At 35.1% G+C, this 247,017-nt stretch overlaps 15 protein-coding genes, 1 non-coding gene and 1 pseudogene across 24 annotated transcripts; 8 read left to right on the top strand and 9 right to left on the bottom strand.

Moving 5' to 3' along the window:
- Positions 1 to 8,387: 8,387 nt before the first annotated feature.
- LOC134240500 (inositol hexakisphosphate kinase 1-like) lies at positions 8,388 to 15,131 on the bottom strand. Its single transcript, XM_062722592.1, has 6 exons — positions 14,975 to 15,131; positions 12,124 to 12,333; positions 11,024 to 11,177; positions 10,593 to 10,765; positions 10,057 to 10,232; positions 8,388 to 9,533 (listed from the first exon to the last, which is right to left on the bottom strand). Exons 2-6 carry the CDS (start codon positions 12,317 to 12,319, stop codon positions 9,117 to 9,119), a joined length of 1,116 nt encoding a protein of 371 aa, XP_062578576.1. The 5' UTR covers positions 12,320 to 12,333; positions 14,975 to 15,131; the 3' UTR covers positions 8,388 to 9,116.
- Positions 15,132 to 22,426: 7,295 nt separating this feature from the next.
- Positions 22,427 to 27,244, bottom strand: LOC134240499 (uncharacterized). Of its 2 annotated transcripts, none has more exons than XM_062722590.1 (5): positions 25,706 to 27,244; positions 24,628 to 24,747; positions 24,199 to 24,531; positions 23,725 to 23,807; positions 22,427 to 23,632 (listed from the first exon to the last, which is right to left on the bottom strand). In XM_062722590.1, the coding sequence occupies exons 1-5, from the start codon at positions 26,928 to 26,930 to the stop codon at positions 23,297 to 23,299; spliced, it is 2,097 nt and encodes a 698-aa protein (XP_062578574.1). In that variant the 5' UTR covers positions 26,931 to 27,244; the 3' UTR covers positions 22,427 to 23,296. The 2 variants fall into 2 exon arrangements, with proteins under 2 accessions (XP_062578574.1, XP_062578575.1); XM_062722591.1 differs by having other exon boundaries at positions 23,725 to 23,801; positions 25,706 to 27,242.
- A 9,645-nt stretch (positions 27,245 to 36,889) lies between these two features.
- On the bottom strand, positions 36,890 to 38,416 carry LOC134240522 (uncharacterized). The gene has a single exon (XM_062722621.1). It carries the CDS (start codon positions 38,414 to 38,416, stop codon positions 36,890 to 36,892), a length of 1,527 nt encoding a protein of 508 aa, XP_062578605.1.
- Positions 38,417 to 48,696: 10,280 nt separating this feature from the next.
- On the bottom strand, positions 48,697 to 54,090 carry LOC134240498 (eukaryotic translation initiation factor 2 subunit 1-like). Its single transcript, XM_062722589.1, has 8 exons — positions 54,026 to 54,090; positions 52,039 to 52,299; positions 51,689 to 51,768; positions 51,421 to 51,569; positions 51,133 to 51,239; positions 50,923 to 51,020; positions 50,466 to 50,609; positions 48,697 to 49,489 (listed from the first exon to the last, which is right to left on the bottom strand). The coding sequence occupies exons 2-8, from the start codon at positions 52,274 to 52,276 to the stop codon at positions 49,319 to 49,321; spliced, it is 987 nt and encodes a 328-aa protein (XP_062578573.1). The 5' UTR covers positions 52,277 to 52,299; positions 54,026 to 54,090; the 3' UTR covers positions 48,697 to 49,318.
- Positions 54,091 to 54,809: 719 nt separating this feature from the next.
- On the top strand, positions 54,810 to 55,790 carry LOC134240528 (centromere protein K-like). Its single transcript, XM_062722626.1, has one exon. The coding sequence runs from the start codon at positions 54,849 to 54,851 to the stop codon at positions 55,587 to 55,589; it is 741 nt and encodes a 246-aa protein (XP_062578610.1). The 5' UTR covers positions 54,810 to 54,848; the 3' UTR covers positions 55,590 to 55,790.
- Positions 55,791 to 57,428: 1,638 nt separating this feature from the next.
- Positions 57,429 to 69,634, bottom strand: LOC134240521 (importin-13-like). The gene is made up of 30 exons (XM_062722620.1): positions 69,522 to 69,634; positions 69,102 to 69,176; positions 68,310 to 68,435; positions 67,984 to 68,042; positions 67,775 to 67,883; positions 67,238 to 67,330; positions 67,085 to 67,138; positions 66,699 to 66,771; positions 65,771 to 65,987; positions 65,578 to 65,662; positions 65,213 to 65,338; positions 64,982 to 65,062; positions 64,543 to 64,681; positions 64,373 to 64,422; positions 64,117 to 64,212; positions 63,740 to 63,887; positions 63,314 to 63,504; positions 62,656 to 62,682; positions 62,303 to 62,333; positions 60,908 to 60,934; positions 60,469 to 60,551; positions 60,261 to 60,341; positions 59,736 to 59,873; positions 59,493 to 59,589; positions 59,351 to 59,403; positions 58,845 to 58,917; positions 58,682 to 58,744; positions 58,302 to 58,387; positions 57,838 to 58,019; positions 57,429 to 57,663 (listed from the first exon to the last, which is right to left on the bottom strand). Exons 2-30 carry the CDS (start codon positions 69,135 to 69,137, stop codon positions 57,561 to 57,563), a joined length of 2,727 nt encoding a protein of 908 aa, XP_062578604.1. The 5' UTR covers positions 69,138 to 69,176; positions 69,522 to 69,634; the 3' UTR covers positions 57,429 to 57,560.
- A 71-nt stretch (positions 69,635 to 69,705) lies between these two features.
- On the top strand, positions 69,706 to 75,568 carry LOC134240497 (uncharacterized). The gene is made up of 4 exons (XM_062722588.1): positions 69,706 to 69,839; positions 72,182 to 72,337; positions 72,507 to 72,742; positions 72,875 to 75,568. Exons 1-4 carry the CDS (start codon positions 69,707 to 69,709, stop codon positions 73,970 to 73,972), a joined length of 1,623 nt encoding a protein of 540 aa, XP_062578572.1. The 5' UTR covers position 69,706; the 3' UTR covers positions 73,973 to 75,568.
- A 3,923-nt stretch (positions 75,569 to 79,491) lies between these two features.
- On the bottom strand, positions 79,492 to 87,548 carry LOC134240496 (sterol carrier protein 2-like). 2 transcript variants are annotated; one of them, XM_062722586.1, is made up of 18 exons: positions 87,443 to 87,548; positions 86,866 to 86,923; positions 86,439 to 86,510; positions 86,243 to 86,307; positions 85,935 to 85,998; positions 85,541 to 85,605; positions 84,774 to 84,900; positions 84,514 to 84,577; positions 84,288 to 84,374; positions 82,986 to 83,136; positions 82,629 to 82,680; positions 82,098 to 82,193; positions 81,713 to 81,820; positions 80,896 to 81,046; positions 80,402 to 80,501; positions 80,148 to 80,277; positions 79,943 to 80,019; positions 79,492 to 79,737 (listed from the first exon to the last, which is right to left on the bottom strand). In XM_062722586.1, exons 1-18 carry the CDS (start codon positions 87,503 to 87,505, stop codon positions 79,645 to 79,647), a joined length of 1,623 nt encoding a protein of 540 aa, XP_062578570.1. In that variant the 5' UTR covers positions 87,506 to 87,548; the 3' UTR covers positions 79,492 to 79,644. The 2 variants fall into 2 exon arrangements, with proteins under 2 accessions (XP_062578570.1, XP_062578571.1); XM_062722587.1 differs by lacking the exon at positions 85,541 to 85,605 and adding an exon at positions 85,431 to 85,495.
- Positions 87,549 to 95,334: 7,786 nt separating this feature from the next.
- Positions 95,335 to 120,585, top strand: LOC134240511 (nipped-B-like protein B). Of its 6 annotated transcripts, none has more exons than XM_062722608.1 (51): positions 95,335 to 95,447; positions 96,281 to 96,369; positions 97,013 to 97,181; positions 97,572 to 97,666; positions 97,827 to 97,872; positions 98,079 to 98,158; positions 98,265 to 98,348; positions 99,839 to 99,972; positions 100,061 to 100,126; positions 100,233 to 100,289; positions 101,607 to 101,661; positions 101,773 to 101,868; positions 102,115 to 102,276; positions 102,460 to 102,566; positions 102,783 to 102,875; positions 103,404 to 103,635; positions 103,853 to 104,007; positions 104,125 to 104,205; positions 104,337 to 104,437; positions 104,825 to 104,975; positions 105,077 to 105,159; positions 105,288 to 105,417; positions 105,730 to 105,873; positions 105,977 to 106,039; positions 106,211 to 106,297; positions 106,642 to 106,832; positions 107,221 to 107,323; positions 107,405 to 107,503; positions 108,693 to 108,839; positions 108,921 to 109,055; positions 109,186 to 109,290; positions 109,446 to 109,499; positions 109,606 to 109,734; positions 109,906 to 110,034; positions 110,220 to 110,360; positions 110,471 to 110,564; positions 110,758 to 110,912; positions 111,352 to 111,442; positions 111,551 to 111,657; positions 111,836 to 111,906; positions 112,255 to 112,305; positions 112,644 to 112,779; positions 113,127 to 113,234; positions 113,380 to 113,586; positions 114,705 to 114,851; positions 115,083 to 115,118; positions 116,727 to 116,829; positions 116,986 to 117,100; positions 117,218 to 117,500; positions 117,917 to 118,141; positions 119,204 to 120,585. In XM_062722608.1, the coding sequence occupies exons 2-51, from the start codon at positions 96,306 to 96,308 to the stop codon at positions 119,426 to 119,428; spliced, it is 5,922 nt and encodes a 1,973-aa protein (XP_062578592.1). In that variant the 5' UTR covers positions 95,335 to 95,447; positions 96,281 to 96,305; the 3' UTR covers positions 119,429 to 120,585. The 6 variants fall into 6 exon arrangements, with proteins under 6 accessions (XP_062578592.1, XP_062578595.1, XP_062578594.1 ...); XM_062722611.1 differs by lacking the exon at positions 95,335 to 95,447 and adding an exon at positions 95,566 to 95,764 and having other exon boundaries at positions 99,851 to 99,972; XM_062722610.1 differs by lacking the exon at positions 95,335 to 95,447 and adding an exon at positions 95,566 to 95,764 and having other exon boundaries at positions 109,606 to 109,717; positions 109,898 to 110,034; positions 111,836 to 111,902; positions 112,251 to 112,305.
- Positions 120,586 to 128,321: 7,736 nt separating this feature from the next.
- On the top strand, positions 128,322 to 137,355 carry LOC134240520 (ciliary microtubule-associated protein 2-like). Its single transcript, XM_062722619.1, has 11 exons — positions 128,322 to 128,482; positions 129,219 to 129,306; positions 130,242 to 130,412; positions 130,659 to 130,784; positions 131,499 to 131,636; positions 132,025 to 132,062; positions 132,301 to 132,331; positions 132,531 to 132,551; positions 133,385 to 133,509; positions 133,808 to 133,937; positions 137,225 to 137,355. Exons 1-11 carry the CDS (start codon positions 128,433 to 128,435, stop codon positions 137,234 to 137,236), a joined length of 930 nt encoding a protein of 309 aa, XP_062578603.1. The 5' UTR covers positions 128,322 to 128,432; the 3' UTR covers positions 137,237 to 137,355.
- A 5,473-nt stretch (positions 137,356 to 142,828) lies between these two features.
- LOC134240495 (ATP-dependent RNA helicase DDX4-like) lies at positions 142,829 to 156,924 on the bottom strand. 2 transcript variants are annotated; one of them, XM_062722585.1, is made up of 15 exons: positions 156,853 to 156,924; positions 149,018 to 149,037; positions 148,877 to 148,914; positions 148,330 to 148,758; positions 147,981 to 148,008; positions 147,839 to 147,873; positions 147,602 to 147,745; positions 147,406 to 147,489; positions 145,613 to 145,914; positions 145,175 to 145,459; positions 144,704 to 145,013; positions 144,492 to 144,591; positions 144,114 to 144,384; positions 143,704 to 143,823; positions 142,829 to 143,271 (listed from the first exon to the last, which is right to left on the bottom strand). In XM_062722585.1, exons 1-15 carry the CDS (start codon positions 156,862 to 156,864, stop codon positions 143,164 to 143,166), a joined length of 2,286 nt encoding a protein of 761 aa, XP_062578569.1. In that variant the 5' UTR covers positions 156,865 to 156,924; the 3' UTR covers positions 142,829 to 143,163. The 2 variants fall into 2 exon arrangements, with proteins under 2 accessions (XP_062578569.1, XP_062578567.1); XM_062722583.1 differs by lacking the exon at positions 156,853 to 156,924 and adding an exon at positions 156,224 to 156,345.
- Positions 156,925 to 160,799: 3,875 nt separating this feature from the next.
- On the top strand, positions 160,800 to 165,283 carry LOC134240527 (DEP domain-containing mTOR-interacting protein-like). The gene is made up of 9 exons (XM_062722625.1): positions 160,800 to 160,959; positions 161,463 to 161,641; positions 162,891 to 163,011; positions 163,229 to 163,407; positions 163,507 to 163,704; positions 164,008 to 164,079; positions 164,216 to 164,286; positions 164,386 to 164,490; positions 164,786 to 165,283. Exons 1-9 carry the CDS (start codon positions 160,865 to 160,867, stop codon positions 164,927 to 164,929), a joined length of 1,164 nt encoding a protein of 387 aa, XP_062578609.1. The 5' UTR covers positions 160,800 to 160,864; the 3' UTR covers positions 164,930 to 165,283.
- A 589-nt stretch (positions 165,284 to 165,872) lies between these two features.
- On the bottom strand, positions 165,873 to 190,062 carry LOC134240494 (HEAT repeat-containing protein 1-like). Its single transcript, XM_062722582.1, has 41 exons — positions 190,033 to 190,062; positions 189,463 to 189,608; positions 188,876 to 189,092; positions 188,591 to 188,735; positions 188,340 to 188,441; positions 185,331 to 185,585; positions 185,118 to 185,203; positions 184,740 to 184,997; positions 184,395 to 184,502; positions 180,097 to 180,316; positions 179,736 to 179,825; positions 178,917 to 179,598; positions 178,702 to 178,832; positions 178,399 to 178,567; positions 178,121 to 178,302; positions 177,714 to 177,884; positions 177,296 to 177,514; positions 176,988 to 177,116; positions 176,783 to 176,877; positions 176,555 to 176,701; positions 176,329 to 176,435; positions 176,118 to 176,239; positions 175,877 to 176,005; positions 175,495 to 175,719; positions 175,048 to 175,171; positions 174,588 to 174,742; positions 174,268 to 174,429; positions 173,894 to 174,025; positions 173,575 to 173,721; positions 172,293 to 172,471; positions 172,020 to 172,119; positions 171,740 to 171,813; positions 170,804 to 170,888; positions 170,465 to 170,596; positions 168,332 to 168,427; positions 168,169 to 168,239; positions 167,936 to 168,033; positions 167,495 to 167,652; positions 166,932 to 167,087; positions 166,491 to 166,599; positions 165,873 to 166,111 (listed from the first exon to the last, which is right to left on the bottom strand). The coding sequence occupies exons 2-41, from the start codon at positions 189,602 to 189,604 to the stop codon at positions 166,023 to 166,025; spliced, it is 6,198 nt and encodes a 2,065-aa protein (XP_062578566.1). The 5' UTR covers positions 189,605 to 189,608; positions 190,033 to 190,062; the 3' UTR covers positions 165,873 to 166,022.
- On the top strand, positions 189,778 to 189,846 carry Trnai-aau (transfer RNA isoleucine (anticodon AAU)). The gene has a single exon. It is a non-coding gene; the product is annotated as a tRNA-Ile (tRNA).
- Positions 190,063 to 190,326: 264 nt separating the features above from the next.
- LOC134240493 (histone H2A deubiquitinase MYSM1-like) lies at positions 190,327 to 198,443 on the top strand. Its single transcript, XM_062722581.1, has 16 exons — positions 190,327 to 190,379; positions 192,572 to 192,659; positions 192,999 to 193,066; positions 193,235 to 193,358; positions 193,557 to 193,655; positions 193,819 to 194,707; positions 194,870 to 195,053; positions 195,185 to 195,315; positions 195,477 to 195,580; positions 195,708 to 195,785; positions 196,224 to 196,340; positions 196,432 to 196,618; positions 196,753 to 196,880; positions 197,098 to 197,230; positions 197,542 to 197,699; positions 198,042 to 198,443. The coding sequence occupies exons 1-16, from the start codon at positions 190,327 to 190,329 to the stop codon at positions 198,201 to 198,203; spliced, it is 2,703 nt and encodes a 900-aa protein (XP_062578565.1). The 3' UTR covers positions 198,204 to 198,443.
- Positions 198,444 to 205,342: 6,899 nt separating this feature from the next.
- On the top strand, positions 205,343 to 206,619 carry LOC134240518 (uncharacterized; annotated as a pseudogene).
- A 3,145-nt stretch (positions 206,620 to 209,764) lies between these two features.
- On the bottom strand, positions 209,765 to 226,855 carry LOC134240516 (adhesion G protein-coupled receptor L2-like). The gene is made up of 20 exons (XM_062722617.1): positions 226,725 to 226,855; positions 221,642 to 221,757; positions 219,333 to 219,555; positions 219,067 to 219,176; positions 218,678 to 218,950; positions 216,927 to 217,153; positions 216,615 to 216,803; positions 215,969 to 216,152; positions 215,632 to 215,766; positions 214,895 to 215,055; positions 214,725 to 214,771; positions 214,487 to 214,604; positions 214,101 to 214,204; positions 213,750 to 213,852; positions 213,397 to 213,617; positions 212,961 to 213,128; positions 212,675 to 212,749; positions 212,282 to 212,450; positions 211,895 to 212,096; positions 209,765 to 211,710 (listed from the first exon to the last, which is right to left on the bottom strand). The coding sequence occupies exons 2-20, from the start codon at positions 221,703 to 221,705 to the stop codon at positions 211,025 to 211,027; spliced, it is 3,459 nt and encodes a 1,152-aa protein (XP_062578601.1). The 5' UTR covers positions 221,706 to 221,757; positions 226,725 to 226,855; the 3' UTR covers positions 209,765 to 211,024.
- Between the last annotated feature and the right edge of the window lie 20,162 nt (positions 226,856 to 247,017).

The raw sequence follows: 247,017 nt of genomic DNA, 5'->3' as shown, positions 1-247,017 counted from the left end.
ATAAAGAATCTGTGAAAGTATCATTAGATTACAATGAGTGGTATATAAGAAGATTTGCGGATAAGAGATGGGTACTCTTCAATATTATAAAAAGAATGGCCGTGTCCATCTTTTGGAAAACTAGAGGTGCTGTGAGCTCACAAATGATACTTCTGCCTTCCATATGATTATAGTGACAAAATCCATGTTTTGCTATGGGAGACCTGAAATAAGTGACCAAGGAGGTGCACAATAGCACTACGTAACAAAGAATCAGTGAAAGTACAGTGTATCATCAAATTTTATTTATACCCCCAGCTTGAAAAGTGGGAGGGTCCATAGTAATCGGGATGTCCGTCCGTCCGTCTGTTACGCTTTGGGGTACCCATCTCTTTACCGCAACTCCTCTCATACCATTGAATGAAATTTGATGAGACTTTCACAGAATCTTTATTACATATTGCCATTGTGCATCTTTTATTTTTCTTTTTGATCCGACACATATTTTGGGTTTCCCATAGGAAAACATGGATACTACAATTATATTCATACGGGAGGCGGGGGTATCATTTAGTGAGCTCATTGCTCAAGTACCTCTAGTTTTATGTGTCTGATTAAAAAGTACGCTTATGGGTACCCAAAGCGTAACAGACGGACGGACATCCCGATCACTATATACCCTTCCACTTTTCAAGGGGGAGGGGGTTTAAATACAAGACCTACAAAGAATACATGTAGATAGTTGGGCTTACCTAATTAATTGCAGCATTGCCTTATAAAACAACAACAAACAAATTTAGTAAACATAAATGTACTACATATGAATTCCGTTATACATTTCCGTTTGGGGAAAAAAAATCCCAACTCTGCTGCAGTTTCCCACTTCTTTCGTCGCCTTCCTGTTATGCTTGCTGCGTGATGTAAGCAGCACTTTTTCCGAACATAATAACTTTTGAAAATGTTCTTTGGAAAGCTGCTTGGTCCTTCTCTCTACCTTTTTTAATGTAGCAAAGTTGCCTTGGTAAATTTATATATTTTTTTTTTAAATGAGTGGTACAGACAAGAAGAGAAAGAGGCTTTGTAAATAGAACTTTTATATCTATAAGTTCAAAAGTCTATTAAATCAATACAAACTGAAAGTAGATAAAACTCTTAAATAAAAGTTCAGAGGTAGGATCACGGGCCATGAGGGGGTAAGCATCCCCTGTCAACCGGTCACGTCAACCATCTGTTTCTTGTTAGAATCTGGTAGACAAAAAACTGCTGATAGGACAGTGAAATGTTTTTATGGAAAACGCCAGCCAACATAAAGTAACATTAATTTCAACGATTAACTGACTTTGCTATAAAGGTCATTGTATTGAGAAAGGAATTTGCAAAAATTGATTATAAACGAGAGTGTCGATATTTATTTGGCAATAACTTGTCTCATTTTAGAAATTGGCGTACTAGAGAGTTAGCTGCAGAACTGTACCTCTCCGAAAAAAATATTTTGACAGACCGGAGAGCTACAGTGCCACTAATTGTAAAAACTGTATATTTATTGCACACAACAAGTTGCACTCAGTTATGGATTTTTCTTCCAAATTCTTACCACAATCGCGAAAAACAGATTTTTAAAAAAATCCTTACTCCTCTATGAAGTTCTCTCGTAGTTGACACCCGCACGAACTGCGTTGGACTGAATTATCTTGCAAACCAAAATGGCAGTATAAATAGACGAAATTTTCGATGATCTCAGTTTCAGGCCAGGGTGGCTATAAACAACAATTAATTAAGGTCTTCCGTTTCCAACGAAAGACCCTCTACTGATTCTGTTGGTAAAGATTATTATTCTTTTTTTTCTTCTGCTTCCTAGACCGCAACTTTGAGGCCTCATATCTCACTCATTCATTTCTCAACGGATTTCGCTCAAATGTTCAGAGGTTATAGACGTTTATAATTTAATTTCCTTTTATGAATCATTCTGAGGAACATATAATATTTTGTATAACATAACTTGCCTACGTCACAATGAGTTATGTCAAAAACGTATTACTGCGCTTGACGTTATTTTTAAAATAATGCTCAAATTGAAACCTTTTTCCGGAGGAAATATTGTCTCAGTGTCTACACTAGAATTAAATTATAAGGAATGAAGCATATTTCAACTTATGTTATCCGATATAACAAAACTTGGGGCAGTTTACGCTTTTTTATAAACCGCTTCGCGGTTTATAAAGCGTATATGTTATATCGGATAACATAAGTTGAAATAAGCTTCATTCCTTAAATAACGAAAATTTATAAGCTTTCGTTTCCAGACAAAGGCTCAGAGATGGCTAAGGCTGGAGCAGAAATTCTACTGATTTTAGATAAAAGAAGGATTGAAGTTGTGCACATCAGTTTTTGTTTTTCGATTTCTCTATTCAAAATGGCGCTATATAGGAGTCAAAAATTAGAACGCTTTAAAGAACCAAAAATTACTCATATTTTGCTTTTTATCTTCTAAACTAGAAATATTTTGTTATAATGTATTGAACATAATTTGTGCAGAATTAGAAGATCTTTCAAATGATATGTCGGAAAAAGGGCTGACCCCTAAATTAAGGGATCTAGAGGGGCCAAAAGTTTTTTTCCAGATATCTCAAAAGGTATTGAGAATTTGTTATACATCAAAGAAGCAAAGTTGTAGAAAATGTCAAGCTTAATCTAATGGAGTCGTCAAACTACGTCCAGCGTCGTCACTTCCGGTCAAACCGAAAGTAGTCGGAAACCGCGTATTTTTGCCGTTTTTGACAAGCTTTTGGGTACAATATGTCTCTGGGAGCTTAAAAATTAATTTTCCGTGCGTCGTCGTCACTTCTGGTCAAACCGGATGTAGCAAAAAACGGCTTATTTTTGCATTAATTAACATAGCTTTAGAGGATTCAAAGCATTTTTGGGCGATATTTCCCATTTTTGTTAAAAATGAAAGCTACTTCCGGTCAAACAGGACGGAAGACCTACTCGTTGCTTTGCAACAGCTTTGCTCTAGTTATAAGGAATGTTTTGTTGTGGAAACAGTGAAAGAATATATATGTTAGGAACATACGGTCAGTAATATTTTGATATGACATGTTAAAATATGGAGAAATAAATCGAGAAACAGCGCACTTTTTTGTGCACAATAAATATATAGTTTTTTAAATGGGTGGCACTGTAGCTCCGCGCCGGTCTGTCAAAATATTTTTTTCGGAGAGCTACAGTTCTGCAGCTAACTAGAGAGTATGCTTTATATGCATGTTTGGAATCAACTGGGAGACATATACTGCATGTTTTAACGGTGGTATATTTAATTGCTACGCAAATCGAACAGGATAGAGAAATTGAAGTCATCAAGTTTATCACAAAGTTTTGTTGTAATTATTAGGTTGTTGTTAATGCCTTGTTAAATTTAGATTTAAAGAGGCTGGGGTTGTGGCCATTTTCAGTCTATTTTAATCTCCCTTAGAAGAAGAGCTCCATATATAAAGATATACAAAAATGATCAATTTTCAAAACTAAAAGTATGAGATTTTCCTTTGCTAAATAATAGTTGACAGCTTAAGATATCATATCTAGAAAAAAGTTAAGCTACATCTGATGGTTTATTTGTTGACCCTCAGCCTCCTTAATTATTTTCACTTATGTTCATGTTTGTCGCACTCTAGGCATTTTGCTAGCCTTGTTCGCCCATCTTCTTTATATATTTAATCAATGAGTTAAAAATAGTAGTCATGCAAAAGTATATATCGACTTCACAAATATTTCAGCTGTCTTAACATGCCTTTTATTTTTCTATTCGTACAAATATCTTTAGACGATCATTAAAAACGCAGAACTATTTGCTCTTGATTACTTTCTTATACTAATATCACGCTCTACTGATATGTTAGAGGGAAGTGCGCAGTGAAGGTTACTACGCAATAAAAGCTGTTGTGATGATTTAGCGTTATTTAAAAATAAATTACAAACAGGAAAAAAAAACGTGTATGTCCCCTAAAGGAAAAGTCAAATAATAATGGTATGAGATTTATACTTTTTTATACACTTCATTGATTGAAATTTTCCACTCAAGCGACTTATGATCCATGCGATCTGTGCAATGAAAACTACATTGATTTGCATGGAAGGTATCTTAATTTTTTTTTTTTTTTTTGGTAACCCAATAAAGCAACTAAGTGTACATTACTCTTATATCAGCAAAAGTTAAGAGTATAATACATTTTAAAAATGAGACATGTACATGGTACTCACTATACCAGCAAAGATACGCAAAAAAAGGGAAGAAGATTAGGGGATGTGAATTGTAAAGAAATGATTGTATCTTATAACATTTTGCAAACTTTGTAGAACTGGGATTTCAAGGAAGGAATGTTCCGTCTAGCCGGTCAGCATACAAGGCTCACGTTGGGCGGGACCGGTCAACAGGGGATGCTCACTCCCCCAAGGCACCTGATCCCACGTATGTGGTCCCAGAGTCTCTGTTTTTGTATTGTTTATAAATATTTTTGAGTAAATACGATTTCTGTTCGGTATCTTCACCTTTTTCATTCATAAAACTATACAGCTTTAAAAACTTTTAATAATCTACGTTTATCGTGATGTTTATAGTTTAAAAAAAAAGTTTTTACCTGTCCCAGCACGATATACTCCGAAAACATGAACAAGTTACATGGTCTCAAGTTCTAAGAAATGAAATGTAAGATTTTTACCTTTGTATACTCCAATTTTACGTTATAAATAAAAGTCACGTGACACAGACGATAACCTTTTCGGAACTTGTATAGCTTGCTCTCTGCTTAATAATCCAGCTGAGTTTGTCAAAACTTCGCTTTACTGATATCTTGAATAATTTTTTCGATCAATGATACAAATATCTGTTTCATAAGAGAAATATACGATTTTGACCCTCTTTAAGAGACTTCTTGTTAAATTTCTATGTTGCTTTTACAGAATTGGCTGTTTAGACATACTAAGAGATCACTTCATCCTGGCATCTGTCTGTCAAAGAATATGTCCAGAAAGGGTTGGACTTTAATTATGCCCCCGTAATCAAAGATTTGAGGGCATATAGCTTTCGGCCTGTCCGTCCGTCTGTTTTTCCGCAAAAAGTTTAACCTTGTCCATAATTTTTGAGTGGGTGGGGCTATGGTTCTCATATTTCATAGGTTCATATCTTGTGTCAAGACCTTTCTTTCGGCACCACAAAATTTGACCTTATGATCTTGACCTTGGAGTTTAAGCCACTTTCACCAAAATTTCCAAACATTAACCATGGCCATAAATATTGATTAGTTGGTGTATGGCTTTCATACTTCACTTGTGTCTTCATTGTGATAAGACCGTTCGATTGGATACTAGTTTAAAAATATTTTACCTCTTGACCTTGACCTTCAAGTTTGACCAACTTTTTAAAAAACTTGAACCTTGACTATAACTTTTGAACCATTAGTACAAGGATATTTATATACTTCACAAGTGTATTCTATGTTACTAGACCTTCCTTTGGATACCAACAATTTTGACCTTGGCATTGGAGTTTGCATCATCGTAAACCCACGGCCAATCTCGCATATGCTTATAACCGTATGCGAGATTGGCTGTGGGTTTCCGACGATGAGGAGTTTGGTCAACTATAAAAAACTTTGACCTTGACTATAACTTTTTGATTAGAACCAGGGGCTTTCATATGTCACAGTTTCTTCCTTATGAGTAGCTGCAGAACTGTAGCTCTCCGAAAAAATATATATTGACAGACCGGAGAGCTACAGTGCCACCCACTGAAAAAAAAAAACTGTACATTTTTTGCGCACAAAAAAGTGCACTAGGTTCGGGACTAATTCTTCATAATTATTAGCTCTATAGCAAAAAAAGCTAGATTTCAAAAAAGTCCTTACTCTTCTACCAATTACTCTCGTAGTTTACATCTGTACGAAGCGCGTTGGACCGAATTATCTTCAAACCAAGATGTCAGTGTAAATAGGCAAAATTTTCGATGATCTTAATTTCATGGCCAGGAGGGCAATTAAAAGCAATTATAAGGAATGTTTTGTTGTGGAAACAGTGAAAAAATATGTTAGGAACACATAGTTAGTAATATTTTGAGATGACCATTTTAAAAACATGGAGATATAAATCGAGAAACCGCGCACTTTTTGAGCGCAATAAATATACCATTTTTTCAATGGGTTGCGCTGTAGCTCTCCGGTCTGTCAATACACATTTTTTTTTGAGAGCTACAGTTCAGCAGCTACCTTATGAGAAGACCTTCCTTTGGATACCAACATATTTTGAACTTTTGACCATGACCTTGGAGTTTAACTCGCATTTGAGAAACTTCAACCCTTGCCATAAGCTGTCATATGGGGGGCATCACTATTTCATAAACACATTTTGTTTATATACTAAAAAAATTCGATAAAATTGATAGGCACGCGAACTCCTGTGCTAAATCTACTGAAACACCATTTGAAAGATGAATTCTCTTTTATTGCAAAGTTAACATGTACAACACTAGAGATATTCACAGAGATATCTATTAACAAATATTTTGATCACAATCCATTTAGCATTAACATTCATGTCTCACAATCAACAATAATATTCATATTCTTTGTGGTTGATTCCTAATACATGCATCTACCTGATTAAACAAAAGACAAGAACTATATAACTTTATTACTGAAATACCAGTATTCCTCTGGGATGAAAGTAAGACTCCAGATTTGTGCAACAAAAATGAATATTGCATGAGGCCAATTGTTGAAAGAGCAGTATGATTTTAAAAAAAGAAACTTAAAATACAAGTGCACCATAACAAGAAAACACATGGACAGCTAATCTCATTTCCTTCTAAACATTTTGAAAGTTTACTTTAGGATACAGTAGAATTTGCAAATAACAAAATTTTTGAAAGGTACCAGAGGTCACATGACTGTAAGACTGGTCCTCTTCTTTATTTTGTGATCTGATTTGTCAGAACTAGTTTACTGGTCCCCCATCCTTAACTTAAATTTGTTGATGTCTGGCTCCCTGAGATGAGAATTAGTCAGATCACAACACAAAAAATTGTTACAGCCTTTAAACAACAAAAAAGAACTAATTTAAGCGGAGTAAAAACTCTAAATATTTACTGATGACCGACAACACACTGTGAGTTTCATGAACATTGACGGATAGAAACAAATTGATGACAGATGCTGCCAAAGCCCCTGGAATGCAAGAGAGAATTTTTCAAAATATGAGTACCATGGTGGTCAATGGAGTCAGGTTTAACATATTTATAAATCATTCCACATTCCATTATGATACAGTGACCCACTCAAACAAATATAGCTTGATGATAATCTTAATGGTGCAATGTAAGGCTCCTTAGTGACAACAGAAAAACTATACCTCTACCTAAAACACATATCCCAAAATACCAAATATCTCTAACAGTCTGTAACAATGAATACAATTACCCAGTAAAACCTGGATAACACAACATAAAGTTTAATACAAGACATCTTTACATCACAATTACTTTCTAAATAAAAGAAATTTAGGTATTGATTCCTTTTTCCTTGCACAAGACGTCTCCCTTGCATTTGATGTTTTTGGCTTTAAACAGTGTCTGGTACCAAGATATCAATTATATGGTATATAAAATATCAAATATCATGGATATGAAATGGGTCCAAACAGGAGCAACAATATCAGACAAAGCTTCAACTTTCCAGTTTCAGAGTACAATGATTCCTGACTGTGGAATCTTTTTAATGTGTGGGGGTCAATGTTTGTCACATATGTGGGTAATCAAAATTTTGCTGGTACATGTAGATGTAATTTCCATACATAAACAAAATTATTGTTTATGGGAACGTAAATTTTTGGTAAAGGTGGCCTTTGAAATCCATGAAATTTGGTGGCCTACAAACAATGATGAATCCATCGTATCTTACAAACACATTTGAAAATTCAAATACATACAGGTTATCTCTTGATCTCGGTAAACAGTAGTCATATTGTAAAAGAAAAATAAATAAATAAATAAAAATCCATTTTTTGTTTCATGAGATCTATCTAAATAATTGAGACAAATTAAAATTGTTTAACAATTGATAAAACATCATAAAAACTGAGGACAAAAACTTCACTAACAACCTTACCATTCATAGCAATACATTTACAAGAAAACATTAGGTATTGTACCTGTGCTCAAAAAATATATTCCATGGTCAAATAAAATAATAAAGACCTGTTACACTGTACATAAAATATCAAAGCCTAGAAATACAGATTATCTCATACTTTTGTTGAGTTTTAATAAAACCTTCTCTTATTGTTTAACTAAATCCTACTGTCATAGTTTTATGTCATAGTTTTTGCTTTTATTGTTTTAGGGATTTTTATTTTAAACTTTATTTATTTATTTTCACTTATTACTATCTTCTATGTTTCTTTTCTAAATACTCTGTCTAAAACCTATAGGCAAGGTCTTAGAAATTTTTTTTTTATTTATTTGTTCATTGTAAGTTTGATTTTTCATTGGTTTCTGAAAATTTCACATTAGTCTCCCTTCAGCCCACTGACAAGAAATCAAGTTTGAACACATTTTCTTCATAAATTCCAACTTCTTATCACCGCAAAACTAAATCAAGCTTTTTTGCTTCAAAGTTCACTGTAATGCCATTTGAAAAGAAAATCATTTATATAATAATCACTCACAGTGGTGAACTCTCTCCAAAATAAAAAAAAAACAATTATCAATATTTCTCCTCATAAAGTTAAAAAAATTCAAAAGTTGATTATGTGGTGGGTATATCTTAGCACCCTCCTTTTTGTTAGACATGTATTTTTGTTACTCTTTAAGTAGTTCTTTACTCATTAAAACTAGTTTTATTGTGCTATTAAAATATCAGATATGCCAATGAAACTTTTTCCTTTTGTTGCAATTTACTAACAACACCAGAAGTTTCGATATATGTGTATAAAATTTTTTTTAAAAACTGTAGAACAATAGGCCAATGTTTACATTGAGAAACACTTGGCTCAACCAGAGAAACAACCCCTAATTCATAATAAAATTCCTGGGCACATGTCTTCTAAGAACCCTGTCTACAAACTGAGTGATCAGTCTTCTAAAATAACAATCATCGCATGTCTGTAAAAACATCAATCAAGCTTTTCAATCCATACAGATAGCCCTGGTCTGGCCCAGTGTGGACCGTGGTATCGTTCTGAAACCCACTATGGGTACTGTGGGCAAAATCGATCATCCGAACGTCCACAATGTTAGACTGGGCACTGGCCTCCTCCACGTCCTTGTCCTGTGAACGGACGTCGTACATGACGAGGAGAGAACTAGAGTAGAAACGATACGTGTCTAGAGACTGAACTTGTCGGTGAAGGTCTTTGAGTTTTTTAATGATGGAGTCCAGCAGGTCTTTCCTGAGCTCATACCCATTGTGAAGAAACTGGTGTAAGGTCTGTTTAAAGCCATCAACCCCCAAACTTCTCCCATAGTATTTATTTACACATATATATTTATCACTGTCTTCCTGATAAACCTGAAAAGATAATAATATTTCATTAAACATGTACTGGAAGAATAAAATAATCTATTTTGAACTCTTATAATGTATTGAAAAACATCACTGCAATAAATTTGGCATCACTTTGCTTGAAGTATACTTGAGTTCATAGTCAAATGTTTAGTTGGCTTATATACAGAATGATGTGGGAAACAGATATCAAATGGATATGAACAAACTGCTACAGGAAAACAAGCAAATGCTTTAGATTAGTTAAAATATTCCCTTGCCATAGCTCCTAGACTTGTTTTAGTTACCTGCAACTGTAGGATGGGGGGGGGGGGGGGGGGGGGGGGGGGGGTGGAGATGTTTAAAAAAAATTTTGTGCTAATTTCTATAGACAAAAATACGAACTTTACCAAAATTTTGGAATTATCTCTCTTTGTCTTTCCAAATAAGTAATGTTTTATGAAAATTCATATAAATATTAATAATCATTCAAATATGTTAACTTTCGAAAATTGACTTGGAGGTAGGCGGGAGAACTATCAGTTTTTACCTGCATCCCACAGACCCTGACCCCAAGGCTGCTGGAGGTCGTGTTCTGACATTTCTTCATGAATCTCTCCTTCTTGTCGGGGGAGACGTCATCTCCGTGTTGCCTGGTTCCCATCTTCAGGTCCAGAATGCTCGGATGACAGAACTGAGCTGCCACGTTCTCCAACAATATAAACTCTGAGGGTTTGTTAAGGATGGCATGTTCTCAGGGAAAAGGATCCAGCTGTTTTATCTTTAATTGCTGTACTTATGATAGAATACAGCTTAACACACACATCTCAAACTGAGCAAGGTTTACACAATGCTTCCACAATGGTTTGAGATTAAACTTGAATCAATTGAAGTTGTAACATCTACCTTCAAATATAATCTTTGTTTTTGACTAATCATTCAAGAAAATTTCAGATTCAAATTTTGCTTTCAGCCATAAAATATATATATTTGATGACATATTCAAAATATTTTTAGTGGTAGAAAATCCCTGTCTACATTTCAGAATGACTAATGACTAGAAAGACAGTAGTGTATTGAGGATACTGCAGTGTGTGACAGGGCCCTGGTTAGCTTTCCTCAGTTTGGACAGTGTCTTTTTGTGACACCTGAGACTCCAGGGGTTGATGTTTTCTGTTTTTCGGTCCGAGTCTCGGGAGTGGAACACCTGGTCCGTCTGTGTACTCACCTCCACGCTGCCACTCCGTAACAGTCGCAAACTACAAAATAAATCAAATTACGGATTTATCAAACAAAATGTTCCTCAGGAACTACAACTCAAAAAAATTGACTCAGATGACCAGGCAACAAATAAAGGAGGTCTTATAAAGATACATGAAGAATACAAAAACTTTTGATTTCAAATCTTTATAAAATCATTTCAGTAAAAATAAACTTTTGCATACCAGAATCCTATAAAACTTCCTTTTTTAATTAATTACACTTCTGATTTTTACAGGTGATCACAAAGCCCATACCTGTGCTGTCCCTCCTCTTTCTTATCTGTCTGCTGAGCCCTGCCTGCAAGGTTTTCACCGTTAGAGGATTTTTGCCATTTAGTTGACATAGGTAAACGACCCATGATGGTCACATACCCATCACTGTCCTCACGAATCTCCACTTCTATAGTTCCTACAGAAAAATAAATTCAGCTTTCAAACTAATTTACATTGTAATATTACCCAAGAGATGTTGAGATACATGTACAGTGAAACCTGTCTCATCTGATATGCACTGGGGGACGAATTTTTTGTCCGAATAGACAGGGTGTCGGATTGCACAGTGTAAAAAACATGGAAAATAGTAAAATTGTAAAGAAAGTTAACGCCAAAATTCACAGTGTGATGGATTGCACAAATGTCAGATTAAACAGTTTTCACTGTATTAAATGTGTGATCCAGAATATGTACAGTAAGAGACTGCCCAGATAAAAACCCACCTGTGTGAGCTGGTCACCACTTCAGCCTCTCATAAATCACTAAGTCTAATCCACAGATTGAACCATATATTTTCTAGGTCTACCATAAAACTATCAAGGCACAAAAATTATCTTTTCTCATTGATTTTAGACCAAGTTCTAGATCTCTTTTTTTTTAAAAAGAGCTGTTTGTTTGAGAAAGACATATATGAAACATTGGCATATTTTTGCCTGTTATTTGTCCTTTTTTAAGATTATGAAAGATTTTTTTATTGCACAAAAGTAAAGACAAAAAACATATTTATTATGTACTGATTTGAGAAATTACTGCTCTTTTTTCATCTTTAGGACATCTCTACCAGGTTTATAAACTGTTTAAACATTGGATCTGAATGTCATGAAGCGCTGTATATTAAATTAGAACTGTAGATAGGGCAGTGGGTTAAGAAATGTAATACATTGTGTTTCAGCAAACATGTCCTGACTATGCAATGATAATAAAAAAAACAAAGCATTTTAGATGTAATTATACAATAAAACCATGATGTTATAGTGAAATGTGGACAACTACAGTAATCATTTTCTGAAGGTCATTTTAAAAATACAGACTATGATCCAAGTCAGCACAGACAGAAGATAGTTGTGTTTTCAGGTCCTTACCTCTGAATTCCGCAGTGAACTGTTTGAGGTTGTGTGGAACATTGAGGTAGAAGTTGTATTCTCTGACATTCAGTGGTTTACACACCGTCTGGTCGTCAAATCGGAACATCCCCGTGTGTCCACTGACCTGGTGTAAAAATGGCTGCAGCGGCACCGATTCAAACTCCTCCCCCATAACACCACTGCTAGCTGGCATCCTCCCAAAAATGGCTGAAATTTACATTTATTTTCAATTCAAACTTTTAATTTCTAAAATTAGTTAAAAATTCAAAACTTAAAAACAATAACTTGGAAAAACAAAACTCCCTAAGCAATTTTATTACCAGTTAAAATTCTGGTTATACAACATATAAACAATATGATAACTGTTTGTGTTACTTGATTTTGATACTTTACTGAAGTAACAAGAGTACTGTGATACTACACTAGCATAACAATACGTGTACCATTGCAGCTCACAACAATACTGTGATATCTTTACATCTCCACTTCTACGAAAGCTTAGCGCGGCCAAGAACGAGGACAAACTCAGAGAGAGAGAATTATTATCAGGTCAGAGCCTTCATTAAATAGGCTAAAATACAGTACAGCATGACTTGTCAAATCCAGACAACACTGGTTTCAAAAAAATTGGTCGAATAAGACAACATTCCAGACTAGACAAAATTTTTAACAAATAAATTTACTGAAAAGGACATAAAGTTTACACCGTATTAGGCAAGATTTGGTATTATACAACATCTGAAATAGACAAGTTTCACTGTAAAAGATTTAACACTGGACTTCATGTACTACCTGTTTACTAAATTACTATTTTCTTTTTTAAATAATGATTAAACTGATGTTAGGTAGAATATATGCATTACGCAGTCAGTACACTTACTAAATGTTACTATTAAAGTATATACGTTGTGAGTAAAATTAAACTTCCTTTTCTGCATCAAACTATCAATGATTATCATATAAGGAAATATTTATTTGAGGAAATTATTTTTCTGAACACTGATTATTGATTTCTAAATTTTGATAAAATTGTGCTATTTATAGGTGTTTACAGTTTACACATATACTGAGTTTATTCATTCATTTTCGACATACTCCACACTGCATGTACATAAACTTAAAATTTTCTCATCCTATTTTAGTCTTAATTTGTAAAAAAAAAAAAAGATAAGGAGTGGATGAACCCACAGCCAATGTTCAAAAAAAGGGGGAGAAAAGAGTGTCATTTTGAAGGTCATTTTCAATTATTGAACATTATAGTTGTTATTGAAAACTCTCGATTTACCAAGTTCAGTTTATTTATAAAATACATTGTAAGAAAATAATTACTTGACTACACTTCAATTTTTTTTAAATGACTTTCAGCAGCTGTAATTTCCCATGGAGCAATGCATCTGAGTACAGCCACTAGAAAGTTATTTTCTTTTCTCAATCCAACATATTAACTAATGTAATAATCGAAAATACCAGAATTGTTAAGACTTGTTTGAATAATTCATGAAGCTCATCTGGTATTCTGAGATCCTATTGATAAGTTCTCACGAACAGGTTAGTTTGAGGCACTTCAAATGAGGAAATATTGATATAACTAATTGTGTGATCAATTATAATAATTTTAATGTATCTTCAAATCTCTCATTACAAAAAATCAAGGAAATGATAAATGTGAAAAAAAAATGTCATTCTATTTAACAACTATCATTTCATGTCAATAAACAGTCAAATCACCATGAAGATCAAACTTGACAGAATAAATAAACAAAATTCAAGGTGTGAAGATAATAGGTGTGCGACACATTTTGAAAAATAAAATGTTTTAAGAATACCCTTTTTCTTAGCTGCAGATTTGTAGCTCACCGGTCTGAAAAATTTGGGGTGGACGACCAGAGAGCTGCAGTGCCACTTGTTGAAAAGTCTATAATTATTACGCACAAAAAGTGTGCTGATTCTCTATTTATTTCATTTATATCTTGAATATTACTAACTGCTTGTGTATTCTCTTACTTCTTCCAGGATAAAACTGAATGACAAGTCATGTAGGAAGTGCGATGGACTGAATGATCTTGCCATCCAGAGTAGCAGTATAAAAAGGTAAAATTTCAGATGGTCTCACTTTCAGGCCCAGGAAGACTATTAAAAACATTTTGGAGAATGTTTTTTTGTGGTAATAGTTAAATTATATGTTAGAAACACATGGTTAGCAATATTTTGAAATGGCAGCATAAATAAACAAAGAAGTAAATCGAGAAACAGCACATTTTTTGTGCACAATAAAATACTCTTTTTTCAATGGGTGGCACTGTAGCTCTCTGGTCGTCCATCACAATTATTCCAGACCAGTGAGCTACAGATCTGCAGCTACCTTTTTCTAACCTGAACATAAACCATCTGATTTTGATGTGTGTTACCTAAGTTTTTCATTAATTGACTTCTCCATTATACTTCATACAATTCTGCCTTAAACCTGTGCATCAGTGCAATATGATATCTCCCATGAAACATAATGTTAAATCTACCAATGAAATGAGATACAATGTATTAGATGTCTAACCTATGCCTGTTTGTAAATGAAAAGCTGTTGCCAAATTTATATTGATTTGCATTTTTCTTTGTACGAGTTATATAACCATGTAGAATAATAAATGGAAAAAAATCATTAAATCAAGGAAGACTTGTGTACCAATTCAATAAAATATGAGTCCTTCTTCTATAACTTCCTTCCATTATCCTCAAGTTTCTTTTATCACTGAAAATTCAGTTATTCAGCTTTGAAAACTTACACAAACAGAGAGCTCAGCAAGCAGAACTAAAGGTATTTTGAAGTTCCAGTATGTGGCATTGTACTTACAAATTAGCTGACACAGCTAACTGAAAAAAGCTGGAATGTCTTCAAGAAGCAGTAACACTTAGACAAGAAACATCTACACCGTATCAACTGTTTACTTCAATTTGAGTATTGGAGGTGCATGTCGTGTACGTCCTTGACAAGAGACATTTACATCGTACTATTTGTTTACTATCAGTTTGAGGAGAGTGGGCGTGTCCCTTGTCCTTGAACTTTATATCTGTAACTATCTCTGGACATATTGATCTAAGCAGTACTGTGTGACACATAACTCCTATCAATTAGGGTTACTGATGATAATTACTAAATGACCCTTAGAAAAATTGTGTCCACAGACAGGACATTTTAACTAAATAAATGCTGACCTTATCATACCACAACTATGATGATCTACATATCTAGGAGATGAATTCTACTGATGAGTGATGACAAATACCAAAATCAGACAGATAGATGTGAAAATTTATAATCAACAAATAATACCATGTGAGCAAATTATAATTAAGCTGGAAACATTTAAGAGATTGAAATTAACATAGTTTTAGTTATAATTAGGAGAAATAGATTGATCATTGACATACAGGAATAAGACATGATCTTAGAAGAAACGATTGAGGTCATAAATCACAAAGATTCTAGACTCTAAAATACTGACATTTATTCAGGGAGGACATAAGTTACAAACTGTCAACATTTTTTGTTATGGTATTGTAATTTCTGCTAGAGATGACTGTATACTCTCCCCCAATCCCCCACACAAAATAAATTGCAGTAAGTTAGGGAAAAAGTACAATCTTTGGGTTGCTCTTTTTAAAATGTGTTTTTCAAATACTATTTCATATGACAGGTGAAAAGAAAGGTTTTCTAATGAAAATAACTAACATTGCCCCTTAATATAGAAAAACTGCTTCTTTTACGAATTGCATTGGCACATTCGACCCTAGCTTACAGCTTGGTAGTTTGGGATCAATATAACTTTATAGATAATGATAAATCAAAGCATTAGTTTAGTGATTTACACCAATTATCTTGCAAAACGATAATTTTCAACATTCACTTTTTCCTAAATAGAATTATCTAACTGTGTATCTGACTCAGGGCAGGCCCTCACCACAGTTAGAATTTACCAACCCCCTCCCTCCCCACTATATATGGTACCAGCAATGTAGATAAGCAGAAATTGCTCCAAAATGAATTGAGAAAAGGAATGAAGTTGCAAGGAAAAAGACATGAAATTAATAACAGACCTTTTTTCACTCAGTAAAGACACTTCTTACCCCCCCCCCCCCCCAGTCAAATTAATCCAGATAATGAGGAAAGAATTCAGCACACTTTCTCAAAGTTTTTACTTGCTTCAAACCTACATGAAGTGTTTACATTGGGAGCTCTCGACTGATCATAGTAAATGCACTGAGGTAAAAGTTCTTGCATATTGTTTGTTTTGTCATGATGCCTATAATACATGGAACATAGTTGACCATTAAACCGGGATTGCAGGACATTATCATTTTTAATGATTAGTTTATTCATCTAAACCCCTCTAAGAACTGTGACAGATTGGAACCAGATGGAAGTGTTATTAACTTTATGGTGGCATATTTATGCCATCCACATAACTTTTTGTTAACATAGCATATCATGCCAAACCAAGATAACTGTCTCGTCAAGTCATGGTAACTTTCTAATTTGGCGACAGATATGGACTTTATATCTTGTCAATGTAAGCTATCACATTAGTTGCGATAGCTTTCTTGACATGATGAGATAACTTATCTTGCATCATAAATAAAATAGCTATCGTAAAAAATATGACTGCTTATCTTGATTGGACAAGATATAAAGTCGGCGTTTGTCGACAAACAAGAAAGTTATTATGACTCTATGAGACAGTGATCTTGATTGGACATGATATGCTATGTTAACAAAAAGTTATGTTGATGGCATAAATATGCCACCATATAACTTATAACTAAATAGTTACAAGTGCCAAGACAGTGGCTACTTTCAGAGCAGCCACCAGTGAAACTGCAGCAAATTCTGCATTTTATGGTGATTAATTCCTAAAAATAAGCAACAAAAAAATACTGCAATAATATTTAAGAAAAATGCATTTTCTATGAAATATATAGTAGAAAAAATAAATTATGAATCACTTTAGCCAGGTACTGTACTTTTTTTATTTGGTCAAGTGGTAATTTGTTTACCAGTAGGTTAATGGATCCGAACATCATTATCAATTTTATTTTCAAAATCAATGTAAGAATTACCTACAAATTTATGATTATAATTCAGATGGTATTTAAAATACAGATGAGTATTTCATGCCTCTAAAATTAAGCAATACTTCTCATTGTAGTATTTCAATGAAGATATTAAGCTTTAGTATTCGACAACATGAATGAAATAAGGATTTTATCAAAATTTTTAATTTTTTGACAAGTTTCTTTCATATAACAATTTAGCATTTAACTTACCATGAAGAATATATGACGCTAGTTTAGTTGAACGTATTTGCAGTTAGATGCTTCATATTACCGGAAGTGACACAAACACCATAATTATTCCGAGCCCGACTTTTTTTAAGGTCGATCGAATTTTCAGAGATCTACTTTCAGACATTTTTCATAATTTCTGAGGAAAAAATTATAGTTTGATGTTTTTTCAATTTCAATGAGGTCGTTGTTTTCAAATGAATTAATGATTGATCACAAGTGGCAAATAAAACTTGATAGGCTCATAAGGACTAGCCTATAAGATCAATATTTCCTCATGGCATTTTCAACGTTTTAACAGCGAATTAGAACAAGGTTGCTAAAATGATAAAATCCCATAATCCTCCTTTTTATATAAACCATATTTAATATGACAGTTTTAAATTTATGACTGAGGAGGAGAGCTGTAGAAAGTCGCTAAACTTGGTCGTTTTTTTCAGCTACTCATTCTCACTGGCGGATTTAGAGGGGCTCAGGGGGGTGGGGGGTGGGGGCTTTTTTTGGTCCACTTTATACAAAAGATTTAATAAATCAGTTTTTTTGATGTGGGTTTGGACCCTACCATGCCCCCAAACTGTTTGCATCCTCTTTCTACATTCTTGGATCCTCCACTGATTCTTATAGCAAATACTAGAATACGAAAACCATCTTTCAAATACTCACAGAGCTGATGTCAAGTTCACAAATAGCAATAAAAAGTATGAAGATCTGCTCGCATAATACACATGCAACAGAGCCATTTTATTACTCCATTGCCCCATCCAGAAAATGAGATGTCCTCATATCTTTTGGGGTGCCAACACATTTGGTTCGAAGTTCTAGGAGCAATCACTCTCATCCGCCAGAGAACATACCGGTTCCGACGTGGGCGCCAAATGTAGCGTAGCCATTTGATTGCCTCTGCTGGGGATTGAACCCGAGGCCTCTGGCTTGCCAGTCCAGTACCCTACATATTTGATTAACTAAAGAGTTAACCTACAAGCTCAAGCTAGTAGCTAGGTTGCAATGTATCTTACACTACTACTCTCAAAACTGGTAATAAATACTTCCTTTTTATCATAAAATGTACATTTTTATCATTTGAAGAGTTCGATTGTATTTTTTTAAAGGTACACCCCACGCCTTAATGGTGGTACATGTAAATACATTTGTAGTTAAAGGTATGAAGATGCGGACACGTAGCATCGGCCCATTTTTTTTACACGTTTTACAGAAGAAAATGCACCTAAAACAATCCGTCTTTTCCTTTACTTCAATATGCCAATAAAGGAATTGACGCGGTTAATATAAGTAATATTCTTAATCACAAAAGGGTCCAGTATTGTATTCTACCATATTTCAAGTTAAAAGATTACACCTTGTATTTCCTACAAATATACATCGACCATTGCTTCACTTTTCAATTTCAAAAAACTTTACATGGCCTGGATACTGAGTATCTGAAACACAATCCTCCATCATGTTCATGTTCTTTCTCGTCATATAACTATAGTCCTGCTGGACACATTATTACAGGTGACATAAATATAGTTAATAATGAGGACTTTAAAAGGTCTTAAATATAGGGTACCCCGATCCTTCAACTGGCGTCGGAATTTCATAAATATTACTACATTTTATATAGATGTATTTTCAATCCCAAAGGCATGGTGGGATCTCCATTTCCTTTATTGACCTGAGTGGTAGCGATTTTCAGAAGCCTGTTTATGTAGAAAGTAAAGAGCAGTGGTGAAAGAAGACATCCCTGTCGCAGTCCTTTTCTTTGAATTCCATGCAAAGCATTTTATTTGGAATGCCATATATTCTTAAAGCAAAAATGGTGTCTTTAAAAGTGATTATCCAATAATTAAACGTTCTTTCTTTTAGCTCATGAATAGTCGTGACATATGTTTAATTGTTTGAAGTAAAAAATATCCTGTATATTTTAAAACAATGAAATACAATCTCTTATCTTCCTGTAAACTCTTGATATTATGTCTGTATTGTATGTCACATTTGAAACCGACAGTGAAATAAATTCCCCCGTTTCTGTTTATATTGTTTAATGTCTTCTTACCTACAACCATGTTTGGGCCGTTTGAAAAAGTCTAAAAACGCGTGAGCAACAACTTAAAGCCAAATATGCTGATATTTCTACTCCTCTTTTCATTCTAATGGTTCATCTCTTATTTACAACATTTTTTTCCTTTAAAGAAGCGATTGACTTGCAATGGATGCAAGATACAAAACAGGAAAGTAAATAAATAAATGTATATGCATAGGATGTGTAATATAAATGCATATGCATGTACATATGATTTATTATCTACTGATATAATTTAAAATCCAAGGGAGTGCAGTTACCGATATGTTGTATACCTTTAAAATCCCTGATCTAGATCTTGTACATTGACTTTAAATAATTTAATACACAAGTACATCATAAATTAAACACAGATAATACAAGTATACTTCTGAAGTTCCGGAGTCATCCTTTTGGAGCATTATATTTTGTGTATCTGATGCCCATTTTGAGAATAAAAAAGGAAAGTGCACTCGACTAAGAACTTATGTTTGATCGTTAAATAAATATCTATTTTAAAAAAAAACAGTATTTTTTTAATTTACACGTCCATGCCCTTTGATATGAACAGAAGGGGTCCGGTGGTTAAGAATCCAATTTTTTTAAGTGAAAGAGTAGGTCTATGGAGCGAAATATGCCGTGATTATCATGAACGAAATACTCGCACAAGATTGTTAGTGCATGTGTAACACAACGAAAAAAGAATTGCTTGAATACTGTCCTTCATAGTGTATACTATGTACTATAGTATTAGTAATGTAGTAGCTTAAATTGACATTTAAAAAAAATAAGTATGCTAAGGTCATGCAAAATTAATTCCTTGGTTCTCAGGCCTTTTAAGAAATATGATGAGGGAGGGAGGCATTTTTTTTTTTACTTTTTATTGCCCCAAAAACATGATGAGGCAGCTTTTTACATTGTACAAAACCTCAAAAAATGATGAGGGAGGTGATTTGTTGTTTTTATTTTATTGATTTAGCAATAAAAAGGGTCAATGAGGCGCCCTTGGAAGAGATGAAGGAGGGCCTGAGAACCAAGAAATTAATTTTTTTGGCCTAAAATATCGAAACATTCTAGAGGAGGAATGTTTTCTATTGCTGTAAAGTGTCCTGTTAAATTTAGACTTTACTGTGTGGCATCAAATGCAAAATTTACAACATGTCAATATAAGTACTGACAACCGTTCAGTTCAAAATCTAAATGATTGATACCAGCATGTTGATAGACGGTTTATTGTGGCATTAAATGGGAAATGAAAGTCCGAAATTTTTATATAAGTTTTAAGCAACTTTTGATTCGAAAAAAAAAACACAAACAATATTTCCATATATCAGGACGTCTTTAAGTACATTGACAACATAAAAATTACCATACAATGAAAACACAGAGTAAAGTACTGATGATAATACATTCAGACACATTAAGCTGCCAAACAGATAACAATCCGCGTTATTGGACATACAAACATATCACATATAACTCAGACGGCACATTTTACCTTACACAAGTAACACAGTTATACATGTACAAAATGCTTCTTTCTAAGAATGAAATTCCTCAAAATCTTTTAATGGGACATGGACACAGTTTCAACAGATTTTTTGAAAACCAATGTTAATGTTAACAATTTCTAACTAAGGAAATTTAAATTGATCAACAAAAAATGAACCTCATTTGTTGATTTTCAAAAGAGATACAGAATTTAACTTAAAATGCTTCAAAATGTAAACAAGGCTCGTGTCATGTTCTTGTTAACATATATAAGATATCATATCTATAACAAAACAAGATTCAGTAAATCATTAAAAACTGTTTTTGGTATTCAGAATTAATTTCTTTATTGAAAAAATCTGCATGGAACTGCATTAACCTATGTAAACAAAAACACGACACGGGCCTTGTTTACATAACACTAGTTTGGAGCTCTAAATCTGTCTTGTATCTCGACAACTGAAATTCAAATTTCTGATAATCATTTAAAATACACTGGATAAGTATTTGTAAACATAAAAAATGAAAAAATAAATTTGGAAATTTTCAGCTGAAACTGTGTCTATGTCCCTTTAAAAAATCTTGCATACTTTATTATATTTCAAAAAGCACAAACTTCTTTAAATCCAATGAAAGGTCTTTCCACAAGTATTACATATGTGAAGTATGAAAGCCCTTGCCCAAACAATTCAAAAATTATGGCCAAGGTTAAAGTTTTCAAAACGTAGGTCATACTCCAAGGTCAAGGTCAAAGGGTCAATGTTGTTGGTATTCAATGAAAGGTCTCCTCACAAGAATAGCATATGTGAAGTATGAAAGCCTGAGCCCTTACCGTTCAAAAGTTATGGCCAAGGTTAAAGTTTTTTCAAAAGTACAGAAATCGTCAAGGTCAAAAGGTCAAAGTTGCTGGTATCCAATGAAAGGGCTTGCCACAAAGAATATATATGTGAAATATGAAAGCCCTAGTATCTACCCTTCAAAAGTTATGGCCAAACTAAAAGTTTGGAATTTTTGTGTAAAAGTATTTCAAACTCCAAGGTCAAGTTCAGAAGGTCAAGTTTGGTGGTACCCTAAGAAAGGTCTTGTCAGTAGAAATACATATTTGAAATATGAAAGTCATAACTCCACTAAATCAAAAGTTATGAGCAAGGTTAAAGTTTTTGTGATGGACAGACAGACTGTCTGACAGACTGACAGACGAATGAGATTTAATGTCCCCTCGCTTTCGCGAAAGCGGGGGACAAAAAGTGGGTTCGATCTACCCTACATATACTGGATTCCTAAAGTAATTGACTCGTGACAATACCATCGGTTAGTAAATGGACATTTGAAACAAACAGTCGGTAAGTTCAAGTACATTTGACAATACAGTCGGTAAGTTAATGGACACGTGACAATACAGTCGGTAAGTTAATGGACACGTGACAATACAGTCGGTAAGTTAATGGACACGTGACAATACATTCGGTAAGGTGATGAACATGTGACAATACAGTCGGTTAGTTGTTTCCTGTCAGTAAAATTATGGTCACATGACAAAACAGTCTGTAAGTCATTTCACACTGGACATTAAATAATGGACATACGATAATAGTGGCAATACAGAAAGATAGTTACTTGAGAAACGACATTAAGACATTTGACTCTTGATAGTAAAGTCGGAAATTAAGTTATGACAATTTGATTTGGCAATCTAGAGCATGGCCAATTGACATTACTTTCACTGTTTAATTAAGATAGAATCGTAACTCTGGGTTACCGTTACTGGATGTTCCACCTTTCAGTGAGTCATGGGTATTGGGTCATCCGAGATTTCAAAGAAAAAAATTGTCAATGAAATTTCCTCTAAATATACGCACATTTCTTTATTCAGCACGAAATTTACATTGAATGCTAATCATTGTAAACCAACACATTCCACGCTCTGTAGCTTTACCAGCTCGCTCTTTGGAGATCATAAAATGATATGAACCATATAGGCAGCACACCTCTGTGTCATCTGGACAGAAAGCAAGCAGGGCATTTTGGAACAAAATTCATATTTTCTCTAATTTCATTCGTTAGAATAACTTCCGTTTCAAATCGATCCTTTGAAAAAAGTGAATCTAATATTCATTGGTTACAAAAACTTCCTATCGGAAAAAAGTTCTCCTGTCACTCACAAAAAAAATCCAAACGCTTATCAGAGACAGCGAATTCACCATTCTCTATCAAATTTCACGTTGACACACCCTAACACATCCAAAATCGGACACAAGTTTTTCTCCTTATTTTGCTCAATCAGTTGTAAAATGGTCTCCATCCTTGTTTGATCTGCTCGACCTTCATTCGGTGAAGGACGGTCAAGTTGAATGGTTCCCGGCTGAGGTCAGCGTTCGTCAGCTTATCGATAAAGCACCCGTCCAACCCCTCCTTCTCACACAGAGCAGCTAGTTCGTTAAGGCGACATTCACGGAAACAGTGGACTAATTCTGCCACCGACAGATTGGAGAAGTTCGGTACGGGTGGGGAGGGGAGTCGGGAGATGGGGGACACAGCCCCTGTCGGTTTCTGGGGGCTCTCATGCTGTCGACTTACAAGCTCCTTGTGAACCAGAACAAGGCTTTGTCGATACGTCTAAAAAAGGTTAATGTCAGTTTAAACCATGTAAATACATGTAATTTACGAATCAGAAGCTTTTATGTAAAGATAAATGTGTAATACACAACCTTTGGGATGCTGGAGTAATACTCGTCAAGATTCTGGGATGCCGCTGGCGAAAACACTGGACGTCTAGTCACCACTTCTGTATCTGAAAAAGAACGTGTTGTCATTACACACATATATGTAACCGAACAAACCAGATGTCTAGTCATCCCCCTTATCTGAAAAAAGACCAAAACCTCAATATCTGAAACAGGTCATACAAAATGGACTTTTCCTTAATTTTATTTCTGGGCTTAATTATTTATATAACACTGATTACACGTATGACACAAGGGTGAACAGATTGAATTTTTTTTACATTCAGGAAACGTTTCTTTTTTTTATATTCACAGGGTCCCGATTCGTCAAAAGTATCCCAAAAATTGAAGTGGTAGATAAATGAAATTCCAGTCGAATGTCAATCAATGCGCGCTAGTTCTTTTTGATATTGAAATAAAATACTAATCTCGTATTTAACTGTACTCGAATTGCCTTACCCTCGATAGCTGGAGGCTCTGGTATAAGTCCTCTTTTAATCGAAGTCCTCGGAGAAGTGAATGCTGAACGCTGTTCCAAACGGGGTGAAACTAACCTGCCGCGAGAGAGTTGATCTTGTTGGGACGCTGACACAAGATTGTCTGAGTTTGTAAGCGGTAGGTCGAGTTTCTGTGACGAGTTACTCCCTCGATCACGGGACGGTGGGACCGGTCGCGTTTTATGGATGGTCGGCTTCATCTGTTTTTTGATTTCCTTTGCGTCTTCCATGGATATGTAATCTGCCTCATTTGGCCCGTCAGAACTTTCCGAGTCATGACTAGAGTCTGCTCTGGCTGTAACAAATAACATTAGTGTTTCAAATAAACCCACCTAAATAAATCACTGCCTAAAAATACTGATACGAAGAGTGGTCATTTATAGTAACTTACAGGTATTGGACAGCGGTCTGGTTGGAGTGCTCGATTTGGAATTCCTGTCGCCACTTTTAGAGGAGTTGTTGAAGAGCTCCCTCCCGATGTTCGGTGGTAATTTGTTTAAAGTCACGGTTTCTAGAAAATAAAAGTTTCATGATCCACATTTCTCACATGCACGGCTTCACTTGTTCACAGTAATTCTTCATTTATAGTCTAGCACAGTTAATGAGAGAGGACCCTTAAAGATTTACTTTTGAATATTTCCATTTTATCTCTGTACACTGGCAATCTATCAACAAGGATCTAATGATCACACATCTATTTGTACGAAATGGGATATTTAAGTTGAGACAGTTTTCGTCCTTACATCAATGGCAAAGCCATGGAGCAGCTGACCTTGAACTATAATTTATATCATTCCGAAAGAGAGGCTGATAGAAAGGACCGGTGAAGGAAAACAACGAATGAAATTACAGAACTTTAATTTACCTTTTTATCAAGACTTGACGCCATAGGCATGTATCATTTTAAGTTACTGTTTATAGTTACCCCGACATAAGTCATAACTAGATACTGCGAATTTTAATCAGAAAATCATGGTTACTACATATATAAACTTCATACTCGTTTTTCAAACCAGAGGACAATAGAACGCAAAAAAGTAAAAAAAAAAAAAAAAAAAAAAAAGGAACACTAAAAGATTTTTGTGCTAGACTTCTGGTTGATAGTTGTTGTACAGCTTTTCAATTGATAATTTGGAGTTAATTACGTTGACTGTTCACATTTCAACTATTTTATGAAATTACAAACAGCTCATAAAAATTATTAAAATTTATTAAATTAAATATTTCCCTAATGCAACAAATGTCATAGATACACTTTAAAGCACTTTGACAATTTGGTTTCCTAAATGAAAATGTAATGTTAGAAGGGGTCTTTTAAAGCTATTTCTTTTTTTCAGAATGTCTTTCAAAATGTTTCCAACAAAACCTCACTCAGTTATATATACTCGTACACAACCAAAATTTAGTTAAGACAAAAATGACTGCTTGGAAGATGTAGAAGATTCTAAATAAAATTGAATATAACGTACCGGGTTTTTTGGCGACATCCGGAGACCTCGACAATATATTTCCAGTAAGTGTGAGATCGTGTGTATCGTCACTAGGGGGTCTGGACCTGTTACGGGCCGGAAGGGGCGGCACCGCACATAGTCTATTCTCGGAGCCCGTGTCGACTGAGCCCCTTCTGGGTTGTGTGAAACTTTCCGGATTTGACATTTTCCTCGGGGGAAGAACAGGTGGTTTTGTTCCTAAAATATTTGTTAACATGGTCTTATATCCCCTGTTGGGAGGCTGAGGTGTCACTGAAGCAATTTTAGCCTTCTCTGCCATTGTAGAAGTGTCCTGCTGATAAAGGTTTGACTGTAGTGGGAGACTTTTTCCAAAAGAACTAGGTATGCTGCTGGATCTTTTCGGGACGGGTGGTGGTCGTTTTTTGGACGTCAGAGGACTATTTTGGGGGCTGCTAAACATTGACTTGTTCTCTTCCGTCAGACTAATTTGAACTTCTACATCAGTAGCCTGGGTCAGTGCTATCATCAATTGGTTTGCCGATACTCTAGATCCATCAGAATTAAGAATAGATCCCACAATGGCTACCAACGACTCCACACGTTCCAGAGAAAAACAATTCACTTTATTTGTGTCTAACACTGCATTTAGTTCAGGAAGCTTATCCATGAATCTTACATTTACTGGTAACGAGAAATTTCTTATCACATCCTTAAGTTGCATTATATCGTTTTTAGGGATACGAGAAAATTTTCCTCTTTGAAAAGGACGCAAGCAGATTTTCCGTTCCCCATAAGTACAGTGTAACCCCTGTCCACTGACCACCCGCTCCAGCTTAAGACAGGCGCCCCAGCCCAGGTCCACTTCCTCCTCATTGTTATTCTCCAGTGTCACGGCCTTAATCGGGGAGTCCACATGTACAAATCCCGGGAAAAGCTGAATGAGTTCCTGCACTGATTTGTACACGGTTTCTTTTCCAGTGTAGACATAAACTTCACCTTGGAAATTAAGAGGAATCTGTAGGTCTGTGACCTCTTCGTCCAATAAGTTAGCTCGCGTTACTATGCGTTTGATTTCACTGATAGCGTCCAAACGTACGACATCTCCCGTGGATAAGCTCTCCTGCTCGTTTTGGCTGTAGACCCCCTCCGTCACACGAACCGTGCGCGGGAGACCCATCTTATACACCACGTCATGAATGGTGTAGTTCTCCATAGACCAAGCGGCTTTCGCCCTAGCCTCCATTTTTATTTCACTATCATATATTCGTTTTAATGTTGGTCATTTGTCAAATTAAAGGAAGGAACACTATTGATAGTATTGAAAATCATATAGGGAAGTTCAGCGTTAGTGGAAATACTTCCTGTTTCAATTCGTATTTTAGCACACGAGGAAAAAAGGTGAATTTAATAACGTTTGTTTTAGACATTAGTAAACATGATTATTAACTTATTAAATTCGGAATTTTCAAGGCCCACCTCGAACCGAAATTGTACCTTCAGTATTCGTTGCAGTGAAAGAAATTCACGCACCTGCGTGAAGCCGGAGCAATCGGCCTTGACTGTAAGAGGAAATGGCGTGTTTTATACTTTTCTCTTTTTTTTCTATCGATATGTGACGGAAAGAAAAATGATCCTTGAGATACTAAATAAATATACGGAAACGATGTGGATATACAAAATATATTTTCATAAATCCATTCAACAAAAACATCTTTTGAGCGTATTGTCCTTTCTGATAAATTTTATGTTTTTTAATAAACGCTGCAATATAACTACTTTACTTCACACAAGTGAACTTGTAATGAAAGTTGATTAAAGAAAGAAAGGAATGTTAAGTTTGCATTTTCAGAAAATAAACCAAGACAAGTAACAGCTTTTTAAAAAGCTTGCCTGACTAATGCCATCAAAATCTATAAAACCAATAAGCATGATAATTTATAAACCTTTACATTGGGGAGGGGGGGTGTGGGGTAAATTATTTCACAAGAGAAAAATATAAAGATGTTGCACAAAACATCATGCATTCATTTTAAGTTGTATGATACTCATTAGAGCAATGGAAAAAAGAACACATTTTATATAAAACGTATATATTGTTTGTATCTCAAATTTAAAGCTATATATGGCGTATCTGTACGGAAGCCCATTAGTGCCAACCTCTATATATAAAGGAAATGCAATATATAAAAGCAAACCTCGATATATAAAGGAAATACAATATATATAAACAAAACCTGGATATATATAAAGGAAATGCGATATGTATAAACGAAACCTGGATATATATAAAGGAAATGTGATATATATAAACAAAACCTCGATATATATAAAGAGAAAAGCGATATATATAAACAAAACCTCGATATATATAAAGAGAAATGCGATATATATAAAGAGAAAATTTTCCACTGCGTGACCTCAGCTGTCCATCAAGATTATATACAGATTAACTCCTGGCAGGGGGAAATCAGTTATACAGTACTCAAAACTGTCACAGAATCTGCAAAATGTTGCTATTTAATAGTGTTTATTTGTTTGTACATGCATATATCAATGAACTGTAATTGTAACACTACTTAAAATAATGCACTTATTTGAGAAGAAGAGCATTAAATTAAAATGCATTCATAATGAATTATATGTGATACATTAAAAGTTTAAATCTAAAGTTTAAACTTATCTAGATAGTTACAGATAAGTTTAAATTTCAGATTTAAACTTTTAATGTAACATATCTATCGTATTTTCTGTGTTTTATTGGCTTTACATGTATTTTGATCAACTTTGTTTTTTTTACAACCTACCTTGTTTTTTCTTTCTTTCTTTTTCTTTCGTTTTACCAAACTTACTACTTTGGTTTCACAACTGAGAATTTATGAAAATATAATGTTAAACGTGGAGTCTTAACAAGTACTTTTTTAATGCCCTAATTCAAATTTTTTTAAATTCATTATAAAAATATATTTACTAGTATGTCCATTGATTGTAAAAAAAGAAAAAAAAGAATCGGAATGGGAGAGAGGGGAGAGATGAAGGTATCCTCTTCATCTGAATATGAAGGAAGAAAGCGACATGTACTATTACCGTATATATAATAATTTAAGGGTTTTTTGGTGGAAAAAAAGTAAAGTATTTGTAAATAAATAAAAAGAAACGATGTAGTGCATGCACACTTACATAATTAAACTGCAGATTTTTGTCCCACATATCGTACATTAAATCGATTTGAAAATCTACATCATGTAAAAACATAGTAAAACGTTTAAGAACTTATAAAACATGATAAAACACACTTGTATTTTTGCACTAAATTATATTTCAATTGAAAAAGACCCCCGAACATTTAGTGCTATGTAATATACATTTTAAGCCGAAAAGTCACTCATTGGTGTAATTCTGCCCAACACGTCTGAAATGTAAGAAGAACACAGTGTTTTAGCTTTAGTTTTAATCGTAATAATTATCAAGATACACAAAGGAAGAAAACACAACACGCTAAATACCATCCTGAAACAGCCACATCAAATGATTGTAATCAAATTATTGGACCAGTAGCAGCTTATCATATGTTGGCGAAGTCTCTGTTGTAATGTAGGTCATTTAACATGTTAAAGGTCAGGCAGTGGAAATATATCGAAGTTTTGTTTACATATATCGCAATACCTTTATATATATCGAGGTTTTCTTTTTATATATCGCATTTCCTTTATATATAAATCGAGGATTTCTTTATATATATCGCATTTCCTTTATATATATCCAGGTTTTCTTTATATATATCGCATTTCCTTTATATATAGAGGTTCGTTTTTATATATCACTTTTCCTTTATATATACAGGTTGGCACCAATGGGCTTCCGTATATCTGAGCTAAAAAATAAAAAAAAAATACGAGATTAAGTGTAGATTTACATTATATTTGTTATTTACGTTCGAATTCAAATTTTCAGATTTAGAACTAAAAAATCCCGTCGTTTCTATAGTTAGATTGACTTTAAACTGTGTCTGCTATTTAATTCCGATTCAAAAATAAATCAGATATTGTTTTAAATTTCTGATATGTATGAAACGCGATTGATTTAAATTGTGTAATTTACAGGAAAGTCCTATCTTTATATAAAGAAACAAAACAAATAGGAAGATCTTTTTAATTTTAGTTAAGTCTGAACTTATCAAAAATACGCCATATATGACTTTAAAATGAAATCGTGTACATGTCCCGCTGTAGATTCAAACCCGCGACGTAAAGATGAAGACCTCACTCCGCGAGTCTAAAAATGGCTTTAGAGGATGAAGTACATAAGGAAAAACACTAATGTAATTGATTAATACTGGAAAGCATGGCTATATGTAAAGGTTATATAAATTAGATTCAACTGCATACAGCATAGGCTTTGAGGATGACAGCTGAAAATATGACAATTAGAAGAAATTAGGAATCGTAACGGATATGATTGACATGCAGAATATGTTTAATAGTCTCTTGGGTATACCAGAGCATCAAAGATTGTTGGAAACGTGGGATAAATAATTAAAACCCTGTATTCTTAAATGACCCAACATACTTGACGGCGATATATGAATGGCGACAGGTGCGGATTCAGAAAGTTTTCCCAGGGATAAGGGGTCCACATCAAAAATATTTGTACGAGCAAAAAAGTAATAATTTATAATTTTTCTCAATTCTGAAATGTGAGAGGGCACTTTCATAAGTTTATACTCTGTGGAGGAAACCCCCTAGAGTGGAGGGGGGGGGGGGGTATGATGTATATTCGAGCAGTACATCCTCTAAGAGGTTTTTGTTCGTTCCGTTTTTATTACTTTTTAAAATGATGTAACTTCTAACTCACTTTACAATATCACCGATATGTTTTTTTCCAAAGCTCGACCAGGATTCCGACAAAAAAGAACAGACTTTATATTATTCATGCAGTTTTCATTTCCATTCAATAGAATAGTCCAGGAAAAGGGCGCAAAAACTTACACGTGACATTTTGGCGCGAACTGGTGGAAGACAAATGGACTAATCCAGTGGTATAGAAACGCAGAAAAAAGGTCAAACGGACAAGTCCATATAAGAACTCGCAGGAAATAAATAGCTGCTAGCAAAAAGCTAAGAGAAATAAATACATCAATGTACTGAATCAGCAATATGGTTATTTTTCTGCTAACTGTTGTTGCTGAAACCGTTAAACGCATATATAGCAAAATCCGATGATAATCAGCATGCACAAAATTTTGCTGGCTAACTGTGACCTCGTAGCTTCGCACCTAGGAAATATTGATCCTTAGCAGTGCCTGACGCCGTGACGTCAGGCAAATAAGTCAGTTCACACAATAATGAGGCATCGTTTTGGTATTTATTGTCATTTAATGATATCATATATTCAAATAAGTCATATCATTCATTCAAATTGAATAGGTTAGGCAAAAAAAAAAATTAATTTCTTGCTTCTCAGGCCCTCCCTCATCTCTTCCAAGGGTGCCTCACTGACCCTTTTTATTGCTAAATCAATAAAATATAAACATCAAATCACCTCCCTCATCATTTTTTGAGGTTTTGTACAATGTAAAAAGCTGCCTCATCATGTTTTGGGGGCAATAAAAAAGAAAAAGAATGCCTCCCTCACTCATCATATTTCTTGAAAAAAGGCCTGAGAACCAAGTAATTAACTTTGCATGGCCTTATATCACCTGATTTGATGAGGTGATATCACTTATTCGAATAGGTGATATCACGTTATCGAATCAATGATATCACCTTATCAAATCAGTTATATCACCTTATTGAATCAATGATATCACCTTATCAAATCAGTTATATCACCTTATTGAATCAATGATATCACCTATTAGAAATGAGAGGGTAATACAGTCATTTTAACAGTAACGAATCGGTTTCTAGTTACGTATTAAATACAACCCATATCTTTGAATTTCCAAATTTTCTTTGTTGTTGTTTAATTTGTATTTCTAAGCTCTGCAAACAAGTGGTACAAAAATTTCCAAAATATAAACGGTACAGGGACATAGCTGTCAAAAATAACACCCCCCCTTTTTTTCCTAGTTTCGAATCGATTTTTCAGTATCGAATCAGTTGCCCTCTATTGTTGCTGACTTATTAAATGAAACCGGTTGGTCGAAATTATTGTAGAAATATACCTTCAAGAAAATTCTACATAAAGTATATTCATAAGCATTACTTGTTGATTCAAATGATTTATTTTTCTAAAACTAAACAATATGAAAAATGTTGCATTTTATGAGAAACTTTTAGTGTTTAGTGACATGCGTTATTATAATTAAATCAATCATCTCTGAGTCATAATTTTCATGGAATATTTTTGCTTATAAATAGTTTTGATAGTATTTTCACTCCTGTCAGTTTCTTTGTTTTTGCATCCCGTAAAACGGCATTTTTCGTTCTTCCAAAATTCGTGATTCGTAACTAAGAAAACAACACGTGGTAAGTTTAGATGTTAAATTTCATTCAAAAGTCAATTTTCGTTGAATTTAATGTTCTATCTTTTTGTATTTATCCTAAATATTGATTACATACACAATCTGGATCTACAACATATCAAATTTTTTATTTAGACGTATTTCTCGACACACTTTCGTTTTCTTAGACTTGCACTTGCGCGTGTTAAAATCTAGGTCATCGGTTCAAATTGTAAATATTGTGGGAAATAATCATGCAGATATTACAAAATCACAACACAGTGGTAGAATATTTATCCTTTTATTGTATTAACCTAGTAAGATTTTAAAAACCCTTCACTATGTTTTTCTAGAATATTTAAATAAAAAAAATATTCGATACTGGCAAATATTCGTTACTGGTAAAATGACTGTACATGTATCACCTATTTGAAAACTAGTACCGGTAGGTGATATCATCTATTCGAGCTGAATAGGTAATACGACCTATTCAATTGATTAGGTGATATGACGTATTCGATTAAGTGATTGCCTGACGTCACGGCGTTAGGCTGTATAATGATTGAGATTTCCAAGATCCGAAAGTGTGCGATCATGTCTAAAGAGCTAGATTTTGTGCAAGCTGATTTGCATTGGGAATTCTTTACCTGCATTTTAAAAGAAACAGTTTTCAAAAAACAGAATGATATTACTGATGCAAAATACTGCAGTGTTTACTTCCTTTACTCTTTTTGCATGGAACAGATTATTCCATGTGATTCGCCGTTTCAACATGTCCGTGTATCCTGTTTTCTGCATTTCTATACTACTGGATCAGTCCATTTATATTCTACGAAAGGGGTGAATCGCTCTTTTCGCGCCAAATGTCACTAGTAAGCTATATCTTCGAATTTGAGCCTTTTTTGGGGGGGATTGTTTTATTGTAAGAATGGGTGTGCTAACTTCCATGAAAACCTCATTCTAATGCCTTAGAAATTCTATCTACAAGTTTTATATCATTCTTTAAAACCACATGTCGTATACCTCAGTATACAGTGTATCTCTATATTATCTACTGTGATGGCGGAATAGAGAATACACTATGATATAATATTGATGATTATTAGTGCCCGCAGTTATTACATATAAAATACAATAATGACGGAGCTAACAGAGACACGTCCGTTCTCTGCAGCATGTAACACAAAAGAGAGCGAGGATAGGTACACGTCACAACAGGTGCTGTGACGTATACCATGTGATCTGAGGTAGCAGGGCAATTCGTGCCCAGTACCTCCAGGACCACCACATTCCTCCCCATTTTGAAAAGAGGGCGTTCCAGCCCGTTACAATGGGACAAACTATAAAAGAAAACTAAAATTAAAATAGCTGCACCTGACCCCGCATCCCTGCGGGGACATAATCCTCCAAACTAGTCGCGACAAACATCGACGGGACTGCATTCGGGGCAGATAAATTGAGGTACTGATTTAGCATAATCCTCACTAAAACCCACACACCCAGGATGAAACCAGTCCCGGCAGCTGTCGCACTGCACCATCATCCCCTTGGGATTAGACTGCAAACAAACACAATATTTTCTGGTTTTAGTTCCCCTAGTGGCTCTAGGTCTTTTGGGCGACTTGGGCTGTACGGGCGGATCTTGTCTTTACCTAACCCGCTTACGAGTACCCATATACGGACCTACTGACTCCGCTGGCTTGGGGCTCACTTGCGGGTGACCCCCACTCCCCGGGCTCTCAGGACATATTGCTGAGTCCGCGGTCCCCAGCGGTGCAACCACGTCATGTACAGGAGAACTGTCCCCATCTCGGGCTACTGACTGTCCAGGCAACTTATTCTGATACTAGTAGATAACTAACCATTTGGGGAGTTGCCTGGCCTCGCACTTTTTAAGCTTGTCATGGTGCATAACCTTGACCTCGCGCCGAGATTTGACTACAAATATTGTGTCCGACTTGGCTTCAATTATTACCCCAGGACCCTTCCAAACTGACTCTACCTTTTTTCCGGCATTGCGACGCCAGTATACCAAATCTCCGACCTTGAACTTGCTGGTACAGACCTTAATGTCATGCGACCTTTTCATGGCCTTCTGCGCGACTTTAAGTTTCTTGCGGGCAATGTCGTGCGCGCCTTGAACATTCTCTTCGAGGTCCCGTACGTATCTGTCCACCTCACCCTCCTCCCCATTTTGAAAAGACGTGGAAGGCGGTGGGGCAAACATCAAGGTTGCTGGTATATTTACTTCACGACCCAGCATTAAACGATTTGGGGTATAACCGGTATGGCGATTTACCGCGGACCGCAATGCTCCAGCCAATGGGCCTAGGTACTTATCCCATGACTTGGGCTGACCGTCGATGTAGCAGCGAACTGCGTCCATTAGAGTGCGGTTGTAGCGCTCTACCTGGCCATTCCCTGACGGACGGTAGGGTGTGGTCCTGGCTTTATGTATCCCTAACATGGCGCAAATCTTACAGAACAGCTCGCTCTCGAAATTACGGCCCTGGTCTGTAAAGATTTCGTAAGGATAGCCAAATCGAGAAAAGAAGTCATTGATAGCGGAGCGAGCAGTAACTTCCGCTGTTTGAGACGGAAGCGGAATACACTCTACCCATTTGGAAAAATTGTCTACCATCATAAGAATGTATTCGTTTCCGCTATCAGTTTTGGGGAGTGGCCCGAGAAAGTCCAGATGTACCCTTTCCATCGGGCTTCCGGCTTGATAACTCTTAAGCTCGGATCTGTTCGGCAACGAACCTCGCTTGTTTCTCGCACATACGTCGCAAGTTTTGACATATAACTTAATGTCCTTTGTCATGCGCCACCAGTAGAACTGTTGTTTAAGGCGTTCTTTAGTTCTCTGGATTCCCTGGTGACCAGAGGACGGTATGTCATGACACAAGTGCATGATCTCGGATCGGAGACTCCGCAGCACGAGGAGCCGACGGGACGCATCCGAGTCATCGGGTTCTCGCCAAACAACACCTGACTCGTCTAGATAAAAACAGTCTCGCTCCAGAAGATAGCACTTCTCTTCCGGACTGCAGATAATTAAGTCGCTTTCGGTAGGTAAGGCCCCAGACTCTAAGTACTGTCGCAGGTATACTATAGCTTCGTCATTTTTCTGTTTCTGAGCTAAATCTGCGGAACTGTAAGAAGATAGCGAAATTCCCGCAGTGTCACCTGTTAACCGACAGACTTGAGGACTAACTTTCTCAATATTGGGATTTAAACTCGACACCCCACTGACCTTAATCTGAAAACTGGGAAGTGCAGACGCACTTACAGTCAAGGGTGTATCTTCCCAAGAACTGGAAACAATGGCCTGACGAAGCGTGGGATCTAACGAACCACATTCACCCCCCTCAGCGGACGGACTCTCTGCTGGCACAGGCGTTTCGTCAAAGAGTTGGGACAAAGGAATTACATCGTCGATTTCGGTATTAAAGTCATGCCAGAGCTCGTGGGCTCGGCGGCAATACCGGCATCCGCCGCACGGTAAGTCTTCGACCCTAATTCTCGTTGAGTACCCCTGGCATGAGTCGGGTATGTCCCGGGACAGCGCGTCAGCATTGACATGTTTCTTTCCCGGGCGGTGTACGATCCGCATATTGTACTGGCTCAGTTCTTCGAGCCATCGAGCGATTTGGTTCTGCGGATGCTTGAAGTTCATTAGCCAGACCAGGCTATGGTGATCGGTCCTGACCGTGAACTCGCGACCCAGCAGGTAGTGGCGGAATTGTCTTGTAAACTTAATAACCGCCAATAGCTCTTTACGAGTAGTACAATACCTGCGCTGTTCTGCGGATAGCACAGCACTCCCATACCCTATTGTTCTTTCTTTCCCACCCTGGACTTGGCTTAATTCCCCGCCTACGGCATGATCCGAGGCATCGGTATCCAGGATGAAATGACCTGTACTGTTCGGTATCGCTAGAACTGGAGGTTTAGTCATTAACTGAATTAGTTCCTCGAAAGCATTATGCTGCTCGTCGCCCCACCAAAAACCGCTTTTTCCGGTAACCGCATACAGCGGAGCCGCAATTCTGGAGAAGTGAGGGATGAAACTACGGTGATAATTGGCGAACCCGAGAAAACGCTCTACGCCCTTAATATCACGCGGAACAGGTCAGTCACGCACTGACTCAATGTACTGATCCCCCATCTCAACTCCATGACCGTCGTCTGTACTAAACGGTGCTTGTAACCTTTGGTAACTGAGTCAGCGAAAAATTTGTAAACATGCTTAGAAAATAATAATTGTAGCTTAATCTAAATAATATTCCCTTCCATCAGACATAATTCATATAGGCAGCAAAAGAATTGATCACTAAATGTAACAAGAGCACAACTTTAAAAAAATCGTCTTTTAACCTGAATTTCCTCTGTTCTCATATGAAACGATATTTTCTACTCTCCACTCACATTTTATGTATTATTTTTTTTATAGTTTAAATATTAAGAGGCCAGTCAGAAGTTAAACACTATGCTACCATTTTTTTTAATCATATAATATTATAGTACAGACGACGGTCAGGAACTTGTGTGCACATGGAAGATGCATAAAAATAATCAAAGTACCATCTTTGTACAAGAGAAAAAAGGTGCAAAACACGAAAAAAATACAATAATTGTTAAGATTTAGCATTATGTTTAAGGTATCTATATATATATAGCGACAATCGATTTTGCCGTTAAGCTATCGATTGTCGGCATCGCCAAGCTTCCAACGACGATTTTTCGATCGTCGGCGACTATCGCTGAATCACTACCATGCACTCCTCGATGAGTGGCAGAGGGTACGTGTCCCTGACTGTCACCTTATTACAGGGCTCGTCCACGCACCAACGGACGCTGCCATCCTTCTTCCGGACCAGAACTGGGGCGGACGCCCAGTCCGAGGAAGACGGCTGGATGACTCCGGCTTTTAACATGTTATCGAGATGACCCTCTTCCTCCCCTTGAAATACAGCGGGGGTGCGTCGCATCCGCTGTTTGACGGGAGACGCGTTACCGGTATCTATTCGGTGTTCGATCTCGGAAAAACTTCCGAGATCAAGGTCATCAACAGCAAAGACGTCGGCAAATTTTTTGACTAGCTCCGCTGCCTGAGATCTGACTTCCACAGGCGCGGTCTTGTTTAACTGCTCTAAGAGTGGGGCGATATGGTCATAGTTCTTATCCCCCTCAAAGGTTACACGACGCACTGTGGGCTGAGTATCGTTGACTAGATCGGCGGGAACGGCTATCCCCACCTTAGTGCCAGTCTTGACAATATGACTTCGGTCTGTCAAGTTCAAGATGCACAGCTTGGCTCTATTCCCTGCAGCGTTGTATGTTTGCGAAGCTACTATACCAGGCGGAAATATGCTAGCTGGTTCCAGCATAAACTCTGGCATATCGGAACTAAGGGTACCCTCGATAACTTGGGCAGTGTGCGGGGGGATCCGCACTCTGCGGACTGAAACCGCATCGAGTACTGGTACTGACTCATCAACACTCATAGCAAATGTGGTGTCAATGCCCTTGGCCCTTAAAGTACCGGCTTTACATGAAATTTCTATACCATGCTTGCGCAGGAAATCAATTCCCAGGAGCATATCATCTTGCAGAGGACCAACATATATCGGGTGAGCAAAATCATAATCCCCGATCCGTAAGTTCAGAATCCCGAGGTACTGAGCGGTCATACCAGCTCCCTCCCCAGCTAGCCTAACATTAGTATCGCCTACAACTTCAGGCTGCAGCCTCAAAGACTTGTAAACTTCGCTCGATATAATCGTTATGTCGGCTGCTGTGTCGATTGTTGCTCTCACTTGTTGGCCTCCTACCCTTATCGGGATACGCCACGCCCCTGAACCGATGGCTTGACTACCGGACCTAACAGACGGAATTACATAGGTCGCGTTCACATTCGGCTCATGGAACTTGACTTTGGTCTCATGGTCTGACGCACTGTGTTTGTCTTTAGTTTTGTTACTCGTCAACTTAAGACAAGGCTTAGGGGTCCCCGATCTACGCCTACGCTGGCGGATCGGGCAGTCGCGACGCAAGTGCCTTGGCTCTTGGCATTCAATAGGCCTCGGCGCACGAGAACGTCCCCTATTAGATGACGGATCCGTCGAGGACCCTCGCTCGGGACTTGATCCTCGGGTGCTGTCCCCCGAGTCGGTGGAGTAGTATGTTTTATACGAGTCCCGATCCGGCGACTCGGAACGGTCCCTGCTGGCACGTCGATCCTTCATAGAGGTGCTTTTGTCATAGCTTATCGACGGTCTCATAGGGGAACTCCATGCGACGCAATGGTCCCTCGGATCAGGTCCGTCTCTGTGTGCGACGCAAGATCGGTCCCTTGACTCTGGGCGCCCCCTGCGTGCGACGCAAAGATCTTGAAACTCAGAATCTGATCTGGCACGATAATAGCCCGGATTGGGCGACTGACTTCGGTCATTTTAACGGTCTCTAGATAGGGATCTTAACTCTCTCGGCCGGCGGGCTAAAGCTCTGCGACTAAGTTGATAAGTTTTGACTCGCTTAATGGCTTCTTCTAGAGTCCCCGGGGGATTATTAATTAACTGCTGCCCCGCCTCGCCGTCATTACACCCCAGAGCAAAACGGACGACTATTTGCTCTTGGAAAACTTCCGGCGAAGTTCCGCTACCAATCGCTTTCTGGGCAGTGTCCATTACTCGGTCCCCCCCATTGCTCTATAGCTTCGTCCGCACGCTGGCAGATAGAATTAAATTCCAGCTGTGAGGCGGCTCTAAGGGAAGTTTTACCGAATCTCTCCTTCATCCGCAGAACGACTTCTCGGAAACTTAACAGCGCGCCTCGTCGTCTGAGGATATCATTGTACTTAAGAGCTGCCCCCTCTAGCGTAAGACTTAGGGCAAACAGAGAGTCAGGATATCGCTCCACTGATGATATTCGGCGATAGTGGAGAACTTGGCATAGAACGGACCCCATTCAACATCCCCGTTATATCTCACCCCTTTGACCTCGGCCGGAATATTCTTACTGACACAGCTACGGGTTCCAGCGGGAAGTAAACTTGGCAATTGACTCTGGTTCGCGGTGGTCATTAGCGAATGACCTGGTATGGCACCAGGCAAACCCCCATGACTAGGTACGAGCGACGGACTACCCCCTAATGTAACTGACTCCCCAACCAACCTACCATAGTGGCCAGCGCCCTGACCACTCGAGTTAGCAACATTAGGATGCGCGGACGCTAAGGGCACGGACGCGGAAGTACCCACTCGGGTGCACCATGCAACATGACCCGGGACCGGTGGGCCCGTGCTGGGAAGCACTGGGTAATCGGCCCCCCCTGACGCGAATGAACCCAAAGTAATAGTACTCGGAAGTCCCGAGGCTAAACTGTCATTGCCAAACGATGATAAGGAATGACCTTGAGACATGTTTACACTGTGTTCCCCCACAGAAAAAGACATAGACTCTCCGCCAGGTGCGGTCACTACTGGGGTCACTGCAGGCATCTGATGTCCGGGTAGTGCGCTAGGGACCCAAGGACTCCCCTGGCTACTATTCACTACTGGCTGACTAACTTTAATGTCCTGCGTGGGTGGGGGTGACTGGGGCTGACTAGCCTTCATCATGCCAGCCAACATCTGCGTAATATTACTTAATTGGCCCCCCATATTAGTCTCCATAGACCCAGCGTTGGATCCCATAGACCCCAGCTGCGCTGACACACTAGTCCCCATGGCATCAATAGCCCCCCTCAGGGCTCCCATATCCTGACCTAGGGTATCCACCCTTCTGTTTACTGTACCAAGGTCATCCTGAACTTGGGAAATATTACTCTGAATCTGACCAATATCCCCTCGGAACTGACCCATTTCCCCTTGGATACGGTCAACCGCTCCCTCCAGTATATGCTGTCGTTCCTGGAGGAGGGAATAAAATGCGGACCATCCGGGTGTGTCACCTAGACCCTCTGAAATAGCTCCCAGAGTGAGTGACATGTCCACCTCCCCATACTGAGTGACATTATCCGCCCCCCCTCCCCCCTCCTGGGGCATCGGGATGCTAGCAATACTCGGGGCAAACTTGACACTCTTGACAGGCGGGACTTTCTCTGGACTGCACTCTAATGGGGTACCTATCAGACCAATCCGGTCTCCTCCCCCTCCGCGAGCGTACCACCCCCCTCGCGTCTCAAAGTCCCCCTGCCCAGACCAAACGAGCTAATCTCTCGGTCCATTATTTACACCCACAAACCACGAGATAAATTTATTAAATACACGTAAAAATACCTCGCGGCTAATCCGCTCAAAGCATAAAACAAAATACAAAATACAAGAAACTTTAACCTAAGAAAAATACTTTACATAATAAAAGTACAAGAAAATCCAAAATGGCGACGGCACTAGCAAAAACGTAATCTCAGCGAGATGGGTAGAGACTGAAAATTTGGACTGACGTCTACTAGTAGTAGTAGACGTTAGTCCAAATTTTCAGTCTCTACCCATCTCGCTGAGATTAGCTAAAACGTGCTGGGCCGGCACCCCGCTGTCCAAACAAAAAACCCTTGGTCGCAGCAGGGACCTATATACTTAGTATATAGGTCCCTGGTCGCAGCGTCAATATTAGGGCTGGGCAATAATATCGATATTTCAATATATTGCAATACAAAGACAAAAAATATCGTATCGCAATACGATTTTGTAATATCGATATATTGGCAATATACTTAGATTAAGGAATTTTGTCATCAAAATGATTACATATTATAAAAAGGACTTATGAAAGTTTGTTATTAAGACAAACAGTAAGACAGAAGTTGTTTTTGGGGAACATTTAAAGTAATTCCACCCTCCTATGATGTCATAGGTTTTTGCAAAAACTGTAATTAGTTTAAATTCATACCTAATAGAACAATATCTCTTGGAATAATGCGTTACAATAGGTGTAATGATAAATATTGTTAAGTTAAAGAATTAAAAAAATGCATATTTTCTATATTTGATCAATCAATCAATCTTTAAAAAATGTTGACAAGGGCGATAACTCCTTCTAAGGTCTCTTCATTCAGGCATTTGCTTTATTGTAAAATAGTTTCCTTGATATTCACAATTCACAAGTATCTTTTAAATAGGAAGTATTTAGGAACATTCAGCATCAGAATTATGCATTTTAACCAGTTTTTACATATTTTTCATAATACTGTTTACAAAAAATGTGCGATTTTTTATGTTGACATACACTTCTGTTTATTTATATTTCGTATCTTAAATAATATGGTGACCTATACATTTTTTGCAATAATTGGAAAGTTTAAAGTATATTAAATGGAAATAAATGCAGTTTTTATACTTTGAACCTATAAAATTGTGAGGGTGGAGTCACCTTAAGAGCATAAATTAAATGAAATCAACAAGATTTTTTCTTCGTGTTGGTTACTTATCACAATTATATGTAAATTCTGCATGTAAATTAAAGTAAATATAGCAAGAAAATGCCATTTTTATTACATGGAAAATATTGCAATACATATCGCAATACAGTTACAAATATCGCAATATATTGCAATACGAAATCTCTGGACAATACCCAGCCCTAGTCAATATAGTGTTTTTTCTCTATATTATCTACTGTGATGGCGGAATAGAGAATACACTATGATATAATATTGATGATTATTAGTGCCCGTAGTTATAACATATAAAATACAATTATGGCGGAGCTAACAGAGACACGTCCGTTCTCTGCAGCATTTAACACAAAAGAGAGCGAGGATAGGTATACGTCACGACAGGTGCTGTGACGTATACCATGTGATCTGAGGTAGCAGGGCAATTTGTGCCCAGTACCTCCAGGACCACCAAAAGGATATGGACATGCAACACTAAAGAATTGATTTTTCTAGTTTGTTTCCCGATCCCGCGGTTGGTTTTTTCCATAAATGGACTAGTCCGATAATAATAAACAACGCAGTTCAAGTCATATGTCTCTGTTCAGATACACACAGTAAATAAGAAAGCAGTGAAAAATCTTGGATTTTACTTTCCACAAAGGTCTAAGTATTGAATTTACTTATTTCATTCTCAATTCCCCATTTTCAAAAGGTGAGTTATTCCCCCTGAAGGGAACTCTTTTACTGTGTTTAATACGCATGCGCTAAAACGAAAGTCACTTCCGCGGACGTTCTTGATGTACACATGTGCATGGTGTAATGCCTCTGTCATATGACAAACTGTTATTGTGTTTATGAATAAAAAGAAATCTTAACTCATATGTATTTATTTAAAATTGCTCACTCATAGCCTCTTTCTGGATTTGTATTAATCTGTATACTAGTATAATAAGGCGCTGTGTGAGCCCCCCCCCCCCCCTCTCTTACAAAAATAAAAAATGAAACAGATTACTGATAAAATGCTGAAACATATATGAATAAGCCTATTTTTTTAAAAAACAAAAGCTAAAATTTCATTTTCGGTAGTGGATGTTCTGCAGACGGATCGTCATTATTTACAAAATGTGCAGAACAAATATAAGAATTTTTTGTATAGTTAGAGTTTTTATGAATTAACCTAGTCTGTTGCAGCCATATTTTCTTCTTTGCATTTCTAGGAATTTTTTGGAGACTGATGACATGTCCATCTACATTTTTTCCTCTGAAATTGCTGCATATACAGCAGTAGTTCGTCTTCCGCGACCGACATCAAGAAACTGCGTTTTTGCTCGATTGTATGTCATAACATAGTTTACTTACACGAACACATTTGGTGACAATTGAAGGCCTATTTCATTTGAATTAACGGTGTTTCTAGAAATTTACATTTGAAAAATAATTGATTCACTTTATAGTATTAAAACTTTGAATGAAATTCTAAATGCATAATTTAATCTCATGTGCTCATATAACGAAGAAAGACTAATTAAAATAGCATCGACCTGAATTCGTGTTACATATGTCGTATAAAATCTGAGCTGCATTTAATCAAAGTTTTATTGTAGGATCTAAGCATATATATTCCCGAGTAAAATACACTTATTTTGTTTTAGATCAGAGAATTGACAGCAGAAACACGAAATTGATACAATAATTTCCGAGCGTATTTCTCTTTAATACAGACAACATTCTTTTCGTAAAGTGATATTTGTTTTTAAAATCCTTTCAGTGTATGTATTTATTTTTATAACTTATACTTTTTGCAAAGTGTGTAAAAACAATATCAGAGAGAGAGAGAGAGAGAGAGAGAGGCTCATGAAACATCGTGTAACTGACATACATGTACATCTGTTAAGAAACATATATATATATACGTATATATCGTAATTATATTGAATTCACAATAAATAATTCTAATGATTTTTAATTTCCACAACTTGGTTCATATTCAACTGTTCAACCCATTTACACATTCGTTCTCTGTACATGCTGTACGCCTAGCTCCACCCCCACTTTTTTCCGAACATTACTTTTATTATTAAAAAAAATTCTTTTTGATAAAGCCCCACCCCCCCCCCCCCCAGTTTATACTACGGTAAAGTTATATAAGGGAAATGTAGTATTGTATGCCAAGGAATTGGTACTGAAATAAGTAGCTTTTTTCGACTTTGGGCAAGGTTTTCTTTTTGCTTGTCAACTTTTCCAGGTAAGTAAAAAAAAAATATTTCTCTGGCTGCCCCCCCCCCCACTTTTAAAGACGATGCTACGTGCCTGACTAATTCTTATCGCTATCTAGAAAGGGGGGGGGTAACAGATCCTTTATAAAATCGTTAATTATCTATTTTTTTTTCACAAACGTTTCCTTCTTTTAGATTTTTTTAATGTAGCGTGTAAGTTTATCACTATTTTGTTGGATTATCGTAATGCGTAGTCCGCGGAAGTTATGCCTGTGTAGAAGAGTTCCGATTTCGAGGGGAGATAACTCACTTTTGAAAATGGGGAATATATGATAGTGTCACTACCCACCCACCCCCCACCCCCGTTTTAAAGAAAAAAAAAATAATGAACACACATTACTACTGTTTACTTCAAAGGAGAAAATACACTCCAACAAAATGTGTATTTAATTATGTCCATCTTTTAAAATGTTTACAATGCATGATTTGATAACAGATTTTATTATGTACATGTATGTAGATGTTACAATGGAGCTTGAAATTTAGATCCAAGGGCAGATCACTCCACTAACAGACACACACCCCCACACCCCCGAATAAGAACTCTTTAGTATGCAGTGTAGAGATGATTCTTCAACAAGTTAAATAAAATCAAGATTTCAATTACACAAGGTTCTCAAATTAAATATAAAATTAGGGTATGTTTTAAACTCACAAAAGTATTATTGCTCAAAAGGTTTATCACTGTTCATGCAGATAAATTGATTGATTTAGTCAAGCAAGCTTTTTAAAAAGCTGTTACTTGTATCACCTTTTCAAGATGAATTAGTGAATAACCAATTCGAATAGGTAAAGGAAATGTTGGAACTTTGAAAAAACATGACCAAAATAAACAACATTAAAACTTACGACTTCTCAACTTTTTATACAACCATTCCCAATAAAGTTCAAGCTATTTGTATATCATTGACCCCCGTGGGGATCCGGGTTAGAATAGGTCCTCAGTACTCCCTTGCTTGTCGTAAAAGGCGTCTAAATGGCGCGGTCCTTCGGATGAGACCGTATAAACCGAGGCACCAAGTCACAGCAGGTGTGGCACAATAAAGATCCCTCCCTGCTCAAAGGCCGTAAGTGCCGAGCATAGGCCTAAATTTGCAGCCCTTCACCGGCAATGGTGACGTCTCCATATCAGTGAAATATTCTGGAGAGGGACGTTAAACAGTATACAATCAATCAATCTATATCATTGACAGCTGCTTTTTTAAATAAAAATGGAACTTGTAAATTTACCCTCGTCATTAGTCATTTGCAAAATTATTTTTATTTAAAAAATTCTGATTGTACACACAAGGACTCTAAAGTTGATATTAAAAAGATGCTTGAGTTTCTGACAACGATGAAATCCACAACGGGCAAATATCAAGGAGGGAAAGTCGGTCTTTTTACTCATGTGAGCTAAAAACGTATGCGGATAGATCTAAAAAGGGGGGCTAATTTTTCAATTTATTATAAAAATCTTTTAAAAACCTTAAGAAGACAAACAGGGCTAGGATAACTCAGGTGAGCATTATGGACCTCTTTTTTATTTTTATATATAGACCCTGGGTGCCGTGGGCTTAAATCAAACTCACGAAATGCTTGTATACAAAACAAGAGGCCCATGGGCCTTATAGGTCACCTGAGCATCATGTAACAACTGTTGACTATGTTACGGGAGAGGAGAAAATGCAGTGGACCAGACCGGGATTCAAACCCGGGCCCCCTGAACCTCCGGTCAGGTGCTCTAACAACTGAGCTTTCCATGCTGATATCCACAGCCCAAACATTCCTCCCTCCTTAAATGGTCTTTGCCATCGAAGACACAACCTAAGTTCTTATTATCCCCTGGCAGGACTTTCACCTGCAATTCCAGGGGTGGTCAATGGCACCTAATCTGTAACAGGAAGGAGAAAATGCAGCGGACCAGACCGGGTTCGATTCCCGGTCCAGCCATACATTTTCTTCCTTCCTGTTACAACTACCGGGTATATAATCAATACAGCCCCGCCCTAGCACAAGAATCCTTGTCCCTGGGGCCTCGAAATTTACAAATTTAGAAGAGGCACACTTCCCCATCATATCTTTACAATAAGATTTTATTTGTTTGTTTAATACCCAGGTTTAACACCCAGGAGCAGAGAAGAAGATTTTCAAAGAATTTTCACTATGTAATCTATAGCCATGAATTTCACAATTTTGGTAGAGAACTCAAATGCTTATTACAATCATGCTTTGACTGCTTGGTGTCCAGGAGTAAAGAAGATTTTTAAAGATCACATTAATTTTAGTGGTTTGGGCCCCACCCCTCTGGCTTCAAGGGGACAGGGACCATAATTCATAAATTTTAACAGTGATTTGTCTTTCGGATTGTTAAATGTAAAATAAATTAATAAATTTTGAAGCTACTTTAAATACATTTTAAATTTTTTAAAATAAAAGATTCTTACATTTTCAGTCAAGAAAAACAACATTTAAACAGGAGGCCCATGGGCCTTATAGGTCACCTGAGGATCATGCAACAACTTTCCAGTGATTGAAATTGACTCATGTTTTAAGCTAGATGCTATAGCATTCACAATTTTGAAAGAGGCACCATTGCTCATCATAACTATACACTTAGCAATTGCTTAGTTTGGTTACTTAATACCCATAGGCAGGGTAGGGGAACAAAAAATGCATTTCATCTAATCAGTAATAATCAGCAATAATCAGTAGTTCCCCTATCACACATGAACCCTTGAACCTAGGTCCACACATTGCACAATTTTTGAAAAGGCACCCTTGCTTATCAAAAATGTTTGATTAATACCAAGGAGCAGATTTCAAACAACTCATTCATTTTTACTATATAAGAGCCCCTCCCCCCTCCCCCCACTCTATGGTACCCCTGACCCTGGGGCCTTGAAATTCAAAATTCTGGAAGAAGGGCCCCTGCTCATCATAACTATATAGGTAGTTCATCTTCTTAATACCCAGGAGCAGAGAATAAATTTTTCAAAGATTTAACGTACATTTATTTCCACTATATAATCAATAGAGCCCCCCACCCAACACCAGAACTCCTAACCCTTGGGCAATGGAATTAACAATTTTGGAAGAGGCACTCTTGCTCATCGCAGATTATGTACTTAGTTAGTTTATTTAATATGCAGAAGCAGAGAAGAAAATTTTCAAATATAAAATGTATTTTCACCATATAATCATTATAGAGCCCCGCCAAAACAACAGAGCCCCTGACCCTGGGGCCATAAAATTCACAATTTTGGTAGAGGCATTTTTGCTCTTCATAACTATGTACATGTACTCATTCAGTTTATTTAATACCTAGGAGCAGAGAAGAAGATTTTCAAACGATTAATGCATTTTTACTATATAATCAATAGAGCCCCACCCTAACACCAGAACCCCTGACCCTGGGGCCATAAAATTCACAATTTTGGAAGAAGCAATCTTGGTCATCATAACTATGTACTTACTTAGTTTATTTAATACCTAGGAGCAGAGAAGATTTTCAAAGAATTAATGCATTTTCACTATATAATGAATAGAGCCCGGCCCTAACACCAGAACCCCTGACCCTGGGGCTGTGAAATTCAAAATTTTGGAAGAGGCACTCTTGCTCATAATAACTATGTACTTTGTTAGTTAATTTGATACCTAGAAGCAGAGAAGAAGAATTTCAAAGAATTAATGTATTTTCACTATATAATCAATAGAGCCCGGCCCTAACACCAGAACCCCTGACCCTGGGGCCATAAAATTCACAATTTTGGAAGAGGCATTCTTATACTCATCATAACTATGTACTTACTTAGTTTATTTAATACCTAGGAGCAGAGAAGAAGATTGAAGAAGATGATGAGCGACTCAAGTGACCTAAAAAGATGTATCACACGTGTTTAGGAGACAAGCCCCTACAGATTTTACGGGGTCTCTGATTCCACATACTAAGGGAATAAATAAGGATCAATATTGCTGACATGGCCTTGCATTTAAATGGTGAAGAAAAAATATTTTCCTGGATATATAGATTGTGTAAGAGTTGTCTATCCAACACTCTAACCATGGATCCATAAATGAAAATCCAAAATATGGGAATGTAAGCAAATCAATGGTTCTTCTGTTTTGGGGTTTTTTCCCCGAGATTTTCCTCCCAAAAAAAATATACATAGATCCATGCAAAACTTTTATGCCCCCTTAGGTGCCCCATGCATCATAGCCCCTTGGAGCCATGGATTTTAGAGTTCAGCATCTACCTCATGAAGCTTACATTATTCCCTTGCAATGGATTTGGATGGGAAATGGTGATGGAAATGGCTTTTTTGTGTGAGGCCACTGGGTCTGTGGGTGTGTGGGGGTTAGTTTGTCCTTGCGTGTATAACGAAAGTGACATAATTTATATCAGGATCAATGTCAAATGCTACCTTGCATTAAAGACACACTCTTTTGTAAGGGGATGCTATGCTTTGTGGTGCTCTTGTTAATCTTTTCTGGTCCAGTAATTCTCGAGATTTGTAAAACATCTTTCTTTTATTTTTCTACATAAAATCTTTAAGTAACAATCATATAACAGAACCATGATTAAAAACTGTACATCTTCTCACACAATGATCGTTCTTCCTTGATATTTATCATTTCAGGAACACTTTACTCCTGACCTTATTAGGCTTAATCAAGCCATGATCTGGAGTTCTCACCGAGCTTTCCCAGAACAGAAGATGGTGGGAACTGTAAATTTTTACTGTTTGTTAGACTGCATATATCCTGAACACATAATCACTTGTATAACTGTGGGCATTGGTAAAGTGCTAGGTCAATATTTCATTTGATGCCCCTAAAAATTTCTTTGGTCACACTAAAAGTTCTAATTTTTTTTAATGAAACAATTTAATTTTAATCAAAATATGGTGAAAAACAAAACAGTGTACACAGATTTATGTTTTATTTTCAAAGATTAGATTTTCAGATGAACATGTATGTTTTTTATCTTTATACAATTATAAAGAAAAATAACCTCTCTTATATTTCTATTGATTTCCTGATTGAAGTCATGGACAGAATTTATATTCTATTGCATGCTTTCCTGTTAACAAGCAACTTTTACACATAATAAAATACAAAATTTTGATTAAATGTACTTTTAAGGAATAGTTTGAAGCACTTACAACAGTTCATATATAGGAATCAGGAAATAAAACTATTTATACTTCAACTCGAGTTTCATTTAGATAAATAAGAAAGGTTTAATAGCCTTAGGTCTTTGAAATATGTTCAATTGCTAACTTAAAGATAAATATTTTAAAACTGGCATTACAAATGATTCTGAAACATATCAGCACCAGTATACAAGTCTTCTTGGTCTTTTCCCTGACATACAAAACAAACACTATATATAAATTCCCTTTTTACGCCAGCAATTCAGACAGAGAAAACAGCTGGTGTTAACTTGCTGTAGATACATATAATAATCAAAGGCTGTTCACTCCTAAATGCCGATAAATAATCAAAGTCTGTCCACCCCTAGACGCCGTTATTGTTAGATCCACCACTCAGTCCTCACCCCCCTCCTCCCCCTCCTCTGGCTCCTCCCCGTCTATCTCCCCCATCCCCTCCACGTCATCCTCCTCGTCCGAGTCGCCTGCCACCTCGCGGTTCTGATCCTCCAACTGCTTCAGCTGTTTCTCTAGCTCAATCTCGTCAATGTCCGAGACCACACGCGGCTGAAAACATCAAAATGGATTCCTGATCTAGTGTATAAATTGACTTTAATACTACAGGTAAATATTTGTTGTTGGATGTTGTATAAAGTGACTGGTTTATACTAAAGGTGTATGATGCCATTTTTATTCCCCACTGATCAAAGATTCAAGTACACAATTTTGGTTTGTCTGCCCATCTGTCTGTTTGTCTGCTAATCTGTTTTCTGCAAATTCTTTAGCCTTGTCCAAAACTTTTGAATGGTTGTTGGTCCGGCTTTCATATTTCATATGTGTATATCTTGTGACAATACCTTTGTTTTGGTGACCAACACATTTGACCTTTTGACCTTAAAGTTTTTTTTTACTTTTGCAAAAAATTAGCATACTTTAACCTAGCCCATAATTTTTAATAGTTGAGAGCTAGGACTTTTCCACATGTTCATTCCAAACACTCAGACCTTTTTTGGGAAGCAGGAGACATAAACTACCTTTGACCTGAACTTTGGGTTTGACCTACTTTTGTAAAACTTTTACCTTGGCCATAAGTTTAGAATGGTGGGTGATTGGACTGTCATGAACAATTATTTCTTGTGACAATACCTTTAATTTGGTACCAACATCTTTCACCTTATGACCTTGGAGTTTGACCTGCTCTTAAAAAACTATAACCTTGGCTATAGGGGTTTCCATATTTCCTTTATGCATCCCCAATATTTTTGGACTTCCCAAATTTATCTTGTTGATTTTCTTTTTGAAAAGCTTTAACATCAGTCATATTCTGAAAGTTTGGTACTAGGGCTAGTATGTTAGGATTGTAAACTTAAGAGTGTCTGTGTTCTATCACTGCCTACCTGTTTGTGGATGTTGAATATCCCCCCTGCTTCCTCTATCATGAGTTTAATGCTAGCAATGGCCTTGACCTACCTGTTTGTGGATGTTGAATATCCCCCCTGCCTCCTCTATCGTGAGTTTAATGCTAGCGATGGCCTTGACCTACCTGTTTGTGGATGTTGAATATCCCCCCTGCCTCCTCTATCGTGAGTTTAATGCTAGCGATGGCCTTGTTGAGTGTGGCTAAACCCTCTGTTCTCTCCAGTGTGGATGTGGTCATAACGTACAAGGGTGGGGCAATTAGATTTATCTAGGATAAAAAAAGAATTTCATCAATACAAAGAATAATTCTAAATATATGTAATCAGCTATACTCTACTAGAAAAATAAACCTTTACAATTTGCGGTAAATCAGGTGTGTGTGCAATGCTAGTAGTTATTTATGGTAAGTCAAAATTTACTTATGTTCAAAGATATGAAAACAGCTACAACTAACATACAATGCTAAGAGAAACTATATTTTTCAACACTACTGATTACTATGGGACACATGCAAATCTTTGCATGGTACTAACAACTAAAACATTGTAGTAAACATATATTAGGTCTTAGGAGTTATGTACCTTGATTGGCATAGCTTCTGTGGATAATTCAAGACCTTTCTTTAGCGCTCTTTTCACTGCATCGACTCCTTCATAATTTGTACAAGCAACCTCAAGATCTGATTAAAGAAAAACAAAGCCATTGGTCTCATACTTCCCACAGAGATGATCCGACAGAGTAAACATGAAAACTCCCATCTCTTTTTACAAATCTTTACAATGAAGTTATACCTGCTCTTATTTTGACAGCCTGTGGTGTTAGTCTCCTTTTAATATTTTGTAGGAGTACATTTTTTGTCTCTTCGTCAATGTCCAACTCATCCAAAATTTCAGGGTTCCTTTTATAAACAATAAAAATGTATTAGTATTAAAGATTACTATTAAAGACCACACTTCTGTAATAGAAGAAATTACTAATAAGTCATTACTGTACTGATTCTCTATTTATCTGGTCAATGAAAAAGGTGTTAGAATTAATAATATTCTGATATATTTCCCAAAGTAACAAACCATCCTTACGTCACTGCGTGTTTAAAAGCTTCATACGATGCCCCAGGCTTCTTGTATTTATCATCAAAGAACCAGGCTGTCTTTGTGTATAATTCTTCCATCTGTTCGTCACTCGTGTATTTCATCAGCTCTCCTACGTGACGTAAAATACTGTTCACCTGAAAAATTACAAGTAACTTTGTGTTCAGTATAACTTTGTGGTTCTAAATAATGAGAATCTACTGAAAATTATTTAATTTTGTATAATTTTTCCTTTTGTGTACAGATATAGACTTACAGCCTTGGCTTTGGCGAACTTTTCTTCACATTTTGTGACCTCCTCTGGAGAGACTCTTCTCTTTGATAAATCAATGTATCCTGGGTAGACAAAATACATATTAAATGTTATAGAAACATGTAAAATAAAAAACAACATACATATACAAATACATTACTGCTATGTTAATACTTTAGTACTTTGCGTTCCATGCTATGATAAATAAGGTTAGCCCTTTTGGAATTCGTAAAAAATAAATGAGTCCATCATTAACCTCAAAGAAATTCAACATAAGAAGGAATGAGAAATAAAAGTTATGACTAGAGAAAATAATAAAACAACTTTCACATGAAATGAGGGAACTTGAATACCTTTATCTTTGTCTACTCTGATAACGACCACACATTCACTGCGTCCGATGCGGATAAGTTTGTTGATGGACCTGATACGACGTCGGGACAACTCTGACAGGAGAATCATGCCCTCGATGTTATTGTACTCCAGTAAATGGACATAGGCCCCCATCTCAGCGATGGAGCGGACATTAACCATGACGACATCCTCCACCTCCGGGTATTTGTTCTTGTAGAACCTACACGACAACACCATGATGACGCTCTGCTATGTATAACCTGGAAAAACAAAATGTAGTTATGACTAAAAAGGCTTAACACTGAGATTCAGCATCATACATATCAATTCGTTTTAGTCAGTTTAAGGTAAAAATTGGGAGGAAAAATCACATAATTGATTTAAAGCAATACGAGCTGCAAATTTGATGTCAGGATTCATAACAAATTTTTTACTGTTCTTCATCATCTTCCTTAACCAAGAGTTTAAGATCTGCACTCACCTCTCCAACTCTTCTGATTGGGATGCTGATCATTAACCCCACCCCAACCCCCCCAACCCCAAAAAATATTACCATTCTGATAATATCCTTTCAGTCATTCAAAATCTATATCGATACCTTCATTAACTTTTCTTTAAAAGGGGAAAAAAAATTCATAAATACATTGATTGGGAAGGGCTTGCGCTATGGGCTCTAGTTGCACTGAAGTGAAAAATGGTGCATTAAATCAATCAGTGGTGGCACCAAGGTGCACATTTCTAGCGATGTTACTTAAAAATATTTTAAATTTGCTGCATCGCATATGTTAAAAATTAGATTTGTTTAATTAAAAACATGTTTTCTTCCATATTTTATATTTGATTGTCATTTTGTCATTTCTTAAAATGACCAGATTAAATTGATGGCCCAATATTTACATTTCAAATGTCTTTGTCTGAGATAAAATTACAAATTGTAATTTATGTACTTTATTTCTCCATTAATGTTTTGGCACAATTAAAAAAATCACGTGCAGGGGGGGACAAATTGCTAGACAGAAGCAGGGCTTGGGGCACGTGGATTGGTGGAATCAAAGCATGTAAATATAAGGAATAACTGTCAGATTTTTCAATTTCATGACAATGATAAATCTATTGGCTTGCATGATAATTTTTCAGCATTTATTATCATGCAAGCCAATCGATTGATCACATCATGTGTAATCGAAAAATAAGACAGTTATTCCTTAATTCATTTTCAAAATGGCCCATTAAAAAATGTTGACAGTTCATGCCATAGTCCCATCGACCATTGTGACCCTCCCATTCACTATACAAAAATATAGAACAGTTTGACTTCGGAATCTTGAACACAGATATCTCAAACACAGTGAATGTGTTTAAGTAATTTGTAGGTCCCAACCACTAGTTCTAAGTTTTTCCCCTCTAATCTCGAATTCTTAGATATCTCGAAGAGTTTTCTAAATCCCTTCCAGTTTCAGATAACAAGACTTGACTGTATTTCAAAATTGTACGTCTCATATATTTCTGGAATATGTTCATTCCATTACAAGAAAATTAACAAGCCATTTAAAGTGTTTTCCAAAACATTGTGAATTGTGATGCATTAAAATCCTTGTATATCTTGGGAAATAAAAAAAAAGTTATTTCAAATATGCAAAAGCAATTCTTTAACAGCTCGAATTTTCTCTGTCTAGTTTCCTACTTTCTTCTTCATTTACGACCAAATCTAACTCTTAACTTAACAATGCATTCTTTCATTATGTCTCAGTATTTAACTGTGGCTCAAAGATCGGTCCTTTTTTAATTATGCGTATAAGAATGGACTAACAGCTGTCTATTCACGTGGGCACAAGTAAGATTTATCACCTGTTTTTTCCCCGTTTCAATGAGAATATGAACTTTCCCGTGGATATACCATTGTGAAATTTTTTTCGCTATTTAATAAACTTATGTTCATAACTTAATTTATGATAGAGTCTGGCTTTTTTACGATTTTCAACTTACTTCTTTGCTATCGATTCTGATGCAAGTACGAGTCTTCGTAAAAGATGATCCACTAAACTACCGAGCCGGCTCTAAAACGCGAAATCGAATGCCACTTCGCAGTTTTTTTAAAATAAAAATTTTATTGAAATAAAGCACTCGTGGTACGAAGTATGAATTCTTAAATCTTTATTTGATAATAAAAGTTACCAATTTCACCATGTTCACATATTCGATTTTACATTATTATCTAGGGAAAAACTAAGGAACTTAAGGTTAACTTTTCTCCGAAAAAAATGTAATAACCTTGAAATCATTTCCCTCATTTGATATCAGAAAATCAAATTGAATGTTCAATCGCTAATTCATAGTTAAATACCTTCAAAAATTTATTTTAGTAATCTAATATACTAAGGTCCCTATTTCTCCTCTCAATAATCACGGGTTTAGAATCGAATAATTAAATCTCCACCAAAAACCATTTTAATCAAAATGCACTCATATACATGTGATTGTGATTCCCTTTTGTGTATACTATATGGCCTCATACCACATGTACCATGCAAAGCGGTTTACTCTTGGAAACTCCTTTTACCCACATTCCATTAAATTTTAAGGTGAAAAATTTATCGAGTTAGCCTATATATTTTTTAAATTCAGTATTATTTTTTCACATAAAATTGATAAAAAGCAACAAAGAAATCGATCAGGATGCATATTATAAACAAATTATAGACCGGGATCTAAATGCGCACCATTAAAAGTCGGGATCAAGATGTCCATCATATTAAGCGGGTAAATTGTAAATATTGAGCTACAAGTACAACTGCAAGACAGAGAAGAAATGGATAATGGGGTGGGTCACGATTTATACAGGACATTTGAACATGTGTTCAGTGACTGCAAATCAGAAGTTAACCCTAAAACATACAAAGATGGTGACAACACTATTGAGAAAACCCAATTCGAGTACCTGACTGCTGCCACGTCTTCTGACTCGAGTCTAAATAAACCAATCAGTGAGCGTGTAGACATAAGGACACTGATCCAGGAATACGAAAAGAGTATAGAGGAGCTTCAACTGACCTTGTCAGCAACACGATCACAGCGAAAAGTCTTAGCGGCAGATTTATCAAAAGAGAAAGATGTGAAGGAGCAACTGAGCAAAGTCCGGACAGCTTTAGCCAACAAGCTCCAGGATCAAAGCACAAGGAAGGAACCCAAGGACAGCTACAGGCTACAACTGGAAGACAGAGTAAAGAATGCGAAGAAGCAGGGGAAGGAACTTAGAGGCAGTCTGGGGGCATTTATTAACAAGCACTTCCCAATGCCAACAAAGGAAGTTGTGAGTGAAGCCCGTAAAAAGCTGAGATCTTCCGACAGAAAATCAGAAGAAAACTTAGTCTCTCTTAAATCAATTTTGGAAGATTTAGTGAATAAATGCATGGAGGACCCTAATGATCCCTACATTGATGTTGATGACAGTATCTGGCCTCCGTATGTGGAGCTTTTATTGAGATGTCAGATTGTAACAAGACATCCAGACAATAACGCAAAAATCAAACTTGTTCCCTTTCATCTGTAGATAGGATTTTGTTATTAACTAGCACTGTATTTGTAATACATTGTCATTTTAAGTTATTCAAAATGAACTGATTGGCAAAAAACTACATTATTGTGGGAATTTATGCACTTTTTAAAAGATTGACTGGAAAAAAAGTTTCTTCTTCATACACTGCATTATTATGCCAACAGAATACGTAAATAAAAACTACTGGTAAATTTGCTTTGAAATGTTTGCACATTTGTTCTAAGAGTCCTCGTTAACACAAAATGTGGATGCTGCAAAATTATGTTGAACACAACTTCGTTATAAATTGCATCTGTGACCTGTTAGTGGATTCACTCTTGTTGTAAGGAAAACAAATACATGTATGAGCGTTTTGAAATTGGGAATTTTTTATGTCAGGATTTGTCTAAAACATATTGAAGCTGACATGTCCTGAAGTCATTGTGAATGTAAATAATACATGTACGAGGGGTTATCAAAAAGTTCGTGGACTAGCGCCATAAAATTAAAACCGCTTAAGGTACACCAATGAATTTTGAAATATCTAGGTAGCATCATCTTTTCTATCCAAAGAATCAACCACAAATCATGAATTTTATTTTTAAATAAATCAGTAATGTTTTTGTAAGCAATGGTATGTCCAGGCGGCGCAACCTCAAAAACGATGTTTTTTCGACCTATGTGTAACTGAGAAAAACTCTTTTGATATGATCATTTGACATCCAAAAAAACCTGTTAATTCAGTTATGTGTCGGGACACAATTGTTCTACAAAATATGAAATTTTCACTTCATTTTGAAAGTTCTATGAAATTTTATCGTAAATTTTACACGGAATGTCCAAACAAACGAGGCCTTGAAAATGACGTCAAAAGGGGGGAGGGGTTTCCGTTTCCAACATTCTATAAAGTTTTGCTCCTGAAAAAAACTGGTATAGACCTAAAATATGTTGAAACTGGCTACAGAGAAATAAAATGCATCCAGAGTACTTGTCTTTTAATGTCAAGATAGATTCAGAGAGTAAAGGGATACACAGTTAATGTCGATTTGCAGTCAATGTGTGCAAAATCAATCCCGTCAAAAATGACGTTGATCATGTGTTGTATATATTTTTTTAAAACTCCCAAAAGCAAAATATACCGGTACAATCATGCAAGGATCTCTTCCAATATATTAATCTATCTTGAATATTATAAATTCATTGAAAGCCACTGTTCATGACATTGTATAGTCATATAAACAAGGTGGGTGTAAGTCCTTACTCAGCTCCAGGGAATCTCATCAAAAAAGTATATGAGGTAGGAGAAGAGGACATGGAAAAACAATGACGTTATCGGACGTCATGAAAATAAACGACGACAGCGCCGGGTGATCATATAATGTCGTTTTCATTTTATGATAATTTGGCAAATATTGAACATACCAGGCTAAAATTTTCAACATTTCTTTATTTTGTGTTGTTTTATGTTCCAAATAAATTTTGAAAGCACAGACTACATAGTACTAATTTTATAGCCTCAGTCCATGAACTTTTTGATAACCCCTCGTACTAAATAGTTTAAAAGATATGAAACACTTTATACCTATTTCTTTTACAGGTATTTGATTGTGTGCATACTAAACTTTGATAACAGTTGTTTTCTACTGTGACTACACCTAAGAATCTTGTATTTTTGCATTCCCCCCAAAAAATACAGCATTTTATAGCAAATATTTTTCCATAGTGGATTCGGTGATTTTAAAATTGTCTGGAACTCAACCATCGACAAATTCTTGAGACCCAGGACTCAAATTAACAAGATCCTAGTCAGACCCTTTTGAATCAGAGATAAGCTAGTCCTTATGCAAATACAACAATACAAATTGATGTTTGTAAATATTTTAATGGGGGAAAAATGAGTCAAAATAAGCTTATCACAGAAGCAGGCCACTGAAATTGCCTTGGATGGAATTGCACACCTTAAAAACAACATTCATTGTTCAGTCTCTAAAACCCTGTATTTGCAGCATATTCAGTTCCAAATAATCCACGGCACTTTAGCGAAAACTCCTTGGATACTTCTCGTATTTTTCTTTTGTTGATTTTCTCCCTTCAAAAAAATGGTACAAAATGAAAATAATTTTCAATGATATCATTGAGTTTATTTTGGAAATTAGTACTCAACAGTTAAAAACATTGATTTAACTTGGAAACCATATTTCAAATGTACTTTGTTAAAATAGAACTGAAGCTAAGTTTATTTGGTCATCTGATTCTCATTTACCTGAGGATACCCTTGATAAAGGCGTCTTTGTCCTCTTGGTTAACTTTGGGGGAGGGGTATCCCTCCTGCTTCATGAGTTGGTTCATCCATACTGGCATGTTTTCAGGGTAATGTTTATTCAACATTAAGAAAACATCAGAAAGGTTTTCAACCAACCCCCTAGCAGCTTCGCCACCAACAGCCTGAAATGTTTATGTATATATACATGTATCATCCTGAAGCAGCAGCTCAATGTTTACTTAATAAATATTTAGCATTGAAATGAATTATCATTATTTGAGAAGCACATATATGTACATTTACTGTGAAGGATAAAAGCTATGTGCATGCATAGTAGTATAGCTAGCCATTGAAAATCTGTAGTCATTTCCCTTTACAGTTCTTCGGGAGATTATTAACACATGTATCTAAAGTGCAATATAAAATTCACTTGAATCTGCAGAACAATGAACAATATAACATACTCTCAGTATTTTATCTAGTAGAAGACTTCCTTCCTCCTGAACAAGGGCCTTTATAACAGGAGTGGTCTCCCCTGCTGACAAGAATTCTCCCTGCAATCAAATTAATACATGTATCAGTATGTCTTGGAAATTCATGTTATCAGTAAAAGTAAAGCTGTACAGAAGTGATATTCTATTCATGTTCAAGATTTTTTCCCTGTTAAAATTCAGACAAAAAAGTGTTTATTGTCACAATTCAATACCATAAGTTTGAAGTTCTAATCACAGTAATGTTAAATGAAAATCATTTGAGATACAGTCCTCTCACACAGTGATCTAAGTAAGAAGATGAAAGGATACAAGTTCATATGAATTAATTTTATATGATAAAAAAAATTGACTTGCCAGAAATGAGCAGGTGGCTTTGACTGTTTGGTGTTCTGGCAAGGACAAGGCCTGGAGAGCTGAAACCAAATACTGGGTGTTCATTGATGGTAAGACTGTAAAATTTCAGGAGTTTACTTTCGAAGATGGAGATCAAACTTTATTTTTAGAAAGCTTTACCTGAGTGAAAGAGGCTGGAGATTTGTAACACACATTGTTCTGTTGTCAGTACACTTTTACTTTTCTTCAGAACCTACAAAGTAAAACAATGGCTACACATAAAGAGAATGCATACACCTGTTCAACAAAGCGAACATTTGTACCTCCAGTAGAAATGTTCGCAAGCACTCGCTCTGTTAAACAGGCCTCAGATGTAATATTCCTTTTTACATTCTATAATTTTACAGTAAAATAGGCTACATGCCTAGACATATTATCTGGATTGTTCGATTTCATATGTTGAAAGAGTGTGGAACTTTATAAGTCTTCTTTACTTTAAAGACAGTCATGACACTTAAGCACTATTTCAATCACTTTAGAACTACTTTTGAAAAAAAAATTCTTTAAATAAAACATTGAGTATTCATGTATTATATTCAGGAGTGAATACATGTATTAATGTGTTTTTGCTGCCTGATTTTGCATCACTTTGTATGTGTGAAAGTATGTAACAGTGTGTAACTTACTTGAGATAAGAGATTCATGAAAGCTTCAATCACATCAGTGTAGTCCTGAGGGCCTGTAATGGAAACAAACAAATCAGCTGCAGAACCTCTGTTTACAAAAAGTTTATCCAAGTCGTAGTAAAATTAACACAGGATGACTTACCTTTAGTGAACAGCTCCAGTGTTACTGTACAGATATTCCCCAGCAGAGCTGTAACCACTGTATTTAACTGAGGATCTTCATGATGCATGATAATCAGCTGCCAACATCAAATCAATGAAAGTGTTCAATGGTACAGTAATGATTTTAGAAAGCTCTAATTTAACAAAGAGTAGTTTATTTTTAATCTTCTTTATAAGAATACACTTTAATATTGCCATCAAAATTGTGCTTATTGAACAGTACCTGTTTGGCTAAATCCAAGATGGCTGGACTGGGGTTGACTTGGTACATCTGTACTAACATCTCTGCTACGTCTTTAGACAGCAGAGCGAAATCATCCAGTAGTGTCCGCAGGGCGTGTTTAAACATATCACAGACTCCCTACAAAAAGTACTACAGTTAAAGCCTAGGAAGAACACTGTGTTTTATTATAAAAATAATTTTTTATTGTTTAAAAAGTCTTCCAGACTTTCTTTACATATTTTATTAGGTATTCATGTGATGCATTCAATTACAGCAAAATTTTTACAATGAAAGCATCTAATTTGGATGTAAATAATTTTTTTCACCTTTAGAAAAAATACAAAAAAATTCATATGAAATAATTAAGAGAATTTGGCCTTTCAATGCTGAAACCATTGTTTACACACATAAATCTTAAAATAAAAAATTGGTGTGGCATTCCACCTTAAAGCCTAAAAGAATCACTTATTACATTATAAAACACTTCTCGACTTTTTTTTTGTTTACAAGTTTTCGTTCTGTTACCTCTATGATTCCTGGGTCATTGATCCAGTTTGCCAGCAGACTCTGTATAATGGGGGCCAACTGCTGTAGGAGCACTGCCACCTGTAGACAGAGAATCAGAAAAATCAGAAAGTTTTACAGAATTCCCATCATAAATTATCACACACATAAATCTTGATGAGGCACATTTCTAAAGAATTACCGAATGTCCTTCACCACCAACACTTACTGGTTTTGGGGATGTTGATTTAGGTTTGGCCTTGACCTTCTGAGGGACTGTTCTGGAGCTGTTGTCCAGTGAGGAAAATAGGTCTGTGAGGTATTGACAATCTCCTCATACTTCATCCTTAACTGGTGTAGAGGGCTGACAGTGCAAAAACTAGATACTGTCCAGTCTAGGGACAAAATACAAGTATTTTACAGAGAATTCTATACAAAAATACTTTATGGTTCTCTGTATTTCTTTTCACAATTTACTTACAAAATTTAAAAGAGAAATATAATTGCAAGTTGCTTTCATGTTTCTTAGTTATGTGTATATATACACATTTTAGTGTGCAATATGAAACATCAAATTGATACATTGTATATTCCATTGTAACATTATTTTTTTATGAAATGTTGAAATGGCTCATTCATTTTTTCCAATTAGCAGTACATGTATTTACCTTCAACAATCCACTCTGAAAGGCATGCTGGAATCAAAAAAAAACAAACAATTTAGTTCTATGAATAATGTAAATGTATACATGTTACTGGCAAAATGCATGTACTGTCCACAGTTATGCATATAAAGATTTACCTGCACATTCTTCAGGATTTGTAACACTTTTTTTATATGGAATTTTTATCATGACCCCACATACATGTATTTTTAACCTTACAATTTTTAATTTCACATGCTGAATACTATCATTTGTGATGCATATGATTGAAAATTACTTGACATGACTTTATACTTGACACAAGCCCAGAACTTATAGTGATTTGGTTGACAATTACTTGACATGAGCCCAGAATTTATAGTGCATATGGTTGAAAATCACTTGACATGACCAAAGAATTTGTAGTTATTATTATGACAATTTTTTGACAGGACCATGAAGTCACATACATGTATATATTCATATTTTCTGTTACGGTATATCTCAGAATTTGTGGTGCACAATAATGGTGTTTGATTTATTTAGCCTTTGTTAAACAGTTCTTAATACATGTAATAAGAGATAAAGTCCGCCTCAACGAACCTGTTGTATACGCAATAACTCTCCTCATGCCCCTGGCTAAAAATAGCACACAATACTATCATACTAATAAAAAAACGGGGCGGGGCACTACATCCCAAAGAAAATATTTATGCAATTTTGATCCGATACTTTGGAATAGGATAAAAACTTCAAACTAGTTTTGAAAATGTATTAAAATCCATTGCATAAGCAAATTTCTTGAAAGTATTCATCCCTTGATGCATCATTTGTGCACAGTTTGGTTTATACAATGTTATATAAGCTTATATTTTTTGACCTCAAAATCAATAACTTTTAGGCCACAGGGAGTTGTTATATAAAATTTCATTGCAATAGCTCAAATGGTTCATTAGTGTGCATCCTGATGTATTGTCCATGCAAGTTTGGTCAACATACAGAATTTAGTTATTTATGACCTTGACCTTTGACCTGTTGACTCAAAATCAATAGGGGTCAGATTCAGCATCCACAGGGAGTTCCTATGCTAAATTTCATTGCAAAAGCTCAAAGGGTTCTCAAGGTATCTGTGGAAATGAAAACGTTACACCTAAAAAGACTTGTTCGGACGGACGAAAATGTAGGTCAGATTCAGCATTTGAAGCAACCATGGTGATGCATCCTAAGATGTATCAAACCTGCAAGTTTGGTCATTATAGTGCTCATAGTATCTTGGAATATTAGAGAGCCAAAACACTTTAATTGTTCATGAATGAATAGGTAAAGTCAGCATCTGGGACAAGCCTGGTAGGCATTCTAAGACATATCATCCATGCAAGTTTGGTCAACATATGGCTTATAGTTACTTGGAAATGAAACCTGCACCGCAAATTTCAACCTGTTCACTCAACTGGAAAATATAGGTCAGATTCATCACAGATAGCAAGCCTGGTAGTGTGCATCCTTAGTGTATCATCCATGCAAGTTTGGTCTACATAGGAAAAATAGAATTACTACAAATGAAACCTGTCCCAAAAACTTTAACCTGTTCACTCAACCGGAAAAATAGGTCAGATTCAAACACAGCACATTCTACACAGAATCAGTTAATCCTGTATGAGTTCTATTTCTTTTCTTTAAAAAGCTTCATAAGAGGATATTATCTTCAAACTTCTTTGATTATGAAATGTTGAAAAGCTAGCTCATTTTTTTTTCCAATTAACAGTATTTACCTTCAACAATCCACTCTGAAAGGCATGCTGAAATCAAGAAAGACAATCACAATTTAGTTCTATGAATAAACATTAAGATATTGTTGTTCATTTACAAAATGCAACCTCTACAGTTATTGATTTGCATTCCTGACACAACCCATAGGATTATGTTTGATACATTTTTTACTAACATAATCCCAGGATTTCTGAAGTGCATGATTGATAATTACTTGACACAAATCTTCAGAATTTGTAGTGCATTTAGTTGCCAAGAACTTGAAATGACCTTAGAATTTACAGTGATAATTACCTGACATGACCTTAGAATTTGTCGTGCATTTAGTGATAAAAACTTGATAACAGCACAGAATTTCTGGCACAAAAATGTTAACCTGCTCCAAAAACCTTACTTGACATTCCTTTGCAGAATTTGTGGCATCTGAAACTTTGACTGCTACAATGAAACACACTAGAGCAAATGGTTGTTAATTTCTTGACAATATAGGACATGAACTTTAAAAGAAAACTGGTTGACAAAACTTATTGACAGGAGCTTTGAATTGGTGGTGCATCTGGTTTCTAATTACCTGACATGACCTCAGGATTTGTGGAGCATATGTTGACCTAATTACCTGACATATTCCTAGGATTTGCAGAGTGTATTGATGATAATTACCTGACATGACCCTAGGATTTGTGGAGCATACGGTTGTATGTGGTCGAGATTCTCTGCGGTGACGTCTTTTAATGACATCGTGGCTGACTCGGCTATCTCCCCGTTCTGAAGCCCCTGTAGACCCTGGAGGATGAGGGGGATCACAGAGTTCAGGGACTCGGGGTGGCAGTTAATCCACTCACTGAAGGAACCTGTAACAGAACACGCTGTACAGTTAGTGGGTAACAATTCTTTTTAAAAATTTGTGTGTGTGAACATCTTTTTTGTGTGTGTGAATATAACATTTTATTCAGTGGTATAGGACAACTTCTGGATAAGAGATGCATACCATAAAGCATAACGGAGGAATGGAAGGGTTGACACCCAATCACTAAGCTCTCTCTGCCTTCCAGAGATATGGAATCTTATAAACTAATGTGTGCATACCTATCATTTTTAATGCTCCTGAGATGTACTTGATGTTGTTGAAGGGAAGTTTGGGGAGCACACTGAGCATGCTCGGGATATGAACTTCCTCCTCCAGATCCACATTTTCTGCCACCGAGGAGAACAGGAAAAATATGGCCTCTATCAACTACATATTAAAAGAAATTTAACTCGAACTCTAATTTTAAATCACATTTAATGTAAAATTAAGAATTAATCAATTTTTTCAAATAATTCAATGCTAAAATGCAGGTTCTAAATTGAATTATTACAAAAGGCCCATAGGTTACAATGCTCATCTACTTAACCAAATTTTAATGACAACTTGAGATTTTATACCGGTAATAACGACTTGACATTGGAGTGATTTAGCTAACCTGCCATTGTGCCTCCTTGGGGTTTTCAGCAGCACTGTTAAGTGTGTTACACATGAAGCCGAGTAATGGTTCTCTCAGGATACTGTAGGAATACATCTACAAACATAGAACACACACCCAATAAATAAATATATACCGGTATATAGACATACATCTAAAACGCAGAGCACTTTAAGTACATAGATACATGTACCGCTCTGACTACAAACATACTGAGTAAATAAAACTTTATAGAAACGCATCTAAAGTTTCCTACCATTGTATCCCCAATATCCTGCCTGTAGCACCTGAACTGTTCTTTTTCATCTAAAAAATAATTACTCTTGCTAAAATGGTCCATCAATAAAAAAAATTCTGAATTACATGATGTTAAATATTGGTAAGTTATAGGTAAAACATTGCCTCCACACTTAACATGGGTGTCACCTTTTGTCCATGAGTTGTACTCGTCTTCCTCGGGGTACTGGACTTTTACCAGGAGAGTCTGTATGAGGGACAGAAACACAGGACAAAACATCTGGTGAAGGACTTTATATCGCTCAGGGGGGGACTCCTGTATACCGTCCTACAAACAGAAGTCAGCCAGTTAACAACTTAACAACCAGAAGGCAGACTGTAATAGGGGACTTAATATTAAGGAGTCTACAACTAGGCAAAGGTGGAAGGCATTCAGTTAACAACCAGATGGCTGGCGGGCTGTTAAAGGGAATACTTAATGAGGAGTCTAAAACATTGGTGGAAAGCACTAAGTTTACATTTGGTACAAATAATTATATATTTTGGATATGCAGGTGTATTATGTTTGTGACTTAAATAGGTGTGTTATTATAAAATGTAAAAACCTGGACATGTTTATAGAACTTACTTGTAAGAGATACCAAAATGTGAAAAACATGTTGCTAAAATTCTCATCCACTGGGAAATGGCCAGGAATTGCAGTGCAAGTCTGTATAAAGAACATCAATTACTCTGTAATTCTATGTAATGCTATCATAACTGAACTACTGACGTCTTTTATAAACTCTAAGCATTTGACAAACCAATAACTAAACATTGATTTGCATTTGAAGGATTCATTTGAGTGTATAGGTATTACCAGGACTAGATTGATGAAGTTGGTGGTTGTCTCCCTTGTTTCGGGACTAATTGCCCAGTCCAGTAAAAGAGAGATGTTGTTTTCAGCATAGGAAATAATGATCTGGCCCACTCTCTGACAAACATCCTACAAATTTACAAAAAAATTCAAGTTACACTTCATACTTTGTACAATATAACAAAACACATTAATATGGCTACATTATACATTTCAGATGTCAGAGTACTGTTAAAAATCAAACAGTCAAATTCTTTGTAAAAAGTACCCTTCTATATCGGATTTTTTATTTACAGCTTAAAATTAAGACTACACTCATACATTTGTATTATCTATTAACAATGCAGTATAATATTGAAAAACCATACCATATCCAGAGAGTCTCGAGCCTTCATGAATGTGTCCTGTAGTCCCAAAACACACGACAGGTACTTCTTCATCGTGTTTTGAAACCTACAATAATATTCAATTGTCAAGTTATGCCTCCCTTTTTATAAGAGAAAAGTAGTAAATTGGAAAATACAGAATGGCATTCATATGCCTTAAACTTGTGGTAGATACCTTTCACAGCTGGGGTGAGTGAAGACATTTACGAGAGTCTCTACCGCTGTGTCAAACAGATCGGGGTTATGGAGACACTGGAATGTCTGTAGAATGATGCTCTCGGCCTCGCTGAACAAGGAACCAAGGTCTAGCCAGCTGGAGAAACACTGCAGGGCCGACTTCTGTATCTCCACCGGGGCACCGGGCAACAACAGGCTTTGTAGGAGGGGGATTACTGAATAATAAAAACAACGGAAAAGTCAGAGGCACCGGGCAATAACAGGCTTTGTAGGAGGGGGATTACTGAATAATATAAACAACCGAGAAGTAAGAAGCACCGGCCAACAACAGGCTTTGTAGGAGGGGGATTACTGAATAATATAGACAACGGAGAAGTCAGAGGCACTGGGCTACATAAGGCTTTGTAGGAGGGGGATTACATAATAATACAGACAACAGAGAAGTCAGAGGCACCGGGCAATAACAGGCTTTGTAGGAGGGGGATTACTGAATAATAAAAACAATGGAGAAGTCAGAGAATGTCCAAATCAGTATTACAAGAGAGGATAATTATAAAAACAGTAAAACAACATTCATTAAAGCAAAATTTTACTACACACTTGATGGATCCATAAAATGAATTTCTTGAACTACAAAGTATACTGAAGTCATATACATGTATTTATATAAAGAGACTTTAAGCTTTGCAGTTTGCACTCAAATTTTCTTTAGTAAAAGATTGTGTACCTGATTTAAAATTCTAAAGTTTTTATTCATTGACAAAATTGTTTAAGCAAACTTGAAAATTTTAATTGGACAAGCATGATAGAACAAATGGTTAATGCATGCATAAAAGATGCTTAGATGAGTAAAATTAAAAGTGCAATTCATGGAGAGATCTCAAACATTTACAACATATCAGCAAGATAATCTAACTTTTACAAACCATGTGAAAGACTTTTGTGAAGCTCATTTTTAAGAACCAATCTCCTGCTTTGGCTTAAATTGGCACTGAAAAACTGAACATAAGTAAAACATTAAATCCAGATTTATTCATTAATGTTCACAGATATGTATGTTGGTGTATCATAAATAAGGAATACTGTATACAGGGTTATTTTCGCTCCATGATATTTTCATCCTTTCACACTTGTAAGCAATTTTGCCCCGTTTTAAATTTGCCCAGTCACAGTTATGTTTAAGAAATTGTACTTTGTTCTTTGAATTCTCCTGTTTAAAATTCATCCACCTGTGAACAGGGTGAAAGAGGCAAAAATAAAACAGGAATGAAAATTTTCCTGTATACAGAATATAGGAATTACAAAAACTCACTTCTTCTGGAAGAACTCGTAGAATCTCTAACAACACTTGGCATCTCTGAACTTCCTATCAAATATGAACAAAATTAACATTAAAATACTGCAATGATCATCTTTTAAACACCCCCACACATGAAGTCAGCTTAGATAATCTAGTTTTACTCACGGTGACGTTCTGGAGGGACTGGAAGGTGGAGATAAGTTGAGGGACGGGGTCAGGCCAGTCGTCCGGGGTCATATGAAGGATTAGGCACGCCAACTGTCATAAAGCAACATCATGTAGGTAGCTCCTAATGTCTACTTTATTTAAATTTTTATGTCAATTTTTCAGCACAGGACATTATGTAAGTATTTCCTAATATCTACTTTTATTTCCAGTTCTTATGTCAATTTTCACATTTAATTGCCATAAATTACAATGTAGATGTACCAGCATTAGTACTGAGTTTCTCTTTCCGAAACACTGGTACATGTACCTACTTTCTTTACACTGATACAATACATAATGTGTCTTGCATATCAAAAATGAAATCCTGTACAAAGATGAGGTTTAATTCTCACAAAAAAATTCTTTTAACCAAACAGCATGCAGTTTTATGAATGGTTGTGTACAATCCACAGTTTACTCTTTATCTAGAGAGAAAGTATGCATAAATTAACAAACAAGAGCTGACAATAGATTATGTAAGGATTATAAACTTACAGATATACAAAGGCGTGTGGTGACGATTTTATCTCCACTGCACAGCTCCATGATTTTCTGTAGAAGTCGACTACGGAGATTGTCATATTGTTCTGGAGGCACCTCCGACCTACAGTATAAGACAAAACATCACAGACAAATAAACTTCTAAAGCAGGGGTAAAGCAGATTTCCACTATTCCAAGAACAATTGATAAAGTCATATTTTACCAGTATCTGGAGATCTTTGCATAAAGAGTATTTGCTCCATAGAATTTTACTTCCACAGTCTGAAAAAGGTGATTCATGTACATGTATTTAGCAAAAATTTTGTCAGGATAAGTTGGACATGAAAAGAAGGAAAAAAGTTGAAAGCTTAATTTATTTTAAAGCCTAAAAACATGTAAATTACAATGGATACCACATCTGTGTCATGATAATTTAATACTAGATTCATGCACATCCACAACAACTGGCCTGACATTTGGAAGAGTTATTTTAATAAAAACTTAACCATATCTAACCTAACATTTTCTGGGAATATGTAATGGTGGTACCTTTTCGGGGGAGAGTAGCTCCCAGCAGAAGCTCCAGGCCTCCGGGGAGATCTGTGTCAAGGTCAGCCATTGCTGGATCTGTTGCTGCTGCTGGCTGCCTGCATTCTGATAAAACTGATGCACAGCCTACAGGGGAGAATCAGAGTGGAGTTAGTTATTATGTTCTGTTGGAGAAATGCCTGCAGTTATGTTATCTTAATGCTGTGACAAACAGTAAACATCTTAAATGAACTAAAGTAAAAATAAAAACTGACAACAGTTTTCCTTAAGATTACATCATCAGTCAATTCATAAATTTTAAAACCAAAAATAATCCACAAAATGTGAATAGATGGAGAAACAGATAAATGGATGAATCAGTAATATTGTTATGCAATAGAAAGGAGAAAATTTGACAGAACAGACTATGCTTCAAATTTGGGTTCCATAAAGGGTGGCCATAACACCAAATGTAAGAGAAAGGAAGAAAATTTGATAGCTCAGACCAGGATAAAAGCTCGTCTCCCCTAAACACTTGACAGGTACTCTATTAAGTGATCTATCTGGCCAACTTTGCATTCTGAAAACTTCAGATGATTCTGCTATCTTCAAATTCAGTAAACAATGAGGTACGAGTCAGCTGAGGTTTGCTGCTTGGCCCCCTTTGTACCATCATCGGAAACCCATGGGTGATCTCATCTTATCCAAGACAAGATCACTCATGGGTTTCGACGATGCCTTTGTACAGACCTGTCTGTAGGTTCTGACCGCAACAATAGAATTTTCTTTGTAATCTGGCCGATAAATAATTACCTGCTCAACACAGGAGGCTGAGAGTTCAGAAGTCATCTCATTACTGGCCAACAAACTCAAATCATCTGATTACAACTACAATGTAGAAATAATTTTCATTTTATTCAACTGTCAACTACATATACTTCTACATCATTTTATAGATATTCTAGCTATCAATTGTGGGCAGTCCAACAACACATACCTTTCATAATTATCATACCATGTAAATTGAAAGACAAATAATTAATGTTTTTCATCAATTTGTAATTCTAATATTATTTACCTGTACCATGCACACTGTACAGTGAAATAAATAAAGTATTCTTATATCAACAAATTCATCAATATTGACAACTATATATTTTTCTTAAGACAAACTGATGAACTAAATTCTGTTAAATCTGTGACCAAAAAATACTCTTTTACAATTATACAAACCAGAATGCTAGTCAAACACCTGTAAAATTCTTTAAAAAGCTGTGACAGGTTAGGACGTAATTTTTTGTGGGAAATGGTTCTTTAATTACGTCGGGTTCGGAGATCCTGGTAGATAAAGCGCTTCGAAAACCTGTACTGTTGGGAAGGATTAAAGAACGCTTTGCACACTCAGATTTTAAGCAACTATGGCAGCCTACGACCGAGATTTGGAACGGATAAAGCGAATGCTAAAAGCACCCGCTCCTCACCGAAAATTTTTACTTTGTCAAGTTGGGGTGACTGCAATAGTAATCTATTTCTGGTACAGTTTCAATGAAGGTAAGTATTTCAGAGTAGATGTAATCGATCACCTTTGCGAGAAGTGTAGCATCCTCGCGCTCTGCATACTACCATCTTCTTCTTCCTGTGAAGTGAAGGGCCGCTGCTGCGGCATTTTCTCACCATAGGCTACAGTATATAGGTTGCACAACAGTATTAAATTCTGCTATATAATATATATTCTTACCAAAAATGCGCAATTTTGAGTAGGTGTAAATTAATTCGAAACAAACTTCTGAGAAGTTTCCTTTTCAGATCTTGTAAAACCATTCTTTTAGTTTATGAAGATTTTAGCACCAAAAAATACATAGCCATCCAGCAAGGCACGCAAGTTTGTTTCAGTTGAAGTCAAGGGTTACCAGTCAAAGCGCCCCCAAATAAAAACGTCATAATTTTAGATGTCAAAGCGCCCCCTTTTTGGTCAAAATATTTTTATAGAAAAAATACCGCCCCCAAATATTGGTCCATTTTAGTCAAAGCGCCCCCTGATTTTGGTCAAAGCGCCCCTAACATATTTTTAGAGAAAAAATACCGCCCCCAAATATTGGTCAAAGCTCCCCCTGATTTTGGTCAAAGTGCCCCCTAATATATTTTTATAGAAAAAATACCGCCCCCAAATATTGGTCAAAGCGTCCCCTGATTTTAGTCAAAGCGCCCCCTGATTTTGGTCAAAGCGCCCCTAACATATTTTCATAGAATAAATACCGCCCCCAAATATTGGTCAAAGCGTCCCCTGATTTTAGTCAAAGTGTCCCCTGGTTTTGGTCAAAGCGCCCCCTATATATTTTTACAGGAAAAAAAAAACGTTTACAAGTATAAGTTGTTTTTCATGAAAGCACCCCCTTATAGAAATTTTTCATAACTGCCAAACAATGATAATATTATAAATACAAAACAGTTTTATTCCGTACCATGTTTGTAAAAATATATTAGGGGGCGTCTTGACCAAAATCAGGGGACGCTTTGACCATTGCTTGGGGACGGTTCCTAGACAATTTTTTTTCTAAGAAAAAAATGTAAGGGGGCGCTTTGACCAAATCAAGGGGCGCTTTGACTAAAATCAGGGGACGCTTTGACCAATATTTTGGCGGCGGTTTTGTAACACCATTTTACTGTAAAATTCTACAAGGGGCGCTTTGACCAAATTCAGGGGACATTTTGACCAAAATCAGGGGACGCTTTGACCAATATTTGGGGGCGGTTTTGTGACATCATTTTACTGTTAAATTCTATAAGGGGCGCTTTGACCAAAATCAGGGGACATTTTGACCAAAATCATGGGACGCTTTGACCGGGACGGTTTTATTAGGGGGCGCTTTGACTGGATTTCGAAGTCAAGCAGATGTTTGAAAATCTAGTCCATGGCCTGATCACTCCCCACTCTAATGACAGTATATAGAAAAATCAACACGTTCTAAATTTCAATAAATCTGGTCAATACAGGAAGTTTACATGTTGTTTTTCATCTCATAAAAAAATTCAGCTCCAGTGTTGTATCAAAATGCCCGAATCGGAAGAGGAGATTCCGGGATTATTTTGCGTCAGACATGATTTGTCGTGAACCCAAGTGAAATATTGTTATGACACCTATAGATACCATAGATACAGCTACAGCACTACCACAGTCTCTTGATTTAAGCAGCTATATTTCTTTATTTAGCTACCTGTATGCAGTTTTCACAAAAAAAATATATTTGTAAGAAATATACAAAAAGTCACAATATTTTGACTATAAACAGGTCCAGTCCAAAGACTATTTCTACCTACGTAGCTATGCTACATAGGTACCGCCGTACCGGTACTTAAACCTACCCAAAGTAGCTATTATTAACTACTTTTTGTTTTATCTACATTTTGTGGCCAAATGACTGAGCGGCGCAACATGGTGAATACCATATTTTGATAGTCACACTAATGATGAATACAACAAAATTTTGACCAAAAAATGATTACTTCCTGAATCGGAAATTTTACATTAGTTTCTATGCAAATTGGTAATATACGAGGTAATCATTTTTTGGCCAAATTTTTGTCATATCCATCATCAGTGTGACTGTATCAAGAAATTTATTGCTCACCATGTTGCGCCATTCCTGCGTTTGGCCAACAAATGCAAGTAAAACAGAAAGTAGGTAAAAATAGCTACTTTGGGTAGGTTTAAATACCTACATAGCTATTAATAGCTTCGAGGTAGAAACAGTCTTTGGATTGGACCTGATATATTCATGCATATGTGTGTATTTCTTAATATTCTTATGTCAATGGAAAAAAAGTCATACTGTACAAGATAACTCAGTTGGGACAAATGTAGGAGCAGATATTGATTGATTTTATTTTTCAAGGCTTTACTCCCTGGTTTCTGAGAAAGATTCCAGTGTTGCATGTTGGATCAGATGTTAGCCCTTTGGTCTACTTTCCACATGCAAATGAAGACGGAAACAATATTGAATGGGCCAGACATGTGAATAGTAAACAGGCATTGCAGGATGCCATTGCAGGTAGATTATTTTTAGTCACCTTTAAGTTGTACCAAAACAAGTATATCTCAAAGATGTAATGACTTCCATATGTAGCAGCCCTCTTCTATTCCGTACAATTGATGTTAAGAGAAAATCACCCTTCTTTATGTTACAGCTTTTTGACACTGTCTGTATTTTTGTCTTACAGCCCCACCAGGTGACATAGACATGATTCAGGGGGACGTTTTGCTGAAGGGACAGGACACTGACCACCAGTCCCTCACTCCATTGATGGGCCGCCTAGCGGACAGTAAAAATGATCTGACTCTTGATCTTTGGCTACAGGAGATTATTCAAGCTTATCACAAAGGAATCAAAATCTCATTCCAGTCCAATGATGCAGTGGAGATAACTCTGCAGAAGTTAAAGGATTTTAAGAGAGGGGTAATTTATAAATACTTGTGTCACTGAGAGAATAAGTGGAAATTTATTGAATGAAAAAGAAAATGAATGACTTAAATCTATTTGAAAAATTCTTTTTACACATAAGCCTGACTGTTGTTTATTTGTTTGCAGCTTTTGAGGCCAGTTTGGCTACATGCCGACATACTGCAAGGACCTCATGGCTCCAAACCAAGAGTTGACATGATTAGATATTTCAAACATGTGAAGCGATTGTTCCCAGAATGCACCATGTCCCTGGGGTGGACAACTGGAACCCATACTGATCTCAGTTTAAGTGGATACTCATGGGACAGTGTTCTGGACATGTATCACGCTATCATGGATGCAGAACTGGAACAGCCTATCGTCATCTCCGTCAGGTCCTCACTGATTCGAAACTCGGTCCCTCAGATAAAATGGCTAACAGATAACACCAAGGCTAGTGTGTTTATATGGCAGGAAGAAGGGGAGAGAACTGCAGCCGAGGATCTGATGCACATTGCTTACAGGTTTGCTCCAGAGAAATCTTATTGGGATATTCATGATAAAAATCTAAAGGCTTACCTCAAGAAGAACAGAAACAAGTCTAGTCCTAAACTCAGCCCTTATGCCAAACAAAGAGACACTGTTCTTTTCCGTCCCGAGGCTTGGTTGAAGATGGGTCTATACATGGAACATCACTCTGTGTTACCCAGTGAGGAAGCCTTGGTTTTACAGAGCCGTGCTGTGTATGTAATCACCAAGACAAAGTATAGAGCATCTAAACTGACCTCCCTCAATGGTCGTGTCCAGTTCTTAAACAGGAAAAATCGAGATGTTGTTCCTAACGAGACAGGACTGAGTATTTTTATTCGTTCCACTGCGTACACAGACTTTGAAAACATAAATGGTATACAGTGTTTTCTTGGATTGGACGGTCAGATGAAGATTCAGTCTAGTCACATAAATACAGAATTCCAGAAGAGTATGAGATTTACCCCGGGGACATCGAATTGTTTCCGGTTCTCTGTGGTGGACACGGGGACCGCCATCGTCTTCCAGGTGATGATTCTACATGACTGCCATACACTGGAGAGCGTGATGCCAATGAATGCCGTGAAGGCAGAGCTCAAGCTGGACGTCCCACGGACAATCGGAAATGAAATGAACCCGTTTATTGTGAAGTTAGAGGATAGCAACCGTGTGGCAGTTTTTGATGAACTCCATGTTAAACATGGTGACTACTTATAACATATGTTGACATGATATAGATGACTAGTCAGGTTTTCCTGTAATTTACAAAAGCTACATGTATTTAAAGAGATGTTTCTTTTTCTGTATCCAAACAGAGCCATGAAATCAACTGGATCCAACACAGTTCAGAAAGCCCCAATGAGATAAATCAATGTATTTTTTCTAATAACACATAAATGGTTTAACTTTCATGCCAACAGACATCTTGTCAAAGTCAAGGTTGTGTGTTATTGTTCCTCTTCACTAGTGAACAATATCAATATCAAAAACTTTGGCATCGTGAAGATCAGGCCAATAAAACCATGGTTTCTCATTCAAAACCTTGATGGAGCCAATTGTACATAAAGGTTGTGACACCAATGAACTTTGACATTCCATTCCTCTTCCTACATTCCACATGCCTGAATCTATTTCTAGTTTAACTAGGTCATATCATAAAAATTGTTCTTCCATTCCATTTAAATGTACCACTTCACAGAGTTATTGCCCTTTCATTTACTCATTACACCTGTGTGTAATCAAGAGTGCTAGAATTTTCATTTGTCTTTGTATGTGTGTATTTTGTAATCATTATCATTTACCTTTAACTTAAATTTACCTATTCAGACTATTCTAGTTGTAAAAAGTTAATAATATAGGGCTTCTTTTTTAGCTCTACTGGTCAGAGACCAGAAAAGCTTATGCGATAATAAGGTGTTTGCTTTCCATTCGTCAGTCTATCTGTAAACAATATTTTCAAAGTCCTACTCCTATTACAGTTTTGGTCTAATAATCTAAAGTAGCTTGACAAATAAGTACACTCCACTAAGCTACAGAATTCTATATTTTGATGTTGCTGTGGTCACTAAAAATAGAATTTAAAAAATACTTTCAAACTTTATATTATTTTTTGAATTTGAAGAATGATGGTGTCTTAAAGTAGAAATTTCTGTAAAATTCTTTTAAAGGGCTATTCCTGCAGTTTTAGCCTAATTGCGTCTTTCCATAAAAAAGAGAATGAATCAAGGATCATTTCTATTTACAGCTGTTGCAAAGTTTCAAGTCCAACTGCTACTGTTCTATTCCTTTGTTATATAAATACAAACCAGAAGAGCTACAGTCTAGACAGAGACTTCTGGTTATTTGCTTGCTGTTTTGATGGCCTGTTGTATTTTCCAAGTTTTTTTTTTTCAATTATAATTTTCAAAGGTTAGTGATTGAGTATGTTGATTGTTTCAGAATAATTTATTTTTAATAGTTGTACATCAGTGTTTAGTACTTGATAAGAAGAATATTTCAATGAATTGTGATACAATATTTGTTCTAAAGCAACATATCATGTAAATCTTGATTTTTATTACATGTACTGTTTATTATATATCCTATCGTATGAATCCAGGAGAGGAACTGTGTGTGATTATAGAGAATATGATTATTTATTACATGTATCTACAATATTTATGTAGTTCTGGGAACCTACAGATTGCGACATAATTGATATTTTACATGTGTATTTTTTAAGCAGTTTTTTTGTGATGTTTGATAAACGATTTGTTTACTGTTAATATAACTTCAGACACATCTATTTTGATGAAATAAATGATTTATAACACATATGCTGTGTTTTTCATGCTGTGGTTTATGTTTTAAAAATAATGGGATTAAAACTGGCTGTTTCAATTCAGATTATGTTTGGTACTTATAATATTTATTTGTACATTTAAATTCTAACCTTGAAGCATGGCATTCAGTTGAGTGACAATACAATGTGTAAACATGATTTGTAAAAGGAATTTATCCACCATATTTACTTAGTCACTGGTCAGTCTAATCAGCCATCACCGGTGTAGGTGGACTTACCTGGTATACTTCACAGTAGTAGTGACAAAAAATAACTGTACTTATTATGCTAAAGAAACAGCGGTTGCACAGGTCAGTGCAGTATACAAACACAAATACATGTAACTGCAAAAAATGTAAACAAAGGTAATGCAAGATATCCGTCATGAACATGTGTCGCCATTCCACACCAACACCCTTGACAAGTCACAGCAGGTGTAACAAATGCTAAGGGTATAACCCGGTGCTATCATAGATAATATTATAAACAAGAGGCCCAGGGGCCACAGCGCTCACCTGAGCACATCGGCTAGGAAAAAGCACATATCAGATCAGAACTGAAAGTTTACTGAGGTGGGGGGGGGGGGGGCTTGAAGTCACCCACCCCCCCCCCCCCCCCCGGGTTCATGGTTTGAACAAACTAGAATCTACACTACCTGAGGATGATTCCATATAAATATCACTAATCATGGATTTGAAGTACTTGAAAAGAAGATTTTAAAAGGTATCCCTATATATCCCTATGTAAAACTTGGGTCGGCCATTTTGGCCCCACCCTTGCCCCGGGGGTCATGATTTGAACAAACTTGAATCTACACTACCTGAGGATGATTCCACATGAGTTTCATCTTTCCTGGCCCAGTGTTTCTTGAGAAGAAGATTTTTAATGATTTTTCATATATATTCCTATGTAAAACTTTGATCTGCCACTTTGGCCCCACCGTAGCCCCAGGGGTTATGATTTGAACAAATTTGAGTCTACACTACAAGAGGATAATTTTACCTGAGTTTTATCTTTTCTGGCCCTGTGGTTCTTGAGAGGAAGATTTTTAAAGATTTTTCATATATATATATATATATCCCTATGTAAAACTTGGGTCGGCCATTTTTGGCCCCACCCTAGCCCCGGGGGTCATGATTTGAACAAACTTGAATTTACACTACCTGAGGATAATTCCAAATGAGTTTTATCTTTCCTGGTCCAGTGGTTCTTGAGAAGAAGATTTTTAAAGATTTTTAGCTCACCTGAGCCAAAGGCTCAAGTGAGCTTTTCTGATCACATTTTGTCCGTCGTCCATCCGTCTGTCTAGCTGTCTAGCTGTCCGTCTGTCTGTCCGTCTGTAAACTTTTCACATTTTCGACTTCTTCTCAAGAACCACTGGGCCAATTTTGACCAAACTTGGTACAAAGCATCCTTGGGTAAAGGGGAATTTAAATTGTTAAAATGAAGGGCCAAGTCCCCTCACAAGGGTAGATAATCAAGAAAAGACAAAAATAGGGTTGGGTCATTAAAAAATCTTCTTCTCAAGAACCACTGGGCCAGAAAGGCTGAAAGATATGTGGAAGCATCCTGGGGTAGTGTATATTCTAAATTGTTAAAATCATGACCCCGGGGATAGGGCGGGGTCACAATGGAGAATGAAAGTTTTACACAGTAATAAAAAATGAAAAATCTTTGAAAGTCTTCTTCTCAAGAACCACTGGGCCAGAAAAGCTGAAAGTTATGTGAAAGCATCCTGGGGTAGTGTAGATTCTAAATTGTTAAAATCATGACCCCCGGGGATAGGGCGGGGCCACAATGGGGAATCAAAGTCTTACATAGAAATATATATAAAAAATCTTTAAAAATCTTCTTCTCAAGAACCACTGGGCCAGAAAAGCTGAAACTTATGTGGAAGCATCCTGGGGTAGTGAAAATTCTAAATTGTCAGAATCATGACCCCCAGGGGTAGGGCGGGGCCACAATGGGGAATCAAAGTTTTACATAGAAATATATAGGAAAAATCTTTGAAAATTTCTTCTCAAGAACCACTGGGCCAGAAAAGCTGAAACCTATGTGGAAACATCCTGGGGTAGTGTAGATTCTAAATTATTCAAATCATGACCACCGGGGTTGGGCGGGGCCACAATGGAGAATCAAAGTTTTACATAGTAATAAAAAATGAAAAATTTTTGAAAGTCTTCTTCTCAAGAACCACTGGGCCAGAAAAGCTGAAAGTTATGTGGATGCATCCTGGGGTAGTGTAGATTCTAAATTGTTCTAATCATGACCCCTGGGGTAGGGCGGGGTCACAATGGGGAATCAAAGTTTTACAATGTTGAATCAAAGCATCCTATGGTAGTGTAGATTTCAAATTGTTTAAATTATGATCATTTGGGTAGGGTGGGGTCACAATATGTATTACAAGGGGAAATCTGGTAAAGAACGGAATGGTCAAAGCTTATCAGGTGAGCGATGTGGTCCATGGGCCTCTTGTTCCTATATATTCCTATGTAAAACTTGGGTCGGCCATTTTGGCTCCACCCTAGCCCCGGGGGTCATGATTTGAACAAACTTGAATCTACACTGCATGTGGATGATTCCACATGAGTTTCATCTTTCCTGGACCAGTGGTTCAAAAAGATTTTTAAAGATTTTTCCTATATATTCCTATGTAAAACTTTTATCGGCCATTTTGGCCCCGCCCTAACCCTTGGGGTCATGATTTGAGCAAACTTGAATCTACACTAACTGAGGATGATTCCACTTTAGCTTAATCTTCCCTGGCCCAGTGGTTCTTGAGAAGAAGAATTTTTAATAATGCCATTAATTTTTCTCTAATTCATAATTATCTCCCCTTGGAAAAGGGCGTGGCCCTTCCTTTGAACAAACTTAAATCCCCTTTACCCAAGGATACTTTGTAGCAAGTTTGGTTGAAATTGGCCCAGTGATTCTTGAGAAGAAGATGAAAATGTAAAAAGTTTACGACGACAACGACGACGACAACGACAGACAACGAACAAATTTTGATCAGAAAAGCTCACTTGAGCCTTCGGCTCAGGTGAGCTAAAAATGATGTATGCCCATTTATGAGTCATGTTCAGCTTTCATTGTCCAAAGCAACTGCTATTTAAGTGTTGAGTCCTGTCATGTACATAATGTAGTACATGTTATCTGTACTTCTTGGTCGAAATTTTCAATGCAACCAAGATTCAACAACTGACAAAGTTTTATGATATTAAACATTCCTATAATAAGCAATATTTAGATATAGCTATGAAATTCTAAATGTAGATCAGTGATCTACTTTTTAGTGGAATTCCAAGGACCAAAGATGCATAAACTCTTTGGCTCAGAAGTGCTAAAAATGACGAAATTATAGTTTTTTTTTAATTTAATGGAAAATGAGAACAGTGTTACAATTTGAACCGAGTGATAGTACATGTATATTTTTCATTCTGTCCTTCTATGAAACCTCTAACTACAATTCATAGTTTCACCTCAAACAAAAAATAAAATGTATACTTAAATTTCTTACATAATCTTATATGTATTTCAATGTAGTTTTTAAGGATTTTGATTTCATAATTTAACATGCACACATTGATATGTATTGAAATCCTTTCACATATATAATATTTCAGCAATAATACTGTTGGTGTGTCACTGTTTAAGCACTTTATATTATATTATCAACAATGATTTGCACAGTCTTGTGAATTTAACAGAAAATCATAAAATATCATCACAAAGGGTTTGTTAAAAACGGCAATAAATGAGAGTACAAAAATCAATGGTACAAAAACAGGATTGAATAAATTAGATATTGCCCTGATATACAACTTGACTACAGAGAGATCCTAAAACCTTAACAAGTACAAATTACTCATAAAATCTCAACAGACATAAATCACATCATAAAATCTTGACATTTCTAAAATCACATCTACTGATCAACAGTTGGTATGGTCACATGATCAAATTATAAGGTGATGATTGGTGGATGAATAGTCACATGGTCTCTCTGAATAATGCAATGTTATCTGAGTAAAAGTCTCTTCGCTGATGGTGATTCTGACATCTTGTTTCTTCACAGCTTAGACTTAGTTCTATTCTGGAATTCTCTCAGTTTCATGGCTAGTCCCATATTTCCCTGGATTTTTAGTTTTCCTTGGAAGAATGCCTACAAATTGAGACAATAATGTGATTTAAATGTTTTCATGATCTTCTTTATTTGACAAGGAAAGGTATTGAAAATTACTTACAACAGTATGATACAGCCAGGCATAAATAAAAAATCTTGACTAGGCAATAAAAAGATGTTAAGGAGAACATCCTGACCTAAATAAAGCCCTGTGAGTTTTGTCTGTGTCTGTAGAGGGACCTACCTGTTGAGGATTGAGTTTTCCTGTCATTAGGTTAACCATATCATCATCTGTCATTATAATCGTCACGTCACCTTTGGCTAAAAATAAACCAACATAAACTCATCAGCTTCCAATAACATTTTACTACATGTAAATTATACTACGGTATAAAAAGAATATATTAAACAGATCCACTCTTGATTTTCTTTCCCATATTGACACTTACGATCGGCTCCAAACTTGACTGATCCACTGCCATTCTTGGCATCCACAACCCATACACCCTCCTTTCCACCAGAACCTTTCACTTTAAAACAGAAAATTCCTTTCATCTTCTTCACCCAGGCTTGGCCATCCTAGTTACAATACAAAAACTTAATCAAATCTTAGGATCTCTATAACAAAGAATTAATCAAATCTCATGAACTCTAAATTTGTCTAAGTTTACTTCAGGTGAGTTCTGCCACAAATTTTTCATACCTTGTCCAGATTTTCTTTGATTTCATCGAAGATGACTCGACATTTGAAGTCCTTCTCAGCCGAGCTGCTGGCAGGAGCTGCCTGGATTTGTCTCCCCATTCTACAAAACATTACATATCTATTAGTAAAAGGTTACTTTCTTAAAACTAAAATTGTTACTAAAAAGATGTCTGTGTAACACTGTTGCTCCCTATGGCAGCTCAGTACCAAGGTAAAAGTCTTTCAAATATACGTAAAACTTCTAGATCATGGTAAATACCCATGAAATATGAAAGCCATAGCATCAACTTTCAAACTTATGGAGATGGTTAAAAGTTTTTGCAGACAAACAGAGGACAGACCAAAATATATGCGCTCAAATTATGAGGGCATAAATTGACACCTTCCTGAGAAGTTGTCATCTACATGTACACTGTACTTCTCTAAATAAAAGACTTCTTTTTTTATTATTGTGTGTGATAACCTGACCAAGAAGCCTCAAAGACAATACTTACTGAGCATTAGGAAATCCCAGTCTATAAATAGAAATGACCACAGCGCCCCCTAGTCCTAGATTGTGTTGTAGAGCCACCTTAGCTCCCTTGACTTGTCTTTTCCCAGCCATTCCACGCAGTTGCCAACAGAGCTCTGCACACTGAGCCAGACCTGGGGATAAAAATCACGTTAGTCAAATGGTATTATACAAGGATTATCAATATCTTCATAAGCCAAGTGTTTCCAATTTGCTTAACTCCCCACAAAACTTTGGCCTATTGTGCCATAAATGTTGAGATTTTTTCTTGAGATATGATTGGTTTATGGTCATTGTTCAACCAATCATTGAGAATGGTTTGGGAAATAGGAAACACACACACAAAATGATGAGCATAAGTAACATACCACTTTTATTTAATGTGCACATAATCTTGAATCTTTATTGCAGATATAGACTTGTACTCCCCAAAAACCAACATCGCTTGATACCTGCTTGTTTATATTCTTCAAATGTTTCAATGTTTTAAACATTTTTTTTTATTTCTGTCACTAATGCAAGCTGTACATATGGGTAAGATTGTGATATAAACAATATCAGGTTGAGACAGCATGAGTCAAAGGCTGTCTGAGGAGTGTAGTAGATGCTTAGCTTCTAAATGTACCACTTCAAAAAAAAAAAATTTAAATCGTATTCAGGAAGAAAATTATTACACTGCAGATAGTATTAAAGATTCTTGGTTTATTTTAATGAATTTAAAATATGTTAAGTTCACAAATGTCTCTTCTAATGGGAGGTAACCATGAAACTTAATCTGGCATTAATGGTCCAGTAATTACCAGTGGCACCCAGAGGATGGCCCTTGGAGATGAGTCCACCACTCGGGTTAATGACATACTTCCCACCGTACGTGTTGTTCCCAGAGTCAACCAAATCTTTAGCCTTCCCTGTTAAAACAAAACACTGTTAGTATTAGTATCTCTAAAACATGGCTCTCTGAGTCAACCAAAACTTTAGCCTTCCCTGTTAAAATAAAATACTGTCAGTATTTATATCTCTAAAACATGATCGTACACATTTCTCTGTTAAACTATGATTACATTTTCAATAGGAATGCAAGGAGTTTCCTGATAAGATCAATTAGCTCATCACAATTATTACGATATCTGAATCTTTTAATTTGGCTATAATCGTTCCATTTCCCTACAGCTGCGGGTACATTACCTTCTCCACACAGACCCAGCGCCTCGTATGTGATCAGCTCATTACATGAGAAACAGTCATGAAGTTCTATAACCTGCACTGCATCTCGACTCAAACCTAATCAAAACAATAACAAGTATAGACATCTTTCTTGTGAAAGCTTATTGTCCTTTCAGAAGTGTAAATTGATCAAGTAGACTCTGCATTTATCGGTAATTCATGTACACTTTTGATGAATCTAATGATTTTCTACTGGGTGTGACATGACCTTGTAAATCCCAACCGTAGACTTTTTTGGTAATGAATATTATATATATATCTCGTGCTAATAAAAAAATTACCTGTAATCTAAAACTATAGCAAGTTAGACCTTGAGATACAGGAATAATAATACCCCCCTCTTTTAGGGATCCCAACCACCTTTTCTTTGGATAAATGCATTCTAATCTCAATATATCTGACATCTTTGGATTCTCCGTTTTTTTGGTCCCATCAAGTTTTGATAACAAGATTGAACTGTATAAATTACAATCTTATAGTACAGTGTTTTACCTGCTTTCTCAAATGCCCTGTCAGCTGCAGCTTTAGCCATGTCATATCCAACCTAATAAACAATATAATAACAAACATTAAGAATAATCAATTTCATAATAATCAATAATAATAATAATAAACAAACTAGTTTATTAGATTTACATGTATATGTATACATATATACCTTATAAAGAAAACAAACTTGTGAATTACATTTACAGGAATATATACCTCACAGTGTCAAACATAACTGGCTATATGACAAATCATGTGAGGAAGATCTGACTTTCTGTACACAAAGATACGCCTATAAACGCTAACAGCATGTGCCTATAAATTCTGATATACATGAAGACAACCTGAGCAGCCCATTACCATTTTCATGCATGAGTTCTCCTTGAATGTGCTGGGGAAGTCAGTACCCATTTCCATGGCAACAATCTCAACAGCCTGGTTTTGTAGATTGTGTTTTTTGACAAATTCTTCACTGCAAAGAATGGCTGCCCCTGCTCCATCTGATGTTGGACTAAAAATTAAATAATGACATTAAAAATCTTCTGGTGTTAGACTTCAGCAATAAAATAAGCCTTCATAAATAATCTTGTGTTGAAACTCAACATAAAATATATACATTTGTGGTATCTCTCCACTATATAAACATACAGAAAGAAAATATCTTCAATTCTGTATGAAGTTTGTGCAAAGGTCAATACATGACCGAATCACACGGCGCAATAATATCTACCCGGTACATAAATTATAAAATGACCTGCTCTATTTGCTTTTCATGTATAAAAATGAATAAAATAAGCAAGTTAAATGATAATTATTTTATTTTAAATGTAAACAAGTATTTCATACAGGCTATCGACAACCTGTGTACATAGAGAAAGCAACCTTTGTTTACATTTTTCTTCACTTTTGTCAGCTGCACAGTCTCTAACGTTCATCCTTATTTTTTGGATAGACCTTTGGTTAAATTTTCATGATAAACTTTTATTTTATCTTTAAATTTTACTCACGATAAATGTGTAAATCTGTTGGAAAATATCTTTGCAATCATGCCATGAAGAACTGCCAAACACCTCGCGTTTTCAGTTCAATGTAAAGCTGCCCAGTGTCTCCGTGTTTATCAGTGTTTTACATGCCTTTAGTTACTGAGAATGTTTTTGATCAAATTGCAAATTAACTGGCCCGGACAAGTGTCTCAGTCCATCGGATCCATCCATCCCTTTCCAAAAATTCCTCCAACTTTTTATCATCAAACTTCGGACGTGTTTCTGGGGTTTTTCACGAATAAAATATTCCCAGACAACAATCTGTTCATTATTACTGATCACAAGGTAGCCTTTCACAAAATATTTCCTTCGAAATAGATTCCTTAGCCTAATGAATTTGAAGCGTAACCGCCATGAAAGCCGATTTACACCTTGCGTCATTTTTCAAAATCTACGACGGACGGTTAGTGCAATAATTTAAATTCGAAAATATTCTCTTCTCAAATGTATATATAAGAATAAATAACAAGTTTATAAACATTTTTTTTATATTGATATTTGTTCAGAATTTTTTATAAACTTGTTATTTATTTCTTAAATAATTGTTTCTCTTTATTCCGAAAATAAACAGAACATTTTTTTATTTGATATTGAATTTCTATTCAACTACGTAGCTTACCAACATTGTAATTTGGTGAGTGGATCGTGGATTTTGGGGGATGCCATGATTTGTTCCAGGGAATACTCATCTTGAAACTGAGAGTAGCTGTGAAAATTGATTGCATTAATAAGAAAAAATTTGTTACCCGGTAAATGAAATTTGATTGGATAATGCCTGAAGTTCAATGGAGTCATATGAACATTTTAGACGTTTATAAGGCATATTATCACTGGTTAATACTTACGGATTATTCGTGGAATGTTTGTGGTTTTTCCAGGCAATTTTGGCAAAATGTTCTGGTTTTGTTCCTAAGAGAACAAATTCCTATTTACTTTAAGTCAATGCATTGTCATTATATACATATATTTTAGTCATTTTACATTTAAATTTACTTTTCAATTCTTTTATTACCAAAAAATTAATTTTAAAATTTGGATTGTATATATTTCCCTCAAAGTGAGGTAATCTTTCCTGTATTTTTGTTATACATTGATTATCCTTTACCGTATTTCTGCATGTGTTCCTTGCCGGCGTTTCCAAACATCTGGGCCGTGACTGGGCCCCTCTCCAGACCGTGGGCATTCATCATCACCTCCATGTGTTTGTCCATTGGATTTGTTCTGTCAGTAAACTGAAACAAGTCACAAAATGCATGACTTATGACATTGACAGAAATCCCTTTTCTGAACACCTTTATAGAACTTATTTGTTCAATAACTATATAAAAATATTTACAAGAAAAGGCTTTTAATTTAAAAGTAAAAAAATCATGCAATTACTATATATTTTATTCCAAAAACTTGAATAAAAGCTGGTTGTAATATTAACCAATTAATTAATTGAATAAAGTGAAAGCAATCAAGAAACAATTTAATTAAACAGAGAGTAGAGTGCAAACAGCAGAAAAAGTACAATTTTTTTTATTTCTTATACCTACATGTAATTCATGCATAAAGATTATATGTGTATGAAAACATGAACAAATAATAAGTCAGCAAAAAAATAGCTTTTACATTAAATGCAAATCCAAGTTAAAATCAAGCCAGTTGTATCAATTAGTACATGTAATGTGATTGAGTTAAGAATAAAGAAATCAAAGCTAAAAGAAAACTGTTATTGTTAGATGTAGTAAACCATGCCACACATCTATTTATATCTTACAGTTGATCCTAATGAGCCGCGCTGCATCTTTTCGAATCCTAGGGCCATCACACAATCTGCCATGCCTGTAAAACAACACAACATTTTAAACGTTCCCAGTAATCTGTTACCTTCTTCTTCAGCGATCCTCTCTCCATCTTCTCAAAGCCGAGAGCCAACACGCAGTCAGCAAGCCCTAGAAATGGACATAACCAGAAGCCAACTTTTGAAGAAATGATCCAATTGTAACTCAAATTGAAAGTAAAAATTGCACTCAGCTTTTATTACGCCCCCCAAAAAAGGACTCATTTTTCCTCCATCTTCTTAAAAATTTGTCTGTTACTTATGGTTATAATAAGCCAACCAAATCACTGTTGCCTACTAGCCTTACCAACATATCATTTGGAAGATACATAATTTTCAGAAAACTTTTAATTTCATACATATACTGGGTGTGTAAAAGAATGATCACTTATCCCCACCCTCATAAATCCTGAGATCCACCCCTTCCCCCTCTGTACTTACCTCCCAGAATGAGGTTTCTTGCCATATATAGAGCAGTGGATCCAGTAGCACAAGCATTGTTTACCTGTTGATGATAACCAGAAACTGTAATTCATCTCAAACGAATAGGAAATTGTAAGATATCTTTTCTAACCATTTCTTTTAAATATCAAACTCTAATGTCAAATCTAAGTATGGAATTAAAGAGACAAACTCAAATTATATACTATTTACACGTAACATACAGGTATAAATGTAAGTGAAATTATAGCATTTCTAGATGTTAATATGATTTTTCCTTTACAGTAGTAGAAATGGCCTCCACTCACATTATAGATGGGAATTCCACTCATTCCAAGCTGATACAGCGCTCTCTGTCCACTTGTTGTGTCACCTGAGAATGCAACAGGATCAAATTATATTTCATCAGTCTACACATCCAAGAGGAAATTATGACAAATGCAGAAAGGAAGTTTTATTTTATTTTTCTTGTTCCAGTAAACTTGATTACATAAATGATATTACCGTAAACATATCCGACACAAGCCTGCTGCACCTCATCATAAGATATACCAGCATCCTCAAGGGCCTTTGTGCCTAGAGGAATGATAAAATTTTACAATACTTTCAGAAAGGATCATTACACAACCTTTTTCATGCATTATCAAACAAAGCTGATCAAATAAAAAACAAGTACAGAATGATAAATACATATAATCATGTTCAAGTTTATTTGAGATAAACTTTCACTCAGAGCTGTATTAGCAAACATATTGTAAATAATATGATCGAGTGTGTGCAACTCTTTGTTAGGGGTTATCACAATACTTATCTAACATTACTGTTGGACCTTCATAATTTACAATTCACTATCTAACACTATTAATGTCAATTCTGATAAAGCTGGCAGAGAACCGGGGTATATTAAACACTTTTTAAAATAAATACAAACCTGCTTCTTTCGCCATCTCTGGGTAGTCAAAGTCATCCCGCCGACCTGGCTTCTCAAACTGTACAAAAAGTTATTTTAATATAATATTGTAAACATAAATATTTCTAAATTGTAAATACCCACATATAATAAAATATAATTTTCTTGTACTATGCATGGACAAGTATGACATAAATAAACATTAACCTTTTCAAGTTGATTGTTCTAAAATTGTTTAAAAGCAAATAACACCCGGGTATATTTATAACCATCATTCAGTAAATGTTGATGCAAATTATTCCATGCTTAAAAATTTGTTAAATGTTATTTATGTTTCAATAATTAGCACAAAATACATAAAGACTTTTTATTTCATTCAAAAAAATAAACATTTTATTATGAACCAACTTGCGCCTTGAATAGCAGTAGATTTTTTCACGTTTGTCAAGTGACAGGTAACAAGTCCTATGACTGACAAGGGGACAAAGTCCACCTCCATCGATACTCAAATCAGAAAACTAATCATGGCTGAGAATACTGACAAAATGTCTGAAAATGCTTTCTCAAAATCATCTCATGATGCAGAAAACGATTTTACCTTTGTCATGCCTACCCCGACCACAAACACTCGTCTGCTTGGCGTCTTGCTGGAGGCTGCCATGTTGCTTGATCAACTACAGGAAGTGAAGAGGAGATAAAAGTCAAACTGCTATCCGGACGTCACTTTGTTGTGAACTCGATGCCCATGGGCCACATAGCTCATCTTAGTTAAAAAGAAACTATTTAAATAAAGGCAATGTGGACATCACACTCTAATAGACTCAACGATTTAGGGAACATAATCCAGGACTGAAAATCAAGTTTAATTAAATAACATATAATTTTCTGTGTAAGACTTTGTACCCCATAAAAAAAGAAACCAGCATAACCCATACTCCGGCATCCGAACAACATTCCTTCCTCACGACAGATTGCATTTGCAAATTACATCATTTTTCAACCAAAGAATTGGATACATATGTTTTAAATATTATCCTGCATCATAAACTTTTTTGTCAGTAGACTACCTTGTTCGTACAAAGAAAACGCTCTTGCAAATAGAATCAATTAGGAAAGATCAACCTCATATGCAACTGAGTTATTATGGCAATTGACGATTGAAAAATCATATTCATCACAAAATTAAACAAGAGGCCCAGGGGCCACAGCGCTCACCTGAGCACCGGCTAGGAAAAAGCACATATCAGATCAGAACTGAAAGTTTACTGATGTTGGAGAGGGGGGGGGGGCTTAAATTTTAACCCCCAAGGGGGTCATGATTTGAACAAACTAGAATCTACACTACCTGAGGATGATTCCATATAAATATCACTAATCATGGCTTTGAAGTACTTGAAAAGATTTTAAAAGATTTCCCTACATATTCCTATGAAAAACTGAGATCGACCATTTTGGCCCCACCCTTCCCCAGGGGGTCATGATTTGAACAAACTTGAATCTACACTACCTGAGGATGATTCCACATGAGTTTCATCTTTCCTGGCCCTTCTTGAGAAGAAGATTTTTAAAGATTTTTCCTATATACTAGTATTCCCATGTATAACTTTGATTGGCCATTATGGCCCCACCCTAGCCCTGGCAGTCATGATTTCAACAAATTTGAATCTACACTACCTGCGGATAATTACACACAAGTTTCATCTTTCCTGTCTCAATGGTTCTTGAGAAGAAGATTTTTAAAGATTTTTCCTATATATTCCTATGTAAAACTTTGATCAACCATTTTGGCCCCACCCTACCCCCGGTGGTCATGATTTAAACAAATTTGAATCTACACTATCTGAGGATAATTTCACTTGAGTTTTATCTTTCCTGTCTCAATGGTTCTTGAGAAGAAGATTTTTAAAGATTTTTCCTATATATTGCTATGTAAAACTTTGATCGGCCATTTTGGCCCCACCCTATTCCCGGGGGTCATGATTTGAACAAAATTGAATCTACACTACCTAAGGATGATTCCACATGAGTTTCATCTTTCCTGGCCCAGTGGTTCTTGAGAAAAAGATTTTTAAAGATTTTTTCTTATATATTCTTATGTAAAACTTTATTGGCCATTATGGCCCCACCCTTGCCCAGGGGATCACAATTTGAACAAATCTGAATCTACACTACCTGAGGATAATTTCACACGAGTTTCATCTTTCCTGTCTCAATGGTTCTTGAGAAGAAGATTTTTAAAGATTTTTCCTATATATTCCTATGTAAAACTTTGATCAACCATTTTGGCCCCACCCTACCCCCGGTGGTCATGATTTAAACAAATTTGAATCTACACTACTTGAGGATAATTTCACTTGAGTTTTATCTTTCCTGTCTCAATGGTTCTTGAGAAAAAGATTTTTAAAGATTTTTTCCTATATATTCCTATGTAAAACTTTGATCGGCCATTTTGGCCCCACCCTCCCCCCGGTGGTTATGATTTGAACAAATTTGAATCTACACTACCTGTGGATGATTCCACTTGAGTTTCATCCTTCCTGGCCCAGTGGTTCTTGAGAAGAAGATTTTTTAAAAATGCCATTAATTTTTCTCTAATTCATAATTATCTCCCCTTGGAAAAGGGTTTGGCCCTTCATTTGAACAAACTTGAATTCCCTTTACCCAAGAATACTTTGTGCCAAGTTTGGTTGAAATTGGCCCATTGGTTCTTGAGAAGAAGATGAAAATGTGAAAAGTTTACGACAACGACAACGCCAACGACGACAACGACAACGCCGACGACGACGACAGACAACGGACAAATTTTGATCAGAAAAGCTCACTTGAGCCTGTGGCTCAGGTGAGCTAAAAAAATTAATCTGTCCAAAGGACATGAATGCTCTGCCGAGTGTACATACAATTGGGACGAAACAGCAAAAATTAACAATGCATACTAGTATTAGTTAAAGATCGAAGTTTGATGAGAAGTTACTTGAAATTGAAATCTTAAGAAATGTATCAGAAGATATATTTTCAAATTATATATGAGTGCATACTCGCATAAAATATCTAAAATGCTTTCTTTAAAACTAAGCAAAATATACAAATTAAAGAAAGGGGATGTCAAAGACACAGAAAAGTGCATGAAGTTTTTGATGTAGTTGAATAGCTCTCGCTAATACTTATCACCATATTATGTTTGATAAAAATATCTTGAATGATTTCTTTAAAATTAAAATGAGCTAAACACTAATATTTAAGAAAGGTCGAGGTCAAAGAAAAGGTTAAGGTAAAAAAAAATGTTGAGCAGTTGAAAAAGCTTACATTGGACTGAAGTTTGAAAAAAATATATTGAATTGTTTATTCAAAACTTATCTATATACTAATTTAAGGAAAATGGGGTCAAGGTCAAATGAAAGGTCAAGGTCAAAATTTTATTTTGATGTAGTTAAAAAGCTTACATAATGATGTATCATCACATGAAGTTTGATTAAAATACACGTACTAATATATCTTGAATGGTACCTTTAGAACTACATGAGCTACTTTAAACACTTATTTACGAAAAGAGATATCAATGTCAAAGGAAAGGCAAAGGTTAAAAATGTTGATGTAGTTAAAACCTCTCACCAGTATGTTTCAATATTTGATGTTATGATGTTTGATTAAACTGTCTTGAATGGTATATTTAAAACTGAGCTAAACACTAAAAAGGGAACTCGGTTCCAGTGATATCAAGGTCAAAGGAAAGGCCAGGGGAAAAAATGTTGATGCTGTTGAATACCTTACATTAGCATTTTCAATATATGGCGTTACATTACACTAACTTGGATAGTTTCTTTGAAACTGAGCTTTGAACTGAGCTAAACGCAAAGCGGGACGGAAGGACAGACGGGCGGATGGACATGACAAACTCTATATGCCGAGGCAATATTCATGGCGGGCATAAATATTTAGAGTGCTTCATAATTAATTTAATAAATATTTTTATGCTCCCATAAACGAAGTTTCGGGGGTTTATAGTTTTTTTTTTGTGTGTGTCCGTCTGCCTGTCTGTCTGTTTGACAGCAAAAACTTTAACCTTGCCCATAACTTTTGATTTAGTGGAGCTATGGCTTTCATGTTTCACATGTGTATACTTGTGACAAGACCTTGCTTTAGGTACCACCAAATTTGACCTATTGACCTTGACCTTCAAGTTTGACCCACTTTTACACAAAAATTCCAAACTTTTACTTTGGTCATATCTTTTGAACAGTAGATAACAGGACTTCTATACTTCATACTGTATATGTATTCTTTGTGAAAAGACCTTTCATTGAGTACCAACAATCTTGACGTTTTGACCTTGACCTTGAAGATTTCCGTACTTATGAAAAAAAATTTAACCCTGGCAATAACTTTTGAAAAGTAAGGATTTGTGCTTTCATACTCCACATATGTAATCCTTGTGAGAAAACCTTTTATTGGATACCAAGAACTTTGACCTTGGAGTTTGACCTGCTTTTTAAAAGCAAACCTTGGCCATAACTTTTAAAGAGTTAGGGCTAGTGCATTCATACTTTATATATCTAATTCTTGTGACAAGACCTTTCTTTGGGTACCACCAAATTTGACCTTTTGACTTTGATTGGAGTTTGACCCACTTTTCAAAATTTGTAACTTCGGCCATAACTTTTGAGAGGTTAGGGCTAGGACTTCCATACTTTACCTATGTATATATGTACCTTGTATTCTTTGTGGCAAGGCCTTTCATTAGATACCTATAACCTTGACCTTAAGATCTTGACATTGGAGACTTTTGGAAAAAAATCTTTAACCTTGGCCATAACTTTTGAACGCTAAGAGCTAGTGTTCTCATACTTCACATATGTAATCCTTGTGAGAAGACCCTTCATTGAATACCAAAAACTTTGACCCTTTGACTTGAAACAAAACTTGATCATAACTTTTGAAGGGTTAGGGCAAGTGCTTTCATTATTTTCATATTTACTCCTTGTGCCAAGACCTTTCATTTGATAACAAGAATTATGACCCTTTGACCACGACCTTGGAGTTAGACTTACTTTTCAAAGTTGGTAACATTGGCTATAACTTTTGAAGGGTTAGAGCTAGGGCTTCCATACTTCACACATGTATTCTTTTTGGCAAGACCTATTGGATACCAATTACATTGACCATGGAGATTTCATTACTTATGAAAAAAAAACTTAACCTCGGTCTACTTTCATATATTTCACAATTGTATTTCCAGCGAGAGTACCCTACTTTGGATACCAATATGCATTTAAGAAGAGTTTAATCTTCGCTATGTTGTCATGCGGGGGCATCAGTGTTTCACAAACACATCTTGTTAAAAATAATTGTTTACCTTATTGGGGGGATTAAAGTACTAGTACGTAAGTGTTTGCTTCTTGTGGTTGCTTATTATGAATTTATATACATAGATTACTAGTATATAAAATATAAGCTTTATTAAAAAAATTATCACATATACAAGTTCAAATTGTAAACAAAACATTTTTTTATATTTAAATTACAGTGCAAACCTTTAATGGATTCCGAAACTTCAAAAACATTCTTACACACAAAGATATACACATAGCGGGTTCCAGTAAATGCACGTTGTATCAAGCCTCGTTCGCTACTCCTCACTATAATTGCTCAGTTGAAGGAGAAACCTCAGGAGTCATGAGAACTTAATAACATTGTATTCCAGAAGTGGTGTAAATCAGACGTGGATACTCAAAAATTCGAATAATCAGATTAAAATTCGTAGGAACTTTTGGAGAATTTGGAATCACATTTTTTTTTACCCAAATAAATAACTAATGACTTTTAAACTCTATGTACAACCATTCCCCATCATAAATTTATAAGTCCACGGGCATTGGCATATGATTGACAGCTTTTATTTCAATAAAAATGGAACTCGTAAATTTACTTACCTTTTCATTGGTCACTTGCAAAATTATTATGTTAGAACAGTATGACCGTACACAGTTAATTGTAAGTGCTCTGAAGTTAATATCAAAAATATGCTTGAGTTTCTGATTGCAAATACCTTTATGTGGTTTTGCATATGGTCCCGGCAATCTGTCGGAATTCCCATGTGAACCAATTGCGCACCGCTAAAAACAGACCTATTTTTGTATCGATATGAAGCAAAATGTATCCAAAATCTTGTATACGAGAATTAAGGAAACATTAAATTTTGTTATAACGTCAATTTGACATGAAGATATTGAACTTGAAATCAAGAGTCTGACACATCTGTGTCATACTTGGATATTCTACTATAAAAACCTAACAACAAATTCATCTCTATGATATACGTGCAGATGATCTCAACTTTTCAATCGTGACCTTTTAATGTAGTGGATTCGGTACGCTATGTAATGATCTTAAGATTCATTTCAAGCAATTTAGGTCTATGATTTCAAGCTAGGTCTCCAACAAGTCGGACGTTCTTTGTGAATTTGACTTAGACTTTTTAACTGAGTTTGAAGATTCTGACAATTTATTTTTGATCCAGGCACTCGACAAATATGAAATCCCAGATTCTGAAGCAAATATCAAGGAGTTTAACGATATAAAGTTTGGAGATTTTACCGTAACTTTCAAAATTTCGAAATGGATTTATCTTTTGAACGACTCGGAACTTTCAACCGTGTTTAATACATGTATTTTAATGTAGTTAGGCATAAAGGCTGAAAAATAGCTTAACATGTTCATTATTTGTAGTTATGAACTTGTGAAATAAAATCAATTTTTTTTCTCGTGACCTGATTTCCGCCTCCAGCAGTGATATATGAAGGGGCGTGGAAAGTATTATCGCATATATATGTGATATGGGATATATCACCACAGAAAGATCAAAGAAAATCACCGCAGATATGCGACAAGACATGCTCTGCGTATGAACAATTTCTTAAAAGAGGTAAGTTATTGACAAACGATTAAGTTAATTAACCAAGAATATCGACGTTAAAAGTATCGTTTGAAATCATCATTTCGCAAACTCTATATGGTCAAAACAATGACCTTGTCGGCAGATATACATGTACAATCTAGCCATTAGTGACATGCGGATTTGACCGGTCGGCAGGGGATGCTCACTCATTCGTGGCACCTAGCTAACCCCACCTCTGATGTTTCAGAGGTCCGTGTTTGCTCTACTCCTCATATTCTATCGTTTTATGGACTTTTGATCTTGAATATAGTACTGTTACAAATTAATTATCTCCACATGTTTCATTTTATACTTATTATAAATTGTTTGGCCATTGTTATACACATTGAAGTGTCTGCGGATTTTCCGCTATTTCCCAATCATGACAAGGAGCAAAAATACCCATTGATTTGCTGGATTTGGGTATACCTCATCTATTGGTACGTTCCAGAGATATTGCTATTATCTCCCTGGCTATTTGCTATCCCCTCTTCGAAGAAAAGAGAGCACATTGCTTTGCTGCTGTCGGTTGGTCCACCAGAAGTTTCCGTTCATTTTATTCTCAGAGACTGCATGCACATATTGAAATGAAATTTGGTACATGTACATAGATTCATCATAAGAATATATTAGTTAGTTTGTGTACGATCAGGCCACTTTGGACAGGGTTATGTCCCTTGAACTAGGAAAAAATTCCAATGTATTTAGTTTCCGTTCATTTTCTTTGCAGAGGTTAAATTGCTTACATTAAAATGAAATTTGGTATGCATATTTATCATAAGAATATGAAGGTCAAATTCTGTTTTGGGTACGATCGAGCCATTTTGGACAGAGTTATGCCTCTTGTCTTTAAAAAATTCCAATTATTTGCAGCAGAGATCTGTCTATTATATGTCTCTAGCTGTTTGCAGTTTCAGTTCATTTCCTCGGCAGATATTACACATACTGAAATGTAATTCGGTATATAGATCTCACTGTTTAATTTAAACTTTTCATGGCATTTAGTTTTTAATTTTTATGTCCAAAAAACCCTCACAAGTTTGGATAAATCAATGGTTTTTTCGGGATGTGTCTGTGGACCCCTACTTGGACCCCAAATCATCATGTTTGATGGAACGCTGTATAATGTAGATGTAGATGTAGATCATAAAATATCTATGTCAAGTTCTGTTTTGGGTACAATCATGCCATTTTTGATAGAGTTATGCCCCTTGGACTTGAAAAAAAATCCATTTACTTGGGGGAAAGGGCATAAAAAATACAAACATTTCCTGTTCAATATCATTTTAGGTCTAAAATATTGAATTTCCAAATTCTATGAAGTTTACAAACCGGAAAAATGCTGTTTCATGTGACCTGAAAAATAATTTATAAGGTCAGGTTAAGGTCAAGGTCAAATGTCTGTTTATTTAGATAATTTTAAAAATCCTCATTCCATACACGTATCTTTCATTGTAACAAAAATTAATATCAAAAACCAACAACCATTAACCATTTACTTTTGTTTAACACAAATGGATAAAGCAAATCGAGCCCTTGTTTACGCTCCAGAGAAGCCATTTTGATTTGTAAGTGCCCGGATAGGACTATTTTCATATGTGACCTCGTTATGTTATACATACGCTTTTTAAAGTGAAATTGAACTATCTTATCAAATTCTAATAAAATAAAGGTAAGATTAAGATAAAAATGTTTTTAATGAATCATAATTACAGAATCATACTTAAAAACAGTCTATTTATATCCAAAACATTAATTGAGAACTTATTTTTATAGCGTATGTAATGGAGGCTGTGTTATTTGGCTGTCGTAATTTTTTTGGCGCGGGTCATTGTTATGATCAGAAGTGGTCGTCCGATAGTTTAATATTGATCAATATTTGAGCTTTTATGATGGATTAGAATTTCTAGAAACTTTCTAACGCTACTTTAATCCTACAAACTAGGTCAAACTGAAAAAATACCCGTTTTAAATTATAGGGTTGAACAGGTAAGGAAAAGCCATAAACAAATTTAGTTTCGGAGACAAATTTAATAGTTTGTGAAATCATATTGAAATCTATATACAGTTAGATACACATCATTTCGGGTTTTACAGAGCAGCAACAGTGAAAATATGCAATTTTATCCAATGTCTAGTTAGCATCTTAACATCATCATCTTGTAAGCATCTCTGTCAATTCAAAAATATTGAACATCATGAACAAAAGCAATTCCACAAGTGATTGATACACATATGATTCTCATTATTTAAGCACACTCTAATCTTATCCATATGGTAAAATCAAGAATGATTTGTTCAAAAATTTACTGCACGTTTGGAGTAGTTGAGTATTAGGCATACAGTTGACACAATGGGAAGTGTTCTAACCTGCCAAATGTTGCTACTGAAATTCCTGCATTTTTTATATCAGTCTTTACTGATAAGAATTCTTTACATTTGATAATATTTTATGAGTTTATTTCTTGTTTTGCTTCTATTCACATTTTTTTTCATGTTTTGCAGATGTAATAATGCAACTCCGGTAACCATGAATAGTGATGTGCCCAGTGTTCCTATAACAACACTAGCAGGCATTCACAGTCTAACTGAACGTAAGGAATCAAAGAATTCTTAATTTGAAATATCAAACGTTTGATTTAATTATTTTTTTTACTCAGAAAATCTTGCTAAAGCACGGAGCGTGCTCTTGGGAAAATGGTATCTTCCATTTATAGTAGTAAAAGATTTTAGATGTAATGCTTATGAAAACTATTTTACTCTTGTGTTATACCTGTTTTGGATTATGCTTCCAGTGCTTGGGGTTTCAAAAAATTCCAACCTGTAGACAATATTCAAAACAGAGCTATTCAATATTTTATTGAGGTACTTTGTGTTCAGTTTTAGCACAATTTATATGTGGAATTTTACCACTATAAATAGAGACTGGTAGATATCATGGTGAACCTGTCAACGATTGAATTTGTACAGTTTGCGCTAGAAATAATGTTGAAGATGAGATTCATCACTATAAATATTAAATAAATAACTTACTTATACACAATACTAAATTTTAATGGGTGCATCTTTTACTTTAAAAGAATAATTCATGATAAGATTTTATAGTGTACATTTTATGATGTGTATTCTGAATGATTACAAAATAGATTTGGCCCACATCAGAAAAATTAGGTAGAAAAATGTGTCATCCAATCATAAATGTATATGCAGTGTACTTATTTTCTGAATGTGTTTTAGTTTTACCTGAGCTACCATTGCCAACACCAACAACATCAACTTCACACAACAAGACATTGCTCCACAATGCCAAGCTTAAAGAGACATCAAAACGCTTGCTAGCAAGTCAAGATGCAGGGCTGACACAACAGTTAACGACTGTGCTTAGAAAAACATCAACCGAAAATTTGTAAGTGTGTTTAGAAAGATAATCTTACCGTAATTTATTTTAAGAATTCGATATATATACATATATGCCAGATATTAATAAAAGCACATAGAAAACCTGGAGTTGATGTATTATGACACATCTGTTGATGTCAGAGAATTGTAGAGTATACAATAATCATATTTGGGAATTTTAGATATGAAGACCTTTATTATTCTCATAGGTTAGCAGAATTGAAATAGACTATCGTTATTTTCATAATAAACCCCTCTTTGGAACATGACTTACTTTGGAATGCATACTTTGATTTAAGAGAAAATTATTAAATTTTAAATCTTTTAAGATTTCTATGCAATAGTATGCATGAGCCATGAAAATTTGCTTTATTATTTTGTTATTTGCCTTTTTAAGAGATTTGAAGGATTCCACAAGTGATGGAGGGATAGATGGAAATCCCCCAGAGCTATTGAAGTCCATAATAAGTCAGGACCCTACCATATTTCAGGGTAATGTATAAATGTTGGAAAATGAGTGTCTCAGATGTCTATTTATATACAAAGTAAATATTGTCAAGACCATTATTGAAGAAATTTCTACAATTTGTTTGAAAATTGTCTTTTACACAATATCTGGTTATGATGAAAGAAAACTTTCCTTTTTATACAGGACGACAGTACTATGGGAATGGGTCACAAAAGGATGGATACAATTTGTAAGTAAATCACCAATGAAAGAACATTAAATAAATTACAGTATGTATTATTTTACATAGAATTATAAGAAAGGGGATCTTATTATGGCTAAGTGACTCATTAGAAATATATGTCTAACAAAAAAATTAAATTTTTGCACATCATGTATAATTGAGTGAAAGTTAAGACTCTTCCAGAAAGTCACTGTCTCTTTCATTTTGTGTAGGGGGAGTCCACATTACCAGAATAATTTGCTTGGTGGAGATCCATCAAAGTTCCCAAATCCTTATGGCAACTATACACCAGGTATGTCATGAACTATTTGTTGATATTTCATTTCCATGTCATTTAAAACAAAACTTGTAGACGAAGTGTAATTGAGGTTTTATAAATTTGTTTTTTGTTGCCTTAGGCATTGTGAATGGAGAACATCCAGAGTTAAGCAATCAGTATCCAGGATACCAGGGACAAGGGGGTGCTAAAAGTCTGGGTACCAGTAAGTCAATTAAATCCCAGGAAATCCAGCAATTAGTCACTGCAATCAAAAACTGATAGAAATATTGAAATTTAGGCCAGCATTTTTTTATTTTTAGGTTTACGAACATCAGAATGAAAAAGTCCCGTAGGAGGAGGAAATAAAAAAAAAAAAAAAATTATATTTTGGATACATTATCGACTTTTCTACATTAGTTTTTGCTTCTTTTTTATGCTCTCCTAAGAGGCTTCTTGCCACGGGACACATAAGGGTTACAAAGGGGAAAATACAACCTTTAATTGTTTATTTCATCATCTACCACTTAGGGGCAGTGATATAAATCTTTTGATGTTGGACAAAATACAGATTTTTTTAAAAAATCAATTTTAAAAATCTCTTTTAATATATCTTCATTTTTGTTTTTAATGTGTGTTAGGTAGAAATTATTCTAAAATATTAATATACTTGAAACCTATAAAAGTAATAATTCCTTTCATAAAACAGACAGGGAGTATGAAATTCCCTAGGAGTATTGAGGAGTAGGGTGGAATTTTTTTCAATTACATGTAAGTGTAAAATAATTTTTCTGGCTGCCATAAACGATACTACATGCCTGTATATATTTGTATATTCTTGTTTTCAAATAGTTGAAATATTTTATTTCTTTAGGCTATTGTTTATTTCTTCCTCAAATGGACTTAACTTCTCCCATAGTTTTATTCATTACATCTAATGCATACTAAAAAATTTTTGTAATGATTAACTATATAATTGAGTAAAAGGGTTTGACATTAAGGCACATCCGCGACCCTTTTCTGAAGAATGATGCTAAGATTGTAAGCTGTGACAGAAACCTAAACAATGTCTCTGACAATAGCTACCATGGGCAGTTTTAAACCTGTGGGAGGAAAATAATTTACAATTACACTATTTACAGACAGTTACTTTTGAATACGGATACATAATTATCTCACCAACATGTCACTTTGCAACAAAGTCGTCAGCATTTTATTGTTCTCTGAACGGGTGAAACGTTTTGAATGGCACTCCTATCGATAGATATTTACATTAAACCAAGCTTTAGTGCTGCTATGGACTTGACACATATCTCCCTTCATTACCCGCCATGTTCAATTTAAAACCGGAAGTACGAGTTCGTAAATTTGAAATCTCGATCCCGACTTAAATTTGACATCGGAAAGAAAAAATTTTGTTTTTCTCAATTTTATTTTTTTTCTGAAAATTGAAAAACTTGAGCGGCGGGTTTGTAAACCTAAAAATAAAAAAATGCTGGCCTTAAAGTATATGTGTATTTCAACAAATATATACAGTAATAATTGAAGTATCATGCATCTTTGTAATCTTTGTAATTTATTGCACACAAAAACTGAATGATTTTATTAAGTAAATGTGTACATGTATTTTAGGAAACTGAAGGTTTATTGAAGTATCATAGACCTTTGTAATTTCTTTTGTGCAAGATATATTTTTGCATGATTCTCCAACTACAGTTTCTTCACCAGCTCCAAGAAGCTTGGCAGAAAATTCTTACCACAATGAAGCAGAGAACCACAGTGGACTTAACAGTTCTTATCATAGGAAAAAACTTAATTCTGAACCTGTGGTTCTGTTAGAACAGTTACCAGTAAGCTGAATTTTCTCCTTCATTTTGTGTGGTTTCTTTGTGCTCTGATTACCTGTGTAATGTTTTTAAACACTTAATTGCTTTGTAGAACCTACCACCGCGTGCCTCTGGTGACGCTTCAAGCACAATTTCGGCCGACTCGCATGGAGGGGAGGTAATATCTGATACACTTAATTTATTTATCAAGTAGAAATGAATAATTGAGCCAATACTTTAAATTTATGTGGAAATTTATTTACCGTTGTATATGTATGTTGCAGAGAAAGAAGATCAAGAGTTCACATCCTGTGGTCATATTGGAACCATTAGATGAACAGGTAAGTATCGGTGTTTTGGCTTTATGAAATTTCACTACAATTTTTGTAATGATTAACTATTAAAGTAAACAGGGTTTGACATTAAGGCATGTCCGACAGACCGAGTCTAGTAAAAGATTGGTCCAGTCGGGTAAAATGTCTGTGTACTAGACCGACTGGTCATGTATGAAAAATAAATGAACTTTAATTTTAAACAAATGTATTTTTAATGAAAAATAAAATCAAAACGTTTCTAACCGCATCATAGAAAGAAAACTACATACATGTATGTAACAGACAGCATGACCGAAGCGCTATTATTGACAGCAGTCGTTGAAGGCATTCGAAACTACTCTGCCATTTTCCTAAAGAGAAACAATAAGCTATTTATCATTCATGGAAATGGTTGAATAGTTACGATTGTCATTGTCGAGAGATTCAAATTAACAACATCGGTAAACTGTGTAAATGGCAATAGAATTATAATATTGTATTAATTATTTTTACTATACTTAAATTCTCTGAACAATTGCATTGGTATCGTATTTATATTGTATACAAGTTGATTAAGTTAAGTGAGAACTAAACACGACAAGAAGCATGTGTATGACCTAGTTTCAATGTTGACGTGTGCCGGAAAATTTCGTTATTAAAATATGGATTACATTGGTAAAGATAAACCACTACAATTAAACAGATAATATATAAAAGATTATTCATAAATTATCACTATTTCGTGCTTTAAATATTTTTTTCTCAAGTTTGTTCAGCGCTAGTGGTTAAAGGGTCAGGGCTAGTAAAAATTTGCAAGAGTAGCCCGACTGGTCTGGTATTCCAAAAGCTTAATGTCAAACCCTGGTAAATAACACACATATGCACATACATGTATAAGCATACACATACATGTATTAGATATACATGTATGTTATTTCTGCACATTTCATTTCATTATGCTTAGATTAATTTGTAGGTAGTCCTTAGACAAACCAGAAGTCAGGTATCAGGCAATGTTAACTTTATTGGAACAATTTTTATACCATTTTCATTTTACTGTTAATTTTCTTAGTTACAAAATACACCCATATTTATAATGGTTGGCATGTTTATCTTGGAAGACCTTGTTTTGGGTTTGGTGTCCATGAGGACTTTTAAGCTGTTTTATTTTGCATTATTCATTTTCCTTGCTTGATTGGGAGAAGATATTGTTTGTAATTTTTAAAGACATTTTGACACTGATTTAAGCTACAAAAAATGAATATGTTGATTTTCTTTGACTAGGAAAAAATGCTCAGTTGGATTAGGAACCTTCTCAACTATTATTAATGTTCTTTATTGCAGACTCTGAAGTCCATACAGCATGCAGGCTCAGTTAAAGCTAAAGATAAAAAGAGAGGTGGGTACACAGTATTACATGTATTTTAAGGTGCATTATTTCTGCTCAAATATTCTTTTTTAACTTTAATATACATGTACATGTATAAATTAGAATATTTTGATTTATCAGGGAGGAGAATATATGACAGTGATGATGAAGATTCCAGTGACAGACATGGAAAGCGTAGACGATACAACAGTGACAGTGATGATTCCTCAGCTCAGGGTTAGCTCTAAACTATTTCTCAGAAATACCTGTACATATAGAAACAGACATTTCTTAACAGTGAAGTAAATGACTTAGATTTCTTTTTCAAAGGAAGTTTCAAAGTTTCATCAGCTAGAAGGAGGGGGAGGGGGAAAACTAAATTAAAACTTAAATTCTCAGACTAGGAGCAGATATTGTCTGTGTGCAGTAAATGGCTGTTACTTCTTATTAGTTTTTTTGACATTTTTTCCCCCTAATTTTCAGTGTCTAGAAAGAAAAAGAAGGATAAGAGACATCGACGTGTTAACCAGCAGGCTATGTCTGTGGAGGAACTTTTAGATAGTCCTACCTTTAAGAAATTCAGCAGCTCCATGGAGTACATTCTGGAAGCATCAGAGGATACTAATTTTGGATCTCTAGACCCGAGTGAGTGGGAAAAAAATTCTGGGGTGGGGAGTATTAAAGGTGTTTTCAGTTACAACAAAACATGAAATCAAAAGTTTCCTTTAGTAGATTTTCAGGTATATTTTGGTATATAAATTTAGTACATGAATAAATGGAAGTACACTTTATATGTCCATTGTAATAAGAAGTCGTACGATTTTTCAGATGATGATGAAGTTGAATGCCCAACAGAAAGTCTTATTGCCAACAACTTGCTTACTGAACTTAGTGGAGAAACTGCTAAACTCAAGTCCTTAGGAGTGATGAATCGGGTAATGTGATCACAGAAAAATCATTAGCAATTGTATGTACACTAAAAGTAGCTCTGTGCCAACTAAATGGCAAAGTTATATTAACATTTATTCCCTGTTAAAGAGGTGTAAAACAAAAAGTTTATATCCATGTACATACACATACTATGAGCATATGCTTGGATACTAAAATTTAACTAGGAATATAGAGGATACTAATTACATGTTGATTCACAGGTCCCAGCTGACAGGTTGGTCAAGCTACTGACAATATTACAGTGGAACATACGAGATGGAAGCAAGGTCACACCTGTTGTAAACCAAGGCCAGGTAGGGAACAAATGTTTTATACTCATGACGCTGATCAAGGTTACGCTTGATATCTAGCTTTCTTGAACGCTCACAGGACTGATAGGTTCAGAGTAGATTCATGTACATGTATGTTTGAAAATTTTTGGGAATAACATTATGAAATGTCAAAAGTGAAATGTTTTTAAAAAGATGTTTAGTACAAGTTTGTTAAGAGGATGCAATTGATTGTGATATCAAAATAGAATGATATAAAACATAAACTTCTTGACATTTTACATGCAACAAAATTAGACATAAACATTAAAAGAATGTAAAAATTGTGTTAGAATGGGAATAACTATTTTCATTTGTTATTTGCACCCTTGAATGCTGAATTAAAGGTCTTAAACATCCGTTTCACTGACTTGCCAATGCATTGCGTGTTAAAAACATTTCACAACTGTAAAAACAGCATTAACGACGACAAATAATGGAAGACAGATAATCCCTAAATCAATGCTATGTTTAGTGTGCGTTTAGATAGAAGTTATTTTTCCTTGTTTACAGGATGAGGATGAGGAGGAGCAGAGACTGTGGAGGAGCGTGATCATGGAGCGCGTCATGAGGAGCATGAACTCTGCCCTTATCGCCCTACATATCATGACCTCACCAGACATGCCCAAACAGGTCTACCTAGAGGATGTCATAGAGAGGATCATTCTGTTTGGGAAATTCCATCTTCAGAATACAATTTTCCCAGAATTTGATCCTGTTTACAAAATTGATCCAAAAGCAAAAGGTGAGGAAGTCACATTTGAAAGCCTGATTGTTTGGCTCTTTTGACTCTATGTGACTTGTTAAGCAGGGTTTAGGTGTTTGAAACAAAAATGCGATGATGCCCAAGGTAAAACATGAAATCAAAAAAAGTTACATTCAGTATAATGGTGTAACATCTTACAATGACATTATAATACATGTATATGACTTTGAATTTGTCTTCTCTTTTCATTTTGTAGATGGTTATCATGGGAGTCTAAAAGCTAAGAGGGCCCGAGCAACACAAGTAAAACACAAGTCCACCATCAACCTGTTCAACAAGATCTCAGACATGATAGAGAATCTCTCAGAATTGGTGGATGTGCAAGAGCTCACAGACACCACAATACTCCAAGTAAGAGGGTGTTTGAAATTCTGTTAGAAGTGTTTTCCCTTACCTTGCCCTGGTCTGTGTAGATCGTGGATTAAAAATTCTAAATAACCTGAAATGAATGTTACTGATCTTTTTCAGTTATCAACTTTGGGAGTATCACCTTTCTTTGTGGAAAATATCAGTGAAATGCAGCTGAATTCCATGAAGCTTGTCACTACAGTAAGAAAATTTTCATATACGATAATTTCAGTCATTAAATGCTCATTTACAGTATAAAAACAATAGCTCCTTCAATCTATTTGGTGACTAAAACTATGCAAACTAAAGTTCAAATGCTTATTTTCTTACAGATCTTTTCAAAATATGAAAAACATCGCCAATTAATCCTAGAAGATATATTTGCCAGTTTAGCCAGACTGCCATCCAGTAAAAGAAATCTAAGGAATTACAGGTAAACTTGTATCTTTCCATGTAAACCTAGTAAGGAAATTGTTTTGAGTAAAATACAGTGTACATCTATAAATATAGACCTTTGAAAATGATTTCAGGAACTTGAAAATATTAACACTTAATAAAACATGTTCAAAAACTTTTCAAAAATTATATTGAGCTTTAAAATTACATATTGCCTTCTTTTCACTATACAAAGTCCTTGATCAAGCATGGCGTTTTACAAAACAGATTTCAATTCATTAATGAGAGAGACACACCTAAATATTTGAATTTAGTAAGGAAAAATATTTTTGTTTTATATCCTACATGTATAAGTAATAATGGTTCAGAGCCTTGACTTCGTTGAAGTCTCAGTTAAATAATTTATGATTATATTATTATACAGGTTGAATTCAGAGGAGTCTATTCAGATGGTAACTGCTCTAGCCCTCCAGCTTATTCAGTGTGTCATCAAACTTCCCAGTGTTTCCTCCCCACCTGATGAGGAAGAAATAGCCTCATCATCTTCCTCGAAAAAAAGGTCAAAAGCAGGACAGGTCAGTTCTTATTAATGTGTGACACATTATTTTATGTATTATTTCGTGTATTGAATTTCTTATTATTATCGATATATTTAACATGGTCTTTTGTTTTGTAGAATTCCAATGATGTTGTGATAGTTACCTCTTTTGAGAATGCATTAAGGACAGGGTACAACTTTCTCACAGTGTTTCTACAAAAGTAAGCTATTGCTAATTTCTGTTATTCACTCAATTTAGCTGAAGGCTTGTGTGAGTTTCAAGGAAAATTTGTCAGTTTCCTGGCTGAAATAAAGAGTAAATGTATTAATTTATTGATTTGTATTTTAGATGTACTGTGAAGAGTGAGGAGGATTATCGTCCAATGTTTGAAAACTTTGTACAGGATCTCTTGTCAACGGTCAACAAACCAGAGTGGCCATCCTCTGAACTGCTCCTCAGTTTGCTAGGAAAGATTCTGGTAACACTGACTTAAGATTTATGTACAGTATTTAAAATAATAATAAAAAAAATTTGTGAAAGTAATAAAACACGTTTACATCCATTTATTTGTAAAGTTCTTGCATGAGTTGGTCAGCCTGTTTTTTTTTTTTAAAAAGCGTGTCATAGTCCGATGCCCACTTTACAAAGTTACCTATATTCATTTGATTTACTGTGATAGAAAACTTCTGATAGCATTTGATTTTGGTAGACTGGTCCTTTTTATACAGTATGTGTGTTGTTTAAAATAAGTACAAAGTATACAATACCTAGATACTGTTTATAACTACAGGTGAAGCAGTTCAGTAATAAGTCGGTGGAGATGTCTCTCAGGGTAGCCTCACTGGATTATCTTGGCATTGTAGCCTCCAGGTTAAGAAAAGATGCTGTGTCTAGTCATGATAACCAAGAGTCTATTGATGAAATTATTACAAAGGTACAGTTTTATGAAGGCATGTAAAGAATCCTGTATATCACTGTATTTGGGATCCAAGAAATTGCTTTCTGAAATACATGTATATTTTCATTTTTTTAATTAGGTAACTTCTAAAGACAGTGATGATGAAGAGGGACATGACAATGCAGAGTCTTCGGAGTCATTGGTGAGTTTTCATATAAAGCTGACATTCACTGTTAAATTCGTTTATAAATTTATCCTTTCTTTACACTGTAACTTGTTATTATGTCTATTTATTTGATGTTTGATTATTCTGTAACTTGTTATTTTGTCTATTAATTTGAGGATTCTTTGCATGTAACTTGTTATTTTGTAGTCGGAGACTGAGAACCAGACACAAATCCTACAGAAGTCTATGTTGGATTATCTAGCTTACAACAGCCAAAGTGAACCAGCTTACTGGGTGAGAGACTATTCAACCACAGTCATGTCAAGTTTTTAACTGACAATCATGTCAAACTATTAACTGACAACAATGTCAAACTACTGAATCATAGTAATGTCTAGAGAAAATGATCAGTGTAACTACATGTGTACATGTAAATAAGGATATGACCACAAAAAAAAAACCCATTAAGTAACAGTGGCTAAGAGTAAAGTTTCCATGTACACTGTACCCATGGATTACTGTATAATGGATGTTATTCATGATAACCAAATCTGCCCCCCTAATATGTGTGCTTGAGTGATGATAATATGTGTGCTTGGTTGTTTGGGTTTCTAACCCTAAATTCTCTCTGATTTCAGTATGCCCATCTATTCTACATAGCTCAGTGGTATAGGGATATTACTGTGGAGGCTGAAAGTTTGGCAAAAAATTCTAAACGTAGGACAGAGGAGGAGGAGGAAAAAGCAACAGAGGCCATTCAGAAAGCAGAACAGAAGAAAACATTTCTGTTGGCCCAATTTGAGGCCATTAACAAAAATGCCTCTTACAGGTATTGGAAAATGAACATTTTTGTAGAGTTCTAACAATCTTATATAGTGGTTCTACAAAAGTGTGAACTTTCCAGTAAAAATATTGATTAGGTTTGTTTTACATGTAGTTACACATGTCCATATCACTAGATGCAGACCCCGTGCTATGTTGGACTTGTTTCAAATGAAAATTTGGCTTATTGGACTCTGTATATGCCAAGTAATTGGGGAGTGTAATTTTATACTAAAATTCAGAAAGCAAGACTATAATAGGACTTTAAATTAGTATTTTAACAGCCTTAAGTTGCTGCTGTAGTTTCAGTCGTAGTCTGAGAAACAGAAAGATAACCCTTGTGATCAAGTTGAACTAAAGGTCCAGTGTTAAAATATGTTGCTTTATGCTTTCAGGCCACCAGTATCCAAATTGGATTATGAAGGTGCTTGTCTTGTAGCAAGATATCTCTCATCCAAAAGACCATTTGCCCAGAGCTTTGATGTATACCTGACTCAGGTCAGTAGTTGCTGAGGTATGCTATTGAATGTTAATTTACCTACATGTATACGGGTTGGTCATTCTGTATTTGATTTGTAGATATTGAGGGTGTTGAATGAGTCGGCTGTCGCTGTGAGAACCAAGGCCATGAAGTGTCTGACAGCAGTAGTGGAGGCCGACCCAGGGATCCTGGCCAGGGTAAGCACACAAATTATCAGAATAGTAAAAAAAAAAAAAAGAAAAGTTAGGGGATAAATCAAAGCTGATAATTAAGGGGACGAAGGATGTATGGTCACATGACTCAGTTTAATTACGTCATAATCTTTGATAAAACAAAATTGAAACCACAATTCTTGTTTAATTTTTTGACTGTTAGTGTTCACCATCTAGTAAAAGATTATTTAAAACATTCATATTTTCTTGCAAATATTATCAAATTACGGAAAAACTTCTGTTTCCCTACACGCGTTAATGAGTCGTTGACGTCATAGTGGATCTCTTAGTACAGTAAGATTATACACAGTGAAACACGGGTAGTATGATATCATAAAAATGGGTCATGATCAGTACATGGTGAGGTATTTTTTGAATTTGAAAACACAAAAAATATTTTTACATTGTTGTTGACGGAAATATTTTGTAGGTATATCTTATTTCGCAAATATGTGACGTCATAGTTGGGTTTTCCCGTATACTCGGAAATGTAAACATGACACGTTTTTCTCATGTTCATGTCTTCTTTAACTATGTCCTGTGCAATATTGAGCTCAGCTTCACTAATTGATATTTTAACAATGAATCAATAACATGACCAACTTGAATTTCAACGTAAATTTTCAAATATTGAATGATGGGATTTTTTGCAAATTAATTTTTGTTGTTTAAGTTGTCTTAAAAAGTACGTAATTTTCCGTCTCCAGATGCAGTGTGAGAAAAGAATCTTGCTTTTTCGAATTTTTAACACTATTCATACTCTGAAATATTTTAAAAGACACATTTTCGCTGACATATTTTTTATCTTTGCTGAAAAAATTCAATTATCGACCGAGTAATGGGCCCAGAAACACGGAGAATCAAAACTGCACTCATACACTGTGGGGCATATTATTTGTCACCCAATATCTCAGAAATAAGTCTAGAAACCTATTGATATATCAGCTTTATGGTATGTGGGACATACTAAATAAGATATATACAAATATGAAAAAAATTAAACAACAGGTATTTTTTCAGCTAAATGTCCTTCTTCCCCTTAAATCTAACCTTAAAAAATAGCTACAGTATTTATGTGATTCATATGGTAATAGCTCAAAGCACTAATTTATTAAAGATTTTGACAGTTAATTAATTTTGAAACAATGACATCATGTAATCTTTTTATTTACAGGCTGATATGCAGAAAGGTGTACATTATCGTTTCCTTGATTCCTCGACCTCTGTACGGGAGGCTGCCGTGGAATTAGTGGGAAGATTTATACTTATCCGTCCAGAACTTATCTCTCAGTACTACGATATGCTCTCTGTCCGAATACTGGTGAGTCAGAACAACATTTAGATAGAAATATTTATAAGATTGATCAACTCAATATACAATACATTTTTGATATGTTTTCAGGACACTGGTATTAGTGTAAGAAAGCGGGTCATCAAAATTTTTCGTGATATTTGTTTGGAGCACTCAGATTTCCAAAAGATACCAGAAATGTGTGTGAAAATGATTCGTCGAGTCAATGACGAGGAAGGAATCAAGGTGAGAGATGTGTTAGATTTATCAATTTTGTGATTTACATGTATGTGATAAATGAGTTCTGTTTAATGAAGAGTGACTAGGTTTTTTGTGTGCTAAAACGCTTAAATTTTCCTTAAAATCTCCTTTACAGAAACTGGTGAATGAAGTTTTTCAAACAATGTGGTTTACACCAATCAACAGTAGAGAAAAAGACACCAGCAAACTCTTGACCAGGGTCCTCAATATAACCGATGTTGTAAGTACTTGTGATAGAGCATGTACATGTATATTGAATATTATTATCCTTTTATTTCTTGTGAAAGAGTTCTGTGTTTGCCTATGTACATGAATCTTCCTTTCCTATATTTGTATATTTTCCACACCTAAATGGCCCAACTGTTTATTTTACAGGTGGCAGCCTGTAGAGATACAGGATTTGAATTCTTTGAACAAATGTTAGAAAATGTGAGTATCTCAAAGTTATATTGAATGGCCAAATTGTGGTTAGTGGAATTTCTTGATAATATTGATTTCATGAGATTTCCTTCCAATGTTTCCTTTTAAATTTCAGCTACTTAAAAAAGATGAGGATGGGAACATTAATAAGAATGCTTTAACAGCCTGTCGTCAGATTGTGGACTGTTTGGTGGAGAACGTGTTGAGATTAGAGGAAAAGAGTGTGGGTAAGGACCACATACATGTAAAATGTATCATGCAATAATTTCTGGTAAAAATGGTGTTCTTATTTCACTCTGTGTCCTGCTGATGATAGATATATTATGGTACACAATGAATATAAGGAATGCAGGATTAATATTATGAGGTAAATACATGTATTAATACTGTTGTCTTTAAAATTTCAGACACGGAGACGGGGAAGGGATGCAGTCAGAGACTTGTGGCTTGTTTGTCCACTCTTCATCTCTTCAGCAAAATAAAACCTGACCTCATGGTGAAGCATGCTACCACCTTACAACCTTACCTAGACATCAAGTGCAGTGTAAGTGTACAGAAAAGTCTTCTGGAAGAGATTATAAAATATTTAATGATACTCTTGTCTCTACAAACATGTAAATATTTTGTTGATATTAAACAGTCTCATGGGATCAATTTGTTCTACAATACATGGCTATATGAAATCTTGTCTTCACATACATGTACATGTATTATGTTGATATTTAACAGACTCAGGGGGACCACTTTGTCCTACATTACGTGGCCCGTATCCTGGAGATGGTGGTTCCACTAATGGACCATCCTAGTGAAACATTCCTGGCCCAGCTAGAAGAGGACATGATGAAACTCATCCTCAAACATGGCATGATGGTAATAAACAATCAGCTACATTGTTATGCAGTTATACTCTACTAAATACAGTTTGTAGAACGATTTTCTGTTTGTTCTGTCATCAGATGACTTATTATTCATGATTGTAGGTCGTGGAGAGCTGTATAAGCTGTCTTGGTGCTGTTGTCAACTTGGTCAGTCACAACTTTCCTCTGGTCAAGGACTGTTTCGAGAAGTTTTTTGGTAAGTAAATAGCTGTACAGTATGTATTCATTATTATTAGAAGACTTCTAATAAAGAAATGTTTTAAGCTAAATGATGGTTTATGTTCATGTCCGTATCATCTTACATCTGTTTATATGCTATCAATGCTTTGATGGTGATGAATATTAAGACCTGTTCAGTTTATTTATACTCATGTACATGTATTTTGTAGGTGTGTTAGTTAAGTTGTGTTCTGAGCACAAAGAAAACCCTGATAATCCTCAGCTGAAGTCACGTAAACCCACGCTGCTACGATCTCTCTTCACAGTCGGGCTCCTCTGTAAATATTTTGATCTGGACAAGGAGATGCCAGATATACCACCAGAGGTATGTCTAACTGAGGTTTACACTAAACTTATTTTGTCCTTGATTTGCTCTCCTTGGGCAAAACCTTTAAATTTCACTTGTAACCATTATTTTATTAGTTTACAGCTCTAGCTAAGGGAATTTGTGATTGATCACTTTGTCTATCAGGTTGTAAGCTTCACTCCCTTTTGTGTTTTAGGGTAAAACTATGTAAAATAGGAAATGCATCTTTCATAATTTTATTCAAAAGCTTGATACCTTGTAGATTTTTGAAGATTTTTTTTAGTATTCAAAATCTTAAGTTCAGGTCATAGCATTATTTTTTCTCAAAAAAAGTCAATAAAGAAGATATTTGTATATGAATATTTTTTTTATTGTTATATTATATAATACAGTTGTGTAAGATGTAGTCCTTTTATTTATATGAGAGTGGACTGATTTGATTAACTTGCTTTTGTAGGAGACAATCAGGGAGAGGGTATTTCAAGTGCTTATGCACTTTATTACCCATGAAGATGAGATTGTGAAAGAGAAGGCTCTCTGTGGATTAGGTAAGAGTTACTCCATGTCTGTGGATTACTTGATGTAAACTTCAAAGAGTGTGTCAATAGAGTCATCAACAGTGACAATTTCTTATAAGAAAGACCTTGTGTTTGTAGGTTATATGGTGATTCGGCACTATGACATAATGTTGGGTAAAGAGATGAGGGACCTGTACTATGAATATCTTGATGATAGTACTGCTCCAGACAAACTCAGGATACAGGTAAAACTCAATATAGGAAGGATTTTATAATTGTAAATATAATGATTTGTATAAAGTTGAATAAAAAATTATTTTTTCATTGTGATTTACTTTGTACTGAGGTATTTATACATGTTTATCTAGCAAGAACTGTATCTGTTGTTAAGAACTTGAGAAATAACTGAGTTTGCTATTGTAGGTGCTAAAGAACTTACAGAACTACTTACTGGAGGAAGAAATCAGAATGCACAAAGCTGATGCAGAATGCAAGTTTTATTGATCTTTTTTCTAGCATTATGTAGCACATTACAAAAGAAAAATATTTTACTTCACTTAACAAGTTTAAATTATATACCCATTTAATCAGTGCAAACATTGCATTGAATCCAGTTAAACTTGCACCAATGACAGAGATATTTAGTTCTTCTTTAATAAAGAGGTGGTGGATTCAATGCTAGATTTCGAATTTCTTCGTTGATATACATGTACAATAACCTTTGTTTTGTCTTCCATGTCTCTGTTTAAGCATGGAATGATTCATATGAGTTTTCACCCATGTTGCACATGAATACTGAAGAAAAATGATAATCTATAATTTACTTGCACAAATACAGGGAGAAAACATGCAAAAGAAGAGGATTTAAAAGAAATGGGAGATGTCCAATCAGGGTAAGAAAATATCACAGTCTGATTATTGTTAGATTAAAAATTAAAGAAATATGATGATAAGAAAGGGAACAGTTTAATTGTTTTGTTGAAAATTTAATAACTAATCTACTGTCTTATTAAAATGGAGTACATGTAGTTAGTTGGGGTAATGTTTTACATTATGTCTCCATCAGTATAAAGTTTACTCCAGTGAGATCAATGAATTGTCTGTATGATTACTAACTTTAATCCAGTAAGATGCATCATTTACTCCAGTGAGATCAATGAATTGTCTGTACGAATACTAATTTTGATCCAGTGAGATCAGTGAATTGAGTTTTGACCACTGTGTGTTGTAGGATGGCCAGTACCATTATGCAGGTTTACCTGAAGCATGTCCTGGACTCCTTCTTCCACACCCACTCCCAGGTCAGGCTGGCAGCTCTACAGGTGGTGGTCCTGGTTCTACAGCAGGGCCTGGTTCACCCCGTACAGGTAATTCACTGCTAACCCCCCTGTCCCATTACAGGGAATTCACCCAGGTTCACAGGTAATTAACTGATAATCCTCCTGTACCATAGAAACATAGGTACCATTAAATTCATAGCATGTATACCTGCATTCGTAAGATGAAAAATGTACTGCCTGTTTTGCCTAATCAAAAGGAGGTACACTTGGATCATGTAGGCAATGATGAGTTCCCATAGATACTGTATTCAAAGTAAGGAATGAAGTGATGGCTTTTTGCTTTGCCAAGCTCAGAATATTTAAGGATTTGAAGTACAAGTAATTTTCATTGTACATATTACATTCTTTATTTGATGATTTCTTTTTTCTTTCAGTGTGTACCCTATTTGATCAGTATGTGTACAGATGTAGAAAAGGCAATAAGAGTGAAGGCAGATCAACAACTTCAAGAAATCGACAAAAAGTATCCTGGTTTTATTCATGTGAGTATTTAACGAAAACAAGAATTGTTACAAATATATTAATAACGAACTGATTTCCAGCATAAAGAAAAACTTAATGTGATGTAAAAAATGAAGCTAATAGTTGAGGCAACTGAATTGACAATTTTATTTCATTGTTTTGCAGATGAAAGCTTTACAGGGTCTGAAGATGTCCTACAAACTACAGCAGTTGTTACAATCTAACAGTAAAGGTTGTGTGATCCGCGGTGTCAGGGATAACGAGGGCAACATGATCAGTCTCAATAACTTCCTGTACACCGTGTTACGGGGGAACCGCTCCCATCGTCGTGCCATACTGCTCTCCCTACTTAACCTCTTTGATGATTCTGCTGTAAGTAAAGCTTATAGACACAAGTATAACTTATAGACATAAGTATAGCTTATAGACATAGGTATAGCTTACAGACATAAGTATAGCTTACAGACATAAGTATAGCTTACAGACATAAGTATAACTTACAGACATAAGTATAGCTTATAGACATAAGTATAGCTTATAGACATAGGTATAGCTTACAGACATAAGTATAGCTTACAGACATATGTATAGCTTACATACGTATAGCTTACAGACATAAGTATAGCTTACAGACATGCATATAGCTTACAGATATAAGTATAGCTAACAGACATACATATAGCTTACATACATATAGCTTACAGACATAAGTATAGCTTACAGACGTAAGTGTAGCTTACAGACATAAGTATAGCTCATAGACATAAGTATAGCTTATAGACATAAGTATAGCTTATAGAAATATGTATAGCTTACAGATATACGTATAGCTTACAGACATAAGTATAGCTCATAAACATAAGTATAGCTTATAGACACAAATATAGCTCATAGACATATGTATAGCTTACAGACATAGGTATAGCTTACAGACATATGTATAACTTACATAAGTATAGCTTACAGACGTAAGTATAGCTTACATACATACTTGTCAGAATAGCTTACAAACATAAGTAAAGCTTACAGACATACATGTAAGTATAGCTTACAGACATAATTATAGCTTACAGACATAAATATAGCTTACAAACATAAGTATAGCTTACAGACATAAGTATAGCTTATAGACATACATGTAAGTATAGCTTATAGACATAAGTATAGCTTAAAAAAGTAAGTATAGCTTACAGACAACTATTGCTCTCTAATCTTGACTTCATGCAGCAGAGTAAATCAGTGCCATTGTTAATGAAGCTGTCTGTTGCTCTGAATATCACAAATCAGTACAGTCATACATGTAACCATCTGTTGCTGCAAATACAACAAGATGATTTGGTGCATTCCTGCCCATTGCGTTTTGCTTCGTGTAGAGGAATATTGATAGAATTTAAGTTGAAATAGACTAAAATAAAAGCTTTGTTAGAAGCAAAGTTGCCCAGAGCTGGCTTGGATTTAGTTAAAGTTTGACTCTATAATTTCTTTTACAGAAAATCTCATTGGCTGAACAACTGTATATAGCTGACAATTTGGCCTTCTTCCCTTATCAAACTCAGGACGAGCCATTATTTATAATCAACCAGATTGACATCATTGTGTCAGTGTCAGGATCCAATATTCTCCAATCTTTCAGAGAGGTACAGCTTTTCTTAGTGTTCAAAACTGAAACAAACCAAATTGAGATTGGTTGTAAAAATTATTTTAAAAAAGTCAATTGAAACTAAGAATAAATAATTTGATAACATGCAGTTTCTTACTTTAATGATATGTCTGCTTTGAAAGTTTTATTTGCTTTGTGATATTTATTACCGAAAATGTATTACCAGTATAGTGTATACTTAAGTTTTTTGCTTTCTTCTTTTTTTTAGAGATTACATTTGTCTAATCAAGAAGCCCCAAGCATGGTACCCTTTTTCTTTTCTTTTTTGACATTTTCATTATTTGTATATACACCTAAATTTAAGTTTTCTTATTTTATTTTTGCTCTTCATTTTTCTATTATTTACCTTTTTCCCCTTCAAGTAATTTTATCCAACATGAAATTGTTACGATTCTCTGACAAAATATGTTGTTTTTTAGCTCTACTGGTCAGAGACCAGAAGAGCTTATGCGATAGTAATGCGTCCGGCGTCCGTCCGTCTGTCCGTCTGTCCGTCTGTCTGTCTGTCTGTCCGTCTGTCCGTCTGTCTGTAAACAATTTTTCAAAATGCTACTCCTCCTACAGTTTTGGTCTAATTTCAATATAACTTGGCACACAAGTAGACTACACTAAGATACATAATTCTCTGTATCGGTTTTTGATTTCGATGAACGGTGTTGCCGTGGTTACTAAAAATAGAAATTTCTGTGAAATTCTTTCAAAATGCTACTCCTCCTACAGTTTTGGTCTGATTTCAGTATAACTTGGCACACAAGTAGACTACACTAAGATACATAATTCTGTATATCGGTTTTTGATTTCGATGAACGGTGTTGCCGTGGTTACTAAAAATAGAAATTTCTGTGAAATTCTTTCAAAATGCTACTCCTCCTATAGGTTTGATCTGATTTCAGTATAAGTTAGCAAACAAGTAGAATACACTAAGATACATAATTCTGTGTATCGGTTTTTGATTTCGATGAACGATGTTGCCGTGGTTACTAAAAAAAGAAATTTCTGTGAAATTCTTTCAAAATGCTACTCCTCCTACAGTTTTGGTCTGATTTCAGTATTACTTGGCACACAAGTAGAATACACTAAGTTACATAATTCTGTGCATCGGTTTTTGATTTCGATGAAGGGTGTTGCCGTGGTTACTAAAAATAGAAATTTCTGTGAAATTCTTTCAAAAAGCTACTCCTCCTACAGTTTTGGTCTGATTTCAGTATAACTTGGCACACAAGTAGACTACACTAAAATACATAATTCTGTGCATCAGTTTTTGATTTCAATGAAGGGTGTTGCCATGGTTACTAAAAATAGAAATTTCTGTGAAATTCTTTCAAAATGCTACTCCTCCTACAGTTTTGGTCTGATTTCAGTATAACTTGGCAAACAACTAGAATACACTAAGATACATGATTCTGTGTATCGGTTTTTGATTTAGATGAATGGTGTTGTAGTGTTACTAAAAATAGAAATATCTGTAAAATTGTTTCAAAATGCTACACCTCCTACAGTTTTTGTCTGATTTCAATATAACTTGGCACACAAGTAGAATACTCTAAGATACATAATTCTGTTTATTGAATTTTAATTTTGATGAACGGTGTTGCCGTGGTTACTAAAAATAGAAATGTCTGTAAAATTGTTTCAAAATGCTACTCCTCCTACAGTTTTGGTCTGATTTCAGTATAACTTGGCACACAAGTAGACTACACTAAGAACAAAGAGACTTTATCAACGATCATTATTCTATTTAATGCTGTTTATAAAGTTTCAAATCCCAGCTACTTAAGTACTTTCTCTTCCTTTGCTATAAGTTCAAACCAGTAGAGCTTCAGTCTCGACAGAGACTTCTGGTTTTGTCTAGAACTTGGTTGTCAATGCTGAGGGTGAAAATAGAACAGAAAATGGAGTTTTACCCCGCCCTGTCATAGATGAGGAGGACGAAGATGATCCAGAAAAACTCATGAGTATGCAAGCTTCTTTTTTTTTTAAAAAAGATATTAAAGCTGTATGATCTAATGTAGAACATTTAGTCTCAATTTCTGAAAATCACACCCTCTATTCTATTTCATTTTCCCAGACAGAAAAGTTTTATTGAAATATTTTTACATTTTCTTTTTTAGCCAAACTTCCTAGAGATATTAGGCCTTTGTTAGATATATGTTATCTTGCACAAGGATGTATTTTACTACTACATCTAAAACACCATTTAAAAGAGACCTATGGGTTTTCTGACAGGTAACTATACCCCAAAAGAATCGATTTATGCTTAATGTGTTTTTCATTCAAATGATTGTAAATCAAAGAAAGAAAATACAATGCAGTTACTAAAAAATGCTTGCTTTTTTTTTGCAGCAAAATTCATAACTACTCTCAAACGGATGCAAAAACATACGATAAACCAGTGCAGAGGAAATTTATAGTGACGTTTAATCCTGAAACTGTGATAGATATATTAAACAATAAAACAAAAAATAGGACTATGAAGAAAAGATCTAGAAAAACACGTAAACGGAATCGTTGTGATTCAGGGGAGGGAACTAGTGACAGTAGTGTGTCTAGTGAGGAAGAGGAGACGGAAGAACAAAACGTAGACGACGAGGAACAGAGACGCAAACTCATTGATGATTATCTCGAGGTGAGGAGCCGTATAACAGGCTAAGTAGCTCTTGTTATGTCTTACATTTGCATGTGTGTACTCCATATATTTTCTTAAGCATTACAATATACAGTGGAGCCTCATTTATCCGCACGCTTTGGTTCCTAGTCAATTTGTCCGGATATGTGAAGTGTCCGGATATCTGAATTACCACTTAAACAAGACAAAATAACTTTTTAAAAAATCTGTTCCGATGAAAAGTCGTCCGGATACTGAAGCATCCAGATATCTGAAGGTCCACTGTATATACAATCTTTTGAGCTTTCATCCTGGTAAACTGAGCAGAGGTGAAGTTGTAATTCCCGGGATGTTATATTTTAAAAACTGTGTTGCATCGGTAAACATGAGTTATTATGTTGTAATGATTAACTTACATGGTACATTTTGTTTTGTAGTTTAAGGATTTAATGTTGAGTATAGACCCTCCTGATGAAGAAGAGGAGGGAGAAGAAAATCGCAGCACCGGTCGACAGACCCCCAACCCCGCCCACGGGCAGACCACTCCAGGCAGCAAATCACCACGACTACCAAATCCCGACGGCACGGGGGAGGAGTCAATGGAAATGACAGTAGAAGTCCACGAGGAGACGTCAGAAAAACGGGTCCCTCCAATCACCATTGTAAGTCATTCAAGGGTCCCTCCAATCACCATTTCAAGTCACTCACGGGTCCCTCCTATCACCATTGTAAGTCACTCACGGGTCCCTCCAATCACCATTGTGAGTCACTCACAGGTCCCTCCAATCACCATTGTAAGTCACTCACAGGTCCCTCCAATCACCATTGTAAGTCACTCAAGGGTCCCTCCAATCACCATTGTAAGTCACTGACGAGTCCCTCCAATCATCATTGTAAGTCACTCGCGGGTCCCTCCAATCATCATTGTAAGTCACTCACGGGTCCCTCCAATCACCATTGTAAGTCACTCATGGGTCCCTCCTATCACCTTTGTAAGTTACTCATGGGTCCCTCCTATCACCATTGTAAATTACTCACGGGTCCCTCCAATCACCATTGTAAGTCACTGACGAGTCCCTCCAATCTCCATTGTAAGTCACTGACGGGTCCCTCCAATCACTTTTTAAGTCACTTACAGATCCCTCCAATCACCATTGTAAGTCACTCCAGTCACAGGGTATATTGTTAGTCTAAATATAAAATTTTTTAATTGTCAAGAGTTGATTTTTATAGGCATTATGGTAACATATTTTAGCTATGCAGTCTCAACTGTTCAGAGGGCATTTTTTGTAGATCAATAAAGTGGTAACATGCTTGTTAAAGAAATTTCATATCTCAATACAGAGAATTTAATACCGCAAATTTAGCGATTTGACCTTAAAAATGGGTATTTTATTTTTAGCGAGAAGTAGTTTTAGCGATATTCAAAAGCTCATTAGAGAAGCCATTACAAATACAACACAATTAATTTTTAGCGATATTCAATTTTAGCGATCTCAACACGCTCGCTAATAATGCCAAAATTAAATCCTTGCTAAAAATTCTGCTTATACGGTATCCTATATATTATTTTTATCGAGTTTATTCAACAAAGTGTTGTGTATTTAATTGAAAGTTTAAAAAATTTAATCAAAATATGCATTTCAAAATTTCATTTGTTTACCATATGATTCTATTGTGTGTTCTTGGCTCATTATTGTACATTATATGTCTTTGTTTTACAGAGAGCAACACCTCACAGTCACCACACCCCCAAGTCGTCCCGCCATCATCACCTTTTTGCTCCAGACAAAAAGAAAATTCCAGTTCACTCATCATCCTCTTCTTCCAAAAACTTATCAAAATCATTTTCCAAGTCGTTACCCAGTAAAAAGAAACCAAAGAAGCGACGGAAACGTTATGGCAGCGATAGTGAGGATGACAGTGCTGACAGTGACTTTGTGTTATAACTCGTGTGTCAGTGTTGATAGCATAATTGTAACTGTGTCCTAGCAGGTGTGTCAGGCGGTGCTGATTCTGTACGTTCTATTGTCGCTGACACAGTGTGGTAATACAGCAGTTTGTCATCGCAATCCACGGTCCTTTGTTATTTAGTCACAGAGATACCCCACAAAGGGAAAACAACAAACCTATCTGTCCCAGGAGCCGTACTGTAGGCTCATGCCAAACTCACATGACAGCATGATTGGTTGTGACATTTTCCTAGTGCAATATCAGCTTTTAATGAATTGCAAGATGAATTAAATTTCATGAAATGTACATCCTTATGATCCTGGTATTAAGGAAATGATTGTTCATTAGAAGCAAAACTTAATGTGAGCAAATGCAAAGGATTAATTACGTGTATGTGTTCGAGCACCCTCTTCCTAAACATAAGATAAAATTTCAGGCTTCTAAAAGGAAAAAAATTTAAATTTGAAAATTTACTTGTAAAATTGGTTTATTATGAACAAATTCTTTGTAATTGATAGAAGTCAAGTTTTTTTTTCTAAAAGATAGATTTTTTTTCCTTCCATATAAAAATGTATGATTGTTAATTATAAATGAGTTCATATTAACTACATGTTAAAACACATAAATTCTATGGCATTTTTTACTGGCAAATGAAACACAAGTTTCAGATGTACAGTACATCATTCTATTTCTGTTTTAATATTAATTCAAGGTTATACTGTAGTGTTAATGAGCATAATGAAACTTGGAACTTTGTATGACTGAGCTATGTAAATTTTATAAGAACAAATCAAATATTAGTGATGTCATCAAATAGAAACATCTTTCTTGTTATGAATATTTATTAAGGAATACCTGAATTCTTTTATGCATCACAGTTGATAAAAATATTTTAGATCGAAACTTTTACCGAAATTGACAAGCTGAGCGATTGTGTGGGAGATTTTACTGTGAAGTTTTAAGTCAAACACTGCTGTATTTTACCAGGACTTTTACTATGTCAGCTATTTTTTACGTCTTTCTTGTCACTTCTCAGATATTTATTTTCTTTGTTCATCTGTTGATAGTCATCTGTTCCATGTCATCTTATTTTTCATAAAAACTACAAATTGAAAAAATATAAATTTTGCAGAATTAAATTTTGAAAACTTGACATTTTTCTCTTTGTTTTATTCTCACCGCAAAAGTACTCTTGGTTGATTACTGTAAAATCACAAATTTCCGTAGGGTAAAATTTTCTTGAGGTTGAAGATTTGTTGAGTAGTTATGTATATATCATTTTACATTTCATGGTGGACATGAATTTATGGGTCTCTTCAAACATGGGAAACAATGAAATTTAACCCCCCATGAAAATCATTGATTCCACAGTATTCTTTTGCATTTGACTGAGATCAAAGGCTGATACAATCTAATTAAAATTAGATCTTTGATCCGCTCCAGTTTGATCACTACATGTAGCGATCAAACTGAAGCGGATCAAAGATCTAATTTTAATTAGATTGAGGCTGATAATGATTTCAAATTGATTTTAAAGTTGTCACAAGATTGATGTTTAAAGTTGATTGTTACAGCATACTCAACGTAGGCAAATAAAAATGTGCAAGCAATTCAAGGAAATACATTGTGAATTAAAAAGAAACATCCTTAAAAAGTATGCAAATTTTTTACAGCGTATATGTAGGTATTAAAAATTTGTTATTTCGCATCAATTTTGGAATGTCGCAACAAATTGTGATCCTCCACTTTCAGTGTCTTTAATAGTGGATTGGATGCCATTATTTATTATGGCATATTATAGCTGCAGAACTGTAACTCTACAAAAAATAACATATTGACAGACCAGGGAGTTACAGTGCCACCCAAAAAAAGTGTCCTGTTCCTCGATTTATTTCTCTGTGTTAATCAAACTGCCATCTAAAAAATATTACTCAATGTTTGTTTCGAACTTATTTATTAGTACATGTATTTCCATAACGAAACATTCCTTATAACAATTTTAATACGCCTCAAGGACCTGAAATTCAGTCTGACAGTCTGTCAAAGCATCGAAAATTTCTCCTATTTAAATCGAGCACAAATTTTTGCACGCACTAAATATGCAGTTTTTTTTCTATTAGTGGCACTGCAGCTCAAGTTACTCAAGTTAATATTTTGAAAATTACGTGTAGACAGTACTTGAAGGGCAAATATTTGAAAGGGTTTGTCAAGAATGTACTGTATAAAAGCCTTATCTCTTCTGATTCAAAAGTTATTAAGCTAGGTCACATAGGCAGTATCACAGACATCCCTTCTCATTCAAAAATTAAAAACCAAGCAGGCAGCTTCAAAGAAATAAGAAACAAACAACCAGAGCGAAATAAGATGCCAGCAAACACAACTGAAGTCGGTCCTCCTGAGCAAACCTACACCTCAATCACAAATTCGGGAAATATGGATGATCAAACAGCACACGATCACGGGGAAAGAAATACAACACAAAGAAACCAAAAAATTCCTCTCCTTCTCATTGGAACATCAAACATAAAACACATTGACCCGAGTAGGTGGCAGAACTACACGACACAAAAGGAAACAGCTTACAAAATTGAAAATGCCATTGAAAAAATTGAAAATTATGGCCCTGATGTGAAGCCGGCTGTGATAGTTTTCCATTCGTTAACAAATGATATCAAATCCCAGCTTGATGAAGAAGGATGTGTCAAAAAGATGAAATCGCTAATTGAAAAAACATCAGAGAAATTCCCAGAAACCAAAATTGTCCTCTCTTTAGCCACACCACGGATGGACAGAGATGATTGGAATGACAAAGGTGAATTGATAAATGCAATGCTTAAGCAGAAGTTCAGAAAATCACAAAACATATTTCTCTGTGATAACAGCAACCTAGCCGAGCAAGGTAAACCTATAGAAAGACTTATCGAAAGAGACGGAGTCCATCTCACTACAGAGGGAACAGCTGTTTTAGCTTCAAATATGAAGAAAATGATTGATAACATCTGTAGCATATCACGCAGGAGCCAGGAACAAGGTGCTAGATATAAGAACAAGAACTACCCCAAAAAAAGCTTTGGAGGAAGATCTAGTGGCCACTATCAAGACAACAGAGGTTATTTTGAATATGATCGACCACCCTACGACCAAAGGAGAGATGCATACCAAAAAAACAGACTGATGAGTGCGTATTGGCGTTAGTACAAAGTACATTGATTACGTTAATTAAACACACAAACATTAAAGTGGTAAAAGAATTATCTATAAATTGATTATTCTTGCTATTTTTTCTTTTTTTTAGATTTTTTAAATTGGTTCATTCCTATTTTTTATTCTTCTTTTATTTTGATAAATTGAAAACCACATGCACAAATGGTTATTAGTAAAATTGATACATGCTTGAATATTTGCACTTGGAATGTGGGAGGTATGATATCAGACAATATTAACAAATCAACAGATAAGCTGTTTGTCGATCAAGTAAAAAATCATGACCTGGTCTTACTCACGGAAACCCATATTGGTTATAATACTCATATTGAAATTAAAGACTTCCTATATTACCCTATATGTAGAGAAAAGTCATCAAATAATAGATATTTTGGTGGATTAGGAATTCTAGTAAAGAAAAATATTAGGAAAGGCATTTTGATTTTACCAAATACAAATACAGAATATCAATGGCTCACACTAAACAAGAGGCCCAGGGGCCAAAAATCACCTGAGCACATGCTTCTCATCCCCCCCCCCCCCCCAGGCGTTCATATTTGAACAAACTAGAATCTACACATTTTTCCAATAAATAACACTAATCATAGCTTTGAAGTGCCTGAAAAGTGATTTTAAAAGGTTTCCATTATATCCCTGATGTAAAACTTGGGTGGGCCATCTTGGCCCCACCCTAGCCCCAGGGGTCATGATTTGAAAAACTTTAATCTACACTACCTGAGGTTGATTTAACATGAATTTCATCTTTCCTGGCCCAGTGGTTCTGGAGAAGAAGATATTAAAAGATATTTTCCTATATATTCCTATGTAAAACTTGGTTTGTTACATAGCCCCGGGGGTCAAAACAAACATGAATCTACACTACCTGAGGATGATTCCACATGATTTTCGTCAAATATGGTTGAAAGAAAAAGATTTTTCCTATATATTCCTATGTAAAACTTGGTCTTATTTTGGCCCCAACATTTGAACAAACATCTACACTACCTGAGGATGATTCCACATGAATTTCATCTTTCCTGGCCCAGTGGTTCTTGAGAAGATTTTTAAAGATTTTTCCTATATTTTCCTATGTAAAATTATCCTAACCCCAGGGGTCATATTGATTTTCTACACTACCTGATACAAATTCCACATGAGTTTTCTTTCCTATAGTGGTTCTGGAGAAGAAGATTTTTAAAGATTTTTCCTATATATTCCTATGTAAAACTTGGGTCTAATTTTAGGCCCCACCCTAGGCCCGGGGGTCATCATTCCAAACTAAGTCCCATGTATTCTGGAGAAGAAGATTTTTAAAGATTTTTCTCATGTAAAATTTCATTTTAATTAATACAGAAATTTTATTTCATTTTCCTGGCCCAGTGGTTATTAGAAGAAGATAAAGATTTTTCCTATATATTCCTATGTAATTACTATTGAAAATTAGAAAATTACTTGAATTTACACTACCTGAAAAATTTTTCACCTTTCCTGGCCCAGTGGTTCTTGAAAGAAGATTTTTTAAAAATGCATAAATTTTTCACAAATTATAATTATCTCCCCTTGTTAAAATACAAGTTTGGTTAAAATACAAATAAAATGTGAAAAGTTTACGACAATGGACAACGACTCATCAATGAGCCTACAAAAAAGGATTTTTTTCACTTAAAAAAAGACATATACTTATGTCTAGCATACATATCCCCTAAAATGTCATGTTATAATAAAAATCATAATGATGAAATTCTAGAATGTATAGAACGAGATATTGTTAACAAATATGGAAATTATGGAGATATAATACTCACAGGTGATTTTAATGCAAGAACAGGTAGAGAATTAGACTATATAACAGGAGACTCAACCTCACACATTCCAGTGGAAAATGATACTTATACCATAGATACAGCGGTTGGGGAAAGATGTAGTAGAGATAATATCGTGGATAGTAGAGGTAAAGATTTATTAGAATTATGTATTGCAAATAAGCTAAGAATAACAAATGGTAGAACATTTGGTGATACACAGGGAAAATTTACTTGTCATAATTATGCTGGTTCGAGTGCAGTTGACTATTTTATTGTGTCTGATCAATTACTAGATGACATTTTGCATGTTCATGTTTCTGATTTTTCACCTTTATCTGACTGCCATTGTAAAATCTCACTAAAACTTTTATCATCTTTTGAAAGAGAATATACAACTCAAAACATGCAGGAGATGCCAAAACGATATAAATGGGACATCCTAGCTGTAAGCAACTTCCAAAATGCTTTCTTACTTCCAACAGTCCAAAATGATATTAAACTTTTTTTAGATAAAACCATTGAATATAATGAGCAGAGTATAAATGAAGCCACAAATGACATCCATAATATATTTAATAAAGCTGCAAAACTTTCTCTACAAAGAAAATCACAACGTAAAAATACAAACAATAAAAAATGGTTTGATTCTGACCTTACAAAAATGCGTAAACGCCTATTTGAAAAAGCGAAACTATTATCCATATTTCCTAATAACCCCCACATACGAGGTTCGTTCTTTAAACTAAATAAGGAATATGCTAAACAACGAAAACATAAAAAACGTGAATTTAGACAAAGTATTCTAGATAAATTAGATCAACTTAATGAAACCAATCCTAAAGAATATTGGAAACTGGTTAAATACCTGAGAGAAACTGAAAACACAAAAGAAAATTTAGAAAAGTCAGTTGATGAAAATACATGGTTTAACTACTTTACTACTTTATCCAAACTACCAGAAAAGTACAAAGGAAGAATCAACACAATTGAAACTAAAATTAATGAATTATTAAACAATAAGGCGGCTACCTCTTTTAATAAACTGGATTTCAGGATATCTGCACCTGAAATCCAAAAAGCCATCAACTCCTTAAAGTCTGGGAAAAGCCCTGGCCTAGACAACATCTCAAATGAAATGATAAAAGCATCCCAAATTTACATAAACTCCTGTATTCTGAAATTATTTAATCTTGTATTAACATCTGGAATATATCCAGAGAAATGGCTAGAGGGTTATACAACACCAATCTTTAAATCAGATAATCCTAAATTACCCCAAAACTATAGAGGAATAACAATAAACAATAGCATAGCAAAACTTTTTAATATCATTTTAAATAACAGGCTTAATACATATTTAATAGAACATAAAATAATACATGAAACTCAAATAGGTTTCTCAAAGGAATCCAGAACATCAGACCACTTATTCGTAGTAAAATGTCTAATTGACAAATATATCAACACTGGCAATAAAAGGCTATATGCTTGTTTTGTAGATTTTCGCAAAGCTTTCGACACAGTTATTCATGAAGGCATAAAATTAAAACTATTACAATTAAATATAAACGGGCTGTTTTTTAACATTTTGTGCAACATGTACAGACATAGCCATAATCATATAAAAATAGGTAACAAATTAACTCCCCCATATAGACCAGAAATAGGAGTTCGACAGGGAGACGTATTAAGCCCAAATATTTTTAAAATATTTCTCAATGATTTTTCCAAATTACTTGATGAAGAAAATACTGGACATGTTTCTCTTTCTGGAAAGAAAATTTCCTCACTCTTATATGCTGATGATCTTGTTTTATTATCGGATAGCCAAAAAGGACTGCAAAACAAATTAGACCTACTTTACAAATACTGTACAGACTGGTGCTTAGAAATTAATACAAGTAAAACCAAAGTAGTGATCTTTAATAAAAGTGGTCATTTTATTAATGAAAAGTTCACACTTGAAAATTCCCTTATTGAATGTGTAAACAAATATAAATACTTAGGTATTATTTTAACCTCATGTGGATCCTTCAAAGAAGCAAGATCTCATCTATATTATAAAGCGCTTAAAGCTTCTTTCAAATTATACAAAGACCTAAAAGCTGTTCATCCTCCCATCAAAACACTCCTACATCTTTTTGATCACATGATAAAGCCTGTTGCATTATATGGCTGTGAAATTTGGGGAACCCTTACAGCACGCATACAAGATAAAAACAAACATTTATACGATATTTTTAAAGAGTGGGAGGCAGAAAGCTTAAATATCAAATTTTGTAAATATCTATTGGAAGCTGGGAAGAAAAGTACTAATATTGCAATAATTTCTGAACTGGGAAGATACCCTATGTATTTTTCAATTATTCAAAACATCTTATTATACTGGCATAGGTTGCAATCAAGTCCAGAATCTTCCCTGTTACATAAAGCATATACAGAAAATATTAACCTTAGTCAAGGCAATATTAACTGCTGGTACAAAAATGTAATTTATTATAGTAAGAAAATTAATCTCTCATTACCAGAATGTAAAACATACAAAAACACATTTTTAAAAAAACAAGTTAAGAAACATTTGAAAAAACACTTCCTACAATATTGGAAAATGAAACGTGAAGAGGGACTGGAATCTGGAAAACTTACTACTTATTTTATGTTTAAAGAAAATTTTATAATGGAAAAATATATGTACATTAAATCTCATGAAATAAGAAAATCCATTTGCAGATTTAGAATAAGTGCTCATGACCTAAGAATTGAAAAAGGCAGATATGAATCTGTAAAAAATAATGCTGGTCAAAGAATCCCCTTAGATAGAAACAAAAGAATATGTTTAATGTGTAACCAAAACAATATAGAAGATGAATATCATTTTCTTACTGAATGCCCATTATATACTGAGGAGAGAGATAAATTTTTTCGTGATATCTCATTACTAAACAAAAATTTCATATTATTATCAAAAGGAGACAAATTTCTCTGGTTAATGTCTAATGAAGATAATCTAATTATTACAAAGCTAAGTGAATATCTTGTCAAAGCCTTCAAAATAAGGCATAATGCCATGAGTTTTCATAAATAATGTTATAGACACATATTTATTTGTAAACTGGTATATATGTATATTGATAATATTGATTTTGATTGCATGTTAATTAACAATTTGATAACCCCAACTGCTGCATCTACATGTCCAGTTACTTGTAATATTATATCAGATATATACATGTGTGTGTATGTGTGTTTATGTTTGTATATGTTTACTATAACCTTTCTTTTAGAACTTTCTATCTTGTCATTGTAAGAAACCTTTATGCCTTCTGGGCCCAAAATTGGAAATAAAATTATCTTATCTTATCTTATCTTTACGTCACTAAGTTATCGTGTCTAGAAAATATTCTCAGAAGGAGAGGGGGGGGGGGGGGGGCAAATGCCACTCGACAAATGCCTGTGATTTTAAACACTACAGATTTTCATACACAAGTTAAACACTAATTACACAAGTTCATGAAATATTAAGAATAGATTTGGTAGATGGGCTATCTTATGCTCAAAAATTTTTCTGAAATTCATTTTAAAACAGAGATAAAATTATTTTTGAAATATTTATTCTTATTTTTAAACACAGTGCCTAACATCTTTTCTCCTAAATTATGAGTTGGTGGCTAGATATAGTAAATCCGATCTATATTTTTCTGGTAACTAGCCATATCAGTATTTTCTATTTTGAAAAATACAGAACAACAAATGAATAAATTATTTGTCAAAATTTGAACTAATTCTTTACCCAAATAATATAATCTCTTAAATATTCCACAACTTCATCTGTCTATCATATTTTTCCGTGTGTCCGTGTCGTTACCGCTATTTAGTGCGACCCTTTCTGTTATGGGTTGCCATGTGACGTTTTCCCGCTGAAGTACAGAGCTGAGGATGTAGAAGTGAAAATTTCGGGATTTTTCCAACTGTTTAGGATAGAAAACTAATCATGGCCGAGAAAAAATTCAACGGGGCTCCATTTGGAACGCAGACGGCAAGGTGATATGTTTTATCAATAGTTCAAATTGTTAAACCAACATAAACAACATTATGACGGTGTACATGCACTTTTGACCTAGATCAGGCCCTAACGGCTTAAGTTTTTAATTAATTCAACGTCATATCTTCATAATTCTGCATGATTGCATATTGATAAAGTCTGATAGAAGCATTATTATTATTACAGGGTATATTCATTTGGCCCTTAACAGCTTAATGTGAAAGAATTTCTCTTGATTTATTAATTTGATATGGATACTAATTAAGCTATATGCATACCAACATATTAATTAGGGAATAACTATCGTCTAATTCGGTATTTCCGTTAATGCTGATTTAATGGTCGCAAACTGAGTTTTACCGGCGACACGTAAGTGGAGCCGGTAAAACAGATGTTTGCGACCATTAAATCAGCATTAACGGTTGCAAATACCAATTTAGAAGATTAGTTATTCCCATTCTAATGCAATCCATGCATTTTGTTTGTTCTTTACGTCTTAGTTTGATGAATTTTTTTACTTGAAATACGTCACAGAGCATTGTGTTTTTGCGTCGCTCTATTATGACGTCACAATGAACAAGCTTTCACGCTCATTCATGCTCGTTTTACTGCTTCAAACATCAGTGCATTAGCCAATCAAAATGTGTTTTACAAAATAATTGCATTAGAATGAATAATTTACCATACATTGTATATTCAACATTGAATATATTTTGAACTGTATCCTTGTAACAGGTTTGACGTGTCAGGTGTTCATCCAAAAAGTAAATATCCTGGAACCTTTACAGAGATTCCATACGATAAAAAATCCATAGATGAATTGGTGAGTATTTTAGATATGATTATCCACCTTATAATGCAGCAAAAGAAATTAATCATGAACAGTAAAGAAAATAACAACATCAGATTCTTTTTTATCAGTGCACTTTATGTCAGGATTAATCTATAATGTTCTTTATACAGTTTTTATGCAATCATCTCATACTTTTCGGAAATAGTCCAGTGCAGCTTGTAGGATATTATACATTTATTGCATGATAGTGAGGGAAATATGAAGACTAATATTCAGTCAAGAAAATCATATTCCCCGAGGGCTTTGCCCGAGGGGAATATGATATTTCTTGGCTGAATAAGTCTTCCTGTTTCCCGAACATTCATGCAATGAATTGTTTATTACACCGAAACAAACAAAAATGTTGAAATAAAAATAAACTTTCATATTCGGCACCGCTCTCAAATTCACTTTCATTTTTAACATCAAAGTTCCTGAAACCTTTTGACACATTCTAATCAGCATTTTTGTGAGGTAAACCAGTCTATTGTGACGTTGACTATTCTCGGGAGTTTTCTTTGAACGAACGATAATCATATTGCGGGAAAATACACTAGGTATCCGAAGAGGTGGAATATGATGAAAAGCATGCCGACGACGGGAAATATGAAGTTTTATGGCCCGATCACGTGATAATCTAGAACCAATCAGATAACGCGTTGTGTAGAATAATTATAATGAGGTATAATAATAAGCCTTCATTACTTTCAACAACTTAATGTGTGTTTTGATAACTGACATATTAAACACAATGTCAGAACAATAATCTTTGTATTGAATGTATTCATATATAAACTTAAACTTTGATTAAGTTTTCAAAGAACAAAGATATTATTTTGTTCTTCATGAAATGTGGTTGGAGGCTTGTGAAAGAATAGAATTGTTTTATGTAGATTTATTCAGCTTGCCTATGACTTTTTTAACAGAATCGTCGACTAGCCCCGGGCACATATAAAGTAGATGTAGGAGGGTTTAACAAGAAGTCGGTGGACGAGCGGGCCGCTGGGCCAGGCTGGGCGCGGGCGTATGAAGTGGAGAGAATGGCGGCCCTCCCCCATCTCCTGCACAAAGACCAGTGGGAGCTAAAGAAACTACTGGTATAGGGTTTATATCTGACCTGTGTTCAATAAGAATGTTTATCATAGCCAGCTCTACAGATAATAGAGAAATAATAGATACCCTGGTATAGAGTAATGGAAAACAGACAGATCATAATTGATGAGAAAGTCTTAATTGAATTAATTCAAGAATCATGCACCAGTAATTTAAAAATAATAAGTGAAGTAATATTGTGGTGAATGTATATTGAAAACAATTGTTTTATTTAAATTTCATGTAAACAGCAAAGGAAATTAGCTCCTGGTTCATATGACATCAAAGATTTTCTCCAAGTGTCAGATGAAAAACCAAGAAGTATTCGTGGAATTTGTCAAACCAGAGATCAGCGCTTCAAGGAAAATGTAGCTGCAGTAAGTCCAAGATATATTAGGAAAGCCTAACTGAGAATTTTAGTCAAATAAGGGTAACATGATATATGACTACCCATTATCTAAATTGCTTCTAGAAGAAAATTGAAGCACCATTTTTTTATGTCAAATTTGATATACATTTTTGTTTTTAACTCAGACATACTGTAAATGTATTATATTTAGCATGTACGATATTTAGTGGAAAATTATTTTAAAACAAGTTGGCGTAGATTTGATTTTGCGTATTTCTTGATGTTCTTATTCATGTATCAATGTTCAAAACATTTAGCGGAAGTATCTTTCCGCCGCCAAAAGCGCTAAAAAGAATACACTGCCAAATGTAATACATTTACAATATACACCCGAGGCCCTGGGTTTAGGTCTCCATTAAAAGCTGTTTACTTGTAATGTAAAAAATGCAACAATCTGTCTTACTACATAGTATTCCATGAGGATATGCTTTAGATTAGTTAAGGCTTTCATTATCTCAGTTTGCTAAAAACACTGAAAAACATGCCAGCTGGCCTTTATACAAATCCAAGTGTAGACTTGTTTAAGACCATCTTTAACTACAGTTTTATCATGATATCATAAGTTTGGTAGGTTTATAAGCAACTTTTGTTTGGTTGGATCATTGAAAACAATAAGAATCATATCAGTACTAATCGAGTAGCGGCTGATGCTCACTTTAGATATATTAATCCTTTCCTGTAGAATGAGACCCCTGGCCCTGGGACGTATGGAAAAGGAGGCGTCCCTCAGGCAGCAGTGGAGGAGAAAGCCAAGAAATCCACCAGCACTGTCGGGATGTTAGACGCGGGGTCCTCCACACCCAGGAACCTACCTACAGTGGTCAGTATACACAATGATTATCTCAGGGAAATATAATTAAAACAGACCTTAATGTTTCTGAAACCTGGAGTTTTTAGCTTCAGTCTTAGGTTCATTAAAAGACCATAAAAGTAGATACACTTCAACTTCTAAAGAAAAACTGCATATTTTTCCTAATAAAAAATAAATGGTTGGAATAAACCAATCTCTGACGGCTACCTGGCCGCTCCAGAAAACATTTTACAGTGTGAAGATATACTTGTTATTGTGTAGAGAGATTAATGTGGATTACACTTGTGTGAAAATAAGGGTATCCGAATTTTGAAATCATGAAAGTTTGAACATCATGTCAATTTTTTCCTAACATATTCTGATTTATAATTGTTTACCAGCATTTTTTAAATTTCAGGGCTCTGAGCTATTTTTGGAAATGACAAAGAAATTCCAGCCAGATTCATTCCTTTAACAAAATGTTAATTTCAGAAATTAGCTGATCTTGGTCCGGGCCAGTATGAGCTGAAGTCTTTTGTGGACGACTGGGGACCGAAATAAACCAATCTCTGATGGCTACCTGGCCGCTCCAGTAAGTCTACTTTTGTCAGCAGTGTCCTAAAGAAGAGGTTAGTGGTGTACTTCTGTTAGCAAATATAGTACAAAGAAATTCTGTAAATGGCTGGTTCTGCAGTGTGAACAGTCATATTGGTCTACACCACACTGTATTCTGGATGCCATTTTGTGATAATTTCAATTTTTGAACAATTTAAGTCAAAGCTCTTTTCTTTTGTTTGACCATATTCTGAGTCGTAAATGTTTATCAAATGTAGATGACATTTATTTGTTCAATCAGTAATATGTATGGGAAATGACAAAGAAATTCAATCCATTCATTCCTCTAACAAAATGTTAATTTCACAGAGGTTCTTCACAAGGAACTTTGTAGGTTGTTTTATAAATCCCTGTGTATTGCTGTATAGGTATTTATAATACATACAGAATTAAATGTGAGTAAACTTGCATGTGATAAGCATCAAAATCTCTCGGAAGTCCTGTTATTTGCTTTTTTTTATGTAATGTTAATGAAAGTTTGCTGGTCGCTATGATGTTCAGTGGAACAGTACCCCAGGATAAGGAACGGATGGCAGTGTGTTCCAATGCTCCTTAATGCTACAGCAGTGTCCTAAAGAAGAGGTTAGTGTGTACTTTTGTTAGCAAATATTGTTACAAAGAAAAATTTTTGAACAAATTGAACAAGTCATAAAATGGCACACTTTAAACAACCATATATGTTCACAGTCCTTGTCATAACCACACTGTAATACCAGAGATATACTTCATTGCAATTTTTTATTTAAGCTCCATCTGTCTAATACTACAAACTCTTGGTACCAGTTTCAATGAATTATAATACCTTTTTCACTTAGATTTCATCTCTTTGGTTAAACTTATGAACCCAATTTGACAGCTGTCCAAACATGGCAATAAATATAATCTCATTTTACCTGAAATAGTGTGAATAATATTTATCATTAAACAAATCTTCACATTAATGGAACTTTGTAGGTCACTTTTTAAATAAATCTGTGTATTGCTGTATAGGTATTTATATCACATGTAGGTTGCTTTATAAATCTGTATGTACTGCTGTATAACAGTTTATAAAATATACGGAATCAAATGTGAGTAAACTTGCATGTGATAAGCATCAAAATCTCTTGGCAAGCTCCCGTTATTTGCTTTTTTTATGTAATGTTAATGATGGATGCTTACAGAACCCCGTTGGTGCTGGTCGCTATGATGTTCAGAAGTGGGAGGAGTCTCAGCATAAGAACGGGCACGGCAGTGTGTTTCAGTCTAAGACTGGCAAACTTAACGCCGTCATGGAGAAATTCCTCAAGTAAGCCACCTTTTTTTTTATTTTTGCAGTCACAGAAAATGTTACCCAAGCTTCAAAAATGAATTTTAACAAATTGAACAAGCATAAAATGGCACACTTTAAACAAGCCAATAGAATATATTCACAGAACCTTGTCATAAGGCACATAATTTATTTAAGCTTATCTGCTTTCATGTTGTGTATAATTATTGTCGTGTTTAACCAAGTTCAATTTTACCATTAATTTAGTTCTTCATTTTACTTTGAAGAAAATCTAAATGTTTCATTTTTTACCTAAAAATACTGGACTGTTTTACAGGGAGAGAGTTCGTGCTAAGGATGTGAAGTTAGAGGATCGTGTCTTCTTAGTGACACCTGAGCCCCCAGAAGTCTACGTCGGTCGCAGTAAGGCTCAGATGGAGTTTGCCGCCAGACGGGCCTTTACTGTGGTATAATACCTCTCCTCTTTCCCAGTGTTGCACGGGTGTGGTTGCACTGGATTGTCACCCTTGATCTATGATTTACCTCCCTTTGTTATTATTTCTCCTCACTGTTTTTATGCTGTGGTTTTATCGTGTGCTCTCTCCGCTATGGTTGTACAGTATTTATGTTTGTTCACGCTTTTTCCCCAGAGTTTTTTTTAACGTATATTTTTTATGTTTGTCTGTTAGGTCCTGAGTATTTGTTGAATTGTCATGGCTTTTTCTTAGTTTTTCACTGTGAATTTTAGCCAGTATTATTTAAGTGCATTACCGATATTTTGCGGTATTGCTGCATTTACCACCAAGTTGAAGGACATCTTGAGTGTTTACTGAATAATTCGTATTTAGGATTAGCAGATTTTTTTTTCAAGAATATTACCATTTGTGTGATTATAGATGTAGAATTTCATTGTAGAAAAGTTGCAGCAACTACAAAAATATAATTTGCTATAGTAAAATTTAGGGTTTTTGTTTGTTATTTTGTTTTTATCATCAAGTAATTTTAAATACTTTTTATTATGAATTAGACCTATACTGGTTTTTGGAAGATTGTTATTAATTATATGAGAGTTTTCTGTGATATATGTTTAAGAAATATTGGGATTTGTCCAGTATTTAGTCTACAAACTGAGCTTTAATTGTTTGTGGGATATACATTTTTCTTTAATGTTTACATCATTCCCTTTAATAAACAACACTTAATATTTCATATAAAAGCTGAAAATATTCCATTTGAGAGTTGTAGTAGAAAAAATCTTATTATTTTCCCTACTTCTTAGATAGGATTCATTAATTTCATTCACACTAAGAATTATGTGAGCTTTACATGTGTTTCATGTACACTAGGTTATGAAGCATCTTCCATATAGAAACACAGCCCCCACTTCATTTTCTCATCCTAGTCTCAAACAAATGCTGCCAAATTATATTTTGCTTATCTTTATTGATTGTATGCATCTCTACTTGCATAAAATGCAATATGTTTAATAAATGCTTAGTAAATTTTGGCAGGATAATTAAAAGTATTACACATAGTAAAAATGGTTTGAACCTTTGAAATCAGTATTATAGTTTGATAATTAAGTATTATTCACATACTTTGTATAAAGATTTTAAGTATTTTCAATAATATTTATTAAAGATGTTTATCTCACCAGATTTATATTTTATGCTTTTTGAGAAATATTTATTTTTTGCCAGTTTATATATACTTTTGTTCATTTTCATTGACAAATAAATTAATTTTAAACCTTTAATTTAACCAAGTCTGTTTTGCACAGAATGTTTACTTTGTTGCTCTTTCAGTGCTATGATTTTGTTGTACTATACAAAATACTGCACGGTACTTCAGATTAACAATGCTACACAATTACAATCAACTCTCACTTTCCACATTAAAAATTACACATATCCTGGGCTTCACAGGGAGTGTGTGTGTGTGTGTGTGTGCACATATGTAAAAATCTCATATTACCTTTCTTATGTGTATAAGCATCATCTGCCTTTGTATATCAACCTGGCACAAGTCTATTATAATACCATAAAGTGAAGATAATACAAGAGACCCAAGGGCCTTGAATCGCTCTTCAGATAAACTGTACAATCTATTACTTCTATTTGAAGCCTCCAATTATCCCTGTACTAGTAATGTATTGATACAGCCTTGAAATTCCAAAGGTAGATCATCATGACCTACAGTTTAGATGAAACACTTTGAAAATCCAAGATGATTCTAAGCCAATTAGTGCCTAAGAGTAGGCCATGGTAACCTATTTATCACTTGCCTTTCTCTGAGGACTCAAGATGCATCAACTAAGCCAATAAATACCTAAAATCTTTTTAAAATCATAATCATAAAATTTGAAAAGTAGGTCACAGTGACCTACTTTGCATATGACATACTCTGCTGACCAAAAATGCATCAAATGACAAAGTTTGATGATTCTAAGCCAATTAAGTACCTGGTATATTAAAGCTATAAAATTTCAAAAATAGGTCACAGTGACCTACTTTTCAGTAGAGATACTTGGAGGACTTAAGATGCATCAACTGACAAAGTTTGATGATTCTTAGCTAATTAGTCCCCAAAATTACCTGATAAATATCTAATCGAAGACAACAAAATTTCAAAAGTAGGTCACAGTAACCTACATTTCAGTCATCTTACTCCAAAGACCCAATATGCATCAACTGACAAAGTTTGAGGATTTTAAGCAAATCAGTATATGAAAAAATTAATTATAGTCAATAAATTGAAAAGGTCTCAGTGACATACCTTTTAATAAACCTACTCCAAAGACCCAATATGCATCAACTGACAAAGTTTGAGGATTTTAAGCAAATTAGTATATGAAAAAATTAATTATAGTCAATAAATTGAAAAGGTCTCAGTGACATACCTTTTAATAAACCTACTCCAAAGACCAAAAATACGTCAACTGACAAATTTTGATAATTCTAACCCAAATAGTACCCTTAATATTTAAATATAGACATATAATTTCAAAAATAGGTCACAATGACCCAAGTTTTAAGTTGATGTTGGAGGCCCAAGATGAATCAACTTAACAGTTTTATTATAATAGGCCTTAAAATGTCCAAATTATGTGTCTAAAACGCTTTGATGTTCAATGCTTGCAAAGTTCAAAAAGTATGACGCTATGACCTACTTTTTAAAAAATATGTTTTATGGCTCCAAGATGCATCATCTTACTAGATTAAATGATTCTAAATCTCTCAGTATTCGAATTAAAGACCTAATTGTTTTGAAAAAGATAAGCCATAAAATTCAAAAAGTAGGTCAAGATGACCTTCTTTCTAGTTGTTGTACTCCGAGAACCCAAAATACATCAACTGACAAAGTTTGATGATGATAGGCCTTAAATTTTCAAAATATGCCTTTATATCATGTTGAAAAAGAATGGCTGCAAAATTTAATTAGTGGGTCACCATGACCTACTTTTGAGTCAACACTGATACGTGGTCTTTAGATGCATCAACTGACAAGATTTGATGACCATAGTCTTTATAGTGTGCAAAATGCTACGCCCTTTGCCCCAGGATGATTCCCTTTAATCTACAACATATCCTTATTGATAACTGGCGTCTTAATGTGCAATGGTAAAGTGATGATACAGAATCTTATTTTTTGATACTCTTGCCAAAAGAATCCATGTTTTTCTCTCTTTGGAGTAGACTGAGATTTTCAACAATTTATTACACTATGTTGGTAATCAACTTTTGTCATTTTTCAGACTGGAAAATAATTCACAATTCAGTATTGGACTGGGACAGTATTAAACCAAAAGAAAGTCTGTAATTATGTTCTTCAACACTGCTTGTTCAGTATTATTAAAATTATTCGAATAAATGAATATAAGTTGCATTTTCGTATATTTTTTCTGTGTACTTATATTATAAAGCCTATGTCAAAATACCCCTGCCATTCATCATCAGTTTTCTCCTAGTACATAATTACAAATATTTACATTTCCAATGTCTTGTCCGAGATAAAATTTCAAAGTGTAACTTATTTCCCCATTAATGTATTGGCGCGGTTCCAAAAAAAAAAAACACGTGCAGGGCGGAACAAACAGCTAGACAGAAGCAGGGCTTGAAGCACGTGGATTGGCGGAATCAAAGCATGTAAATATAAGGAATAACTGTCAGATTTTTCAATTTCATGACGATGATTAATCGATTGGCTTGCGTGATAATTTTATGCATAAGTGCCTTCGGCGTTTCTGCAAATTAACATGAAACCCAATAGATTAATCACATCATGAAATCGAAAAACAAGAGGCCCAGGGGCCACAGCGCTCACCTGAGCACATCAGCTAGAAATATCGCCGTAAAATATGCTAATTTGTTGTTTTTAGTCAACCAATCAGAAAGTTGGAACTCTTCAATTTTGAAAAATATACTTATTACTTTGCCACTTCTGGAAAATATTTTGACACTCGTTAAAACGTGCGAAGTTTGATTTAAAACAATGAAAGTCAATTCATACAGGTCACTGACATTAATATCCATCAGATATTATAAAGGATTACCTCTTTCTATGCACCAGTGAATGGATTTATTAGCTGTGTTAACTACAGAATGAGTTTTTTATGTTTTTGGCAAAGCCAAACATGCATACGTAACGTGAAGTGTTATTCGTTGTTTCGCATCGCGACTCTGTGAAGAGGCCAATCAAATGACCCATGCATATTTAATTACATACGACGATTTTTCGGCGAGTTTGCCCACAGGGTGATAAGTAAAGACGAGATCTCCCGTGGGATTCTTACGATGCACTAATCATGGCTTTGAAGTACTTGAAAAGAAGATTTTAAAAGGTATCCCTATACATGTATATCCCTAAGAAAAAACTTGGGTTGGTCATTTTGGCCCCACCCTAGCCCCAGGGTCATGATTTGAACAAACTTGAATCTACACTACCTGAGGATAATTCCACATGAGTGTCATCTTTCCTGGTCCAGTGGTTCTTGAGAAGAAGATTTTTAAAGATTTTTCCTTTATATATTCCTATGTAAACTTGGGTTGGCCATTTTGGCACTACCTGAGGATGATTCCACATGAGTTTCATCTTTCCTGGTCCAGTGGTTCTTGAGAAGAAGATTTTTTAAGATTTTTCCTATATATTCCTATGTAAAACTTGGGTTGGCCATTTTGGCCCCACCCTAGCCCCGGGGATCATGATTTGAACAAACTAGAATCTACACTATCTGAGGATGATTTCACATGAGTTTCATCTTTCCTGGTTCAGTGGTTCTTGAGAAGAAGATTTTTAAAGATTTTTCCTATATATTCCTATGTAAAACTTGGGTCGGTCATTTTGGCCCCACCCTAGCCCGGGGGTCATGATTTGAACAAACTTGAATCTACACTACCTGAGGATGATTCCACATGAGTTTCATCTTTCCTGGTCCAGTGGTTCTTGAGAAGAAGATTTTTGAAAAATGCCATTACTCACTCACTCACTCAGTCGTCCTTAGACGACCAACGACTTGACCACTCCAGTTCTTCCTATCAGCCATTAGGGAAGCTAGCTCTTTTGTATCCCTTGTCTTTGTGTCACGCTTTAGTGTGTCTAAAAACGTGGCCTTGGGTCTACCTCTCCTACGGCGTCCGTGATTTGGCTCCCACAGTACCAAAGATTGAGCGCTGAGCTCTGGATGTCGGAAGCAATGCCCAGCTAGCTGCAATCTCCTGGAGGCTATCTTATCACTGACCTTTGGGAGGTTACCATATAGGAACTCGTTGGGAATCTGGCTTGACCAGTGAATGTCTAGAACCTTACGGAGCATGCGTGTGTAGGTTCTGTCTAGCGACTTCTCCTGGGCTACTGTCAGGGTCCAGCTCTCACAGCCATACAGTAGAATTGACTCGATTGTGGCTATGAAGAAACGCATCTTGAGATCACTTCGCATTGTTGAGCGCCATATTCTGGACATCTTGTTCAGAGCCTGCCAGGCTAGTGCTTTCCGGACAGCTATGTCCTTTTCTGAACTTTCGACCCAGGAACCAAGATATTTAAAATCTTCTACCCAATCGATTTCAGTGCCATCTAAGGTTTTGAGTGGAGTAGGGTTGTCAGTATTGAAGGGGAGGACTTTAATTGATACATAGCCCAACTTTCTTACACTCCCTCTCTACTCTAGATAACAGTTCCTGTGCTTGGACAATTTCATCTGATAGTAAGGAAATGTCGTCAGCAAAATCAAGATCAGTAAGAACTTGTTTTGGGTGTCTTCTGGATTTTCTAGGCAGTATGGTGAAACACAATTCCTCTTCATTTCCAGAGATGGCTTTTCTCAGGGCATAGTCCAGTACTATAATAAAAAAGAATGGTGCTAAGGTATCTCCCTGCAAAACTCCAGCAGTTATTTCAAACATACCAGTTTCTCCATCAGGTGTTACGATCTTGGCCATGGTATTAGTGTACATCTTTTCGATTGCTCGAAGAAGATTAGGTGGAATTCCATAGGCCTTAAGTATGCGAATCATCTTACCTCTGTGTATGGAGTCAAATGCTTTCCTAAAGTCTATAAAAGTAAAGATTGCTTTCAAGTTGTTGGCTTTGACACCTTCGATTATTCGACGGAGGGCAAGAATCTGTGCAACTGTTGTTCTTCCAGGGCGAAAACCATTCTGATTTATTCTGAGACGTAGATCGATGACACTCCTGATACGATTTAGTATGAGCCGATTGTAAATCTTGGCTATGATGCATATCAAGCTGATGCCTCTGTAGTTATCAGTCTTCGATAGGTCGCCAGACTTGGGCACAGTTACAATGCTCATGAATGACCATGTATCTGGTTTGTTATTGTTGGCGAGTGCATCATTACAGAAACCTAAACAAACACTATCATTAGTGCCATTAATTTTTCTCTAATTCTCTAATTCATAATTATCTCCCCTTGGAAAAGGGCGTGGCCCTTCATTTGAACAAACTTGAATCCCCTTTACCCAAGGATACTTTGTAGCAAGTTTGGTTGAAATTGGCCCAGTGGTTCTTGAGAAGAAGATGAAAATGTGAAAAGTTTACGACAACGACGACAACGACTACGACAACGACAGACAACGGACAAATTTTGATCAGAAAAGCTCACTTGAGCCTTCGGCTCAGGTGAGCTAATAAGGCAGTTATTCCTTAAATACATGTTTTTCCATTTCCATTTTATTTCTATGTGATAACTCTTTTGAAGTTAGTCGACTTGACTTATCATTCTACCTGAATGTAAATTTCACCAAGCAATAGGTTAGGAACTAAAGAGGCCTAATATGCATGTAATTCTCGTGCATCTGACTACCGATATTGAAATGGGAGGCCATTAAACCTATTCGTCTTTTTTTCCAAAATCTTTACAATTTATTTCGCAATGAAATGGAAATTAACAAGGAATCACTGCCTAGTTAGTCGAGCGTACCAGGGGCATCAAGGATACTGTATATTCCTAATTATATGTGAGGAATTAATTATCACATATTTCAGCGAGAAGCGCCACTCGTGAAATAAAGTTACTTGCTTTTAATGTTATGGTGCTAAAATACATGTAAAATTTCCTGTAAAACCTCCCACTCGCGAATAATTTTTCACACAGCCACTTTGTTTTCACGTAAAGTAAGGAATTTACAGTAATTGGAAACGTATGATGTTATGCATAAAGGGATTTGCCGGTTATGTAAATTATCTCACAATTCAAACTATTGATGATGCCCTGGCATACTCTACTTAGGATTCCTTATACAAGTACTAGTAAATCTTTATGCCCTGTTGTGGCCATTAAACTTGAATTTAACATATCTGAGGATGCTTCCATACGCATCTATGGCTTTGCCATTCTTTCGATTTTTTCCCATAAGGATACATTCCCATGTTCAACTTTTATCCCAATTGTGGCCTCATCTACGCTACCTGTACATGTAGATGCTTTCACTTCAATTTGACTAATCATGCCAATGGTTTTGTTCTCAAGATTTTTTATCAATCTTTGCATGTAGGAAAACCTTCGTTTCCGCAATGAGGCCCCAACCTCCCCTTGGGGTCATGAAATAAAAGCTTTTTATTACATTTTTGCCCATGAAATAGTTATTTATTCATTGAATAAAAATGATATTCTGTCAGTGTGAAAGGATATCAAAATGATATCCTGTCACAGTGTGACGAATATCAGAAGTGCGGGAAAACTCTCGATTTCCCTTCCCATAACGAAGATTGTTGTAAAAAAAATCTTCCTTGACCTAATATAAGATAGATGGAAATAAATAAACCATTCTGACAGCGAATAAAACTGTCAGAATTACCAAAAATACGTTGCCAAATCCATGTTTACAGTGTTTTCACCTCACTTAGCTATGACGTCTCAACCGCTCAACTATTACGTCATGAGCCTATGACTGTATTACAAAAAGACAGAGGCAAAGGAAAAACAAAGATTTTTTTTTTTAAATGTAATAAACAGAAAATTCAATGTTTTGTAGTTGAATATGGAATTTATTTCACTCGTGAGACAGGATTTTATGATATTTTCACCCGTGCTTCGCACTCGTGAAAATATCAAAAATCCTGTCCCACTTGTGAAATAAATTTCATATTCAACTACAAAACATTGAATATCCTCTATATATTTTTCTTGCTACAAGGTTCTCAAGATTTTCAATAAATTACACTAACTTTTGCAAATTCTTCACATCTCCCCTTGAAAGATTGTGTTGTCCTTTGTTTGAGCAAACTTAAATCCTCTGGTAATTCTTAAGCTGCCACACGTTTGCAAAGAAAGCACAAAAGTTTTTTTTTTCATTTTTTTTAATTAAAAAAATAATATAACAGAAAACTAATAAAAAAAAAAAAATGAGAAACAAAACAGATGGAATATCACAGCGGCAGTGGACTAGAGCAATGGTGTGATGTTTGGCAATGACGATACCCTGAGGATACCCTGGAAATGCGGTGATCCATGAGATGAGATTCACAACAATAATAAAATGTTCCCTGAAAGACATGGGTATTTATTGCACAAGGTCTGACTTGAGACTAGAATTCACGTCCGTACCTTCCATTCATTGCGCTCAGCGACAGACCGTGCTGCCAATAACTGTTCCACACCGAGCCCGACCACAGTGACCCGAATTAGTCATTTTGGGTTTAACTCGACAACCGCGATACTGGGTCAAACCGCCACGTATCATTTCTCCTTTGTTTCTCACAACACACTGTTCGCATCACAATCATCTTGGTTCCATCTCTCCTTGAACAAATCTTAGGAAAATGTATTTCTGATGGATCCATCTAACTTTTCAATCCATCAATATTATTTTAATCAACATGATCTTTTGGTTCTGTTAAAAAAATTTCATTTGGATTGGTCAAAATCTTCGGAACAAATCCGTTCCAGGACAGGATTTCCATTAGTGTCCTATTTTTTATAGGTTACTTCTTGAATTTGTGCCCCGTCATTTTCTTGGGACTTTAAATATAAAAAAGAATTTCTTTCTAAGGATGAGATGGCTGTAATGCCCAATCAATAAGACATATCAACATATTTACAAGATAAAAACGAGTAAAGAGCACTACTTCTGTCCCTTGTAGCACCTATTGTTCACAGCCTTCCTGGCTTCAAACAAAAAACAATCCATAGTTCACAGGGTGGCATTCCTTCTATCTACAGCGAGGAGAAACATCCTAATCCCAGTTTTCTTCGTCCTCTTCCTGGGCACCACCTGCTCCCACCGATACGGAGCCACCAGCCCCCAGTGGGTAGCCACCCTCCCCCTTGTGGGTCTCTCTGGTCTGAAAACAAGATTACATCAATTAAGAACTTCCCAAGAGCATGGGAAAGCAATTAATACATGTACGACAATTTTTTTCCCCCTTATTACATCAATTAAGAACTTTCCAAGAGCATGGGAAAGAATTAATACATGTACGACAATTTTTTTCCCCCCTTAAACATTTCTCTTTTTTTTTTCAAGAACACCTGTCAGATATCACATTATATTTAGTATCAATTCGTTTCCTTGAATAGCATAGCTAAATTACTAGGAAGTCCTAATCTTTTTTTCTTCAAGTATTTGAAATAAATTTCCCCTACCCTAAACATCCAAGTTTGAGGATTTTACTATGTATACACTAATAATATCTATTGCACAGCTTCAAGAATTCAAAGCTGTTTTTTGCAGCTGGTCATATATACAATATAATTTGATGTTCTATATGACATACCCTTGGTTGATTTTTCCTAATGTCACGGCCTCCAAATTTGGCGCCCACATCAGCATAACCAGCACCAGGCATGCTGGTCTTGGAGTACTCCTCTAACCAGTCTGGGACTTCCTGCATTGCCTACAAAACACCCAAAATAAATATACACCACAACCAGCATTCCCGAGTCGCAATAGCTTTATACATGTTGGATAAGCCTGCAGCTATTGTCCAGTACAAAACACAATATGAAACAATTTAAATATATACATGTACATGTAATTTTCCAATAACAAATTCTGATTAAGCCCATTTCCATCCTTACTTAACAAATGCAATTCAGATTAGAAATTGTTCCAATTCTATATCCGGATTTAGATTAATGCAATTCAGATTAGAAATTGTTCCAATTCTATATCTGGTCTACTTACATCTGACAAAATTCTGACCAATGGTTTGGCCAGAGCGCCGTCCGTGTCATTAGAATAGAAACTCATGGCCTTTCCCAGGTTTCCACAGCGACCTGTTCTACCAATCCTGTGGACATACTCGTCAATGGATGAGGGGAGATCGTAATTAATGACGTGTTTGACGAGGGGAATATCCAGACCACGAGCCGCCACCGAGGTAGCGATCAGAACTGGAGCTTTACCCGTTTTAAAGTCACGAAGAGCCTCCTCTCTCTCTGCTTGAAGACGGTCTCTGTAAAATTCAGCAACAGGAAATACAGACACCAAACAGAATCTTGTGTCTTCAACAGTGAGATGAATAACTTGTTTAATTTTCTGTTTAAAGATTGTGAAACATACCCATGAATACTGGTGGTAGGGAATCCATTTTGAGATAAATAGGAAGCCAAGAAATCAGCATTACGCTTCTGTTCCACAAAAACCAAGGTTTTCTCTGTGCCTGGAAAAAAGTGAACAAGAAAATGTGTTATAAATAACTGTAAATGTGATGTCATGAACCCTGCCACTAAAAGCATACATTCACCGTTCATCCTTTGATGAATTACACCTACCTGTTTCTGTGAGGATGTCACACAGTCTTGACCTCTTCTCCTGCCTGTCAACTTCAAAAACTGTCTGTGTTACATCGGTACAGGCCCCTCCCACTCTGCCGACCGTCAGGAAAAGATAATCATTAAGGAAGTCTCCGGCCATCTCCTGGATTTCTTTAGGGAATGTGGCAGAGAACATGAGGGTCTGTCTCTCTGTTTTAGGGGGAGTACCCAACTCCTCCACGATCTTACGAATGTCGGGGCCGAAACCCATGTCCAGCATCCTGTCAGCTTCATCCAAAATCAAATACTTCAACTTGGCAAGACTTATCTGTTCCAAAATAAAAGCAGCATTTTATTTTAAGGCAAATATTCATTCTGTTCAATATTTGGAATAAGAGTTTCAAAAATAACCTAAAAATACAAAATAGCTGCATTGATTAACAACTCTAATATCTGACCAATTATAAAAACCTGTTCATGCTGACATACCTTTCCCTTCCCTATAATGTCGATGAGCCTTCCTGGAGTTCCAACCAGAATGTGTGTCCCCTGCTCCACCTGTCGGAGCTGATACCCCACAGAGGTCCCACCATACAACACCACCGGCCTCAACATGGTGCCATAGGCAAACTTACGAGCATCCATAAAGATCTGGACCGCCAACTCTCTTGTGGGGGCTACCACCAAAGCCTGGGGCTCCTGAACTTCGGAGAAACTGCTTCCCGAGATCCCATTCTTCATCATTCCTGTCAATACAGGCAACAGGAAGGCAGCCTGGAGAAAATTATACATGAACATAAAACTCTATCAATTTTATAAATTTCTTGGTTAATACTTAGAATGATTAATAAAATCAAACCATGCATAACCATTTACAAATTAATCACTTGAATCTGTAAACATTAAGATTTTTAACATTCCTCATACCGTTTTGCCAGATCCTGTCTGAGCACAGGCCATCAGGTCTCTGCCAGCCATGACTATTGGAATAGAATACTTTTGTACTGGGGTTGGTTTCTCATACTGAGCTTTGCGTACATTTTCCAGGAATTTGTCATATAATCCAGCCTCGTCAAAGCCTTTGATGGCTGGTGGGGGATCTCTACCCGTTACTTCCACAGGAATTTTATCATATTTGTTGAAATTGATGCCCTTCTGGATGACTTTGAAGATTTCAGCTTCGTCTTCAGATGGGGCAGGTGGTACATAAGGGGCAGGTCTATCTGGATCTAAATTAGCAACAAAAAAAATTTCAATATTCAAAATACAGTCAAACTTGTTTTAAGAGGCCACCTTTGGGAAGTCCGGAAACTGGCCACTTAAGACAGGTGCCCTCTTATTCCAGTTTGCCCTCGAAAAGGACATTTGGTCAATAAATAAACAACATTAAGCACTACAGTTAAATTAATTAATCATAATTAAACAGTTCAATTTCTTGAAAGCTTTTTATGTGTATATATTATAATTCAAGCTCATTTAAAAAGAATATTAAAGGATTCGAAATGTTTAAGGTTTTGTGCATGTTTCTGTTCCTACATATTAGTTAAACATAACTTGCATTCATAAGTGTGCTTTTGTTACATTGAATTATTAAATAAATTCTTTTTATTTTCATTAGAATAAATACATACAGTGGCTGACTATTATCCTTTTTTATAAAGAAAAAATACACAAAAATACAGTTAAATGGTAAATAAAACAAAGCATAGGAATTTAAGTAAAAATATGTCAATAAAAATTTTACTTACATATATGTTAAAAAGATAGTCAGCAGTGTAACCCCCCCCCCTTCAACTTAATTTATCGGTAATTAACTTACTTGCTGAAGTTTATGAAGTCTGATTAATTTTATTGGTTATAAAGCTGTCAGAATTTCTATTTAACATACACAGACACACAAATAAAATTAACCAGTTGACCAGAGAGATGTATTTACGCAGTTGAAAATCATTCCATAACACAGGTGTCAAATGCAGTAGAGCGTGACTAATCCCTATCGATCCTCTCTGTTGGTGAAATTTACGAGATAATCATGCCATATGAAGCACTTTGTTTTTACAAGAGTAGCAATAAGGGCTTCTACATGGAATCAAAATCTAAAAGGTGTGAATTTCTTTAGCTAGAGAAAAGTATCAATTGTAGTAATTAAATTCTTTTAAATCTTGAAAAATAATTACAAATTGATCTAACAGGACAAATATTTTTTTTCACAAACACAAACAAAGTTCAGCGTATCTAAAAGCAATTTGTTTAATTGCATTAGTAGGTTAAATTGACTATCGAGGATATAATTACCCATGCCAACACGTTTAAAAGATAAGATAGAATCGCAACAAGTGACGAAATGGCCGCCTATTACAGTGTCAATAAGACTGTTGGGGGAGGATTTGAGTGGCCGCTGGCCGCGTTACACAGGTGGCCGTTTATTCCAGTTAAAATATATAGGAAAAATCATCGGGGGGAACTGAAAGTGGCCGCTCACCATGAGTGGCCGTTGATTTCTGGTGGCCGCTAAGACAAGTTTGACTGTGTACCTCAATATACAGATTAGTTCAATTCTCTGTTTATGTGTGAAGACACCACCGAGGTACTAATGAGTGCATAAGTAACACACAGCAATATACAGAGATATGTTCAATTCTATGTTAATGCACAAGCAACGCAATAGAATATACAGATATACATTTGATTCTATGTTAATGTATGAAAACACCACTGACCTAGTGGCGGTGCATTAGGACAGTCTCTGGCCATATGACCTTCCTCCTGGCATTTAAAACACTTCCCTCCTCCACCACCACCACCTACAAATTGTATATCATAGTCCTCAAGCTAAAGCAATCCAAGCAGAATTTAAAAAGCCCCACATTTTCCCAAGCTGTTCTACATCAAACAAATCTTTTTTTCTGGCTTTACCTTCTTTTTTAGGATTTGGACACTCTCTGGCAAAGTGGCCCTCTTCACCACAGTTTCTGCAGCCCTTGTCCCCCCCTCCACCACCACTGCGAGGCTTCGGACATTCCCTCGCAAAATGTCCCTCCTCACCGCAGTTCCGACAACCTTAAATATAAACAGCATACCAATTTTTTATAAACATCAACCTCAATACAACAGTTTTAATGTGGGACAAAACAGGGAATGAAAACTACTCACCAGAGCCACCGCCCCCTCCTCCAAATCCTCCTCCCCTAAAAATTCACACAATAATTCCATTATACATGTAACAAATACAATGCCACATAAAACTGTCTCTATATAAATTTCAATTTTTTAACTTATTCTCGAGATTACATACCTTGGAGGTCTGTCACCACCACCAAAACCTACAAAACATGACATATTTTAAATAATCTTCATTGATTAACAGACTTTACAAGAAAAGTGTCCCTAGTGCATGCAAGTACACATACTGATTTTCATATCAAGATCAGAGTTCACAATGGCCTATACTTTATGCAAATCTTATACATCTTATACCATATTTCATGCAACTTCATATTCTCTTTTTGGAAAGAAAAATGAATTTTGACCTTGTAACCCAAAAGAATCAAAGTTAAGCACTGCATCAGTGCTATGAAGTACCCACAATCCATCTTTGTCAACCTGTCACAGAAAAATATTATCTTAAAAGCATATTGTCTTACCTCCTCCAAAACCAGATGATTCTCCATCAGTTTTGGCCCCGAAGCCTCCACCCCCACCAAATCCACCACCCCCGCCAAATCCACCTTCCTTCTTGGCTCCAAATCCACCTGAAGAGCCTCCTCCGAATCCACCACCTGAGGATCCTCCCCCGAATCCTCCTGAGGATCCGCCCCCAAAGCCTCCACCACTGTTGTTATTGTTGGTGTCTGATTTGTTTCCGAATCCTCCTCCCCCTCCTCCGAACCCGCCGCGAGATCCGAATCCACTCCCACCAGAATTACTGTCGGACTTTCCAAAGCCATTGGACATTCCTCCTCCTGGTCTGCCGACAGACAGACCTGACATATCGTTAGAGAGATCATTGTCGTTTCCATTTACTGTGAAGCCAGCACGCAATACACCTCGTCCAAAACCTTTGCCTGCCCCACCTTCAATGGAAAATATTCCGTCATTGTTAAGTATCCACTTCTAGACAGCATAATCAGTGTCTTAATTAGATTAACAAAATGTAAGCAATTACTTAATTCAATGTCTACTATAACTAACCTGTGCTATCACTAGATGATGAAGTACCTCTCCCAAACCTACAAAAATATCAGAAAATTCACAACTCATGATGAATACACACTTACAATACTACATAAACTTAGAGGAATTATTGTTCAGATAATATGAAAGACTACTTACCCGCCACGACCAAAACCATTCTGGAAAAGAAAGTAAGGAAATATAAAATTAATCAATCTACAGTAGGATACCAAGCAACATTTATTTTCATTCATGCTATGTTAAATTGTATTCAAATAAATCAAGTCAAATAGGAGAATTATGAATGAATTAGGAGGAAAGAGGAAGTACTTTACATGGATATTCTGAACTAATTTCATTAGGGATCAATTTTGAAATATCTGTTTTCTCCATAAAAATGATCCTATTTAATAGTGATTCAGCGATAGTCGCCGACGATCGAAAAATCGTCGTTGGAAGCTTGGCGATGCCGACAATCGATAGCTTAACAGCAAAATCGATTGTCGCTATATATATAGATACTTTAAACATAATGCTAAATCTTCACAATTATTGTATTTTTTCGTGTTTTGCACCTTTTTTCTCTTGTACAAAGATGGTACATTGATTTTTTTTTATGCATCTTCCATGTGCACACAAAGTTCCTGACCGTCGTACTAAACGGTGCTTGTAACCTTTGATAACTGAGTCAGCGAAAAATTCGTAAACATGCTTAGAAAATAATAATTATGGCTAAATCTAAATAATATTCCCTTCCATCATGTAGGCAGCAAAAGAATTGATGACTAAATATAAAAAATCGTCTTTTAACCTGAATTTCCTCTGTTCTCATATGAAACGATATTTTCTACTATCCACTCACATTTTATGTATTATTTTTTATAGTTTAAACATTAAGAGGCCAGTCAGAAGTTAAACACTATGCTACCATTTTTTTTAATCATATATAAGGAATTCAAAAGAAGTAGTGTTATTTTTATTGTGCATACCCATCCAAATGTGAATATTTATGAAGGTAGACAACTTGCTGAACTTTTACTTTAATTTTTTCCTAATATATAGGAATAAAATTTTAATGAAAATTATCATCTTTTAAAAATAAAAACCTTTAATCAAAATTTTCAAAGTGTTAAACTCACTCAGATCAATATAGTTATTATATTATATTATAAATTATAAACATTTTAAATGTTATTAAAAAAAACTAGAAAACTGACCAGTCAGCAAGGGCCCCGCCATGGGGTAGAATTAATAGGGTGCAGCTTACGGAATAATTAAAAAATGTACGAAGAATAAGCAACAGCAACAGCAACTGTATTCTTAAAATTTCAAGATAATTCCTGAATATTCAAAAACCTGAAAATAATATCCTTGTACTTACATTAGGCAGTAAAGAACAACTTCATGTATATTTAAACAATTATGAAGAATTTGTGTTTTATAAAATGCCAGCCTTGTATGAATGCAAATATATATCATGAAGGCTTGACCTTAACTTCAAAACAAACATCAGTTGCAGACAAAGGTTTTCATTAATCTTCAAGTGACAGATAAAGATAAGCCTACTAAATTTTCTGCAGCTGGCTATGAATGAATTAATCCCAAGGGATTAATTGTACTCTTAATCATTTTCTTCTAAAGTACAATAAGAACTTTTTCAGTATTAATGATAGATATGGGGTTTTTATACAACTATTCTAAAAATTAATAATATGCTTGAATTAACATAAAGTGAAAAAAGTAAATCAAAAAATGTCGTTCAAAAAATCTTCTTTAATCTATTTCTTGTTATTAGCAAAATCAATGATATATATAACTATTTAACAAATATAAATTATAAAAAATTATAATATTTAAATCCACATTTCAGAGTGTTCATAGCATTCCAAATTGACTTAATTTTTTTTTATGCAAACTTCATTTGCACACAGAGGTGGTAATTCATCTCAATTTGACAGATAAAGATAATGCTCTGGATTTTCTTCAGGAGGAAAGCTAATTAATCATGCTCATAGCAAATTAATTTTAAATAGGAACATCTTCCCAGTTATCTCTCTTTGCCAATGCTTTTGTATATAAAGTTAAAAAATCGTCTTTTACCACCCCAGCTCCAAACCAGGGGACATAGAGAACCAAACTTAGCATCAAAATATGTATTATTTTTTATAACTATCATAAAATTTGTACTTGATAGGGCAGCCATAAAAAAAGTTGCCCATTCATTCTTATGCATAGTAAAGGAATTCAAAAGAAGTACCCATTTTTACCACCCCAGCTCCAAACCAGAAGACATATGAGAACCAAACTTAGCATCAAAATATGTATTTTTTCCTAATATATACCATAAAATTTTAACTTGATTGGGTAACCATTTAAAAAGTTATTAAAAAAAACAGAAAATTTGTGGACAAAGTGTTAAACGGACAGACAGACAGACATGGATTATATTATATTATATATTTTATTATAAAATCCATTTTAAATGTTATAAAAAAAATGAAACATATAATTGTCTACAAGTTATCAGTTCCATAATTTTATGTATACATGTACTATTAAAATTATTTTTCTTTGATATTTAAACAAGTGTTATCCTTTCCTTTAATAATTGTAGAAAATTACCTTATTCATTAAAACTGAAATATTGGCCTATGTGTTCTTTACTGCAGTTCTTATTAATAACACAATACAAAATTAAGGCCTTTCATAATGTAAAACAAGATGTGTTTGTGAAACACTATGCGCCCGGCGGCAACAAAGTTCAAAAAATCTATTTTTAGCATATTGGTCACAGTCAAGGTCACAAGGTCATTGACCTTGGTGTAATTCTAAAGAACTTAATGAGTGGAGTATGCACACCAAATATGAAGTCCCTATCTTCTATTGTTCAAAAGTTATGACAAAAAGTGTAAAAAGCTATTTTTAGCATATAGGTCACAGACAAGGTCACAAGATCATTGACCTTGTCGACGTTTGAAAGGACTTTATTAGTGGAGTAAGTATACCAAATATGAAGTCCCTATCTCCTATGGTTCAAAAGTTATGACAAAAAGTGGAAAAAGCTATTTTTAGCTTATAGGTCACAGTCAAGGTCACAAGGTCATTGACCTTGGTGTCATTCGAAAGAACTTAATGGATGGAGTATGCACACCAAATATGAAGTCCCTATCACCTATTGTTCAAAAGTTATGGCAAAAAGTATAAAAAGCTATTTTTAACATATAAGTCACAGTCAAGGTCACAAGATCATTGACCTTGTCAATGTTTGAAAGGACTTTATTAGTGGAGTAAGTATACCAAATATGAAGTCCTTATCTCCTATGGTTCAAAAGTGATGACAAACAGTGGAAAAAGCTATTTTTAGCATATAGGTCACAGTCAAGATCACAAGGTCATTGACCTTATGTCATTTGAAAGGACTTCTATTAGTGGAGTATGCATACCAAATATGAAGTCTCTATCTCTTATGGTTCATAAGTTATGGTGAAGGTTAAAGTTGACAACAGACAGAAAGACAGAAAGACAAACAGACAAACAGATAAACAGACAAACAGACAGGACAAAAACAATATACGCCCGGGATCTATCGATCCGGGCGCATAAAAAAAAACATGAGAAATGTCCGATTATTTTCGATTATGAATCGAAATGGTGTTTCCGATTCGATTCGATAATCGATTGTATTTTTCCTCCGATTCTGAAACACTACTATTTAAGAAGTTTAGTAGTTTTCCATTTTTTCAACTAAAAATTTTTAAGTATGCAACTGATATATCACATCTTCATATTTCATGATATGGGAAAAGGGGATTATTTACCAAAAGATCTTAATGGTCGGAAATGCATGTAAGGCCAGATAAAATTAATCTTAGATTCTCATCCTAATTTGCTAAAAAATTTGGGCGGGTAGGCGGATTTTATTCTTTATTTCAATTCATTTATTGACAACACCATCATACATTGGCATATAGTCATGAATACAACAATTAACATACATAAAATAAAATAAAATATCAAAGAAAGCATATCAGGTTTGTTGAAGGTTTTCTTTCCTAATATCAAAGCACTTTTTCAAAAAGTTACAAACTCTCCTAGCAGTTCTAACACTTGTAGGATTGATAATGTCAATAATAAAAACCTAGGGTTTTCCTTCATGTAACATTGTGCATTGAATATATCGTAATATTTTTTTCTACATTGATCACACACAGGACAATAAAGTACAAAATGGTTTTCATTTTCAATAAAAAATCTCTTACAAAAATGACATACACGTGTTTTCTGCTATTTTTAGGTGGCCTTCTCTATACTGGCCTTTCCTTATTTCAATATGTAGGGTATGAGCACTAATTCTTAGTTTTGTTAGGATTGTCCTTTCAGATTTCTTCAATGGTAATTCTAGATAGTTTTGTAATTTATATTCATTTAAATCAATTATATTACTATAAAAAGTTAATTTCCCAGAATTTGATTTAGAAATGTTCTTTAATTGTTCACTGATCTTGTTGTCCTTATATTATGTTCCTCTAATTTATATTTAAAAGTTTTATGTGATATGTCCAATGAGGCCATGAAAGACAATTTCTGTTGTAGAGTATAAAGCTTTCTTTTTTAGTCAAAGATATTCATGGTACCCCTCCCAGTGTTTTATCTTCCTGTCCTGCAGACACCACTAACTGGTCATTATAATCATTTTCTCTCTCTAAGATTTTATAATTGTTAAATTGTAAGTATAAAACATGGACTCCTCGTACACATTTTTTTTCATTATGTTAATGCCAATATGAATAGATTTGATTCTTTTCATATTCTTTTAATATTTAAAGGAGATTCTTGCTTTAAAAAATTAGGTATTTATAGTTAATTAACAAATTATCAAGTACACATATACGGCACATGCCAAACAAAATGAGGTGGGGATACCAATAAATTGTGTATACATCACTTCTCATACAAATTTACCCAAATATACCTTATATATTTTACCATTCTTCCCATTTTCTGTAAAATTTTTTTTTTATCATCAGGTTATTTCCATTTCTTCCTCAAAAATATGATCGTTCTTGAGACTTGACATGTTCGACATTAAAATAGGTCATGTATGCAAAATCTATAAAATATTCTACTGAAAAACCTAGGCCTGAACAGTTAATTTTTATTATTTCCTTAGCAGTTAACATTCTCTAAGTCTGCCAACGATGTTTTAATTTTTTTTTTTTCAAAGCAAAATCACACACAGCTTGAGATCGTTTAAACTCCATCAGAGGTCATTTTTCTTGTCTAATTTTCATCACTAGTTGAAATCTCTCTAAAAACTTGCTAATGCCAATGATGGTATCTAGATGTGTTTATGCTATTTTTTCTTCTCTGCCTTCTCTATACTGGCCTTTCCTTACAGTCTTTGAAACAACCTGGGTGCCCCATGCCCAGGACCTATTAAATTTGCCAGCGAGGATGTGAAAATTCTCAAATCAGTTCATTACATGCCCGAAGGACATGTGTGAATTTCCTTTCGATTAATGATGTTTACTTGCCATTGTTTACTTGCCATTTTTTCTGTCATACCCTAGTTATTCACATAAACTTGCTATGTAAATTCAGTTCAGCTAAACCGGCCAACAAACGACCAGCATGCGAGTCAAAAGTTGTGAACAAAAACACATAAGAAAATGGCAGACAGGCAGGCCATGGTTTATTTAAAACTCTGAAAACAATTTAAACCTCAGATCGAGAGAATTAAAAACAGAAACACTGTCCTTATATTAATATAAAACCTATGTTTTTGATCACAGACTGGAGAATGAGAGCACATTTCTGCTGTAGGAAATCAGATTATTTGGATGATTTGATTCCTTTAAGTTCTTTATATTTTTTCGTAAACTTTGAAAAAAGTTTTATAAAGAGGTGTACATTTAGGTTTATGCACGTAATTATTAACATAAAGAACCTCACACATTTCTCTGGGGAATACTGGCATTGCAACATAAAATAGGGAAATACTGTATTCAATTATTTTTTCTTGGTCTAAATATAATTTTGAAATATTTCCAATCTTTGTCAAATGATGTCATTTATTGAAGATTTTATCTATTATCATTCAAGCTTAATACATCAAAGTGTGAATCTGTCTAGCTGCATAAAAGTACCATGAATTTAACACCCAGTGAGCAGTTTTAAATCTTCAGGAAGTGCTAGAATTTTATCTGCCCCCCCCCCTTTTTTTTGTTTGATATTGTTAACCTTTTTAAAACTGCTGGAGTGTAAATTTGGTTTAAAATTCTAGAGGACACAGGGATTTTCCACTACCCTGTGAAGGGCCAATTATGGGTCCCATTCTCAATTGCAAAACCCTCCCTTTTCCCAAAAAAATGAACTGCATATCCTCAATTTTTAAATGCAGAACAACTTTAGAAGATAATCTGATCATAATTCACAAAACACAAACAAGGTCACGTTTGGAAATTGTGTAAAACTACACTATAATGATCAATTCTCTAATTCATAATTCTATAATAACTATGTAAAATGTTAATTTCATTCATCTTATTGTTTATTTCCCATTTAGTGATAAAATGTCGTTCATTTCTTAATTCCAATGTCCTGGGTCCCATTCCCAAAAGTGACTGGACAATTCATGGGAAAGCAAGGATAAAATTTGGTATATTGATTTAATTTTGTATTTAAACCTTTTTTAATTGTACAGAGATAAAAACCATTTAAAAACTGTTTAATCACAAATGGCATGTTATCCTTACTGAGCAGGAAGCAGATTACGATCTTTCCTGTGATGATAAAACATGCTAATCCTCTGTCAGTAAACATGTACTGTCAGAAGACAGTCTTATCAATAAAAGGTGAAATAAATGAAGGGTAACATGATGCACTTCTTTCTTCTCAATTTTTCTAGGAAGAATGCAAGAATGCAATAAAAGTTTTGGTGTTTTTTTTTCTGTTAATGTTATGCATTACATGACTTTACATCATTTATGTTAAGCATAAAATGGCTTTACACCACACTTTTGACATGTTTGAAGTGAAGATGATTCTTTTCTCGTGTTCGTTGAAGCATGACATGACTCAAAGCAACAAACAAACCCAATGGGATAATACTTTATTACATTTCCATAACAACATGTTGAGATTTAGACAGCATGATGTTGGTCTCAACACAAAGAAAACAATTCTCCAACTGGGAACTAAGCTTAAATCTCTAAATGACATTATTTTATATTTTCAAGAAATTTCACATATGCTTTCATTTTCTCTTTTGTTTGATATTCCGGGTAATTCCCATGACCATGAACAAATGAAAAGAAAAGAAACTGAACTGTCAGAATTTTAAAAATTATATATTTTTACTTTTACCTTTTTACCTAAAATACCACGTCCTCTCCCTCCCATTACATTAAATGTGTCCAGAATATAACTGTGTATTTATTGCAGTTCTTACACAGATCTGCAGTTATTTATTGACCATGTATAATATACATTTCTACCTTCTTCACTAGAGAGCTCCATAAATTAGGCCAGCATGTGACAAGTTCAAAGAAAAGATGTGCAAATGCACTCGTCCTCCTATTGATAGCTTGAGTGTGTACATGCATGTTTGCATTTTATAAAACAAATATTTTTCATAACTTAGACTTTTATTATGTTTACACTTATTTTCTTGAGATAACGTCAGATAAAATAGAAATTTAAAAAAATATCTGTTTTTAAAGTTCCTTCAATTACTGCACAGTGGACAAGCCTTTTCCCCTAAACAAGTAAAATAAAAAAACAATCGGCGGAAAAAACCTTGAACTGAACAGAACCAACCAGTTCAAGTTCAATCGCAGACAAAGATCGATACAGATGCAACCCTTCTTCATGCAAATTTGTTATTTTTTATCTATATAAGGGAAATTCCATTATCACACATTTATTATCACACATTAAGATAAAAAAAATAACAAGAGAGACAGTCAAATATATAGTTGCATGAATCAACTCACCACAACCTCCATCTTCTCTGGTGCCAAATTCACATGTGCTTCTTTCCCGCGTCAATGGTCACGTGATGTTCCTCAACTTTCTAGATAACTCGTACGTAGATGTACAGTAAGACTGTCTCAGGACCAAATGACTTGATCAGATGTATATAGGCTAGCAACTAACCAGAAAAGCTACTATGGGTATAACAAAAAATATTTTACTTGTAATTCGTACATTATTTTCTGCAGTAAAGATCTTTATCATCTTCACGGTTAACAAAGGGCGAGCCAGCTAAGGAAAATGCCTGTCGTGGCATATGTGCAACAAATAAGAAGGTGAACAATTTAATCTGAATTTAATTAAAAAATTTATTTGACATTTCATCTAACTTAAAATGCATTATTTACTGAAAATGTCCGCATTTTTAAAAAAAAGAAAATGGTAAAATAATTCTCTGAATCGCATCAGTAGGTGCATGTGCGATAATTTTCCAAATGCTTGGGTGTATTTTTTAAATATTAATTTATCCTCAAAGTATGCCTAAACAAATAGTATCGTATTTGATTTGAAAGTATACAAAACTTTGACATTGGTAAAGGTTTTTCAATTGTTTCGATGTGTACAAGAAAACTGTTTTAAAATATAAATATGTAGTTCTAATTCTATTTAGGCCAAACTCTTTTGTGTGTCATGTTCTAAATTTTGAAATGATTAGGTTAGAAGTGAATACCAAATTATAACATAAACGCTTTTTGATATACTTTACTCCAGGTCCCAACCGGTCACTGCATTGAATCAAAATTTAGAAAATGTCATTAGATCCAGTGGATTTGACTTAAACAAAGTCGAACACATAAATAACATGGGGTATATATGGGTAAGAATTTCGTTAAAGAAGTGGTTAAAACTTAACCAAACCCAATTAAATCTTGATTTCAGTTATACCAGGTTGTGACAGGTGTATATTTTATTAGGGGTAAGGGTTGGTGGGTGTTGGACTACAGCTTTCAGTGGGAGGAATTAGGGGTACGTCATGGTTTTAGATATAGACGGTTATTTATACAATATGATGAAAATGATTTACTAACACATGTATGTAATTTTATCTATAAAATATGATTGACAGATACTCGTATCTATAACAAATGATAACGACCAAAAGCTCAATCATTTTGTTTATAATTACCAATTGAAGATAAAGTTTATCTTTACGAAAGCAAGATATATAAAGCTTACGCATCAATCCGCACATTTCTGATAAATAAAAAAATACAGTGCGATATAGATGTTAAAAACTTAAAGTATAGATCGATAGCCCTGCCAGAGACGGGTGAAGCTAAAATAATGATTTTATCTAACATGCAACTAAGAGGGGGGGGGGGGCTAAATTGTATTCATATATATGTACTACTACATTAGTTTACCACATATTCTTATTGAATAGATTAAACAAAAAAATAAGGATGGGGATCAACCGGCCTATCAATGAACATTTACATGTACAACAGTAAAAAGTAATACAATTTAACCAAATTTTGAAGACGTATTTTAATAATGGACTTGACATCCAATTATGTACAGAAAATTTGTGTTTTAGCTTGAGGAAATTATTAATAACCGGTCTGAATTGTTCATATGCTATTTCAGGGAAGACTATAATTCTAACACTCGTGAGATTGCTGCCAAACCATAGGCATTTTCTCGACTTATTCTCAAATTTAAGAAAATAGTAAATGGCAAAGGTGTATGACCTCAATTTTCCCACAGTGCATCAAAGTTAAAACGTCTGATGCGAGACCCAGACGTGTCAGCTGAGGTTTAGAACGTCGAACCGTGAAATTGATACGAAAGGGTGTCAGCAGAGGGCGCAGTTATTTATGAACTGTTAAATTGATACAGGAGGGTATAGCATATGTCGCAGTTATTATGGACTGTGTTGTAAAGATAGCTTTGCTAACATTTGGTTATACACAGAGCAGAGTGATGGATGGTCTGAACGCACCGTAAACGCCACATTCTAATTTCAAATTGTCAAAAATAATCAAATTTACGAACAAAATCACTGTCAAATCCCACCCTATCCCGTTTTGGGGTTTACATAAACATGTCATAAATATGACATGTTTTTGTGCCAATATATGGCTTGTATGTGTTCAATACATTGAGCACATACATGACAATTAATTTGACTTTTAAAAGGTAACACCCAGCCTTGTCTTGGCATCACCCCGGAATTTTTTTTCTGTAAGATTTTAAATTCAATAATTATAATTAATATATAGGTAAGGAAAATGGAGAGGACAAGATGGGAAAATCATATGCAAGTTATTAAAAAACAAAAATTATTGAAAATTTTTATGTCTGCAATGACTAAATTTTTCCATATGTCCGGTACAGATATTTAAATCAATATTTCTTCCCGACCTTTTCCAGACATTTTTTAAATAGACAATGCCATTTGTAACGAGTATAAAGTCAAGTTCTTTTTTACGGTTCTTTTATTTTAATTAAAATTGGCAATGAGCACCAAAATATGGCGATGCCACACCCGGTCACTCATACATGAAAAGAGTTATTTTGCAACGACTCGCCATGTTTCTGATCTCTTTGATAGAATTGCTGTTGCAACGCGCCCAAAGTTTCTGTACTTGCAAAAACATCTTTAATGATATCTAAAATTTTGTTAGACTGATGTATTTCTTTCCATTCTAGGTCTTGATCTTATTTCATCTTTTGCCTGACCACCTAAATTGTCCATCAAAAAATCTATCTTTGCATCTTCATCATCAATAACTTTTAAATGTTGCCTAGCATCATCTAACCATTCTGCTACATCGGGGTCACTCTCTTTCACAGGTCTACCACACAACCTTGCAATCTTTTTCTCTCTCGCAACATAGACAGTTTTATTTGCTTTTGGTTCATTTTTATATTTCATTTCTATTTCTTTTAAACTCAAAGCACTTTCAGTTTTCTTCAACCTCTGGTGAAGTGTTGCCATTTCACTCTTTAACTGTTCTGATTTTTCTTTTTCAAGTTCAAGAATTAAGTTCTTTCATTTCCCTCTTAGTAGACATTTTTGAAAGAGTGGATTAATAGACTAATGCACAGATATAATTACACAATTCTTATTGTTTTAGTGCACAGTTATAAACAGGTGAAGTTTTTTGTCACCTCCAGTGGGCGTTGTTTGGAACACTCAGATATCCGTTGCCTTGCCGTTGATCATAAACCAAACTCAAAGTCTTTGGTGAATGCACTCGTAAATTGGTTGTTGAACTCGTGACATCAAAACGTCTATCAAATGACAGTGGGCCTAGAGGTAACTCATTGCCAAAATATTTTTTTTTTAATTGTATGTCCACGACGCCATTAAAAGTTAAACTTTTTCAATTTTGTCAACTACTTTTAGTACCAATTTTAATACTACATTTTCGGTACACATCACTTTAAGTCTAACAGTGAGGGGGACAGGCTTTCAATTAATATTTCCTATAGTATATAAGTAAGGTTGGGAAATGGTATAATAGTAATTGAAGAGAGCGATCTTTTTTAGCAGATGCATCTTTTTTTTTCAAAGCTGTGGACGCCCAAAAGAATGAAAAACACAAAGAATAAAAAACGCAGATGATTGTGTTGCAAAAATTAAAAAAAATTAATATGATTTCATACTTTTTTTCTATTAAAAAACAAATGTTCTCTAGCTGCCCCCCCCCCCCTTTCAAAAACGATGCTACGTCACTGCATGAAGTATGAGATATGGACAAAAGTGAAGCTTCATATATTCATAGTTTTTCAGCAATTAAAGAAATAAAATAATAAACTAGTCCAAAACAGGTATTAAATAAAAGTGAATCTCAGACATCACAGAGGACTGTATCCTTAAAATTCTTTGTCAAATGAAGTTCATTGTCATTAACTTATCTCTATAGGAGCACGATAAGTTATTTAGCATCGTTATCTTTACTGTAAACATTCGCTGTACCCCAGATCTAGAGATAACTATGATATAAGTAACAAACTAACCTCGGTATGTATACAAACAACATGACGGACAAGAAGGACTACTGTCCGGTCGTGTCCACGCTCAGTACCTACAAGATCTTCCTCATCGGGGAACAACTCAGGTCAGATGCTCATTGAGTTTGTTAACTTTGTTTGGGGAAAAGTCTTAAATGATGATAAAGTTAGTATATATGTATTCTTTAGTGCGGTTACTGCGGTAGGGATAATTAATTTAATACATTGGTAGAGTTGTTGTTAGGTTAAACAGAGAGGTGAGATGGTTGTAGCTCAAGTAGCACGATGGATTAGGCCTTGACTTTGAACCCAGGGCATGCGACCAATGTCACAGGTTTTGAAAATGTATTTTTTTCCCAAGGCATAGCAATGGAACATTAGTTTAGTTTTAAGATAAACACTTTTCAGTTGCTCTTGATCAGAGGTCTGTGTCGTGACCCGACCTAAGACTCGAGATCTATTCAGAGGTTTTTGTTAATGTGAAGGCAATTATTATCCTGAATTTCAAAAGCTTGACTTTAGATTATTTCATTATCATATATACTTGATATTTCACCTACCAGAACAAAATATATAATGATTCTTAAACGTGCCCCTCTTTCATTTTCAGATCGTGCATGAATGGAGTGGGACTGATTAGAGACCGGAAATACAGACTTCGGAGCTACAAGTCTTGTTTCCAGGGTAACGAGACAGTTGATTGGTTGGTCCGGAGCAGAAGATGTGACGATCGTGTCTCCGCCGTACGGATAATGCGGACCTTACAGAAATGGGCTTTTTTCCATCACGGTACTTATTTGTCCCCCGCTTGAAAAGTGGGGGATATTAATTTGGGTTTGTCCGTCCGTCCGTCTGTCCGTCCGTCCGTCTTTCTGTCTGTCTGTAACGCTTTCGTTTCCACACGATATCTCGAGAACCCTTTGAGCTTTTGCAATGAGATTTAGCACAGCAACTCCCTATGGACTAAAGAAGACCCCTATTGATTTTGAGGTCAAAAGGTCAAAGGTCAAGGTCATAAATAAGCAAATTCTGTCTGTTAAAACACTCTCGTTTCCACACGATATCTCTAGAACCATTTGAGCTATTGCAATGAAATTTTATATAACAACTCCCTGTGGCCTAATGAAGACCCCTATTGATTTTGAGGTCAAAAGGTCAAAGTTCAAGGTCGTAAATTTATACATTCTGTCTGTGTGTAATACTATTATTTCCGGGCAATATTTCAAGAAGATTTTGAGCTTATGCAATGTAATTTTATACCAAAACTCCCTAGGACGTCTCTCGCCCCTCTCAACCCCGCCCCGTTTGTTTTATTAGTATTTATAGTATTACATGTCGCTATTTTTAGCGCAGGGGCATGAGGAGAGTTATTGCGTATAAAACAGGTTCTCGTGGGACTTTATGTTCTTATTACATCTATTAGAACTGTTTAATAAAGGCTAAATAAATCAAACACCATGGATTGTGTAAAATTTTGAGAATACCGAACATGAAAACATGAATATATACATGTATGTGACTTCACTTCTGCATATACTTCACACTATGTAAGGCAATACCATGGTCTAGTGGTTATGTCTCTCGCTTCAAATGTGAGAGGTCACGGGATCGAATCTCGGGCGAAGCTTCCTTTTTTTTTTAAATACTTTTTTTTTTTGCTTAATGATAGTATTCAGCATGTGAAATGAAAAATTTATGAGGTTATAAATTCATCATTACAGTGATAAAAATTCCATATAAAAAAATCTTCAATACACATAATAAAGAATAAGCAATCAAATCTTTATATGCCTATTGACATACATGTATTTTATTGGCTTCAGTATACATGTATACATTTAATAATTCTACAAATTCAGTCAGGGGGAGCCGACTTTTTCCCTAAGCGGGGGACACGAATTCTCTGAATTAGCTTGTTTGGCAAATAATGTCCATGTGCACTCAGTGGAATTGTACATGCATTGTCATATTCGTTTGAGATTATGAAAGAATTTGAAAAATTATTCCAAACAATTCGTCTTTTCTCTTCTTGTAATAGTTTGCGATGACCACAAATTTAAAGATGAAATGCTCTTTTATCGATTTCGCCGTGATGATAACACAATAGAATCTCACAAAGATCTCCTGCTCTTCTACAAAGTCCTTGATATATATCACTCGTAAGTATGCACTCATATTTACTCATCTGTTTTTGTCAACTACAGCTGTATTGAATTATTCATACGAGGTTTCACGCACACTAGTTTTGGAGAGTGTTCGATTTCTACGACCACCATGTTGCTATATCTGTGCATTCGAACAAACTCGTTCATGTTGGTTCGTTTTTTTCATATGAAAAGCATAATAGTGCATACTTGAATTGTTTCATTTTTTCAGGATAAATTTCTCAAAGAAAGGTATTTTACGGAGCTACCAGGTGCGGGACCAGGTGTTTGACCGCGCCTTTATGGGATCCGCCTTCGTGGACTGGTTGGTGAATACTGGAATGGTAAACACAAAGGAACAGGCTATAATCACGGGGAGACAACTCCTGGAGAACGACATCATCAGGCATGGTAAATAGATTTCTTCTGTAAAATTAGAAAATATCAAGGCATTATGCCTTTCAAATTCCCCGATTTTTAGATTTATTTCCTTTGTATTTTTTTCTATAGTGACAGATGACCACCATTTCCGGAATGATAATTTGTTGTTATATCAGTTCAACCTGGATCTGGATCAGCGGCGCCGGATGTCCGACGTCCTCATTCTAGACGAGAGGCGCCGGATGTCGAACGAATCACGGTCCTCCACGGAGTCTCAGGATACCCCAACCCGATTTCTAGAGTCACGTGATTTCTCCGTCCCAAATGGTTGTGGTATATGAATTATGATACATGTACAAATATATTGCAGCAATTAATTATTTAATCCATTTCAAATGATCTTGTAAAATTTATTACGGTTACGTGTAGGTCGACTTAATTTCAGTAGTTTTGGTATATATGGGTACAAGTACTAATTAATAACATTTCAGATCCAAATGAAATGAAGAATTTTATTCCAACTTAATGAGGTTCTCAGGGTCACTTTCTTTATCTAATTCATGATTTAAAATCACAAGTATAATGACCAGTAGCCTGCATTACACAAAGCATGATTTTTTTTATTCCCAGAAAACGAATGTACAGAAAACAATTCGGAAACAGAAGAATCTTCGAACGCGTCCTCGATGCAGCCGAGATCCGGTAAATCGTCACTCATGCGTGTAAAAATAATTACCATCTGCATCAATATGACATTTTTCATCATTATAAACTTTTTTTTCTTTTTTTACCAAACAGTTACATGTATTTAATAATTCTTTGTATCTTCTATATACAGTGCTATTGAGGTATGAAACAGCTGACGAACTGGAATCTCCTGATACACCTTATGTTAAATCCTGTCTCAGAGTAAGACTCAAGTTCTTCAACTCCACAGTAGCGATAGATATGTATATGTCAAAAAGATATATACATTTTATTAAAAATGAATTTGACTTTTCGTTGTAGATTTTTAGTGACTCTGTAGGTTACGGGTTCGTCATACGGGGTATAGGGCCCACGTACGTACAGACTGTGGATCCCGAGGGACCAGCCGCAGACGCAGGGCTCAAGGTTATATTTAACAAAAAACAAACTGAATTAAATAACATATGACATAAAGCTAGAGCATAATAAATGAATGTACAGGTAGATATTTTTTCTAGAAATCGTGCATTTTTCATTTAATGAAATTGCTTCAGAGAACCAGATAACCCAAGAAGCATAACCCAGTGTCTGGAATCCAAAACGATATCAAATCCATAATTAAACTTCTGTCAGGTGAAAGCAGTATTAAAAAATAAAAAAAATAACGATTTTCTAGTTTCACGTTTGATAAAATATACAAATTAAAATATTCTGTTTTTAGGTGCGACAATACATCTACTCTGTTAACGGTGTGAATGTTCTCCGTGAGGACCACCATTCTGTTGCCAAGAGAATCATAGAGAGTGGGCGGGACTACATCAACATGTGTGTCATGTCCCACAAACGGGACAACAAGGATAAATGATCTAGTCCTGGTGATAGAAACAGACACAGCTGATGCTTATAGAGGGAGCAGGGAGTGGTACATGTATATTCCACACAATCAAAGAAGTGACAGATTGGTCAGACACTCTTCTTCAATACCTGCATCATGAACATCAACAGGGAATTCGAAGACTTCATAAATCTATAATAATAATAAAGCTCTAAACCTCATATAAACTTAACTAATCCAAACAAAACGTAATGCTCAATACAATAAAGATGGGTCAACTGATGATATAAATGGACATATTGTGAAATATGTTGATGACAATTATGCTGTTGTCAAAATGAACAAACATGAAGGTCCCTTTTTGTGACATGCTGTACATTTGTCAAAACTACTTTGAAATCACTAATTTTTGTGGGGGTTTAATTTGTGTAATTTCTACTACCACCTGGTCAATTTTTTTCTTCATGAAAATTTTTATAACCCATTATATGTGATTTTACAGTACATCAAAGTTAATCTTAAGTTATAAATAAATAATAATATGCAAAAAAACTTCATGGATGTTAGTAAAATAGCTCACCCAGTGAGGCAGTCATGATTCCATTTTCAGAGTTGTTTTAAATCTTTATTTAGTAGAGTGACCAAAAGATTAACCTTAGAGAAACCTTGGAAACAAGAACCCCTTTTTAAGTAGGTAAGATTATACATATGAAATAAAGAAATGTCCCCCTCCTCTTTTTGCAAATCAAAAAATTATAGGAAGAATTGTTGTTTAAATTGTGTTTGGACCCCTACTCCCAGTCTGAATTCTGAATTACTTCATACATGTTGCAGAACAAAATACAACAAACCATCAATGTACTGCATGTCTACAGAGCCTTTACATGCTGAACTTGTATCACAATGAACAGACGAGTTTTGGGATTTATTTTCATTTTATATACTATAAAACTTTTACAAAGTTTAATCCACTTTTTGACAATCAGAAGTATTTTTTTGCCATTCTCCCAGTGTTTTCTCAGTTTAATAATGTTTCATCCATTGTTTGATGATCAGAAGTATTTCTGTAACAGTGCTCCCAGTATTTCACCATTGACTGAAGTTTGAGTCCTCTGTTGGACAATTAGAAGTATTTCTGTAGCGGTTCTCCCAGCGTCTTCTCCATTTGACTGATGACGGACTGACACATCTTTTCCACTTCTTCCTCCTCATCTAAAAATAAACAAAGAATAAAATACAAAACATGAATCGATTTCTTCAGAAATATATTGGGATAGAGAAACCCATAGATAGATGAACAAATGTAAATGTAAACTACTGTAAACCACTTTTATTCGCGAGAACTTTATTTTCGCGTAATTACTCGATACAGTATGCTCGTGAAAATTTCATTCTCGCGTATAATAGAATTTCTTAAGATTGTATAGAGCAATGGCCGCAATTCGTGAAAATTTTGTCTCGCTAATGAAGAGTCAATGACCATCTCGCGAAAATAAGGTGTCGCGAAAAATAAGTGATCTACAGTATCCCATTCTTCCAAACTGTTTGTTTTGGGATATAAAACCTATAAGTTTTGAGATGAATTACTTACCCTCCATTAGCTCTGCCAGGAATGGTATTGTTTCTGGTAGGAGAGGCATGTAGTCCTCAGATAGTTTCTTATGGAACTCGTCCACTGCAATCAGAGCTGCGTATCTAACCTGTTAAAGAGAAATAGTTTGCTTATTGCTCGTTCAAGCTCAAGAATTCAATTCTAAAATAATGTATGAAATACTATCTATAAGAGGTCAATTCTGCCATTCAAAAATTTTACAATTTGTGCCTTAAAACACAGCATTACAATTTCTGCTTTTGCAATTTTTCCAATACAATGCATCATTATATCTGTGATAAGTATACTTGATAATTTGTGACAGAAATGTTTTATAAGTCATTTTTTTCTATAAAGAACGGACAGCTGTGAGTGCATATCCTATGGTTTACATAATAAAAGGTGTTGATGTAATAAGAAGTTTCTATTTATGTGTTTTACCGCTGATGACGAGTGCCGAGTCTTGAGCAGTATCTGATAGTTCAGAGTTTTCCACAGTGAATCGTCCTGGGTTGCTGCACCGAATTGCACGAGGCACGGAACAAGGTGCTCACTCACTCTCTCTTTGGATAAAGGTTCATCATCAACATTTTCCAGCTGAAAAAGAATTCTATTACTCACAGACTAAGAAGGCTGCATCTTTCTCTAGAATTTAATGAAAAAAAACTTTGACATGTATAATAAAGTTTTGATTAAATCGTGGTACTTTTTAAGGATAAATAGACAAATCTATAATAATCATCAAACAGGGAAAAACATCATGAAATACACATATACAGTGGACCCCAGATATCCGGATGCTTTAGTATCCGGAGGATTTTTCATCGGAACAGAATTTTTTAACGTTATTTTGTCTTGTTCAACCGGTGATTCAGGTATCCGGATGCTTCACATATCTGGACAAATTGACTAGGAACCAAAGCGTCCTGATAAATGAGGCTCCACTGTATTGTAAACAATTGTTAATTTCAGCCAAATTTTGACAGAGACTTATTTTTGCTAACCTGGTCAACTAGAGCTTGTAGTAAAGTATCGAATCTCTCCTTAGTGACGAAGCCCTCGGTGTCGTACAGGAAACACTTGTACAGACAGTCACAGATATAAACCAGTAACTTATGGGCCTTGTGTTTACCCAGCTTACTGGAGTCAAAGTAGTCCTCACCTGTAAAAGGGAGAGAACTCTACAGATATAAAAGGAGAGGTATAAACCAGTAACTTATGGGCCTTTTGTTTACCCAGCCTACTTTAATCAAAGAAGTCTTTACATGTAAAAATGAAGAGAAGTCTACAGATATAAAACAAAATGCTAGGAGTTTTATTAAAGGGACAAAACTCTAGAGATAAAAATTTCTTTTACCATTTTTTTCTTTTATGAACACAAAATAATGAGAAAGTGTAATAAAATAAGAATGTTAATTGTGAATAAAATGTTTTGAAATATTGACCTGTCATTTCTTTGTTGTTGTCTTTTAAAATTTGAGCCGCATGAACAATAATGTGTCCAGCAAATATAGTAAACAGACTCTGCATCTTCCCAGCCAGTCTGAAATGTCAATATCAAATGTATAAGCTCTGTACCCACTACTTTCCCTCGAATCATTACAGATGAAAATGTATCAAGTCCATCAAATAAAGGACCTTATGATTATTACAAATCTTATTGGACTTTGACACAAACCTGTCAGCCATTTTATAGAAGACAAGAATTCTGTGCTTTAATTCTTCTTCTCTTGTAGCCCAATCAAACATCTGAAGTTACAGAATAAAATTGACTTGATTTAGAAATTCAATCACATTGTTCTACATAATGATCCAGTAAAAGCAATAACATCTTGACCCACCTTGTAGAACATGGGCCTGAACGTGGCCTCTGACAGTTTCATCACTGTGGCAACAATGGCATCTATTACAGAATCCTCTGTATCCTCCACCTCTCCCTGAAATAAAACAGAAATATTTACTATCTATATATCCTCAGATTCAGTATAAAGATAAATGTATTCCATATGTTTATATTGTAATAATTTTTTCCGTACATCCAGACAGGAGAGATAATTACCTGGCACTGTACCTGTACATCCAGACAGGTGAGATAATTACCTGGTACTGAGCCTGCAAAATCGAGACAGGTGAGATAATTACCTGGTACTGTATCTGTACATCCAGACAGGTGAGATAATTACCTAGTACTGTGCCTGTACATCCAGACAGGTGAGATAATTACCTGGTACTGTACCTGTAAATCCAGACAGGTGAGATAATTACCTGGTACTGTACCTGTACATCCAGACAGGTGAGATAATTACCTGGTATTGTGCCTGTACATCCAGACAGGTGAGATCCAGACAGGTGAGAATTACATGGTACTGTACCTGTAAATCCAGACAGGTGAGATAATTACCTGGTACTGTACCTGTACATCCAGACAGGTGAGATAATTACCTGGTATTGTGCCTGTACATCCAGACAGGTGAGATCCAGACAGGTGAGATAATTACATGGTACTGTACCTGTACATCCAGACAGGTGAGATAATTACCTGGTACTGTACCTGTACATCCAGACAGGTGAGATAATTAGCTGGTACTGTACCTGTACATCCAGACAGGTGAGATAATTAGCTGGTACTGTACCTGTACATCCAGACAGGTGAGATAATTACTTGGTACTGTACCTTTATGACAGGTGAGATAATTACATGGTACTGTACAGCAAGACAAGTGAGATAATTACCTGGTACTGTGCCTGTATATCCAGACAGGTTAGATATTTACCTGGTAACAACCTGTACATCCAGACAGGAGAGATAATTACCTGGTACTGTGCCTGTACATCCAGAAAGGTGAGATAATTACCTGGTACTGAGCCTGTACCTCCAGACAAGTGAGATAATTACCTGGTACTGTACCTGTACATCCAGACAGGAGAGATAATTACATGTAACTGTACATCAAGACAGGTGAGATAAATACCTGCTGCTGTGCCTGTATATCCAGACAGGTAAGATAATTACCTGGTACTGTACCTGTACATCCAGAAAGGTGAGATAATTACATGGTACTGTGCCTATACATCCAGACAGGTGAGATAATTACCTGGTATTGTGCCTATACATCAAGACAGGTGAGATAATTACCTGATACTGTACCTGTACATTCAGACAGGTGAGATAATTACCTGGTACTGTACATTTAGACAGGTTAGATAATTACCTGGTACTTTACATCTAGACAGGTGAGATAATTACCTGGTACTGAGCCTGTTAATCGAGACAGATGAGATTATTACCTGGTACTGTACCTGTATATGCAGACAGATGAGATAATTACCTGATACTGAGCATGTACATCCAGACAGGTGAGATAATTACATGTGACTGTACCTGTACATCCAGACAGGTGAGATAATTACATGGTCCTGTACCTGTACATCCAGACAGGTGAGATAATTACCTGGAACTGTGCCTACATCCAGACAGGTGAGATAATTACCTGGTATTGTACATCCAGACAGGTGAGATAATTACCTGGTACTGTACACCCAGACAGGTGAGATAATTACCTGGTACTGTACATTTAGACAGGTTAGATAATTACCTGGTACTGTACATCTAGACAGGTGAGATAATTACCTGGTGCTGAGCCTGTAAATCAAGACAGGTGAGATTATTACCTGGTACTGTACCTGTACATGCAGACAGATGAGATAATTACCTGATACTGAGCATGAACATCCAGACAGGTGAGATAATTACATGGTACTGTGCCTATATATCCAGACAGGTGAGATAATTACATGGTACTGTACCTGTACATCCAGACAGGTGAGATCCAGACAGGTGAGATAATTACATGGTACTGTACCTGTACATCCAGACAGGTGACATAATTACCTGGAATTGTGCCTGTACATCCAGACAGGTGAGGTAATTACCTGGTATTGTGCCTGTACATCCAGACAGGTGAGATAATTACCTGGTATTGTGCCTGTACATCCAGACAGGTGAGATAGAATCCCTGTAGCTGCACCAGGTGACTGTTGAGGTCCTCCTTTTTCATGTGACTGACATGGTCTGTAAGCAGGGCCATCATTGGCTGGATTCCTTTCTATTTTAAAATCAATAACAGTTGTGCTACATACAAACATTTACATAATAAACAGGTGTGCATGCATACATATCTTATCATGTTGTATAATAGAATTACCTAGTGATCTAAAGACAGGTTTAAATAGTAGTGATGTGTATCTCAGCATGAATTTACAATTTTACATTCAGTGTTTTGACTTTGTAATAATTTCTGTCACCGACTTACAGGATTCACAGTCAGAAGCCTGTCATAGCAGTCAGGTAAAATCCCGAGGAGTACCCGAGGGGGCAGACTGGTGGCTATGGTGGTCCTGCAAAGATTCAATTGAAGATTTTAAGATTTTTGTTTGATAATTCTGAAAAGAAAGAGATTTAATCCCACTTCTTTTTGAAAACTGCTTATTTTGACTGACATGCATTGTAGAAAATAAGCCAAGGATTTAATTGACCATACTAGAAAGCACCTTGTTTACACAAAGAGGAATGCAATAAATGTACAATATTTGTGTACAGTAAAACTCGTTTAGTACGAACACGGATATAGCGAATTCACGGATATAGCGAAGTTTTTCAGGGCCCCTGGCAAAATTCTTAACAAATCTTTGTAAAATTTTAAGGTTATAACGAACTCTGATATAACAAATTTACGGATATAGCGAACTGATTTTGAGTCCCGTTGAGGTTAAATATAATGAAATTTACATCTTTTATAACGAACTTTCCAACATTATAAAAAATTTGAAAAATTGAATTGATTTAATTTACTTTTAGCATTTGTATATAAAATTCAATTCATAATAAAACCTTAGTTATCGAAGATATGTTTTGTAATATGTGCTTCCCTAATATATGTGGTAGTAATACCTGAAGGAAAACACTCATATTGCGAATTTGCTGCAATGGTTATACGAATTCGTTATACGGATATAATGAATTACGGATATAGCGAAGTAAATTCACAGTTCCCCAGGACTTTGCTATAACCGAGTTTTTCTGTATACCAAAGAGTCTTTTGTATTCGTTACATTTGGAGATTTTTCTAAAACCAGGCTCTGATATCTAGGCGATTGAGTTTGGGATAACAAGGTTTTACTGTACTTTATACACACCTAATGGTTTGAGTTTCTGTTGTATGGTGGTTTTCTGTATTTGTTTTATTTACCTAATGGCTTTCAGTTTTTGTTGTATGCTGGCTTTCTGTAACACTTCAGTCTGGTGTCCAGAGAGAGAACAGATCTAATAAATGAAAAAGTTCTATTAACATTCTCTACTGCTTTACATGCATATCATGTAACCTTTGTTCAGTACGTATGACATCGTTGTAAATTTGTGTTTTATTAAATGAGGGTGTATTTTTTATATTAAGAGATGAACATCTTTTAAGAATAAAACAAATAGGCTTTTACCAAGTGATCAAATATGACAGGTGATGGAATGTTTACCTGTGTTACAATATCTTGTAGATAAGGACTGAGAAACAAACACAAATTCTCCATCACTCTCAAAACAGCTGTTATTATACTCAGCAGGAAAAGCTCATTCCTTGTCAAAGAGAAAATAAAAGTTGATAAATTTAAAACAAAAATGAAAATTTTCAACAGTTAAGGTTACAGCCTAGTGACAGAGACATGTTCACAATTCTTACAATAGACAATGATATTTTCCGTAATTTTCCAAATGAAAATGTATCACAAACAATATTCTCTAAATCTTACCCATCCAGGAGTTGTCTGTCTTTGAGACAGGAGATGATTTTTGGCATGAACGTTGACAGGTGGGCGATGACGTGGGCCTTCAGCGTACTACAGACCTCAGAGATACACAGCAGAGCGCTGGCCTGTAGGGACTGGTTCACTCCCTCACAACAGAAAATCTCTACAGCCATACTCAACACCTGTAACAGATTAGCCAGGTATAATGTCATAGGATGCGGGGACAGAAGAAAATCTTAACTGGAATAACATTAGAAAATAAAGGACTTCTTTAATTCAAGCTCATCAGACAGACATTGCATGTTTGGTCTTTTTTTAAAGCATTTTAAAGATCAAGGTCATATTATAAGATAACCTGTGCAATTCTTCCCCCGAGGAAAACAGATGAAAATGGATGTGTATTTTTTTGTGTAATCAAAAAGTGGTGTAATGAGCCTCCTTAAGGCCGAATCTCTATTTTATGTAATAAAAAAACATCATGATTAAAGTTACCTTTAGAAACATCTGAGGATGGTCAGCTCCTATCCTCCTACACAATAACTTGAGGCTGTATATAGATTTACCTTTATAAACATCTGAGGATGGTCAGCTCCTATCCTCCTACACAATAACTTGAGGCTGTATATAGATTCATCTGAGGATGGTCAGCTCCTATCCTCCTACACAATAACTTGAGGCTGTACATGTATATAGATTTACCTTTATAAACATCTGAGGATGGTCAGCTCCTATCCTCCTACACAATAACTTGAGGCTGTATATAGATTTACCTTTATAAACATCTGAGGATGGTCAGCTCCAATCCTTCTACACAGTAACTTGAGGCTGTATATAGATTTACCTTTATAAACATCTGAGGATGGTCAGCTCCAATCCTTCTACACAGTAACTTGAGGCTGTATATAGATTTACCTTTATAAACATCTGAGGATGGTCAGCTCCTATCCTCCTACACAATAACTTGAGGCTGTATATAGATTTACCTTTATAAACATCTGAGGGTGGTCGGCTCCAATCCTTCTACACTGTAAGTTGAGGCTATATATAGATTTACCTTTATAAACATCTGAGGATGGTCAGCTCCTATCCTCCTACACAATAACTTGAGGCTGTACATGTATATAGATTTACCTTTATAAACATCTGAGGATGGTCAGCTCCTATCCTCCTACACAATAACTTGAGGCTGTACATGTATATAGATTTACCTTTATAAACATCTGAGGATGGTCAGCTCCTATCTTCCTACACAATAACTTGAGGCTGTACATGTATATAGATTTACCTTTATAAACATCTGAGGATGGTCAGCTCCTATCCTCCTACACAATAACTTGAGGCTGTATAGAGCTGTCTGTTTTGTGGTCATCTCTGTTTTTTCTGATACACAAACTTTTAGAAGTTTGTCCACAACTCCCAATAAACTCAAATCCTACAATAAATCAGTGTTTAACTGAATTTATTTACTTTATCCAACAATTGCAATCATAGTCATTTTTATTTGACTGGGAAATATTTCTATAAAATCCCCAAACGAGCTATAAACGATACAATCAAAATTTTGTGCATGACGAGTGGTTTCCATGATTGAATTAAGTCCTTACCTCCGAATGTTCCTTCTGCAGTAGGAAGTTGTTGAGGAGCTCCATGGATTTCCTCTGGATGTTAGGGATGGAGTGATCCATCAGTTCCTTTATCACCCTCAGTAACATTTTCTCTGGTAGTAAACCAACCACCTGTAAAACAAAGATGATAAAGTTTGGCATGTAGAAATAATGCTACACCATTGCTACTGAGAACATAACAAACAAGATAACTGTTGCCTCTTTCTTTTGTCACCAGTTTTTAATCTTTAACATTAAATCATCCACTTTGTCATAGCAAGTTAAAAAATCATGAAATGATTGATATCTCTTTTAAACATTGCAAACAGAAAAAGAATTTAAATTGAATAAATTTCAGAAGGTAGAAGTCTGACCTTGTCTAGAAGGTCGTACATTTTGTGGGTCAAGGCTCGGTAGAACTTGGCCAGAGTCTGGTCTTCTGACTTCAGTTCCATCAGACTACAGATGTAGGTCAGGATGGTCTGGATCAGGTGATGGAAGCCCGAGGTTATCTCCCCCTCCTCACAGGCTGACAACTTTAACACAATGAATAAAAAAACCTAGTTAGCAGGAAATAGTTAGATATTACCCATGATCCTTTCAGAGAAGGAATGTGGTCATCTCATTGGTTGAACTGAAAAACTAATGGCAATATTTACCAGTAGATACCAGAACAAGAGACGTCAATAATTACCTGATGAACAAGAGTAGGACTGACACACCAGGACAAGAGAAGCTTGACTGTTCTAAATTTGAAATGCCTCAGTTGTTTAGCTGTGTGGGTCTCCACTTGGAAAATGCCAACTTTTTCCAGTGAATGTTTTCCAGATTTTCTTCTTTTGGTTGTCTCTGAAACAGATTACAATGATAAAATATAATTTCCTACTTGCTCCAGATTTAATACCTATGGCCCTAGAGACTTGAAAAATAGGAACACTGATCATATCAGATTCTTTTTTAATTTACAATCAAGAAACAAGTACAGAAAAAATTATTCCAATAGATATTTATAAAGAGTGGCAACACCATTCATCTTCAGTTTAAAAAGAGAGAGTTGTACTTCTGGAAGAATGGGACATTTTACAGTATTTATTAAGATATTGCCTTTAAATACTCCCTCTTATAAGACTTGCAGTTAGATTGAGATATTTTACCTGTGGGTTTGTCGACTGGCAGTTCTGATACGTAGTTTATCATGGCTGCTATGGAGTTGATTTGTATTGTGATGGAGAACTGTGACAACAAATTCAAGTCAAACTGCACCTCAGAATCTTCTTCCTGTTGGCAGAATATTTTTTTTTTGCTTACATACCTTTTACATCTACTACCCATTTTTCTCTTTGTTTGAGTGAGGGAGGGGGAAGATACAGTGCAATGTACTTCTTATGAAGAGTCAAATGGCACAACTTTTAAAAAATCTGAATGAGAGCTACATGTATGTAGTATCACTTTTCACATCTAGCCTGGGGGCCATAAAACTTAGACTAGCTCACTTTTGATCTCACTTTTCCACTATATATTCCTTTGGTAAAAGTGAGACTGAGATCAAAACTGAGCTCATCTAAGTTTTATGGCCCCTTAGGCCAGAACTGTGGACTTACCTCTACTTTTTCTATTGTTGGTCGCGTGATTTCCTGTGTCATTTTCAGCAAGACACACCTCCACAGGAAGTTGTCTCCTCCCACGATCTCCACCAGGCGGGTAAACAGCATCAGGCGGCGGTGCTCAGGAATGTGGCAGTAGGCATCTACAAACACCTGCATCACCATAGTGATGACTTCCTCCTTACTCTGACCTCCAGTGTGGGCCTCCCGCTTCTCACAGGCCTGGTAATAGAGAAGGTTACACTGACAAATTCTAATATTAATAAGTGCAGAAAAAGAAATTCTGTCAGAGTCTCTGAAATTTCCTGAGAAAGATCAATGGAATTGGAAAGATACCAATATCTGCATGAAATTTCCTATAAGTTAGAGTTAAGGTTACCGTTACTAAGGCTGGCACCACCGTCTCCAGGATACGGTTGATGACATGGAAACTGTACTGGTCGTCATGACGCATGATGTTGGCTCCCATAAAAGTAAACACTGACATCACCTTGTGCAGAAGATCCTCCTGAAAATAAAATACCGTTAAGTTGAATTTACTTAAAATATCAAGAGAAAAAAACTTGTCAATATAACAATTTTATTGGGCTGATATGAATTTTAAGTGTTTGTAAACCTACTGGGAATATTTTGGAGGCGGTGGTCAGAAGCAGCAGGGCTTTATGATGGGTCTGTGGATTACTTGATGTCCTAATGGCATTCACAATCAGATCAATGTTAAACGACGTCTCCTTCTTCAAATCTGTACAAGACAAAAAGTTTATCAGTAAGTCTGACAATCTACGGCAGAATAATCAATACAATACAATGACTTTTATACAGAAGGGTCACCTGGTATCAGGTCATGGTTGACGGCTTTCTGACACACTTCATCAACCACAGACAACAGGAGCTGTTTGATGTATTCAGCCGAGGAGTGCTGGTCTGAATTCAACACCCTACAAAATCCGATAAATTCATATAATAAAGTGTATTCATCATTCAATGTACATCGTAAATGTTAACTATTATTTATTTGTAAAACCCCTTTATTTCCTCCTCTGAGCAATACACTTACTCAGAAAGTATTTTAAATAGAGTAGGCAGCAGTTGGAGATAGTTGCTGATTTTCTTTTTGCTTTGAATTGTCTCCATGACAACCACCACTCGTTGCCATGGCAATTGTTCAAAAATGTCTTCTTCTTCTTTATGAACATCAGACTTCCTTAAATTAAAAATAATTGAAAATCTTATTTAATGCTTTGAAAACAGAAGTTCCTCGAAGAACAAATCGAGTGCACCCTACCTGTGTTTTTTCCGTTCCTTGACGGTCAAAGCTGAGGGTGACGTTTGAAGACATTTGTTCAGCTCCTCTACAACATGGCTGCTCTCCAGCGTCAACTGTTAACAGACAATCAAGACTTAACCTTTATTGTATTTTAAAGGGATAGTATTCAAATTACTGTTTAAAACTAGAATCACAATATGCTGTATAATTCAGCATTACTTACATGTTTGAGTGTCTTCCTGATGACTTTGACTGTCCCTGGACCTGGGGCCTTCACCCAGACATCAAACAAACAGGACAGGATCTGCTGCTGGGTTTCTGGGCTCAGCTTGTTATAAAAGTCTCCTGTCACCTAGAGAAATAAAATCATTTTTTAAGTTCAATTTGGAATAATTTATGATAGGTTTGTTCTGACAATTTTCTCTATAGATTAAAGAAAATACACCTTTCACAGAAGGAAACTGTTTATAGACATATATCCTGTATATTGATTAATTATAGCCTACAAAGCAGTAGTATCATCTGTATGACCTGTGAGATCATGTTTTCCTGTATCTCCTTGACTGGGCTAGCTAACATCTCCAGGACTAAGTTCAGAGCTGCAGGGTGGGAGTCCAGTGTGGAACAGGTGTCTGGGGTGAACCGCTGAATAAGGCACCCACAGGATTCTACAGCCAGGGCCGGGGGACTGTCACCGTGACAGGTAGACAACAGGGACCTCAAGGTTGGTAAAAGGTCACAAAGGAAACTCTACAATACATAAAGGAGTAGGGGAGGAGTCAATCAAAAACATTCAAGTGATGAAGTGAAGATATTCTGAGTATCAAATTCCATTTATATCTGAAGAAATGTACTACAATTATGATGAGCATCTCCAAAGAGTCATCACTGAAGTTGTACAATATAGATAACCTGATATTAAACAAATGATCTATACAGTTGTACTGACTTTGTTGTTGTGTAGCGCTGTGATCTGCAGTAGACTGTTCCTGATGTAGTGAGGCGTGTCTGGGTTCTGTATAACGTCCACAATCACACACCTCAGGCTGCTGTCCACCTTGCCGGAGTGAGATCTCCTCTTACTCTTCCTCGGTTCACTGTCCAGAACAGAACTCACAGCCTGGAGACAAAGACAAATCAAAATCAAATTCTTGAAAAGAGAATCTACATGTACTTTCAAATGGAATGTAGTCACAACTTTTTTTTACGTGACGAAAGAGTAAAATATTATCAAACTCTTTACACAGTTACATTTACACAAGTATATAATATTGAAATTATCCTTGTATGGGTGGGAATGATCAGGTGCATTGTCTAAGAGAAATATCCTATTCCTGTAGGGCCTGGATAGCTCACCTGTCTTAGATAGCCCTGATCTGCATCAATCTCCACCTCACACTGCAGGATGTGGTTCACTAATGGTGTCAAAGCCCCGCGACCAAGATTACCTTTACCAGTGAGAAACTTTAAACACTCCATTGATGTCTGGCGAATTCCAACAAATGGACTGGTTAAGGCCAACACCAAATTTACAATCACTAAAAAATAATGAGTAAACTTATTCAATAATTAATAAAAAAAAATTGTTTAAGAATGTTTATTTCAAATCAATTCCATATCCTTTCAATACACACCAGTATCTGTAATCTTCATATTTTCACTTTGCTGCAGAAGCTGTTTTCCAATAAGAAGAGCTTGAATCTGTAGACTGGTCTTGACCCCTGACCTCTCACTGAGATCGTTACAATGTTGTGTCCACAAAAGTCCCAGGAATTTCAGTTTGTCATTACTGTCAGGGAAATGCTGAAAATCAAACACTAGGTATAAATATACACAGCTAATTACATTCTCTCTCTGTTTTAGTGTTTTACTTTAGCATATAGCTACTGTATTAATTTTTAAATAAAGAACTAGTGCTGCTGTTGATGCTAGGGTACCTGTAGGAACTGGATGACCAGCTTCCTGTAAGCTTGTCTGCAGGGGGAGGTATTGGACAGAAGAAGGAGGTAATCAAACAGCCTCACAGACAAGATCAGAGCATCATCATCAAAGTCCCAGAACTCGGCATCTAAATGAGAATATAAAGAAAATATCTATCTATCTGCTGATAAACAAAAAAGATGAACAACTTTGTTTAGTCTTAAAAACTCACCAATTTTGATGGAAGGGAGAAGTTTTATCAAGTTGGACAGCAGATACAGGCTTATGGAGTTCCCCTGTGTCTGATTGGCCACTAGGGATTGACAAGTGTCTGTTACCATGGTGATGACCTCCTCCCAGTCTACCATTGGCTGACCTTGGGGTCGTAGCTGGTGAAGTAGTTTAAGTTGTTTACCACACCACTGGATCTGGTTTTTCTGTTCAGACATCAGTGGGATGATTGCATTGAGAAACAGAGCTTGATGACATTTGTAGCGAGCGCTGTCACCCCTCCCCTCTAACTCAGACAGAAAATCCTCACAGTCTGGCATCTTAATCACAGCTGAAGCCAACCACTCTGTCACCTCTATAGAGAGCTCCGCCACATCTTCCGCTGACTGTTTCTTCTTGCCAACTGACTTCTTCTTCAACTTTTGAGCTATTGACTTGATCATGGGGTTACTTTTGGCAAGTACTGTGTCACACAGATCCTTCAGAAAGTCAAGGTCATCAGAAGTGCAGAGCAGTAGTCGTGGAAACAGATGAAGAATGACTGAAGAATGTAGATTTGGATCACAGCTACAGAGAACCTGGAGGGCCTTACTTCCAATGTCTGACCAGGGCCGACATCTCAGGACAATATTACACAGCAACTGACAAAGCCGAGTGTTATCACTCAACATGCTCCACAGGGACTGAAAGAAAAAAATGTATCAGTTAATCCCATGATAACTAAATTCATAGTTAAAATGTAGGTTTTATTGAAAATGGGAGGTAAATCACACGCAGACACTAAATGAACACATATGTAGTAATATTGGCATTCACTGACCTGCCCTGCTTCAAGAACAGCATCCACAACTTCCAGTGAGTCGTCAGCGAGTCTTGCTGATAAAACCTCTGATACATACTCACTGTCACACTAAAAGTTACAAAAAAAATCTTAGGATTCTTTATTCAGATTTAGTGAAAAAAATCCTCTTAGCAAATAAACTTATTTCTTAAACATTATAATGAGATAACAACCACAAATTTAAAGATTATTCACAACCCAGGTGCATGTACATAAAGAAATTCTCAATGTTTAAGTACCTTCAGATAAATGCTGCGGTATAATATGTCCTATGATTAAAAACCTTCATATACTGAGCATTCCATATTATTTCTATACTATGCAGAGTAATCTCCCTTACTTTGTCCATGTTTTTCAGTAGATATTGTACCGCACCGACTCGGACGGATGGCGTTCTATGGTTAATGGACAGAGAGAGCGTGCCGTCCATGTCAGACAGATGCTGGTGTCTCAGAGAGAGAACGGAGAGATTCAGGAAATCCTGGATCATCTTCTTTACTCTCTCATCCTCCTCTCCCTCTAACAAATCCTGTACAGCCCTATCTAGTGAGGCAGGGTACCTGTCAAAAATCAACAATAAATGTTTACAGTTCCAGAATCTAAAAGCTAAATGATAACAGATGATAATTGAACACCTGAAAAATTAATTAGTTTTCAGAATTTCTATACAAAGGTATATATAGTTAATTAACATATTCTAAAAGCTAAATGATAATAGATGATAATGGAACACCTGAAAAATTAATTATTTTCAGAATTTCTATACAAAGGTATAAATAGTTAATTAACATATTCTATTTCTATTATTACCTAAGCATCCATGACAGTTGATTTTTATATACATTTAAAGACCTCATTGTTACCTGGCATCCAGGTGAATGACATCAAAAGTCAGTAATCTCATAAGCATCTGAAAGAACCTTCCATGTGATTCCTATGTAGTATGGAAGGGAATTACCGCCAAAAGTCTATGTATCTTGCTTTTATTCTTATTCGGCCTACTTCTTTATGCTTTGTTATTGTTGTAATTATATGTCGCTTTATTGTTTTCATATTCGTCTTTATTACATTTCACTTTGACTTTTATCCTTCTTCATTTTGCCCTTACTTCTATGTTGCTTTATTCTTGTAAATTCATTTTACTTTCTTTTAAATTGATGCAGTTTCTTAAATGATTATCTCTATTACGAACGTGAATTCAATCACACAAAGAATGAAGCATATTCAATGAAGACGAATACAAGTTGTCAAAATTTAGTGCCGCATTATAACGCTAGGTGGCAGGGGTGTTCGCTACGAGTGTTGGTAAAACTAGGTAAGCAAACCCGGGCCGGAGTTATTCGAGATTTTTCAATTTTCTGCCTTAATACTTTATCAATCGAACTTAAATTTTCAAATGATGTTTGTTATAAGTTCAGGTATGTACCCGATAATGCCACTCCCTCGGAAGATGGAAATATTTCCCCTGGAAGACTGTCTACATAGTGATGCTTCCTTTGGAAGATTATACAGTGAGACTTCCCCCGGGGAAGTTTCAATATATAGCTAGTCTTCCGTGGGAAATCTCGCTGTATATAGCAATTCGTCCCCCTTCATAGCAACCCCTCCCCCGAATATTTTTTTTAAATCGTAAAACAATGTTTATATACTAACGTTTTCAGTTTTTGAAGAAAAGTTATCCGTCCTATATGAATAAATTTTTTAATGATATCATTTTAATAGTGGTTAATAATTAAATCATTTTAACCATTTAGTTAAACATAGATAATTTTCAGGAGTATTAATGGATAATGATTTCCTCTCCCCCCCCCCCTCCTGGATGCAGCCACCCCCCCCCCCCCCCCCCCCCCCCGGGTGCAGTCGCCTGCGTGGCACTGTGGTTACGGCGTCTGCTCTAGAGTCACTAAACACAGTAGTAAGGAGTCGATCAATACGTCGTGGGTTCAAATCATAGTCCCACTATGGGACGTGGAGTTCGGTCCTTCGGGTGAGATCTAGACCGTATTATCCGAGGTCCCGTATCGCAGTAGGAGCTGGCCCGAAAAAAAATCCCTCAATGCTCAATGGCTATAAGTGCCGGGTATATAGGACAAATTTGCAGCTCTCCACCGGCAAGAGGTGGCTTCTCCATTTGAGTTTAAAATTCTCCAATTTAAAGGGACGTTATACAATGTACAATCACACCCCCAAGTCTCCATATATATACTGACTTCCGTCTGAACGACCTCCTATGGGGTAAGTTTCACCACATGCGCGGATCTAGAGGGGGGTCGGGGGTCAGCCCCCCCCCCCCCCCCTGGAATTTACAAGGTTAAGAAATGTATATACTAAAGCAAGAAAAAAATTACCTTGGAATCCCCCCCCCGGTAAACATGAATATGTGTGAAATGGGTATGAAAAGTGAAGGATTTGAGGCAATAGAAGTCATAGACTACAACCCCCCCTCCCCCCCCCCCCCCCACACACACACACACCCACCCCAATGAAATAGGATTTTCACGTTTGGGCGAGTTTAGGTTTTGTTGTTTTTGTTTTGTTGTTTTTTTTTTTGTTTTTTTTTGGCTTGTCAAGAAATTTCTGGGATTGAATTTTTTTTTTGACAGGGGTGGACCCTCCCCCTAAAAAAAAATTTCTGGATCCGGGCCAGCACCGGTAGAGGGGAGGGTGGCCACGAAACATTTTCCTAAAAGTAACAGACTTTTTACTACTGGCAAAGTTCAGCGAAAGGCTTGTTGCCCCCATCCCTTACACTTTTTGTTGCAGCACTAATAGTCTATTTATATTTTAAAAGTCATGTACTTAGTGAGTAATATTTGGTACTGAAAAAAGTTGACGAAATCCCCTCCCCCCCCCTTCCCCTTTACCACCACCAAATAGAATTTTCAAGTTTTAGGATTTATACTATGCATACTAAAGATGTTTCTTTTCTTTATTGAAAAGTACTATTTCAACATAAAATATTATAGCAGAAAAGAAGACCGGGGAGTTTCTAGTATGCCTGGGGTGTAGCCTGGTTCCGACTTCGCATACCCATAACGCTCCTCACTCCTTTGCAAAGCCCCGTCCCTAGAATCACACGCATGAGCAGTTATTATTTGTCGTGAAATAAAGTTCAGTTCAGTGAAAGGTCCTGAAAAACAAATCAATTTATAAGGGGTAACTAGTATCAAAATATTTAACATTTTTATGTCAATTAAACTGGAATTCAATTATCCAACAAATAACTTTAATAGAGTTATATTTTTTTCAGGCGAGAGAACAGTGACGTAGCATCGTTTTTAAAAATTCAAGCTAACTGGCTGATAACAACTTGACAAGCAAAAAAAAAAAAAGAAAAAAAAAAACAAGAATAAAAAAACAAGGAAATTGTCCAAACTTGAAAATACATAGGCGTTGGAACCGGGGAGGGGGGCTTAGCCCCCACTTTTCTTTCCAAAGATAGACTTAGAACAGACATTGAACATTGCTGCGTAGGTTTAGCCTCCCCCCCCCCTTTCCATGGACACGATGCAGTATAGGTTTAAAATGGGGAAAGTGGTGGTGTTTTGAAAAAAAAAATTGGCACTGAGGTTCAACCCCCCCCCCCCCCCCTCTCCACGAAATATGATTTTTGTGTTTGGACAGTGGACATTTCTTTTTTTTTTTTTTTGGCTTGTCAAGTTTTTTTTTTGAAGTTCTAAAAAATATTTCTTACACTTTGCCCCCCCCCCCCCCCCCGGGCCCCAACTTTCACTTTGTCCGACGCCATTGAAATCCTATTTCGGGGCGGGTGGGTTTTGGGTTAGTATCAAATTAAATTTTTTCCCTACTATACTACATTAACCTTATTTGAACCTTACCCTTACAAAAAGTGGGTCGGCCCTTCAATGAACATATTCAGCAAATTATATAAAGTTATGTCTGAAAAAAGAGGCCGCTATTCCTGTGTGCCCAGAGAAAATAAATATGGAGTTTCCATCATTGGATCAGTTCAGAAGTTCGATTGATAAAGTATTAAGGCAGAAAATTGAAAAATCTCGAATAACCCCGGCCCGGGTTTGCTTACCTAGTTTTACCAACACTCGTAGCGAACACCCCTGCCACCTAGCGTTATAATGCGGCACTAAATTTTGACAACTTGTATTCGTCTTCATTGAATATGCTTCATTCTTTGTGTGATTGAATTCACGTTCGTAATAGAGATAATCATTTAAGAAACTGAATCAATTTAAAAGAAAGTAAAATGAATTTACAAGAATAAAGGAACATAGAAGTAAGGGCAAAATGAAGAAGGATAAAAGTCAAAGTGAAATGTAATAAAGACGAATATGAAAACAATAAAGCGACATATAATTACAACAATAACAAACCATAAAGAAGTAGGCCGAATAAGAATAAAAGCAAGATACATAGACTTTTGGCGGTAATTCCCTTCCATAATGTAGAACTGAGAGTCTCCTATGCATTAAAGTCAAAGCTTGTTATCTTGAACTCGATGGGATTAAGAAAAAAATTTGATTATAAGAGGTTTAGGGCAAAATATCTAAAGAATAAATGGTTGGGACTTCTAAATCACTTTGACATATCCAGGTATTTGAGATATCAATGTTCAAGATACCAAAGTTCAACTGTAATTACAGTACTCTTCCAAGTAATTACCTGTCTTCCAGAAGTTGCACAGTCTTTTTGTGTTTGTTGCTTAGTTCCTCCACTCCTTCATCATCAATAATGTTATTGGCACTGAGAAGATAATTTTCCATGACTTCCCTACAAAAAAAAGTAAAGAATATTTCAGGGAAAAAAAATCTACTAACCAATTTCTTCCTTTGCATCTCCACAAGTTTTAAAGCCATTTATATTCTGCTTGTTGCTTTGATTTTTGAAGTCTTTTTCATTTAAATGTCAAAGTAAACAATGCACATATATTTGATTAACTGTGCTAGAAGGTATTTTCTTAATTCTATCATTCAGTCATCAAAATTTAAACTCAGGTCAGATACTCACTTTGTGAGTTGGTCTGCAACACCCTCACTGAGTGGCACACTAGACAAGAAATCATGGAGGATACTCAGATATTGGGGGGTGCTCCAGATCGCCTCCGAGTCACTGCTCTCACTGGCACTCATGTCCGAGTCCTGCTGAACCGCCATAACGACAAGTCTCTCCAAAAAGGCCAAGGCTAGTCCATCACAACAACCTTCAGTCGTCAGAGTTTTCAGGGTCTCTATCAACCCTGGCTGTCGACAGATGTGTTTGAAAGATCTGGAGACAGTGTACAATAAATCCATCATTAAACTCTTTATAATGACATTTTTGCTGCATTCAAAGTGAAACAAAGTACCACAGAGGTACAATATACAAAAACTCATAAATTATAAGTACCTTGCTGGGAGACTTTTAATTTTCTGATGTTGAAAAATCAGTGCTGCACAAGTCATTGTTTCTCTTTCAAGTTTCAAGATTGACCTCTTTAGAAAAAAATTTAGATATTGAAACAAATGTGCAAGCAAAACATTTTTTTATTCTTGTCCACAAAACATTAATAAAACACCACAGTTAGTTAATTAACAATAAGTCTACCAAGTCTGGTCTAACCTTGAAGAGAGCGGAGAGCAGGGATTTTAACAGGTCCTGTTGTAGACTACTTTTGAAGACGAGCTGACCGAGTATCATGTAGGTGGCAGCTCTGTACTGCGCGACCTTGGACTTCAGACCCCGGCTAAGGTGGGGGAGCAGGGAAGACACCAGATTCTCAGTGGCACCACCAAACTCCAGTACCCCCACCACCGTGGACATGTAGAAGGAGAAGATAACTCTAAACTTGTCTTCTTCGTCTCTCTTTAATGTTCCCTGTATAAATACGAGGGCCGTTCAAAAATTACGCGGACTTGTTGCACAGAAGAAATATTTGACGACATAATCGGGCAAAATTTCACAAATAATATAAAAGAATCTTTACTTATATGGCCTTCAAAATTTCATATCAAAATGTTGTAAATTGGTATTAATTTTGAGTGATTTTTCAGGACATACCATTAAGTCACGGCGCAGCAAAATCTTCGACGTCACAAGCATTATAAAAAATATGTGATTGAACTTTCATTTTCTCAACATTTTCCCTTGAGTACCTGTATAGTTTGAGTTACCTTATCTACTCAACATCAAAACACCATTTCTTGTCAAGCTTAAAATCTATTAAACAAGTAAAAAATTTTCTTTTTTTGTCCCCCGCTTGAAAAGTGGGGGATATTAATTTGGGTTTGTCCGCCCGCTCTCACGAAATAATGGTTAAGTGACAGTTTTTGTGCCCATTTAAGATTTATGTGACTCTTTTGTTTTATGTGACTGTCACATACAAATTTGATTTTTTTTTTAGCAGAAATGAGTGTTATGTGACTTAAAAAATCATTCTAAAGGAGTGTCACATAAAAAAATACGGACAATATTGTCCGTATATGGACGTCCGTCAAAAAGTTTTGAGATTTACCTCCCGTACCCCATGTATCATGTTTTGCGCCACATAAATTTTTTTGAAAAAGTCACATAAATTTGTCAGTCACATAACCTGCATTTCGTGGGTCCGCCCGTCCGTCCGTCCGTCTGTCCGTCTTTCTGTCTGTCTGTAACGCTTTCGTTTCCACACGATATCTCGAGAACCCTTTGAGCTTTTGCAATGAAATTTAGCACAGCAACTCCCTATGGACTAAAGAAGACCCCTATTGATTTTGAGGTCAAAAGGTCAAAGGTCAAGGTTATAAATAAGCAAATTCTGTCTGTTATAACACTTTCGTTTCCACACGGTATCTCGAGAACCCTTTGAGCTATTGCAATGAAATTTTACATAACAACTCCCTGTGGCCTAGGGAAGACCCCTATTGATTTTGAGGTCAAAAGGTCAAAGTTCAAGGTCGTAAATTTATTCATTCTGTGTGTGTGTAACACTATTATTTTTGGGCGATATTTCAAGAAGATTTTGAGCTTATGCAATGTAATTTTATACCAGAAGTCCCTAGGACCTCTCTCGACCCTCTCAAAGTGCCCCGCCCCGTTTGTTTTATTAGTATTTATAGTATTACATGTCGCTATTTTTAGCACAGGGGCATGCGGAGAGTTATTTCGCATAAAACAGGTTCTCGGCGGACTTTATGTTCTTATAACATCTATTAGAACTGTTTAATAAAGGCTAAATAAATCAAACACCATGGATTGTATAAAATTTTGACAATATCGAGCATGAATATATACAGGTATGTGACTTCACTTCTGCATATACGCAACGACATTTAAAGCGCCTCCGTGGTCTAGTGGTATGTCTCCCGTTTCATAAGTGAGAGGTCCCGGGATCGAGTCTCGAACGGTCCTGTTTTTTTTTTTTTTAATTTTCTTTTTTTTTTAATGATAGTATTCAGCATGTGAACAGAAAAATTTATGAGGTTATAAAATCATTATTACAGTGTGATAAATATTCCATATAAAAAGAATCTTCTATACACATAATAGAGAATAAGCAATCTAATCTTTATACGCATATTGACATAAATGTATTTTATTTGCATCAGTATACATGTATACATTTAATAATTCTACTAATTCAGTCAGGGGGATCCGACTTTTTCCCTAAGCGGGGGACACGAATTCTCTGAATTAGCTTGTTTTTTTTGTTTTAAAACCAAAAACTACTTATGAGATATAGTTTGATATTGGTGACTCTCAATCACGTTCTTTACAGTCCGGATAAAGTTAACTTTTCGTCTATAATCTTCTTCCCGTCCTCCCGTATAGCCTTTTTACAGAGGTCTAACTGTCTAAAATTTCAATTTGCTATTTGTGGGCGAATGTCACGAGTAGCCTAGTTTACTACATGTTTTATTATGCATATTTTGGATCTATGTTGCCGATATCCCGAGCATTACACATATTTTAACAAAAGTGTGGTGCGCCGTCAATTCAGGAGACGTCATTTTCACAGTCGTTTTCACGGGAATTGCTTCAGAGAAAAATTACTATATTTCCGTTAGTACTTCAAATATAACGTCCGAAATCTAAATACATAATAATAGAACAATTTAAAGGTACATTTGAGAAAATTGTTGAAAAATATCGCGAATTTTAGAAAATCAATGAGTTAAATTTTTGAATCTGCATGCTTTTGCTTCAATTTTTTTGTCATGCGCCGTACCTCTCCATCAACGATATCAATATACCGATAATTTTAGTAGATTTTTTTTAAAATACAGAAATTTTGCCAAAAATTTATTGGAATCTTTAAGATACATATTTCTGTGAAATTTTATAACTATTTGACGTCTGTAAGAGTAACTAATAGCACAGTCCGCGTAATTTTTGAACGGCCCTCGTATATATATATTTAATTTAATAACATGTTCCGCTGCAAATAATTGTTTTGAAAATTACATAATCTACAAAACTGAAGCATTTACATTTATAACTGATTAACTGAGATACCACACACAAAATTCTCTTCTTTTAAATCATGCTTCATTTAATTAAATGGTAATTACTTTTGACGTGACAACTTTCATAATTAATAATTCAAGTTTAAAATGATCCTTCCATCAAAAAAAGTAGATAAATATTAATCACCTTGATGGTTTTGTAGATTTTATCACACAAAAAGGAAAGGAATCCGATATTTGAATTACAGTGATTGATCAAAGTTTGTCTTGGCAGGTGAACACCAGAGGACTAAAATAGAAAGGAAAGAATTAAATGATGACATCTTCAGCTTTACTTTACAACATTACAACTTTATATAAGCTTGAAACCTATACTCGATATTCAATTAGTAATTGTAATACATGGAATTTGGTAAAAATCTACAAAGAAGATTTCACCTGAATAGGGAGAAGCCAATCCCATTTTGTGGCTGTTTTGGATTTAAGCTTCAGAAGCTGTACAGCTCGTATAAATATCTTGCTTTCGTGAAATGGTAGCAGACAAACCATGAAGGCATCAATATTATACACATCAATATCAAACCTACAAAAAGTCAAAATTTTTATAATTATTTTCATAAATGAAATCTTCTGATTCATTTCTATCTTTTATATATTTATCACAAGACAATACTTTATCAGAGATAGTTCATTACTCGTAATTCTGAATATTAAGCTACATGCCTGTAAATTAACCACTCTAATGCTTTCTGTGCTGGTTTAAGAAGACAATAGGGAGACAACTTCTGTAGAAATGATTCAATAGTTTCATCTATTTGTGCATTAACTTCAGCGGTTTGAATGCTTCTCTGGAAGGACATGGTAGATTCCCCAAACAAAATCTCTTGGAACTCATCAAACACTGGATCAATGGCCTGTAACTCCGCTATCCCATTTGTACCTGAATAAAATAAAATTCTCATACACACATCTGCTTAATCTACTAGTATTCAGGATTTTGAAAAATTTTGTTATACAGATTTACTTGCAATAGTTACAAGCTCTGATTTCCATTCCGCTTTGTGTATTAATCAGACATAATTCAGCTGAATAACCGAAAGTTATACTATATATGTTTAAAATAAATAGCCCCTTTTTAAAAATCTAATAATCTTTGCACTTTCTTCAAAATTTTGTGATCATAAAACAACACCAATATCTAAATGGATACATCAGACTCATCTGAAGCCCACCCCCTTCCAGCAGGTCATCAAAGTAGCCTATGATAATACTACATCATATTCATGATATATGATAACATATTGTCAAACCTATGGCAAAGACAGCTTCTTTGTCCAGTGCTGCTGCCTCCCTGGGATCAAACAGGAGTGATTTCCTCCTTTTATCTTCTCCATACACAGCTCGCGTATGTGGCACTGCTAACCTCTCTAACTGCTTAGCCAATGACGTCATGATTCTGAAGCAGATTTGAGGATATCTAGTACATTCAAAGGCAAAAAAAAAAAAACACTTTTAAAAACATCAGCTACACTAATTTCTTCTGTCTACACATAAAAAAGGATTTACTACAGATCTCTCTTTTCATCAATGACCAATCTAGGAAATTAGGCTGGACTGAGGACATCGGCCTGGATAGCTCAGTGGTTAGAGCACCTGAAATACAGGCGTCCCGGGTTCGATTCCCGGTCCAGCCGTATGTTGTCAATATATATGTATTTATAAATTTTCAATGTATGTTTACTCATTCCTCCTTTCCATACTACACCTTGTACAGCTGTTTTATGGAAAGTTAAGACAAAAGCCACAAAAACCAAAGAACTGTTTAAATCAAACTACCTGTCTAAAGTCACAATAAAACTATGAATTAACGTTATAATTACCTTTTTATTAGGTAATACACCTCAGCACGTGTAAATCTCAGATCACATTCTTGCTGGAAATTGCCGTCGCTCTGTAAATGGGAGAATGACTTCTGTCCAGAAATCCGAATAAAAGTGAAGTCTCTTATTATAATTCTATTATTGTTATTAAATCTAAATTGTGTGCTAATTGTAAACTTTTTATGTTAATTATTTAACTTCTAAAAAGCTTTAATGACTGTCGGGAATAATGAAAAATGTTGCCCCACGAATTGGAAAGGTACAACTTGTCCCATAACCAATACGCCAGACAAGATGGCGGAGGAAGGGGAAATCGACATCGAAGGGGACTTTGAATTTAAATTAGAGTGAGTTACTAACGAAATTTATAGAAAGTTCACACTTTTCATGGAAAGATGCAAAATTTTAATTATTTTTCTTGAGACAGCTTTAAAGTTGTGACATGTTCAGGTTGTTTAATTATTGAGTCAGTTTATGGCTTTTGTCCCAGTTCTTAGATAATTTGTATACAGTCCATATTTTAAGTAACATGCAAAGAAATTCTTATTTTTGATTTTTATTTTAATTTTAACATGAGAACGATATTGATAGTTGTTTGACATGTTAAAAATAATAACATGAGACACTGAGACCAATAGTCCAATACATTTCAATTAGAAAGAACGTTCTATTGTTAAAATGATATTGTCCTATGGACCCAGTTTAACGATAGAATTCGTGCCATGTATTCATATTGTAGCAAATGAAACTTGGTCAATAATGTGGTAGAGTAAGATACATGGCATCCTACTAGCTTGGGCTAGTGGGTTAACCTTTTAGCTCAATCGGTAGAGCACTGGACTGGCAAGCCAGAACTGCCCAGAAGTCCTTGGTTCGATCCCCAGCAGAGGCAATAAATTGTCTCTGTTACATTTGGCGCCCACGTTTGGACCAAGATGTTCTCTGGCAGGTGAGAGTGATTGCCCCTAGAACTTTGCCCCACAGGTGTCGGCACTCCAAAAGAAATGAGCACATCTCATTCTCTATAGGGGGATAATGTGGTGGAGTAAGATACATGGCATCCTACTAGCTTGAGCTATTGGGTTAACCCTTTAGCTTAATCGGTAGAGCACTGGATTGGCAAGCCAGAGGTCCCGGGTTTGATCCCCAGCAGGGGCAGTAAATTGTCTCTGTTACAATAACTCGTACTCAATGCATTCACTATGAACAATTCAGAGAGTTCCGAATGTAAACATGGCTGGTAAATTTGAAGCGAGAAAAATCTTCGTGAGAAAATTAGTTGAATTTTTATCTTCAGATAGGTTATTTTGGGGGATAAAAGGCATATACAATCTCAAAAAGGTTTGTTTTGATTAATTTGGTAATTATTTTTTAGCTGAATCCCTTTTGTATTCTTCAAAATTATTTTGGAGAGCAGGGCTCGACATTAACTTTTTTTTCCTACTTGTCCATTCGGACAAGTGACCAAGACATTTACTTGTCCGAAATTCAACTTCACTTGTCCGAAAATTTTCAATAAAGTTCAATAGTTTCAACTTGAAAATTAAAATTAAGTCCATTTATTTACACATGTCATGCGCTTGCTTGATTCTTGATGTTATTGTTACAGACAGATAAAACGAAATCTAATTTAGGCTTTCTGTCCTGACAATAACATAAATGTCCACAAGTGAAACTGTCAACATCAAACAATATTCACTACTTCGGTTCGTATCTTCCATGACTTTTCAGTGCAATTATAGTGAACTTCGATCCCGATCGAATGTGAACTCAATATTAATATAGCGATACATATTGGGATCGAAGTTTGGATTTTATGTACAGCTTCCGTCTTGAGTTGAGACTACCGATTTAGCTTTCAACAGTCGTTCTTTTTATTATTTAGAGACTCCTTTACATTAAAATGCACTTGTCCAATCGGACAAGTGCCCAGCAATATTCACTTGTCCGAATTTATTTTTCATTGGTACCAGACAAGCGGACAAGCGTTAATGTCGAGCCCTGGAGAGAATCTGCTCCAATTTGCTACAATGCAAGTATATGGCACATATTCTAACTGTGGTGAGAGCTTGTCCCAAGGCATAGTTAGATTATTCTAACTACATTTCAACATGTTCAAATGAATTTTGAACTTTATAAAACAATATGAGATGTAATTTTGATGTCTAAATTTTTTTTTTGTAATTAACTATTTCAGGGGAAAGGAACATTTATAAATTTCAGATTTTAATATTTAAATGGAAAAACTGTTTTTTAAGCATTTTGAAATTAAATTTTTGTTGACCTGTACACTATTGATTCATTATATAATTCAATAATATCTATTGTACATGTCTTTCTTTAGAAACAATTTAATCCATTATTTAAGCCTAATTGATCATAATGATTTATATTACATCCAATTTCAAACTTATCAATTTAAATGCACATTTTAAATAGCAAAATACAATTCTCAAAAATGCAGCTCATATTGCTATAACTGGTTTCTTTATTGTTCTTTAACTACAATGTATAATTGAAGTTTAAATCTGTTTTGCAGTGTGGACAATGATATTTATGATGAGCTTCCTTCCAAAAGTGCCAACTTGCTGCCAGAATACACAAATCCTGCCTGGATGCTGGAGCAGGTAAGTAGACAAAATGTGTAGGCTTGTTTTGTTTGATAGATTGTTAGGTCACCTGAACTGAAGATTTGAATGGGCTTTTCTGATCACCTGTAAGTTGTCTATATCCATCTGTCAATACTCCAGAACCACTTGACCACTTTCAGCCAAATGTACATTAAAACATCCTTGGGAAAAGGGAATTCAAGTTTTAAAAAAAAAAGCCATACATATAGTTTTTTTTAAAGGGAGATAATTAAGAATTATACACTGTTGCTTTAAATTTATACTTTTAGTCTTTATCATGTTTATAAATAGTTTTCAATTGATGCATTTCCAAGTGCAATATTTTTTATGTTCCAGGGCTGGACAATGGACACCTTTGATGAAAAATCAAAAGCAACAATTGAAAAAATGCTTCAAGAGGAGCAGTATCCTTTTCATTCTTTTAAAGTGTCAGTCCTATACTAATTCAGCTTGTATTGTCGGCACATTGAAATTTGGTTCGTTGTATATGATAATGATATAGATATAAAATTTGTACCAGTATATATAATTATAAGGTATATGACAGTAGATTTCCTTAATTCTTACATTAGTTATTATACCAGTGGAAAGGGAAGTCCTCGTAAAGTAAAGAATCAAAGGCTTCTGTCCAAAAAGTCACAAATACAGAAACAGCCATGGACAGAGGAGGAGAAAGTCATGTTTGAAAAATATCTGGTAGGGAGAACTTATAATTATGCATGCCATATTTTATTGTTTTTCTTGTAAACACATTCCAAGGATACTATACACAATGTTAAGATTTAAGACAAAGGTTTTTTTTTCATTTGTATGTGGCCAAAAGAAAATACATGTAATATACTAGAATGAATGTTTTAGATATGTTGATCAGTCCTGTTTTTTAATTAATTGTAGGAAGTATTTGGTCGAAGCTGGTCTAAAATTGCAGAGCACATGCCGAGTAGGACTGGTCTACAAGTTAAGAACTACGCTCAGCAGTACTTCAAACAGAAAGTAATGTCATGCTTAACTGTCATATACATTTGATTATCAAATATTGATAACTGTCACAGTCTACACATAAAATCTTTTTAATTTACTTTTTTTGTTGATGGGTTTCACTTCTAAATCTGTTGAATAATTTTTTCATTAGGATAGAATGATATTTTTATTATAGGCAAAAGAAGAGAAGAAGACCATTGAAACTGATGTCAATAAACCATCTGTGCCTTCCACAGCCGAGAATAAGGATGACCCAATCAAAGATGTCCTCTCTCTAGTCACGACTGCACAAACAACCGTTATCACGGTGACCAAGCCAAACAACTCTTCTCCAGACAAAAACAGCATGTTAGGGAAAATGTTGATAAATCATGGAAACAAGAACAAAAATAAAAACAAACTAGAGGTTCAGCTTTTCCAGAAAATGCAGAGAGCAAAAACTGAATCACATGGTCAAAAAAGGGAAGCAATGAAGAAAGAATCAAAATCAGGGAGTAAAACATCAGGTGCCAAACAAAGAAAGATAGATAGATCATCAGAAACACAGGGCCAAGTACAGATAAGCGTCAAACCTGCTCCTAAGACAATTGTCTCACAGCCAGAGGCTGAGACTGCGAACCTTGCCACACCATCCTCAATGGTGAGTTTACTGGTCACAGCTACCTCCAGCGGGGGCATTGGTCAGCTTAGTCCATCTCTAGAATCTCGTCTTCAGCAGTCGACGGGGGTGATAGAGAATCTGGACGGATTCTGTGCCGTGGCAGACATTGTGAAGGAGGACGAGGATGAAGATGGAGAGATAGACATTGAAAATGAGGATGAGGAAAATCCAATCCTCAAATCTCGATCAGCTTCCCCCAACTCAGTGTATGAACAACTGGTCCGAGCGGCCAATCTCAACAAAACTCCAGAAAAAGGAAAGTACAAAGAGAGAAGTGAGGAGAAGCCCCCAGATGGTGAACCAAATCAAAGCGATGCTGTCTCTGTCCTTATTGATGAGAAAGAGGAGGAAAATATACATAACACAGAGAATGAAGTACCAGAATCTCATAGGCCAAAATCAAGTGAGTATTCTTGCTGTAAAAAGGTCTAAAGAAACAGAGACCCTAAGATATACTGGGATATATAAATTTAGATTAACCATTCTGTTTTAGTGAGAATAACTCTTGAAAACCATTTAAAGCTCTCTTCTTAAGTAAAGTTTTATGATTTTTGTTTTTGGACAGATAATTTCATAGTTTTATGGAATGGAGAGTACCTGGATTTGCCCATACCTACACAGGAAGCCCAGATTGACCCAGATACTATAACAGAACAGGAGCACCAAATTCATGCCGACTTTTTTGATGGACGGCCCTCTAAAACTCCAGAGCGTTATTTAAGAATAAGAAATTACATTTTGGAAACTTGGTAAATATTTGAAATGATAAGTTATAAAAAAAAAATTTTTTCTGTATACAAGTATAAAATAATTTCTGTGATTCACTGTTTTTGCTTCTGTTGGAGAAAAACAAATCTCTTTTAAAAGAAAAAACTTTCAGGGCAAAATGTAAGCCTGGATACCTGAACAAAACCTGTGTTCGGCCGGGATTGAAGAATTGTGGGGATGTCAACTGCATCGGAAGAATTCATGCTTTCTTGGAGTGTACAGGAGCTATTAATTTTGGATGTGGTAAGAATAACTAAAAATCTGTAATTACCTGGTTTTGGGGCATCAAGTGTTCACTTCTGAGAAAATCTGATTAAAGATAAAAATTCAGAATATTTTCATCAAGATTTCAAAAGATTTACTATATACTTGTATATTAGTTTTATGTTTCTGTTGTTATTTAGAACAAGCTTGTTACAATCAGGCATCTAAAGTAGGACCCCAGGTATCCAGAGATAGAACCCGAGAAGCCATAGTCAAAGTCAACTTCTCTAAACTAGAGTCCATGGTAGGTAGACAAAAATATTTCTGGGGACTTGAATGGAAATTTTACATTATTGTAAGTACATGTATATGTTCATTTGATAAAATGTTAAATCAAACTGGATGAGAATAACGATGTTGTTTGGTTGCAGCGACCAAGAAAAAGAAGAATTAGAAATGAATATGGGCAGTGGGTTGATGAAAAAGAATTACAGGGCAAAACTATACAGGTAATTACATTACCCCAATATGATGAAAAAGAGTTACTGTAGAAGTACTTTTCTGCGTGGTACATGTATAATTTATGCTATGTACGCAGTTACAAATTTTCTGGGGAAATTTGTTTAAGCGTGCTTTATATATAAATGTAAGACATTTAGTGAAAGTCTAAGAAATCAGTGTAATTTTCTACCCGCGGATTAAACAGAAATTGAGAATTATTACCCCATAGAACAAAGTACGTCTACAGAATAATGCATTAACTAAGTGGAAAATGAGTATGGCCAATGCATTGGCCATACACATGTAAAGGAATGAAAGAAACTGCAAGCAAAAAGTACACATATAATGAGAAGACAAGTACTTCAGGAAAAAAATGTTCATGCTTTAAATTGCCATAATCTTAAAAGTTTATTTTGAAACCAATGAACTTTAGTTTTGTATTTTAGCATCAAGATAAAGTTTCTACCAAGGAAAGCCCTGGAAAGGTGTCAAGGTCACCCAAGGTCCAAAGTCTTGACCCTTTCAAACTTATACCTTGTCAGAATTTTTCTCAAGAGAGACCAGTAAGTCATTATTTTCACTGTGTGTTGATTGGATTATACATGTAATATATAAATGACACACTATAAAATAATAATGCCACCTCTCTTTCAGGCCCCCTTCTACGTTGAAATACACAATACAGCTCTAGTGATAATGGATATTCATGCTCATATATCAAAGACAGAGGTGATAGGAATGTTAGGAGGTTGTTACCATGATGATGACCAGCATCTAGAGATTACCATGGCGATTCCCTGTAACAGTATCAGTACTGGTCTCCAGTGTGAAATGGATCCAGGTAAGTCACTGGAAGCAATCCAACAACTACTGTGGTCAACTGCAGCTTATAATATGGCTGTTTTCAGTTCATTAATTGTTTCCACTTGAGCAAAATGCTTTAATATTTTTAATAACACATTTGTTTTCCTACAGTGTCTCAGACGTTTGCCTGTGAGGAGATCAGTAACAACAGAATGAATGTCATTGGCTGGTACCATTCCCATCCGACCTTTAACCCCAACCCCTCAATACGGGACATCGAGACTCAGCTCAAATTTCAGGTGAGATTATGTGGTCAGGTTAACTCCAAACATTACAATACATTTTGTATGATGTATAGTCTAGGAGAAAGAAGTCAATTCAGTCAAATAAGAGAATTGATGTAGAATTTTTTTTTGTGTGTGCTTTATTTGAACATTATTTGATATGGGATTCAATAAAGTTTATTGGTAGTATACAAAGCTTTGGAGCTATAACTGGATATTTCTGTTCTTACAGGAGTACTTTGCCCAGGATGGTTTTTCCTTCCTCGGTGTTATAGTCAGTCCGTACAACAGAACCTGTATGGGGCTGTGTTCAGAGTTCCAGTGCCTGACAATCAGTTCAGAGGTCAGCCCACTGGACAAGTGCAGTAAGTCGTCCTCTCGTAAAACTCGGAAGAAAAACTAAGATTATTAAACTGTCATTAAAATTGTAAGAAAACTTTTCTATATTTTAGATAAACTTGTAGACTTTTTTAGATAAATTTGTAAAAAAGAAAAAATGAAATAAACTTGTAAAAATAATTATGAGTAAAACTTAAAAATTTTTTTGAGCTTTAAGTTCAGGAGAATTATTTTGTACCGGAAGTTAATATACAGGAAATACCTGTAGCACCCTACCCCGATAACTAGTCTCTCCTACTATGTGTACTGACATTCATTCCACCTTGTTTTTCTACAGATATACCATTCTCATTTAACTATGGGATGATCATGCAGCCCTTACAGTCGGAGTTAGTGATACGCAGTATTAAAACGTTAGCTGAGAAGTACAGTCAGGATAGACACCGCGTAGAACTCTTACAGCCATATCTGGGCACCACGTCATGTCTCGACAAGGTAGCATTGTCTTATCAATACCCGAGATTTTCCCATTGATTTAACTCAATATATCTTTGTTGTTGTGGTAGTATTTCTTCTGTATTTGATATCGAATTGATTACAGTTGATCAAATAAACAGATACATAGAATTGAAACATTTTGATCTACATGCAGTCTACAGTGTTCCTGCTAATGCATTTTAATGTATTTATACTGGTAGTCTGGAAAATGACCAGTTATTATACACCATTTCTTTTAAACTGGGATCAAACCTCAGTTCTTTTGAGAGTAAGTTGATGCATTATGAATTAATTTCCTGTGACACTCAGGTGTTGTATGAGATTGTCATTCTATTGTAGATGCTTGAGTCCCTGAAAGATTCCCTTGAGCCAAACTCAGATGAGTCCACTCAGTTTGTTGAGATTGTCAGAGAGATTTTCTCAGCAGCGTTTACCTCTGAGAAAGACATTCAGAGTCAGATTATAGAGTTACAAGAAATTACAGTCAACACTCAGTCTTGACGCATGTTGAAAAATCTATAAATCTGTTCTTCTTGTATTTGTTTTGCATAGATAAATTGTAAGGGACTTGACCGACTGAAATGCAAGTAATAAACTTGTATTTCTTACTTTTGGTACAAGATGATATAACTGTCCAAGACATTTTATAAGTTGTTCATTCTGGTTGAGGTAATTGTTTTTCCAAGCTTATTATTACTTTTTTTAAAATACGTTTCGTAGTTGCTTTGATAAATTTATTTCTTCTCATGTTTTGTTTTAAATCAAAAGATAAAATAGTAAAACAGAATCTAGATGTTTCTTGTAATTTTGGTTCAAACAATAGATAAGGCATGGCACCAGGATCATGCTGCAGTTTTAGCTTCTGCCAAATTTGCATTCCTACTACACCTTAGTCTGCCATGTCTAAAATAAATAAACTGTCAAAATATCTGGAATCATTTGTAGCTTTTGAAACAAAACACTGTTGAGCTCTTCAGAATGAAAAAATGATTTCAATGAATGATGTTCGCCTTGGTTACTAAAAATAGAAATTTCTGTGAAATACTTTTGAAATGCTACTCCTCCCACAATTTTGGTCTGATTTCACTATAAGTTGGCACACAAGTAGACTACACTAAGATACATAATTCTGTATATCATTTTTTTATTTCAATAAAGGTGTTGCCATGATTACTAAAAATAGAAATTTCTGTGAAATACTTTCAAAATGCTACTTCTCCTACAGTTTTGGTCTGATTTCAATATAACTTGGCATACAAGTAGACTACGATACATATTTCTATTTTATTGGTTTTTGATTTCAATGAACATTGTTGCCGTGGTTACGAAAATTGAATTTCTTGTAAAATACTTTAAAAATGCTACTCCAAATACAGTTTTAGTCTGACTATAATATAATGTGGCATGCAAGTAGACTACAATGAGATACACAAGTGTCTTTTTTGTTTCTTTGATTTGATGAATGATGTTGCCATGGTAACTAAATTTGTAAATTCTGTAACATTTCATTTCAAGCTACTCCTACAGTTGTAGTCTTATTGCAAACTTGCCACAAAAAGGACCACTTTTCTCTTCCTTTGTTATAAGTACAAACCAGTAGAGCTACAATCTCAACAGAGACTTTTAGTTGTCAAATTTTTGTCCCACAGACTATGCTGTTAAATGCTATTTTTTTTGGACAATCAAAGGCATTTAACCAGAGTTTGAAATGAATTAACAGAGGATTGGTGAGCTTCACGAACGTTTTAATCACTTACAAATGAAGAGTTCAATGTATAACATATCTGAAATAGATCCCATCTTAGCTGCCATTTTCAGCAGGTTGCATATTTGTTCATTTATGATGTAAATTTCTCTTGTTGAACTCGATTTGAGGCGAAGATTTTGTAAAATAAAGGCCATGTCTTGCAAAACAATGGCAGTAAGGTTTTGAATTGTAAGAAACTCAAACTTTTTCAAGTTTGAATGTCTTACAATGCTTATTGCTTCTAAATGCTTCCAACATGTATTTAAATGTGGAATGCGATGAGAATTAACTGTTGCAATTTCAGTAAACATTTCAACATCAAATTTTGTCTCTGAAAGGAGATGTTATTATACCTTTAAAAGATTGTTCCTTTACAAATCTATACAGAAAAAAGTCTAACATTTTTAATGTTTTGCTGAGCGGGCATAAAAAAATTGATGTTGGACCGCTGAGTGAGATGTTGGACCGCTCGGAGAGATGTTGGACCGCTTACGTCACAGAATGGGCGGAGCTTAATCTCATTTTCATTCTTTTGTTTTAAACAGTGACAGATCTAATGTTACATTACGGAATATAGTACAAAATACATGTATGTCAAAAAATATATAATAAAATGAAAGGTATAACAAAACATTTATTGACAGAGTTCTCGGGCAAAACGCGTTTTGTCGGACCCTCGAACCAAACTGTCTGCCTTCGGCCTAACGGCCTCAGGCAGACAGTTTGGTTCTTGGGTCCGACAAAACGCATGTTGCCCTCGAACTCAGTCAATAAATGTATAATGTTCTTCTACGCAGACAAAGCTTCTAGGATGGTGAAGAGCATGTAAAACGTAAAATCTTATGGCTGGAATGTCTTGAAGGGATACAACTCCTCTCTCATACAGCCCCGTAAGCCTCATAAGTAAGGTTTTCTGCGCATGTCCATGGATCTTACCGAGAAACGTTATTTTCTGGAATAAAAAAGTTAGGACAGACCCCGTCATACACCCATTTAAGGATCGTTTTAAAGCAGACCCAAAAACATTCTAAAAGATTTTGCGAAGACCAGCTAGGAACCATGTTTAGCTGGATAACCCAGAAAACTGCTGTTTCATGTGATAGGAGCAGAGTAACTTTTCCTCTGTTTCACTGTTTATAACGTCTTTCAAGAACAGTTTTAGTAAAGCATACGTCAAAAACAGACAATGGTTCATCGAGTATACAAGCTTCTGCTCCGCCAAGGAGAAGGATATCCTCCATTCCTTGTCTTCGTGTTCGGATAGCTTGTTTCCAGTTGCTACCAAATGGCATCCACTTTTAACTATATCTTGAAGAACACGAGATTCTGGCCAATGTGAACTTCTGGTAATAAAGGAAGAAGCAGTCGGTGGCCAAATGTCGCATGTCAGGCACTGTGCAGCATCGCATTCCATTCCGCCAATCCCATAAAAACCGCTACCACACGGACCATGAACGTTAGAGAAGGGAAATACTTTGGAACAAGTAATCTGTCTGTATAATGAGCTAGATATATAATATCTATGTATGAAAATCCACAAAAATGAGCAAAACATAGTTTCACAGTCGATAAACTAGGTTTATCGGTTGTAAACTATAGTTTACGGACTGTCAACTATAGTTAACAACGTTAATCTATATTTTACATCTGTAAACCATAGTTAACGCAAAAATCTATGTTTCACAACCGTAAACTATACTTAACATCGAAAACAATCATTTGTGATTGCAAAACATAGATTATCTGATAAATACAGTTTCACGATTTGTAAACTATAGTTTACAAACCGTTAACTATAGTTAACGATCTGATAAATATAGTTTCACGATTTGTGAAACTATGATTAACAACTCTTAACTTTACATGTAGTTTACGATTGTAAACTATAGCTTACAAACGTGAATCTATGTTTATCAACAAAATCTATTGTTAACGCTTTATTCCGACAGATAAACTTAGATTATCATTCGTAAACTATAGTTAACAACCGTTAAATATAGTTTTACAGATGAAAACTATACTTAACGAATCGTTAACTATACTTAAAGAATCGTTAACTATAGTTTACGGTTTGTAAACTATAGTTTACAGTCGATAAACCTAGTTTGTGAATTTGGCGTGCCATAAATATCTGTTTTTCATTTTGACACATGACGATATGATTTCTATGGCATGCCAAATTCACAAAAATGAGATAATCATGGTTTCACAGTCGATAAACTAGGTTTATCGGTTGTAAACTATAGTTTACGGACTGTAAACTATAGTTAACAACGTTAATCTATATTTTACATCTGTAAACTATAGTTAACGCGATAATCTATGTTTCACAACCGTAAACTATACTTAACACCGAAAACTATTATTTGCGATTGCAAAACATAGATTATCTGATAAATACAGTTTCACGATTTGTAAACTATAGTTTACAAACCGTTAACTATAGTTAACGATCTGATAAATATAGTTTCACGATTTGTGAAACTATGATTAACAACTCTTAAGTATAGTTTACGATTGTAAACTCTAGTTTACAAACATGAATCTATGTTTATCAACAAAATCTATTGTTAACGCTTTATTCAGACAGATAAACTTAGATTAGCATTCGTAAACTATAGTTAACGACCGTTAAATATAGTTTTACAGATGAAAACTATATTTAACGAATCGTTAACTATAGTTTGGGTTTGTAAACTATAGTTTACAGTTGATAAACCTAGTTTATCAATTGTGAAACTAGGTTTATCTCATTTTTGTGAATTTGGCGTGCCATAGATTTCTCTCAGGAAACCTGGATATGATGGCGTTAATAGCTGAAGTAAAACAAACCCAGGAGGACTCATCTGAAATTCCGATAAAATCAGTGTTTTACTATGTAGGGTATAGTACTGAATCTGACACAAGTTCCATATGACTCTGTTATCTTTTGGGGAGAACATCCAATCCATATCAGACGAAGCAAGTCTGAATCCCTCCTTTCGACTTCCACTCCACATTTCGTAGTTGTCCTCCTCTTTGTTTACCAGATTTGTAATTCTCTGTCTAATGTCCCATACCCCCCTCCTCATGGATATTTGATATGAAGTCCCTATGTAACGGCACAACCCCACATAAACAGATTCCGATATAGGTTGGGAGTCCATTGCTCCTTCAAAGATAAGAAGTACGTGTCTTCATACATTTTAGATGCTAAGTTTCTAAATAATGTGCTTTTCAGATATAGGTCTAATAATAAAAATAAAGGTACGCCCAGGAAATAGAAAAGGCTTCAATGGATTATTTCTATAAATAACATACTATATTTTGAAACTTGATAAACCTAGTTCAGATTAGGCATACAAGCCTTTGCCTTTAATTTTCACAGCGAACACACTTCATACGACACTTTCATATCCCTTTAAAGAAAGGTGTAAACCTGCAACAAAAGAATTCTTGAAATTTTATTACGTCAGCCTTCTTGGAATTAAGAAAAAAATGACATGTTTGTATTTAAACATTTTGCATACATTCACAGCATAACAATAATATTGGGTGCGTTCACAGTTCTACCATTATAGTACCAACTTTCAAGTTCAATTGGCTAGATAAACATCAAGAGGCATTTGACAAATTGAAAGAAGCTATGTTAAAAGGAACAATATTAAACCACCCAGATCCCGAAGAGACTTTCATATTAGATACTGATGCTTCAGATAAGAGTATAGGAGCAGAATTAAGTCAAATTCAAGATGGCATAGAAAAAACGATTTCCTTTGCTAGTAAAGTTTTAACACCACAACAACGCAAATATTGTACAACTAGGAAAGAATTATTATCTATTGTTGTTTTTACCAGACAATTCAGAGATTTTTTATTAGGAAGACCTTTTGTTATTAGAACAGATCATAACAGTCTGATTTGGTTGATGAATTTCAAGAATATCCAAGGTCAGTTAGCTAGGTGGTTAGAAGAATCAGCACAATACAATATGGTCATTCAACATAGATCTGGTAAACATCATCAAAATGCAGATGCATTGTCAAGAATTCCTGACCCATTACCATCATGTAATAATTATAGAGCAAATATTCCACTCGATTCTCTCCCTTGTGGAGGTTGTCCTTTCTGTACTAGAGCTAGAAAACAATGGGAAACATTTGAAGAAGACATAGATTATGTAGTTCCCATATCAATAAGATCTACAAGAACTAGTTCAGATTATCAATACAAAAGCATAGAGCTAGACAATGATATTATCAAAAATGCGCAAGAAGAAGATTCAGACCTTTGTCAAATTAAGTTGTGGTTAACAAACAAATATGAACCCTCTATTCAGGAACTTCAATTATCCAGTAAGACTGTAAGACATTTTTGGCTATGTAGATGATCACAGCTACAAATAAAAAATGGTATTTTGTACTATTTGTGGGAAGACCCTTTAATACCAAGGTTACTTTATGTAGTTCCAAAAAGTCTGATACAAAATGTACTGGAATTATGTCATGATATTCCACTTTCAGGACATTTAGGGCAAACAAATACACTAGAAAAACTGAGAAAATGTGCTATATGGTATAATATGTGTACTGACTGTAAGGAATATGTAAGATCATGTGAAGTTTGCAATAAAAATAAAAAACCTAATGTCAAAGCTAGAGGTCAATTAGGGCAGTATCATTCTGGCATTCCAATGGAAAGAGTCCATATGGATATTTTAGGCCCCTTACCTGAAACAAAATTAGGGAACAAATACATTCTCATGATCATAGATCAGTTTACTAAATGGGTTGAATCAGTTTCCCTTTACCAAATCAAAAGGCTGAGCTCATAGCTAAAACATTGGTTGATAACTTCATTTGTAGATTAGGTTGCCCATTAGAATTGCACACTGACCAAGGTAAAAATATGGATGGTAATATCTTGCGAAATATCTGTGATCTTTTACAAATTGCTAAGACGAGAACTACCCCATATCACCCAGCTTCAAATGGTCAGATAGAAAGATATAATCGAACAATTTTACAAGCTTTAAGGTGCTACATAAAAAACAAACAAGATACCTGGGACTCATATTTACAACAGCTTGCAGGAGCAATTCGAGCTACAAAAAACAGACAAACAGGGTTTACACCAAATCAAATGATGTTAGGGAGAGATGTTTTACAACCATTAGACATATTTCTTGGTACAACAATCAATATACAAAGAAACAGATGCAAATGAATTTGTTTCAAAATTAAGATCAAATATGGAACTTATCCATAAAGAAGCAAGAGATAATCTCAAATGTTCACAACAAAGACAAAAGAGAGATTATGATTTGAAATCTTTTCAAAGTACATATCAGATAGGGGATGTTGTATATAAATTGAATTCAGCCACAACTGTTGGTCAAAGTCCAAAATTAAAATCCCCTTGGAAAGGCCCTTACATCATTTCAGAAGTAAAGTCCCCTGTTCTGTATAAAATAAAAAACAGAAAGAGAGAGGAAGTTATTCATCATGACAGAATTAAGCTTTGTCAAGATCGAAACCATCCTGTATGGTTATCTCGGTTAAGAAATCAAATTCTTAAAAAAGATGATGTTGAGTTTAACTCTGTTCAAGAAACAGATTTTGACAATGTGTTTAACCTTTCAGAACTTTTTAATGGACGAGAAAATGATTTTTATGATGATAGTGAAGATTTATCTGGAAATCAACAGATAGTGGAGTCGGATACTCTGATACCATTGTCTTGTGATGTCTCAGATAATTCTAAAAAGAAGCCAGAGAGAAATAGGAGAAAACCAAGATATTTGGCTGATTATGATCTTGATGATTAATTTGCCAACATATTGTTTATTGTAATACATATATTTTAAGACATACAATTCAACCTACTGATTCGCCCCAGATATTTTATATATAATATGGTATTGAATAAGTACACTTATTCTAAAAAAAAAAAAAATGTACATATATGTATATAAATATTCGGAATTGTGAGTATCCGGATAAACTTATGATATATTTAGTGTTTTATTTAGTTAAAATGGAAGAAAAAAGGACTTCGTTCCTGATTACGAATATGATCAACTACTCAGTCCTCCATCTAAAGTGCCTGGATCTACTACTAGTAAAAGAGGGAAACCATGCCCAATTTGTACTGCAAAATTCACACATGTTAAGCGTCATGTTATAAAAGACCATTTGCCATGGTATGCGTATCCCTCCACATGCTGCCCGACATGCAAAATTAACTTTGGCCAGAAACATTTTTTAGATATGCATGTGGAAAATCAGCATAACAATAATATCCCTGTACAGTTTGATCATTTCTGGATTGATTTTATGTATTACCTGTTCTTACAGATTATTTAAGTTTTGAAATTAGAAACTTTTGAGAACCTGATTAAATTCATTAACAGCAATGAACAGTTCAGCTGTTGCCAGGGATCTGTTTTTCAAGATGATCATCTTGTTCATTGTGAAAAATTTTTAAAAGACAAGTTTCCAGGATTGACAGTTTCAAAAATCCCTTTTCCAGTAGTCAATGTTTCATCTCTTTTACATTGGAAGATTTTAAGCAAACTAATAGAAATTTCTAGTTGTACAGATCTTCTTTTTAAAACTTACAAAAAGTATGTAGTGTGGATTTTAGGTTCATCAATTGTACATTGGGCTGCTCAAAGAGCCAATGACATCAGTGTAGAAAACCTTGAATTTGAAAAGACAAAATTGAGTATTTTTTGGCATGGAATAAGAGGAATGAAATGGAAAAGTTTATTGGATGCTGTTTCTTTTTGTACATCAAAGTTTCCTCTGCCAGATTTTATTATTATACATTTAGGTTCAAATGACATTAAATTTGGATGTTCAAGAAAACTATTACCAAACATGCAAAATGATTTAACTGAAATTGGACAAAAGTTTCCAAATTGCAAAATTATTGTTTCAGAACTATTAACAAGACTTAATTACTTGGAGGGGTTTAATTTGGGAAGAGGGAGAAAAGGAAAGATCTATGATTAACAAGGGAATTAGTGATTTTATTGGAATTGAAAATATTATTACACATGGTAAAATTGAACCAAGAAAAAGATATTTATTTAGAAGAGATGGCGTCCATCTCTCAGATTTGGGAAATGATTTCCTACTGGACGATTTCAAGATTAAAATTCAACAAAGTATTATTATTAAAGTTTAACAGTATCTTTTATCATTATTTATTGCATATGGACAGTGCTGATAAATAGTCAGATCGTCTGATTGTTGTCAATTTCATTGTCCGTGTGTAATAAATATTCAAAAGTTTTTATTTTGACACGTTGATGTTCTTTTTAAGTTTTTATAGGCCTTATATGTGTTAATATTTTAAAAGATGTAAATATTTTTATGATCATATGTATAAGATCTTTCAAATATGATGGGGAGGAATGTAGTGATAACCGATGTATTTATGATCGGGATCGGAATACTTTTAATGTCTATTAATAGCATGTAAATAGATTTCACTAGTTACCTCCAGGACCTTACAGTGACCAAACGTTTATACGGCCTGTGGGATCCGGTGACTCAAATCTTTGGTGAGTTATCAACTCATTGTAACTCACCTATTGCTTATTTATTCCTTATTTCATTGTATACATTTATGTTTATATACTAACACAACAATACCATTGGCGCAATAATTTGACAATGGTACCAACTGTACCAATAAACCCTGAACGGATATTGGCATACAAATGTAACGATTTTACTAATGTTACCAATGGAAGTCAAATGGAAACGTTGATAATACTGAATTACAGATTTCTTTGTCTTCTAAGTTATTGGCACATGCCAGAATCGCAAGAAAATCATAGCAGACCCATAGCCGAGAAACAAACCACATCAGGATCACACTTCTTTAGTTGTCATATCTATGAGTTTTATATAATCCATTTAATAGATCATGTCTAAATCGTACTTCAAAATCATGAATTTAAGTGTTTGATATGATATTTATGTGATTTTGGCATGATTTGTTAAAAAGGCTTAGAGGAAAAATCGTTTAAATCATAGTGAATCCGGGATCCAGGTCTTTCTAGCTTGTTGCCATGTCGATAACTAGCCGTGACGTCATTTACCAACATTAACCACACTCTAGATTGTCTGCAGAAAAATATACCATTGGCAAAAAACATTGGTACCATTGGCATGCCAATGGTAATTAATTTTACCAACAGCAACTTTTGTCTACCAACGGCAGAACTGTGAACGCACCCTTTATTTCTTGATAATACCAGGCACGTAGCATCGTTTTTGAAACTGGGGGGGGGGGGACAACCAGAGAAAAAAAAATTACTTACCTGCAAAGTTTAATGATTCTAAGTCAATCAGTACCTGAGATATTCAAAAGTGGGTCACTGTGACCTACTTTTTGGTCGACATGCTCCGAAGACCCAAGATGCATGGAATGACAAAGTTTGATGATTCTAAGCCAATTAGTACCTGAGATATTAAAATATAGCCATAAAATGTCAAAAGTAGGTCACTGTTACCTACTTTTTGGTCGTTAATCTCCGAAAACCCAAGATGCATCAACTGACAAATTTTAATGATTCTCAGCCAATTAGTACCCGAGATACTTAAATCTAGCCATAAAATGTCGAAAGTAGGTCACAGTGACCTACTTTTTGGTCGACATTTTCTGAAGACTAAAAATGCATCAAATGACAAAATTTGATGATCATAGGTCTAATAGTATTCAAAATATGCCTTTTAAACAATTTGAAAACAAATGCCTGCAAAGTTCAAAAAGTAGGTCACAGTGACCTATGTTTTAAGGCCTCTAGATGCATCAACTTACAAGATTTGGTGATTCTAAACCTCTCGGTGTATGAAATAATGGGATTAAATGTTTTAGAAAAGATTAGTCATAAAATTTAAAAAGTAGGTCACGATGACCTACTTTTAAGTTGATGTTGTTTGTGGACCCAAGATGCACCAACTGACAAAGTTTTATGATCATAGGCCTTAAAGTGTCCAAAATATGCTTCCAACTCAATTTGAAAACAAAAGCCCGTAAAATTTAAAAAGTAGGTCACCGTGACCTACTTTTGTATTACCGGTAACATGATGTCAAGTCCTGAGATGCATCAACTTACAAGATTTGATGATCCTAGTCTTTATAGTAAGCAAAATATCAATGTTTTTAATAAGTGTAAATTTTGGTCAACTTTGAAGTGACCTTGAGACCACGCCCTTTGCCCCATGCCTTGAACAATTTTTAATCTTCAACATATCCTGACCCTTGTATGTAAGTTTGGTGAAAATCTGCCTGGTGGTTCTGGAGAAGAAGATTTTTTAGCAACCAGTACTTTTGGTTTTATTTTCGGGATTATCTCCCCTTGTTTTAGGGTTCCACCCCTAATTTTAGTATAAATGGTAGCCCTTGGGCCAAGGATACCCTGTGACAAATTTGACAATAATTGGCCAAGGGGTTCTTGAGTTATGGCCCATATTCTAACAAGAGGCCCAGGGGCCACATCGCTCACCTGAGCAATTGGCTAGGAAAAAGCACATATCAGATCAAACATGAATCAGATCAAACATGGGTCATGATTTGAACAAACTTGAATCTACACTACCTGGGGATGATTCCACAGGAGTTTCATCTTTCCTGTCTCAATGGTTCTTGAAAAGATTTTTCCTATATATTCCTATGTAAAACTTTGATTGGCCATTGTGGCCCCACCCTACCCCTTGGGGTCATGATTTGAACAAACTAGAATCTACACTACCCTAGGATTATTCCCTATAAATATCACTAAACATGGCTTTGAAGTACTTGAAAAGAAGATTTTAAAAGGTTTCCCTATATATTCCAATGTAAAACTTTTATCGGCCATTGTGGCCCCACCCTACCCCCGGGGGTCATGATTAGAAAAACTTGAATCTGCACTACCTGAGGATGCTTCAACATGCGTTTCATCTTTCCTAGCCCAGTGGTTCTTGAGAAGAAGATTTTTTAAAAGTGACCTTAATTTTTCACTATTTCCTAATTATCTCCCCTTGGAAGAGGGCGTGGCCCTTCATTTGAACAAACTTGAATCCCCTTTACCCAAGGATACTTTGTAGCAAGTTTGGTTGAAATTGGCCCAGTGGTTCTTGAGAAGAAGATGAAAATGTGAAAAGTTTACGACGCCGACGACGATGGACAAATTTTGATCAGAAAAGCTCACTTGAGCCTTCGGCTCAGGTGAGCTAAAAAGTTAACGCACACCGCACAAATGGCCATAGCATTAGCACTTTGAGTCTTTGGCTCAGAAGAGCTAAAAATCTACATGCATGCCATATCAACAATGGAATGTCTTATAAACAAATGGTGTTCTCTTTATTTTAAACAAAACATACATACATGCATGTATAGTACATCAATCAACATGATTAAAGGCACTTCTCATACAAGATGAACATACTACTTCATCACAATAAAAAAAGGTGGCCCTACTTAAAAACAAACAATATGTGTGAAATCTTCATAATCAATGCTCTTAAAGGCAATAATTAATTGACAGAACATACTTTGTCTGTCTGTGCATGTGTTTATTGTGTAGCAATGTGGAATGTACACATTGAGCAAAAAAAGTGAGATTCAGACATTTAAACTGGGACTTCCAGATTACTCTGCTCAATAATATGCTGGTGGCATACCCTGGCTTAAAGTCTAACAATAAAACATTAATTTCTGTTTTTATAAATGCTAACTGTCAGTATTTGAAAATCCTTTTTAGCTTCATTGAAAATTGTGTCTCAAAATTTCTAAAATGATTACCACATAATAATTACCAGTATTTTTTATTTTAACATACCAACACTGGAATGTTTCCTAAACCCATTTTAAACTTGGATTCCATATCAATTAAATATCCTTCCAAAGACTATGATATTGTACTTGTAATCATATATTCAATAAATGAGCAGATAATTACACATACCTCAGTAAATAATGATTTCACAAAAATAAATCTAAGAAAACTGACATTTAAGTATAATAACAATTGGTACAAAATAACATTTAAGAATAATACAATAGATAAATTCACAACCATTGATTTTATAAATACTGTAAGTTTTATGATGGGAATGTGTTTGCATCAATCAGAAAAAGAAACTATCCATAACACCATCTTTGGCAATTCTATGAAAATCAACATTCTTTATATTCTTTGGTAACATCTTAGGAAGCTCTCAAAATTGGACTGAAAACAAAACTTACAAAAATAGCAATATTACTCATGATGAAAAACTCTGCCCACTTTCTATTTGCTTTCTTTGAGAATTTCCATTTTGTTACAAACTTTAGAATATTTTATTGGTCCCCTGACAAAGTTCTAAACCCCTTTTCCCTGTCGATGTTATATGGCACACACAACAAAAGCTGCCAATAGCCTGCTTCTTATACACAAATGAAACATGTCAAACTCTAATGAAATATTAGTTGCCGTGTCAAAGAATGTAATTTCTCCTAAATAAAATGTAAAAATTATAACACATGTATCTAATGGCTAACAAAGCAGGATATAGCATGAACAAAGCACCAGTATGCTACAAAGGCCTGTGTATCGCTAGCAGTCACTGGAATTGTTGTTTTTGTCCCCTGAGAATGTTTCCTCCTCAATGTGGAGATAGGTCAGGCTGGGGTGACTCCCTGCCGGAGGGAGAGGGGCACCTGGGTAATCGGGCAAGCTTGAAATCAGCGGCATGCTGTGGTTCAATTCCTCCCCATCCGAGAGGTAGCCAGGAATCTCGGAAAATGATCCTGGATAAATTTTTTTGCCTAAACTGTCACAATTAATGCGACTTTTTTCATCTTGAGCTTTATTTAGCAAGTTTTTCTCCGACACACTTTTCTCCAGAAGGAACTCTGTCTCTGAGATGTTTTGGTGGGAGAGATTAAAATCGGAGTCGTTCTTCTCCGCAGAATCCTTCGACAGAATGGAGAGACGGTTCTTCTCCGGCTGATCCCGATCATCCTCATTGTCTGACTCCGACGAGTATGCATTAGTTTCCTTGGAAACCTGTAAACGATTCTGGCAGTACTCAGACACATATTCACTGTCAATAACAGAACAGTTGACTTCAGATAAATCCCCTAGGATTGCCTCATACTCAGGATAGGGCCGGAGATATCCATTAGAATCCATGTTTGGCTGACGACCATTTGAAGCAGGTTGCTTGACAATAGGCGAGTTCATGTCGTGGCTGGTGAAGACAGAGGAATCACTGCGCGGCTCGCTGATCCTCTTCTTACCTGTAAACAATAAAACATGATCTTATATTCATTACTTTACAAATTATAAGAGGTACTCTAAATAAACTCTGAGAGGGAAGTATCATATCAAAGCTAATCTATTTATCACTATTTTACTGCCTTTTCTGTTGGTTAGAGATACCATCAAACATACAGTAATGATGGCGAGAATAACCCTGGTTACCTTTAGCGGATTTCTCCAGTGTGGTGGAGGAGGACTTTCGGCGACGTCTCCCACTCCAGAGTTTGAGCAGGTGCCCCCCTGATGAGGAGGAATGGTTGGGGGTGTGTGAACCTGAGGCACTGCTGTATCCAAGACAGTAGGCCCTCATACACTCTGGTAACCAGGTCGACTTGTAAGCAAACTTCTTATACTCCTTCTTCACCTAACCAAACATTAGACACAATTCTTAGAATACTCTTCTAAATTTTGTGTTTATAGGAATTTCTTCATAGCATGTTTCAATTGTACAAATTCATCTGTAAATGCATGTACAATAAAAGCCTATATCATATGAAAATTCTGTGAGGAGAAATTGAATCACTTGACCAGAATTAGGGGTTGACGTACCTTTTCATTCATAAGACAGTGGAACACAAAGATGAACAATCCTTGGAAGCTGTTGAGGACAGTGAACACATAAGCCATGGTCACCGACTCTTCACTGATAAACAGGACACCAAAGGCCCAGGTCAGGCCCAGTAAAACAACTAAAATGGCAGCTCCCTTCACCCAAGACCTAAACAAAAGATAATTGCATTGAACAAAAGTGGACTGATTTTAAAGAATTAACTTTTCTTTGTATTTACATTTTTTTAAACCACAGCACTTTATGAGTTTTATGATTTTTAACAAGATTTATGCATTAGCATCTTGTATTGATCAGTCAGTAAGTGTGATGTGCCCTCAGAGGTAGAAAAAAGATCAGTGATATGTCTCTGATTTTAAAGCAGTGTTACTTACGGGATTTGTCGAGCAGTGCTAGCTTTCTCATCAGACATGGTGGTGCTTTGACTGGTTCCTGAACTCGGATCCCGTCTACAGAGAACAGAGTGAAATGTGAAGGACAGAAAATCACCAGACAGAAGAACAAACACCAAGGATTTCAAATATCACAATTCCCATAGAAAACACTGTTAACTTGCTTATCTTTCTTTGTTTCTTGTTAGTATCCAAGAGAAAAACTTTCCAGCGAAACAAGTGTAAGCTTTAGGCCTATGAATTGTGTGTATGTACAGAATATACTTACAGAATTCCACTGCTGAATTTGGACCTCCCCTTAGCTAGAGCCAGTGTGTTGGCGTGTTTGTGCATCATGTACACAGCAATACTTAACATGACAATGTTAAACAGAATCACAGCCAATGCCGGGCCGACAAAACTCCAGATCACTGAAGCACCAGTATCTAACCAGCAACTGAAAAGATAAATGAAAATCAAATTATCAGAAGCAGTCTGGAAAAACATTACATTGTCTAGTAATGGAAGAGCTGGAGTTAAATGAACTGTTCTAATGCTGCATTTAAATCAACGAATTTGTCTCAATCTCTTATTCCAAGATAAAATATTGCCTTTCCTGCATAAATTTCTTGTAAAGCTTAAGAAATTCCATTTTCCTTTCAATCATAAGGCTTTGTATAAAATCAGAGGATCCCCCTCTTGCCCTCCAATGTAAGTCTACTCACTGTCTGTCTGTTCCATATCCTGATGGTTTAACTCCGGCTGTCACAGCAACAGTAACCAAGGGGATACCATAACCAAACAGGTAATACCACTTCCTGCGGCTTCTTTCTCCCTCGAACACTTCAATCAGCATCACGTACAGCTGAAATCCCTCTAAACACATCCAGGCGAAGGCAGCCAGGAACAGGAAGTGAAGAAGGCCTGCCACCACTCCACACACAATCTGATTTCAATAAAAATTCATGCTAAAACCCTTTCAAAAATGCATGTTAAGTATCACAGATAAAAGAGAATATTTAGCCATCTTTGTCTGTATGAGAAAAAGAAGTTGCCATATCTTTAGTATTCTGCCTACCTTGTTCTGAGTGAGGGAGATGCCAATCATGAAAATAATTTCTGCCAGCATTAGAGACAAGACCAGATTCTTATGGATTGTGTTACGGTCACATTGCAGATTTCTGTAAGGTAATAACAATCACGTCAAACATCTGAACATTTTCTTCATTTATTTTACTAAGGATCAGAATATGTTAACACACTGATTCATACAGAGGAAATGGCAACAATATCTATTAGGGATTATAAGTAAAATTTCATGTTTAAATAGGTTTCTTTTGTCCCCTAAATGAAGCTAAAAAGTCAGTAATGTGTGACATGTCATTAACATAAAATGACATTTTTTTTACCAAGCTTGATGACTCCTTACCTGAAGTAGAAGAATGTGATGAAGCTAAGGAGAAGACAGATGATGGAGATGGAACAGCCGATAAATGTGATGGTCATCAGGGCAAACTCGTGTTCTACAGATAACTGTTAAAGAGAGCAAGATGTATTCGTGAAACACTGATCTTTTCCCTTATTGAAATTCATGACAAAGGTCAAACTTTCACAAATAAAAGTAAAAAATAATGGTCAAGGTTAGAAATATGGGTATCCAAAGAAAGTTCTTGACACAAGTAGAGTTATTGCAAAAGTTTTCAAATGTAGGTCAAATGTCAAAGCTTAACATTGTTGGATGAAAAAGGATGTTAAATTCCGAGCTTGTTCTAGTTACTGAAGACAAAGCTATATTTGTGAAGGTAATTTCTTTACCTGAGTTCCTGTGACATCCATCAACACAGCAAAGTTGGTGAGATGGGAGCAGCGACAGGTCGTATGTGTAAGGTTAAAGTTCACCCTCCAACAACCTGAGGTCGACCACTCACTGTCCCTGTTAAATATACAAAATATGTTAAAGGTAAACCAATTACATCTAGTCAGCTACCAAGTAATTAGGCAACAAACATTATGATCCTCATTTCTTTTTCACCAGAAGCTGAACTTTTCTCACCTGAATTCCCAGTAAGCACAAACAGGGGTCAGTGATCCATGAAGAGCCTAAAACATAATTAAACAACTCATTTAAACCATTGAAATTAGATGTTTAGACCATTAAAAATAAAGACAGTTAATAAAATTGCTATAAAAATATCAATTCCAACTGTAGAGAATTGACCTGACCTTTGTGAGTTTAAGGGTGAAGGTCACCGGTTTCTTGAGTTTGACAGTTTGCGGTGACAAGGAGGCGGACATGATGTGACTGTTTATGACGGTAGAATTATCTTGTGTTGTCATCAGGTCCTCCATATTCTGGTAAACAAACACCACAACCTTGGTGATTCCTGAAAATAAATCACAAAGATCAATTCAGTGCAAACATAATGGACCATCCACTAGCCATAATATTGAAGTATAAATCCTATAAACTCGCATAATTTTGGACCCAAACTATCTGTCTGGGCTTTAAAAGCTAAGTACATGTACTTGTTTTTATCCACTTTCAAAATCAGAAGAGGCATTTGATACCCCCTCCCATGAATACCCCATAGGTCCTATAACTTTCTAAAAGTTGGCACCCAGGAAAAAAAAATTTGCTTGGCAATGGAAATTTGGATTGACAACTCAATTATTTTGATATAAAGGAGCCAGCTCGCACCTAATTTTAGAGGTCACTTTTAGGCATGGCAACTCACAAATGAACCAATTTACATGGAAATATAAAGAGGATTCAAAACTTTATGTTATGCATGCAGAAAACATGCCTAAATTAATATTGCCTTGTCATTATAAGTAACACAGTGCTGGTTATAAGACCACATAAAAAGAAGTAGAGCCAATCCTTTCTATCCCCCCACTATGACAGTGTCACTATGACTTGCGTTTCTAGAGTTAACATATCTGTGATGTACAGCCCGTACCTCCATCATCAGACAGGGCTTCTATGTTCTCCATTGGTATTGTGATCTGATCATCTGTCCACTTCTGGTCCCGGGAGGAGGGATAGGTCAAGGCCGGCTTGTCCTCTGCGACCTTGACTGCTGACACCTCCATAACTGTCAACAAATAAATCATCCCAATTACTTACAGGCAGGGATCAGAATAAGTAATTAAAAAATTTACTATGATGTTTTATGAAAGAAGACTGATTAATTTGAGTCATTAAGAGTCAGCCATTTTAAATTAATTTCAATTATACTGTACACGTAAATTATACCGGGGAATGAGTCTCCTCACAAGACAAAGAAATGAACATACACAGGTTCTCAGTAGAAGAAACAATGGACTCTTCCTCCTGGAGATTTTCTGCGATGTTAAACCCAGTGGTTTCCATGGAAACAAGGAAGGAAGCGGCGACTTTAGTTTTTTTGTCGTCTGGTAGCTCTTCCCAGGAATTGGACTGCTTCTCCGACAAAATGTTACTTCCTGTCTCCGCAATATTCTGTCACAAAACAATAAAAATTGGTCGTAAGCAAGTACTTCAAAAGATACTAAAATCATACAATAACCTGTAGAATACAAAAGGTGACTAATAAACACATCAATCAGTGGCACTTGATGGGGAATTGTAATATCAGTAGTACTTGTCCCCCAAAATGAACTTGATGAGTCAATGGATGTCAATATGAGAACTAAATGCAGGGCAATTTAGGGAACATGAAAAAACTGAGAACAAATAATTATAATTGAGACTTGTGTATAAACCTTAAAACATCAAATGGTGCCTACTAATGATGCCTAATAGTATGAGATATAGCTTCAGCAATTCTGAAGACAGTGCCTTTTTATGAGTTGTGATACACAACAGATACAATAACTGAAAAGATTTCATGATCAAATTCTCACATTGCAAAAGATAGGAGCTGGATAAAAAAAACAAACTATTTTCAGTATATTTACAAACCTTGGTGAATTTTTCCAGCCTTTGTCGTTTCTCCTCCTTGTTGGGCATTCCGGAGATTTTAAATCCCTGTCCCATTTTAGTGATGATGTTGTTCATCTTCTCCAGGTCCCCGGCTCCGAGATTGCGAGTGTCCGTCTGCTGTTTTAACTGATCAGCAATGTCCTCTATACTACTAGCACTGGAGTTCACCTGGAAATCAAAATACTCAATTAGTTTAAAGTATCGTTATCAGAATATCAACATATATGCTGAAAGACAGAGTAAATTGAATTTTCCAGATCACTTTGTATCATGTCTGTTTATTTGACTTACTCGTTCGTCAATGCTGTTGAGCCACGGTGACACACAGTTACTTGTGTCAGGTTGTCTGCCCTTCCAGCCCCTCCCAGAACATTTCCAGGTCATTTTCCCGAGTTTACCCTCGGGACAGGGCCGCTCTACCTCCACCCCCACCCTCACCTGAGGCCAGATCACCCCCTGACTCTCTGTCTCCTCACAGAAGCTTATCTTTGGGGTGGTGGTTGTTCCAGAGGGAGGTTCTAATGAAAACAAAAAATACAAGTTTTGCTGTACAGTAAAACTTGGTTATAACGAAGTCACTGGGACCTGTGAAATTACTTCGCTATATCCGTAATTCGTTATACATGTAACCGTGTAAGAAAGTCACTAAATTTATATATCTGGGGATCCAAGATGACTTCGCTATATCCATAAATTCACAATATCCATGTTCGTACTAAACGAGTTTTGCTGTACATATTCCTGTAATTCATTTATTATATAACAAGTTTATAAACCTTGGTGAATTTTTGCAGCCTTTGTCAAATCCTGTGAAGGCCAAAGGCCTCCTTGTTGGGCGCTTCAATTCCCATTGAAGTTTATAAACTTGTTATTTATTAATTATATATACATTTGAAATGGACAATTAAATATAAAATTAAATATATTTGGTTATAAATATGGCACTAACCAGTCGCCGTAGATTTCCGTCACAAGAACGCAAGGTGTAAATCGGCTTGAAAGGCGGTTACGCTTCGAATTCGTCAGGCTAAGAATTCTATTTCGAAGGAAATATTTTGTTAAAGGCTACTTGTGATCAGTAATAGTGAACAGATTCTTGTCTGGGAATATTTTAATTTGTGAAAATTGATCATTAATGCTGAAAAGACACAAGAAACACGTCCGAGAATGGATGATAAAAAGTTGGAGGAATTTCAGTCGCCTGAAAGGGATGGATGGATCCGATGGATTGAGATACTTGTCCGAGCCAGTTAATTTGCAATCAAGTATAAAACTTCAGGCATAACTAAAGGCATATTTATGATGTTAACACGGAGACACTGGCGACAGTTTACATTGAAGTACGACAGCGCCAATCGAGGTGTTTCTCAGTTGTTCATGGCGTGATTGCAATGCTTTGATATTTTCCAACAGATTTACACATTTATCATGAGTAGAATTTAATGAAAAAAATATAATTTTAGCCTATATCATGAAGATTTAACTTAAGGTCTAACAAAAATAACTTAATAAGGATAAACGTTAGAGACAGTGCAGCTGACAAAAGTGACATACAACTTGTAAACAAACGCTAGTTTCTATCGGTATATTCTCTATGTACACAGGTTAAATCGATCGCCAAAATGTATGAAGTACTTGTTTATGTTGTAAATAAAACAATTATTTCACTTGCTTATTTTGTTCGTTATACATGAAAAGCAAGACATTTTATATTTATAAGTAACGGTAGATATTATTGCACAGTGTGATTCGGCCATGTATTGACCTCTGACCTCTGACAAACTTCATACAGAATTGAAGATATTTTCTCTCTGTATGTTTATATAATGGAAAGATGCCACAAATGTATATATTTTAACTTAAATCTGAATTGCATTTTTATATGTTTAAGGTTTTCTTGTTCAATTAATGAAATGGAACTTTTCATGAAAAATCAATAATCATACCATAAACATATTGTTGCGAAGTTTATATAAAGTGCATCTAAAAAATGTCAAAAAAGCTTCTAAACTGATATAAAAATATATCTTTGAAACCCCCACCTGTAACAGGAAGTTGACACTTGGAGTCGTCCGGTCTCTCCCCATGCCAGCCCGCTCCTGTACATCTCCAGGTCATGGTGCCCACTTTTGGAGGCGGACATTTCATGGATGCCACGTCTCCCACATTGGTGTACGGCCAATTCTTCCCTTCGATGTACATCGCATCACAGACACGCCGCAGTGGAGTGGTGGTGGTGGCTTTCCTGGTTGTCGTGGTCCCAGCGGTGGTGGTGGTTGTGGATTTAGTGGTGGTTGGGGGAGCAGGTGTGACCTCTAAAAATTAAAACAGCAATTTTATCTCAATTTATTTTTTCCATCTTTTAACACAGTGTAAAATTTAAATTTGTAATCATCAATGAGCTACTCAAAGTAGGTAAAGGTGAACTTACTTTTGGGTTCACACCTGTAGTAAACCTGTAGGTACTTAAATGTGTTAACACAGGGGTCTCCAAAAACTTCATTGGAAGCCGTAATGTTACATTTGGGATGACCATCACATCTGCAACAGCAAACATATATACCATTATGTCTATGTTTCAGATAAATTCATCACTAGTAAATATGCAATTTATACAGACTTTTTAATATCACCCCCCTTAATATTAGAATACGGTATTTAATACATAAAATATACAAATTGCAATCTTTATATTACCTTTCTGCTACAATTCTTTTGGATTCTGGGTGGATACATCTCACATTCCATTCATTAGTGGCACCTAAGTTGTTACAAGTCCCCAAACTAAATCTCCCGTAGTTTGCCCTTGAGATGCGGATGACTCCTTTTTTCTTTTCACAGTCCAGTGTAAGCAGACTGTTTTCACAAACTAAAGCTGAACTTTCTTGTATAGCAGTACTTGGATTGTGGATTACAGAGGCTGTTCAAGATGAATAAAAACAAAAATAAATCGTTTGAACATTGAACAAATCGACATCGTTCGACCAATTAAAAAGCTAATGCATAAAAAACTTAAAGTTAAGCTGCATTTGATGCATTCTGCATAATAAAGGATTTCTTAATTAACATTTATCGTCAGAAATTCTGACCATTTCAAACTCAAAGTTTATTCCAGCAAAATATGACGAATTAATTTTTCTGTTAAGAGATGTATTGATACTGCAATGCTAATTATGTACTGAAAATTTCTATTTAATCTCTATATACAGTTGAACTTTGTTATCTCAAACACCCATATCTCAAAAATGAAGGAAATGTTCAAGTAATTTGACACTCAAAACTGCTCTTCTTCCTAATGTTTTAATTAGCCCCTGTATGCTGAATTCTTGAAAATCTATCTTTGTCCCCATGATCGAATTCCATATAACAATATACGACTGTAATTAAATTGCATATAATTTTTTTTAAAATTTATTCTCAGTCTCTAGAACTCCCAGTCAAGTATTGAAATTCTGGAGGATATTAGTGTTCCTTGTCACAAACTGTCACATATTCTACTGAGAATCTGACCAGCAGGAGTTGGTAATGAACTTTTGTTTGTTAATCATTTATCAAGACGACAACGGTCATTTCTGACATTTCTGGTGATAAAATCATTGATTTTCAGGAAAGTCAAGCAGCAGGAAAAGGCAAATTTCCTTTCTCTGTCATATTTCACATTTAATATTCATGTTCTAGTACTGCTTCATGATCTATTAAATTGTAGCTTGAGATTTTTCTTCTTATACTATAATTTCAACTTTTATCGCTATAAAACATGCATTAAATACAATAATCAGAGGTTGAATGAGCAGCGTTCATAGACGATATAAAGAGGAAACAAATCTAGCTAACATTAATTGTTAGGGATGTGCCAGCAAAGTGTTATGCATTTTGTATTGTAACATGTGAGTTTACCTACGATGCATAGGTAAGCAGTTGAATTAAATCGCCCACTCTAAATATTCGACATTGTCATATTCTATTTCAGCTGTTAATGTCAACCACTGATACATAATTCCCTTTTTACCTGTTTATCGTAACCAAAATATTAGGTTTCCGTCTGTTTTATATTACAGGTGTAAATTTACCAGGTCCTAGGCAATCAGTTTCACATTGGAGTGAATTCATTTAGAAACATGTTAATTCCAGTACATGCTTTTACCCGCAGCTTTGATAAATGAATTAAAATATGATGTAACAGAGCCATGTAAATAGCGCATTACAAGTGATGATTGATAAGCGATGAAGTTTATATTCGAATATGATTACGTATATGTACAAATACCTACGTTAATGTTTTTGTACTTGATGATGCTATTAAGAGGATTTTTTGCTAAAGTTGTTTACACCGATGAATCAGAGAAATGGGTTGATGAACATTATAATCCTTCAAACTCTGAATTAATGAAAAACTACACACCGGATAAAATTAATGTCTAAATATGGACAGACAAAGCTTTATTGGATGGTAATTAAAATTCACTTAGATTCAGTGATGTTAAAAATGTTTGATTGTCTCCCCTTAAGACTGCAAATTAAACCTATGTTTTTTTTAATTACATAATTTCCTATTTTCTAATATATCACTTATAAACTCAATATTTACTTAAAGTTAAGTGTTTTGTTTCACTTTTTTCTGCATTACAGCTGTCAGACAGATCATAGCTGTCAAAATTCCACAAAACTCATATTTCACTATCTTATTTCTCCCTTTCTTATTTTACATTTTTATTTTGTTTTGTCAGTTACAGTGATACACTCTAGCTGATGCCTGACTTTTTTACTCAACACAATGGAAAACCAATTCTTTAAGTTAAGTTTTATGCAGCATATTATATTACATCTTTACAGTTCGTTGAAATCTTGACACCAAACTTTCCTACACTTTATCAGTTTAGTCGCACATTTTATGAACTCTACATAAACTGATAAACATGAAACACAGTCTTAGAAATAAATAAAGACATGTCTACAAAATCCTAGATATCTATCAGGGATGGAAACAATCAGACATAGTAACATACCTGTAGTAAAGGAGACCAGTAAAATGGACCACAGGAGCAGCATTTTGACCTTCATAGGTAACATCTAGGTCACGACCATTGCAGTCTCACATCCTTACATTATGATATTGGCAGCTCTGAAAAAAAACAACAAAATCTGCCTGTGACAACAGCATGGTGACAACATTCCCAGTTCATTAGTGGACAAATCCATGTAGTCATACATGTATGTTTATTACAATAACCATAACTAGAGGTCCGCAAAAATCAATAACTGGGTGCTGTGTGTGACAATCTGACAACGGCATGGGGGCTTAGTTTAAATTCATACAAGAATATTCAGGGATTCCAAAGAATTTACTGTAGAATATTTTCCTTGAAAGGAGTATGTATCTTGTTAAACTTAACCAATATCTTATTACAATTATTCTGAAAATCAATTCAAGAACATTGATACTTCAAGTGAACTATAGGATGAATGAAATTAAGACACAATCCAGCCTAGACTAAAAAATATTTCTCAGTACTGTAAATTTTAAATGATGAAAATTAAATTATGTCCCTTATTTTTCTAAATTAAATGTAATATATGTGTTACACATATTAACTGAGTTACAGTATCATAAGAGAGGTACTTATTTTTTCAACTGAAAAAGATGGACAGTTAACAAGGACTTCAATCTTGGATGAACATGGTCTTCATATTATGCTAGCTTATCATAAATAGTACCAAAAAATGACTGTCACATTAGTTAAAATGAACTTAACATTGTTAATAACATGATGGATTGAAATATACTAACTGAGACTTTCCATCAACAGAAGTGGGTGATTCACTACACTCAACTATTGTACCGATGTACACAAGTGAATTGACAGTACAAATTTGTTATTGTTTAATTAAATTTCTGCCAATCTGTAACTTGCTCTTATCTATACTTTAAATAAGTTGAAGTATTATCCAATACTTAATCATTTGTGAAAACACACTGAACCAATGAAGGTTAAAAAAAAAACATACAAGTGTATCTTTAAATATTGACACAAGTTTTAACGATAAATTCAAAACACAAACAGGACATTTAAATTCTTGTTTTCAAACAAGAGATAAAATCTTTTTTAAATGCACACACAGCCGTAAATAAACATCACAATCTACCTGTGATATTTCAGAATTGGTCCATCCCCATCGTTGAACTGAGAAAAGTTCCAAAACAGAGCTTAAAGATTTACGGCACATTTAATTAAAAACAAAAAAAGAAATTCCTACGATAATTCTATTTCTGAGAAATGAGCTGTCTGCTGAGATCAACAGAGTCTGGAGGTCTAGTAATTAGTTATTGAGTTAATTTACTGACGGGAATTTCTCTATGTACATAACTATCCAGCTTCACCGTTCTGTTGCCGATCAATGGTCGCAATATGACCGCGCCGTCTACGGCGACAGACAGATGGCAGGGATCAATAGGCGTGTCAGCGCTATTTACACACATCTCTCCATTCCCACGTGTCTTGTTTTTTCTGTCAATTAGTCAGGGATATTTGTTATCTCAGGTATGGGTGAAATTTGTAAATGTCGATAATCATCCTGTGGCTTTACTGATAATAGCTCTAACCGTAATAGGAAATGTTCCCTCAGACAAATTAACAGATTTCTGAATCATCTGATTACTGAGATAATGATTATATTAATTATTTATTCCTGATGGAGTTACCTGTGTGTGGTATGCTGCATATAAAGATTCTTTTTAAAAATATCATTTTGCATACAGATCAAAATATGAATCTAAAATAAATAATTTCAAGAAAATTTAAATTTGTAAGTCTAAATTAAAACAATTTTATAATACATGCATGCTCTCTGGATGAACCCATTGGAAATCAATTTTTTATCTATTAAAGAAGTGTGCGATATTATATAAGGGTATTAATGATATGGTGTAATAAAATAAAGTACTTTAAGCCCAGTGTCTGGAGAGGATGAAAAATCAATTAAAATCTTTATATCGCAAGAGCTAATATCGGTAATTTGTACCAGATGCTCTTGCAACACAATAGAATAATAAATACGACACGTCCTGCTTTTAAATAATCGAGCACATAAATATAGGACAATACATGAGCTAAAAGCAATATTGTATTTTTCAGGTAAAATTAACACCCCGAGGTAGTGGTTGTCTGTAGGCAGCAGGTCAAACTACTCAATTCTTAGATTAATTTTTCATAGCTGTAAAAGATTTTCAATAAATCTTTTTTAATTATGCCTTTGTTTTTGTTTCTTTGTTGTAATTAATAAACTGAAAATGATATGATATCTTTAAACAATACTGACTGACTTTCAGTGTTAAACAGAAAATTATGCAATTGAAAGGACTTGTTCAGTTTTTCTCAAATATCTACCCCCGAATCGGACTTTGTTGGAGATGTTTATAAGGATGTTCTGAATAAGCATGATAAGAGAGACTTAAAACCTTGCAGAAGACTTCAAAACCTTGCAAAATATTTCAAAACATTGTAAAACAAAACCTTACAGAAGAAGACTTCAAAACATCCATTTAATCAACTAAGATGTCATGAGCAGGTACAAGGTCAAAAAGTGGGCATATTCAAAATTTTCAAAAAAAAAAACAAAATTTTAATTTACAAAAATATGCATATAAAAATATTCTGAAAGAAAATATCAGCTCTGCTGACTTGATTTTTTCCCCAACTGATGAGTAAAATGTTAAACAAAGGAAATGTCAGAATATAGATATATTTGAGCATGTTCATGCTCTGTAAACTTCTACAGCCAAAATTAAAGAAACTTTGTGCATTGTTCCCTCTTTTATCATGTTTATCAATTAAATATTAGTCAACTCCCAAAACTTTTTATCAGAAATAAGAATTCTACTTATTTGTTCCCAGTCCATAATCTTTGAACAAACCTAACAACTGTGAGCATTTTAATTTGGGTTGGAATATAGATATACCAAATATAATCTTGATATAATTTATCTACATCAACAACAAAATGGCCATTGTTGTAATCAAAGTCCACCGGAACATGTGTCTTGCAGAGATGTACACTAGCAAGCAGGAAAAATAATTCTTAATTTATTATTTTTTTTGTTTGTTGTTAATAAGCATTGTAATCATACAGTCAAATTAACTCATATGACTTAATTAAAAAAGAAAATATTTGCCATTATTACAAAATGTTATGTACTAATTAAGTTTTAATTTGAACTTTGGAATAAAAAAATGAATGCTTATTAGTGGGTATTTTCATAATCCAATAAATGCATTAACAGTACATCCAGTATAGCAGAATATGTTAATTAATGAAATATAAACTACGTCTCTTACAATTCAGGTTAACGTATCACATTGTACTTAGGATTCATGTCTAGTTTTTGTTGCAAAAAAAAAAGATACCTGTGTATAAAAGAGCACAATTTAATCCTATTTGAACACAATGTACTATGTCCACAAAATTGAACGATATTAAATGTAAACTTGTGTCTGGGCTATATATCAAGTTTCTAGTCATTTTCTAGCTGACAAAAATCTATACACAGTATATTTTGTCCCTAACATTTGAGTGTTTTACCTTATTATTGGTATAATGTTGTTAATCCCATAGTCCAAAATCCACAGTACTCCTTGAAGTTGTGGTTTCCATCCTCTTATATTAATTAAATTGTTCTCTATTTTAGAACAGTGTTATTTTTATATTATGTAGAGAAGAGTTGAGATTTTATTAAACTATATGGACTCAATTTATTAGCACCCCCCCCCCCCCCCCTTGATTATTACACCGTTTTAATATTTTTGAGAAATTTTCTGATGTCAAGAAATTCTTGATATCAATAAGTTAAGTGTATCAAGGAATTTTTTTAATTTCAAAAAATAATTCTTGGTATCAGAAAATCATTTTTTGATATCAAGAATTAGATTTCTTGATATCAAAAAATGATTTTCTGATATCAAAAATTCAATTTTTTGATATCAAAAAATCTTGTTTATTTTCTGATATCAAAAAATCAATTTTGTGATATCATTAAATCATTTTCTGATATCCAAAAATTGATTTTTTGATAACAGAAAATCATTTTCTGATATCAAAAAAAGAATTCAGAATTCTTGATATCAAGAAATCATTTTTTTATTCTTGATATCAAAACATCATTTTTTGATATCAGAAATTCCATTTTCTGATTTCAAAAAATGATTTTTTGATATCAAAAAATGATAAGTATTTTATGATATCACAAAATCGATTTTTTGATATCAGAAAATAAGTAAAATTATGGATATCTGTGCTCCCCATGATGAACATTCAGCTTCCCTCACAAATTTGTTGCAAACTTTGTTGAGCCATAAAATTTGGATGTTAGCTAGGATGCACTTTTGACTATATTTTTAATCAATTCACAAACTGTTTCTAGCTCAAGACTTCACCTTGTAGGACAATATCTTTTTACCACACGAGTACTTGCTGGTCAGCTGTGATGTAACATCACTTTACACAAAATCAATTGGAGAAGCTAATTAATGGCTGCTGTTGATAGTTTTATGGCCCCCAGGAGGGGAGGCCTGAGCTAAAGCAAATTTCATGGAAGAGAAAAGAAAGAGAAAGAGGCAACTAATGTCTTCAAAAGTACTGATCTTTTAGCATAAAAAAGGAACATAACACTTCAAATAAATAAAAAATTCAGGATAATTTTTTAACTCCCTATATAACTTAAGTGATGTTTAATATCATAATTGTAGAGTGGACACCTATATCAAAGGCTTATTCTTTGGTCACTTAGATTCGACTCCTACACATTATGAAATAATCAAGAACAATGGGAACAATTAATCAGTCTGTAAATAAGTGAAGGAAGACCTCGTGTTTACAACAAACCCAGCTGATGGTCTAAATATATCCGAAATCAACATACAGTCAACATCTATAGGCATTGAACACCCTTACAAATCGCCATATAATGGAATACCCACTGCTTTAAATATATATCCAGCACATTCTCAGATTTAGAGGAGAAATACCTGATTTACCTCGGTAACACCTGAATTTCGTGTCTTGACCACTTCAGTAGCCGGTAAATGGACACCTTACCTTCAAAATGACAGTGTTATCCGACACAAAGCAATTATTACAGGCCTTGGGTCAAGTTAAAGTTGTCGATAGTCCAAACCGGAAACAGATCTAACTTCTAAACATTTACGCTTGGAATGTCACTGATCCGTTTACCTACCTGTGTACGTCACTTTTCACGCGTGACTGCGCGGCGAGTCACTAAAAGAGACCACACAACTGCCAAATAAAGATAACGTCATGGGCCGCTGATAAAACGCGGGAAATGTTGATAAACATATTGACAATATCATCATAGAAGGATGCGCATAGCATATTTTTTTTTTTTTGATACTGAATTTAAATATATTTACTGACATTCTTTGCGTGATTAATTTTATGTCTTACTTAAAATATTTATTGAGTTGAAGGCAATGATTAATTAATATACCCTGTAAACAACTGCATGGATACAGTTTGATTCTAAAAAAATAATAATAAGGAAGATAAAAAATAATCAAATACTTTTAATTAAACTATTTATCATAGAGGATTTCAAATTAGAACTGAATAAATAGGGAGTTTCTGTATTAAAGTTTTGCATTGGGATTTCGTGACAGCCTCAGCCCTGCACATAGTATATCTAATAATTTTTTTATACTGTGATCATTTTTCTCCGTTCACTCAAATTAAAGCACGATGCATGATTGTGAACAAAAAAATGTTTGGTTCACGATATTAAAACATGTCTCAAAACATTTTTGTTACATTCCAAAATATTTTCTTTTTATTCGTGTTCAAATATATATGTTAAGATTTTCTGTAAAGAAAAGTTTTCCCTGACCTACCTACAAATTTACCCTGAGACCTTATAAAATGTATAGTACCTTTTCCCTCAAATATTGAAAGCTTTCATTTAAAGACTGCTCGATCCATGTTTTGGCCTGTGTAATTAGGGAAATGTGGTAATGTTACATGAAACAAATTAAAATTTAGTTGAGGAAGAAGCTGGATCCTATTATATAATATGGGTCTTTTAGAATAATAAATGCTAATATAATTTTTTAAAATAGATTTAATAAATGTTTTTATAATAGTTATAAAGCTTTACTGTCAAGGAAATATCCTTTTCCAGCGATTAGCGCCTCATACAAAGTGTACCAAATACTTTAAAAAGTGGTATTTCAACTCAGATTCCATCAGAAGAATTTTTCTTAATTGAAAGATTTTATATTTAAAGCTATAATGGTGTATCTGAGCTAAAAATGAAAAATAAAAATAGGAGATTAAGTGTAGCTTTACATGATAAACAAAAGTCCGAAATATTTAATGTTTTCCTGATTTTTTTACGATTTTGATACGAGCGGAACGTAAAATATCAAAATCGTGAAAAATTCTGGAAAACGTCAGATATTTCGGACTAGATACACATGTATTTGCAATTTACGTTCAAATTAAAAAATGTCATCGATTCTTAAATTTTATATACCCACGTTTCTATATAATAATATTATATATTGACTTTACAATGCATATGGTATTTTCGAGTTGGTAAATAAATCGATAATTTAATATTGTTTTAAATCTCTTATATTAAATTTTATGAAACGCGATTGAATTGAATTATGTAATTTACATTAAAGTTCTATCTTTATATAAAGTAACAAAACAAATAGAAACTTTTAATTTTAGAAAGATTCGTGTGTATCAAAAATCCGCCATTTACACGCATGACTTTAAATTCAAATCATTTGAATTCACTTTAAATTTAATCAAGGGATTTTTTTTTATCCAAACGACAATGCAATGTGTGTCTTTAGACAAATAGGGGAAGGATTTTAATAATCATTGGATTCAAAGTCGAAGGGAAAATATGTAAGAATTAAAAACAAATTTTTGAAATTGTCCATGTACAGTATTCTAGAAAATAACTTGTGGTAAAACTTAGACGTTTCATTCAATTTCTCCTCAAAGTTTTCTTTTTAACTACTTTATATTTTGTTTTCAAATTTGATAAAACATATTTGTAAATAATAATTCAACTTTTTTTAAATTGTCGCACAGAAAGTGCGCTTTCTGCATTTGAAATAATTATGTAAATAAATAAAACATGTAATCCTTTTTCTCACCCTGTTGATTACTTTTGTATAGCACATATATCCCAAAAGATTCGACATTTTCATAATCAAAATTTTATTATTATTAAATTAATTTCTTCATATATTTTTAAAAAAGACTATACAAAATACTGAAAATACAAACGGAAAACATTCCAAGTTTCTGCATAAATAAACCCTACCTTATATATGTTTAATGCCTTGGATGAGTACACTCAATGGATTCAAATAGGAAATACAGCATTTTTTTTTTATTTTAATACTTTTTAGAAATGGGATTTGACAAACTCTCCGTGATTCAGTGATCTCTCTAGTCTACCAGGCACGAACACTCACCGCGGGAAGTAGGTACTCCCCAGCCAGAAATAGAATGCTGTATGTTTCAATATTACCACTACAAAGGAAGTTCCGGGAATTCCCGTTAATGTCTCTCATTATTAATTTCATATTCCCAATTTTCTATGAACTAGAGATAATCGTGTGAAAAATAAAATATCATTCTTTGTTTGATCATGGTTGGGTCAGTAACAATGACACTGTAAGATGTATTAATGAGTAATCATTTTTAAAAATACGGTGTCATTAAGAGGTTTTCATTAAATCATAACATATATCGGATATATATGATAAACCAATTCAAATACCTTTTTATACACTGAAAGATATCTTTAAGTTTTGATGCATCGTGTTGTACCGAAAATCAAATCATCAGAGCTTATGGGGTAGAGGGTGGGGTGGGGGTGTCCTTGATCCTGTTACCTTTTTCACCACTCTTTAACAATGTAGTAATAAATGTAAAAAATAATATAATGTTTTAGAAAAATAAGATTTTCGCAGCTTAGTCTTAGTCGTAAGATTTTTTTTTTGCGGAACTGTGTGGTGATTAATCCAACATTTTCCAGGCATTCCCTCACAATTTTTATATTTAGTGTGACAGATATTTTGATTATTTTTTCTATTTAAATTGCGATTTTTTTTTTTTTTTGATATTCGACATATCATTTGATAGAAAATGCCCTCTGGACTTCATACAAAGTTTTCTCTGTGTGAAAATTTTTGCTTAACAAAAGGTTTCGATTGAACATTACCAAAGAAAAGTTAGCTACTTTATTTTTGTCCCTCCTCGGTAATAACGTTTGATGAAATTATTTTTTTTCCTTTTCGGCTTGTCGAGGAATTTTTGGTAGTGCAATCAACTGAAAACCTTTAATTATTTGTTCCCCCACCTCCCAAATGAATTTGTTCTGCTTATGTAAGAAAAAAAAAACGGGTGCCTTTCCATCTTTTTTATCCAGAAGTTTCATCTTATAAAACAGGAAAAAAATATGGTATACATAAACATGTTCATTTAACAATGTAAGGGTAACAACATATATTTAGAAGATGAGTATTTGTGATTATTGCAACAAGAAAACTAATAGTTTAGGGTGGTGGGTTAAAAAATATACATTTTTTAAAATCATTTGAAATAAAACCATCTATTAAATTCGCTATATCCATTTGAATTAGGGTAGCATTTCTCAAACCTTGTGAAAGATTAATGAGATTGTTTGTATGTGTGGTTTTTAAAAGAATACTTCTGTCTCTTTAAAATACCCTCGACCCCTATCCGATCCGATCAATATCCAATCAAACCGAAACTAGACCTGTAGACTAAGACAGTTAGAGGGGAAAAATGTGTTTTTGAGGAAGATGAACCGGAGCCCAGGGCTAGGACAGAAATTAGAGCAGAGTGTAATATATACCTATGGTGAGCCTTATAGCTTCTAGCTGGTACTTAGAAAACATAGATTTAGGCCTGTTTCTCATGGATTCTTTTGGTTCCTGGTGGAACATAGGGCCTCTTTAGGACTGTTTACATCCGAAGTTATATGTTACCATGGACGCTTCTGAGCTTGGATCGGACTTTATCGGATTTTCGGATCCTGTTTCCTCGAGTTCCGATTTTGTTAGACAACTTAAAATCTCCAAAGATGATTACAATAAATTCCTAGAGCCCTTGCCGGGGTCAAGTATTGATATCAGCGCCGTGGTTTGCATAGAAGACGACAGACTAGTTTGTTATGATAGAGCCTCAAAAACCCTAAAACTCCTAGGCGCAGACTTTTCAGAACAGAATTCTATTCACGTTGGTCTTAGTTGTTCAGCCATGACGTATATGACAACCAACGAGGTGGCGTTGTCGGCAGAGGGGAGGGTCATGACCTATAAAATTGCCGGCAATGAGTTTATAAAACAGGACCGTGAGTGGAACATTGATGGGTGTATCAACGCCATGTCCTTCCGATCCAACAAGCTTGCAGTTTTCTTCACCACCAGAACACCAGCAGGACAACTCCGAATAAAACTGATAGACACTCAGCAACATAGCTCACATCTTGTGCAAAAAACTTTTCACGACATAGAAGATTTTCACTTCAACTCTTTTCGAGTTTGTCTGACTGATGTCGGTGTAGTTTTGTGCGATCTAAATAACCATGTGGTTTGTGTAAGCCAATCAGACGGTTCTATCATTTGGAAAAAACCGCTGGATAACCCCGGTACCGTGTTACTAGTCCCTCGACCTTCACCTTTCCTTCTGATAATCAGCCCAAGGACTGGTAAAGTTACCGCCCTCGATATAAATTCAGGTGAGCCTATAGGCCTGACGACGGAGGCCTGTCTTAAAGGAAGATCTATTGTGACAATCCAGACCACGAGGAACAAACTGGTTAAAATAGAGAAGCAATATAACCTCTGTCTACTCAGACAATTTAGTATTGAATTGATTTAACAGAAATTGAGGAGCGTTCTGCAGCCAGGTTTTAACTTACTGCAAATAATTTGCAGTTTTGTTGTTATCTCACTTTTAAAGCATATGAACAGCTGTCTTGCATAACTGAAAGTGTTGTTTTGTTGTTACACACAAGTACGTGTATTCTGAGGTTGATATTAAAGATGCTTGAGTTTCTGATTTACATTTATCTACATTTTGGTAGACCAGTCTTAAATAACTGTCTACCAGTTGCGCTTCATTCTTAGCAAAAAAATGTTAAAAACATTTTGATTGTACACACAAAAAAGTTTTGATTTAGTGGAAGACTTTATATTTAATGATGCTTGTGAGTTTCAAATTGACAATTTGACCTTGACGTTTTAGTTTGAGACTTTCACACAAAAATTCAAAAATTTTACTTTGGCCATAACTTTTGAATGGTGGGTACTAGGACTTTCATATTTTACATATATATTCTTTGTAGTAAGACCTTTTATTGGATACCAACTTTGTTTTGTGACCTTGGAGATTGTGCCCTTAAAAAAACTTTAACCTTGACCATAACTTTTGATCTCTTTTTGTGTATATATAATTCTGTGAAAAGACCTTTCAAATATCAAGAACTTTTCCCCAGAATTGTTTTCTTTTCAAAAACTTTGACTTATTTTGACATGAGAAGATTTCACATATGTAAGCACTTGCTAAATTTTGACCTTGACCTTGACATTTTTCCTAGAAATAAACCTTAAAAAAGATTTTTCATGTAAAAATGTCAAGAAATTCAAGAAATTTTGTTCTGGTTACATTGTTTTTGTTGAATTTCCTTGGCTGAAGGGAATATTCAAAACCCTTAAACATGATAAAGAAAACATTTTTCATATTACATTGAAAACTTAAAGAGAAGTTTTGGCATACAAAGCTATTGAAAAAATTATATTCTGGTTACATCAATTTTTGGGGGGATTTTTTTTAAGCAATCTTGTCATCAGAAGAAAGCAACCTTTAGAGTAAGGCAAATTCACAGCATGCAACGGCCCTGTTGCAAAAATTAAAAGAAATACGTCTGCGAATCACGATTTACAATCCAAGGTCCAGACCCATTAGTTCGATTTTTGGGGGGAAAATTTATATCTCAAGAAGAGCTTGAAAAAGCTTTATGTTTGTAAAGGATACCTCGACATCGTCACAAGAAACGGCGAAATACCGTAAATAAGCCAGTCAGGGATAGACTGAGAGAGAAAGAGCTGACACTCTCGAAACCAGAACCGTGTTAATGATCGTCAACAAACAGTGCTTTTGACATCTTTGCCTTAGAGCTCCGTCTTTTGTCAATAGAAACGTTTATAGATTGTTCACACATTGCCTTCGCTCTATCGACTGCATGCCACATCCCTTTTCAGTTAAAAGATTGAAGTTGTTTATTAACAGAATTATGAAACTTTTGCTGAGAAAGAATGTATGAAAAGTTTTTTTCCCCTGGTGAGGGGTTATACCTGTCCATAATTATAAAACATAGAAAGCGTATTTGGAACAACTTAGAAATAATACAGTATTGAAGTATGGTATTCTCTAAAATATATATCAATAGATTAAAAATGTGAGATCGCTGATTGCCAGGTTTAATAATATCCATGTTCAAATTAATAATTTATAAGAATTATATAATCATATAACTTGTACCTCGATAAGACCCCCCTCACAGATATTCAAATTTTTTTTGTTTCTATTTATTGACAAATATGTTGATGAACAAAACATTGAAAATTAATGATGATCCTGAATTTGACTGTTCCAGTGTTTACCTCATACAGATTAAAAATATTTTAATGATTAAGATCAACTTAAAAATACAGTTTAGATTTTCTTTTAAAATTCTTAATATTTAATTAAATTATCATGCTAGATTTTCCATAATTATACGACGAGAGATAAAGATAACAAAAGGCCCCCAATAAAATAACGACAGGAAGAAGCCAGAAACAAGGCCGATATCACGGCGAGTGGATAGGAGAGTCACAGCGATACTATCATTCACCGCGCTTAAAAAGACCTAACGTGGGTGCTGGATTGTCGGAATTTCTCGTAGTCACTATTGTAGTGAGCGTGAACTAAACCACTTGAGATCTACTGATATACACATATCACGGAAACTTACTGTTACTAGTACTGGCTATAGCTACTTCTTACTGTTCAAATTATAAAAGGATTTGAAATCAGCTGCGTACGAAAATGTGTTTCACAATGCTATACATGTAACTGTTCCAGTACACACATTATAATGCTTCATTATAACGACTTATATCTTAATAGAAAAATAATCTGCAATTCACATAAATGCTGAGGAGTTGATACGATACACAAAAGCATGCTTTAAATATAATCAATTTCTTACACAAGTCAAGTTGTTGACAAACAAATTGATGATATAAGAATATCTACAATCTTAATCAAAGTCAAAGTTTCTCGAATTCTATGATCAATGACCGTGGTTTACGAATACAATCTATCTTTAAGTCGAATGATGACTAACATTTTCCATACAAACTTTTAGGTCATTGCTAGTATTTTCACCAGGATTAACTACGCCCCCCCCCCAACTTGTTTTTCCGAACATAAAAGGGATACACGGCGGGTGTGATCAGTGCTTACTTCTCCATGGTACCGGTCTGATCCCATCCCTGAAGTTTTTCAGACCGAGATCAATGTTTACTCTGTTCGGGGCAATTTTTCTTTTAAGTTTGGTCACTGTTCGTTATCTTCTATACGGGTAATTTACGAGTACATCAATTGATGCTTCCACATCAATAAGACAATATGCTGGATAGCTCATGAACTTCCGATTCATATAACCCCTACTTTAACCCAGGGTCCAGAATCTGAAGAAGACACATATACATGTACATGTACACAACTTAGGAAACTGTATGACTTAATGTGGAACTATCTGTTTCTCATGAGATGTTTTAAAAATCACCACAATATTCACTTGTGAAAATTTAATTCCCTGTGACACCCCCCACTAGGTCTATACGTATTTAGAAGACCTTAAGATAAATGATCATATTTTGATTTTTCTGTTCTTTCACTGAAAGGGTATTTAGTTCTAACTGTACTATACTCTTTCATCCAAGGATTTTCTTTTTAAATTGAGTTTTTTCCAGTTTCAAATACAAGCTTTAAATCATACCAATCTTTATAAGACTTTATAGTTATTTTGATAACAGCTAAATATGATGGCGATTTCTCTGCTTAGTGCTATCCTCGTTTTAAGCCTTTTCGATTTAATTATTTTCATCAATTGATATTAAGAGGAAAATGATATCATATAAACATAAAAGAGTTAACTTCCTTCCTTGTTCTTTGATGATTAGCTAACATCCACGTGTTCCAGAAATCTAGGTCAGAGCTGTCTATCAAACAGGCTATTAATATTATTCTATATACACAAACACGAAGTATTGGACACATACCGTAACAATTGTGTTTCTGCTGCCTCGTAGACTCTTATCTTCGTGGGTGGAGATCTCTCTTGAAGACGACATGGAAATTGGCAATGACAACAATTAAAATGTAAATTTGTGAATGGCTCGTTACAAGGATTTCGAGATGACCGAGATATGTACCGTTTCAAACTTTGACAAAATCGGTCCCACCCTAGTCAAATAGTAGTACAAAGTAATCTGCTTCTCTCCAAGTGCTTCAAAGTGAGTGATGGTAACAAACTAGAAAAAACATCTTTGAATAAAAACTTTTTAAATTCTAGGATATAAAATCTTTCAAATCAACACTTACATTCAATTAATATTACAAAAAATAATCTATATTTCTTTTGAAAATTGCTACTATTTTAGATTGTTCCCCTATCACATATGACCTTTATATTTAGATTGTTCCCCATTACACAGGACCTTTATATTTAGATTGTTCCCCATCATACAGGACCTTTATATTTAGATTGTCCACCATCACACAGAACCTTTATATTTAGATTGTTCTCCATCACAAGGACCTTTATATTTAGATTGTTCTACATTACACAGGACCTTTATATTTAGATTGTTCCCCATCACACAGGACCTTTATATTTAGCTTGTTCCCCATCACACAGGACCTTTATATTTAGATTGTCCACCATCACACAGAACCTTTATATTTAGATTGTTTACATCACACAGGACCTTTATATTTAGATTGTCCACCATCACACAGAACCTTTATATTTAGATTGTTCTCCATCACAAGGACCTTTATATTTAGATTGTTCTACATCACACAGGACCTTTATATTTAGATTGTTCTACATCACACAGGACCTTTATATTTAGATTGTCCACCATCACACAGAACCTTTATATTTAGATTGTTTACATCACACAGGACCTTTATATTTAGATTGTTCTCCATCACACAGGACCTTTATATTTAGATTGTTCCCCCATCACACAGAACCTTTATATTTAGATTGTTCTACATCACACAGGACCTTTATATTTATATTGTTCTCCACCACACAGGACCTTTATATTTAGATTGTTCTCCATCACACACGAACTTTATATTTAGATTGTTCCCCATCACACAGAACCTTTCTATTTAGATTGTTCTCCATCACACAGGACCTTTATATTTAGATTGTTCTCCATTACACAGAACCTTTATATTTAGATTGTTCTCCATCACACAGAACCTTTATATTTAGATTGTTCTCCATCACACAGGACCTTTATATTTAGATTGTTCCCCATCACACAGGACCTTTATATTTAGATTGTTCTCCATCACACAGGACCTTTATATTTAGATTGTTCTCCATTACACAGAACCTTTATATTTAGATTGTTCTCCATCACACAGGACCTTTATATTTAGATTGTTCCCCATCACACAGGACCTTTATATTTAGATTGTTCTCCATCACACAGGACCTTAATATTTAGATTGTTCCCCATCACACAGGACCTTTATATTTAGATTGTTCTACATCACACAGGACCTTTATATTAAGATTGTTCTACATCACACAGGACCTTTATATTTAGATTGTTCTCCATCACACAGGACCTTTATATTTAGATTGTTCCCCATCACACAGGACCTTTATATTTAGATTGTTCTCCATCACACAGGACCTTTATATTTAGATTGTTCCCCCATCACACAGGACCCTTATATTTAGATTGTTCCCCATCACACAGGACCTTTATATTTAGATTGTTCCCCCATCACACAGGACCTTTATATTTAGATTGTTCCCCATCACACAGGACCTTTATATTTAGATTGTTCTCCATCACACAGGATTTTTATATTTAGATTGTTCCCCATCACACAGGACCTTTATATTTAGATTGTACCCCAAACAAACAGGACGGTTATATATAGATTGTTTCCCATCACACAGGACCTTTATATTTAGATTGTTCCCCCATCACACAGGACCTTTATATTTAGATTGTTCCCCATCACACAGGATTTTTATATTTATATTGTTCCCCCATCACACATGACCTTTATATTTAGATTGTTCTCCATCACACAGGACCTTTATATTTAGATTGTTCCCCATCACACAGGACCTTAATATTTAGATTGTTCCCCGTTCACACATGACCTTTATATTCAGATTGTTCTCCATCACACAGGATCTTTATATTTAGATTGTTCCCCCATCACACATGACCTTTATATTTAGATTGTTCTACATCACACAGGACCTTTATATTTAGATTGTTCTCCATCACATAGGACCTTTATATTTAGATTGTTCCACATTACACAGAACCTTTATATTTAGATTGTTCCTTTCATCACACAGGACCTTTATATTTAGATTGTTCTCCATCACACAGGATCTTTATATTTAGATTGTTCCCCATTACACAGAACCTTTATATTTAGATTGTTCTCCATCACACAGGATCTTTATATTTAGATTGTTCTCCCATCACACAGGACCTTTATATTTAGATTGTTCTCCATCACACAGGATCTTTATATTTAGATTGTTCCCCATCACATAGAACCTTTATATTTAGATTGTTCCCCATCACATAGGACCTTTATATTTAGATTGTTCTCCATCACACAAGACCTTTATATTTAGATTGTTCTCCATCACACAGGACCTTTATATTTAGATTGTTCTCCATCACATAGGACCTTTATATTTAGATTGTTCTCCATCACACAGGACCTTTATATTTAGATTGTTCTCCCATCACACAGGACCTTTATATTTAGATTGTTCTCCATCAGACAGGACCTTTATATTTAGATTGTTCTCCATCACATAGGACCTTTATATTTAGATTGTTCCCCATCACACAGGACCTTTATATTTAGATTGTTCTCCATTACACAGAACTTTTATATTTAGACTGTCCCCCATCACACATGACCTTTATATTTAGATTGTTCTCCATCACACAAGACCTTTATATTTAGATTGTTCTCCATCACACAAGACCTTTATATTTAGATTGTTCTCCATCACACAGGACCTTTATATTTAGATTGTTCCCCATCACACATGACCTTTATATTTAGACTGTCCCCCATCACACATGACCTTTATATTTAGATTGTTCTCCATCACACATGACCTTTATATTTAGATTGTTCTCCATCACACAAGACCTTTATATTTAGATTGTTCTCCATCACACAAGACCTTTATATTTAGATTGTTCCTTTCATCACACAGGACCTTCATATTTAGATTGTTCTCCATCACACAGGACCTTTATATTTAGATTGTTCCCCCATCACACAGGACCTTTATATTTAGATTGTATTCCATCACACAGGACCTTTATATTTAGATTGTTCCCCATCACACAGGACCTTTATATTTAGATTGTTCTACATCACACAGGACCTTTATATTTAGATTGTTCTCCATCACACAGGACCTTTATATTTAGATTGTTACCCCATCACACAGGACCTTTATATTTAGATTGTTCTACATCACACAGGAACTTTATATTTAGATTGTTCTACATCACACAGGACCATTATATTTAGATTGTTCTCCAGCATACAGGACCTTTATATTTAGATTGTTCTCCCATCACACAGGACCTTAAAATTTTCCCCATCACATAGGACCTTTATATTTAGATTATTCCCCATCACACAGGACCTTTATATTTAGATTTTTCTACATCACACAGGACCTTTATATTTAGATTGTTCCCCATCACACAGGACCTTTATATTTAGATTGTTCCCCATCACACAGGACCTTTATATTTAGATTGTTCACCATCACACAGGACCTTTATATTTAGATTGTTCTCCATCACACAGGACCTTTATATTTAGATTGTTCCCCCATCACACAGGACCTTTATATTTAGATTGTTCTACATCACATAGGACCTTTATATTTAGATTGTTCTCCATCACACATGACCTTTATATTTAGATTGTTCTCCATCACACAAGACCTTTATATTTAGATTGTTCCCCATCACACAGGACCTTTATATTTAGATTGTTCCCATCACACAGGACCTTTATATTTAGATTGTTCCCCCATCACACAGGACCTTTATATTTAGATTGTTCTCCATCACACAGGACCTTTATATTTAGATTGTTCTCTCCATCACACAGGACCTTTATATTTAGATTGTTCCCCATCACACAGGACCTTTATATTTAGATTGTTCTCTCCATCACACAGGACCTTTATATTTAGATTGTTCCCCATCACACAGGACCTTTATATTTAGATTGTTCCCATCACACAGGACCTTTATATTTAGATTGTTCCCCCATCACACAGGACCTTTATATTTAGATTGTTCTCCATCACACAGGACCTTTATATTTAGATTGTTCTACATCACACAGGACCTTTATATTTAGATTGTTCCCCATCACACAGGACCTTTATATTTAGATTGTTCTCCATCACACAGGACCTTTATATTTAGATTGTTCCCCATTACACAGCACCTTTATATTTAGATTGTTCCCCATCACACAGCACCTTTATATTTAGATTGTTCTACATCACACAGGACCTTTATATTTAGATTGTTCTACATCACACAGGACCTTTATATTTAAACTTTTCCCCATCACACAGGACCTTTATATTTAGATTGTTCTCCATCACACAGAACCTTTATATTTAGATTGTTCTACATCACACAGGACCTTTATATTTAGATTGTTCTACATCACACAGGACCTTTATATTTAGATTGTTCTCCATCACACAGGACCTTTATATTTAGATTGTTCCCCATCACACAGGACCTTTATATTTAGATTGTTCCCCATCACACAGGACCTTTATATTTAGATTGTTCTTCCATCACACAGAACCTTTATATTTAGATTGTTCCCCATCACACAGGACCTTTATATTTAGATTGTTCTCCATCACACAGGACCTTTATATTTAGATTGTTCTCCATCACACAGAACCTTTATATTTAGATTGTTCTCCATCACACAGGACCTTTATATTTAGATTGTTCTCCATCACACAGGACCTTTATATTTAGATTGTTTCCCATCACACAGAACCTTTATATTTAGATTGTTCTCCATCACACAGAACCTTTATATTTAGATTGTTCTCCATCACACAGGACCTTTATATTTAGATTGTTCTCCATCACACAGGATCTTTATATTTAGATTGTTCTCCATCACAGAACCTTTATATTTAGATTGTTCCCCACCTTTATATTTAGATTGTTCCCCATCACACAGGGCCTTTATATTTAGATTGTTCTCCATCACACAGGACCTTTATATTTAGATTGTTCTCCCATCACACAGAACCTTTATATTTAGATTGTTCTCCATCACACAGAACCTTTATATTTAGATTGTTCTACATCACACAGGACCTTTATATTTAGATTGTTCTTCCATCACACAGGACCTTTATATTTAGATTGTTCTCCATCACACAGGACCTTTATATTTAGATTGTTCTCCATCACACAGGACCTTTATATTTAGATTGTTCTACATAACACAGAACCTTTATATTTAGATTGTTCTCCATCACACAGAACCTTTATATTAAGATTGTTCCCCATCACACAGGACCTTTATATTTAGATTGTTCTCCATCACACAAGACCTTTATATTTAGATTGTTCCTTTCATCACACAGGACCTTCATATTTAGATTGTTCTTCATCACACAGGACCTTTATATTTAGATTGTTCCCCCATCACACAGGACCTTTATATTTAGATTGTTCTCCATCACACAGGACCTTTATATTTAGATTGTTCTCCATCACACAGGACCTTTATATTTAGATTGTTCTACATCACACAGGACCTTTATATTTAGATTGTTCTCCATCACACAGGACCTTTATATTTAGATTGTTCCCCCATCACACAGGACCTTTATATTTAGATTGTTCTACATCACACAGGACCTTTATATTTAGATTGTTCTCCATCACACAGGACCTTTATATTTAGATTGTTCTCCATCACACAGGATCTTTATATTTAGATTGTTCCCCATCACACAGGACCTTTATATTTAGATTGTTCTACATCACACAGGACCTTTATATTTAGATTGTTCCCCATCACACAGGACCTTTATATTTAGATTGTTCTACATCACACAGGACCTTTATATTTAGATTGTTCTCCATCACACAGGACCTTTATATTTAGATTGTTCCCCATCACACAGGACCTTTATATTTAGATTGTTCCCCATCACACAGGACCTTTATATTTAGATTGTTCTTCCATCACACAGAACCTTTATATTTAGATTGTTCCCCATCACACATGAACTTTATATTTAGATTGTTCTCCATCACACACGAACTTTATATTTAGATTGTTCTCCATCACACATGAACTTTATATTTAGATTGTTCTCCAGCACACAGGATCTTTATATTTAGATTGTTCTCCATCAACAGTACCTTTATATTTAGATTGTTCTCCATCACACAGGACCTTTATATTTAGATTGTTCTCCATCACACAGAACCTTTATATTTAGATTGTTCTCCATCACACAGGACCTTTATATTTAGATTGTTTCCCATCACACAGAACCTTCATATTTAGATTGTTCTACATCACACAGGACCTTTATATTTAGATTGTTCTCTCCATCACACAGAACCTTTATATTTAGATTGTTCTCCATCACACATGAACTTTATATTTAGATTGTTCTCCATCACACAGGATCATTATATTTAGATTGTTCCTTTCATCACACAGAACCTTTATATTTAGATTGTTCTACATCACACAGGACCTTTATATTTAGATTGTTCTCCATCATACAGGACATTTATATTTAGATTGTTCCCATCACACAGGACCTTTATATTTAGATTGTTCCCCATCACACAGGACCTTTATATTTAGATTGTTCTCCATCACACAGGACCTTTATATTTAGATTGTTCACCATCACACAGGACCTTTATATTTAGATTGTTCCCCAAACACACAGGACCTTTATATTTAGATTGTTCCCCATCACACAGGATTTTTATATTTAGATTGTTCCCCCATCACACATGACCTTTATATTTAGATTGTTCTCCATCACACAGGACCTTTATATTTAGATTGTTCCCCATCACACAGGACCTTAATATTTAGATTGTTCCCCATCACACAGGACCTTTTTATTTATATTGTTCTCCATCACACAGGATCTTTATATTTAGATTGTTCTCCCATCACACAGGACCTTTATATTTAGATTGTTCTCCATCACACAGGATCTTTATATTTAGATTGTTCCCCATTACACAGAACCTTTATATTTAGATTGTTCTTCATCACACAGGACCTTTATATTTAGATTGTTCTCCATCACACAGGACCTTAATATTTAGATTGTTCTCCATCACACAGAACCTTTATATTTAGATTGTTCCCCATCACACAGGATCTTTATATTTAGATTGTTCTCCATCACACAGGACCTTTATATTTAGATTGTTCCCCATCACACAGGACCTTTATATTTAGATTGTTCCCCATCACACAGGACCTTTATATTTAGATTGTTCCCCATCACACAGGACCTTTATATTTAGATTGTTCTCCCATCACACAGAACCTTTATATTTAGATTGTTCTCCATCACACATGAACTTTATATTTAGATTGTTCTCCATCACACACGAACTTTATATTTAGATTGTTCTCCATCACACATGAACTTTATATTTAGATTGTTCTCCAGCACACAGGATCTTTATATTTAGATTGTTCTCCATCACACAGTAAATTTATATTTAGATTGTTCTCCATCACACAGGACCTTTATATTTAGATTGTTCCCCATCACACAGGACCTTCATATTCAGATCGTTCCCCCATCACATATGACCTTTATATTTAGATTGTTCCCCATCACACAGGACCTTTATATTTAGATTGTTCTCCATTACACAGAACCTTTATATTAAGACTGTCCCCAATCACACATGACCTTTATATTTAGATTGTTCTCCATCACACAAGACCTTTATATTTAGATTGTTCCTTTCATCACACAGGACCTTCATATTTAGATTGTTCTTCATCACACAGGACCTTTATATTTAGATTGTTCCCCATCACACAGGACCTTTATATTTAGATTGTTTCCATCACACAGGACCTTTATATTTAGATTGTTCCCCATCACACAGAACCTTTATATTTAGATTGTTCTCCATCACACAGGACCTTTATATTTAGATTGTTCTCCATCACACAGGACCTTTATATGTAGATTGTTCTCCATCATACAGGACCTTTATAATTAGATTGTTCTACATCACACAGGACCTTTATATTTAAATTGTTCTCCATCACACAGGACCTTTATATTTAGATTGTTCTCCATCACACAGGACCTTTATATTTAGATTGTTCTTCCATCACACAGAACCTTTATATTTAGATTGTTCTTCATATTTAGATTGTTCCCCATCATACAGGACCTTTATATTTAGATTGTTCCCATCAGACAGGACCTTTATATTTAGATTGTTCCCCATCACATAGGACCTTTATATTTAGATTTTTCCCCATCACACAGGACCTTTATATTTAGATTGTTCTACATCACACAGGACCTTTATATTTAGATTGTTCCCCATCACACAGGACATTTATATTTAGATTGTTCTCCATCACACAGGACCTTTATATTTAGATTGTTCTCCATCACACAGCACCTTTATATTTAGATTGTTCTACATCACACAGGACCTTTATATTTAGATTGTTCTCCATCACACAGGACCTTTATATTTAGATTGTTCTCCATCACACAAAACCTTTATATTTAGATTGTTCTTCATCACACAGGACCTTAATATTTAGATTGTTCTCCATCACACAGGACCTTTATATTTAGATTGTTCTTCCATCACACAGAACCTTTATATTTAGATTGTTCCCCATCACACAGGACCTTTATATTTAGATTGTTCTCCATCACACACAGGACCTTTATATTTAGATTGTTCCCCATCACACAGGACCTTTATATTTAGATTGTTCCCCATCACACAGGACCTTTATATTTAGATTGTTCTTCCATCACACAGAACCTTTATATTTAGATTGTTCTCCATCACACATGAACTTTATATTTAGATTGTTCTCCATCACACACGAACTTTATATTTAGATTGTTCTCCATCACACATGAACTTTATATTTAGATTGTTCTCCAGCACACAGGATCTTTATATTTAGATTGTTCTCCATCACACAGTAAATTTATATTTAGATTGTTCTCCATCACACAGGACCTTTATATTTAGATTGTTCCCCATCACACAGGACCTTTATATTCAGATCGTTCCCCCATCACATATGACCTTTATATTTAGATTGTATTCCATCACACAGGGCCTATATTTCGGTTGTTTTCCATCACACAGGACCTTTATATTTAGATTGTTCTCCATCACACAGGACCTTTATATTTAGATTGTTCCCCATCACACATGAACTTTATATTTAGATTGTTCTCCATCACACAGGACCTTTATATTTAGATTGTTCCTTTCATCACACAGAACCTTTATATTTAGATTGTTCTCTCCATCACACAGGACCTTTATATTTAGATTGTTCCCCATCACACAGGACCTTTATATTTAGATTGTTCCCCATCACACTGGACCTTTATGTCTAGATAGTTCTCCATCACACAGGACCTTTATATTTAGATTGTTCTCTCCATCACACAGGACCTTTATATTTAGATTGTTCTACATCACACAGGACCTTTATATTTAGATTGTTCTACATCAAACAAGACCTTTATATTTAGATTGTTCCTCATCACACAGGACCTTTATATTTAGATTGTTCCCCATCACACAGGACCTTTATATTTAGATTGCTCTCCATAACACAGGACCTTTATATTCGGATTGTTTCACATCACACAGGACCTTTATATTTAGAATGCTCTCGATCACACAGGAACATTATATTTAGATTGATATCGATCACACAGGACCTTTATATTTAGATTGTTCTCCATCACACAGGACCTTTATATTTAGATTGTTCTCCATCACACAGGACCTTTATATTTAGATTGTTCCCCATCACACAGGACCTTTATATTTAGATTGTTCTACATCACACAGGACCTTTATATTTAGATTGTTCTCCATCACATAGGACCTTTATATTTAGATTGTTCTCCATCACACAGGACCTTTATATTTAGATTGTTCCCCATCACACAGGACCTTTATATTTAGATTGTTCTACATCACACAGGACCTTTATATTTAGATTGTTCTCCATCACACAGGACCTTTATATTTAGATTGTTCTACATCACACAGGACCTTTATATTTAGATTGTTCTACATCACACAGGACCTTTATATTTAGATTGTTCCCCATCACACAGGACCTTTATATTTAGATTGTTCACCATCACACAGGACCTTTATATTTAGATTGTTCCCCATCACACAGGACCTTTATATTTAGATTGTTCCCCATCACACAGGATTTTTATATTTAGATTGTTCCCCATCACACATGACCTTTATATTTAGATTGTTCTCCATCACACAGGACCTTTATATTTAGATTGTTCCCCATCACACAGGACCTTTATATTTAGATTGTTCCCCCATCACACATGACCTTTATATTTAGATTGTTCTCCATCACACAGGACCTTTATATTTAGATTGTTCCCCCATCACACAGGACCTTTATATTTAGATTGTTTCCCATCACACAGGACCTTTATATTTAGATTGTTCTCCATCACACAGGACCTTTATATTTAGATTGTTCCCCATTACACAGAACCTTTATATTTAGATTGTTCCTTTCATCACACAGGACCTTAATATTTAGATTGTTCTCCATCACACAGGACCTTTATATTTAGATTGTTCTCCATCACACAGAACCTTTATATTTAGATTGTTCCCCATCACACAGGATCTTTATATTTAGATTGTTCTACATCACACAGGACCTTTATATTTAGATTGTTCTCCATCACACAGGACCTTTATATTTAGATTGTTCCCCATCACACAGGACCTTTATATTTAGATTGTTCCCCATCACACAGGACCTTTATATTTAGATTGTTCTCCCATCACACAGAACCTTTATATTTAGATTGTTCTCCATCACACATGAACTTTATATTTAGATTGTTCTCCATCACACACGAACTTTATATTTAGATTGTTCTCCATCACACATGAACTTTATATTTAGATTGTTCTCCAGCACACAGGATCTTTATATTTAGATTGTTCTCCATCACACAGTAAATTTATATTTAGATTGTTCTCCATCACACAGTAAATTTATATTTAGATTGTTCTCCATCACACAGGACCTTTATATTTAGATTGTTCCCCATCACACAGGACCTTTATATTCAGATCGTTCCCCCATCACATATGACCTTTATATTTAGATTGTATTCCATCACACAGGGCCTATATTTCGGTTGTTTTCCATCACACAGGACCTTTATATTTAGATTGTTCCCCATCACACAGGACCTTTATATTTAGATTGTTCTCCATCACACAGGACCTTTATATTTAGATTGTTCCCCATCACACATGAACTTTATATTTAGATTGTTCTCCATCACACAGGATCATTATATTTAGATTGTTCCTTTCATCACACAGAACCTTTATATTTAGATTGTTCTACATCACACAGGACCTTTATATTTAGATTGTTCTCCATCACACAGGACCTTTATATTTAGATTGTTCCCCATCACACAGGACCTTTATATTTAGATTGTTCCCCATCACACAGGACCTTTATATTTAGATTGTTCCCCATCACACAGGACCTTTATATTTAGATTGTATTCCATCACACAGGACCTTTATATTTAGATTGTTCCCCCATCACACAGGACCTTTATATTTAGATTGTTCTCCATCACACAGGACCTTTATATTTAGAT

The sequence above is a fragment of the Saccostrea cucullata genome, unplaced genomic scaffold (assembly GCF_032062105.1).
Source record: "Saccostrea cucullata isolate Sc308-1 unplaced genomic scaffold, CSIRO_AGI_Scuc_v1 ctg175, whole genome shotgun sequence".
NCBI lineage: Eukaryota > Metazoa > Mollusca > Bivalvia > Ostreida > Ostreidae > Saccostrea > Saccostrea cuccullata.
This window is presented reverse-complemented; position numbering and strand designations above follow the sequence as displayed.

What these genes read in the sequence shown, in the direction of transcription:
- LOC134240511 (XM_062722608.1), top strand. Translation starts at nt 96,306, where the DNA reads ATGAATAGTGATGTGCCCAGTGTTCCTATAACAACACTAGCAGGCATT. An exon ending in GGACCCTACCATATTTCAGG is followed by an intron (nt 97,667 to 97,826) that starts GTAATGTATAAA and finishes CTTTTTATACAG; the next exon opens with GACGACAGTACTATGGGAAT. An exon ending in CAGACACCACAATACTCCAA is followed by an intron (nt 104,008 to 104,124) that starts GTAAGAGGGTGT and finishes GATCTTTTTCAG; the next exon opens with TTATCAACTTTGGGAGTATC.
- LOC134240527 (XM_062722625.1), top strand. Translation starts at nt 160,865, where the DNA reads ATGTATACAAACAACATGACGGACAAGAAGGACTACTGTCCGGTCGTG. An exon ending in ATGGGCTTTTTTCCATCACG is followed by an intron (nt 161,642 to 162,890) that starts GTACTTATTTGT and finishes TTCTTGTAATAG; the next exon opens with TTTGCGATGACCACAAATTT. An exon ending in ATGTTAAATCCTGTCTCAGA is followed by an intron (nt 164,287 to 164,385) that starts GTAAGACTCAAG and finishes TTTTCGTTGTAG; the next exon opens with ATTTTTAGTGACTCTGTAGG.
- LOC134240520 (XM_062722619.1), top strand. Translation starts at nt 128,433, where the DNA reads ATGGCCGAGAAAAAATTCAACGGGGCTCCATTTGGAACGCAGACGGCA. An exon ending in AAAAATCCATAGATGAATTG is followed by an intron (nt 129,307 to 130,241) that starts GTGAGTATTTTA and finishes CTTTTTTAACAG; the next exon opens with AATCGTCGACTAGCCCCGGG. An exon ending in GGTTCTTCACAAGGAACTTT is followed by an intron (nt 132,552 to 133,384) that starts GTAGGTTGTTTT and finishes GGATGCTTACAG; the next exon opens with AACCCCGTTGGTGCTGGTCG.
- LOC134240496 (XM_062722586.1), bottom strand. Translation starts at nt 87,505, where the DNA reads ATGGCAGCCTCCAGCAAGACGCCAAGCAGACGAGTGTTTGTGGTCGGG. An exon ending in CTCACCAAATTACAATGTTG is followed by an intron (nt 83,137 to 84,287) that starts GTAAGCTACGTA and finishes TTTAATTTTTAG; the next exon opens with TCCAACATCAGATGGAGCAG. An exon ending in AGTCAAGTTTGGAGCCGATC is followed by an intron (nt 80,020 to 80,147) that starts GTAAGTGTCAAT and finishes GTTTATTTTTAG; the next exon opens with CCAAAGGTGACGTGACGATT.
- LOC134240498 (XM_062722589.1), bottom strand. Translation starts at nt 52,276, where the DNA reads ATGGTGTTGTCGTGTAGGTTCTACAAGAACAAATACCCGGAGGTGGAG. An exon ending in CAGAGTAGACAAAGATAAAG is followed by an intron (nt 51,769 to 52,038) that starts GTATTCAAGTTC and finishes TTGTCTACCCAG; the next exon opens with GATACATTGATTTATCAAAG. An exon ending in TATTCAACATCCACAAACAG is followed by an intron (nt 49,490 to 50,465) that starts GTAGGTCAAGGC and finishes TGATGTTTTCAG; the next exon opens with CCGCGTGTGGTCTCGGACAT.
- LOC134240528 (XM_062722626.1), top strand. Translation starts at nt 54,849, where the DNA reads ATGGATAATGGGGTGGGTCACGATTTATACAGGACATTTGAACATGTG.
- LOC134240499 (XM_062722590.1), bottom strand. Translation starts at nt 26,930, where the DNA reads ATGGAGGCTAGGGCGAAAGCCGCTTGGTCTATGGAGAACTACACCATT. An exon ending in CAGACCGCTGTCCAATACCT is followed by an intron (nt 24,532 to 24,627) that starts GTAAGTTACTAT and finishes TATTTGTTACAG; the next exon opens with CCAGAGCAGACTCTAGTCAT. An exon ending in ATTACTCCAGCATCCCAAAG is followed by an intron (nt 23,633 to 23,724) that starts GTTGTGTATTAC and finishes AACCTTTTTTAG; the next exon opens with ACGTATCGACAAAGCCTTGT.
- LOC134240497 (XM_062722588.1), top strand. Translation starts at nt 69,707, where the DNA reads ATGGCAGCCTACGACCGAGATTTGGAACGGATAAAGCGAATGCTAAAA. An exon ending in CTGGTACAGTTTCAATGAAG is followed by an intron (nt 69,840 to 72,181) that starts GTAAGTATTTCA and finishes TTATTTTTCAAG; the next exon opens with GCTTTACTCCCTGGTTTCTG. An exon ending in ATTGCAGGATGCCATTGCAG is followed by an intron (nt 72,338 to 72,506) that starts GTAGATTATTTT and finishes TTTGTCTTACAG; the next exon opens with CCCCACCAGGTGACATAGAC.
- LOC134240495 (XM_062722583.1), bottom strand. Translation starts at nt 156,259, where the DNA reads ATGGGAGGGAGAGGACGTGGTATTTTAGGTAAAAAG. An exon ending in GGTGGTGACAGACCTCCAAG is followed by an intron (nt 147,874 to 147,980) that starts GTATGTAATCTC and finishes GTGAATTTTTAG; the next exon opens with GGGAGGAGGATTTGGAGGAG. An exon ending in TGACATCCTCACAGAAACAG is followed by an intron (nt 144,592 to 144,703) that starts GTAGGTGTAATT and finishes ACTTTTTTCCAG; the next exon opens with GCACAGAGAAAACCTTGGTT.
- LOC134240516 (XM_062722617.1), bottom strand. Translation starts at nt 221,705, where the DNA reads ATGTTACCTATGAAGGTCAAAATGCTGCTCCTGTGGTCCATTTTACTG. An exon ending in ACTGGTCTCCTTTACTACAG is followed by an intron (nt 219,556 to 221,641) that starts GTATGTTACTAT and finishes CATCTTGAACAG; the next exon opens with CCTCTGTAATCCACAATCCA. An exon ending in AGCCCTGTCTGATGATGGAG is followed by an intron (nt 215,056 to 215,631) that starts GTACGGGCTGTA and finishes ATTTATTTTCAG; the next exon opens with GAATCACCAAGGTTGTGGTG.
- LOC134240522 (XM_062722621.1), bottom strand. Translation starts at nt 38,416, where the DNA reads ATGAGACCGTCGATAAGCTATGACAAAAGCACCTCTATGAAGGATCGA.
- LOC134240521 (XM_062722620.1), bottom strand. Translation starts at nt 69,137, where the DNA reads ATGACTTCTGAACTCTCAGCCTCCTGTGTTGAGCAG. An exon ending in CCAAGGAGGCACAATGGCAG is followed by an intron (nt 63,888 to 64,116) that starts GTTAGCTAAATC and finishes TTTAATATGTAG; the next exon opens with TTGATAGAGGCCATATTTTT. An exon ending in TACTAGATAAAATACTGAGA is followed by an intron (nt 58,020 to 58,301) that starts GTATGTTATATT and finishes TAAACATTTCAG; the next exon opens with GCTGTTGGTGGCGAAGCTGC.
- LOC134240500 (XM_062722592.1), bottom strand. Translation starts at nt 12,319, where the DNA reads ATGCCAGCTAGCAGTGGTGTTATGGGGGAGGAGTTTGAATCGGTGCCG. An exon ending in GTTCACTGCGGAATTCAGAG is followed by an intron (nt 11,178 to 12,123) that starts GTAAGGACCTGA and finishes ATTTTTCTGTAG; the next exon opens with GAACTATAGAAGTGGAGATT. An exon ending in AAAGAGGAGGGACAGCACAG is followed by an intron (nt 10,766 to 11,023) that starts GTATGGGCTTTG and finishes TTTATTTTGTAG; the next exon opens with TTTGCGACTGTTACGGAGTG.
- LOC134240494 (XM_062722582.1), bottom strand. Translation starts at nt 189,604, where the DNA reads ATGACGTCATTGGCTAAGCAGTTAGAGAGGTTAGCAGTGCCACATACG. An exon ending in ATTGGCTTCTCCCTATTCAG is followed by an intron (nt 188,442 to 188,590) that starts GTGAAATCTTCT and finishes TTTCTATTTTAG; the next exon opens with TCCTCTGGTGTTCACCTGCC. An exon ending in TACAAGATATTGTAACACAG is followed by an intron (nt 171,814 to 172,019) that starts GTAAACATTCCA and finishes TTCATTTATTAG; the next exon opens with ATCTGTTCTCTCTCTGGACA.
- LOC134240493 (XM_062722581.1), top strand. Translation starts at nt 190,327, where the DNA reads ATGGCGGAGGAAGGGGAAATCGACATCGAAGGGGACTTTGAATTTAAA. An exon ending in GACTTTGAATTTAAATTAGA is followed by an intron (nt 190,380 to 192,571) that starts GTGAGTTACTAA and finishes TCTGTTTTGCAG; the next exon opens with TGTGGACAATGATATTTATG. An exon ending in TCTCTAAACTAGAGTCCATG is followed by an intron (nt 195,581 to 195,707) that starts GTAGGTAGACAA and finishes GTTTGGTTGCAG; the next exon opens with CGACCAAGAAAAAGAAGAAT.